We start from the raw sequence: 275232 nt of genomic DNA, 5'->3' as shown, positions 1-275232 counted from the left end.
TGCCGCGGAGCAACAAAGGCCGTGTGCCACAACCACTGAGCCTGTGCTCTAGAGCCCGCGAGCCACAACTACTGAAGCCCGTGTGCCTAGAGCCCGTGCTCCATAACAAGAGAAGCCACCGCAGTGTTAAGCCTGTGCACCGCAACAAAGTGTAACCCCCGCTCACGGCAACTAAAGAAAGCCCATGTGCAGCACGAAGACAGCCAAATATAAAAATAAATAAAATAAATAAATGTAAAAAAATATATGTTTGAGACAACTTCAAATCTCCATATGTTCTGGATTAAAGTCAAGGTGGAATATCCTGAGATTGCCACAAAAGCACTGAAAAGCCTGCTTCCATTTCCAACATCCTATTTTTGTGAAGCAGTTCCTGTTACACAACGTAGTGATTCGATAGTTCTACACATTTCAAAATGATCACCACAATAAGTCTAGTTGCCATGGGTGTTTAACTTTTTAAGAAACATCCTCAGTCTTTTCCAAAGTGGTTGTATATTTCACATTGCCACAATGTATGAGTGTTCTATCTCTGATCCACATCTTCACCAACATGTGGTAGTCAGTCTTTATGTCATTCTAATGTGTGTGTCTATTTCACACTGGAGATAATTTGCATTTCTCTGATGACTAACGACATTGAGCATCTTTTGACATGTTTATTATCTAGTTGTATATCTTGTGAAGTATCTATTAAAATATTTTGCCTATGTTTTTATTAAGTTGGTCTTCTTCGTATGATTTCCCATATATTCTGGATACAAAGCCTTTGTCAGATATATGTCCATTGCTTTTCTTTTCAATTTCTTGATGATGTCTTTCGAAAAGCAGAAACATTTGATTTTGATGGAGCCTATTCAATTTTCTCCTTTATACATCATGCTTTTTTTTGGATAAATCCCTTATCCCAAATTTGCAAAGACTGTTTCTTCTGTTTTCTTCTGGAAATTATAAAATTTGAGCTTTTACATTTAAGTTCATGATTCATTTTAAGTTTATTTTTGTGTATGGTGTGAAGTTAGGGTTAACATTTACATTTTCCTATATAGAGATCCAGTTATTCTACTACAATTTGTTGAAAAGATTATCCTTTCCTTATTGAAAGCACCTTTGTTGAAAATTAGCTGAATATACAAATATGGATATATTTCTCCCTCTCTATCCTGTTCTACTCACCTATATGTCTATCTTTACACCTGTATCACACTGTCTTGATTACTGTAGGCCTTATAGTAAGTCATGAAATTAGGTAATGTAAATCCTCGATTTACATTATGATCTTTTTAAAATTGTGTCATCTATTCTAGGGCCTTTATCTTTCAAAAATATTTAGAATGAGAATATTAATTTTTCTGAAAGTCTTCTGGAATTTTGATTGGGATTGTATTCCTAGGTGACAGATGAATGGCCAACACACTTGGGTTTCACTTGATTTATATTACCAGAAATATTTAAGCATTGGCCCAGCAGAAAGCTGAGAGCCACTACAGTTCAAAATCAAGGCAGGGCCCTGCATTTGGCCATATCATCTTCAAACCTAATAATACTAGAGAGAACTGTGGCCAATAAGGCCAAGCCTCTGGCAAGCCTCAAGGAGAAATTCATTGCACAGACTCCCTAGCATCCTGGAGCAAAGCCATGTTTCCTCCAGTAGAGAATGACTCACCATTTGAAAAAAGGCTCCTGATGTGCTACTGGCTTTATTAAAGACTGAGCACCTGACCTTGGAATATCAGGTATGTCCATCACTAGCTGAGTACTGTCAGATCCACCAAGTCAGGGGCTCTAGCGGATGCAGCAGCAAGCATTCTATGATGGAGCCCAAGCCACAAATAACTTACATAAATAAGTGGGCACAAGTCACCTGTTCTGTTTCACCAATGCTTTGTCTCAGTGCACATCTATGGTCTCATTGTGGGTTCCCCAAACAAGCCAACAGAGGAGAAAATGCCTGATCCTCATTCACAGATGGGTTGGCTTCATATGTTGGGGTGTCCTGAAAATAAATTGCTGCTCCCTACAGCACCACAAGGGGGGATTCCAGTGCACAGAGCTGTGAGCAGAACAGTTGATTGTCTGCTTCACATGGAAGAAAAGGTAGCCCAAGTTCAGGATATACCTCTGGGCAAATGATTTGGCTGACAGGTCAGGGGCCTGGATTACATTATTAGAGACATAGAGTTTTAGAGAAGAGGGTTTTGGGCAGACCTTACAGGAAAGAGAACAAAGAGTTTGAGTCTTTGGGTCTTATGTCAATGCCCTCTAGAGAGCATCCACCACAGAGAAGACACAACCAGATGGACAGGATGATTGGTCTGGTGGATTGTCCAATGGATGCCCTCAGTCACCCGAGTGCACAATGGTCCCATCATCAGAATAGCCATGGTGTCAGGGATGTGGCTACAGATGGGCCCAACAGCATGGGCTCCCTCTCAAAAAAGCTGGTCTAGCCACTATTTCTGCTGCATAATCAACCTGTCATCATCAGACCGACACTGTGTCCTCAGTATCCCAAGTAAAAACAACAACCAGCTTCCTGATGGCAAGTCAATTGTATTGGAGCCCTTCCTGTTTGAAGGAATTGATACCTATTCCTGATATGGGTTTATCTTCTTTTTCTGCAGTGCCTCTGCCAGAAATACTCTATGAAGGGCTTATAGAATACCTGATAACAGTCATAGAATCCTGCATAAGATTGCCTTGCGTCAAGGGACCTATTTTATTGAGAAATGTGTACATGACCATGGGATTTGCTGGTTCTACCATATCCTACTTTTTTCTGGAAGTAGCTGGTCTAAAACTGTTTGAGTTGAATTGTGTCCCCCATAAATTCATATGTTGAAGTCTTAACTCCCAGTACATCAGAATGTGACTTTAATCTGAAACAGAGTCATTTCAAGTATAATCTGTTAAGTTAGATGAGGTCATTAGGATGGGCCCTAATCCAATATGACTATGTCCTTATCAAAAGGAGGTATTTGGACACAGAGACAGAGACACAGAGAGAACACCCTGTAAAGAATAGAGTTACGCTGCCACGAGCCAAGGGACACAAAAGATAGCTGCTAAATGACCAGAAGCTGGGAAAGAGGCATAGAACAGAGTGTCCCTCACAGCCATCAGAAGGAACCAATCCTGCCAACAGCATCTCAAACTTCTAGAATCTGGAAAGTGAAACAATAAATTTCTGTTGTTCTAAGCCACCCAGTTGTTGGTACTTTGTTACATCAGCTTCAGGAAACTAATACAAATACCATATTGGAGAGACTTCCCTGGCGGTCCAGTGGTTAAGACATTGCCTTCCAATGCAGGGGGTACAGGTTCGATCTCTGGTCTGGTAGCTAAGATCCCACACACCTCGTGGCCAAAAAATCAAAACATAAAAACAGAAGCAATATTGTAACAAATTCAATAAAGACTTTAAAATTGTCCACATCAAAAAAATCTTTAAAAAAAAGTACCATGGGCTTTCCTGGTGGCGCAGTGGTTGAGAGTCCGCCTGCCGATGCAGAGGACACGGGTTCGTGCCCCGGTCCGGGAAGATCCCACATGCCGTGGAGCGGCTGGGCCCGTGAGCCATGGGCGCTGGGCCTGCGCGTCCGGAGCCTGTGCTCTGCAATGGGAGAGGCCACAACAGTGAGAGACCCGCGTACCGCAAGGGAAAAAAAAAAAAAAAAAAAGTACCATATTGGAATAGCCTATTAACAGCTCAGTTAAGGCAACATCCTATAGAACTGGGGAACTATCCTCCATAACACACTATCTGTACTGAACCAATATATCAAGCTGTGTCCCTCATAGCTCGAATATCCAGATCCAGGTGCCAGAAAGTGGAACAAGGATTAGCCCTTCTCGTTATCACTCATAATACCCATTTGTGTTTCCCATTCTAGTGTGGGCTCTACTGGGTAAAGTGGGGAGTGGGGAACACTACTCCCAGTGACACAAAAGCGTTCCACAAAATCTGAAGCTACAACTGGTCTCTTTGTTTTCCTTATGTGGGTGGAACAGCAGGCAAAGAAAGGAGTTACAATACTGGTGAGGTTACTCAACCTTGATTATCATCAGAAGCTAGAATTGTTACTATGTTAAGGGGACAGGGAAGAATATGTCTGGAACTCAGGGGACTCACTGGGGTACCCTTATGTGTTTGTGTATTTGATAATAATAGTGAACAAGCAATTGCAACCACTGCAGCCTGACAAGGGCAAGGCAATCTAAGGCCTGACCACTCAGATGAAGTTCTGGGATCCCCTACCAGCCAAATAAATTAGACCAGCCAATGCTGGCCAAGGATGAGGTAACCTAGAATAAGTGGTAGAGGAGAAAGTTGATGAATCTCAGTCATGGCCTTGGGACCAGCAGGCACTATTAGCTTATTCCACTGTTTCTGCTGCACAAAGTCCTTTCTAGAAATTGTGGCCACCGCTTTGAAGGCACAATGACAAAGCGAATTTAATAGGGGGACAAAGGGATCTGACTAGTGTAAGGCGTGGTCTATAGCAAGTACTTTATGACATCCCCTTGGCGCAGCTCTGATTTCAGCCACCGTTGTGGTAGACAGTTCTCTGTGGGCTCAGACTCTTTCTACCTCAACAAGCCATAGGTCGCTCCACCTCTGCTCCAGGGCTTTCTCTGAAGCTGAAGGAGGTCACAGCACAGCTTGGAAACATGGGGACAGTCACTGTATCCAGGAGCAATCCTCAATGAATGGGGTCAGGAGGCAGCAGATAAACATCCAAGGGTTCCATCTTCCCCATGGGCAATTCTGGTAGATGCTGGGAGAATCAAGCCACTGGCATCTACAGTAACAACTGCAATTTGTCACCCTTCTCTTGGCTTCTCTGCTTCCCCTGTCTCACTCTCGCTGCTCCCTACTTCCCTTCCTGGAATCATCACCCAAATAAACTACTTCCATTCAAATCTTTATAATAGTCTCTGCTTCTGGCAGAACTCAACCTAAACAGAAGTTGCCATACACGTATGATTTATTATTTTCAACAGGTGAAAACTCCATCGTGGTCCCCAATTTTTTTTTTTTCCGGTATGCGGGCCTCTCACTGCCGTGGCCTCTCCCGTCGCGGAGCACAGGCTCCGGACACGCAGGCTCAGCGGCCATGGCTCACGGGCCCAGCCGCTCCGCGGCATGTGGGATCTTCCTGGACCGGGGCACGAACCCGTGTCCGCTGCATCGGCAGGCGGACTCTCAACCACTGCGGTGTTGATGGTTTTAGACCAGGGGTTTCTGATAGGTAAGGAGCATGTTTTCTTTTTCTTTTTTTTTTTTTTTTTTGGCTGTGTTGGGTCTTCGTTTCTGTGCGTTGCGGTGAGCGGGGGCCACTCTTCATCACGATGCGCGGGCCTCTCACTGTCGCGGCCTCTCTTGTTGCGGAGCACAGGCTCCAGACGCGCAGGCTCAGTAGTTGTGGCACACGGGCCCAGTCGCTCCGTGGCATGTGGGATCCTCCCAGACCAGGGCACGAACCTGTGTCCTCTGCATTGGCAGGCAGACTCTCAACTACTGCGCCACCAGGGAAGTCCGAGGGGGCATGTTTTCATGCTTGGTTTGTACATATCTAAATTTTGTTTGACCGTGGAACCGTGAATTAACGCATTCTTTGGGACAAGAATTAATTTTCAAAGCTTAACATTAGGGGATTTCTGATCCCTCTAGAAAAGAGAGGCTTCGGGGTAAATATTTAAATATTCAACATATTAGCATGATTTAAATAAAGTTGATCACAAAAAATAAGTGTTCAAAATCTTCATATGTTTTAAATAAATTCATTGCAAGAAGCTTTCTCTATTTGCACCACTAGGGGATCCCCTATACTATGCCTTAGAAAGTCTTTAACCATTACTCCTGTCTCATACATCCTGGTTTACTACACTATCCTTCTACCTCCCACTCCACCTTCCCTTAGTGTATCTAATGTTCTTGTTTACTCTCTTTTTAAAATAACACTTGCTTGTTTAAAGTAGAGGAAAATAAAAGGAAAAAATAATAGCTCATAATCCTACTGCTTATAAAATCTTTCTTATTAACAAAATAATAAAACAATAACACGTGCACCTGATAGGAAATTCCAAACATTCAAAAAGTGTAAAAGAAAAATTCACGAAACTAGAATGAGCATTGACCATCCACCAGACTAAATCATTTTGTAGTTGAGGTCAGTGAGATCAAGACATTTCTAAAAATTCAGACAACTAGTTACTAACCCAACACCCCACCCCTGCCAAATGCAAATTAAGAAAATGGTGTAAACAGATAAAACATCATCATTCTGGTATCAGCCACCTTACAGAAACTCAAAACACATTTACAACCCTTGCAATAGTAATTTTTATGAATGAAATGAAATAATTTATATGTTTTAAAAATTTTAGTAGCATTTTTTATGGGAAAAAGGCTCACCTAGTGCTTATTTCTTCCAAAGTATTAAAATCAATGTTCATTATATTTTCTATTCCTTAGCTGTAAACCTGAACCTCAAAGAAAGAAAGTGGCTGGTATAGGTCCAAGTTCCCAAAAAGGAGATGAGGGGCTTCCCTGGTGGCGCAGTGGTTGAGAGTCCGCCTGCCGAGGCAGGGGACTCAGGTTCGTGCCCCGGTCTGGGAAGACCCCACATGCCGCGGAGCGGCTGGGCCCGTGAGCCATGGCTGCTGAGCCTGCGCGTCCGGAGCCTGTGCTCCGCAATGGGAGAAGCCACAACAGTGAGAGGCCCGCGTACCGCAAAAAAAAAAAAAAAAAAAAAAAAAAAAAAAGAGATGACATAGCCAAAAATAAGTTTTTCAACTTGCAAGACAAGTTTGCTCAAGGACATAACATTTTTATCACGTGACTGAATTTAAGTTCAATTTGTCTCTAGCTCATTTTCAATAATAGCTTTGATCCAGGTGTTAGATTAGCCATGGAGTAAAGCACTTGATTCTCCAGCCCTCTCTGACAAGGGGGCTTGACACCTTGGAATAAAAGGTGAAGGAATTCCCTAAACCAGGAGTAAAACTTTAGTGTCCCTAAGAATATCATGGAGGGAACTATACTCAATATTCGTATAAAAGAATCTGAAAAAAATTAGATAATATGTATGTATAACTGAATCACTTTGCTGTTCACCTGAAACTAACACAGCGTTGTAAATCAACTATACTTCAATTAAAAAATAAAATAAATAAAAGATTAAATAAATAAATTTAAAAACAAACAAACAAGAATATCATGGAGAACTTTTTCTAATGCAAATTTTGAGGCTATACCTTGTTCTGATTTAACAGGTTTGGAGTGGAGTACAGAAATCCATTTTATGAAGCACCCCTGTGGTCAATAGATAAGATGAATATACTTTCTGATTTACTTCAATTGTCCTGGCCTCCCTCTGGTTTAACATGTGTCCCAGAATTGTTGTTGTTGTTGTTTTTAAGAAAACATTATTAAAAATAATTGTATTAAAATAAACCAGGCTGGGTTTGGTAGATCACTTTGTACTTCCATATTCTACCATGGCCTTATTTAGTAGCATGTGAGCTGCATGTGCAATAAGCAGAGTCCAGCATTTAACAAGTGGTTATATCTGAACCATGAGTGATAACCCCCACCTCACTTTTTCAAAACCCGTCTTGACACTGGTAACTAACTCCACCATTTTAAGGATAGCATACAGGATGCTGGCTGATAAAGTGTGGTTGCATAAGGGCAGGTGGCTTGGGACAACTAACTTATGGTCCCCAGTGATGTGGGAGAAGTGTTTGCTTCTGCCCCTGGTGGCCATCTGGTGGATGAGTCGTTGTGCCTTAGTCCAGAGGGAGGCCTGAGAGAGGAGGAAGCCAAGTAGGCTGCCAGTCTCCCAGTGGGTGGTATCACTTTGAAACATGGGAAATCAGAAATTTGGTGCATGAGAAATAAACGTGGGAAGTGGGGGTGAAGCATGCCTGCAGTAGAGCTTGTACAGAGAAGTGTGAGCCATCCTGCTGAAGTGGTTTTGGCTTATACTAGCCAAATTGTTGTAAATCTACAACAATTTACAGCTATCCTCCGCTTTTCGAAAGTTCAGTTTACGCCACTTCTAGTACCTCTCTTTGCTAACTGAAACAAATCTGAAGAGGATTTTTGCTTTCACAAAAAAAGGGCAAGAAGCAAAAATAGCATTTTGTGTTTGTTTTGCAGAAGCCCATAGAGAGGCAGCGCATACCTGGAGCGTTGAGTGAGGCACCACCAAGCTCCTTCCCCAGGGACCACACTCAGCATCTCAGCATGAAGCCACCATAGCTTTGAACTGTGTCTGTGAGCATCTGTTCTTTAGCTGGATTTATCTTCCTATGAAAGATTTCATAGGAACACTCTACTTTTGTAAAGCAGGGGAAACCTGTATTTACTTTATTACTGTAACAATTTTTAAAGATTTTACAATGAACCCTCTCAGTAGCAATGAGCTCAAGAAACAAAGCTAAACAAAACAAAAACACATGTTTAGTGAAAATTAAGTACAAAATTTTTATTTTTCAGTAAAGTCGATAATAAATGTACAACATACATAAAATATTTGCCAACATTTACCATCTACCATGGGACCTGTAGTAACTAAAACTAGAAGGCATAAATATGTTATAAAGACCCCAGGGACTTCCCTGGTGGTGCAGTGGTTAAGAATCCACCTGCCAATTCAGGGGACACGGGTTTGAGCCCTGGTCCGGGAAGATCCCACCTGCCGCGGAGCAACTAAGCCAGTGTGCCACACCTACTAAGCCTGTGCTCTAGAGCCGGCGAGCCACAACTATTGAGCCCACATGCCTAGAGCCTGTGCTCTGCAACAAGAGAAGCCACCGCATGAGAAACCCACACATCGCAACAAAGAGTAGCCCCTGCTCGTCACAACTAGAGAAAGCCCGTGCATAGCAACGGAGACCCAACGCAGCCAAAAAATTTTTTTAAACCTCAGGACTTGCTTTAAATCTTAGACGTTATTTTAAGATTATCTTGGATAAGTATGAACGATGAAGAAATAGCTATTAATGTGTTTGGTTTAATTAATAGAAGAACTCTGCAGACAGTTAAATGACTCACTTTTTGTGTCACCAGTTATTTCAAATGAAAAAATTAATTCCAATAATTGTTCATTTTTTCATGAAATTCATGGAATCAAAGTAAAAAAAAGTTCTTCAGATCTTATTGTGAATACTATTGTAAATTCAGTTAAAAAGTTTAATTTTAAATATTTATTTATTTATTTATTGGGTTGCACCAGGTCTTAGTTGCAGCAGGTGGGCTCCTTAGTTGTGACTCGCCACCTCCTTAGTTGTGGCATATGTACTTTTAGTTGCGACATGCATGTGGGATCTATTTCCCTGGCCAGGGATGGAACCCGGGGCCCCAGCACTAGGAGCACAGAGTCTTAACCACTGTACCACCAGGGAAGTCCCAAGAAGTTTAATTTTAAAGATAAAGTTACTTGTTTTGTGAGGATCATATGAGTACAAGTTCTACATACAGTCTATCTCTTATCAATAAATTTCTTGCTAAATAAGAAATAGAGCAGAAATGTTCTTTGAAGCTTTTAGAGAATTGCAGTTCTTAAAAACAAAATTTGGAAAGTGGGAGATATTGAAATTTTTCTTATAAAAGCAAGGAAAATATTGAACAAATTAAATAATGAGAGCATAATCAATTTACAAGTTTTATCTTTGAAATTCTACCATTGCCTTGGAATACTCAGACTTGTGGAATAATCTTTTGACAGAGCCTCTTGTTTTCATTTCATAAATGTATACTCTGCCTCAGAGAGAATGAAACTGCAAAAGCTAACAATTTTGAAGCATCTAAATTACACAAAATATTTTAAAGAAGTATAAATAGAGACAAGTTACTGACAAGTTTTGTCTGGAAGCAAACATAAGGCACCTGTGAAAAAAACCTTGGCTGTAAAATTTATGCATTTCAAAATTTAAAAAATAGAATTGAGAATCCCTCCATTTAGCAGAATTTATTCTGAGTTTACCATGAGTCTCATCACCTGAAGAATAATTTCTCAGTTGAAAATATTGTGGGCTCCAGAAAAGAGTCAATTGGAAAAGTTGTGGCAATTTAATGAAAAAAAAGAAAAGATCATATTGAAAACAATATATTCTTCAGAAATATGTCAGTAACAGAGTATTAGCAAATGATACAGCTAAGAAACTGAAGAAAGTACATAAGTATAAACCAACAACAACTATTCTGCTCATATTATTTTTTATATCCAGATAAACAATATAAATGTTTCCAAAAGTTTGCTTTAATATACATGGGTATATATGTTTTGTTTTGTTTTTTCGGACATGCCGCATGGCCTGCGGGACCTTAGTAACTGATCAGGGACCAAACCCATGTCCCCTGCAGCGGAAGCACGGAGTTTTAACCACTGTACTGCCAGAGAAGTCCCAGTTATATACTTTTTTCTTTTTTTTTTTCTTTTTTTTTTTATTATTATTTTGTTGTTGTTGTTGCGGTACGTGGGCCTCTCACTGTTGTGGCCTCTCCCGTTGCGGAGCACAGGCTCCGGACGCGCGGGCCCAGCGGCCATGGCCCACGGACCCAGCCGCTCCGCGGCATGTGGGATCCTCCCGGACCGGGGCACGAACCCGTGTCCCCTGCATCGGCAGGCGGACTCCCAACCACTGTGCCACCAGGGAAGCCCCTATACTTTTTTCTTTTTAAAATTTTATTTTATTTATTTATTTTTGGCTGTGTTGGGTCTCCGTTGCTGCACGCAGGCTTTCTCTAGTTGCAGCGAGCGGGGGCAACTCTTCATTGCAGTGCGTAGGCTTCTCGTTGCAGTGGCTTCTCTTGTTGCAGAGCATGGGCTCTAGGCACGTGGGCTTCAGTAGTTGCGGCACACGGGCTCAGTAGTTGTGGCTCTTGGGCTCTAGAGCACAGGCTCAGCAGTTGTGGTGCACGGGCTTAGTTGCTCTGCAGCATGTGGGATCTTCACGGACCAGGGATCGAACCCGTGTCCCCTGCGTTGGCAGGAGGATTCTCAACCACTGCACCACCAGGGAAGCCCCTATATACGTTTTTAAGAGAGAATTTTTTTGGAAAGTGGTTTTTAATGAAAGTATTTTATAGATCCAACAATATAAAAAAACAATTTATTGGTCAATAAATGAATATGCTAAAAATGACACATGCTAAATAATTTTAGTCACCCCTTTTATTCTCAAAAATATTTGTCAGCTAAACTGTATACTCACTCTATTTTAAGCCCAAATTTAAGAAGCAGTTAAATCATTCATGCCCTATATTGGTTCTAGAATATTTTTAAATGGATTTGGATGGAGGTTCTTTTATTGTTATTTTAGGGTATAGGACATTGAAAAAAAGGCCAGAGAATGTAACATTTTAAAACTGTCTCGGGGCTTCCCTGGTGGCGCAGTGGTTGAGAGTCCACCTGCCGATACAGGGGACATGGGTTCGTGCCCCGGTCCAGGAAGATCCCACATGCTGCGGAGTGGCTGGGCCTGTGAGCCATGGCCGCTGAGCCTGCGCGTCCGGAGCCTGTGCTCTGCAACGGGAGAGGCCACAACAGTGAGAGGCCCGCGTACCACAAAAAACAAAAACAAACAAACAAAAAAACTGTCTCATTTGATTCTAAGCAAAACATAATCCTACTTATTGAGGTGGTAGGCTTAGCTTGTTAAATTTCAAGGAGCCGTTGAATGACCAACGTGACAAATGCCCAGGAGTGAAGAACGGTTTCCTGGGATGTGGGACTTCCAATGCTAAAACTGTGACAGTCTCAGACAAGCCAAAGTTGATGGTCTCCCTACATCTATTAAGTGAATTCAGACTCCAGTGTGTTTAGGTGAGGCCGGGATCGCATGTGAAGAAAGGAAATCATGAATACTGGGCCTGAGCCATGATTTCAGAAAAGGTACTCTTTACCTTTGCTATATCTCAAAATAAGTAGACATCAAGTTTTATGGCTCCCTTATATTCCACTCCTCACTTCTCAAACCAGAAAAACCCAAGACAAATATCGTATGATGATTCACTTCCTTCTCCTTTCTCCCCAGGGGAGCGCTGACTTCTGCTTCTTCACACCCTTAACCTTAAAACTACTCCCACCTATGAGAGCAGATGCAATATTTGAACAGTGTCTGGGGACTGCCTGACTTTATAGGAATCCATTTCCTCACATATCCACCAGAAAAGCTGAGCATTGAATCCTAGTTCAATGGGGGGCACATAGTAAGTTTCAATGAATATATGTAGAACTTGTGAATGATAGATCAAAGCGCCCCTGAAAGGTGGAAACTCATCCCAATGTACTCACCCAGCTATGTGGTGAAAGTCCTCCGGGGGGGAGGGGAGAGAAAAAGTTGGGGAATAACCATTTTCCTTTTTGCCCTGCCCAAGAGCTCAGTGGATGAATTGAAGTGCAAACAAACCACAAATGCATTGAGGACAACCCTTTATGCCTGTCTTCTTTGCCTCTTGGAAATTAAAGGAGGAAGAGCAACTGAAGGAACCTAGCTATCCTCTCTTGGCTGGTATCAGCTAGCCAGGTACCTGAGAGATAAAAGGTATAAAAGTACCCCTTATATTTTCCTTTTGAGGAGATTTTTCTTCTGGGATCCTAGAACCAGAAAATAGGAATACTGATTATTTAAAAACAGGTAACCAACCCTTTTTAGACTTGCATGTGACTCTTAATTACCAAGAGAAATGGTATTATTTCATGAAAAGTCAAAGATGACAGAATATGCATTCAGAACATATAAAGGTGACCTGTTGACCACAGCAACTGAAGAGTGTTTCCCTTGCTTTCTAGATTCCTATCCTGCCTGGTAACCAGGAGGCAGCCCAGTGCAGGGCTGTAAGTATCAAACTGAAGATCACCGCCCAGGGTACCACCTACCAGCTGTGAGACGTTGGGCAGATTATCCACCTAATAGTGTTGTCATGAGGATTAAGTGAGATAATGTGTGAAGCTCTTAGCACTGGGCCACATGGTAAGTACTCAGAAGGTACTGTTGGTGCTTACTGTTGTGGATAGGCTGTGTCATCTAATCACCTGTGATTTCTGCTGGAAGAACTAAGGTGATTTTTACACCTCACAGTAAATTTATAAGTTATATTAATCATAGGAAAGGTTATACCATGAGTTGGTGGTTGCCTAATTTGACGAGTCAGATTGTTTTCTTTTTTCACTTCTTTGTTGAAAATAGAAATTTAGGTCAAATTTTTGCTTGAGGCAGAAAAACCTTTTTATTCAGTTACTTGTCTGAAATGAGAAGGTAACCCGTTTTAATGTCTGGCCACCAACCCAGCCCCACAGCTGGTATTAATAGATTTCCTTTGGGAACCACAAGCAGGAGTGTTAGGACAGAGCCTGTATATGGCTCTTAAGCTAGGAAGCATAGATTAAAATCTAGTTTAGAGTCTTTTATCTCCAAGCCCATCTGAACTGAAACATTTAAAAACTCAGAACCCCAGAATTCTTTGGTTGAATTTAATAGGCAATGTATCCTTGTGAACAGCTACACCAGATCAGAGCTCATTAGTTCTGTTACCCTGGGGTGCAGTCAGGGAAGGCTACATAGGGGAGAATTTATATGATGGGAAACTTGAGGATGCCTAGGGACACCCAAGGTGGTCTTCCTACTAAGAAGAGCTGATCTAATGAATTGCTCTAATAGGCTTCTAGGTTGCTAACAATCAAACGGCCCTAATCAGCAGTAAAGGAGCACCTACTTAATCAACCCAAAGTCCCAAGGTAATGTGATCTAACAAGAAAGGTGAACTGCCTATGTCATTACCACTAAGTGACATAACTTTAACAAAACTGGCAGATTTTCATTTTCCCAGTGTTCTCCTTGGTGCATGAAACTGGGTGCTGGCTTAATAACCCTCAGCCATAAAATACTGTAACATGTTAGTTCATGCTGAGTGGCAACAGGTTTGTTTTTCATGATTATGTAATCTGAATTCTTCTTCCAAGAAAGGATTTGGAAATGAGCTATTACATTGGATTGCCAGCAAGTGTTTGGTCTAAATGCACATGTGTAATAGCTGCAGTAAACTCAGACCCTTTCTCTCAAACTGCGCCCTACCCCTAGACAAGACTGTAAACTATAAATCAAGTGCGACCCATGAGAAATGTCCAGTAGCTGGCTGAGGTTTACATAAAGCATTGAAATGCCTACTAAGGATTTTTAGGGAGGGTATTTGATCTCCCTCAGTCTTAAATAGCAACCTAATGAGCCAGGCGATCTGGGCCCTCTGTACACTAGTACCCATATTAGATTGGCTTTAAAAACTAATATGATGTTAAAATAGTGTGTAAAGGGTGCATACTGGAGTTGGTTCAAAGACTTTAGGTGCTAGTTTGGTATTTATTGACTAGAATGCTACTTAGAGGAGAGTTCACATTGTTCTTACCTTCCAGGACAAAGCTTAAAACCACAGCAAATAACTGCTTGGGGGTTTGCATTCCATAGTCCTGGACTCAGAGACAAGCTTCCTGTTCCCTCTTGGCTGGCAGACCCAACCTGAAGGCCAGACGGTGAATGGTTTGATTCTTATAGGACAATCCACTCTGGCTTTCAGCCCTTAGGGTTCTGGGTGCCAGACCAGGTGTGTTTTTTTGTTGTTGTTGTTGTTTTTAAGTTCCTTCTGGAGACTTGGATTTCACCTGAAGATAACAGGAGGAGAACAGACTGAGTTAGGCATTTGGGCAAAGGCCATATCTAATAAAGATCCACACACCCATGTAGATCCCATAGAGGAGTATTTCAGAATAACTAAGAACCAAACTTGGAAAACTGTAATCATTCTCTGGGATCTTCTTGGTAGGTTTCAGGAATTAAGAGGGAAAAAAAAAGAAGAGAAGAACAATACAAGATTCTTGGGGCAACATGATTTTTTTTTCTTCTGGGGAAAATGGCAGATTTTATTTCAAATGTTATAATTCTGTGCTTTCCTATGCAACATGTATACACAGTCCAATGTTTACAATGAGCTGAAAGTCAAACGTCAAGATTTCCTCTACTGCCTTCACCAACAAGTGCAGTGCTAGTAAACGGGCCCCAGGTCAGAACCTATGGAAACTCTGAGTGAGGGAGAGAGATTGTAACTCTGGCAGTGAGAGAGAGAGAGAGAGAGAGAGAGAGAGAGAGAGAGAGTGTGTGTGTGTGTAACAAAGAGAAAAGGAGAGAGAGATACAGAGGGAGAGAGAATTCCAGAACTTGTCCTTGTATGGAATAGTTATGAGTCTGCTTTGAATTTTTAGTGAAAAATAAAGAGAATACTAGAACACTCATTATTCAAATAGCATGCCCAAATTAATCGCTTAGGGAAAACCATTAACCTTTTCTTCTCTGCCCCATTATTGCCGCAATTTTAAAGGTCTTGTGGCCAAAGGACAGGATCTTGAAGGGTTGGTGGTGGGGTGGAGGAGAGCTGAATTTTTAACTCAGCTGAATTGGGGACTAATTTCCTTGGCAGTTCAAAAGCTCTTAATGAACGCTTTCTGCCAGACAGAAGCAGTGCAGGCCACTAGGCAGTCATGCTCAGGCGTGTCCCCGACCCTCCCTCAGAGAAGAAGAGGCTGGTGTCCTATTCCTCTGAGGCAGCCCCTCCCTTGGGTAAAACAAACAACCTTCCTCAACACTCCCCAACCGCTACCACTGTGCTCATTCCGACCTTTGTGCCCCCTTTCAAACTCTGCTTGGAATTCTCTCTCCCCACCTCTTTAACCCAATCTTTCGCCTCCTTCCAGGTCCATCTCAAAACAGCCTTACCTATAAAGAACTTCAACGCAGGGGTGCTCTGGTTCCTCTAAGCCATCATGAAGCTGCTGCAGTTTTCACTATTTCTGGTAGATTCTTTGAGCTAGCTAGTCAACTAGGGACAAAAGCCCCTCTCTTTCTTTCCTGGCTGCACTTTTCTTTCTTTTCTTAAAAAAATAAATAACTTTATGATCCCCTGCCTGACTTTTATCATTGTTTACTATATCCACAGAGGTGGAACATAACTGACTTTTCACTGCTGTTGCATCCAGGCATGATATTATTTCAGCTTAATCCACTGCAATCAACCCAAGTCCATATTTGGTTTTTGCAAAAGTTCTCTGACATTAGAATTTAAAAGCATTCTGAAAGAATGGAAGCTATTTCTCCAGCAAGGAGAGGAACTGAAGAAAAAGTGAGTACGTGGAGGGTATATTATGCTACTTACATTCCTCTACTCTACTCTGGGAGCATATGCAGAGAAGTAACCTAGAGGGACTTTTCAGAGATATGGTCCAAAGATACCACAGAAAACCCTCTATTTACAAAAATGTCTTCAAAACTTTTTTGGGGGGGGCGTGCCGCATAGCATGCTGGACCTTAGTTCCTCATCAGGGATCGAACCCGTGCCCCCTGCAGTGGAAGCACGGTGTCCTAACCATTGGACCACCAGGGAAGTCCCTTAAAGACTTTTTAGGGACTTCCCTGGTGGTGCAGTGGTTAAGAATCTGCCTGCCAATGCAGGGGACACGGGTTCAATCCCTGGTCCGGGAGGATCCCACATGCCGCGGAGCAACTAAGCCCGTGCGCCACAACTACTGAAGTCCGTGCGCCTAGAACCGGTGCTCCACAACAAAAGAAGCCACCACAATGAGAAGCCCACATGCAGCAATGAAGACCCAATGCAGCCAAAAATTAAAAATAAAAATAAAAAGATTTTTTAGGTGAAACAAAAAGTAGAAATATTTTTCTACTTGGGTCTCCCTAAGTTTTAAAATCTCCCTTAAAAGTAATAAAGGTGGATATAGGGAATAGAGAGTCCATGAGAGAGAAATAATTCTTTCTCATGAGTCTAGACTTCCCTACCTAGGGAAACCTAAAGGAAATTGAGTGCAGTCAACCTGCAAGGGTGAGCAGAGATCATTGAAATGCACTGATAATTCAGAACCTCATTTCCACCTCATTAATTTCAACCTCTGTTCCCTTCTACTGGTACTTCTACGAGGTAGACTAAGTTGAAGATAATATCCTGTCCCCACTCCTGCCTTCCCCCTCCCCCAAGGTGCTGTCAGTTGGGTGGAAGATCATTATCAGGAGAAAAAGGCAAAGTAAGTGGCCTACATGATTCACAACCCAGCTAACCTCCTCTTCATCACTTAATTATGCAAAGATTACAGGTGGGTATCACTTTAATATTAATGAGATTTTTAATATGAAAATTATTTCTGGTCTTGATCTGTTTCCAATTTGTCAATACCCTAGATTTTGCCAAGTTTGGGAACCTTAGCGTAATTATGGCTAAAGTCATTTGACTACAGTTAGTGAACTTCTGTGTTTTTAATCTCTCTCCCATTCTTCGGGAAGGGGGGAATTTTGCATTGTTTTCAATAGGACATGATTATTAATTATTGCCTATACTGGAAAGTGATTGAGGCGCTGCCTCTCCCTAATATTTTCCTCTGTCATTTTATAATGTGTACTCATCCTATTATTGTATAAGAATATGTATTGTATATACCCTGTTATAAATCATTATAAGAAAAAAAAACCCTATCTTCTTGCAAGGAAAATTTCAGGATTTACAAATACTAGATAACACATCTGGATGATAATCTGGGGAACATCAGACATTAAATATTCTAGAATAATCAGGTTTAAGTACAAAAAAGAATGTTCAGTGTCATAGGAAGCCATGTAAAGAAAGAGGAGGAAATTCAAGCAGGTGTAAACAGCAGGGACTAGATGGAAAAAGGGTCAGAGAAGGTTGTTTCCTATGAGAGTCAGAGTGAGTCCTACTCAAAACCGTGCTGTAGACAAACTTAACTTTCCCCTTTCCTTTTCTTTACAAAGACCAGCTTAGAATTTCCAATAACAGGATAATTATTACTACCACTTGTAGAGTTTACATTTTGACAGTGTTTGACACAAATTATCTCTAACCCGCAAAATTTCAGACTGGAAAAATATGGATGAAGGGAAATTTGTGGAAGAAATTCCCTAGCCCAGAAATTCTATTGCACATCAAGAGTGCCTTAGTCCAGCCTTGAACAGTAATGAGGAAAAAATTCTAGGCTCTGATCAAGGTACCTGGTGTGAGGAGTTAAAATGTGTATGCCAACCACATAAAAATAAAGATTAAAAAGAGTCCAATACTTCTAGCAGGGTATGCTGGTTAGCTTTATGTGTCAACGTGGCTAGGCTACAGTATCCAATTTTTCAATCAAATACTAATCTAGATGTTGCTATAGAGGTATTCTGCAGATGAGGTTAACATCTACAATTAAGTTGACTTTATTTTTTATTTTTTCAGTTGACTTTAAATAAAGGAGATAATCCTACATAATGAGGCTGGGCCTCATCCAATCAGTTGAAAGGCCTTAAGAACAAAACTGAGATTTCCCTGAGGAAGATAAGAAATTCTGCCCCATGACTGCAGTACCAGCTCCTGCTTGGGAGTTTCCAGCCTGCTGGGCTGACCTACAGATTTCAGATTTGCCACCCCCATGCCCCACCCCCCATAAAATATCTGTCTATTTACCTAGCTCCACCTATCTGTCTTTCTGTCCATCTATCTCTCTTTCTCACTGGTTCTGTTTCTCTGGAGGACCCTGATACAGAGAGTCACCAGGAAAGAACTCAGGAGGTGATAGTAAACTGACCCTCAATGAATAAGGAACCAACTATATGAAAAGTAGAGTTTAATTATGTTCCTTTCAGAGGGAAGAGCATACCCAAAGGCCCCGAGATAGGAAATAGCTTGGGATAAATAAGGGTGTGAAAAAGAAACCAGGATGTTTTAGCCACAGTGAGCAAAAGAGAGATGGCCCAAGATAAGGTTGGAGAGGTTTGCAGAGGTCAGATCATACAAGACTCTTAGTAAAATACTTGAACTTATTTTTCAAACTATTGTAGGAGGTCATTTAAGGTTTTTAACCTGGAGAAAGATGGCTGCCTGTGGAGAAGAGAATGGAGACCAACAAACACATAGAAGGTTACTATAGTGGTCCAGGTGGGTAATGGTAATAGCCTGGCCCAGTATGATGGCAGAGGAGATGGGAAAATGTGGGCTGATTCAAGGTTATATGATGGAATGAATGAAGAAGGTAGGAGGTCAGGGCATCACAGATGCTCCTATGTTTCTGCCTCATACAATTGGGTGGATGATGATGTTACTATATCCAATGGGGTAGACTGCTAGAGGAACAGGATTAAAGAATGTGAATTAAGAGTTTAGTTTTGACTGGAGTTCAGAAGAAAGATTTCAGCATTAGATATAAATTTGGGAGGCATCTCTTACAAATGGCATTTGAAGTCACATGAATAAACATGACTAATCAAGGAGAGAAGGAGATGAGACAGGGTAGAGAAAGAGTGGCTAGAGTGTTTCGAAGGGGGCGCGGGCGGAGAGGGTAAGAGTGTGCCCAGAGGTGTTGTGTTTCAGGAAAGAGGTCGTAGTCAACTCAGTGAAATACTGCCAAGAAGCCAAGCACAACTAGGACAGAAAAATGAACATAGGGCTTGATACCATGGCCTTGCTCTGTGAGTTCTGATGTCTGGTGTGCTTGCTTATTTACTTAACATGTTCTCATTTACCATTCACCATTTATCATGGTGACCACTATCATGGCTAAGTCCAGGTGATTACTGAATCTCCTAGGTATTGGTTTTCATAACTGAATGCACATGGGAGCCTAATTTTTTGTTTGTTTGTTTCTGAAAGAGAAGGAAGGAAAGAAGTTGGTTTCTGGGAACCTGGGGATGAAGAAGGAAGAGAAAAGAGAGGGATAAAGAAAGGAAGGATGTTCTGCATCCCCCAACCTGACCTTAGAGATAACATCTGCTTTTTATATAAGATGAATTGTTTTAGGGAATTCCCTGATGGTCCAACGGTTAGGACTCGGTGCTTTCACTGCTATGCGTCTGGGGTTCGATCCCTGGTGAGGAACTGAGATCCCTCAAACCGTGCAACGTGGCCAAAAAAAAAATAAAATGAAATAAAAATTTTTTTTAAAGATGAATTGTTTTGAAGATTCAAATATCCCAAGTTCTAGGTTACTCTCTCCCTTAATATTGTTTTTCACTTTTTCTTCATAGTATTTGAAGGTTAATTTTATGTGTTGACTTGACTGGGCTAAGGGATGCCCGGATAGCTGGTAAAACATTATTTCTGACTGTGTCTGTGAGGGTGTTTCTGGAAGAGATTAGCATTTAAATGAATAAACTGAGTAAAGAAGTTACTCCAATCTCACCAATGGGGGGCAGGGAGGGGGGGCATTTCCCAAATCACTGAAAGCATAAATAGAACAAAAAGGTAGAGGAAGGGGGATTTGCTCCTTCTGCCTGAGCTGGGACATCCATTTTCTCTGCCCTTGGATGTATGCACTCCTGGTTCTCAGGCCTTCAGATCTGACCTGGACTTACGCCATTGGCTCCCCTATTACTGGGCCCTTGGACTTGGACTGAACTACACCCCCAGCTTTCTTGGTTCTCCAGCTTGCAAATGGCAGAGCATGAGACTTCTTGGCCTCCATAACCATGTGAATCAATCCTAGGATAAATCTCTCTCTCTCTCTCTCCATATATATAATATATATAGCTTCTATTGGTTTTGCTTCTCTGGAGACCCCTAACTAATACACTCAGCCTGGCCTCAGAGATCACATCTGATCTATAGGAGACACCTTACATAAAAGATAAATTGTTTTGAAGATTCAGGTATCCCAAATTCTAAGTTAGGAGATTCATTCTCTCTCTCTGAATATTGTTTTCTTCCCCCCTTCATTACATTTAGCACAATTTGTAATTACAAACATATTTGGTATAACAATTTATTTAATGTTTATACCTGTACTAGATGTAACTTTCATGAGGCCAAAGCCTGTCTGGTTCTATCTACTTGTATCTAGTGTCCAGCACAAAGCCTGGCACGTAGTAAGAGTTCAAGATATAGTTGTTGAGTTAATAAATGATGATAGTTTATGTAGGAATAGAATATTAAAGCCATAAGTTTATAGGCATAAATAAATTTGTGAACTAAAAATCAGTAGTCTTCTATTTCTCCATATACATTAATTTGCTACCTTTTTATATTGCTCTCCTCTACTAATAGACAAGCGGGGGCAGCCCCTGGAAATTTAAGAGACTATTTGGAGAAACACAGCAAACTGAGAAAATTTTACATATTAACTTACTTTTCCAGAGATTTTTAGAAAAGACAACCGTTATTTTATTTTACCTGTAGAAAATCTCAGTACTTATGGAGAATTCTGTACTGGTATTTGGGAATTAAAAACTTATTTTTTATTGACATGTCCAGAAAAACCCAGATGTACAGTAGCCATAGGAACCACAAGAAGTCCACTACTTGTGTAGTTCCTAGAGCATTAGCCAAAACCACCGCTTTTCAAAATAAGAAGTTTGGGGAAGAGGCATATAAGGGAACTATGAACTTATGCCACCGACGTAGTAGAAGATTTATCATAGAGAAATCAGAGAATCATACAATTTTAGAGTTAAAGGAGGCTTTAGGCCAGTTTTCCTTACTGTATAGTTTGGGAAACAAGGGCCTATAAGTGAATTGTAGAGTCACATGGCCAGTTGTTACAACTTGTAATAATCTGATGTCTGACCTCAAGTCTAAATACTACATTGTGTGTGTGTGTGTGTGTGTGTTTAATTTGTATAAATATTGAATTCTGACGTATAATCAATACTGGTGCACATAATATAAATGAGCCTATGGTTAGAGCCTTGGCTATTTACCTTGAATGAGAAACAATCCCCCAATATATTTATTTCATAAGTTTGGAATTTTTTTTTTGCGGTACGTGGGCCACTCACCACTGTGGCCTCTCCCGCCGCGGAGCACAGACCCCGGACGCGCAGGCCCAGCGGCCACGGCTCACGGGCCCAGCCGCTCCGTGTCATCTGGGATCCTCCCGGACCGGGGCACGAACCCGTGTCCCCTGCATCGGCAGGTGGACTCTCAACCACTGCGCCACCAGGGAAGCCCTGGAATTTTTATATTAGGTTTTCTCCAAAGTGAGGCACTGCCGAACTACTCTGATGAGATCTCAATTTTAGTAGGAGTGAAAATGTCACTTTCTCCCCTTGCAAACTCTTGCAAAGACGTCGGTGAGCTCAGCAGGGGTCATCGAGTGAGGCCAGCACCCTGTGCTCCAGTGGCCCAGGCATGGCCATCAATAGCTCTAGTGGAGGATCTCATACACGAATCACATCCCTGTCCTGCCAACTTTTTATAACTCACTTATTTCTGTGTATTTTTGAGGAACTTGATAGTTTTATATGGCCATGTATTAATATTTTCTTTCTTGGTTACAGAATTTGGTTAAGAAATGACTACTACTCCAAATATAGGGAGTTTTCCCCAATGTTTCTTCTAGAGTACTTGCTTTCTACACTAAAGTGGGTACCAATGGCTTTGCTGGTTGCAAATCAATAAAAACGTGTATTCAGTCAGATATAAAACACACATAAAGATGTAACTCACTTTGCAGAACAGCTATTGTTTAGGCTAAAATTTTTCATTCCTTATTTTAACATTGCTTTCTTCTGTTGTACGATTTTCAAACATTAGGAATTTTGAAGTCAGACTCCTTTTATATCCTCCATTTACAGTTCTTACAGCAAAGTGCTAGTTTAGCCAGAAAGGGTGTTTTTGTGCTCCTACTAAGGACTATTTTCCTAAATCTTCATGCTGTTTTCATGATTTGATGATGTCATAACATTTTTTGAAGTTTTATGTCAAGGATCATTTAATCTGAATGATTCCTTTTAAAATTAAAGAATACAGAAAAATGTGGTAATAATGTTCTTTCAAGGAAAGTAGCTATTGAACATTTTTCCCAAGTTTTATTATTTTAAAAAAAACCTCCTTTCCTCTTTATCAAAAAGCTTGTATTCATTCATAATTCTGTATTAAGTATAGGAAGTTATCAAAAATGACAACAAAGACCTGCTTTAGTCTAAATATAGAAGATTGTTTAAAAAGTTCCCCCCAAAACATGTCTTATTCAACTGTATATTATGAACACTTAGCAAACAGTAAGGGCTTATTAAACACTTTTGAATTAATGTTAATATGAACTATGTACACAGAAAAGAGTAATTAACATTAGTCAATATTAATCTATATACCATCTATAATAAATAGATTAAATTTTACACAAATACAATCATATAAGTGTTTATAAGGAGTTTGCAGAAAAATTGGGTGGAAAAGATGCTCTCCTTAATTGGAAAAAGAAGTCTCACAAAGAGATTACATTGGTTTTAGAGAACATATGGAGCTGGCCTGGCAGATGGATGGGAGTAGGTGGTACCTGGCATGCAGAAGGGCCCTACAAGTCCATTTTTCTGCTTCTTGTCAGAAAAGAGATGATAGATCAATGCACACGCTAAGTGTTTCTCTCTCTGTTTTTAAATAAGGTCCATGTAGTTATGATACTTGGTCTCTATTTATATTCTTATGTTTGCTAACCTTTCTTTTTTCCTCTTTCCTGGACAGGTCTACAGTGATTAATTTATCAGCTATTTTAATAGAATATTTCTAGCTGAAACAGATAGTTTTAAAAACTGGGTTGACCAGTTATTTTGGTGCCCTACATACAGGTTACCTATAGACTCAGTTCTCCTGACTTCAAATCCAGATCATGGATCATGGGGTGTGTGCATGTGTGTGCATTGGAGAAGTTATGTATACATTTAATAAAATGTAAAAATCAAAATCAGTAGTGGGGGCTTCCCTGGTGGCGCAGTGGTTGAGAGTCCGCTTGCCGATGCAGGGGACACGGGTTCGTGCCCCGGTCTGGGAGGATCCCACATGCCACGGAGCGGCTGGGCCCGTGGGCCATGGCTGCTGAGCCTGCGTGTCCGGAGCCTGTGCTCCGCAGCGGGAGAGGCCACAACAGTGAGAGGCCCGCGTATGGCAAAAAAAAAAAAAAAAAAAAAAATCAGTAGTGGTGTTCACAATCTAAAGGAGCCCTAAGCTATACTTATGTTTACTTGTTTTAAGTGAAGATTCCTTCTTATCCAATCTAAAACAAATTTTTTTCTGAAGTTTGGAAATTTTATATTGTGTTTTCTCCAAAGGGAGGTACCTTTGAACTTATTCTGATACCTTCAAATCTCAATTTTACTACAAATGAAAATGTAGTTTTCTTCTCTATATTGTTTGGTATATATAATTCCAGACTTTAAAATAGTCTTGTGTATATCCCACCCAAAATGTAAGATGGCTGACAGCATTTTGTAGTAGCTAATGCCTCACTTCAGCTTTTTCTTGCACTTAACATATATATCTATAAAATAAAGCATAAAGCCTTTGTCTGTATCAGTATAGAATTAAAGTGATTACCTCCAGGGAATGTTAATATGAAAATGGGAAGTGACAACAGGCAACCCATCTTTTCATTATGTACTTCAATATTATTTGAAATGAGGACATATTGTTCTTATATTTTTCCTTTTAAACTTTTTATTATTATTAGACTTTTAACTTTATTATTTCACCTTATACAAAATTAACCTATTAGTATAATGAACTCCCATGTATCCATCAGCCAGCTTCAGCTGTCATAAACTACTTGCCATCCTTGCTTTATCTGTACTCCCATCCATTTCCTAGCTCCTGTTCTATTTGGAAGCAAAACCCAGATAAAACATTTCAACTATAAAATATATATATATTTAAAAGAAGAGGACTCTATTTTTAACATAAAAACAATATCAGTTATCACATCTGAAGTATTTCATAGTAATTCCTTAATATCTAATCAGTGTTCAAAAGTCCTCATAAACGGCATAGCTTTTTTGTTTTAGATTTTGTTTATTTGAATCTGGATACAGATAAGGCTACATGTTGTGAGAGTTGATATGTCTTTTAAGTCTCTTTTAATCTATAGATTACCCCTATTTTTTCCCGCCGCCATTGAAATGTATTTGTTTTTAAAAAAATGTTTTCGGGCTTCCCTGGTGGTGCAGTGGTTGAGAGTCCGCCTGTCAATGCAGGAGACACGGGTTCGTGCCCCGGTCCGGGAAGATTCCACATGCCGCGGAGCGGCTGGGCCCGTGAGCCATGGCCGCTGAGCCTGCGTGTCCGGAGCCTGTGCTCCGCAACGGGAGAGGCCACAACAGTGAGAGGCCCGCGTACCGCAAAAAAAAAAAAGAAAAAAAAGAAGTTTTCTTCTAGACTTTCCCACAGCCTGCATTTTGCCGATTGTTCATATGCTGATCTCTGAGGTCTGTTTGAACATATTCCTCTGACTTGTATTTTTTTTTTGTAAATTGGTAGCTGAATCTATCTAGAGGCCTGATCAGGTACAGGTTGTCTTTCTCAAAACAAAATAGTGACAGTCTGATGTCTGATTATCTCTTTTTTTGTGATGTTAGCAACCATTGAAGGTCTTGCCTAGATCCGTTACTTTATCAGAGGTTGCAAAATGGTGATATTCTAATTTTATCATCCCTTTTACTTGTTATGTAGGATATTTCCATAATGTAAAATCCCTCCTTATCTACTGCTTGGTTACCAGTGGTGTAATTTCTTAGGAAAGGCAAGAGGAACGATTTATTTCTATGCCTTCATTTATCATTTTTCAAAATAATGACTTGGTTCCAATGATGACTAGTTTTTTTCCTTTGTACTGTTATGAACTTATGGATTTCAACGCAGTTGAAAATGTATAACTAATTGTTTTTATCACCCTTATCGACGCTAAAATCGGTCCATCTGTAGCCACTGAGAGTCTCTTCAAGGTGGTTTCGGAGTCCTTTGGTTACAACCCTAGTGTTCTTTTGATACCTTTCTTGTACATTTCTTTCCTCAGACTTGGAGTTTGCCATTTCTCTAAGGAGCCCAGGTTCTGTTTAGTGGGAAAGATTTGGAATGAAATAATTTTTTAGTTGGATGGATACTTTGACCCAATCACCTTTCAGCAAACCCTGAGCATAGTATAGGGGTTAAAATCACAAGTGTTGGAGTCAAAAAGATCAAGGTTTGAATCCCAGCTCCATCACTTACAGCTTGGTGATCTTGGGAAGCCTACAGGGCTTCTGGTTCAGGGCAAGATAGCAAAGCAACACAAGTTGAGTGCTCTCCCCTGGAGAGATGCCACAGGAGATGATGAACGTTGGAGCTGTGCTCAGCAATTAGCTGTGGAAAGAAATTCTTGGGGTGGATAGAAGTTGACTTGATGTCCTGGCAGGGAAACTGGCCAGAGGTGGGTAGGGCCTGGGGTCACAAGTAGGGAATCAGTTTTGGGGAAAATGTTTTAGTTCTGTCTCTTCCTCATCCTTGTGCTGCCCTAGGTAGATGTGCCCCTCCTTTGGGTACTGTAGAGGCAGGATTTCAGCACACAGCTCAGAAGCAGTGGGGTAACTACAAGGCAGAGCTTGGATGGGGTATGGTTATGAGCAGATGGCAATGAGTGTATCTGGTCTGACCAGTCCCTGAGAAGGCCCCCTCCACATATACATCTCCTAGCTCTTATCCTCCTGTGGGCACCCACTTATAATACAGAGTGGCTGCCTCCAAGAAAAGATTATTCAGAAGTTCTTTGGAGACCAATTGAGCACAGTACTGTGCCTCTCCCACAAATGCACATAACAGACATACACACCAATTCATCTAGAGCAGCACAAGTTGTTATAGACATCTGCCCCCTCCACAGATGCATTTTGCTCATCAAGGCAGCTAATGGCCCCAAAGGAACAAGGATGAGCTCAGAGGGCAAACACTGAGAACTGTGAGTTTGAGGAACAACAAACTGAACAACCTATACCAGAGAAAACAGAACTCATGGAAAACAGGAAAAGAATTTAAAACTAGAATAATAAATATGCTTGAAGAGGTGAGAGAAGATACTGGAAACATGAAGTGAGAATAAGCAGTTCTTACTAGAAAAGTAAAAGAATTAGAATGAATCCTGACAGAGAAAGACAGTACTGATGGTATCACTTACATGTGGAATCTAAAAAAAAAAAAAGTCAAACTCATAGAAGCAGAAAGTAGAATCATGGTAGCCAGGGGCTCGAAGGTGGGGGAAATAGGGAGAGGTTAGCAAAAGGGTACAAGCTTTCATTTAAAAGATGAATAATGTCTGAGGATCTAATGCATAACTGGTGACTATAGTTGATAACACTGTATTGTATAACTGAAATTTGCTAAAAGGGGTAGAATTTAAATGTTCTCACCCCGACCAAAAGTAAATATGTGAGATGATAGATATGTTAACTTAATGGGGAAAATCCTTTCACAATGTTTACATATATCAAGTCATCACGTTGTATACTTTTAAGTATCTTACAATTTTATTTGTCAATTATACCTCAATAAAACTGAAAAAAAGTTAATTTTTCAAAAATATCCTGTAATTATTGAATAAATAATTCAATGGATTGCTTAAATAATGAAGGTGCATAGTAAATATGAGCTGGAAGGTTAGGTTGAGGAGTTTCCCCAGGAGACAAGGAAAGGGTAAGGATAAAGAATGGAAAATAGAAAAGAAATGTGGAGAATCAGGTAAGTGTCAAAGTATGTGTATTAGGGACCCCAGAAGGAAAAAAAAGAAATGGAGGGAGATCAAAAGTTCAAAAATTTCCCAATGTCACAGCTAATAAGTGGCAAAGCCAGGAGGTCAGCCCAGGCAAACTAGCTGGAGTACAGACCCTTAACTATAATTAACTGCCTCAGATATACTATATCAGATGCAAATCTGGAGGAGGAGAACCAAGTTAGGAACAGGGCATAAAGGGAAAACTTATAAAATAAGCAAAAGAGAGGCAGTGTATAAAGTGAGGAATGGAGTGTGTTCCAAATGGGGATAAGTCTGGATGTCTCCTTGTGACTGAGGTCCTTAAAAGCAAACCAACGTCAAAACCTCCCAAACACAGAAACCACCTAGAAATAACAACAAAAACAGACAAGTTATTTCATCTCTCTAATCTTCAATTTCTTCATCTATAAATGGGAGAGTGTAACCCTTACTTCCTAGGGTTGTTGTTAAGATTAAATAAAATAGTACCTGTAGAATTCTGAGCACAGGAAAATAACTGCATATAATCACATAAAAATAATAAAATTTTTATTTATTCAAACATTCAAAAAATATTTGTTGGGGATCTTCTATGCACTAGGCAGTGGAATACAGTGGTGACCAACACAGACAAAAATCTCTACTTGCGATGGAGCTTCTGGAGGGGCGGGGAGGGGCAATAAACAAATAAACACAAATAGATAATATAATGTCAGGTAGTGAATGTGCTACCAAGGAAACTAGAGCAGGGTAAAGGAATAGAGAATGGAGTGTGAAGAGGTTCTATTTTGATAGGATGGCTGCGAAAGATCTATCCAAGGAATGAAGTGAGGAACCTTCCAGGAAACATCTAGAGGAGTGGAGTTCTTGGCAGAGGAAACAGCACATGCAAAGGTCCTGAGGTGGGAGAGTAGTTGGAATGTATGTTCAAGGAATAGCAGAATGCACCCCGGGGGCAGAGGGAGACAGTAAAGAGTAGTTGGAAATTAGATCAGAAAGGTAGCTAGACAGTGGCCAGATCATTTGGGTCTTCCTCTATCACTAAAAATTCAGTTTCTCTTTCACCATTTAAAATTTTTGTCTTTGTGTATTCCATGACATCAAAGGTGCCCATCGTAGAGGGAAGCCCAGGATGCACCCTCCTACATTAGTAAGCTCTAGTGTCTAGAATTTAGGACGTCAGAAGTTACCTCTGTCTCCTAGTTGTAGCAGAAGATACCTCAAAATTGAGCTTCCTAGGCAATTTGCCTTTCTCCTGCTGGCCACTAGAAGTATCTTTCGATCTCAGTGGTCATTCCAAACCAGTTCTCTAATTGCCCTTGTCTAGGTCTGTGGGAATTACTCAGAAATGTTTGAAGTCACAGTGCCAGTCACACTCTGAGTCACCCCTCATTCTAGAAGAGGCAGCCAGGAAGCAGTCAGGTCTTAGGGGAGGTTTTGATTTAGTGATATTGGATTCACTTACATAGCCCTGCCCATACTTGGGGGTAACCCTATCTCACCCCTGCAGGCTGGAGCGTCCATGTTCTTTAGAAAGCCATCCCAAACACGACCTGATCCTTCCCTCCCCGCAAAAAGGTTGTTCCTTGTTGCTAATCACAGCAGAAGATTCCTTTCATGGCCCATACCTCTCAGAGGGGTGTTCTGGCTATAGCAGCTGATGTTAGAAACAAATGCACTCTTTTCTTGCTTAATTTTCCAGTCCTTTCTGAATTTGTAATCCATCTGGAAGTCCATCTAGTTTTTACTTCCATAAATCTGGTAGTACAGTTTGTATTATTATTTATTGACAGTTTCACCTAGGTGTTTAAATTAAATTAAAAAATAAGCTCAGAACCAAAGAGGCGAGGGAAAAACAAACTAATGAATTACCACTTACTGGGACCTTATTTTTTTAAATTAATTAATTTATCTATTTATTTTTGGCTGTGTTAGGTCTTCACTGCTGTGCGCGGGCTTCCTCTAGTTGCTGTGAGTGGGGGCTACTCTTCTTTGCGGTGCGCGGGCTTCTCATTGCAGTGGCTTCTCTTGTTGCGGAGCTCGGGCTCTAGGCACGTGGGCTTCAGTAGTTATGGCACACCAGCTCAGGAGTTGTGGATCCCGGGCTCTAGAGCGCAGGCTCAGTAATTGTGGTGCACGGGCTTTGTTGCTCTGTGGCATATGGGATCTTCCTAGACTGGGGATCGAACCTGCGTCCCTTGCACTGGCAGGCAGATTCTTAACCACTATGCCACCAGGGAAGTCCCTGGGGCTTTATTTAAATGTGGCATTTAGGACACTAGAAGAAGAGTCAGTGTGAACAGAAATGACTCCACACTCCCAGAAACTGTGACCTCATGCTAGTCGAAGGCGACCTCCTGTGTGCTAGAAGGACCATGGACCCAAATTGCCACTTCTTGGACTTCATGTAGCTAATAAGTGAGGACATTAACTCGTGGGAATCTTGGGAGCTAATGAAATAAATAGTAGTGAGAATTAGAGTTCTTTGAAAGGATTTGCTCCCTGATCATATGGCAGCAGCTTCCCTTCCCCTTTTTTACTAGGTGCACTCAGAAAAATATGGGAAAAAAAGGGTTTTAAGATAATTGAAGATACGTACCCTGGATATGTGTCTTCTTATTAGTAAAACTTAACATCAGCCAAGTAGAGCTGTCCTCTGATCAACTACTGTAATGGGGAATTTTGACACTACACTTTTGATGGTTTTATTGCCCCTGTTTTACCGTACAAGCTTGGCCACCACCTAACCCTATTCCTGACATATAATGGTACTCAATAAAATTTGTAGCCACAGGATGGTTTAGAAAGAACATGAACTTTGGAATTAGAGAGGTCCATATTTGAATCTTGGTTCTGCCACGTACTTAGGTACTTAAGTACTTGTCTAAATACTGGTACTTAATGTCTTGAGGTTTCATTTTATTTCTCTGTTAAACAACAGAAATGCTAACCTCAATGTATTAGTCTGCTAGAGCTGCCATAACAAAATACTACAGACTGTGTGACTTAAACAACAGAAATCAATTTTCTCACAGTTTTGGAGCATGGAAGTCCAAATTAAGGTGCTGTTGGGCTTGGTTTCTGGAGAGACCTCTCTCCTTGGCTTGCAGATGGCCTCCTTCTCGCTGTGTCCTCACATGGCCTTTCCTCTGTGCACGTGTGGAGAGAAAGAGCTCTGGAATCTCTTCCTCTACTTTTATGGACATCAGTCCGATTGGATTAGGGTCCCACCCTTATGACCTCATTTAACCCTAATTACATCCGTAAAGTCCTTATCACCAAAGATAGCCATATTGTGGGGGTCAGGACTTCAACATATGAATTTTGGAGGGACACAATTCAGTCCAAAACACGCAAACACTGTCACAAGGATTACTTCAGACTGTGTATATACAGGACCTAGCCTTGCTCCTAGAGCATAGCAAGTGCTCAATGAATATTGGTTCCCTTCCTTTCAGCCCTGTGTCACTCGCCTCCTTAGGGGGTCACTTTCTTCCCTACACATGAGAAGCCAAGTTTGGCCCTTTTCGTAGATGGTGTAGACAATTATAAAGAGTGAACAGAGGTTTTCGAGACTTGACTTTGGTAAAAAATGTCTCCCTTCCTTTATTATTGTGCTTTCAGATGCCTCCCTGGCCACTCCTCCTTTCTGAGAACAGTCCTTCCCACCCAAAGGGCTGAGCCCAGCCACAATAGCCTGTTCCTTCTTCAAGACCCTAGACTCACAATGGAAGCCATATTCTTTCTCTTGGGAATTTGGATTTGAGATTCAAATTTGGATTTTCCGGCTGAAGGCAAGAAATCCAGTCTGCAGAGACAGAAGGACATCAATGATAATATTAATAGGTCACATACTGAGAGCTCAGTGTGTACCAGGTACTCTTCTAAGGGTTTCCTACCGATGGACTCACTTACCACAATCTTACTACTACTTATTACTACAACCCCATGAGATAGATATGTTCATCATTCCCCTTTTTACAGGTGAGGAAATTCAGGTGTGAGAGCTTTAGTACTTTGTCCAGGGTCACATAGCTATCAAGCCTGGGTACAGGCAAAAGAGTAAGATAGTATCCCCCCAACCAAAGGGAGGAAAGCAGAGTACCCTCAGGGTTCTCTGGTCCCGCCCTTCTTTCTTTCTTGTTATTCCATGACATGTTCCAGTATCCTGCCTATGTCTTCCTTTTTTGCTTGAACAATATGGAATTTGTACTAAGACAGTTGGCCCTAAGTACCAGATCCGTTGCAGCCAACATTAGAGTATGCTTTTGAGTTTATCAATCACGTGTAAATGACTATGAAGAGTCTTCCCTCCTTCCTTCCTCCCTCCTTCCTTCCTTTATCTCTTCTTTCTTTCTTTCTCTTTCTTTCTTCTCTCTTTCCTTTCTTTCCTCCCTCCTCCCTCCCTCCCTTCCTCCCTCCCTCCCTTCCTCCCTCCCTCCCTCCCTTCCTTCCTTCCTTTTTTTAATGACTCTATTCCATTACAAAGTTTAAAGTGATTTAAATCGAAATGAAGAAGCCCTCCAGAAGAGATTCTGGAGGTAGTGAAAGTCTTCTTCACTGGATGGATGGTGGATGGTTTTCAGTAGTAAGGGGTGGGTACACTCCATTGGCAGCATGCCCCACAGAGGATATGGTGATGACTGGACGTGTGTGTGCACATGACAGTGTGGGAAGTAAGCTGTGTGTTCCCATCAGGGCTGGGAAAGCTGGAAGACAAGGTTGGGGCCGAGGGCAGCAGGGAAAGTCAGCAAGCGGAGACCGGTGAGTATGACCAGGAAGCTTGTACCTTTAAGATGTGATTCAAAGTGTGTTTGTCATGCAAGGTGAAATTAGTAGAGAATAATGAATACATTGAAATGGGCAAGATACTTAATAGTGCCTAGGTTTTCTTTCTTTTAAATCTTGCTGAAAGTAGTGATAATGTGTGTGAATTATCCTTTCTAGAGTATACTTGATAAACATATATTGCTGTCGTGTGGAATTTTTAATAAACAATTGGCTGCATCTTGTACATTTTCCTTGGAAAAACTAGTGACCTGCCTAGAGTGAATCTTCTTGGTGTACATGACTCTAACTGATACCATCGCCCACGTGGTCAACCACAGTTGCCAGGGGAGCTGGCACAGTGTCCCAGAGGACAGATTTATCTTTCTCCTCCCAGCTCGAAAAAACAAAACCTAAAAATCTTTGGAATTCTTTCCAGAAGGAAGTAACAAGGCAATAATTCATTTGTGGCCTAGGTTGACAGCCGTGGATCTGGGGTCCCTCATTTCTTTGACTCAGGTCAGAGGATAGTCCCTTTGGAAGGCAGGGAGCCTTTTCCTGAGAGATGGATAAAGGAAAGAGAAATGAAGTGGAGAGGTAATGTGGTGACCAGAAGGCTTGATGGCCAGAGATGACAGTATATAAGGAATGGCAGGGTTGAGACATGAGGAAAGATGAGGAAATGGAGACAGTATGGGACATAAAAGGGTGCAGGTATGGCGGGCCTCCAAAAGAGGCTGGAGAACAAACCCAAACAGATATTTTGCACTTTCATCTTAGCCATGCCTCCACAAAAGTCTCCTGTTATGTTACCAATATTTGAGAAGAGTGTGACTTCCTGCCTTTAGTCAACGTGGGGAAATCTGAGCTTTAGAAAGTCACTTTTTGGGAATTCCCTGGTGTTCCAATGGTTAGAACACTGCACTTTTGCTGCCGAGGGCATGGGTTCAATCCCTGGTCTGGGAACTAAGATCCCACAAGCCGCATGATGAGGCCAAAAAAAAAAAAAAAAAAAAAGTCACTTTTCTTCCCCAAACTGAAAGTCCTCAAAGATGCAACCAGGAGGGAAGGACTCAGTCTTCTGTGTCAGAAATGATTCTTCCAAAGCAGACTCCATAAAGTTATCTCTAAAACGAGAACTCCTAATATCACAGCCACCATGGTGCACAACTCCAGGGGATGCCATTCACACTAAAGACTATTTGATCCCGCATGCCACACGGCGAGACCAAAAAATGAACAATCTCTCTCTCTCTCTCTCTACTTATATATGTCTTTACGTTTTGTAGAAGGCCCCTAGAGATTGTCAGAGTTTTCATAAGAGAGCCTGCTGACTTTCCGGTTTTCTTTGATTGGGGAACTTATTTTGTTTTGCTTTTCAATGGTTTTGAAGGTATAAAATTAATAAATTAATGTGAGGAACACTTTGGAGGTGGGAGGAATCATGGCAGCCCATGAGATTTGGCCTGTATTTGTAGTTTAAATTGGGCTTAGAAACAGTTGAAAGATTTGGGGGGGTATTTAATACTGACAAGTTCCTAAAATTACAGAGCTTTAAATAAATGTGTAGTGATGCGTTTGGGGCCTATCCCATCAATCAATCTCCTGTTTATTCTGATGCATATTGAGAAGACTCAAGTGTAATGCAGACAGGAAATGGGTTGCTTTTTTCTTTTATGAAAGAAGCTTGTGACTAGCTTTTATATATTTATCTAGAGAATGAAAGCCTTTTAAAATTTGAAGTGGGACTTCATATTTAAAAAACAGTCTTACTTGTATTGCCTTTCTGTGATCTATTCCAAAGAAAGAGAAATGTGGCTGGTCAGATGCACTTTATGGGCTTTTAAATTAATAATGGGTTAATTTTTTTTTAGAAGTAAAATTATTTAAAATAAAAATGAAGCCACAGGAGTAGTACTTAATCTTATCTGATGGTTTTCTATTTTTTTGTTTTTTGTTGCCATTGAACACTCAGCAACATTCTCAAAATTCATTTTGATTCTGAAGGCAGTGTGAAGTCAGTCCTTTCCCCAAGACATCCTGGCTTTATCACTTAGCTTCTTCCATAGGTATGCCATCTGCCTGGAGGAGTATACATTCATCCCAGTTCAGACTGGGAAAGACCTCAGAGATGACCTCCTTCAACCAGGCTCTGACCTCCATGTCACACTCCACTTAAAAATTAAACTCAGGCCTAGAGGTGAAGTGGCTTGCTCAGGGTCACACGGCTAGTCAGCGGCAGAACCAAAACTGCGTCTGCAGACAAGTTCTTTTTCATCTATACCACGACTGTCTCAGCTTGCTGTGCTCAAGAGTTTGGTGTCACAGTGACTTTAAAGCAAAAATATACAAATGCCACTTCCTTTCCTGGAAGACCTCAAGAGGCCTCTCATCTCTCCTACCTTGAGAGCCTGTAGGTCTTTCCTTATCTTTAATCTTAACCCTATTTTGGTTAAATTTTGAAGGGTTTATAAGTTTGCATTTTGGGGCCAGACAGACTAGGGTCCATTATCATAGTTTACTTGCTCTGTGACCCTTGGTGAGACAGGTAATTTCTTCACACTTCACTTTCCTCATCTCGGAAATGGGGATAATATACAAGAGCACATAAAGTGCTTTCCACACTTCCTGGTGAACAGTAAGGCACTCCTTAATTTTCTTTGGAAATCCAGCAAGCCCATATTGAAGCTATCCAGCTATTTCTTGAAAGCTGGAGAAACTGATCTTAATTCCCTTCAACCTTTTCCTTCCATCCCTTTAAGTTCTCCCCTTCTTTGTAATTTTGAAGATTAGCAAATGCTCAGAGAAGTGAGTTTTGTGACCACAAATTTGTACATGATGGCTGCCAGAGGCTCTGCCCCAAGAGTCCCGGAATTTTTCTGAGCTGTGGGACACTGAAGGAATTTGAGACAACATCCTCAGTGGCAATGACTTCAAGGACCCTATTCAACCTAAGAAAGGTTGAAAGGACTGGGTTTGAGTAAGACAACAGACTCCTAAGACATCATTTTGGCAATGCAAAGGACCACAGAAAAATAGGCAAATCCTTTAATCTTACAGCTACAGAGGTCAAGGTTTTCAGGAACTGGGACACTCACTACAGGGCAGGTCGGAAAACCCGGGTTCCCTGGCCTGGCTCGGTGCCTGTTCCATCTTACCAGCTGCGTCTCTTTAACTCCACCTCCGAAAATGCTAAGGAAGTTCCCTCCCAGTGCCTACCCAGGCTGGGTGGGGCGATTCTGTGGCACGGAAAGAACCGGGAAAACGACATAGTCTAACTCCCTGCGTGCACCAACTGCTTTTGCGATTCAGGGAGGCGGCGGTGGGGTTGGGGTCTGTTAAGACGCCAGGTCCGGTACCCAGAGGTTCCAGGTGTCCTGGACAGAGAACTTTAAGATTGCCTACTTGGGGAAGCCACCTTTTCCCCTCATGGTCTGTTTTCCCTCTGCGGTGGCCGCATGGGGACATCCTGCTTGGAGGGTCCCCCCAAATAAGATAGACTGTCCTTGCTCCTGGTCGGGGTGGGCAAGTTCCCGCCGCTGCCCCGCCTCTGCAGGTTGCGGAGATCTAGGTGGGATTTTTTCCTGCTCCCCGCTTTCGCCCCCGCCGGGAGCGGCACTAGGCGGGGTCGCTGTGGTAGCTTTGCCTTCCCCACTCCCACGTCTCTTACTCCTGGGAGTTTCACCCCGTCCTCCCCGCTCTGCCCTCACCTTTGAAAACCTTCTCCAAAGCCACCACATTAAAAGTGCGCGACTTCCCCCGGGCCTGCAGAAGGAGCTCCTGCAGCCCGGCATTCCTCGGATTCCAGCGCTGTGACGTCCCCAAGGACGCGCGCCTGGGGCTCGGGAGCTGGGGCTCCCCTTTCCGCGCCGCCCCCCGCGCCCCCGCGCCCCCGCGCGCGCCCGCCCAGCCGCATTCCTCCCCGCCCCCGGCGCGCGCGCAGTGTTCCCCCCCGCGCCGCCGAGCCCGTCCCGGGGGTGGGGGAGCCGCGGCCGCTGGCGCCTGCTCCGTCCCCTCCCACTCGCACGGCCCCTTCCTCCCTCCTCTCTCGGCCGCTCGCATTTCCTGCCGCTCTGGCTCTCCCGGCCCCTGAAAGTTCGTCCCAACTTTTTCTCCCCCGGCCGGGCGCGGCGGGCGCAGTCCGGGGGCAGGTTGCTGCGCTCCTCCTCGCTCCGTCGCCTGCCCTCCCGGCGCTGGTCTTCGGGGAGCGGCCGCCACTCAGTGGCCCCTGTCGGTCCTTCCCCTCCCACCTCGCCCATCCTCCCGGTCCCAGCCTCCCTCTGGCGGGACAGACCCGAGCCTGGGTGGTTCTCCTTTTCCCCTTCTCCGAGCGCCCCCGCGCCAACTCTCGCGCCGGGATCGCGGCGGAAACCTCCCTCCTCTTTCGCCTCCTTCGGCTCCTTCCCTCCGCCCCTCCACCGCCAGCCACTGGAATCAATTCTTTGGGGGAATTGGGGCTTCGCCGCTGCCGCCGCCGCGGAGGACAGCCTTTCCGCGCGGGACTCCGGGGCACCGATAGGGCCATGTAAGCAGGTAAGCGGCGTCTGGGGCGGGGAGTCGGGCCCGGGGTTGGGGGCCTCTTGGGCGCTTCGGGCGCCTTGCCGTGACTTGGGCAAACGCTGGCAACGCCGACTTGGGATCGGCGGCCCGGGACGCCTGGCAGGGCAGCGGGGGCGCGAGGTGGCCGGGCCGCAGGAGTTTTAAGTGGCGGTGGGAGCCGCCCGCTGCGGCGCACAGCTTGTCTGGGGAGTTAGGTGGAAGGTGAGCGCTGTCTGGAGAGTTGGTGGTGAAATCCACACTCTCGCCCCCTCTTCCCCATTCCCTTCTCCTTTTTGGGAACCAGAGAGGGCCTAGTGAGGGCAGCTGGAGATACCCAGATGGTGCGGGCCGGAGGATGGAAGCCAAAGACGTTGCTGCCTCTCGGGCTGGAGAGGGACTCTCTCCGCGACCCTCCTCTGCCCTCTAAGGAGACAGGACCTTGAGAGGGAGAGGAGTTTGCATGCTCTCCCACTAGGCCCCAGCCTAGCCACCAAATCCCAGGGCTTCTCGGCCCCTACTTGGGTGGTCGGGCCGGCCCATCGGGAAAACCTGTGGCCGCATAATTTCAGAACAGGTCTCCACCGCGAACTCTCGAAGTTCTGAGTATTAACAAGTTCTGAGGCTGTTGTTAGTGCACCGTCTCCCCTCTCTCCTGGCATGACCGCTACATCTGGGGTTTGAATGCTTGTAAGGGATTTTCCACCTTTTGAAGGGAGCAGTGAGGGAACGCCGCCCGTGTCCCCCTTTGCTCTCCTCTTCCTCTAGTTGCCGTCACCCCCAGCTACAACTTAAGGAGATTGTGGGGTTTCGTCTTTAGTCTGTCCAGGGACTGGCTGTTGCAGGCTCTTTGTGAAGGTGAGGAATTCTAGACTGCTGGCTGCGGGTGGGTTACACGATTTCCACCAATGTGTGAATTTCTTCGAACGGGTTAGTTCACCCATTCATTCAAGGAATCTAGTATTGCAGTTTCCCCTCTGGGCTAGGAACAAGGGATACAAAGATGCTAAAACAAGATCTAACTGCAGCGTCCCGGAGGAAACCCTCAGGCTGATCTAGAAGTAGAGTGTATTGAGAGGGCCTGGGAAGCCTTGGTCCGGAGGTGAGGGGGCGAGGTGTGCGCTGAGCTGAGAGGATTGAGGTGTTGCTCACCTGGAGGGCCGATTAGGAAAGTGCATTTCGCGTAGAGGAAAGAGCTTGTGCAAGGTAAGAGTCTCCAAAAGACGAGTACAAAAAGGTCATACCTAGTAGCTAGCTGGGGGCTGGAGGGGGATTTATGGCCAGGTTGGTTCAGTGTAGCCGGGGTAGCATTTTTTTTTTTTAATATCAGAAATTAAAGTGGAAGCATGTACAGGAACCAAGTAGCTTCCAGAGGAGCACACATCTCTCTTTTTGGACACGCCTTCATGCCTGATGCTGTTTCTACAACAAGCAGTGGTTGTGGGACCATCTAAATTTTCATTAGCACTAATTGGCCAGGCCTGGTTTCATTAGAATGGTATTGATTCCCTTTTAAAGAGCCACCTGACAGCAATAGGTGATAATACTGTAGCTTACAGAGCCCCGTATTAAAGTTGCCTTGCCTTTTGGTGATGGCCTTAAAAGCTTGTGCCTTAGAATGATAGGTTAATGAATGGGAGCTGAACAGCACAGTGCTCTTTTGCCTAGTCCAAATGGGTGGCCATTGCTGTGCAGACTGAGTTCACGTATGTGTCACTGTGTTTGTTGTAGTATTCTCCACTTTTCCAAGTCATTACTGCCCCAGTACAGTTGGAAGGATGACTTTCCCTTCCTCTGAAACTTTATGAAAAACTGAATGTCTTCTAGGAGATTGTTGTAGCCTAATCGTCCAGGAATCAGCAGATCCTGCCTAGAAAATTTTTTATAGTACGGGAGCCTCCTGTACGTGGTTTGCCTCTCAAGGGTGCCACTTCTCGGGGCTGAAGTGGCGTTGTAGTATTATTCATAGTGGCTGCGTCCTGGCTGAGGTGGCAGAAGTCCAGCTTTTGGTGACCTCAGGCCAGTCCATCAGAGTGAGAAGAGCACATTGACTTCCTATGGTGTCGGGTGTTTACCTAAGCTCCTCGCAAACACCATACCTTATCTCAAGAACAGCCCCTTGACGAGGGTTTTCCTGAAGGTATAGAACCTGCTTGAGAGAAATAGCTCAAGGGAAGCCTTTTCTTGCTAATCCCAGGTAGCTGCCCAGCCTCCATCATTGCCTTAAACACATAGTTAATTTTAATGCTTTAGTTATTTAGGTTTGTGTGGACCATGTGGAACGGACAGCTGTAATGGAAAGGGCAGTTTGACTATTTTCACGTGGAGGAACCTAAAGAATTCAGAGGAAAATCAGAATTTCGGGGAGAATTCTTACTTGTCCTGAATGGAAGAGCCAGAAGTCGAGAACTATGAAAATTTTTTTTTGTTTCCCAGTGCCTTCCCTCCTTATTAAGGGTTTCCATTTTTGGCTCCAGGGAAGCAAACATAAACCCTTTGATTGCACATTGTCCCCCACCTGGGTTCCATATTCTTATCCTTTGTCAGCTGTGACCCTGCATTCAAACTTCTTGACTTAGTCACCAAATGCTGTGCGTTTTTTGGAACTCATTCTAAGCCTCAGAACAGTACTGTGCACTTTGTTAGAGATAAGGCAGGAGAAAGAGATGAGATGAACTCTTTAGTCAATTCAGTTATTGCTGCTTGTGCTGACTGAAAAAGAACGAGGGAAAACAAACCAGTTTTGGTAGAGAAGAGGTTAAAGTTAATGTCTAAAATAAGACTCTGTGGTCTCCTCTTATTGATTTAATTCTCTCTTCCCCTGTCTGAGCCCCGGGGAGGGCTTATTAAATGGTCCAAGGGGTGTGTGTAGCATATTTTGCAGCTTTTCCAGGCTATCGATATGCTGGTGCCAGGGATCCAGGGTTGGGAGTACAAGATATAGCTAGGTTTGTATTCCAGCTCTGCCATCGTTTAGCTGTGTGGTGTTGGCCGAACTTCGCAGCCCTTCCAAGTCTCCATTTCTTCATCTCTTAGATGGGGCCAGTAGTATTTAACTTGCCAGGATATTTGTGGGGAATTCTGTGTAATGCTCTATGTCCCTCTGCTAACAGTGCCTCCCTCACAGAGTAGGTGTTGGGTCAAGGATGGCTATTTATATGTTCCAGGAGTTATATGTGGCCATGAATGTGCTCTTTGTGTGTGTCATTTTTTCCCCAGCAGCCTGAATTCACATGTGTGCCAACATACACATAAAGCTTTGTCTTTGACCCTTTTTTTTTTTTTTTTTTGGTCTATTGGCTCAAAGCACACGTGTTGGCTGGCAGCTGCTGGCCTCTCATATATGAGGAGGTTGAGCGTTGCAGGACCAGGCAGTAGGATAGTTGGGAGGGAAAGCCACGTAGACAAGGGCAGAGAAAAGGATTCTTTTCCTACTTACTGTAACTAGGGTCCAGTGCTAATACAAGGATCCTTGTGTTTCTAATGTTGAAATCCAGTTAATTAAATGATGTTAGAATAAATCCGCCTGCCTTTATAGCAAGAGTGCAAAAGCTAGCCGATCGACACAAATGAGTGTCTTTGCAGCCTTGCTTTCCTTCTATGAAGCCCAAGTATAAAGAGGCAACTGCAATGCCTCTCGTGTCCTGCCAGCTGCAGGTCGCTTGAACTTTAACGTTGCCTTTCATCCGAGAAGCCTAAAGTATTTTGACAAACATTAACTCACTGATCTTCGTATCAACCTCCCAGCAGGAGGGAATGTTAGAAGAAAGGAACAACTCCTAAAACATCAGTAAGGCAGGTGTGTAGTAGCTGTTCTAGAAGCAGAATGGATTGTTACAGTCAAGAATTGGCTAGATCCTGCATACGGGATTGCAGACTGGTCCCAGGTCAGAGAGGACCCCTTTGAATGGTCGAGGGAGAAAGTTTAAGAAAATGCAGATCAGGCTGGGATTTTTGCAGTGGAAGGGGAGAGGAAATCACATTGCTAGGACCAGCCATTGCCTTTGCCATGTATTGCATGCACACCGATTATGAAAATAAATAATCTCTGAATTATTTATAATTTTGAATGAAAGGATATGATGCAATGCTGTGGATGAGGATTTAGAGTAGCTGAGGGTAAAAGGTAATAGTAACTAAGTACCTTTTTGTGGGATAAGGGTGGTTATGTGTCTAAGTTGGATTATAAATGGCGTATTAACATTGTTTTAATTTCCTTTCCCTTTTTCCTGTTGGTTCCATATGCCTCGGCTTGGTTTTGTTTTACTCTCCAGTCAAGCTTTTGTTGGACTTGCTTTATGGTCCTTGCTACTGGAAAAAACATACTGTGGCCACGCTTAGATCAATCTTGTGTGTAAGATTTGATATGTGGGTGATTTAACTTAGTTCCTTAGGGGACTCCATTAGGCCCAGCTCAAGGGTTTCATCCTGGATCTGGTCAATGAGCTTGACCCAGAGGCCTGTTGCATATCCAGAGATCCTGTAACCCTAGGCGACCATCCCATAAATGCTTGATGTTGCTCAACAGGGAGGTGTCTGGTGAGAAAATGAGAAAGGGTTCGCTGGTGGTGTGGCATCCTCTGAGAAGCAGAGCATCCTTTTCATGTTTGTAACGTTTGAGATTTTAGTACTGAATGATATTCCTAAATTAGAAAGCTTTACGGTGAGGACCACTGGCTTGTTCTCCTTTGCTTCGCTCTTGAAAATTAGCGGGCTTCCCTGGTGGCGCAGTGGTTGAGAGTCCGCCTGCCGATGCAGGGGACGTGGGTTCTTGCCCCGGTCCGGGAGGATCCCACATGCCGCGGAGCGGCTGGGTCCGTGAGCCATGGCCCCTGAGCCTGCATGTCCGGAGCCTGTGCTCTGCAACAGTGAGAGGCCCGTGCAACGCAAAAAAAAAAAAAAAAAAAAAAAAGAAAAAAAAAAAAGAAAATTAGCAAAAGTTCCTGGTGCTTGTCTTCGTGCAGAGTGTATCCTTTCCTAACATATAGTTTCCTCAAATCTTTGGAAACCTGTCTCCTGGGAGTTCTTTCTTTCACACTCCATTCCCCTCAAGTAATTGGGACATTAGCTAAGGCTGTAGATCTCAACGTCTAGTGAGTCTAGAATCACCTGGAGGGCTCCTTCACCACAGATTGCTGCTCTTCCCCACACCACCTCAGCTTCTGATTCTGTAAGGCCTGGGGTGGGGCCTGAGAATTTGCATTCCTAAGGAACTCCCAGGTGGTGTTAATACTGCTGGTCCTCTGATCGTCTGCATTTTGAGAATCGCTGAGCCAAGGAATCTCATTTTGGTCCATCCATCCCAGTCAGCCTTGGGGTGGTCGTCACTTAAGTTTTTCACTGTATTGGTTTGAATGATTCTGTTTCTGGTTGCTTTAGAGCTCTGGAGAGACTGGCAGTCACTTAGTGGCCACTTATCCCTAGCCAGACCCATGGCGAGCATGAATTAGATGCTTACATTTTAATGGATTTGCTTGGCTATATCTTCTCCCATCCAGACCCCTCCGCTTGGTTCCAGACAGTTTGGTTTATCTGGTACTTCTCTCCATCTGGTTATCCGATATACATGCCCAATTCTACCTGTCTCAGATTGAACTCATTGGTTTTTTGCCACGAAATCTGCTGCTTCTGTATGTCCTGTCTTAGTGACATCCACTGAGTTGGCTGTTGAAGCCAGGCAGTTGGAGTTCTCTTCAACATGTCACTCTTCGTTAGCACCCCCCAACCCTGACCCTCAAACCCCAATAACAGACCCAGTCAGTCCCTAGATCCTTTGAGTCTGTGTCTCTAAAATATCCTTAATTTGTTCCTTTCCCTCCATCCCCACTGCCTCTTCGGATTGTTCAAGAGTTTCAAAGGCTGTCTTTCATATATTCTTCATCTACTCTTTCAAAGAGTTTTTTAAAACACAAATCTTTTATGGTATTTAAATTCTTATTTTGCTTCTTATTACCTGTATGATAAAGCTTCTTTATTCTGAGTACCTTCCCATTCCCATCTGCTGTTCTTCCCCTCCCTCCCTCCCTCCCTATCTCTCTCTCTCTCTCTCTCTCTCTCTCTCTCTCTCTCTGTCTCTGTTCTAGGGCCCTAAGATTTGGTGATGTGTAATCCCCTCTCCTTTGTTCCTTACATTCCGACCCTGAGCGACCTCTTCCCCTTTGCCACCTGCTTAGTCCCTGTGCCTTCAGCTAAAGCTTCTCCTTCCTTAACACGCCTTCCCATGACCAGTTAGGCATTCCTTTCTTTATAGCTCCAGAGCGCTTTGCACTTAGCTCTATCGGTAAGTTCTGTCTCACCATATTATATATGTTTACCTCCCTGTTTCCCCTACTGAGTTATAAGCTTCTCCTGGCAGGATTCACGTTTTACTTGGTTCAGAATCTCTACCCTGTATGGAGGTTGGCTAGAAAGAGCCACTGCTTACCTTTACTGGTGCTGACTCTATCCCAGTGTTCTCAGCACTTTCGATGATTTTATTATGTCTTTCAACAGCCCTGTGAAGTAGGCACTATTATTATTGCTGTTTTGCAGAGAATGAAAGGGAGTTGACTTTTTTTTTTAAGTGTTTAAAGAATCAATGAATGAATGCATTTCTGAAATACTGACCTGAAGGTTTAGAGTTTGGTGTGGAATTTATTCTTTAATAGGAGGTGTGGTGCTCTGGGAAGATTATATCATGTTAATGACTGTAAGTGATTTTAAGTTAAACAGATATCAGTGCTATTTATGATACACATCTTATTTGTTCATCTGAGGAGATGAATCACATCCCTGAGCTTTTTTTTTTTTTTTGCGGTACGCGGGCCTCTCACTGCTGGGGCCTCTCCCGTTGCGGAGCACAGGCTTCGGACGCACAGGCCCAGCGGCCATGGCTCACGGACCCAGCCGCTCTGCGGCATGTGGGATCTTCCCGGACCGGGGCATGAACCCGTGTCCCCTGCATCGGCAGGCGGACTCTCAACCACTGAGCGACCAGGGAAGCCCCTCCCTGAGCTATTTTATCAAGTCACTGATACTCTGGTCCTTATTGTTGTTTTGTTTTACTCGTATACTTTCAAAAACATGGTAATCTTCTTCCTCATTTTTCAAACCTAGGAAACCTTGCAGATCAAGGGGCTGTAAATATCACAAAAAGATTAATAAGTTGGAATACTTGGGGGTTAAGGCATAAAACAAAATTGTTTTCACAAGTTTAGATGTACTATTGACTAGAATATGCTTAATTTCCTTTCTATGCATGATTTTCTTTTGTACCTTATGTTAAAGAGGAAAAGGCAAATCACTCATTATTCAACCTCTGGGTTACTAGTTTTTAAAATGAAAAGGAAAGAGACCTTTCATGACACCGTGTCACAGTGGATACCAACCTATCCTTAACCAAGATGGCCTGTTCTGCATACAGAACCATGTAATAAGCAGCACTGATGTCACTGACGTTATCACCAAATCACGAGATTGGCTCTGGTCATTATTTCAGTTCTCAAGGAAAAGGGACTAAGGCAGATTTCATGGTCATGAAAGTGAGTTTGTTATGAATTACATGTATACACTATATATACTTCAGATTGATCTTTAAGGTTCTCCACAAGTAATCCCCAAATGGTCCTCTGATTTCTGCAGATTTATGTCCCACTATTCCCCAGGGTTCTGCCAAGCTGCAGCTGTTTCTTGAACAAGCCCAATAACGTGTCACCTATGGGCAGGGATCGTGATGCTCAGCCATCCTAACCTGTCAAAAGCATCCTCAAGGGCTTCCCTGGTGGCGCAGTGGTTGAGAGTCCTCCTGCCGATGCAGGGGACGGGGGTTCGTGCCCTGGTCCGGGAAGATCCCACATGCCGTGGAGCAGCTGGGCCCGTGAGCCATGGCCGCTGAGCCTGCGCGTCCGGAGCCTGTGCTCCGCAACGGGAGAGGCCACAGCAGTGAGAGGCCTGTGTACCGCAAAAAAAAAAAAAAGCGTCCTCAAGGTCCACCTTAAGTACTGCTCCTCTGGGCGGCCTTCCTGATCTCACCCCCTGGCCAGGCCCATCTGCCGCTTTGTCTTGGCATTTACCTCTTTGTGCCTTGTGTCCTGGTTAACCTGCCTCATCCCTGTTATTAGCCTGTCAGCTGCCCAGTAGCTGCCACCCACCTCACTCCTCTCCATGTCCCTCCTCATCCCCAGCACAGACTGTCCCAGCCTGTTGCTTCTCTTCTGCGGCTGGTCACCTGTAACTGTTCATTCGGGTCTGCCTCCTGCTTGCCCCAGGAATGCACTCCGAGGCTGAGTTTGCCCTTCCTCTCTGCATCGTGACAGTCCTTCAGCAAAGACAGTTATCTCGACATCTCTTTGTCACCTGTCCTGCCGCTGCCAGTGCAGAGACCAGTCCACCCCGTACACTGCAGAGTCTTGTTTTAAACACGTCTGATATTTTCAGTCTCTTGCTTGAAATCTTTCTTGCCACTTGATATTGTTTAGAGACACATATGTCTGTTGTAAAAGTACAGTTGACCCTTGAACAACATGTGGGTTAGGGGCGCCAACCCTCCACACAGTTGAAAATTCTTATGTAACTTATAGCTGTGCTCCCTCCACCCCAATATCCGTGGTTCCACATCCACAGATTCAACAAACCACGGGTCAAGTAGTTCTGTAGTTACTTACTATAAAAAAAAAATCCAAGTATAAGTGGACCCATGTAGTTCACACCATGTTGTTCAAGGGTCAACTTGGTAAAGAAATGCCAGAAAGATTAAACACCAAATACAAGGGATGGGTGGTGGCAGAGGTGAGGAGAGATGTGGTATTGTTTTATTTCCTAAGCTGGGTGGTGGGAACATGTATGTTTACTATATTCTCCTGTATGTCTAAAATACTTAATTTTAATACTACATGAAACTGCCCACAGTCAAATGCAGACTTCTTAGCAGAGCATTCAGGGCTCTGCATGCATAGCTCTTTTTCCCACCTAACCTAACTTTCTAGCCTGGGCTGGCAACATTTCTCATGGTTGAAACACTGTGGATTTGACTCATGCTGTTACTGTTACTCTTCCCTTGAATTCCTTTTCCCATCTGGTCACATCACAATTTCCTCTGTTCCTTAATGTCTAGTACGAGTTTTACATCTTCTTAGATGTTTTGTCTGACATTCCCTTTTTATCATCTGGGAGAGTTCATTGTCCCCTGATCTGTCTTCCCTTGGTCCTCTCCCCATTCTTTACTGATAAGCATCACATTGGATTATAGCTGTTTGTTCATCTATCTCCCCAAAGCTGTGAGCTCTTTGGGGACATGTTTTGTGATTTATTTATTTTTGGGTTCTTGGCACCTGCTGCAGAGTAGAAGTTCAATAAATGCTTGAAACTGTTGAGTCATAGATGTAAGATTAATGTTTTTAATTGAAGTAATTTTTTTAAAAAGAGCGTGTCTGAAAAAACTTCAAATTGAAGGGGGAATATCTTGTGGTCTCAATATCGGAAATGTAGACTGTAGATTGAATTGATTTACACATGGATGTCCTAATTCAAACCCATGATTAGTTTTAGAAATGATTTCTTCTGCTTTTCCCATTTACCTTATGGTGATGGGTGATGGTGTAATTGTTTTGGTTTGTTCTTATTTTTTAGTCCTTTCCCCCCGTGACCATGGAGTATGTTGATGGTCTCTGTAGCAGTGTCCAAGGGATGTGTGAGTCTAGGTTTTGAAGTAGATCTGGGCTCTGAGGTGGTACCACTTGTTGTAAGGGTGACTTATGCCATCAACGCTACTTGCTCTGGGATGGAGAAGCGACACATCCTTGTAGAGGAGAGGCAGCAAAGTTTATTTTTGTGGCAGACGTGTCCCACTGCAGAGCTATAATAACTGTAATGAAGGAGGATTATGCTGTGTTAGGTTTTTGAAGGGTGTACTGGTCTGTTACCAGGGTCAGTGGTGACAGCTCAAGCCAGCAATTAGGTTTCATTAAAGATTCCAGCAGGCAATTAGCATTCGTTTCTGCCAATGAAATCCTGTGATCTATTAAGCATATTCTTTTCCATTAGACATTTTGTAAACTGTGCTTTACATAACGAAGGTACACATTTTTTTAAGACATACACAAGTCTCCAAATTATCATTTGAAAAATGGGGCTGACTTTTAGACCCCCTGTGTCTGAACCTGTCGGTTATACTGTCATTTTGGGTGGATTGTTCTGTTTTAAAATCTGTACGTTTTAAAAAGATCATATAAATTCTTTTATTCAAAGGCAAGGAATTTGTTATGGAATATTATATAATTATGTGATTTATAAGGGGGAAAAAAGTGTGACTGATGTGAAATGAATTAAAACTCCAAAATAATGAAGTGACACCTACCGGTTTTAATTATATTCTTTAGAAAATTATTGTTTTTCTTAAGAGGCATCTAAAAATAAAGGCTGGGAAGGATGATTTGTGCTGTGTTTCTGCCGAGCAGCTGTTTGGTTGTTTTCAAAATGAGGCTTATTTTCCAAGGGCTAGGTTTGGTACAAGTGTGTGTTTCATGTCGCTTCATCCTCATGCACGTGTTTAGGCATTTAAGCTTGGCCTGTGAATATGAAGTGGTGTTTACACTTTACTACATTATTCAGATAAATTTCCTTCCTCCTCTCTTTCTCCCTACTGCAATCCTTTCTCCTCCCTTTTTTCTCCCTCCCTCACTCCCTTCCTTTATAATAAATTGCCTTCATCTGGAGGATTCTGATAGGTTAATTACTGTATATGTATCAGGGATGATAAAAGGGAGAAATGCACAGTGCACAGCCCATCGAGCCAGAAACTCAGTGCAAAGGTCTGTAAAGATGTCTGTTTCCATGGGATAATTATAGACTATCTCCCTGTTGTTTGATTCTCTCAATTCATTATTAATTTTTCTCATTTTTAGACTGCTAGAATGGTAATAATGGCTGAGCATAGCGGTTTGAAGTCTGTGTACATGAGCGTGTTAAAGACTCCAAGAAGTCTTGCAATAAACAAAAATGTGTTGAAGCTGGATTTATTTTAGTTAGGACCTTTCAAAAAAATCGATTTTATGAAACACATGTAATCTCAAGGCACATGAATATTATATGAAATACTTTCTAGAAAAAGTATCTCAGTTGAGAAGGTCCCTGGAATAGAGGAGACTTGTTTGTTGTCTTTAAGAAACTCAACATCTAAATTAGAGAGTAGAGTGACTTGGATTATTAATACGAGTAAGCATTTAAAGTCTTCATTAGCAGACCAGACTAACTTTATACTTTTTATTAATTGAACTTTGGGGGGGACAAGCACAGAACAAGAGCAAGTTTAAAATAAAATATCAGGAATTTATTCACAAAACCAACCTTCAGGGAAAGTTTTAGGAACAGTAAACATTTAGTCTCATTTTATGTATTTATAATACAGGGAAGAGTAATGTTCAGGTTGGATTTGAGGCACTACATCCTTCAAAGAAAGATCCATATATCTTCAGTAATCCATGTGATTGAGGCCAGAAGCTGTGATTAATATATACACTCCAGAAAAATCTTGATTCTCCAAATTCTGGTGATCAGCGCCACCCTCCTCCCACCCCCTTACTTATCATACTGCCAAAAGAAAGCAGTCAGGCTAAGGAGGTATAAACCATTGAGGGCTTTAGAAATGTCAGTGCAATTATTTTATTAATAGCTGCCACTGTGGCAGTTGTTTTGTGCAACTGGGCATTTAACAAAGATTCTATGACTATCACATGACCAGTTTTTCTCTTCCATGACCTCTTTATTATCTCTAGCTAATTATTAGCTCAGCATTTCCTTCATCAATTTTTCCCACTCTCATTTCTGACCTTTTACAAAGCAGAGCTTTCGGTATAGAAAACTCTTCTTCTCTACAGCCTTTCAACTCATAACAATCTTATGAAAGAGAGGTTATTTTTATCTATAGTTTATCCTTGAGAAGTATGAGAGTTAAAGAGGTTATTTGCTAATGTCTCACAACTATGAAGTGGAAGAAGTGGATTTGAACTCATTCTCTCTGGCCCCATAGTTCAGTTTCTTAACCACAACCTTAGGCCCAGAAGTCTCTGTAGGTTAGGGACATCTGTTCTTCCTCCCTTCCTTCCTTCTTTCTTTCTTTCTTTCTTTCTTTCTTTCTTTCTTTCCTTCTTTCCTTCTTTCCTTTCATCCATTCATCAGTTTGTTTAATAAACACATTTTGATGTTTTCGAAGGTGGGGATGTTTTTCTGCTGTCCTAATCTTTAAAAGACTAAGCAACTCATCAGGTAGCCACCAGGCACATTGTGACCATTTGGCATTTGAAATGTGACTAGTTTGAGTTGAGATGTGCTGTATCAAGTACACACCACATGTTGCAGAATTAGTACAAAAAAAGAATGTCGAACATCTCATAATTTTAAAAATTGATTACATGTCAAAATATTTCAGATATGTTGAATTGAATACAGCCTATTATTAAAATTAATTTCATGTGTTCTGTTTTGCTCTTTAAATGTGACTACTGGAGATTTTTAAATTACCTGGCTTGCATTTGTGGTCCACATTATATTTCTTTAGGACAGGACTGTTACACATGGTTATCCAACTACTCCTAGGAGCCCTATCCCACGAGTGATGCCTGAGGACTGAGGGAACAGTGGAGAGAGATGGAAATTAGAAGTCATTTTTGGTGGTGGTAAGAAGCAAGCTTGATGCCGCCTTAGATGACCAGCAGAGAGAGACTACTATTAGCTGGCATTTATTTACTACTTACCATTTGCAAGTACTTTGTCAAGCACTTTAAATGGATTATCTTTTTGATCCTTATAACAACTCTGTGAAGTAAGTGCTCTTGTTGGCTTATTTTATAGATGAGAAACCTAGGGCTTAAAAAGGCTGAGGCACAAGGTGGTACATTAGTAAGTACTAGTTTACTGTGTAACACCTTTGGCATGCAAATACGAGTACATAAATGATGGAGCTCAGTGTCAAATCTGGGCATGAATCCAGAATGTGTACTTGTAACCACTCTGCATCACTGCCTTTCAAAGGCAAAAGAGAAAACATTACCTAGAACCAATCAGCAGTAGTTCTTTTGTTCATTCAGTGCCTAGGAAGGACGCACACTCTTCTCCCCAGCACTGTCAGAAATATCATCTTTGATTTAGGGAATATAGTACAATAATCGATGACCTCAAGTTATCAAGAAATGATGAAATTATGCTTAATACACTCTCTTTACTAATCCAAGCTTGCCTTAATTAGAAAGATATTTATCAGAAATTGATTTTAGAAACTTTAAGCATACTTCACCTTGCTCTTAGCTGAGAGACCTTGATGTGTTGAATATTTCATAGCAAGTACAGATTTTGTAAATATAAGCATTAGATTTTTCTCTCTCCTCAATTAAAAAAATTGGTAAAAGTTTATAAGTCTATTTCAAAAATTTTTCATGTTTTTCTAGTCTTTTCTCATACGTAGACATATTTTTATAGTTTTATATACTCCCTCACATATACGCATGCTTTTTGTATTTCTTATTGTCTTAATAATTAATATTTTATATATCTACATATAATTGACATACTGTGAATTCCTTTATTTTTTTGTTGTTGAAAATATATACATTTATATTTCTTGCTATTCCACAGAAGATGATTGTGAGAATCTTCACATTAACAGTTTTTAAAAATCATTATTGAATTTATTTTAGGATAAACTTCTGTGAATGAGAGTGCTTGTTATAATGAACACTTATGATTCTTGAGTCACACAAATGTAATGGAATTTCAAACAGGTCATAAAGATAAATTCAAAGGTAGCACAACTTTATTTTCAGATAGGTGATGTCTTTTCAGACCTTGCCGTTGCACAGTGATGACTAGGGAATGGATTCTCCCGGCAAATAACTCTTGCTTTTGTCTGGTTTTTTTTTTTGCACTTCCCTTCCTTGTAGTCTGACAAAAGAATTTGATGAACCCTGAATTCATACCTTCAAAAACTGAATAACCTTTTGCACTAGATTCATTTTTAGCATATGTGTGCACTAATCTGTACATCATTTAATGCAGAAAACAGTGTGTTGCATAGAATTACTTCTGTTATAAATATGATCTGTATAGAATTACTGAAAATATATTGGTATAAAGGTAGCATTTAAAAGGGAATTAAAGATTTATAAATACATACTTCATTTATAAAAATAATTATAGGGAATTCCCTGGTGGTCCAGTGGTTAGGATTTCGTGCTTCCACTGCAGGGGGCACAAGTTCAGTCCCTGGTCAGGGAACTGAGATCCTGCAAGCCGCGTGGCGCAGCCAAAAAATAAAAAATTATAAACTGTTACATCATTCTAAGTTAGTTAATTTCTGGTGCTTGTTGGCTTGCTTTATTTTATATAGATGTCTTTGGCAAATGCCTATTAGTTTTATCTTCTACTTTTTCACAAGTTTTTTTCAAATATATGTCTTCCTATATCAGCGATTCTATAACTTGCCATATTTTGATGACTGTTGTATTAGCTTTTGATATGGTCACAAAAAAGGTTCCAGCATCTCAGTGGCTTATGACAACAAACATTTATTCCTTGTCTATGTGACATGGGTGCTGCAGTGTGCTGCAGCTCTTGGTGGCTTGACCAGGCTTGGTGCCGCTCCACACACATGTCTTCTCATTCAGGAACCCAGGCGAAAGGACAGCCCCTGTCTGGGGCCTGCTGTTCTCATGGCTGAGGCAGGAATATAGTGAGAAGCATGCAATCTCATTTAAAGCTGCTGCGTGGGGACTTCCCTGGCGATCCAGACTCCGTGCTTCCACTGCTGGGGGCACGGGTTTGATCCCTGTCAGAGAACGAAGATCCCACATGCCTCACAGCGTGGCCAAAAAAAAAAAAAAAAAAAAAAGGCTGCTGCATGGAGGTGGCAAATATGCTGTCTGCTCACATCCCATTGGCCAAAGTATATCCATAGCCAAGCCAAAACCCAGTGAGTTGGGGACCTATACTCACCTTGCAGGATTCTCAGGCAAGTCACAGGGACATGGATGGGATATATTACAGGAGGGGAGGAGGGGAGCAAACAGTTGGGATCAATAATCTCATCTTTTATACCATCATTGACTTAACTCTTCCCTTATGGTTTGGTATTTGGATTGTTTCCAACTTTAACAATTATAAATAGCATTGCAGTCAACATTGTTGAACAAATTACATTTATTTGCAGAGTATTTTCTTGGGATACAGTTTCCAAAGTAGGCCATCTGGGTAAGAGGGCATGAATTGCTTGTAGATCTTGTTACATATGGCCAGATTGCTCTCTACAAAGGCTATCAGTTTATAGTGCCATCATCAACATTTAAGTATACAATTTTCATCATTGCTTATAGCTTAATTTTTGTAATTATTAAAGTTGGTATTTTAAAACAAAAACTTTTAGAACAAATTGTATTGTTATTTTTTCTATTAAATCAAATACAACTAGGGCCACTTATAATTTCCTTTCCTGGTTTCTGAAAATCATTATAAAGAAATACTCATTTTTGTCATCTTTTCTTTCTTGGTCCCATGTTCTTCTCAGTACACTGTTTCTGAAACACATCTTTATCCTTACATTAAAACAGTAAAAAAAAAAAAAAAAGTAAAAAGAAAACATACACTTGATTTGAGGTTTTATAACTTTTATCCAAAGCAAATTGTAGTAATTATTACTGTGGAACTCGGTAAAAGGCTGAACCTACTCAAATTGCTGAATTTTGCTGCATATTTCAAAGTCTTAGGAGAGGAGATTTGTTTATAGTTCTGTTGCCTAACATTGGACGGCTTTCATTCCACGGTGTTCAGATTCCTCTATGGCCTTATGGTTTATATAGCAGAAAATACCAATTGAAACTTAAGAACCAGTCTTTCCTACAGTTTTCCCGCCTCAACCTGTAAACTAAAACTTTTTATTACCAACTGTATCCTCTCACTTGGCTTACTTTACAAGTGTCCTGTTGCCTGCTGCTACACTTGTCTTTGGTTTCTGCTTAGAAATACTAGTATCTAGACATGCCCATCAGTGTCCTTGGTTATATTTCCTCATGTAAGGATCTGAGACCTCACAGCAAAGGCAATAAGACTTGCAGAGCAGATAAGAGAAATCCTCACGCCACTCAATCCAGAGTCCATAGGCAGAATAAGCAGGCGTGTGTGTGTGTGTGTGTGTGTGTGTGTGTGTGTGTGTGTTTGTGTGTGAGGATGGGAAGTGGTGTGCTGGAATTTGGGAATGATAGGTTGGATTTTGCAACTACCATTGGAGTGCAAATGCCTCCCACCTCATTTAGTGGAGGAACGTCAAAAATCCTCAGAACTGAGAAATCCATTTTAGAGGCAGCCTGGTAAAGCTTGTAAGAAATACTACAACTCAGTGGGAAACAAGTTGACACGTGAACCAGACATCAGTGTGTGAACCGGAGTTTATTTGAACAGTAGTAGGTGCTGACTGCAGAATGTTAAAAGTGTGAGTATTTAGAGTATTAATATTGTGAATAGTAGGACTCAGATTAGTGTTGAAGAAATAATGAATTTGAATAGATTTGCCATGAAAGTCTTGGGTTTTTGTTCCTGAGATGGTTTCCTATTTCAGTTTAAGTTCATTTGGTGTAAGTCTTGGAATTCATTGCAAATTTCTTTGGAAGATGAGGTGAGGACCCGTTGCTTTATGAAGTTTTGATTTTGTAATTAAATCTTTTGGGAAAATTTGGATTCTGAGGCTCAAAGTAAGTGAGAATGAGGATGCTTTATGTTAATATAGAAGAAACCCAGTAATTACAGAACAAAAGCTTTTAAAAATCAGTGCAGTAAAATAGGATGCTTGTTTTATATTGAATGGTTACATATCTAGGTTGAATTTACAAGCAGAAAGTTACTACTGAACTTTTCTCAAAGGTTGTCATGCTCATTGTAAATGTTTTCTTAAGCTGCTAATAGTTTTTTTTTAATACATAAATTTATTTATTTATTTATTTGTTTTTGGCTGCGTTGGGTCTTCGTTGCTGCACGTGGGCTTTCTCTAGTTGCGGCCAGCGAGGGCTACTCTTTGTTGCCGCGCGCGGCCTTCTCACTGCGGTGGCTTCTCTTGTTGCGGAGCATGGGCTCTAGGTGTGCGGGCTTCAGTAGTTGTGGCACGTGGGCTCAGTAGTTGTGGCTCGTGGACTCTAGGGCGCAGGCTCAGTAGTTGTGGTGCATGGGCTTAATTGCTCCACAGCGCGTGGGATGTTCCTGGACCAGGGCTCAAACCCGTGTCCCTTGCATTGGCAGGCAGATTCTTAACCACTGCGCCACGAGGGAAGTCCCAAGCTGCTAATAGTTTTAAAGACAAAAGAAGTGCTTATCTTTGCAGTGTGTTCCTCTTTACCGATTTCTGTATTTTGAGAGAGTTGAGGCTAAAGGTGTCAAATATATGTGAATATAGCTTTTAGGTCTGGGGTTGATAGTCCCACCTATAGGACCCTGTACAGCATTGCCCCAAATTAGTTAGTGTTACCCTGTCCACTGCTCAGTACTTTTTCCTCTCTCTTCCATTTTCCTTCCCTCCTTGCCTGTGTGTTGGCCTAAAAGTAGAATGCACTTATATAGTGCTGTGGTCTGAATGTGTCCCTGCAAGATTCATATGTTGAAATCCTAACCCCCAGAGGTGATGCTGTTAGGAGGTGTGGACTTTGGGACATGCTTAGGTCATGAGCGTGGAGCCCTCAGGAATGGGATTAGTGCCCTTATAAAAGAGACCCCCACAGAGTTCCCTAGCCTCTTCTGCCATGTAAGGATACAATGAGAAGTCTGAAACTTGGAAAAGAGCCCTCACCCGACCATGATGACACGCTAATCTCAGACTTCCAGCCACCAGAACTGTGAGCAATAAATTTCTCTTGTTTATAAACTACCCAGTCTGTGGTATTTTGTTCTACTTAACCTGATGGATGACTGTCAGGCACAACTTTGTAGTTATTTACCTAAGAAGACCTGTGACTACTAGACAATTTTAACATACCTGAATCCAGCTGACTCTGTCTTTCACCAGCATTGAATGTTCAATGCTTTTTAGATATAACACAGATTCGGGGTTCTTATAACCCATTGTTTGTCATATAGTAATTAGTACATGTTCGTTGATATCCATGAGTTGCTTGAGGTTGTTCATAAGGAGGGCAGCGGCAAAAACCATGTTGATTTCCCTCCTGTCTTCTTGCTGCAGGTCCCCAAGAAAAGCATAGGCAATACACTCTGTTACACTGGTGTGCTCAGTTGTCAAATACAGGTGCATTTGGGGAGTGGGGTAGCTACCTTTTGAGTGACCCACCATCTTCTCTTGGCTGCTTTGAGGACCTTGGTCTCACAGGCCCATACTTTGCTTGTGATCAGGTATCCATGACATGGGATTAGGACCTACTGTCCTTGACTCCTGTGCTTGTGGGTATCACACTGAAGCCCATTTTTTAAAACAACCGCACTTCAGTTCTTAAAATGTCTCAAGAATCTTTACACCAATTATCCTACCACTCAAACGTGGCCACTGTGTTTTTATATTCTTTCTAAACTTTATATTAACTGTATAATTATATTCATGTCCTATATATAGAATAATATTCAAATAGAATAATATATTGAGAAAATACTTTTTATTTGGCTTTGTTCCCCACTTATCTTTTTTGGCATACTTTCCTCTGGTTCTGTACCATCTTTTTTTTTTTTTTTTTTTTTTTTATCGCGGTGCGCAGGCCTCTCCCGTTGCGGAGCACAGGCTCCAGACGCACAGGCTCAGTAGTTGTGGCTCACGGGCCTAGCCGCTCCGTGGCATGTGGGATCCTCCCGGACTGGGGCACGAACCCGTGTCCCCCGCATTGGCAGGCGGATTCTTAACCACTGCGCCACCAGGGAAGCCCAAATTATTGATTGATTGATTGATTGGCTACGTTGGGTCTTCATTGCTTTTTTTAAAAAAATTAATTTATTTTTTGTCTGTGTTGCTGCGTGCAGGCTTCTCATTGCGGTGGCTTCTCTTGCTGCGGAGCTCTGGCTCTAGGCGCACGGGCTTCAGTAATTGTGGCTCATGGGCTTAGTTGCACCGTGGCATGTAGGATCTTCCTGGACCAGGGATCGAACCCATGTCCCCTGCATTGGCAGGCAGATTCTTAACCACTGTGCCACCAGGGAAGTCCATGTACCATCTTAATGTCTGTATAAATTTAACGGGTGTGTATTTAATTCATTGAATTTCCATTCCACAGCAATTTCCATTTATTGATTATTTGGATTATTTCCAGGGTTTTTGTTATTATAAATAAAATGCCATTAACATCTTTGTACGTGTAGTGTCTTTCTTCTTTCAGATTATTCCTTTGGGTTGAATTCCCAGGAGAACAATTAATGCATCACAGAAAATAATGTATATATTTTTATATTCTTTGTTGGAAAAACCACTCCTCCAGGGATGGGCCAATTTACATGCTGCCAGATTTTATAATTTATAAGGCTCACGTTTAGTCATTGTTTTGTTATATAGATTAATATTAAATACATATTATTAGGATATTGTTGACTTGATGTGAAGGTCTTTTTTTCTTTTCTTTTTTTTTTTTTTTTTGATGTGAAGGTCTTTTATTCCATCATTGGAATAACTGAGGTGCTCAATAAATTTTGATTAATTGAGCTTTAGAAAGAAGTGCTTATCACTGTTAGCATTTGCAATCCTGTAACCATTCATCTTTATGTGTATATTGACTTATTAAATGTTTTTACAGATTTTTCTGCGGGCCAGGTGGGGGAAGCAATGAAGAGAAAAAAAATTTAAAAACCACCAGACAGCTTTTGTCCCAAAGACTTCAGACCCTGCTTAACTATGTTCCCCAACTACCTTTTAGATTTTTCTATTTGATTGATTGTGGTTGGTTAGGTGTATCTCAGCATGCATTTCTGTGCTACTATGAAATCCAGTCCATTTTTAAACTACTTGACTATTCAGAATCTTGGATGTACCTGCTAGAAGGAAATATTGTTATGCTGATAGGAGTTTTTGGTTGATGAAAGGGAATGCTAAAAAAGAAGAATTAAAAATGTAATTATTGTTTAAGGGACACCCTGAACAGGCAGCAGAAGTATCAGTGCATGTAACAGGCTATGTTTGTTTTGTAACAATAGGTAGAGTGATCTATTTCTCTTTATTTAGAATTTTTGAGTACTAAACTGATTTGCCCAGACATTAGTCCTTCTGGGTTGAGAGTGAGCAGAGTCCCTTTGACAATTTGGCTTCTCAGTATAATTTCTCAGTTGACATTGGTCACTTCTGGTTGAACTCAAAATCAAGTTCCTTAACAGGCAAAGCAGAAGACCAGACCTGATATGTAGACAGAAGCCTCTGTTGGCCCCCAGACAGAAATCTCAGATATCCTGGAACATCTGGTCTGAGTCTTATGTCTTGACTAGAGCTTTACCCGCATTGAAGGCAGGGAGCTTTCCTGCTGCCCTCTTGGATAATAGACACCATTTTGCCTTTCCTGGCTTTTATCACCTGCTGTCTTTACCACTTCATTACTTTCTTTTCTTCTAATTTTCTGTTCTGCCCTCCGGCTCCCTTCTTTCATTTATCATTTCTTCCACACATCCCAGGCTTAAAATAAAAACAAACAAACAAACAAAACCCCCTAGATTTTCAAACGTCTTGCCAATCAAAATACCCCTTCTTCTCTGCTGTGTCTGGGCCAGTCATTGCTGGGTTAAGATCTTGGGTAACTTTCATTGCTGTGTTTTGTTCCTGGGAGCTATGCTCGAAGAATTGCTTTTCTACTAACGTTAGCTCTGTCTCTCTCAAATAATATGTATCTTTCTGGTGTCTGAGTACCTACCATGAGTTGTTACTAAAACAGATTCTAAAGGTAGTTTCCTTATAGTGCATATTTTACTGGTGATTGAATACATTAAAACGATATTTTTCCGTAGATTACTATTTTACCTAGAAAACCAAATAGACTTCTTTGCATGGTATTTGAGTTACTGTTAGTATGTGTACACTTTATCTACAGCTTGATTTTAATCACTTTGATTACACATATATCTAAAAATCCACCACCCATTAAAAAGGCAGCACCATTATGAAGTGACTCTAGCTTGTTACATGAGAGTCCCTTAGGCCATGTAAGACGAAACCACTCTGGGCAGATGTGTAATGGGCCAAGTCCATTTTGAATTTTGGTGAACTCTCTGGCCATCCCCCATCATCACCCATGTGGTCTAGTGGAAAGTGCACTCCTGTGGCATTTCAGAAACCTGAGGCTTACTTCTGCCACTAATTAGCTATTTTGGTTTTAGGCAACTTACCTAGCCACTCATGACTCAGTTTCCTTGTCTTCATCATGAGTTAGTTGGCCTAGTTGGTCTCAGGTTCCTAGCTTTTACACTCCTTCGAAAATTCAATAGTTCTGGAAAATTTTTTGTTTCAACTCTGTGGTTGAGTTTGTGGTCAGAGCAAAGAAGGAAACCTCGGAGCTGTTACTCTCCTCAGAAGAAACTACTAATTGCTTGGTTTATTTTTGTCCAGGAAAAGATTTAACTAGCATATTTAAGTATTAAACTTTTTTTGCAGTGATAGTTAATTTTATTTGAATGAATCTGTGGTATTTACCTCTGATCCTTCCCGGGGGCTATCCTGTATGTTGTATATGTACTTATTATTGCATTCATTTAAATTAATACTAATTTTGTTTGGATGTATTTTCAGAGTTTCGCCCTGGTCGTTGAGGTCATTTTAGATAGTGTTAAGTGTTGCCCTGTCAAAGCTTGGAAATCACTGGGGTAAGAGAATGAGTAGAATTTAGCAGAAGTATCTTTGTATTGTGGAAGAGGATTCCAGATCTCAGAGATTTAGTGCTGGTTATTGTTACTGTGTAGGTCTTTAAAGTGTGCATTGCTGTATGTTATTAATACATATGTGCCTCTTTGGCATCTCCTGAGCTGTGATTTGTATCCTTTTGGGAATTGCAACATCATCTCCCAGGGTTTTAGGTTTCCTGATGCCCTCCAGGGCAGATTTCTTTATAGCATACACTTATTACATTGATTTGTTTTCAGAATTTCATCACTTATTTTGAAATACTTTAAGAGACTCAGGGTGTTTCAAGCTCTAGGCTGGAAATCTCTTTTAGAAAGCAGTAGGTGATAGACAAGAGAGACAAGAGAAGATTGGGGGGGGTGGGTCAGTGGTTTCCAAACAGAGAGCCAAAGCTGATGTGTAGGAGTTGCAGGATAGGGGTAGTCTGAAAAAATAGATTTCACAGTATATATGCGATCTTTATTACATAAAGATCCTATTCTATTTTGAGTCCTTTCATATTTTTAAAAGCATACCGTATGTTGCTTACTCTCCACTCTCATTAGATTTTAATTTAACCAAAGTCTTTATTTATTTTACACACACACACACAGTTTATTGATACAAATTGTCATTCTTTCGCTTTTACTACTTTGAAACATGCATCCTGTTTCAGCTTCTAAGCCCACTTTATCAAGGATTGATTCAAAAGTTTGTTTGTAAATCAATTAGCCGGGAACCAGGAACTGATTATCCTATAGAAAGATGTTAATTGGTGCTTTAAGTTCTCAGCTACCTGGAGAAAAGCCCATTTCCTCTTAATGTCGCACACTATAGAATGAAGCTCCTCTTTTAAATACTATTTCAGTGCAAAAAAGAGATTCCTGGGTCTTTGCTCAGTAACCAGAGCCAGGAGGCTCTTGGTCAGCCCCAGCAGGAGGAAGGGTTCCAGACTTTGTAGTGGTGGCCGGTGCTCCTGGGGCCAGCTGTCTGGGGAATGCTGTTGGACCCCTGGGGTCCCTTTCTTCTGGGCACCTTCATTGAAACTGCCCTCAGGTCCCCCAGTTGTCAAATCCATGAAGCCAGTTAAAGTAATTACTCTGGTTCATTCTTGGTTAGGAAAGACCACCAATAAGGGATGTATAGGGAAAATGGGAAGATAGGAGAGGAGAGGGGCAGCAGATGCGCTCCTATGAGAGACTATGTTGACCTTTGGATACAAGGTCCAAGGTCACTGCCTCTGTAAAGATGGGTCATGCCTGTCCCTGCAGATCCTGTGCTATGAAAATGTCAGGATCACTCAAGGATTAATAGTGTATTCGTCTCCTGTATGCTTAGATGCCTCATAAGTATGATTAAGTCAGAATAATTTTCATTATTTTGGTACTTAATCAGCTCCTGATCACCACTGCAATTAAAAAAAAAATCTTCTATTGGTATTTCCATGCTTTTTTTTTCTCCATTTTTAAAGATTAATTAATTAATTAATTAAATTTTGGCTGTGTTGGGTCTTTGTTGCTGCGTGGGCTTTTCTCTAGTTGTGGCCAGCAGGGGCTACTCTTTGTTGCAGTGAGTGGGCTTCTCATCGCGGTGGGTTCTCTTGTTGTGGAGCACAGGCTCTAGGCACACACAGGCTTCAGTAGTTGTGGCGCGCAGGCTTCAGTAGTTGTGGTGCACGGGCTTAGTTGCTCCGCGGCATGTGAGATCTTCTCGGACCAGGGCTCGAACCCGTGCCCCCTGCATTGGCAGGCGGATTCTTAACCACTGTGCCACCAGGGAAGTCCTCCCTGCTTCTTAATAGGTCTAGTGGCTGCTTCTTTTTCCTCTGTCTTATCTTGCCAGCATTTTAAATGTAATTGATATCACTGACAAGTATTAAGTATTAAACATGAAGTTGCATGTTAAATCATTAAAAACGCCATGGCGTTTATTTTCACAACTGGTTATCTTTTGTTTACAAGTAAAGTTTTTACAGCTTTCTTGCTATTTTTTTCCCTTCTGGTGCTCTTCATTTATGCTTTCTATGTCCTTTATTGAAAATAGCCTGGAGTTTCCTAACTGCACTTCTAGGCAGCCTTCTCCATTTCACACCATTTGGTTTAGACTCAAGGAATGTTAGCAATTTTCTTTTTTTTTTTAATGCTGGTTTAAGCCAAATGTAATTAGGAAAGTGAGTTTGTTTCAGAATCTGATACAAAGCATGCATTGCATATGCATTCTTGGTTTCATTCTTCTGGTCTGGATGGATGTTTGTATCCTGCTTGTTCTTTTTTCTGAGCATAGGAAATTATTGGTGTTTGTTGAAGTAGCTAACTGTTGGTCAGTCATTTTGCAAGTTTTCCTTTTTGAAAAGAAGATGCTTGTTTAATCTAAAGCTTGTCTTAGCAGTGATTGTATCACCTCCCCACCATTGGCCATCCCATATTAAATTACAGCTACTTTTGAATCTTTCAGTTGCTACAATACTGATACGAAATCTTGCATACTTGTGAAAAAAATGATCTAAGAAGTTTCTGATTTGTGTTTTCTTGCAAATTAAATATAAACAAAACAAAACGAAAATCTCATGAAACAGGGTTTTAGGTGCCTTTGTCAAACAATTGGGGGATCAATGTTGCCCATATTTTCCCCCACGGCTTATTTTGCCTCTTTTAATAAATTTCTTACTAAACTCTTTTTGCTCTTGTTTCTATTTATTTATACTGTCATCAGTTTAGTACTCATAATGTATTTTCCTCACTTGGCAGGGATCTGCTCTTTTAATTGGATTTGTTGTTTTTTTCAGAAAGTTCTTTTCTGTACCTGGGCTGGAGTGGGTAGCTAAAAAGTCCTTGTTGCCACTAACTAAGGGATTATCAAATACTTATGGAAACAACATACATGTGTATGCGTTTATACGAGAGGTCTTTTTATTTACACTATTAATGTGCCATGTGTGCCACGGACCTTGCACTGATTCATGCCTTTTCAACGAAACTTTTTTTCTTAAAAATTGCATTTCGCTGCTTTTTTTTTTTAGACTGCCACTTGCAAAGATAAATTTTATTCTCTACTTAGGAAAACAAATGACTCTCTTTCCCTAAAATTCCTTCTGTGAAATGGTATGTGGACCTGGCAGCCATTGTGAATCTGTTTTATTTTCCCCTTGTGTTACATAAAGCAAAGAAGGCATTTTAGCCCCTTTAAGGAGATACTAGCCTGGGGTAAATAACCATTTAGTCCAGGTGGGTAGAAAAGAATGCTTATGACATTCTTTTCATCGGCTCCATGTGTAACCTCCACTCAGGAGGTCAGGCAGTAAAACATTTGAGTGAACTGGTGAAATGTTTTGTATTTATTTACAAGGCTCTTAATCACAAGACTGATCCCAATAAACTCAACAAGTCAAAGTGATGGAGGAAAGTATATGAGGCATGGAGAACAGTAAAAGTGGAGACTGGAAGGGGGCTTTAGATTGCATTTAGCCTGCTCTTCTGTTTCCACTGTGGAATGACGGCCATCAGAATCTCTGGTGCAGTGCAGTGGTCATGGGTGGATTTGATGAAGAATGTAATTATATCCATTCTATTCCCACCTGCTGCTGAACTACTTGACATTTTGCTTTTAAGGTTCCAGACATCCTGAAGTACTTGAATTCTGTTTTGCTAAAAATTTGCAATTTTTTTTTAACCTTCTCTGTCCCAAACCTGTCTTCTCTTGTTCCCAGGGTATTCTGTGTTTTCTGTGGTGCTGGAGTTGATGACTTGATTTCATTGCTTATTATAGTCTGGTTTAAAGCAAAAGCATTCGAATACCTTCTAATTTTTGTCATTTTTATTGTTACCTTCTTTTAAAATTTTTGTTTAGATGTAGCCTGTAGAGAATAAAATTAGGGAAGTGGCAGTGCCTCTAGATAAGCAGTCCCTAACATTTTCACATAGTAAGCTCTGGGGTTAATACACATTTCTTTCTTGTCTTTCGTGCATGATCCTGTTCATCTTATCATTGCATCTTATCGTGACAGAGCCACCAAATGACGGGCAGGGCTGTAATTCATACCTGACAGCTCTGCTTTTTTATACCTCAAAAATTTCATGGGGTAGGAGGGTTAAACTCTCTGTGAATATTAAAAATCCAGATTAATGTGAAAGAACTTTCATTTTATATGCTACTAAAAAACCGCTTTAGACAAGCAATTGTCTAATTTCTCTCACCCAGCAGAAATCTAGGCAGGATAGATTTAATGAGTAAGTAAGAATAATTTAGTGTTAGCCTATTAGACGAATAGGAGTGCTTTAGTATTGGGAATAAGATTTTGTTATTATTTGGACATTTCTTTTTTCAAACTGACTTTGGAAAATATTAATGAATATTAGGCAGTTACTTCAGTTTATGATGGACCGGCAAACATTACTGAGAACTGACTGTACTGCAGGTATGGTACAGTGACTATGAAAATGAGTGAGGTGCTCCCAGTTGGGGTAGGGGTGGGGAACAGGCTCAGAATCAGATAATTGTACTAGAATGGTGAAAACTTGATACAGGAGTGCAGTTGATGCTGCTCTAGGAACATGCTTCCCACTTGCTTCTGGAGGGAGGTTTTTTTTTGTTTCTTTGTTGTTGCTGTTTTTTAACAATTAAAGGCGGAATAGTTTACAACAAACATTTCTGGAATATAAAACAGAACATAGGGCAGGCATTCTTAGGACATTTTCATCAGGTTACCATTTATTTTATTTTGTTGTTTGAATGTAGTTTCGCTTTTTAATTTTTCCTCTATTTTGTTTCAGTATAGTTGACTCTAACTTAAAATAGAGTGCATGTAGCACAGGGAGGTCAGCTTGGTGCTTTGTGACCACCTAGATGGGTGGGATAGGGAGGGTGGGAGGGAGATGCAAGAGGGAGGAGATACGGGGATATATGTATATGTATAGCTGATTCACTTTGTTATAAAGCAGAAACTAACACACCATTGTAAAGCAATTATACTCCAATAAAGATGTTAAAAAAGAAAAGAATGCATAGCTGTGGTCTTTAGAGGTAGAGCAGATAACAGACAACTGTAATCCCTTCCTTATTTTCTCCCACTTGGACCCAGCTGACCCATGTGTCCAATGGGATTTTCGTTGGTTTAGATGATTTCTCTTGAGTCCTTGGCTCAAGAAAAACCATGGGAATTCGCTTTTGAAGCTTCATCCTCTCTGTGTGAATAAATTACTTGATCATTAGCTACTGTTTTTCATTTTGTGAAAGAAAGGAAAAAAGAACTGGAGGCAGGGAGAGAAGAGAAGGAAAGAAAAGAGACTTAAAATATACCTAAAGCTTATAATAAAGCCCTCTAAAGAAGGGACTTAGAATTCATCATGTATAATAATGGATAACGGAGAAGAATAGTGTTCTAGACAAACGAACTTATATTTGGAACAGTTAATGTAATACAACATTTACTCCACTTCATGACTTTAACTGAACAAAGAAGTGAAATAAAATATTGTTGTCCTGGCAAATAATTTATCAAATTCTAAAGAAGATTGCCTTGAATCTGCCCAGGATGTCTTTTATTAGTCCTGGTGAATAGAGATTCCTGGCTTGGGTATGCTGGAGTCATATTTTCATGGGGTGGAAATCTCTCTGACATTTTACATGGTGTGGTGCTTCTCCATTTCCCCCCCTAAAACAATAATTTCATCCTTGGGAAAAGAAGTCCATCATGGCTGGATTTTCAGTTACAGCACCCAGGTCAATCTTTTGACAAACATTTGCTGTTTACCTTGTGCTAGGTGAATAGCAGGGGTAGTTGGGGGGTTAAAGAAGATAACAGAGCATGATTCCTTCTTTAGAGGATTTTATTATAAACCTTACATGTTTTTTTTTTTTCTTTTTGCGGTATGCGGGCCTCTCACTGTTGTGGCCTCTCCCGTTGCGGAGCACAGGCCCCGGATGCGCAGGCCCAGCAGCCACGGCTCATGGGCCCAGCCGCTCCGCGGCATGTGGGATCCTCCCAGACCGGGGCACGAACCCGTATCCCCTGCATCGGCAGGCGGACTCTCAACCACTGCGCCACCAGGGAGGCCCTAAACCTTACATGTTTTAAGTCTCTTTTCTTCCCTTCTCTCCCTGCCTCCAGTTTTTTTTTTTTTTTTCCTTCCCTTTTCCATTTCATCTCAGAAGAAAGATGTGCTTCACCGGGCTGGTGTGTTCTTGCATCTTTTCATTTATGGCTCCTGGTTATTGCTGCGATAAGATTTTTGGATGTGGGTGGTTAAGTGACATTTCTTTCTTGAGCTGTTTTCGCTGTGTTATCCTCAGGAAGTTTGGTGAGTTGACCTAGAAGCAGCATCTCAAGCGTCTTCAGATTCAGTGTATGGACTGACTTTGTCTTTAACTAGTTTTAATCTTGATGGTTGGTGTTCATTTGAGATATACTTGAGGAAGGAGCCTCCTTTTTCCACTTAGGTTTCTTAACTTCTGGTGCAGTAATGATTTCAGGAAGGGAAAAATATCATGCATTTCTTAATGCATGCATGAAGTTTGCTTTTTGGGGAAACTTCTACAGTGCACCTACCATGTTTCACAGAAACAAAGGCAACAGGAAGAAGATATGCAGGGTTGACGATTGCTCTATAAATGACATGAATAAAATATTGTGAAGCTTAGAGGTGGGGCTGGTTACATTTGCCTGGGTGACATGAGACAATCTTAGCAGAAGCAAGAGCTGGGTCTGGAAGGATGAGGAGGACATATTTATGGGGAAGACAAGAAAGAATGTCTCCAGGAAGAGAGATAACAAGAGCTGAGACAGTGGTGGAGTGTGGATGCCTTAGATGCAGGGTATATTCAGGAAGCCAAGAGTTGAGTATGTTTTGTTCCAAGGGTGGGTGGAGTGGGGTGGAGAATGGGAATTGCTTTCAAGCTGGGTTATGATGGTAACACAAGAATGTGTATATGACTTTTCTCTTTGGAAAAATAAGAAGTTTCCTGGATGGGACACTTAGGACCTGCCTGTGTCACTGATTTTTTTTTTCTTGTTTCCAAGTCAATCCTGTGTTTTCAAACATAAACTGCCTTTCTATTTCCATTTGATTCTGTCTCCAGAGAAAATAAATATGTACAGTCCTGGTAGCAACGTGGATTGCCCCGTAAGCTTTTCGTAGTCGGTAACTTCAAACACACTTTACCAAAACACATTTTGTGTTTGCTTTGCTCTGGTGATAATCTGGCAAGCATGATGCCCAGCAGGAAAGTCGACATACCTTCATAAACCATCTGTTGTACAGGAATGCTGGGTTTCTGGCAAATGTACCATCTGCCTGGCATGCATTGTATAGCGATGACTCTTTTAAACTTGTTCTGGTGGGGACAGCAGTGTATTTCATTGGTCACTGTCATCCTTGTAAAGAATAGTCTAGAGAGCTCTACGTTACTTTTCAATTTGTATACAGACCTCAGCCTCTTACACTGTAAGTGTAAAAACCAAAGACAAAGCAGAAAACATCACACAGAAATTAATTCTACCGTGTCAGTTCTGCGGCGTCACCTGGTAGAAGTAGGTGGTGGGGAACCCGGAGAGGCAAACGATGTGTTCTTATTCTGTGACTGGTTTCGTCAGCTATGCATGTGCCAATACAGGGAGATTTTTCTTGAGAACCTGGGGTTGGGGTGAGCCCAGCTCCTCTGGGGTGAGGTGGAGGTGTACTTCCTGCTTCTATGGTTGGGCAGGAGGGGTTCAGGAGAATTATACCCAGATGTTAGGAGTTTCTTTGAAAAGTTGGCTACTACCCTCTTTATCAGATATAGGACAAGGCCTAGGTGAGAGTATCAGCCCAATTGCCGTTTGGCCAGAAAAGTTGTATTTTGCCAAAGGCTACTTTTCCAAGGGCAGTGATATAGCAAGACATTTCCTGAGAGAGGGAAGTAAAGAGGAAAACTCCCTTTTATGGAATTAAAAATTCAAAGAGTATGCTGAACACAGTTTCTAAAAACTCAGATAGTGTGTGTAAGTTTTTCATTGTCTTTTAATCCCTGAGATAAGGCTTTTTCTGCTTATGGAGGGATCTTTCTGCGGAATTTTGAGGAGTTGGCTGTTCAGAAGACATTGAAGAGATGCCATTCCCTGGGCATGTTGCCATTTTGATAAGGTTGAAGACGTATTGGGAAGAATTTCTTTTCTTGCTGTTAACTGCACTCGGTCATTGGTATGGATGGTGGAGAGAGAGGGACAGTTAGTTGTTTATGGTTGACTGGAGAAGAGACACGGCCAGGAGACTGAACAGGGTGAAGAGGGTTTCTGCTTAGTATGTGACTTACAGAAATGCCTCTAGTACCTGTTCTGGCCCTCGCGCTGAGCTTGGGATGCTGTTACATGAGATCCTGAGAGCATACAGCAAGCACGTCTCTTTTAGAGTTTTGACTGTGTGGTCTTGTGCACAGTACAGCAGTTGGTGAGCTACGCGATGGGGTGATGAAAGCTGGATCCGATGGTGCAGGAGTTGGCACCCTTTGGTATTTCATCGAAGTCCCAACTCTGCCCACCTGGGAACTCGTTAAAACTAGGTTCCTGCTGGGAGTTCCCTGGTGGGCTAGTGGTTAGGATTCCAAGCTTTCACTGCCATGGCCTGGGTTCAATCCCTGGTCAGGGAACTGAGATCCTGCAAGCCTCGTGGCACGGCCAAAAAGAAAAAAACAAAAACAAAAACAACTAGGTTCCTGCAAGGGCCCCCGGACATGGTGAATCACACTCTCTAGTGTGAGCTCCTTGGAATCTGCATAACAAATTCCTAAGGTGCTTTTCATGTGGAAAATTGCTGGTTCATACTTACACGTATCCACAACTGCTCTAAGCTCATTTTGCAATTTTGAAAAATCTTTCCCCAAATGATCCAGCTACAGGGGAGAGGGTGCATGAGGGGCCCAGAGTGGTTCTTATGCACCAACAAAACTCATGTATGCAGCACATCCTAAAATCATGGTCACTTTGTGATATCTTTGCAGAGAGCTTGAGAGTCTATTTCAGGCAGTGGGTTTATTGCCTTTTAAAATGTGGTGTTTTCAGACTATTAATTTTGCTCCTCGGGGCTATATGTTTTTGTTTTTGTTTTTGTTTTTTCCGGTACGCGGGCCTCTCACTGTTGTGGCCTCTCCCGTTGCGGAGCACAGGCTCCGGACGCACAGGCTCAGCGGCCATGGCTCACGGGCCCAGCCGCCGGCCTGTGGGATCTTCCCAGACCGGGGCACGAACCCGCGTTCCCTGCATCGGCAGGCGGACTCTCAACCACTGCGCCACCAGGGAAGCCCCGGGGCTATATGTTGAATATGCTTGCTGCTCTGGAATCTGTAGCCTGGAAGTGGCCGGATGGTAGAAAGACCACCTGGGTTTCCTAAGTCAGCTCTCAAAATTATCCTGGGTTTGAAAAAAAGAAAAGGAGAAAAAAGAAAAATTGTTGGGAGTGTGGGTGGTACAGGGAGGGGTCTTTCACAACTGGATGTGTCCTGGGATTCCCTCCAGTCGTTTTTCTTGCCCTAATAAGAATGGTAATGATGATGAGAGTAACAACAAAAAACCACACGCAAAAATAAAAACAGCAAGTATTTAATGAGGACTTACTCTGTGCCAAGCACTGTGCTAAACCCTTTGCATCCATTGTCTCATTTAATTTCTGTGACAACCCTATGAAGTAAGTACCATTATTATCACTTCATTTTACAGATGAGGAAATTGAGGCAGAGAGTTTAGCTCAAGTCACTTAGCTAGTAGTGGCAGATGTGGAATTCTAACTCTGTGAAGTCTGACTTGGAACCCTGGGTGCAAAATACAGTGCAGGTTATAGATTCAGCGCCTCTAGGCCTTGGCTGGAAGAATAAATGAAGAAAGCACGCCTGTAGTCACAAAGGGAGTGGTGGGGACCACAGCAAACGAGAGAGTCCTTCCCCTGGCAATGCGGTAGTCACTGCAGTCCCAGCTCCTTGTTGCCAGGCTGAAATTCAAGCCATTGCTATCAGATTTTTTTTTTTTTTCAAGAGCTAATGGAGATCTGCATTTTGGGGTGAGATGTCTTGGTTTTTAAATAGGGGCAACAAATTCAAATTTTAAAATAAAAGTATCTGGGTCAAACAAAACAACAGAATGTAAGCAGGATCTTTAGTCTGTTTGGTATTGATGCTGTAATCACAGCATCTAGAACAGTGCCTGGCATATAGTAGGTGCTCAGTAAGTGCCTGTTGAACAGATGAGTCAGTGAGTGTTGGTGGACTGCATGACATTCTCAGGCTGCCAGTTTTTAACCTCTGCACTACTGCTTTCCCCAACTACCTTTAGGTTTTTCTGCTGCTTCCTATTCCAGACTGGATCATTTTTTAGTTAAATATATAGATCAGATGTACTTCAAGGGTTAAAATCCCTTTAGTTTGGCGTTTGAACCAGCGTTCTTTTTTTTTTCTTTTTTTTAGGGTTTTTTGGTTTGTTTTTTAAATTCTTTTTCAAGATTTGTGGTAGAAAACAAAATTTACCATTTTAACCAGTTTCCAGTTAACAGCTAAGTAGCATCAAGTATACTCACGTTGTTGTGCAGGAGATCTCCAGAACTATTTCCTCTTGCAAAATGGAAACTCTATACTCACTAACAGCAACTTTTCCTCCCCCCCAACCTCTGGTAAGCACCATTCTGTCTCTATGAATTTGACTGTTTTAGATACCTCATAAAAGTGGAATCATACAGTATTTGTCTTTTTGTGACTGGCTTATTTCACTTAGCATAATGTCTTCCAGGTTCATCAGGTTGTAACCTTATCAGAATTTCCTTCCTTTTTAAGGCTGAATCATATTTCATTGTAATGTGTAGACCATATTTTGTTTATCCATTCATCTGTCAATGAACACTTGGGTTGCTTACATCTCTTGGCTTTGTGAATAGTGCTGCTATGAACATGGGTGTGCACATATTTCTTTGAGATTCTGCTTTCAGTTCTTTCAGTTATATACCCAGAAGTGGGATTGCTGAATCATATGGTAGTTCTATTTTTAATTTTGGGGGGAACCTCCATACTGTTTTCTTTAGCAGCTGTACCATTTTACACTCCAGTCAACAGGGTACAAGAGTACCAATTTCTCCACATCCTTGCCAGCACTTGTTATTTTCTGTTTTTTTGATAATGCCGTCCTAATGGGTATGAGGTGGTATCTCACTGTGGTTTTGGTTTTCATTTCTCCAGTGACTAATGATGTTGAGCATCTTTTCACGTGCTTATTGGTCATTGTTTTGTATTTTACTATTTAGTAGCTTTAAATCTGTGAGCTTGCTTGCCTTGGTGTAGCGTGGGGGAATTTTCTCAAGGTGATTGTGTGTTCTCTTCCACACAGAGATGCAAAAGTTTATTCAATCAACCTAACTCCAGGAGCCATTAAAGCATCAGAAGCTAATGCTAGGAACCCTGGCCCTGGCTTTAACTGCTTAGAAAACGTATCATTCATTCTCAGAGTACCTACGGTATACTGGCCTAGGTTTAGAACCACCCAGAAAAAGTGCAAACAAATTGAGAAGGTCTCTAGCCATTTGCCCAATGTAGAGGGGTCATTTTTGATCCCAAGAGCACTATTCCGTGGAATCTGATTAAGATTTTGTGTGTGTGTGTGTGTGTGTGTGGTACGCGGGCCTCTCACTGTTGTGGCCTCTCCCGTTGCGGAGCACAGGCTCCGGACGCGCAGGCTCAGCGGCCGTGGCTCACGGGCCCAGCCGCTCCACGGCATGTGGGATCTTCCCGGACCAGGGCACGAACCCGTGTCCCCTGCATCGGCAGGCAGACTCTCAACCACTGCGCCACCAGGGAAGCCCTGATTAAGCTTTTTGAGGTGAGGTTGTAGGGGGCAAGGGAGGTGAAGAAGGAAGAGTTGAAGTGACTGTGAGCTTTTTTTTAATTTCCCCCAGAACGCCGAACCATCTCATAGTGGCAGAGCCTAGTGTATTTAGAAAGGATTGATAAATTAAAGTAGCCATATAAGAAATGTAAATGAATGATCTTTCCTCCTACTGTATTGCTAGTTAGTACTGAATGAAGTTAGTTAGTACTGAAGAAAGTTGGTGGAATCAGTGTGGTGAAAATAATGGTAAAGTCTAAAACCCCCACATCCCAGCGAAGGGTAAATTTAGCTCTGTGACAGCTAATTTGTAGTTTCAGGGTTAAAAGCTGTTATGTACACCTCTTGAGATTTTCATTCTAGAATTTAATATTCCAGGGTGAACCTCTCCTGACTCAGGATTAATTGAAAAAAGGTACATATGTTGAGGTCTTGACTTCTGAGATGTTCTTTATTGACAGAGCATTGCTGTGGGATTAACCATATCTGCAGCCTCAGAAACAGGAGGCATTCCCGCCTTTTCACTGTCTGGTTTGCAGGCATGAGGGCTGGGAAGGATTGTCGGGGCTTTTGTTAGGCAGTAAGTTAATGGTTAACTCCTGCAACATGCCAGACATAGCACCTAATCTTTGATGAGACCTACTGCTCAGAATGAATAATGGTTAACCATTCATTACCTTTGACTCAGACCATCTACCTTCCATAGTTTGTTCTCTTAAATATGTGGGACTGTGAAGGGTTTTTTCTTTCTTTCGCAAATAAAATTTACAAAGCACAGTTTTATGAGTCATTACTTGCAAAGAAAACAGGTGCTATCTATGAATAGTTTGGTGTTTTTTTCGGGACTAGTAGAATGATTGCTTCTGAATTTTTGTTTAACTCGATCACAGCTGTGTAGCTAGAGATCCATCTAAAATGGTCCTTTCCTCGGTGTAAAACATGAGTGCTGTTGTGAGCAGATGTGTCTTTTTGTCTGCTGTGCTGCACGTGACAGTGAGACTTTCTTATTTATGGTGACCAGTCACCTGGACTGAAAAAGATAAAAACTAAAAGCAAACAAAGGGAGCAAAGAAAAGTTAGAGGTCTCTCTCCCCTCACAGGGGGCTGTTTTGGGCTGGGTGGGTTGCAAGGAGTCAGCCCTCTATTCCTGGTGAGTTAGCGGTGGTCACCCAGCAGAATACCTCCACCACGAAGAGGCAGTTTCAGATTTACCGTGTCTTATGGCCAACTGAAGCTTTTGGTGCTCTTGCCTACTTAAGAACATTCTATAAACATTAGAAAGAGCCTTTATCTTTCCAAAAAGAAAATTAGTTTTTGCCAGTTCTGAGAAGTTGGTCCTTAATTGTGTTAATGGTTCCACACTCGTTATCAGGGCCCCGGTTTCCTTTCTTAGTAATCTTGGTCTTAATTTCGTTTCTGCAGAGTAATCTGTTGTCTGAGCCAAGGATGCGTGGCTGACACGGCCAGTGTCTGTCTGGCTTGGATTTACCCCTCGAGAGTTCATTGTAAATCTGTTCTGAACTGACAGTTCAGTCCAGGTTGGAATATATTTTGCTTATACAAACTCTTAAAAAAGAGAGAGAGACTGGGCAGTCTTTCCTTTGTAGCTAAGGTTTTCGAGAAAGTTCTGAGGGATGGCTGCATCTCTCATTCAGACATTGGCTCCATGCCTATGGCTGGCAGAGGGGCCAGTCATCTCCTAAAGGCTAGTGCATATTTCTCAGTTCTCATCTGATTTGACCTTCCTTTGGAATTTGACATTGACTATGGCCGCCTCCTTGAAGCATTACCTTCTTGGGCCCCCCCTGATGTTCTTCCTCCCCTGGGTGTTCCCTTTCACTGTCTTTTGAGGGTTCTCCTCCACTGCTCACCTGTTGAATGCAGGTGTGGTCTCACATGTGACCTTCTGCTCTTCTGACACTGTTTTCTGAGCTCGTCTGTAGCTCAGACCCTTCTCTCTTCTGGGCAGCCACATTCCAGCTGCCCATTGGATTTTCCATGTGATTGACTGCAAATATCTTAAAGTCAGAATGTCACACACAGAGTTCATTGGCTTTCTCCTCAAACCTCTTCCTTTTCCTCTATTCCCACCCTGGGGGACGGTGCCACCTCCTATCGAGTTAAACACACTACGGACTTGAGTCAACCTGAATTCCCCATCTTCCTTTACCCGCTATGTGCATAACACCAAACCCTTTTCCTTGCTCTAAAGTAGGTATCTTTTTCCTAAATGGAGCCGATTCTACTGTCCTTCAGAGTTCGATCTGTACCTTACCTCATGCATAAAGAGCCCCTAGAATTCTGGACCTAGCCCATTATCCTGGGGTGTAGTAAATCTTGATTACCTGTTGGTCTCTGCCTCAGTGGAACTCAGCCATGGCTGAGCAGAGTGGTACCTTGGAACTATGTAATCTAGTGGCGGGCTGGGACATCAGTCTGCGGACTTCCTGTTTCTGAAAGCCTGTTTCTCTGGTGCCTGTCATTTGGTTGCTTTAAGTTGGATGTGACAGCTATGGGAAGCTGATAGAGGGCAGGAGGCAGTTTTGGTTCGGTGGGAAGAACACAGACTTCCAGAATGTTGCTCTAAGGATTAGGGGAGACTAATGTATCAGGAGCTCCCGATGAGCTGGTTCTCAGTCATGATAGGTTTGGGCAGCTCCCCACTGCCAGGGCTGGGCGAGGTGCTTGGATGCAGCAGTGAGAGAAAGGGTCCTTGTCTGGCTAAATGGTGATTGACTGGGGTCACAGTCCTCATGTATTTTCTCACTCCTCCAGTGAAGTGTGAAGGTCATTTCAGAGGTAGGACTCAGGCAGAGGCAGGGGCAGTGCTTTACGTTCTGTAATGTAAGTTGGAAGACTTTAGTCTTAAGTTGACTCTCCCTCATTTCCAGAACTAGTGAGGAGGAATTGGGAAGTGGTGACATCACTGGTAGCATTCTAATCACCATTTCCTAGTTCTGCATTTGAGGGAAGGTACCTGAGTTTCCTGACTATTTCTCACACTTCCCAGGAACGAGAAAGCACTGTGTTCAAAATGCATAGAGTCCCAGAAACTACCTGTTGCCTTAGGCTTGTCCTTACTGGGAAAGCTCAGAGACTCAACTGTAAGCTAAGTTAAACAAGTAAAAAGACATAAGGCAAACCTTACTGGAGTATGTGACATCAGGTATGTTTGCTCCTGAACAGATAGAAATATTTTATATGCAGATAAAATGAAATGACTCATAATTATTGCTGATGTTAGTCTCTGCTCTTCCTGCAGCTAAATATGTCATATGATTTTTGCTGATTGCCCCAACTGGTTGTTCATAGACGGACATTGCAATAGTAGGAGCACAAGACTATGTATTAAGGTGCTGCACTTTGCTTTGAGAGGAAAGAACGAGCCCCTGGGGAGTCGGTGGAAATGTAACAATCCTGAACCAAGATTTGAAGTGAAAATGCAATGCTGGATTTTATTTTTCTGCTCCTTAAACTCTGTTTTTAAAGTTTATCTTGTCTTGCAACTATGCACCTGCATATTGGAGATAAGAATGGAAGAGGGGAAGCTGTGTCTAAATAAGGTTTAGTCCTCTGATTACTGAGCTATGACAAAGAAGCCATGCCCAGAATGTCTTCTAACGTCTTCTCCCATGCCAGCCTCAATACTGGATATAAGTTTAGGTCAGATTACCTCTTATGTATCATTGGAGATTATTTTGAAGTTAGTTCTTATGAAGTACTTAGAATAGTATCATAGTAAATACTAAATAATAACATAAATAGTGCTTGCTCTCTTATTGTTAATACTATTGTTTATTGTTAATACTATTGTTTATTTTTAGCAAAACCATATTTATATTTTTCTTTAATGGTAGATTTCACTAAATATAAACTAATATGATTATTTTTCACAGTTTGAATTTAAAACTCAGAATCCCTCTGTTAATTGGATTTTGTTGTTTTGGGTTGGAATTTTCTTTCGAGATACTTTACTTTTGTAGGGTTAGGCTACTAATATATATTACCTATAAGATATATTAGTAGGTTTTTAATTTTTTTATTGAAGTATAGTTGATTTACAATGTTGTGTTAGTTGCTGGTATACAGCAAAGTGATTCAGTTATACATATATATATATATTCTTTTTCATATTTTTCATTATAGGTTATTATAAGATATTGATAATAGTTCCCTGTGCTATACAGTAGGGCTTTGTTGTTTATCTATTTTATATGTAGTAGTTAGTAGGTTTTTTAAATTACAAATTTCAACAACTTCTCATTTAATTTTTCTACTGTCTTGTTAAAAAACTTTGAGGGAAATCTGGTTACATCCTATATAAATAATTGATATAAGAATGATAACACTTTGGGACTTACCTGGTTACGCAGTGGTTAAGAATCCGCCCGCCAGTGCAGGGGACATGGGTTGGAGCCCTGGTCTGGGAAGATCCCACGTGCCACAGAGCAGCTAAGCCCGTGTGTCACAACTACTGAGCCGAGCTCTAGAGCCTGCGAGCCACAGCTACTGAGCCCGTGTGCCTAGAGCCCGTGCTCTGCAACAAGAGGAGACACCACAATGAGAAGCCCAGGCACCGCAACGAAGAGTAGCCCCTGCTCGCCGCAACTAGAGGAAGCCCGCGCGCAGCAACGAAGACCCAACATAGCCAAAAATAAATAAATAAAATAGATAAATAAAAAAAATAATAATAACACTTTCATTTATGTTTTCCACATATATATTTTCTGTGATATTATTTTTAACATTGTGCTACGTGTCATTATGGAACACTTTCACATAATCAAATAACTCTGTTTTTGATAATTTCTTGATAATTTTCTTTGATAATTTCTTCTAATTCCTTGACCTTCAGATGCTATATTTCCCCCAAAGCTTAGATGAAAATGCCTATCATTTTCCTTAGTTTTTTCTTTTTGCGGTACGCGGACCTCTCACTGTTGTGGCCTCTCCCGTTGCGGAGCACAGGCTCCGGACGCGCAGGCTCAGTGGCCATGGCTCACGGGCCTAGCCGCTCCGCGGCACGTGGGATCCTCCCGGACCTGGGCACGAACCCATGTCCCCTGCATCGGCAGGCGGACTCTCAACCACTGCGCCACCAGGGAAGCCCTCCTTAGCTTTTAAATGATAAAAATATTTAATTAATATAACAAATATTTTTCATTGCATATATTTTTTCTTATTTAATCCTTGCCACTCTCTGAGTTGTATTGTAGCAAGAAGAGGCTTATCTTGCCCCTGGGAAAACAGGCGTGTAAAGCGTACATCATTTACCTGGCTAGTAGGAAACAGAACTGGGTTAAACTCAGATCTCTGTCTCTAAAGCCCAGACTCTTAACCAACACAATAAAAACATTTCACAACAATTTCTCTTAGAATTGAGTACATGGCATGGAAAATGGCTTTAGGTTAATTTTTCTCTATTCTACACCTGGTGATCTCAATTCATTTCCTTAACAAGTGTTTGTTAAGCTCCTAATATGTTCCAGGCACAGTGTTAGGTAGAAATTCAACAGGGATAAACATGAATAGGGTCCCTTCTTAAAGAGTTTATAGCTACTTGTTCATAGAATTCTTAGTACGTTTTCAACGATTAAGTTTTCTCTGTTTAACCAGCTCTCTCATGGTTTATGAGACTATAATATTATTATAGTCACACCCTAATATAATCAAAATATGAAAAGAAAATTTAACATTTTTTCCAGTTCTGCCAGATGAATATCAACTGTTTGTCCCAATATTCCTTGAACTTTGATGTTGACTTAAAACTGCACAGCCTGTCAATTACAATACTTTTTAATCTTTACAGTAGTTAGTTTTCTTCAACTACTCTTGTTGTTAGTGTTTGACATAGTTCCTCACAGTAATGAATAATTAGCAAATACCAGGTGTCTTTTTTTTGTTTGTTTGTTTGCGGTACGCGGACCTTTCACCATTGTGACCTCTCCCATTGTGGAGCACAGGCTCCGGAGGCGCAGGTTCAGCGGCCAGGGCTCACGGACCCAGCCGCTCCGTGGCATGTGGGATCTTCCCGGACTGGGGCACGAACCCGTGTCCCTTGCATCGGCAGGCGGACTCTCAACCACTGCGTCACCAGGGAAGCCCCAGGTGTCTTTTAATCTTTCCTCTAATGCTTGCACTCACCCCCTGGAATGGCTCTGTGCTTTCCTCATAGTCATAATGCAGGACCCGAGGCACCGTGACATGCCCTACAGGTGTTGTCATGCCAGGCCAGGCAGGCCTTGATGGCTTCATGTTTCTTTCAGACTTTCTTATGAAGACCTTAGATAGGCTGTAACAAATTATCCCCTCATCCGCTCTGCTTCTGTGGTAGCCAAGGTTCCTTATAGACGTGGAAATCTGGTGAGACCAGTGGTGAATTGATTGCTGAACTTTCATTTCTGTCTGCCCCTCGGTGGTCCTGATACCTTAGGACATTGGACTTCCCGAGAGAGATTTATTCAGTAAGCAACGTATTCAGGAAGCCACTTGTCTTCGAGCCACTTGTATTAGGAACCAAAGAAGAGTTTTCATTTACTGAGATGGAGGAGGATGGTATTGCTGCCAGGGCGGCTCTGATTCTGAGAAGCCTCAAGCAGAGAGCGCTCAGGAGAGGTGAAGCTGAGTCCTATGGAAGAACGAGGAAAGTTGGGGTGTTTGAACAAAATTTGAGTTGCCTTGGGGATGTTGAATAGGAGACTGCACATTTGCCTGGCAAGGGAGTGAGGGAGATCTATGGCCCCTTCTAATTGGGAATCTGGGATGTGACTACGCCTTTTGTCCCAGACTACTAAAGGATAGTTTTTCAGATATCTTTCATGATTGCCACAAATATACCAGCAGCATGGACACATGTGAGTATGTGGTACTTAATTGGGAGAATGTTCTGCGGAGAACTTTTATTCTTGGGCACATCCTCACAGTTGTCTTAGAATTAAGTTATACTTTATAAGCCAAAATGCCATCAACAGGAATTGTGATTCGTTGCCTACAGTGAGAAAATGTCACACAGAGTTGCTGGCAGACACTCGCAGGTAGGACCGTTTGCCCTTTCCCTCCTCAAGGGGCTGGTACAGATGTGTCCCCAGGACCAAGAGTTCCTGTAGGAAATGTATTGGCTTTTGAAGTTGAGTTTCCTGTAATATGAAGAGTGTTTTCTGTATCAGACATCAAACAAAGCTGAGTATTATTTTCTTTTTTGGAGTTGTCTCAGGCATTTTTTGAAATTTTATACTTAAATTAGAAGTCTTATAACAACTTTACAGAGAGTTTAACATATTAACCATTTAAAAAATTACAGTGACGTGAACTTTGGCAGACTTTCTGAGTTCACACAGATGGGCAGTTTTACTACGTAAAGTGTTGGCTTCGAAGTTTTCTTTTGAGGGCAGAGATAAAATGTATTAAATTTAAAATTTAAATTATATCTATTTTTTTTTTTTTTTTTTTTGCTGTACGCGGGCCTCTCACTGCTGTGGCCTCTCCCGTTGCGGAGCACAGGCTCCGGACACACAGGCTCCGCGGCCATGGCTCGCGGGCCCAGCCGCTCCGCGGCATGTGGGATCTTCCGGGATCGGGGCACGAACCCGTGTCCCCTGCATCGGCAGGCGGACTCTCAACCACTGCGCCACCAGGGAAGCCCCTATATCTATTTTTATTTGAAGGGGTGAAAGATGAACAAAATGCAGAATTTTAAACGTACCCTTGATCCCCAGCCTCAGGTTCCCCTCTTAGAGGCCAATTGTTAATAGTTTTTAATGTAGTCTTCCAGAGATATTTTGTATGAATACAAACGTATATATCTCTCCCCCGACTGTTTCCACAAACCTAGTGCATCACTCCTGCTCTTATGTCAGTGTTGTCTCTTATCCTAGAAGCCATTCATTTCAGCTTATATAGGGCCTCCTCATTAATTTTTCCATTTTATGTACACACCATTATTTCACCTGTCCTCTGTGATGGGGTTTTAGGTTGTTTCCAGATTTTGCAATTACAAAGAATCTTTTCACACACATATGAGTCTTAGAATAAATTTCTAGAAGTAGAATTGCTGGGTCAAAGGGTTTGTGCATTTGAAATTTTAGTAGATATTGCCAAATTGCTTGCCATGAAAGTTATACCACCAGCAGTGTTACCGGGATACCTTGTAGACTGTTGGCCTTGAAGTCTTTCTTTTTGAGGTAGGAATTTGAGACATTAAAAATATACACTATTAAATATATGTGTGCATATTTAGATATGTTTCAGTATATATTTCATTATTATGGAGTCATATATGAGTGTCTTTTGGGAAGCTAGGTGTCTAAGTGACAATTTTCAAACATTGAGAGCCATCAGATTGAGAAGAGATGAACAGTGAGTTAATTGGAGGGACTTTTGGGTTCATGTCCTCTTTTTCTCTGAATTCTTTAAGATTCAGCCCAATGTTGCCTTCTTCCATGATACCTTCTATAATTATTCTAGGTCTTAGTGACCTGGGACAACGTTTAGAGCCTGTAGTTAATTATATGCTTTTATTAAAATTAATCTGTATCATGGTTGTGAGCCATGTCTAGAGAATCAGAGTTAAAATGGAAAGAGCAAGGAGGACTTTGCCCTAGGTCTAGTTCTTGGGACAGAATTCTAAATACTGTTATATTCAATAGTTATTATATTATACTTGGGACAGGAAATAAATACTATTTTTTCAAGATTTTTAAAGCTCCCGCAAGCACTTCATTATCACATTTTAAGCATAACACGATATTTTTCTAAATATAAAAGTAATAATGATCATTGTAGACAGTGTAAGAAATATAGAAAAAATTTTAAAGCAGAAAATAAATCACCCAGCATCCTACCACCCATGAATAATCACTACATCACCTCTTTTGTCCTTTTCTGTGTTGCATGTATGCATGGGTATGTGTACGTGTGTGTATGTGTGTTTTCTTAAATTGGGAACAACGTGCTGATAGTAGTTTGTATTTATTTATCTATCTATCTGTTTATTTATTTATGGCTGCATTGGGTCTTTGTTGCTGCACGCGGGCTTTCTCTAGTTGCTGCGAGCGGGGGCTACTCTTCGTTGCGGTGCGCGGGCTTCTCATTGCGGTGGCTTCTCTTGTTGCGGAGCATGGGCTCTAGGTGCATGGGCTTCAGTAGTTGTGGCACACGGGCTCAGCAGCTGTGGCTCGCGGGCTCTAGAGCGCCCGCTCAGTAGTTGTGGCGCATGGGCTTAGTTGCTCTGCAGTATGTGGGATCTTCCCGGACCAGGGCTCGAACCTGTGTCCCCTGCATTGGCAGGTGGATTCTTAACCACTGCGCCACCAGGGAAGTCCCTGATACAGTTTTATATTCTCCTTTTTTCACCCTGCCAACAGCTGACAGTTTGGGGTATGTCCTCCCAGACCTTTTCTTATGCGTGTGCATAGACAACATGAAATGTAAAGAAAATTTTAAAAAACAAATTAGAAACTACATTGGGCTTTTGTCACACAGAGATGTGTGGTAATAGCTCCCTGTCCTGTGAGTATGTACACATCCTAGTTCTTTTAAATGTTTGCACCATGTTCCATACAAAATTTCAGTTGTATCAAGTTTTCCCTATTATAAATAATGCTAAGGCAAACGGCCTTTTACATAAATACATGTAGAATCTTGTAGGATAGATTCCTAGAAGTAGAATTACTGGATTAAAGGTCATGCACACTTTTTTTTTTTTTTTTGCGGTACGCGGGCCTCTCACTGTTGTGGCCTCTCCCGCTGCAGAGCACAGGCTCCGGACACGCAGACTCAGTAGCCATGGCTCACGGGCCCAGCCGCTCCACAGCATGTGGGATCTTCCCGGACCGGGGCACGAACCCGCGCCCCCTGCATCGGCAGGTGAACTCTCAACCACTTGCGCCACCAGAGAAGCCCAATGCACACTTTTTAAGTTTTTACAGGTTTCCCTTAAAAAGGTCTTACCTGTGTCTGTTCCCATAACAAGCACCATATTCTCATAGGCACTGGAAATGATCAATCTCTAATTTTTTTTCAACTTGAGAGTTAAAAAAAATGGCCCCTTATGTGTGTTTAATTTACATTTCCCTGATAATTAGAGCATTTGAGTGTCTTCATATGCTCTTTAACCCTGTGTCTTTCAGTTATAAAGTGTCCATTTTTCTAGTTTCTTATAGATTAATAGGATTTCTTTGATATTGACTTTTTGTCTGTTGTATATGGTACAAGTATTTTCTCCCAAGTGGTTGTCTTCTAACCTGCTTTATGTTTTCTTTAGCCATTCAGGAATTTTAGATTATGTAATAAAATCTGATATGGTTTCTGAGGTCAGGATCTTATTTAGGAAAGACCCATACCTTCACATTTGTAATGTATTTTCTTCTGACAGTTTTATAACTTTTTAAAAAAACATTTAGATTGAGCTAGATTGATTGAATTCTACTATTCTTTTTTCCCTGTTGTTTAACCATGAAAATTGGTATATTCTTGTGCAGATTTTTTATGATTTACCAAAGCAATTCTGTATAGTAAAAAAACCAAGTTAAAACTGAATGATGGAAATTTACATGTTCCAGATAAATTTTTCTTGAGGGTCTTCCAATCTTTCTCTAGCTCCCATTTAGTTTGTCTTTTCAAGTTGTGTTTTCTGGTCACTTTAGGGGTCCCAGGACTTGGGGCTAGGTGTCAGAGCGGGGGAGCGTCATAGAGGATATATGGGTGTCAGCAAGTCAGTTCTGCTTTCATCTGTAATGTTTTATTTGAAAATAAAGGTGTTGCTTAAAAAAAGAAACAGAAAACCTCTGATTTGCTAACCTGTTTGAAGTTGGGGAAGCGGGGCAGGTAATAGGAACCCGTTTTCCCCTGGCTGAGGTCTGGGTGGGTTTCCAGTACTTGGTGTTAGTCCTGCATTCGGTCTGTGTGCTCTGGAGCTAGAATTCCTTGCCTTGAGGACCTGGGCTGAGCTCCCCAGGCAGGGCTGGGCTAAGCCTCACTCTGTTTCCAGCCCTATCCTGTTACACTTATAAAGTAAAGTATGTTCCGTTGCTTGACCTTCTGCTCTAGAACATTTTGCACACTATTCCACATTTCCTCTCGAATACCTTTCTCATCTGTACACTGGGATATAGTTAAGCAGAAGCAATAAATACTTCAGAGCATAAATATTTTTGTTAGGAACTGAAGTGCATTTCTAAATCTGTGAGCACAAAAGTGACATGGAAAATTACTGAGTACATTCTAAGCTCAGGACCATGAATGCCAGTAGAGTTTATTTTTATGTTTAGAAAAGAAACACGAAGTGTTGTTTGTCTGTGGGTGTGAAAAATATATTAGAATAGCATTTGCTAACTGTGTCGTGAAGCTTTCTTCCTGACCTATCGTAATCTGATAACTTGTTTAAATATGTTTTCTCCTGGAGTAGATTGATGGCAAATCTACTTCAAATTGATGGCAAATCTTTCTTATTTGGACTCCTTTGAGTTATTGCAGACATTTTGACTGTTTAATTCTTATTTCTCACCTTAACGTTATTTAATTATTTTTCAGACATTATCAAATAAATTTTAGTTCTTAGAGTCACCTTTCAAATCTTTTTATTTCTTGAGTGCTAATTTTTTAACCATCTTTCCTCCAGTTGTAATAGCTATATTAATAGAAACCTCATTAGGGTTTATTTGTGGTCCAAATACTTGAACTGCTTTACATGTATAGTCTGATTTAATCCTTCCAGTAACCCTGTGAAGTGTAGTCACTCTTACTTTCATCTTACAGATGAGGAAACCAAGGTTCAGAGAAGTTAAAATGCTTTGCCCAAGATTTTACAGTTAGTTAAAATTCAAACTTAGTATTCAAATTCAGGACTTTCTTACTTCAAAGCCCAAGCTCCTGAGTCTTTAGATCTTTTTCACCTTAATGAGTAACTGGATGTGTCTCCATTCTTTTACGGGATGAGGCTAAGGAGAGAGAAAACATCTCACCACCAATGCTGGTCCCAGCTCCCAGACTGTTGCTGGTTGATCTAAAGTGAGTTAAGTAATCTTCAAGACCTGTTTAGTTTCATGAGTCGGACAAGAGGAACTCCAGGTCTTGCAGGCGTCTCTTTCCCTTAAGTTTACTTGTGGTGAAGATGACACGTGGTCATCGTTGCTAATTATGCTTCATTCCTTCCTTTCCTTGAATCTTGTCAAGGAACAGAATCACCTGCCCTCACTGCCTCTCTTTCATCCAATAGTGTAGTAGTGGCTCTTGGCCTTAGAAATGTCAAGAGAGGCCATTCTTCCTTTACACAAGTATTTTGTCAGCTTTCCTTCTCTCTGCCTCGCTGCTGTTCAGGTAAGAGCTTCCTCTGTATAACCAGTTTCCTAGCATCTTCTCTTTCCACTCCTTCAGAAAAAAGAGCAGCTCTAACTTCTTAAAGTTAGATGATGGAACACAACGGAGCATACTGTTTGTTGGTTAACTCAGCAGGTAAAGAGAAGTATATCCAGGGCTGGCTCCTATTTTGACCAGAAAACATGAAAGCATAAGTTTATATGGCAGGAATCCTCAACCTCTGTAACCTTGGGGGTGCTAGACCATGCAGTAGGCTGCCAAGACCACTAGTATAATATAGGAAGAGAGAAGAAGAAAAAAGAGGAAAAGGAAGGCACTACAGATGGGAGAGAGGACACTGGTGGAGTGTCCCAGCAATTTTATTTGGTTATCTTCACACAAGTTGAGTGCCACTACTTTAGAAGTTGTTCTTACTTTCTTTGACACATGCCTATAAGAATATGTTCTGTAAAAGCTGCTCCCAATATAATCATTCTGCCAATATTTCAGATTTGAGCAGCTTTTCATCATATATATATGTGACCTTGTATGTGTTGCTCTTCTTATACATAAAATAGGTCTAACGCATGGGCCAGCATATCAACTTACAGCATCTTCACTGATCTCACTGTGCCTCTGAGTAGATTAAAATTGTGTATAAAAGGCAAATTTCTTCCTTAATGTTCTGGTTTTTTAGACTAAGATCTACTGTAATAAATAAGCCTTTTGTTGGAGGGGGGCGGTGTGTACAAGAACAATGAAGCATGGAAGGAAAAAGGTGCAAGTTTGCTCTGGCCACTACGTAGATGAGTACCGCATCTCATCTGGTCTCTTTCCAAAACCAACTTTCCATGTCCTGAAGTTTTCATTGTAAGCCTAGGAGGGGATGCAGTGGTGCTTTATCAAGGCCGGTAAATAAAAGTTGGAATATTTCAGCAGCATTGGCCATCTGCAGCCACTGTAGAGCTCTTAGATTGCAGTTTTATCCATGAACTAATATGGCATTACAGCGTCAAGAGAACATATAAAATGAGGCTTGATCTTAGAATTTTTCCAGGCCATTCCTAGTCCTACATAATTATTGTCATGAAATCTATGGAGTTTTAAAACCTATTAAAGAAAATGTAATTTGAAAAGCAAATTGTTCCTGTGGCACTGAATATGGGGTTAGACCATATTAAGCAAATTACATTTCTTAAAGTAGCATAAATATAACTATGAATTCTGACATCTTTCATGGTGTTGTCACTTATATATGCAAAATGGGAAACGCTCTGTGGTCTAATTTATAGCCAAGGATGTCTTGACCAATATGGTATGAAATGACTAAGCTTTTAAACTTGAACCAGTGATCAGCATGATACAATCACTAATAGTGCTCTGTCAAAGGTAGTTGTTAGTGTAGCAACTGCTTTGTTCTGAGCTAGGTCATGAGTTCCTAGGGAAATGCTTGTCTTGGGAGAAAAGGTTAAATTCAAGGTTATGTGTGAAACATTTTTTCCCCTCAAAGCTTTATTGAAAAACCTAAGTAATTTTTAAATGTTTAGCTCTGGAAGGGATCCGGCTTGCTTGTGGAAGTGATCTCTCCCACCCTGTAGCCATATTATAGGGGGAGTAACTCTGTATCTGCTCAGAGCCTTGAGATTGGAGGGAAGAGAGGAGCTAGGTACCAAGTCCTTTACTACTGGTGAGTTGGTTTTTGACCTGTAATTTACTAGTACTAATAGCTGACATTTACTGAGCCATACTATATGCCTCTTACTGAGCTATGCTTCTAAATCTTAATCCTCAGAACAGCCTTTTGAGCTATATGCTACTCTTAGCCTTTGTTTTATAAAGGAGATTGAAGCTTAGAAAAGTTAAGGCGGGGGAAAAAAAAAAAAGAAGAAAAGTTGGTCAACTTGGTAAGAAATCAAGTTAGGACTTGAACTTGGGTATCTCTGGCTCCAAAGAATGTTCTGGAATAAGCCCTTAACTTCAGTTCTCTCTCCTCAATCATTTGTTCAACCAACCAGCACAGTTGATTTGATGCCTGCTTTGCATAAGCGCTCCACAAGGCTCTGGAGCTCCAAAATTGAGTATGAAATGACCCATGACCTTGAGCAGCTCAGGGCTGAATGGCACGTTCTCTGAGAGAGAGGGCCCGTGCCCACGCGCTGGGGAAATCCAGAGAAGAGACATCAAACCTTAGAGAGGGGCAGTCTAGAAAGTTTCCTAGAAAGGTGACACCAAATGAGTTCTGAAAGACAAGTAGGAGTCAACTGGGTGAGTTCTGGAAAGTAGGACCTCTCAGAGGCAAGAGCACTTAAAAGCTTGGGGATTAGAAAAGGCATGCTGGGCTCCTGCCCCTTGCAGGTGGTTGGTGCATGTGGGGAAAAGGCAGCTAAGGGAGGGCGTGGTACACTGGGTAAACACCTGGGTTTGGCTCTGCCACTTTCTAGCTTTGTGTCCTTGAGCAAAGTCTCTACCTCTTCAATCCTCAGTTTTCTCATCTGTAAACTGGGGATTAAATAATAGACCTATCCAATAGGGCTCTCATGAGCATTAAATGACAATGAGCTGAGACTGCTTAGCACAATGCTTGATACATAGTCAATGCTGAGTCCATTGAAGCTGCGATTATCAATCACTATCATTATTATCACCATCCTCTTCCTCCTCCTCAGTATTCAGGAAGGCACAGACCGGATATCTTAAAGGGCCTTCTTCATATCACCTTATTTAGTCTTTGGGAGCAGCCTTTAGCCACACCACAGACCAGGGAAAATTCAGATGTCTTTGAATGCCCTAGTGGGAGGGGAGAGTGAATTTCGTAATTTGAGAAGTGGCAGCAAGCTTGTTTTGATGAAGTACATTCCACCATAGCAGAGAGGTCAAGAGCCTGCTCTGATGTCAGAGCTTGCAGTGGGGAAATTTGTAAGGAGAAAAAGGCAATAATATTACTCTGTGTCAGTTTTGCAAAAATCTTCTTGAACACAGCTCGCAGACCTCTTTCCAGAGAATGCTCTTTGCCCTCTCTGATTCTTAACAATTCATCCTTACTAGATTATGAGCTTCCTGAGGACAAGAACCGGACTGTACTCATCTTGGTATCTGCAGTGTCTGCAGGGTGACTCAGTGGAAATGAACCGGATAAGTGAAAGTTAACAGTATTCCTTAGTGTTCTGGTATTTGACATTTAAAGAAGGGCAAATGTCCTTAAGAAAAAAGATGAGACTTATGCCAGTGCATTATTTGGTGATTTTTACGTGCTCAGCTAAGATACTGCCCTGCTGGGATGCTTCAGTGATTTCAATCTTTTGAGTGCCTGTACAGACAGTTGTTTTAGAGATTAAGGTGTTTTATGGTAGGTGGGCTTCTTGAGGACAGCACAGCCGTATCTGTTTTAAGTAGTTTTACCTGTACTGTGTAGCATGGTGCCTGGCACATTGTAGGTCCTTGATAAATATTTGCAATAATGAATTTCTTTTAAAAATGTGGGTTAGGCCATTGTCCTAAAATATAGCCTTAATTTAATAGAGACAACAAATTTGACTCTTATTTACTTCTCTTGGCTCATAAGTGGGAAGATGGCCTGTGGTCAGTACAAAATTCATGTTTGGATAGAAATGTTCTTGTGTTTCAAAGGTTGGCTTGAATGCTGTATGGTGTACACAGAGCCTTCACTTTCTCCCCCATGTCACCAGTAGCATCCTCTCATAAAGGTGAGGTCTTTGGACTGAATGGGTTCAGCTTAGGTGTGGACTTTTGGTCCCAGCTCTGCTATGTATCCGTTTGCCCTCGTTACTCTGCCTGGACTATTGGAGGGATGTCGTGGCAGAGTGGGAAAGCCATCCTGCAGTGCTTTACCCTTGCCCTCCCTCAGATGCAGCTGATTATGTGGCCTGAGGATCATACCCACAGCATCCGCTGCCTCTTCTTCCCAGGCATGTCAGAGAGAGGCCTTCCCCCGAAGCCGGCTTCTCTTTAAGTCACTGTTAAGCATGTTATGTCTCAACACGATGCTTTCCTACCTTTTTCCTATGTTATTTGCAAAGGGTAGGTTGATTTAAGGTTTTTCCCTGTTGCTTTCATAATTGGATTTCACAGTCCTTGATTCACCTTCCTTAATTCTAGTCTATTTTTTGAGACCTCTCAGTAAGTTTCCTGTTTGGTCCTTCCTTCATTTTCCTTTCCTTTCTCTAGTCATATGTGAACTACCCACGAATCGGTGACTTTAGGATATGCCTTGGCAAATAGGTCTAATTTACTTGAATTTGTTTATTTTATTTTATTAATTAATTTATTTTTAAAAATTTATAGCAGAAAGTAACACAACACTGTAAGCCAACTATAGTACACTAAAAATTCATTTAAAAAACTCCCCTTTATGTTTATAGGTAAAAGATTGCAGTAAAAATGATACACTAGGTCTAAACATTTTCAAAATAAACTTTCTAGCTTTTTCAATATTTGTACTACAAAAATGTCTGGTTCTACTTTTGTTCTCTTAGTTTTCTTTAATTGGGTACCTTTTTTTGTTTCCTATATGTTTTTATAGATATTTTCTCTTTTTTCTGGCAACTCGAATTATTTAATAAATGCGTCTACATAGATGTCATTTTTAGTATATTTTATTTTTTATTTAAGTATAGTTGATTTACAATGCTGTGTTAGTTTCAGGTGAACAGCAAAGTGATTCAGTTATACATACGTGTGTGTGTGTGTGTGTGTATATGTGTGTGTATATATATATATATATATATATATATATTCTTCTTTTCCCTTATGGGTTATTACAAAATATCAAGTATAGTTCCCCATGCTATATAGCAGGTCCTTGTTGGCTGAATTTGTTTTAATATTGGCATTAGCTTAAGAAGAGTGGGTGCAGTGCAATTTGTGTTCACTTCTGCATTTACGCATGAGAATATAAAAGCATATAGTTTTTTCTGGTATTATTAAAAACTTTTAAAAAATCAGCTTTATTGGGGTATAACTGACATAAAAAACTAAGATATTTAAAGTGAATACCGTGGTGATTTGATGTACATACATATTGTGAAAGGACTTCCCCCATCTAGTTAACTAACACATCTGTCACCTCACATATTTATCTGGTATTTATTATTCTGTTGGTAGAGTGAAAAGACGCTTTGGAGAGTTTGACCAAAGTGCACAAATTAACATGAATAAGTAGAAGGTTGGTGCCTCTTGGTGACAGTGGGTCAGCTTTTCCAGATTTCCTGAGAAGTGCCAAAGCTAAAACTTGGGATGTGCCAGTTTGTTGTGTAAATGTCTAAGAACTTTCCCACATTTTGGTTTATTTTTTCAGTCAGTCCTACGGTATCAAGATTAGCCTCTGTTCATTAGTGGGAGGAATGTCAGGATCCAGGGAGTTTGTTTTTGTTTTTGAAACAGAGGAGGAACAATACTGGTAAATGCCAGGCATGTGTCTCAAGCAAACGCCAGGCCCACATGGAGTAAAGACCTGGCTTCTAGCCCTGCACTCCCTCTAATCTCGGTTCTTTCTTCTTCCCCTGACCCTGGGTCATCTAGCAACTTTGTTCCTCTTGTCCTAACCCTAGAAATTCAAAGAGTGCATTTCTCTAATGTGGTAACTAATTGTATTCAACACTGTCAGTAGGTCATGAGCTCTGAGTTATATATATCTCCACTGGTAGAGATTAATTTCCCTGTATTCCTCCAGACTCTAGAAGAGTCATAATAGAGGCTCATACTGTAAGATATTATGGAATATGGAAACCACATGGCCAAATGGAGACTGTGTGAATTCCACTGCTAGCTAGTGTGTTGTCTTAGGTAAGTTACTTAAACTTTGTAAGCTTCAGTTTACTTATCTATGTAAGATGGGTATGATGCCTAGTACAAGGTTGGTGATGTGAGTACTAGAAATAATATATGCACAGAGTTTAGTGTGGAGGAAATGCTCCATAAATGGTAACTATAATTTCTGGTAAAACTAGGAGTTTGGCTTTTGGCCATGAACACTTAGTGACCAGAACTCACTGACCTTCACTCATTGAACCCATAAAGGTGCCAGCATCTGTACATGTCTGTGCTCTAGGAATCACCACTTACATATAAAGCCGGGATGTCTTTAGCCCTCATGGTCATCCGTCTTCATGGATTTAGGCTCAGTACAAAAGCCATCTGTATTTGCATTTAGATTAGCCTCTAGTATTTGAGTGGTGGACATCGGGAGTTGGGGGTCTAGGTCAGCTGTATTTCAGATTTCTCTTCGGGTCCACTTCTTCCAGCTCAGTGTCCATGGGCCCTTCTTTATTCATCTAGTCTCTTCTAATGGGTCCCTGTTCCTGGCGTTTACCACAGACTTCCTGAAACTGAGCGGGAAGCTCCTCTTCTCGCTGAAGGAATTCCAAAGGCTGACTTCAGGACATACAAGGGGACCTTTCCTTCCTAGAGAAACATCCCTCTTTTCTCAGTCTGGGAGGCTTCATGGTGCCTTTTGTGTGGTGGCAGCCTCCTGACTCCCGGGAGAGACAGGAGGCCAACTAATAAGTGCTCAGTCGTTTAAAAAACTAAAAAACACAGTAAGTGTTCAATAATGTTAGCTAGGATGCTGGTGGTGGTGGCAGTGAGAGGTAAGGACTTGAGCTCACTTAGACTGAGTCTTCCTCGCCACCATCCTTCCAGAATGATTAGCAGCTTGAATACTCTGGTTAGACTCAGTCCACTGCTTTCTATTCAGTATAAATATGTTAAGTAATGTTTACACTAAGCCAAGTGTGGTGTTGAGATTGCATTTTCTTTTTTGAACACATTTTTGTTTTTCCTCGAGTTGGTAAATGCTTCACCTTTTCCTTTGCTTGGTTTTCTTTAAACATCTAAGTCTTCCCACACATCTCTAATGGCTTTATGAAACTCCTCTTACACAGCTTTCCACATGATCCAGTCTTGTCGGATCATTTCACACCCCTCTCCCTTCCTTCTTCCCTCCTGGAGACCTCCCTCTTGGAGCCCTCCGACTTCCTGTTCCAGCTAGACCGGGAGGAGTAACACTTCCTTATAAAGACGTTCAAGCAATTGCCCTACTTCCGCATCTTCCTTACTCACAACCTACACACTCGCAACGCAAAACAAAACACCTGCTACCTTATGCCTCCCAGAGGTAGGCTAACAGAGGGCCAACTTAACCTGCTCTCCCAGGTTTTTTCCTTCTGGATTTGTATTTTTTGTTGCGGGGTTTCTGAAATCCCCTACTTTCATCAAACATGGAGCTTTTAGCATTTGAGTCTTGTTCTCCTCCTCGGTTTGAAGTGATTTTTCAGTTGGGAAGTGATTTTTCAGTTAAACTCAGCGATCTCCTAGCTTCTAGCTCTAAATTTCTAATTATTGACTGGATTAAAGTAACCAGATAGAGCAAGGAATTAAACCTACATATTCCAGACCTATTTTATACTTTCTTTTTAGTTTGTCCTATTCTTCTTTATGTGATACAAATCAGAACAGGACTAGGTTGGTTGGTTGGTTTGTTTTTTGGTTTCTTCCTCTAGTGAGATACCTTTTCCTTCAAGTGAAGATATGGGAAAACTCCACTTGTGTGCGCTGTGTTTTCTGTTGAAAATGAGATAGGTTGTAAAGATTACTTGTCTTATTTCACTTCTGCAACTAGAAGAAAATAAGAATTTAGAGTTAATAGGGAACTACAGAGATAATTAAAGGGCGATGAACCTAAAAAGAGAAGCTAAGAAAGGAAAGATGATTTAAGTTGGAGAATCTGAGGCAGTGCATGTCATACTAAGTATTAAATGTTTGAAGGTGTGATGTAGAGATGATGGTTCCCAGTTGCCCTTTTCAAGGTGAAAGACTTTAAGAGGAAATGGATAAAATTAGAATTAGAGAGTTAAGTATATTTTACACAGGAGAAATTTCAACACAGTGAAGATTGTTACTGGAATGAGTTCCTGAAATATGGTCACCCTGGGTAATTTTTCTTTGATGTGTTTAGCCACCATCTAAAAGTTCTAACCTTGTATATCAGTGACGAAGTGTCGTCACATTTTTCCAAGTCAGTTCACTCTCTCTTCAGGGTGTTCAGGAGCAGGTAGTAGAATGGAATCTTCATTCTTCACTTCTTGCCTGTTTTAGCTGCTGTATTACCATTTACCATTCTGACTTAACCGCTCTTGAGAACTAATGACTATGGTTCCAGTGTTTGGGTAAATGGAACAGTTTCAAAATATCGTATGTGATAGTAAGATCCGTAGAGTATTCTAATTTTTATTCTTGTGCTGACTGTGTTTGGACCTTCTATTTCTTCTGTCTTAACTATTGTGTTTATGTGAGATAAAATGAGCTTGGACAGAACGTTTAGCCACAATCCTCTGCGTACTTGAAGGTCTTCTTGAGCCACGAACCTTTGTCATTTCCCTTTCTACCTTTTGTAAGTTATCCTGAAGCCTGGAAGTCTCCAGATGGTTGGTGTGCATGTTCGTCTACTCCTTCTTTCCGTCTCGCCCTTGCTCTGTCTGGGCTAATCTCTTCCCAGCTGCGCAGTGTATCTGCTGCTCTTGGTTTTATCCTTACCTGGCATTTCCTACGACTCGGTAGGCAGAGAGGGTGTCTTTACTTGTTCTTTGAGATTTCCCACAATTAGTAGTCTGTGCTGAGTGAATAATAGTTTTTGAGGAAATGATATATAAATATAAGGAAGTACAGTCATTTGATGTCCAGGCCAAGTAATTTCCATAGTTACCACTTGATGGGGGGCAACATGTTCTATTTCTCAAAAGCTATCCTTAGAACTGCTGCTTCTGAAGTCGTGGTATGGGACACAGCACTGTAGCTCTGGAGAGAAGGGATCCCATTTATTGCAGGTTGGATATTGGGAGGCGTTCTGTTGCCCAGACCTCCTGTCATATGGGGGCATTGGGGCTTTGATGTATCCCTTGTGGATTGAAATTTTCCTTTACTGAAGCTTTTCTGCCTTTTGGGGAGTCATGCTGAAGACAACCCTGTAAGAGAAAAAAGCTTTAACGTGATCTTGGTTCTTTTGACTCCACGTTTGATTCCTTTCTGTTTACCTTATGCAGCTTTTAATGAAAGTATTTAAGAAAACGCAGTATTTCAGTCATTTTACAGGTAAAGAATTGGAAGTCTTAACAATTTGTCATGGCTTGTGCATTTTACAGTCCTTTGGGAATTGATTTAGGAGTACGCAATGAGACTTCTAAAAACGTATAGCTTTTGACTTGATAACACTCCTTCTTAAGAATCTAACCTAAAGAAAGGATCAGAGGTCCAGGCAAATCTTTTAGAACGATGGCAAAAAATCAGAACCAACCTAACATTTCAGCAATGGAGAATGATTACATAAATGTTGATCTATCCCATAGAATATTATGTAACAGTTTAAACTTGTTTTTGAAAAATTTTTAGTAATATGGGAAAATAATAAGTAGGAATCAGACAAAAGAAAAATCTCAGTGTTGTACAATCCCAACTATGTTAACAAATTTAAAATACACTTAATTAAAAGAATGGGATAAAATATACAAAAGTTTTAAATTGATTTCTGGATGGTGACATTATGGGTGACTTTTATTTTTTCCTTTTAGTTTTCTATGATTTCCAACTTTCTTATAATGAATTTATAATCAGAAAGTATTAAAGATTATTAAAAGTTTTAAAGTAGAAAAAGAATGACATTTTGAACTCTAATAATTCAAAAGAATGAAAACTCATGCAAGTTCCAAGATTTAAGTGGTTTTAATCAGTTCTAATTTTGAGAAGGAATGCTTGATCCCAAGCAATTTTCTTTTTTTCCTTTTGCTTTTAGTCAAGGGATGATTATATATGGTGCTGAAAGCCATGTGGTTAATGAGACAGTGTGCTAAATATTGATATTTATGAAGAGGACATATATAGCAAATGTGCATCTTACAGTATAATCTAATGATGAAAGACTGGGCTTGGAGGGAGTCTCTGCCACCTGATGGCTTTGGGACTGGTTATGTAGCCTACAGGTTATGTAGTCTCAGTTTTCTTATCTGTAAATAGGGATTTTGAGGATTAAATGATATGAGGCCTGCAAAAGTCTTCAGCCCAGTTTTGGCACATAGTAATCACTCAGATAATACTATAGCTGAAATGATACATGATAGCTGATATAATACTACTCCTGAAGGAGGACTTCTTCCAAATTGCCTTCACATAGAATTTAGGAGAGGCAGAGGCTAAGTGGTTTAAAATACCTTTTTTTGGTCTAATAAGATGTTAATACTCCAAAGGCTGTAAAGACAAAGTAGATGTTCTGCTGCCCCTTTCATCCTCCTGAGGATGGATGGAAATGTTCTACACCGTCCTCCAAGCTTAAATAACCATAAACATGTGCAAGATGACTGGCTTTGCTTTGTTTCTCCCTTACGTATTACTCTGCAACTTTTCAAACAAGCCAATAGTTACAGAATTTTTCATGGCTGTTGCTCTGAGTTCATAGGTTCAGATGTTACTAATTTTTTAATAACTGTATAATACCCCAAATAATGTGACAATTGCAGAATTTATTTGGACATAACTCTACTATGGGTTGTTCTTAGTCCCCACCCTCTACTACAGATGATGTTTACTGCAGCATCCTTATATGTAATCCTTAAGATTCATTGCTTTTATTTCCAATTAGTTTCCCCAAAGTGGCATTACTGAGTCAGAGTATGTGTTAATTATAGTGCAGAAGGATTTGGGGTTACAAAAGTTGTGTAAAACATTCTTGGTTCCTGCCCTCTTACAATCTAGTGGAAGAACAGATATGCATTTATTTTCCCAGGAATTTCTTTTTCTTTTCTTTTCTTTTTTTTGCTTATGTACAAAGATTTCAGTAAATGGTGTTTATTTCTAGGGAAATTTGAAATCCTTAACATTTTGAAACATAAGTATAAATCAAGAGAGCAAAGGGGGGCCTCTTAAATGAGGTTTACTCTGTATAGTCTTTGCTGCATTTATTAGATATGAATTTGTTAGAAAGTGTACATGTGTAAATTTTTCAGTTTTTAAGAGCTAAACGTCCCACTTGAGAACTGAAGCAGTTGACATTTGCCCTCCTGGTCCTTACCAGGCTCACATCCCACAGGGCACAGATGTCCCCCATGCAGGGGGAGAGACAAGACGGACAGCGTCTTGTCTCCTGAGGCCCAGACTTGCTCCGCGAGATGCAGGCAGCTGAGAAGATCTTCAGGTTTGAGGTCACTGATGGTAACAGGAATCGTAGGATGAGAACAAATTGTTTTTACAACGTGAAGTTACTCTGCTAGAGGTAGACAGACGCCTTTTCTTTGTACTGTTACTGAGAGCTACTTAGTACAACATAAGTTTTACCAAGTACCCACTTAAGGCGTGTGTATGTGTCTACCTACCAGGTAGGGGACAAAGAGAAGAAAGGACAGTTAGGATGGGTTTGCCATGCATGTGTGTACGTAGTCTTCTTACATGAAGGGACGTACGTGTCGCATGACCATCTATTTAGAAGCTTTGTTTTCTCCCATTAGTGATTAACATTTGGTTACATCAGTTGAGATTATGCAACTCTTTAATAGCTGACACTAGTTCATACCTGTTTTCATTCTTTCTCCCCCCGGATTCAGCATCTTGGCTCTGGAGAAGTGATTGCATTATAACACTTTAGAACCCACTTGGTTGTATTCTTTTTTTTTTTTTTTTTTTTTTTTTCGGTATGTGGGCCTCTCACTGCTGTGGCCTCTCCCATTGTGGAGCACAGGCTCCGGATGCGCAGGCTCAGCGGCCATGGCTCACGGGCCCAGCCGCTCCGCGGCATGTGGGATCTTCCCGGACCGGGGCATGAACCCGCGTCCCCTGCATCGGCAGGTGGACTCTCAACCACTGCGCCACCAGGGAAACCCTTGGTTGTATTCTTGACTCACTGGAGTGGTCACATATCTGAAACCCACTAGGCACCCTGTCACGGTTCCCAATCAGTGGGACCTGTAGTTGCTTTTCATTCATGGTCTGTCTCCTTATGATGAATAGCCTTAACTTTAAACATTCTGTAACTATTGGCTTGTTGGAAAGCAGATTTTTTTCTCTTCTGGGACTTAGCAGGTGCTTTGGGTTTCCTTAGGCTTCTGCAATATTTAGTGAAATAGCAACAATAATAAGGGCAATGAGAGTAAACATACATAGTGCCGACCACATGCCAGGCGCTGGACCAGCACCCTATATAGTAGTAACTCCTATAAGTCCTCCAACAACTCTGTGTGTTGCAGGGGGACTCTTATCACCCCCATGTTATGAATGCAGAAGGTGAGGCAGCTGAGCCATGGTGATAGAGCTTATAAATGGCTTGTGCGTGGAAATTACTCCACATCGGGGAGAGAGAGGCTCACTGGTGGGGCTGGAGAAACCCAGGAACAAGGCAACGCACCCAGGGAAGCGGGGCACTGGATGCGCAGACCCAGGGGGAGAGAACTGGCAGAGATGCTTTGGCCGCTGCTTATGTTTGGAGAGGAAGTGACACAGATGAGTCCTCCCATCCGAAAGCCCTGGACTTGTGAGGGAAGTCGAGGGAACTCAGGGCAGGAAGGAAGCGGAGGAAAGGGAGGTGTGGAAACTTGGCCGAGGGACGTCACTTGCAGCAGCCTCTCACGAAGAGCCCCTCTCTTCATGGGCTTTGTGCCTTCAGGGCGCAAATCCCAGAGGAGGGTGAAGCAAGTTGAAGGTGTGTTTACCTTCAGCAGTTTCTTTTGTTTTGACAAGTGAGTCCTTTGACCCGGCTGGAAAACCTCTCCGGCTGCTCTTGCGATTGTTTCTGAAATTGGTTTTTGAAGAGGTTGTGTGTGACCTGCCAGGATTACCCACACTGGGCGGCACAGACCACAGACCAGGACTGTAGCAGGAAAGCCGTCTAGGTAAGAGGCATTGGGGGTGGCGGTGGTGTGACTTGAACAGGACCCTGATTCTTCTGCCGTGCCCTCTGGATATGACATCCTAGGGCTGAAAATGGGTCACCTGCCTCAGGATCCATCTCCACCGTAGCTGAGTCAAGTCCACTGTGGGTGAGCAGAGGCAGACTGCAGATGGCATGTCGCAGTCTTCCTTATAGAATGTGGTGGCTTGCTTTTGTCATTGTTATTTTTATATCACCAGGTCATGGTTTCCAACCCACTTTCCAGATATTATTAGAATGATTCATTGAATAAGAACGTGGTGGGTCAGATAGTGTCATTAGTACCTAGCAGGTTCTTGGGCAAGTTCTTAACCTCTCCAGCCTCAATGCCCTAGTCTGTGAAATGGGGTATTAGGAACAGCCATCTCATAGGGCTTTTGGAGGTAAAGCTCAGCAGGGTACCCCGGCATCGTATATCTCCTTTAAACATGGAGGTGCCCCTTGTTGCCTTCGTGGGGTTCTGACACATGCAGGAATCTCCTATTCTGGTTCCTGGTTGTGATTAGCTCTGACATTCCAGGACACACATCACCATGGGTGTAGACACTGACAGAAGAAAGAACTGGAATTGAGAGTTGCAGATTCAACGGTCTCCCAAAGAAGGGTGGAGTCTCTTAGGACAAAGCATTCCTGGCATGAATAAACAGAGAAAGCTCATTTGAGGAGGAAGCCCGAGTCAGGTATTTTGATACAGGTGATTATGCAAGTTGGACAGAGAAGAATCCCTTCTCTTAGGTCTGATTGATTGTTCTCTGTATTTTATCCAACTTGTCACTTTACCTACAAAACTTTTCCTGTCATCTTCTAAAAATGAAATGAAAAACTCCTACTCTCAATTTGATCTAGTTAAATACAAGTTTTATTTTGGAAGGGCAAGAAGGGTTTAGGGTAGAGGAAAAAAGCTGACCCTTTTTTTCTGTAAACACCTCTGCAAAGTGGGCACTGTTATCTGTTATACCAGGTTAATTTACAAAGTACCATTTAAGAAATACTTCTTTATTAAAAAAACAAACAAAAAACCCCCAACCAAACAACAAAAAAAACCTGCCAGCTTTTTAATACGGAAAATTTCAAGCACACCCAAAACTGTAGAGAGTGGTATGAGCCCTGACATACCTGGCTCCCACCCTCAACAGCTGTCAACTCATGGCCAGCACTGCTTCATCTGTAACCAAACCCCCTCCACCACTGCGTGCACAGTTCCCCCACCCCGTTCCTTTTAAGCAAATCCTGACGACGTATTATTTTATTTATATTCAAGATGTATTTTCAATGCCTTAAAGGTTTCAGTAACGTGAAAAATGGAAATTTTCACATTTTAAGGTCCTTCTTGTGGGAAGATCATGTCTCTCTAGAAACCTCAGAAAGCAAGGAGTGGGGAAATGATGTTTTGAAACATTTACCTGGGGGGCTTTTTCAACTCCGCGTTTTCCCAGAGTTGCCTTCTGCAGGCCTCCTCCCCTCCCTCCATTCCCCTCGTCTCTCCCTTTTCTCCGCCCTCCCCTCCTCTCTCCCCCCCCCTTCCCTCTCCCCCAGTTAAAAATGGCAGTTCTTGGAACCAGTTCTTGAAACTGGTTTGCTTCTGAGTGTTAGAGCAGGAATAAAAGATAGGGAGCCACTTGCTTAGGGAAAAAAGTGATTCCAGGTAATGGAAGCTTTACCTCTCAAGAACCATTTTTTTTTCTTGTTATTCTTAACCACCATGAATGGGACTGTTTAAAAATATATTCATTTTCTGCCTTCTTAATCCGAGTCCGCTGGATGTTATTTAATCGTTCCCATTTACTACAGGGTGTTTTCAATACAGCTTTCCATGCTGTGGAGGGCTTATTTTTACAGTTTACCTGTCACCTCTCTCATTGCCACTTTTGTGCCCTGTCAAGGTGCTTTTCCTTATCTAAAATCTGCTAAGGGCTAAGAAGCAAGGTATGTAAAGTTACAGTGAATGAACTGTGAGGGTGTTTTTTGTTTCCCCAAGCAAAAGTATATGTTGTTGGACTTAAGGGCTTTGTGATATATGAATGCTCAAAGGCTGTTTTGGCTCCATTTCCTGATTTTCAGTGATATTCTATATAGATGTTGCTGTGTAGCTACCTTTCATGTAGGTGAGGTATCCCTGTGATGGGGTTCTATAGCAGGAATCTTTCTTCTCACCTTAAATACAGCTTAAGAAAGGCTTGAAAGGTCAACCACATGGTTAGTGCCTGGGAATGTTGGAAAATGTGTTTTGGGACACATTTTTCTCCATCTCACCGTTGAATGTTTGAGAGTGAGTTAGTAGGAGAGAAATGAAGGGATTTTAAAAGGTGACCATTCTGTTTTTGTTGTTGTAGTTATTTAGCCACTAAAAGTTAGAGATTTGTGTTTTAGACCTTGCACAAAACTTTTACTTGGCTAAAAATAATTTGATATATGGGTATATATCAAATTTATAGTAGAAGCTAATAGTCTGATTTTTCACTGGACAAAATGAACTTCCTGTCTGCTATTCTTTAAAGGGGGAATCAGAGAAGACATTTTCATCCCCGCTCGTGCTATTCTTTCTTAAAACTCTCCTTAGGAAAATGACATAGTATTTTTCAAAACTAAGCTGTGCCTTATGCAGGTTTATACACAGGATGGACTAGTTGCATCAATTTTTCCTTTCTCACACCCAGACCAGGGTTACATAGTTCTGTGAGGTGTGCTTGGGGGTTGTAATAATATGGAATACTGGAAAAATTCCAGAGGCTGTTGGTAAATAAAGAATGCAGCTGAACAGCAGTTAGCTTCTGCTAGTGATTTCAGAACTTACATTTAGGAGAAAAAAAATGTCAAGTATGTGTAATATAGCATGGGAAATCAAGAGAAAGTGTGATGACCATCTTGAAGATTTGGGTTTTAATTTCTGTCTTTCATTTTTCTAAAGACTGTACAGGTAAATCAATAAAGAAGATTAAGCTGTATTTGGTTGACATTATGAAAGATCTCTCTACTTTTAACCCAGCTTATTTAAAGATTTATTAAATCAGCCAAACAATTTTTTCTGTATTATGAGAAAGCTGTCTTTGCTTTGTGTTTTCAACTTGCAGGGTTTTCGTTGATATGTTTAAGAAAAAGAAGAGTACAAGGTACTGGAAATTCACAGCTGATAGTCAAAGATGGATATATACATATTAGAGGTTTGGGGAATCTGATGGGCTAGTCAGGAGAGGGTTTTAGAAGTGACTTTGAAGCTTTCTGTATGTTCTCTCTCACTGTTGCCTATTCCATAAAAGGCCTTTAAGTGTGGTGTTTACCCAGCAAATATCCCAACAAATTGCTCTCGGCAGTCATGGGCACACTAGAATACTATCCAATCGGTAGTTCCGTTGTCGTTTTCGCATAGAACTTCCAGGGGATATGGCATCTCTCTAGTCTTTGAGACCACCCCCAGGACAAGGCACATTAAGGGCTGGAGAAGGGAAACTTGGGTGGTGGGAATGTTCTTTTCAAAATCTGGGTAAAATTTTTTCCCCCAAAAGTACCAGTGAGCTGAATAACTTCTCATCCCATTTCTCCACAGTTTGAAGCCTCTCTTAAGCGCCCCCAAGTCAGTCCTATCTGAGGCTTCAGATTCCTCAAGTTTCACTGGGGTCACCTGGAGGCCCCTGTCCTACCTTGGTTTCAAAATCTCAACTATTTTTAGGATTCATTCTTTCTTTCATTGTAACAACAAATATTTATTTAACTTTCTGCCATGTACAAAGCTCCACTTTAGGGTCACAGGAGACCACAGAGCTGAATCTGACAGAGAATCTGACACAGATCTTTCCCTTCAGGATTCTAACTGGGAACTAAGACACCTATGGGCGATTCTTCAGTGTGAGAGAGACTGGGATACGCTAAGCAGCTGTAGAGACACAGCCTAGTGGATTATAGGACCAAAGACAAAGGGGGGTCTTTAGTTGCGGCTTGTGGGCCCTTAGTTCCCTGACCAGGGATTGAGCCCAGGCCCCCTGCATTGGGAGCATGGAATCTTAACCACTGGACCTCCAGGGAAGTCCCCCAAAGGCAGTTTAGAATCAATCTTCTACCAAAAAAAAAAAAAAAAAAGAAAACCCCAAAAAGCCAGTTGCTGACACCAGACACTATACACATGTTATTGACTGAAATAAGGGATTAAGGAGAAGGCTACAGTCTTCTAACCCACTGAGAATGGGCTCGTAATGGGACATTTCGTCGAATGAGCGGTTCCTCTCTGCTCCAGATGTCAGCTGGGGGAATGACAAGGTAGCAGTTCTGGGAGAGTCCATGGTTCGTTTTACACTTGGTCAAGTTTCCCCGTGGAATTGTCATTGCTTCATGTTAAACTCTATATTCCTTGTTTTGCCTTTTTTCTATTTAAAAGGCTTTGTCCACAGTAGGTGGCAAGGTACTCAAGTCCTTTTCACACCTGCTCTGCTATCCTTTGAGCAAACCCAGCTCACTGTGAGGGGCATAGGAAGGGAACACGCCCACACTTACTGAGTGCACCCCGGAAACATTTTCTCATTAACTCCTCACAAACTTGGGGTAGGGGTTATCTTTCCAGATGAGTAGACTGAGGCTGAGGTTATCTTTCCAGATGAGTAAACTGAGGATTAGTAACTGGGCACTCACTCCAGGCCTCTCTGGGTGAATCCAGTTCTCACACCAAGGTTTGTGAATGTTCTGTTCCCTGAGATTAAACTTTGGCTCTTAGAGAGAACCGCTCAGCTCAATTGCAGTTCTCCCTCCTCTCATCACGTGAGTGCCTTTTTACCCCTAAATATATCCACTGGCATCTCCTAAAGCCATTCTCCTAGGTAACCACAATTCCACTATTAAAAACAGAAGAAAGTTAACCATCATATGTTCATATCATCTCATTTCTACTCTCTATTTCAGATTTCCCTGATGGTCTCATGTGTTTGATAAATATTTTTTTCCAACCTGGGTTTGCTTAAGGCTCACACATTGCATTTTGCTTTTATAACTCTGGAATTTCTCTTACTCTAGACCAACCTGCCTCCAAACCCTCCTGTTCAGCTCTTGTTTCGGGACACTGACTTTTAGAGGGACCAGACCAGTTTTCTTATAACCTTTTTGTTGACACTTTACCTGGCAAGTGTCTTGCAAATTGAAGATTTTAAAAGTTATTTAAACCTAAAATAGGTATTTTCTAGGAGATGTGTTGCCAAATTGTCAGATGTTGCACCTGATATATATCATTTTCTGTAGCTAATATATTTTAAAAGAATCTTTATTTACAAACAAGGCAATTGTAAAATGCTAGAACAATTCAGAAATACAGTTGGCCCTTCGTATTCACAGGTTCTGCATCTGCTGATTCAACCAACCTTGGACTGAAAATATTTTTTAAAACAAAATTCCAGACAGTTCCAAAAAGCAAAACTTGAATTTGCCAAGCTGGCCAACTATTTACATAGCATTTACATTGTATTAGGTATTATAAGTAATCTAGAGATGAACTAAAGTATACGAGATAGGTTCTTTGCAAAACATTATGCCATTTTATATAAGAGACTTGAGCATCCTCGAATTTTGGTATCTGCTGGGATCCTGGAACCAATCCCCTGAGGATACAGAGGGATGACTATATATGAAATATAAAATAAGAGTTCCGTTTGATACCGTCACCATGTAGCCCTGAGATAACAGTCATTTTGGTGAACTTATATTTTTTTCCCGTTTATTTATTTATTATAAAAACTGATCATCTGTACACGTTGTGCGGTTTACTTTTTTTTTTTGTGGTACGCGGGCCTCTCACTGTTGTGGCCTCTCCCATTGCGGAGCACAGACTCTGGATGCTCAGGCTCAGTGGCCATGGCTCACAGGCCTAGCCGCTCCGCGGCATGTGGGATCTTCCCGGACTGGGGCACGAACCCGTGTCCCCTGCATTGGCAGGCAGACTCTCAGCCACTGCGCCACCAGGGAAGCCCATGCAGTTTACTTTTTATCTCACTAACTGCGTTGTGGATTGTGTCCTGTCAAATATGTAGCTGAGATTGTGTTTAGTAGTGCCTGGGATAAAAGTGCACCAAGCCAGCCACATTCCTTCCTAGGTGTTCAAGGCGAGACACACCCAAATGTAAAGTGCCCGGCCCAGGATGAGAAATGTGACTTGTGCCCACAGAGCAAATATTTTTCTCTCTTTGAGGCTCTCTAGCTAATATAGGAGTTGAATCTTGGTGTCTTCTGCCCTGTGTTTTAGCAAGTTGATGGAATGTGGGAGTAGTAAACTCTTAAGGACTCTGTATTTAAATTCTGATACTCTATTTTTTTTTCTTTTCTGGGTGGGTCCCTCCATATTTTTTTTCTGCAGATACCAGGAGATCATCAGGTTGGCCTACCTTGCAGGTAAACATGATACTCTGCCAACATTAAGTGATTTAGAAATGTTAATCTATTTTACCAAGCCCAAGTCTCTAGCATATGTATTTTAAGCCATCATAAAACACGTACCTGTCACGCTAAGGAATGTGCCGAGGGCAGGCATCAGAGACTGGCCGAGGGAGTCTCAGGAGTGTGTTTTACTGTGTTGTAGGGTTGTGTCCTGACAACCTCTGTGAGGCCTGGGGTACTGACAAGGAGTGATTTCTAAATATTGAAGCCATTTTACTTATTAATGCAAGAATTCCTACACGTAATTATTCCTGTTTGTCTATCCAAGTGTCAGGGGGCTCAGAGGTAATTCTGTGGATAAAGGGCTTAAAGCCTGCCTGACTTAGGGAATCCAATGAACAGAACAATCATATGAGCAAGAGATAGTCCTTTGCGCTTCATGGAGAACGGAAAGTTGAACAGAGAGACCGTGTGGACATTTCTGGCTTCTTTGGAAGCTAAGTTTAACGAGCCTCCCAGTGAGAGAATTGCTGGCACAGGGCGGAATGGTAAAGCCGCTTTTACTGTTGTTATTTTGTTCTCGTGTTGTCCATGGCAGTAATGTCATTGCTGCCATTTGGTGGGACATCTGGGTGTCAGTAAATCTTGTTATTAGTAAGTTAAATTATCTGTAATTTGGTGATGGGCTTTTGCATCAAGAATTCTGTAAAGGAACAAAATGATTGCAGGGTGGTTCCCCACATCTGTCTAAATATCTGGTGAAAAAAGGATAGAGTTGTGATTTTAAGTGCATTAAAAAATTCATGTATTCATTTTTTTTGAAAAAAGAAAGTTGCTGAGTAGTTAATCATTAATTACTAATTTATAATTAGTTAATAATTAAATGCATATTCACTCCATTTTCTATCATCCAGTAATAAGGTAAATAAGATAAAGTAAATGAGAAAATAAGTATAAATATTAAAATAAACGGAAATAATGTTAATGGAAGTAAAGAGGCAGTGTTGCAAAGAGTGAGGAATAAGATAAGATTTTAAGTTCAGGATCAGGGAGTTGCTTAAATCATTGAACCCCACTTTTTTCCTCTCTAGAATAGGGATTGTACAATCGACACCCAGGGGGTTGTTAATGAGGCTGAAATGAGATAATATATTTAGAAGTTTAAAAAAAACAGTTCAAATTCTACTTCTGCTTTCTTGAGCAGACAGGCTTGTACGATGAAAAACATGTGAATCGAAGTCGCATAGACACTGGTGTGAATTCTGGCTTGGCCGCGTGCGTTCTTAGATGAGTTCTTTTAATCTCGCTGAACGTCAGTTACTCTAGCCATAAAGTGGATCTTATCATATCACCCTTGTAAGGTAAGGTCAAGTGCACGGGTTAGACCAAGGCGCTTGGGAGCAACAGAGTCTGCGGGCTCTTGAATCTGGACATTCATCTATCAGGGGCACCTGCTTGTGTGTGTGGAATATGTGCCGCCTGGAGCTTCCCTTCCAGGTGATGACCTTGCTGCTGCTTTTCTGTTTGCAGCGACCCTCCAGAGCACCACGCTGGGCATGGACGCCTTTTCCCGCACTTGGAGGAGCACGGGTGCTAGTGTCATCGCCCAGTCACAAAGCTGCTAAGGCCGTCTCAGGGGCGTGGGCGTCAGGACAGGAGGGCAGCATCCGAGGGCCACAGAGCCATGCCTTTCGGCCTGAAGCTCCGCCGGACCCGGCGCTACAACGTCCTGAGCAAGAACTGCTTTGTCACCCGCATCCGCCTGTTGGACAGCAACGTTATCGAGTGCACGCTGTCTGTGGAGAGCACGGGGCAGGAGTGCCTGGAGGCGGTGGCCCAGAGGCTGGAGCTGCGGGAGGTAAGGGTGCAAGCATGGTGGGTGGATGTGCCAGAGCTCAACCCCAGGGACCAGCCGCCTTCTCTTGGCACCTGCCAGGCTTTTCAGCCTCAGCCTGGTTTCGAAGCATCCTGTTATTCTTAGCACGGCCTAGATCTTAACACCTTTCAGTGGATGCAGAGACCTGCTCTGATGTTGTGAGAAGCAGGGACACCCCCTAGAGTTTGCACGGGGCACGGGCTGGGGGCTGGGGGTGGCGGCTCCCCTTTGCTTTCAGCCCATGAGGAGGTTGTTATGAGACTTTCCTCCCCAAAGCCATTTACTCTCTTTAAAACAATCAAGTGGGTAGCTGGGGTTTTGTCATTCCGGCTGCATATCAAGGAGAAAACCACATAAGTGGTGGATGCAGCTGCTTTTTTGTTTGTTTGTTTGTTTCCATATTTTCCTCTTCAAAGAGGGAAAAAAAGAAAGAGCATTTAAAGTGAGCATGACCAGCGAGGCTTTTTTTTGTGGGAGCTTGTAAAATGGGGGTTTTGTTCCTTTTAAGATTCCTCATGACCTTGTTTTCTTTGGGCTTTAAGCAAACCCAGGGTTCACCATTAAGACAGTCACGTTATCTCTCTTTAGAAGAGATTCTTAGAGCAATGTGCCCTTTGTAACCAGCAAGCCCTGCTTTTTTTTTTTTTTTTTTTTCAGTCTTACAGACATTTAGGACAAGGGACTTTTGAGAGAAACCCCCTCAAGCATCTGTGTCTTGGGAGCATATCGCATGTGGCATATGGGCTGGTAGGTAAGGGGGTGTGGTTGAAAGGTTGCCAGTGCTGGAATGACAGCAGACCCCTGAGAGTCAAGCCTTCCCGAGGGCAAGGAAGAGCTCTGTGATTGTCCTGGGCCCTGTGACACCATTGCCCAGTTCTCAGGGTGATGCAGAAGAGGGGAGCGGTCCCTATTGAAAGTGATCTTATTTGATCTCTTTGCTCACCTCTCAGGATCCACCCTTTTTCCATTTGCACAAAGGAGTTGGGGTCAAGGAAGGTCTTCCTCTCCGCTTGGCATCTTCCACAGGCTGCCTCTTATCCTCTGGGGGACTGTTTCACCTGAGCACTTCTGTTTCCTACTGGTCTTCGTGTTTATACTTTGGTTTCAGTGTTCAGGCCTTCCTTTGACATTTACCTTCCTGTGGAGGAGACTGTCCTGCCCAACAGGTATATGTAGCTTGGTAGCTGACACAATAAACACGTGAAATGTTCTGACCTTGCTGGTTGATAATTGGCTCTTTTTTGCTTCTTAGTAGCACATTAGGGTGCACATATTTAAACATATGCGTGTGTATCGGCATAAAGGAAAAACCTTAATGCTCTTGTCAGTTGGCCAAGAGGCTGGTCTAAATTCTCATAAAAATTTTCATTATAGATCATTTGAAAATATATGCAGTGGTTTTTACTTTTGAATATTCCCAGTAACTTAAATGAGAACAACTAAGTATTCTTTGCATGCATTAGAAGCAGTATAGTATGTGGTTAAGTAGTTACAAGTGCAGGCTTTGGAGTCTTGAACTTGAGTCAAGTTATGGTTCTGTCACTTACTAGGTAACCTTGGAAAAGTTATTGAACTTCTCTGGAAATCAGTTTTCTCAGCAATAAGATGGGAATAGTGATACTCACCTCACTTACGTTACAGGGCTGTTGTAAATATTAGAAGAGATGTAGTATGGCAAATGCATAGGGCTGTGTCTAATAATGTATAATTGTTCCAATTTGAGAGTTTTGAAAAACATTTTTTCATTAAAGAAAATACTGAACAACTGCAGTGTTCCAGACACTGTTTTGGGACTTGGTGAAACTAAGATAAATAAGTTGTAATTTTTCCTTCAAGATATGCACAGACTAGTAGAGGAATCCAGCATGTAAAAACCAGCTAAGACTGAATGTGATCCGCACTAAATGCAATGCAGGGGCTGGCCTGAAAGGCAGTGGCTCTCCTTAGAGTTGTGCAGTGCACGGCCTGCTCCACTGAACACCGCAGCCCTAGCTAGGGGAGAGGAAGCCTCAGTGAAATATGAACAGAGCCCTCGCATTTTGAACAGGGACTTGAAGGATGCCCAGGAGTTCAGTAGGTGGAAAAGAAGGCAGGTCATTCTGGGCATGGGGAACTGGATTTTTGATGATCCATGGATGTCCATGGATCAGGCACCATTCTGGGAGCCTGAGAAGGCATCTCTGTGAATCACCAGGTAAAGCCAGAGTGTAAGGTGCAAAGTGAGGGGTGTCTGGAGATGTGTATGATAATAATAATTAACTTTCAGCAGAGTATTGTTTCTCTCAGTGAGAGGGCAAAGGTCAACCCTGGATTATCCTACAACTGGGTTGTCACAAAGGACAGAGCAGTGAAGTCCAGATTCTACTGTCCAGTGTGTGTTGCAGGGTGATTGATCTTCTAATGCTAAGATGGGGTTTGCGTTTAATGTTGGCTTTATTTTGACATGCTCTAAACAGGTGCATCCACATTAGAACAAATCACTTTCTCTTTTGGTTTTATGCCTTCATTCTGTGACAGATCACATTGAAGGTATTGGCCTTTTGTGAAACAGTCCTATAGAAAGTCTTCTTGAATTGAAGGATGAGATAGAGCAATGTAATACTTTGTTCTTCATTTGCCCAGACACACCTCAAGGAGGAATGCATGCTCCACCCAAGAGCAGAGGGTAGGGTGTGAACACGGGGTCTGCCACAGTCACTTGACTTTGTATGTGGGTCATTTTTCAAATAGGGCTGATGGTGCTTTAGAGAAGAAAGAAAAAATTCATCTAAAATACAATGAATTGTTTAGTCTTTATGAAGTTTTGGAAAGTAGAGTGGGGTGAATTTGCCATTAGAAGTGTTCTGTAGTTTAGGTGTACCCTAAACTTGACAGTGGATTTATATTAGGAAAGGAAAATTAATTTTGATTTAATTTTTGATCTATGTTAATTATAATTTATGTTTTATTAGATAAGTTAAAAATAGATTGTAGGGAATTCCCTGGCATTCCAGTGCTTAGGACTCCATGCTTCCATTGCAGGACACAGGCTCCATCCCTGGTTGGGGAGCTAAGACCCCATAAGCTGCACGGTGCGGCCAAAAAAAAAAAAAAAAAAAAATTGTATTTTTTGAGGCAGTTTTAGGTTTATAACAAAATTGGGTGGAAAGCACAGAGAGTCCCTTATACCTCCTGTCCCCTCCCCCCAGGCTCCCCCACTGTCGACACCCCCCCACCAGAGTAGTCCATTTGTACAGTCAATGAACCCACATTAACACATCATATGCTCCAAGTCCATAGTGTAGGTTAGGGTTCACTCTTGGTGGTGTACATTGTGTGGATTTTGACCAACGTATAATGACGTGTGTCCATATGGTAAACTCTTTTTTTAATGTAATAAACTGATTTCTTAAATATTATACGCAAACATTAATTGAAAAGTATACATGTTTCAGTGTTAAACACATATTCCTCTTCCAACAAAATGAAATGTCATCCTGAGTCACCTTGGGTCACCGAAGGTCTCAGTTGACTCTCTACTAGTAGTTGCCCGTGTCCTGTATGACTTCATCCTCCTGTTACTGAATGCAGGTTCATGGGCTTGATGCACAGTGAGGCCAAACAAACCGAAACGTCCGAGTTTGGAGCAAAGAAGTGTTTCTTGCAGGGCCGAGCAAAGCGAACAGAACAGGTGGCTCATGCCCAGAAATCCCTGAACTGATATGCTAAACGTTTTCAGGGTCAAATTTGGTTTTGAATGCACAGCTGTGCTGCCATTTCCTAGGGCATCCAGAGTGCCCAGGCCTGGCTTAGTCAGCAAACACAGTCATCCCCTGGGGAAGCAGAATATGACAGGGTCCCTGCTTCCAGAAACCCTGGAGTTGGGAGAATAGGAAAAACAAGAAAAAAAACAAAGAGAACAGCCTGTGCCGAGGTACAGAAACAGGAAAGAACATGGAATTTTCAGGGAAGGGCAGAGTGCAGTTTGCACAGATGTGTGTGTGTGTGTGTGTGTGAGTGTGTGTGTGTAGGGGTCATGGAGGGGAGGATAGGAGTGTGGGTAGGTAGGTGGAGTCTGCTTTTGAAGGGTTTGATGTACCTGGCTAAGGAGTTTTAACTAGATCCTGTAGAACATTGTTTCTAAAATGTGTCACAAAAATAATCACCACCTTTTAATGTACCACATCTTGTGCTGAGTGCCTTTCAGAGATCAACTCATTTAAATTTTCTAACAAGTCTGTCAGGTGGCTGCTCTTGCTGTCCCCATTTTATGGATGGGGAGACCACAGTGTAGTCACTGGACTGGCTCAAATTCAGGTAGACTGACTCCACCGCTCTAATTCCCAGGGATGTGTAGTGGCAGAAAAAGGGGCCGTGGTAAGAAGATGCTTTGGGAAACACTCTCCTAAGTTCTGCAGTTAAGAAAATAAATGTGTTGAGCTCAGTGTTTCACAATTAATTTAGCCTTCTAGTAAATACTCTTTGAATCATTTGGGTAATAAAACACTGCCTGGAGATGGAAAGCCATAAAAAGATTTCAAGGTGAAGCATGACATGATCACCTTGAGTTTTAAGAAAAGAACCAAATAGCCGAAAAACGATGGGGATTGGGTGACAGGAGGAACAGAGATGCTAATTAGGTGGACATAACAATAACCTGGCAAGAGGAAATAACGTGAACCCCTTAAGAAAAAAAATTTTTTAATTGTTTTAAATAAGTTCAGAAAAAAAATTAGGTATGAGTTTCTGGCTGGGAACTCTATTTAAAGGAAGAGGCTCGGAAGATACAGGAGGCTCAGAAAATTAGAATTCTGATAATATAGTTACAATATGTTTGGATCAATGGATTTCCTCTTCCCCAAATGAAATCTTAGGTGGAACTTCAGTGTGTAAAATGGAGCTGCTCTGTTTGCTGAGGGAGTGGATAGGGTGTCTGGAGCCCCATCTCCTTGTGCCCTTCCCACACACACCCCAACATGGCTTGAAAAATCATTGCCCTAGATTAAGAGAGAAATAGCTAAAACAATGTTGCCTTATGACTAATCCTTATCTTTGAAAAATAAATACATGGAGAAACAGCAGAGTTTAGTGGCTAGGAATGAGAGTTTGGACCAAACTGTCCGAGTTTGAATCCTGGCTCTGCCACTGATTTGCTGTGTGATCTTGAATAGTTACTTAACCACCTTGTACCTCTGTTTTCTCATCTGTGAATGAAGATGGTAATAGTAGCAGCCTCCATAAGTTGTTGGGAAGATTAAATGAGTTAGTTTTTGCAAAGTTGCCACCGTATCTCAGTGCTGGGCACATAGGAAGCACTTAATAAGGTGGTCTCCTCTGCAAAACACTACTCAGGTCAGACAGAGAAGGAGAAATATAGTATGTTATATGCAGACTCTAAAAAGAAATACAGGGACTTCCCTGGTGGTGCAGTGGTTAAGAATCTGCCTGCCAATGCAGGGGACACGGGTTTGAGCCCTGCTCCGGGAAGATCCCACATGCTGTGGAGCAACTAAGCCTGTGCGCCACAACTACTGAGCCTACGCTCTAGAGCCCTTGAGCCACAACTACTGAACTTGCTCCCCTAGAGCCCGTGCTCCGCAACAAGAGAAGCCACCACAATGAGAAGCCTGCACACTGCAACGAAGAGCGGCCTCCACTCGCTGCAACTACAGAAAGTGGGCGCACGCAGCAACAAAGACCCCAACGCAGCCAAAAATTAAAAAAAAAACAAAAAAACAAAGAAGTGATACAAATGAACTTGCTTACAAAACAGAAGCAAACTCACAGACTTAGAGAACAGAACTTATGGTTATGGGGTAGGGAGAAGGGTCAGGGGGAAGGGATAGTTAGGGAGTTTGGGATTGACATATACACACTGCTATATTTAAAATGGGTAACCAACAAGGACCTGCTGTATAGCACAGCTCAATAATATGTAACAACCTAAATGGGAAAATAATTTGAAAAAGAATAGATACATGAATATGTATACCTGAATCACTTTGCTGTACACCGGAAACCAACACAACATTGTTAATCAACTATACTCCAATATAAAATAGAAAGTTTAAAAAAAAAAAAAGACACCACTCAGGCTGTCTAGACCCCCTACAGTCCCTCCAGAGTCTGGGCTCTCACCCTTTTGTAAGTCTGCTCATTCCATTTTTAGATGGCTTTGATCATTAGAAGCTATGATCTTCCACTGAGCCAAAATCTTTCAGTTCCTTGAACAGTTATTAATTTCAGATTGTGCTGCCCAGTAGGATAGCCATTGGCTACATGTGGCTATTGAGCACTTGAAGTGTGGCTAGCTTGAACTGAGATGTGTAATAAGTATAACATACACAGCGGATTTTGAAGACCTAGTATGAAAAAAAGTTAATATATCTCATTAGTCATTTTTATAATAGTTACATGTTGAAAGCATAATATTTTGAATATACCATTTTATTTTATTTTTTAATTTATTTATTTTTGGCTGCATTGGGACTTTGTTGCTGCACGCGGGCTTTCTCTAGTTGTGGCGAGCGGGAGCTATTCTTCGTTGCAGTGCACAGGCTTCTCATTGCGGTGGCTTCTCTTGTTGGGGAGCGCAGGCTCTAGGCATGCGGGCTTCAGTAGTTGTGGCACGTGGGCTCAGTAGTTATGGCTCGTGAGCTCTAGGGTGCAGGCTCAGTAATTGTGGCGCATGGGCTTAGTTGCTCAGCGGCATGTGGGATCTTCCCAGACCAGGGCTCGAACCCGTATCCCTGCATTGGCAGGTGGATTCTTAACCACTGTGCCACCAGGGAAGTCCCTATACCATTTTAAGTAAAATTTATTAAAGTTAATTTTACTTCTTTAAAAAAATTTATTATAATTAATTTTACTTCTTTGTACTTTTTAAATGTAGCTACTAGAAATTTTTAAATTACATATGTGGCTCAGGGACTTCCCTAGTGGTCCAGTAGGTAAGACTCCGTGTTCCCAATGCAGGGGGCCCAGGTTCAGTCCCTGGTCAGGGAACTAGATCCCGTTTGTATGCCACAACTAAGAGTTTGCATGCCGCAACTAAGAGTCTGCAGGCCGCAACTAAGAAGCCTGCATGCCGCAACTGAGTCCGCAGGCTGCAACTAAGAAGTCTGCACTCATGCTGCAGCAAAGATCCCACGTGCCACAACAAAGACCCGGCACAGTCAAAATAATAAATAAGTAAGTAAGTAAGTAAATAAGTAAATAAATAAAACAAAGTAGTGTTAGCATAATAATTTTTAAAAATTCAGGTCACATTAAAAAAATACCTGGCTCACATATTTCTACTAAGCACTGCTGTTCTAAGAAAAGCAAGGAGGCCATGTTAATAGTAATAAGGAATATAAAGAATTCCAATAAGACATAAAAATATGCTAGAATTATTTCCTTTAGGGATAATCGTGACTCTACTTTTAATTAAAAAATAATAAATGGAGGAGGGATAAATAATTTAACACAGGTATGTGAGAATACTCTTCATGGCTATACTCTATTCAAGGTAGAGAACTGTTGTTTTATTAGGAAATCCAGCACTTCGGGGAAGAATAAATTTGATAACTCTTGGGCCTCTTCTAAGGCTAAACTAAGAGCCCTGGTTTTTAAAGGAGCCTAAAAAGAATCCATAACAATTTCATAGCGTTGGTGATTATCCTCTAAGTTATTCCCCTTTTCTTTTGCAAATTTATATTTTCATCTTTACTGAAAGCTGATTTATCCAGAGCTATCAGCCATGGTAGAAACGTCTCACATTTTGCTCTTTTCATAATGGCTAGAGCTTACAAAGATACAGAATCTTAACATGCATTTCCTTTCATCAAAGTAAAGCTAACCTACATTAAGGACATTTCTATGGCTTGATTTTTTGTTAATCTTTTGGGAATTGGAAATTTATCTGTGATAATGGGTGTACTCGAACATTTCATTCCCTGGCCCTGTCAGATAATAGTGGAATTTGCTGTAATTTATAGCCAGCTTAAGTATATCTATATATGTTTGTATCTGCAGAGGACTAAAATAATCAACCATAATTAAGAACTGATTAAAGAGTACTCTGCTGGGGAAACTTCTGAATTTTGCATTGCTTTTTGTCTTTGTAAAGATTATGATATGAAATCTTACTAGCTTAATGTCAATTCTGTAAGGTAAATTGGTGCCAGTGTCTATTTTCTAGTTACAGATTGTAGGTGAAGTAATCCCCTGGTCTTCATCTTTTTGTATATTCGGAGTGAGTCGTGCAGCCTCAGAAGAGTGAATTTTCTTGGCTATGAGATTTGCCTCTTGGGTCTGTGTTACTCTGCAGTTCCTTTTCCTGTACTTTTATGAAAAGATTGACTAGGAAAATGAAGATGGTGCAGTTGTTAATTATAGACGTGCCAGTTATAGAAATTCCAGACTATCCAGAGTAGAGGTTGATTGCATGCAAGTTGTTTTTTGCAGTTATCCAACTGATGTATGGTGGTTTATTTTCCAAAGCATTTGGAATGTAATTGCGTGAAGTGCTGTTTTCAGAGTCTGTGTCTAGTCATCTTTTGAAGTATTTTCCATGCCTCCGTGAAAGTTTGAATGCTTGTATGTAATTCCTATATATTTTATGTGAAGGTGTCTCAACCTTTTTGTTTCTTAATTTACAACTGAAATATACTGGCTACTACAGGGACTATTACAGCCTAATGGAAAGTATTTTAAACTTTTGCTTCTGGATGATTAACTCTTCAAAATGCTTGAGATAAGATCGTGAATTTAATCCCTAGTAATTGCCAAGACTGTGTCTGTAACCCTTATAAATAGTTAGCATTAAAGCTGTGTCATTGTCATAAAACTAGAAAAACAAAACCCTCAAAAAGTATCTTTCCCTATTAATAGCTACCATGGGGGATAACACCATATTTACAAATAAATGAAGAAATCAATCAAAAACATCCCAAACTGTTTTTAAAGGCCTTATTTACTACAATCTTTTCATGATACCGAAAGAGGGCTCTTATTATGACACCGAAGGATTCACATGCCAATCTGCCACTGAAGAAACTAGCCTGTTTTTGAGGGCTCACATACATTTATCCTTCCTTGTTAAAATGCGAAACTCCAAACCAAATAAACCAGGAAACTACTCATATGAAAATGACAATTTATGTGACTCTTCTTACATTATTTTTTTAGTAATGCATTTTTGCATTTTTAGCAATTGATTCAGAGATGTGGTTCCTCTTCCTGGGAACCGGTTCTTCTGTCTTTTCTTTTCTTTTTTTAAATAAATTTATTTATTTATTTATTTTGGGCTGAGTTGGGTCTTTGTTGCTGCACGCGGGCTTTCTCTGGTTGCAGCAAGCGGGGGCTTCTCCTGTTGTGGATCATGGGCTCTAAGCACGGGCTTCAGTAGTTGTGGCTCGCGGGCTCTGGAGCGCAGGCTCAGTAGTTGTGGTGCACGGGCTTAGTTGCTCTGTGGCATGTGGGATCTTCCTGGAGCAGGGCTCGAATCCGTGTCCCCTGCATTGGCAGGTGGATTCCTAACCACTGCACCACCAGGGAAGCCCTGTCTTTTCTTATTACAATGAACTCATTGCAGAATTCATGGCAACAGAGCTGTTTTCTAAAGAAAACTAGAGAAATAAAATGGGATTTAGAGTCCACACAGAGGTATCCTGAGGATTAGATGGACCTGGTTTATGTTTGGTGCTTTGGAGATAAACCAAACAAGTGTCTCAGGCATTTTCTTGGGCAATACTGTGGAATCCTTTTGGTCATGGAGGAGGTAGCCATTTCTACCATTTCTATTTGGAATCCACCACATTTCCTTCAACCATCTGGCAGTGTTTAGCAGCGAAGCTCAGCTTTCAGAATTCAGCTGGAGTTGAAATTGGCAAGTCAGGTATGAACAGGCCTGGTGTGGTCTCAGCTGGGCTTGATGGGAGTAATGGCCCCTTGGCTGATACACAGGAAGTTGATTGGTGCACATGTTAGTTTAAGTGAGTGGTTAGGTTCTGATTCCATTTTCTGTGATGCATTTTGTAGACATGGCTGAATAAATGTGTTGCCTTGTGAACTTGAACAGAACAGGGTAAGAACTTTGAGACAGGGTCTTTCTCCTCCATTGAATACTCCAGAGCAGGGATGTGGCTAGGGGAAGAACGGGGTGGGGGGATGGGGTGGGAATGGAGAAGGTTACTTGGGGCAGAGCTTCACAAAACAGTGTGCGGATGGGGATCTCATAAATGAACTTTCCTTCCTCCTAAATAACTCAATACAGCACTTCTAAAACTAGGTCGTTCTGGCCATAGTATGTAGAAACTGTGTCCTCCAGATTACCTGCCTCTGCATTGGAACCCCATTTCTTGAATAGTTAAATAATTGTTTCATTGGATAAATGCATGGTGAGTCACCCAGAAGTACCCTGTGTCCTCTGGAAAAGACTGTATTGCAGCAACAAAAATATCTTACGCCATGGATTAGGTTTTGGCATTGGAAGTGGTTTACCTTGTTATTTGGAATTCTGTACTGTTAATTATGGCTCAAGACTATTATCATACAATGATTTCTTTTGTACCTCATCATCTTCCTTTTCTGTGTGTGCACGTGTGCCTGAATGTATCTTTGTGTATGCATGTATGTGTATGTGTACTCCATGGAATATTCTTAGGGTGTTTTTTTTTAAAAATTAGTTTATTTTTGTCTGCATTGGGTGTTCGTTGCTGCGCGCGGGCTTTCTCTAGTTGTGGCGAGCGGGGGCTTCTCTTCATTGCGGAGCAGGGGCTTCTCTTCATTGCGGTGCGTGGACTTCTCATTGCGGTGGCTTCTCTTGTTGCGGAGCACGGGCTCTAGGCGTGCGGGCTTCAGTACTTGTGGCACGCAGGCTCAGCAGCTGTGGCTCGCAGGCTTTAGAGTGCAGTCTCAGTAGTTGTGGTGCATCGGCTTAGTTGCTCCGTGGCACGTGGGATCTTCCCGGACCAGGGCTCGAACCCGTGTCCCCTGAATTGGCACGCAGATTCTTAACCACTGTGCCATGAGGGAAGTCGCTTTTTTTTTTTTTTTTTTTTGAAGCGGGGAGATCAGGTCTGGTTTAATGATTGGGTGGGAATGAGAAAAGGAAATTTAAAATACCGGCCTTCAAAGCATAGGAGAAGTAAACGTTAAATCTTTTTTTTTTTTCAAAATCAATTGTAGAATGTTTATGCAGTTATTGTGGACCCTTTATAGTTTGAATGTTACTAATTTGAGTGAATGTTACAATTTGAATGAAGTATGGACCATAAAATCATGCCTCCAAATGTGAAGACTCCTTTTAGTGAAAGATAATAAATCATGGTTGGCTTGTTAAGCAATTGCAGAGTTTGCCCTCCCTTTCTCCACCTATGCTTATAAAAGGGCTCTTTTTCAACTAAAATAATTATCACATAGCCTGTCACTGTTTACATATATTACCTCATTTATCATATGCAAACTCACTACAAGCCATCCACAATATGGTGGAATACCCTCATATGGTGCTGTGCTCCATGAAGGAATTCAGTATAATGCAGAACTGCCTTGGACCCTTTTCAGACAGTTTATTAAGTACCCAGACTGCCTCATTTTAAGGTTAGCCTAAGCCCCCATGATAGATCCCCTAGGAAAGCATCAGAGTGATGTTCCAGTGTCCCATAAACACCTATAATGAGACTCTAAAGAAAATCTTTGGGGAGGCACTGCTTTGTGATTTTTTTTTTCTTATACCTTTTAGATTTTTATGTTATTCATAGGCCTTCCAGCTTCTGCTTTTGCTTGCTTTTTCTCCTTTATCTTTAGATAACTTGTTTTCTTTTTTTAACATCTTTATTGGAGTATAATTGCTTTACAGTGTATTGTTAGTTTCTGCTGTATAACAAAGTGAATCAGCTATATGTATACATATATCCCCATATCTCCTCCCTCTTGCGTCTCCCTCCCACCCTCCCTATCCCACCCCTCTAGGTGGTCACAAAGCACCGAGCTGATCTCCCTGTGCTATGAGGCTGCTTCCCACTAGCTATCTATTTTACATTTGGTAGTGTATATATGTCCATGCCACTCTCTAAGTTCGTCCCAGCTTACCCTTCCCCCTCCCCATGTCCTCAAGACTGTTCTCTACGTCTGTGTCTTTTAACTTCTGTTTTCTGATTCTGTGGTTGATAGAGATGCCAATAGCACTGATGACAAAGATTCTTGAGGCTTGCCTGCTTTCACTTACTGAGGACAATGATCATGGTGATAATAGGAGCAGCAACAGAAGTCACCATTTATGAAGTAGTTACTTAATGTGGGCCACGCACATGTGGACAGGCATTAAGTCATTTACACCCCTAACAGCCTGTGGGTGATGGGGGTAATCACCATCCCCATTTTACAGATTAGGAAGCTCTGAGCCCCTCGGAGGCTCCATCACTTGTATAAAGTTATCAAGACAGAGAGTGTAAAAGCTTGGAGATGAACTGACTTCAAAGCCTATTTTCTTTCTGTTCAGCCACATTTCATTTCCCCTACATCATCAGTCCATTGGAACAACTAATGGGCTCACTGGAGCTGGGAAATGAACAATAGGGTCAGAATTCACTCAAGCAAGTTGGTCTAAGTTCATAGAAATATAACCTCGGCTCTGTTCATTGGCATTTTGTTGCTCAAGAAATGCATAGATTTCTGGTATGGACTTGCCCTTTGGAAAATCATGGAGGAAATGGTCCCATCTGAAAGTAAAAACCCGTTTAAAAATATCCTTTAGAGTATTTTGGATCTGCAGCTTTATGTAGGGAAGGATGTGTCTGGTTTTCTGGTAAAGTCAGAGTCAAAACTTGATTACAGATTTTGGTGGGGTGGTGATGGGGATTGATCTATAGTATTGTTGAGGTGGCAGCCAGCTGGAGTGGGAAGGTCGGCACAAAAATGCCTTTGGAAATTAAACATTGTAATGAAATGATTCCTTTGAAGGCAGCTTTCCAGGTGTGCTGTAAACCATTCTAGGCTATAATTGAAATGTAAAAGAACGCTTCAAAAGCGGTGATCTATTTTTTAGCGACTGTTGTGCTAATCCTGAAATCCTAGCATGAATTAATGTAAAGACAGGATTGGATGCATAAAAGTACCTGTTTTAATCATTTAGCACATTGTTCAAAACTAACCTGGTTGAGGCTTCAAGTCTAAGGGTGAAAATCTCACTCTCATCTCTCAAATCCCCCCATGATCTGCCAAGAACAACCACCAGGGGCTCCTGTGGCAGCTGTGAAGAGGGGCTACTTCCGCTCTCCCTGCTTAATGCGGGGGAGGGATTCGCTGCAGTTCATGTATAATGAAGTGGTCGCGGCCGATGTTTTTTAAAAGTACTTCATTAAAGCCTAAACAGTGAATCAATTTTCTGTTCCAATCTGGTACTGTATGAAAATATCTACACTGCTGTAGCTTAACGTTGGCAGAAGGTTTCATCTTTGGAGTTGAACCGTAAGTTACTTTGTAGCAGGTGAGAGAGCTGTGTTTGCCTCTGCTCCTGTGCTTCACTAGCACAGGGAAGTCAGCCTTGAGATCTTAGAATAAGTCCACACTGTCCCCACTCTGCATCACCCCCGCTTACCTAGCATAGGTGCATCAGTACCCACATGTACAAACAGCAGCAATGGGTAGGAATACTGCATCTGGAGACTCAGGGTAGATTACAGTACTGGGTACCTGTGGTTTCTTTTCACGTATCCCAAAGTTCAAAAGTAAAAGCTGGATCCTTGTGTACAGGCTGAGGCACCAAAGGGGAGGTAAGGTGCTGGAGTCTTATTTCCTGTGTGGTCTCAGGATGCCCCTTGTAAGCGTGAACTGATGCTGTTTTATCCTTTTATCTAGACGCACTACTTTGGCCTTTGGTTTCTCAGCAAGAGCCAGCAAGCACGATGGGTGGAGCTGGAGAAACCTCTGAAGAAACATCTGGACAAATTTGCTAATGAGCCTCTGCTTTTCTTTGGAGTCATGTTTTATGTGCCAAATGTGTCGTGGCTTCAGCAAGAGGCCACAAGGTAGGTACATTTTTTCCTCCATGTTCCACGTAGGATGTGGATTAACTGTGAGGCTTCAGATGAAATAGATGAGCTGGTTGATTTAAGGGTGTGTGTGTGTGGGGGGGGAAGAGGGTGGCATAGTTGGGAATTGTTTACCAGTTGCTTTGCAGCTTTAGAATTTTTGTTTGAATCTGTGTAGCTAACCCCAGCGGTTCCCTATACTGCTAGTGAGGTAGCGGTGATCCTGAAGCACGTAGAATTTTGTGTCTAGCAGCATAGACTGTGGGTAAAATCAATATGCTAGGATTTCATAAAAAATTAACCACCTAAAACCGTTTGGTCCAGTCCTTCCCTCAAATGTCCCCAAACAAAATGCATCATCAGACTCTGGATTTGAGGATTGAGAAGGTAACTGAAGATGGGAATAGAGTTGAGGAAAGCTCTGAGAGGGTAAGAGTTTTGGTTTCGTAGTTTGAATACAAGGAGGCAGGAAGCCAACAGCAGAGCAATCTGGGGATTAGCCCCGCCCTCCTGCTCATTGGCTGCTTTAACTGGGAGAGAAACCACGTGCCATCTTTGAAGTGCTATTTTTCCCTCATCTGTAAAGTGAGGGATTTGAATGGGTCCCAACCATTCTGATAGTCTGCGATTCTGTGAATGAAACGAGTGTGTTTTTGTTGGTGTTCGTTAAAATATGCAGGTGTGGGGGGGTGTCTCCTTATCATTGTGTTATTTCTGGTAATGAAGGGAATCGCATAAACCCTCTACTTTAAGCCTTTTACTTGGATCATGGCATTCAGAGTGCTTGGGAAGCAATGCCAGTGGCATCCCAGGTAGAAGGAACAGTATTCTACTTGATTATTGCATGTGTCATTTCTTAGATTTTAAATGTCTGAAATAAAGATGGAGTTGAAATTTTTATTTACATTTTAAGGTGATAGTGTCCATCTTCTTCTTTTTTTAACCCAAATCATTGTTAAATAGGTGGTATTTCTATAAACACAGGCCACGAGAGAGCCGACAGTCTGACCCAGGACACCTATGTCAGTCTTTCAGGTGTCATTCATTTGAAGCACTTGATTGTGTACCATTGTGCAGTGTTTTCAAGGGATTTCATTTATTGAAGTCCTTTCTGTCCAAGAAATTATCTCCTCAAATCTCCTCAAGTCAAATCAAAGCAAGATGATTTCCTCCAGCTTTTGAATCCTTGAGTACTTTACACAGTGTTAGGAACACAGCATTAGGGTAATAAGAAATACTTGCTGATTCATGGCTCTTGGACCATTAAATGCAAGAGAATGAGTGCCAAGGATGAAACATGGACTATAAATTAATGCATATTGGGAAAAGTACAGCCCGTAAGAAAAAAAAAAAATGAAGTGGTGTTCCTCTAGACAGATTTATCTTGTAAGGTCCGTTGAGGAAGAGCAGTTGAAATGGTGAGGGACTCAGAAATTGTGCTTTATGAAGTTAAAGAAAAAAAGCTTGTTTAAGCTTAGAAAAATGAAGACTTGCAAGGGTACAGTAGCTGCCTTTGGACTCTCATGGGGAGGGAATTCTGTGTCAGCTCCAGAGCACAAAATTAGGGCTGGTAAGAATGAAGTTCAAGGAGTTGAAAGACTTTGGTTATCTGGCTCGACATAAGAACAGACTTTCTAATAATAAAGCCATGTAAAAGTGGAGTAAGCAGACTTATAAAAGGGCAAGAGCCCCAGTCTCTGAAAATGCTGTAGCACAGAGTGGTAGCCCATGTAGTGTCTTATAGAGGAGACCTCCATATTGGGAGGAATGTTGGAATCATCAGTGGTTCTCAAACAGACCAGGGGCTACTGGATCATAATTACCCCAAGCATTTATTATAAATATGGATTCTAGGGCCGCACCAGAAGTCTGAACTGGAATGTCTCAGACTGGGGTTCACGAGGATGTGTTGTTTAAAATAAACAGTATTCCTCAGGTAGTTCTGATGTTCATTCAGACTTGGGAATCAATAAGTTAGTTAACCTCTAAAGCTCTTTACAGTTTTAGATTTTCCAGATAAGTAAACTTAATGCTGCATTATTTGATTGTCAATACTTGCATTTATAAGCTGAAACAAAAAGTGTTTAAATCTCAAAAACTGAGGTATAGAGTAGGAACTTTTGAATTTCTTTTTGCTCAGTTAGGTTGGTTCACTTAAGAAGTTTTTGGTTTTTTTTTTGGTACGCGGGCTTCTCACTGCTGTGGCCTCTTCCGTTGCGGAGCACAGGCTCAGCGGCCATGGCTCACAGGCCCAGCAGCTCCGCAGCATGTGGGATCCTCCTGGACCGGGGCACGAACCCGTGTCCCGAACCCGTGTCCCCTGCATCAGCAGGCAGACTCTCAACCACGGCGCCACCAGGGAAGCCCTAAGAAGTTTGATAAGGAAGGAAAGAAGTGTTTTTCGACACAGGGTTTTGAAGCAAACTCTGTTACTGTTGTTTGATCAGAAAAACTAACAGAAAATAATTCAAAACTTTGAAGGACATTTTTTAGACTTAAACACTGGAACTAACCTATGTAGATTTCAGGTATAACCTTCTCTTTATAGGAAAGGATGTTTAAAATTAGGAGCCGGTTTGCACGAGGAGTTTTTTTTGGTCCTCCCCCTCCCCCCCCCAGCATTGCAGGAATTTTTGTTGTCCCCAGGGGCCCTAAAACTGGAATGTGCCGGGGGGGTGGGGTGGGGTGGGGGTCAGAGCAAGGGAGGTGGAGAAATAATAGAGAAAAGTGTTGTAAATAAAGAAAGGAACATTGATAGAGGGAGAATGAAAAGAAAAAAAGGAGGGAATTCCCTGGTGGTCCAGGGGTTAGGACTCAGCCCTCTTACTGTGGGGGACCCGGGTTCAATCCCTGGTTGGGGAACTAAAATTCTATAAGCCACATGGCATGGCTGGAAAAAAAAGAAAGAAGAAAGGAATACATATACTTGGGAAGGTTGGGAGACACCAACAATGACCCAGGTGCAATCCACTGAGACTCACCCTGGGTTTTAGGCATACAGACTAGAGGGTCAAGGAGACTGGTTTGAACAGAATAACAGTTCTAAGTGCTCAAGATTTCTGGGTTTGATATTAGAGATGAACAGAAGAGCTGAATTCAAGGTGAAGAGTGCTACCAATAGTCAATTAACAGCCCTTGGGAATCTGAGCCTTCTTGGGAGGTTTTAGAAGCATCTGGGGTCTCAACTGAATATTGAAACTGTCCTCCAGGCAGAGCAGCCAAGGAGAAGCAGTGGTGGGTGCGGGATTCCAGAGGAATGTTTGATGGAAGGCCCCAGCAGCATTCACAAGGAGCTGGTTAGTGACTCACTCCCCAGTCAGCCCCTGTTACCTGAGTTACCAGGCATCTCAGGTGGAGGTGGACTTTGGCTTCTCTGAGAGCACCTGGGATCCGCAGCATCTGACACAGAACAGTTAGTCTTTGTGATGCCCCACAGAGTAAGATGTTGGCATAGATTAGAAATAGAAATCTGTCTTTCATTGTGGGCAACCGTTTGGAGGAGGCAACCATTCAACCATCTGTGCTTAAAAAATAAGCCTTTGTCTGGAGCCAACCACAGTTGTTTTCACCCAACACATGTTTGCAATGGTTTGGCTACTTCTCTTTGAAAGTAAAACAGGTTCTATAGCATTGGTTGGGACCAGCCATTTCTTTTCTGATTAAGGACAAAGAGCTTAGAATTAATACTCTGTGTGTGTGTGCACATGTGTGTGTGCGTGCACGCACGTGTGTGTGCCTGTGTGTGTGTGAACCCATATAAAGACACACAGGGGTGAAAGATATATTTAAAAGATGTATATTTCATTTCTCATCTTCAGACAGTCTTACCCTTGAAAACTTGCAGGTTAATACAGTATTTGGAACAATACAACAAAAATTGGAGAAGGATGTTGATTGCAAACTGTTTAAGAAGGTGATTGACTTAAGATGATCAAGTCCAGGTTTTTAAAGTTAGAAAATCGAGAATCTTTGTTTTTTGACTTTAATTTTGATATGCTTTGTCTCATCTCGTTCCCAGGATATGACTTTTGCAGAACAAATCTCTTCGTAAGTGAGGGAAAAAGGCCAAGATACTATGGGGAGTAGGGGGCGACATGGACAGTTCAGGACCTACGTTTAGGTGGTAACTGAATAGAAGACCAAAGATATCAAAAGGAGAATACACACAGAAGTACACATAAAGGGGGAAAAAACAAAACAAAACAAAACTCCTGATAGTCTTACAGAAGTGTGAAAAAGCTGGTGAAAAGGATACACTGACAGACAGATGGAGGATGAGTCGTGAAACCATAGGAATTAAAGAGATTAGGAAGAGAGTTTGTTAGCCCTGTTCCAAACTGTAAGATACATTACCTTGGGGCTTTAAAAATGTTAGTTTTCCTCCTTTGGTTAAAATGACTCAAGGGATGGGACCACCATATTTTTTTCCATTTTGCTTTGTTTCTCATCTCCCTTTTTGCCAGCTTGTCTGCTCAGCAAAGGGACTCTGGCTGGGAGTTCATCTTCCCCCATCCTGTCCTCCTCCTGACTCAAAGGAAAGATTTTTGTAATGTGTTTTAATGATGTGCATAGCAACAGGCTCATTATAAACACATGGTTTTCAGATTTTTTTCTGGACACAGAAAGAAAAAAGATGGTTTGTGAGAGGTGGAGAAATTCTTAGTCAAACAGAAGGATCCTTAATAATAGCCAGGGGAAACCAGAAAGCTGTTGGCCAAGATCACTGCTTTTCAGTTAGGTCTGGGGATTTTCCAAGTCTTCCTCCAGTGAGGAAGTCCATCTTTAGTTTTTTCAATACTAAAGAGAACACTTTTAAGAGAAAAAGTAATTTTTGAAGAGTGAATTGGCTTCAAGGTTGAAGTTGCTGACTGCATACATGGTTTCTAAAATTTTCAATTCTGGGACATTTTTCTGTTATCAGAACATGTTTGTCTTTGCATTATTCCTGTTGAATGGTCTGTTTGCATAGTGCTAAGGGGCTTCTAATTGTCCTAATGAGGGCAGATAACCTTTCCTACTTTTCCAGAACACATTTGTAGCCTGCTGTTGAGGTGCGGCCATCCGCCTTCCTAGAGGTAAGCATCATTTTGATGCAAAGCAGTGGAACCACTGCTGTGGCCAGCACAGTTGCTCTACTGGCCAAGGACAGTCTTGACACGTTGTGGAATTCTGGTGGAAACTTCAGGTCTGTGGGACCTGTTCCAAGCTCCCTCCATCTAGAGGGTGCTGCCTCTGTGTTTTCTGCACTTCTCAGCCTCTGTGGGTCACTCTACTCTTGGAATCACCATTCTCCTTACACGTCTCAAGTTCTCTAAAGTACTGGACTATGAGGCTATATTCTAGTCTGCTTGGTAAAACTGCCTAGCAGTTATTTCCAGAATGATTTTGAAAAATACTTCATCTCTGTATGGGCTTGTAGGGGGCATTCTACAATGTTAAATGTAGCTCCTGTCTGGGAAGAACTTACTGGACAACGTGTCATTCCACTAACTGCAAATAAATGCCCACATTGAAAGCTGCACTGTTTAGGTACCATAAAGAGCGTGAGTGCATTTTTGTTGTGATGGTGAGTGACAAGAGAGTTACGTTATTACATTGTTAGACTATCGTGGTGGGGGGCAATGGTAACCCCCCTTTTCTTCCAATTACATAGTTTGGGCCTCTGGCATATTATATTGATGGCAAAGCCAGATTAGATGAAGCCTTACATCCCCATAAAGGTCAAACTGGTGTTTTGATTTTTTTTTTTTAAACTAGGTTTCAAGAAGTGGTTCCAATGACCTTACAAAAGCTTTCTTCACCTTACCTTTCTAGTAAATACCTATGGTTTCCCTTTGAGTCTCTTGCCATCTGCCTTGAGTGCTATTGTAAACAAGTCAGTGTTCAACCAGTGATTAAAATGTCTCTTTTAAAAGCTCTAATTATGGTAACGTTTCCATTTCCTTTTACAACACCATTTATTTTGTTCCTCCATTCTGTGAATTCTTTTATTATTTTGAAATGTCATTTTAATGGCTATTTAAAGTTTACCCGTGGGCTGGGAAATAGGGACTCTCTTCAAATCAGACTTAAAATTCAGCATGAATTCCCTGTGGATAATATAATTTGCTGAGAATGGCAAACCCTCCTCCTGGCCAGCTCCAGCGGGTGAATGAGAACTTGTTCTCTCTCTGCTGATGACTGAGAACGGAGTTGTTTCTGCCAGATATTTTAGATATTTTAAGATGCTGTTTATACTGGGATTTAATCTCAAACATCATTCTGTGTGGGCTAATGTCATGTATGATGAGATGAGAGAGGAAAATGGCTGTCTGCACCAAGCAGAGCAATCTTGAAGGGGAGAATTGCTTTCCCAAAGGAGATGAGTTGATGAAAATGTTAGTTGCCATTTGCATTATTTTTCATTTCAACCTTTATTTTAAGTACCTGTTCCCTGTGAGACACTTTGCTAGTCAGTGGGAGTACGAAATGAACAGATCTCAACGCGTCCTCTCTCTCCTGAAAAGAGCTGTATCTCCAAGCAGCTTTTATTTCATCTCCACATATTTGACTTACTGGAGATTGGAGTTTGTTTGTAAAGCTTACCCAGGGAGCCTGGTAAGTGTCTTCCAGGACCAGAACCAGCTTCATGGACCTGTGACCTGTGCAGTTAGTTGCATGGAGCCCCACACTCAGAAAAGCCCTGCACTGGGCTTAGTGCACTGCTGTTGTTCTTCTGAAATTCTTAATAAATTTTTTTTTTTTGGCTGCGCCTCGGGGCATGCGGGATCTTAGTTCCCCGACCAGAGATCGAACCCATGCCCCCTGCAGTGGAAGCACGGAGTCTTAACTACTGGACCGCCAGGGAAGTCCCTGAAATTCTTAATTTTTGAATAATGAACGCTGCGTTTTCATTTTTCACTAGACTCTGCAGATTTTGTAGCCAGTCCGGCCCAGGACAGCCTCCTACCTCCATCCCTGTTCATTCATCTCTGCTTGTTTTATTGTTGCCTTGTGACTTGCTCTTAGCTCTGGGTAGATCTGAGTCTTCTGTTATGGTTGTGATCAAAGAGAAAAGGTAAACAAACAAACAAACAAACAAAAACCATGGGGGAACACAACATTTTCACTGTCTCTGCAAATATGAAAATAAAATTGAGGTCCTGGTAACCATTTCTGCTCCTGGACTTGACTTACCGGAAAATCCTGCAGAGTTTGGGGAACTGTTATAAAATCAATTGAATTTCCTTTAGGGAAGCTGATCAATTAGCTTATCTCAATCCTCAACTAGGATTTCCTCATGTTTTGCTTTGAAGAAGATGACTCCACAAAGTTTATACTTTTCTTAATTAAATCAAAAGCACACCTTAGTGCCTACCTCATCATACCAAGTCTTCCAAATGCATGGAATTACTTTTTATCCTTCTCTTTCCCCTCACAGGAAAAAGATATAGTTTGCAAAAATATGTAGGGAGATAGCTATTGAGGCAACACACTGCCAGTAGAACAGTGAGGTCTACACAAATAAAATGAAGTTAACACTTAAACACAATCTGGCTGTTTCTTTGATATTCTTTCCCTTTAGGGGAGAGAAAACAAATGGTAAAATAAATCAGTGTTCTTTAATAATATCACTTGACATTATTATTATTTATTGTAGGTGTTCTATAATAAATGGAAAAATCGGAATTTCAAATGGAAATAGGTCCGTGGCATCATTCATATTTCAAAAGGAGCCTTCATGTAATGTTAGGTTTCTTTAATGCATCTGGCATTTGATTTTCACCCTTTGTAAAGCAAGATATGCTTCTCTATGCTTTAACCATTAGTAAAGCAAAGTTTCTGCCAAATAGGTGAAGTATCAATAGTATACCTCAAAAAAAAAAAACAAACCCTTTGCTTTTTTTTTTTGCTATACGCGGGCCTCTCACTGTTGTGGCCCCTCCCGTTGCAGAGCACAGGCTCCGTATGCGCAGGCTCAGCGGCCATGGCTCACGGGCCCAGCCGCTCCACGGCATGTGGGATCCTCCCGGACTGGGGCACGAACCCGTTTCCCCTGCATCGGCAGGTGGACTCTCAACCACTGCGCCACCAGGGAAGCCCAAACCCTTTGCTTTTAAAGTGTTAAGATTCTCATTTTCAATCGTACGGTTAACGTGTATTTACTAGTATTTGATGGTCTATTCTGAAATTGTCAAAAGCAAACAAAAATCATGTGCTTCTCTTGAGCTGTTTGGAAAATAACTTGATATCTTAAGCCAGGGTAATACTTCTGTTCTTTGTGTATTCCTTGATTTTCAGACGTACATTTCTTCATTTGTTTATTCACTCATTCATTGATTTCAAATGGTTCTTTATCAGAGTTACATTGCAGAAGACTGAAAAAGATCCAACATTTGACTCATGAAACAATAAAGATTTATAAGAGAGCAGGGTTTAAAATTTTAGAATATTCTTTTTTTTTTTTTTTTTTTAAAAAGCTGGTAGAACATGATGGTCCCACACAGCAGTGTTTACCTTCAGCTGAGGGGTGGGGAGGGGAAAAATAAACAGAAGCGATGGGAAGAGGTGTTTTGTCATGTCAAAGCATGCCGGCTATGTTCTATGGATTTTTAAAAGACATCCACTTCCTTAGAAAGTATTCCTAGGATTTGCAGGGGCATCATTATAATGGGTGGGGTTGGGAATGGTGTGTTCATTTCAATACGGGGGTTTTAAAAAAATCTTGCGGGGAGAGGCACAGGAAGTAGTAGATGTTTTAGAATCCTTTGCTCTACTTTTTCTGGGATCTCAGTGCAGGGACCTTAAGTCGGGGCAGAGTGGGTGGGGAAGGAGGACGGAAGTGGCAGATGTGCTGTATTCCCACGTTAAAGAGGCCTACAGTGTCAGAGCAGCAGCAGCATCTAGAAAGCACAGAATCCTTTTTTGTGCTTTATGGTATAGCTGTTTTCTGGCCCAGTACAAGACGGCCAAACCTACCCAGCCTGAGAATATGATCATTCTGTGAGGTTCCATGGAAGAATGTAGTTTGTATTCCATCACCTGATAGCATTTAATATTAATAATCATGAGAGTGGCTAGCATTTATGTACGAGGTGCTGCACTAAGTATCTTAAGTGATTACCTTTTTCGGTCCTCACTACAACCCTATGAAGGGGGCTCTATTATGATTCTCTGAAAAAGGATTGTGGGTTTTTTTCCCTAATAGAAGTTTTATTACTAATAAGCGGGGATTTCGGCCATCAAAGTAGTTGAATCTTTCACATTACTTTGCCAGAGAAATACTCTTTTCCACATGTCCCTCTACTCCCCAGCGTTACCAGAGAAATGGGAGGTGGGGCCGTTAGTTCCTACTGAAGTGTCAGCAAAGAAATCCAGAGGGCTGAAGTACCCGTAAAGTCAGAGATCATACGCTGGCAGCACGAGAGCTGATTCTGGTCTACTGGTGGGTTTTGTTTTACCTGGACCTTTTTTTTTTTTTTTTTTTTTTTTTTTGTGGTACGCGGGCCTCTCACTGCTGTGGCCTCTCCCGTTGCGGAGCACAGGCTCTGGACACACAGGCTCAGCAGCCATGGCTCACGGGCCCAGCCGCTCCGCGGCATGTGGGATCCTCCGGACCGGGGCACGAACCCGTGTCCCTGGCATTGGCAGGCAGACTCTCAACCACTGCGCCACCAGGGAAGCCCTGGGCCATTTTTTTAAGAATTGAATTTGGATGCCTTACAGATAGGTATAGGCTGTCTAGTTTGCCCAGTTCCCCGACTCCCTGTGGTGTTAACAGTCAGCGACATGGACTCCTTCACGTGACCTGCTGGCCCTGTAGGCATTTAGGTTGTGACTGCTGATACTTGTGCTTTCTATATAACTTGAAGTGCTTCTCAGTACTGGGATCAACCCATACCTCCGCATTGGCCCAGTCGCGTTTATGCCACTCAGAGTCCAGCCGTCTTAACACTTTAGCCGCCTACCAGAAACTGAAGATGGTTCAGCTGGATGTGGGAGTATCATTTTCCTTACATCCTCATCTGAAAAGTTTGTTTCTATGTCAGATCGCTCCAGGGTGCTAGATGACATGTTCTGTACTTTATGTAGTGGAGATGTAGCTTAAGTCTTTCAGAGTTTTCCCCATTATTGTTTCAATATCTGCCTCATCTCTGACTACTCATAAAAGATTCCAACCGTCACAAAGGTACCAAATGTCCTGTAGGCCAAAAAAAAAAAAAAAAAAAAAAAATCACCCAAATCTTAAGCAAACATAGCCTATTTGAGAAAGTAGTTTGCCATCTATCAAGACAGATTTACCAGAATCATAGTTTTACCAGAATCATAGTTTTATATCCAAATGTGAAACGCCACAGATTCCAGAGACCAGTTATTTTATCGTACAGGTGAAAGAAGTAAGAACTAGAGAGATAAAGAGGCTTTGCCCATAGTCACACCGCTGCTTAGAGACAGAGAAGTCGGGCTCTTCAGCCAATACTGGAATGGTTTTAGGTGAACCAAGAATGCAAACATGGGAGAGCCCAGGGAGAGGATTTATTTAAACTTCCAAAAGCCTTGGCCCATCCTCCCGTCCCTTGCCCTGCAATAGCTAAGACACCCTGTGGTACTAGAAGAGATGTGTTTTGTCCAAGGGAAGGAAGTAGTTTAGACAGCAGAAACAAAGGGTACGGGAAAACAGGCACTTCTTTGAATGGGGTGAGCATTATGTCAAGATTGGAACTGAGATGGGTTTTATTTAACATTTTTATCAGTGATCTGCTGCCCTGGGCACAGAGTGAAAGTGCCAAGCTTTCAAATGACACTAAGCCCTTTAGAAGAGTGGAAAATTGAGACATTGGAAATAAACAGTAGAAAGGTGTCAGCTGGTGTCAAGTTCCCAGGTGTGACTGTGAAAGGATGATACTATTCTTTCTGGTGTAATTTGTGAGAGGAGGGGAGGAGTCCTCATAGCAGGGGCACGTTGCAACGTGTTTCAGTTTACAGCAGCCCAGCTCTCAAGGTTAACACGTCAATCTTGTGCTGCAGCTGGCCAGAGTGAGTAGATGTGTCGCCAGCGTAAAAATGTTTCCTGCCAGCATAAAAAGGTGTTACCGTTATTCAGAGCAAACCCCAGCAAATTTTACGTAAGTTTCACTGACATGCAAGCCAGACTGCATGATACTTTAACAGACAATCAGAGAGATGGAGCAATGTTAGAAACAAATGTTTTTGACCAGGACAACAAATGTTTTGAAGAAGGTCTTCAGAAGACCTGAACAGTGATCGCTAAAGAGAGAAACCCATAGATCGAAGGAAAACTCGAAAAGGTCAGTAATTTGGATCCTTGAAATAAATGACCAATTGTGAAAAGATGGATACTGGTGGGAAAATATGAATGCAAGTTATGTATCTGCCAGACTGCATTGTGTGTATATTTTGAATGATTGATGGGATCAGCAAAGAACTCATATTCGGTCTAATCTTCAAGGAAAATAATAGCTGGGAATAAAATATAGTTCAAAAACAGAACTGCTGTAGTAGGAGCACAGATTTGTAGTCAGAAGACCTAGTTTGCAGGTATTTGTTTCTTGGTCAGGCTCTGTAAACCTCCCCAAACTCGGCCTTTGTGTTTATTGTCAACCAGAGATGATACCAGCATAGTTACTGTGACGATTAATTCAGAAAGCACATAGTGGGTTTCAGCACATAGAGGGTATTCAAATAATGTTTGTTTTTTAAATAACAAAGATATACTGTAAGGTAAGGAGAAATTGCTGTGCGGATAGTTGTCAGTCACCTGGTAGAAGAATCAATCCGGGCCCATGGTAACAGGAAACATACAGGGAAGAGCATTCTGGGAAGTGTAGTTCAGCCTAGCCAAGTTGTGACATCACAGTGCTACCAAGGGGCTAGGTACCTAACTGATGATTAGCAGAGCCCAAATCGCTATAAACCCTGCTTTAGTAGAAACTCTTATTGAGTACAAATTTGGTACTGACACATGAGTGCTAGAAGTCAAAATTACCCTCCAAAGACAAAGTATTTGATGTCATTGAAATTAAGTTCAAATTTGTCCCTTATTTCCTCTGGCACTTCCTAAAGTTAGAGTTGCAAAAACTAATTTAAGCAAAAACTGTATTGTTATCATCCTAAGTAGATTCCCCACCCTTGCCCCAGTCCCATACAAGGGAGCAGATCTTGCCCAGAAGGCCCAGGCTGGTCCTGCTTTCTGGGCTGAGGTTACAGGCGAGTGTGAGGAAACAGGATAAGGCAGGCCTGGCCTGCAGCTTCACAGATGGTCAGAGCAGCTGTTCAGGGTCATGAAGCCAGGTTGGCTACAGCAGGATGGGCCAGGATGACCTGATGCTAATCTTGCAGTACTTGTAACTTGAAGAGGGTGTAGTTTGAAGAAGATAAACAGATTCCAAATAAAGATTATTTAAGGGGATGATAGGCTCTTGGTAAGTGATGATTATTTTAAAAAAAACAAAACAAAAGTAAGAAATTGGGTTGGTTGAATGTTTAAGTTTGGTCCTTAGCCTGCATGGCTCAGAATCACCTGTGGCGTTCTTTAAAAATGCATATTCATATATATATATATATAAAACTGAGTCACTTTGCTGTACAGGAGAAATTAACACAGCATTGTAAATCAACTATACTTCAAAAAAAAATCAGTACCTTTAAAAAATGCATATTCTTGAACCCCACTTCTGACTGCCTGAATCAAAATCTTTTAATTAGTGCCCCAGGTGAGTTTTATGCTTTTTTTGGTTAAATGGAAGTAAACTCTATCTTGATGTTCTTTCTGCTGTAGCTGGTGTTTTACGTTAGTAAATAGATGTTAGAGACTCTCAGGATGGATTGGAGGAATTGGGAAGGAATTAAAGAGTCTCAGTGTTTGTTTTAGGCTGAGGAACTTGGACGACAGATGGTGTGGTCTTACTTGTAGACTAACTGTGGGCATCTTCATGGGTTCCTGGCCTGAACACAATGGAGAACTCAAGGTTCTTCAGCAATTTTGGTCAGTTTTTATTTCGCATACTTCAGAGTCTAACATTTTAGTCGTTTAGTTAAACTTTGATAATGCGTAATAGATCTTACATACTGTAATGTATGATAGATCCCTAAATAAGTCATTAAATGTTATTTATTGTACAAGAATTTAACATTATGTGCATCCTTAATAAAAGTGGTAACAACAACTGGCCTAAATTGTGTATACTACTCTAGGACCCTAAAACTCTGTATGAGACCTTTTCCAGTGTTTACTCAGGCTTTGAAATTGTAAATTTAATTTTAATTAAAAAAATATTTAAAAACTGAGAATACTGTATATGGATTTCAGTAATTCTCTTGCCATTCTTTTTTTAAAAAATATTTATTTATTTATTTTTGGCTGCGTCTGGTCTTAGTTGTGGCATGTGGGATCTTTCATTGCAGTGCGCGGGCTACTCTCTATTTGTGGCACGTAGGTTTCTCTGTAGTTGTGGCACACGGGCTCTCTAGTTGTGGCGCGTGGGCTTAGTTGCCCCACGGCATGTGAGATCTTAGTTTCCCGACCAGGGATCGAACCCACATCCCCTGCGTTGGAAGGCAGATTCTTAACCACTGGACCACCAGGGAATTCCCCTCTCTTGCCATTCTAATTTGTCAATTTCTACTGAATTTAGGTAAATGTAAGATGAAACAATAGGTGAACTGAAAAACGATAATAAAAACATCCAGCCAAATAAAATCCCAAAGCTGTAAAAACATCAAAGTTTTCATGATTAGTTTTTTTAAAAAGGATATTATTTTTTAGACTGGTTCATGGAGTCCTTGATTCCAACTACCAACCAGAAGCACAGTATATTTAAATAATAAAAAATTTAAAGGTAGAAATGCTCAGTTCTAGATAGGAGTTATCTTAATTTTCTGAATCTTCTGTGACCTCCTCCTTACTATATACATGGAGAGGCTTTGTGTTGCATACACACACACGATGTTTGAAGTACTCCCCTTTGTTATGAGTACTGAAAGTATTATTCTGAGAGCTAATTTTCTGACACTTTCCCAAGAAAACTCCACTCTTATTAAAAAAAAATATGGCTTGGAAATGTTTTTATCCACAGGAAGTTGGAAAATACAGATAAAGGAAAACTGTATTCTTTACATCTGGTTCATTTTCAAAAGGGTATCATGAATTATATAACCATTATACACTAAAGGAGGCATTTTTCCTTTCTGATTTAATGTGATTATTTGCTAATTTGTAACATTGTATAATTATAACTACAGTATGATTGAAAATCCATTTAGAGCTTTGAACATCTGCAGGAGGGGTATGTTGAATTACAGAGATTCTTATTCATTGCTCTGCGATGCTTGCATTATACCTGAAAACATACATACATGCACACACACACCAGGACTAAAACATTTTACCTCTCTTTACCCTTGACCCAATATATAAATAATTGGATTAGAAAGCATTAAAATAAATGAGAGAGAATCAATCTAACTTTTGATCATCAGGAATGAAATACTGTGTGTGTGTGTGTGTGTGTGTGTGTATATATATACATCTATATATGTATATTTAATTGTCTAGAGTAATGTTTGCTAATATTTTGAAGGAGACTCATTTGGCCATTGTACAGATTCTCCTTTTATGGTTTTCATTTAAGAAACACAGAATTTTGTCATGATAAAGGACAGTACAAATCATCAAATGTGACTCTTCTTTAAAGAAACCAGTCTGATCAGATCCAGAGCAAAGAAGCCCAGGCAGGTGTCTGCTTCCGGAGTGCTGTCCTGTGCCCACATCCTTGTTTAATATGTTCCAGCTGCTGCTTCTCTACTCCCACCCTTCACCCGGGTCCACGGACTGGGCGTTTGCTGTCTGCAAGCAGGTTGACCCTTCAACCTTTTTTCTTGATTCTCAATGCTTTCCCCAATCTGGGTCCAGTTTCTGGTAATTTTCAAGTATCTTTAATATCTGCTTCTCATAGATTCCTTGCCTTCTATTTTCAACCAGGCTTTTTTTTTCTATTTCAAAAATTAATCCCAAAATATTCATTTCACAGCTTTTTACTTCCTAATTACCAGTTAAAATCTCTCTTACCTTCAGACGCCTGGTGTTCCTGCATGTATTCTGTTTATTTACTTACTGCTTCCATTATTTTTTGTTCATCCATTCCTTCTTGAACCCTTGAGAAATTATGTACGTCGTTGATTTGGCTCACATGGGCCCCTTGAAGGTTACCACGGGACACCCCACCTTAGAACCAGGGGCCTTTTCCACTCCTATTCTCTTTACTCCCGGTCAACACTAGACATGGCGAGTCCACTCCTGAAATTCCCTCCCTCCTGGGCTCCTGGTGCCATTCCCTTATCTGGTCCTCGCTTTGCCAGAACTCTGCCCTTCTAAATTTTTCTTTATCTATGACCTGCCATACAGCTTAATCATCTTCAGACTTTAGAGGTAATTTCTGACAGATGTCTTAATTTTGTACCACTTACCCACATCTTATTCTCGATTTCCTGTTGACAGAGGACAGTCTAGAACACATTCATGAATATACTGAGTATCTACTGTGTGCACGGCACTGGAGTATATGCAAAATACAGCCTTTTTCTTAAGGAACCTACGTTCATGGGAGCCCCTCTGCTTGCATGTTATAGTCTTGCTTCAGGCTCCCTGGGGTGATGATGACAGTACCATTTGTTGATCACCTCTACCTGGGGCACTTCGCACACTCTTGCGCAACCAAATCTTGTAGGATCCAGAAAGGCAGACAGTGATGAACTGTTACCCTCCTGCTACCTCTCCTGACCTTAAATCCTTCCCTACATACCTCATTTTTCTGCAGGTAGCTCCGTGATTCTTTCCCTGTCATAAATTGGCAATTACGGTCATCCAGGGCTCTCTTTCCTTACGTCATTTGTTATACCAGGCCCTGACCATTCCTCCATGCTCTGGTAGTTACTTCCACTTGGAGTCTCATTGTCATCTTCTTTCTCTACCAATAATCATTTTTAAGGTAAATTTTGTTAAAGGGTGACACATACAGGCAAATGCAGAAATCAAAGGGTACAGTTCAGTGAATCTTTGCAAAGTGAACACGCCCATGTAACCAGTCCTTAGATCAAAAATTGGAACATCGGGACTTCCCCGGTGGTGCAGTGGTTAAGAATCCGCCTGCCAGTGCAGGGGACACGGGTTCGAGCCCTGGTCTGGGAAGATCCCACATACCACGGAGCAACTAGGCCCGTGCGCCACAACTACTGAGCCCGTGAATCACAACTACTGAAGCCTGCGTGCCTAGAGCCCGTGCTCTGCAACAAGAGAAGCCACCGCAACGAGAAGCCCGTGCACTGCAACGAAGAGTAGCCACTGCTTGCCGCAACTAGAGAAAGCCTGCGTGCAGCAACGAAGACCCAACGCAGCCAAAAAAAAGAAAAAAAAAAATCGGAACATCACCAGTCCCTCACATCCTTCCTCATGTTCCCTCTCAGTCTATCCCCCCAGAGTAACCATTATCCTGACTTCTAAAAATATAGATTAGTTTTACTTTTTTTTTTTTAACTTTTTAACTGGAATAATACAGTATGTTCTCTTTGGTGTCTTACTTCTTTAATCACCATTTTGTGAGAGTCATCCATATAACAATATATGTATAGTTAGATCTCGGTCCTTTTCATTGCTGCCTAATATTCCAATATATGCATATGCTACAATTTACACATTCTACTGAGAGGACATTTGGATTGTTTCCAATTTGGAGCTACTATGAACTGTGCTGCTGTTTACATTTCTAGTATGTGTATTATAGACATTCTAGTACATATCCTATGGACATTCTTGCATATGGCTTTGACAAGTGGACTAATTTCTGCTGAACATGCATATAATAGTTTTATCTAGCAGTTCTGTAAAATTTTTATTACTACCAGGAAAATAAAAAGCAAATTTTAAGGCTGAAAAATCTTAGCTACTTGATCTTGCTTTCTCTTTGCTCCCTATATTGAGTTCATTATTTATAAAATAAATATATATTGTGTGCCTACTGTGCTTGAGGCCACTAGGGCACATTAGTAAACATAAAAGCAAGTTGCAGATCATTACAATTACTGATCTTTCTTAATATTAACAATAATGACTATTGACATTTGTTAAATGTTTACTGTGTGCCAGGGCACAGTTCTAAGATCTTTATATGTATTAAGTCACTTAAGTCCTTACAATAACTCTTAGAGTTAGTACTACTATTTTTCTAATTTTATGGAATAGGCAACTAAGGCACAGAGAGGTTGAGTAACTTGTCCCCAGATATGAATAAGTGATAGAGCTGTGATTCAAACCTACACAGTGGGGCTCCAGAAGCTATGTTTACCCCTATTGTACCCCACTTTCCATTTAAATCCATTCCAGCTTACTTTGTCCCTGCTTTATGTTTTCTTACCTCTGGCCTGAGATACAGTGAAGTGGTGAGGACAACTGGCTTTTGAGTTGGACAGACTTGGAGTTGAATTCTAGCTCTGCTACTTGCCTTCTGTATGCCCTCGGGTGAGTTATTTATCCTTTCTATGATTTAGTTTCTTCACGAACAGATCTCGTGAGGATTAATCTGGTTAGTAAATGGAAAAGTATGCTTTATAGTACCTGACACTATTATCATAATTATTATTTGGCCTCCTAACTTGTATCTTTCCCACCCATCTTGTGGTACGTACCACTTACACACCAATTCTAACCTTTTTTTTAAGGGTGGTTGTTTTCATCGTTTTCCTTTTATCAGAATAAACCTTTTTGATTTGAGGGTTTACCATTGCCTCAAAGATAAACATACACCGGCATTTGAAGCATTGCAAGGCGGTATCTTCCTTACTGCCTTCTACTTCCTTCTGTTCACCTTTTATACTTGTTTGGCTGGTCTATTCAATGTTTCTTGACACCCGAGCTGCTCAGTTCTTTCTGTTCTTTGCTAGTACTGGAAGTATCTCCCTCTTCCTTTTTCCTTCCTGCTTTGGAAGCCTCCTCTGCCTTCCAGACTCATCTCTGGACATTCATTCAGCACATTTATTAGTCCCTAAGTGTAAGATGCTCTAAAATGTAGAGTGGCACGAGATGGCGCACCTGTTCTCTATGGGTTTTTCAGTCTATTAGGGAAGATTAGATGGTCACATAAAAATATCTGAAGGTATCACTAGTATACCGTGATGCCAACTGGCGGTACCTTTCGTGGGTGGAATGGTAAGAGGAAACTTTGGGAAAGTGTATTAGGGTTCTCTAGAGAAACAGAACTAACAGGATCTGTAGCAATGGAGGGAGATTTCTTTTAAGGAATTGGGTCACAGGACTATGGGGGCTGGCAAATCCAAAAGCATCAGAGTAGGCCTGCAGAATGGACACCCAGGGAGGAGTTGCAGTTTGTGTCCAAAGGTGGGTGGCTGGCAGAATTCCCCCTTCCCTGGGCCAAGTCAGTCTCTTTCTTAAGGTTTTCAACAGGTTGGATGAGGCCCTCCCCACATTATGGAGGATAATCTGCTTTACTCAAAGTCTGCTGACTTAAATGTTAATCTTACCAAAAAATCAGCTTCACAGAAACCTGTAGAATAGTGTTTAACCACACATCTGGATACGATGGCCTAGTCAAGTTGACAATAAAGGTAACTCGAAGTGTGAAGTGTCAGTGGACTTTGAATTGGACTTTGAAGAAGGTGTTGGATTTTGATAGGTGAATCAGGACCGTTGGAAGGGAAGACAAGGTGGTAGGCTGTCTTCTCCCACACATAACTAAAGGGTAAGGTAACTCCCGTAAGTAACAGGGGCTCACTGATGGGTAAAGGTGGAGGATCTGAAGGGAGAACATTCCTAGGAAATTATATGAGAGGAGAAGAAAATTGCAGTGTAAATTCCTCAAGGGAGTTCTAAAATGTGGTAGGAAGTAGCTACATTGTAGCAGAAAGAGCCCTGAATTTGTATTTTGGCTTCATCCCTTTACTCCTTGTAAATCATGAAGGCTCTCTACCCTCTGAGAGCCAGTTTCCACATCCGTAAGATAGAGATGATGAAGTTCATTTCTCCTCTCTGCCAACAAAGACATATCCACTTGTTGAATCCTATTAAATAAATGTGGTTTCAGCCAGAAATAGAGAAGACCAGGAGTCAGCAGTTCTGCATTGCTTTTGGTGCCCCTGTTAACTTGCTGTGTGACCTTGGGGAAACCAGTTAGTCTCTCTTGTTATTTTCTTAATCTGTTAAATACTATCTCCTATACCACAGGAGAGGTTAAAAATTTCTATCTTATAGAAATAATTGTATCTTTTTGAATCAGCTTTTTGATTTCTTGGAAAAAAGAATTTTTTGAAGTTCAAGATTTTCCTGTTACTATTGGGTCACAGGTTCCTGGTATGAAATCTGTCTCTATATCCTGGAACTAAGTTATACTGTTTCTTCTTTAGAGTTTTAATCTGGTAGTCATTGAGGAAAAATGCTATCTTTAAGTCTAGAGTACTCAGTATTTTCGTTATAAAGAGACCACTTTTACTTTTTCTTCTCATCATAAAACCCTATGTTTTGAAAAAAAATTATCCACCTTTAGTACTTCCCCAAAATATTTTATTATTAAATACCACATATTTATCCTTAGCATGGAATAACTAGTATAACAACACAATTTTTTATAGTTTATATTTGAGTTAGCTTAGACAACCATTTTGGGCAATATACTAGTCACTTAGGTTTTTCATTCACTCATTCATGTGTGTGTGTATACATTCAATAAGTATATCCTGAGCATCTGTTGTGTGCTAGGAATCTTCTAGTAACTGGAGATACAGCAGTGAACAAAATAACCAAAGTCCCTGCCTTCCCTCACGCAGGTCACATTTTTGAAATATTTATAGCTGTTTATGAATGTCTCCTTCCCTTTTATAAAATTCAGGGAATTATAAGAGCATATGGCACCTAGTTAGCTGAATGATTAAAATCAGATACCAAATTCTCTAAAAAAATTGTGAAACAATGTTGTGCAGTTCCCCCAAAATGGTTTCTTTTCACATAATAATTATTACAGGTCCCTTCATAGAGATGATAAGCATATAGAAGGTATTTATATAAATATATATATATATATATAATAAACTATAGAAGGGTCCACTATGTTTGTTCTTCTTTAAATAAGTTTTTAGTCAAATTCTTCTTTAGATTTGACTTAAATCTATGGTTATGACTTTGATGAGGAAATGTCTGTCTATAAATCAGTCATTCCTTTATGTAAGAATTGTTGGAAATTATACAGAATGTACTAACTTGAGAAAGTGGAGAAATGCTTGGGACTTAGGTCTATGTGGAACGTGTACAGGACTTAGTTGCCAGTGTAAAGAGGATAGTGGCTCTAGATGAGTTTTCATAAAGGTAAAATTTAAGTAACAGAAAATGCATGGACTAGTAACTAGTAATTACACAGTGATTACACTTGGTTTTTCTTTCTCCCTAATCTTTTCAGTGCATGTTTTTTCATCAAGTTATACTGCAGATTTTTTTTAGTGTTATTATTCTTTAATTTGATGATGAGAATGTTGTTTTTAAAGTAAGGCGGTTTTATAATGGAGATCAAATGGGAAGTGCCCATGATTTGGGCTTCGCAGGGGTTTTGCAGATGCTGGATGAGAGTAGTATTTCATTTCCCGTTTCCTACCACGTGTCCTTTTGCTCACTCCACGTTTGCTACATTGGCCTTCTTGATGTTGTTGATCAGGCCTCAAAATTCAGATCATAGAAAACAGGTAGAAATATCTAAGAACTTCATTCTGCTTTTACAGAAATACAAAGCAGAAGATTTGGGGGCGGGGGGACAAGGGAGAGGAAGAAGAAGAAAAAGAATGATGAGAAAAAGAGTGAATCCATTACTATATCAAAGACACCCCCCTCCAAACTTAAAAAAGATTAAATCAGATGTTTGAAGTATTTTGATGAACTTGTAATAGTAAAACATAATCTGGTTATAATTTTTTTTTAAACCAACAGTTAAATCCATTTCCCCCAAATCTATTTGTTAAAAAGTAGTCTACCAGTTGTCCAAAAAGGAGAGGCCTTTATCTAAAGATTTTAGTTTAGTTCCTTAGGTCAAAACTGTTGCAGTCATCCTTGAATTCTCTCTTTCTCGTACACCCTGTAGCCGACCTTCAGAATATGTCCAGCATCTGACTACTTCCCCCATGTCCATGGCTGTTGCTCTACCTCAGTCCACGGTCATTTCTACTGACTGGTGTCCCTACTTCCACCCTCGCCCCTTACAGTCCGAGGTCTATACAGCAGCCAGTACCATCCTTTTAAACGTATGTCCGTTTATGTAGCTTCTTTGCACAGCTCCTTCGACTGATTTGCCATCTTAGAATAGTCAAAATCCTGACCTTTTGCGCTAGGAGCCCTTTACGATCTGTATCTCTCCCTGTCTTTCATCCGCCTTTTCCTGCCGTTTGACCTCTTGCTCACTCTTTGCTACACTGGCCGCCTTGCCGTTCTTGAACACATCACCACACATTTTCTTGCAAGCCTTTGTATTTGCTGTTTATCTGCTTGGAACGAGAGCATCCTCCACACTTGCCCCCCCCCGCCCCCCGCCAATGGCTAGCTCCTCATTTCTTTCAGATCTCTGCTCAAAGTTCATCTTATCAGAGAGAACTTTCTTGACCACCTGCACTTGGTTACTCTCTATACCTCTTACCTGATTTTATCTCAGCGAACTTATTTATTAATTAATTATTGCTTGTCGTTCCCCACCAGAATGTAACCTACATGAACGAGAGCAGGGATGGGGACTTTTTAGCTACTGCTGTATCCCAAGTGCCGAGAACCACTCTTGGCATGTAGTAGGTGCTCGTTAAGTTTTATTGAATGGATGAATACATAATTGAATATATTTATTTGTACATTTCTAATATTTTACCAGTAAATTGGGTCTATGTTGGCTTTACTTTTGAATACAAGTGTTATAAGAAGTTCAGAAATCATTGTAGTAATAGAATTTGACCACTTTTACTATGATTACTAACCAATGGATTTTGCAGTGATTTCATGAACATATGAACAAAATATAGCAGGCCATATATTTTCCGCAGTCATAATTTTTTAGGAGAAGCCCGCTGAGCTTTTTGTTTAAGGGGGAGTTTGTACTTTTCTGTAGGAATCCTGTCTTTTGAACATGGCCTCAGGCCCCGTGCAGCTACTGACTCTGCAGAACTGGCACCTTCTTGGTTTTGTGTACCTAGGTTTTTGGTTCCTAAAGAAACATTTGATGTGTTTTTACTCTGGTTTCTAATGAGAAAAATTTCAATTCTTAAACTGAGTGAAAAAGAGAAATGTGTTTCTAGCAGCCTTCTGCATGAAATGGAAGAAATGAGGAATGAGGAATTTTCTTTGATGTGGGAATTACAGTCCTCTGCTTGACAGTCCCCTTTCCCTGCCCCCATACCTAAACAAAGGGCTTCTTTCCACCTGTGTATAGTTCATTGTCACTTTGGGTCATCATTTTCTTTTCTAGGAATTAAAAGTTCCTACCTTAAAGTCTACTAAGTACTGGGGGTTGCGTAGAGACTGGGGCAGTTAGTAAACTGAAACTCTAACAGAAGGAAGGACATCTAAAATTATTGTAAAATTGCATTCAACACATGGAGTATCTAGTCCTTTGATCCTAGAGCCCCAGAAGGGGTTTGAAAGGAAGAATTGTAAAGAGACATTTTCATGCCTGAAAACATCAAGGACAATTTTGGCAGAAAGCACAGCATAGGAAGATGCTAGATTCTTGGGCAGTGAGATGTTTGCTGGTTTGGTATTTTATCTTTGGCAGTTGTTGCCACATTTGATCTTCTTAGCTGCTTTTGAAGATTCTGCAAAAGAAAAGTAGTATTCATTTCCAGCAGTAAAAATCCAGTAAGTGGTCAGTGGATTCATGTTGTAATGTGTTTACAGTCTTCTGTACTTTTTTTCTTCCTTCCCATTTTTCCTTTGAGGTTTATGCTCCACACTTACAGAAACTACAGACTGTGCCAGTTTACTACGCAGGTGCAATGTTGTCATGAAAGAGCACTTGACTGTAAGATCAGAAGTCTTGGCAAGTCACCTTGCCCCTGTGAGCCTCCCCTTCCTCACGGGTAAAAGGGAAATTGTAGTGACTGTCTTCAAAGGTGGCTGTGTATATGAAGTGCCGTGTCGTATTACACATGAAAACACTTGGAAGACAACTCTACAAATGGAAAGCACTGTTATTGTTAAAGATTATTTGAATCTTCTGATTTCTTAACATCTAGAGAAATTGATGAAAATTTCAATCGTGGAGAATTCAGGTCTTCCATAGGTTTTGATGCACATGTGGTATGTTTGTATTATTTCTTTCAGACAACCCTAGGAACAATGTAAAGTTTCTTTCAGCTAGTCTGTAATTAACTGGCTTTTAGGTAAGGCCACATCATGTATGATTGGCGTGATGTCTTGTTCTAATGTAGAGGTACAGTGAAGACCTACTTTATGCTACATGTTGAGGTGAAATACAAAGGTGTACAAAATAAGCTCATACAGTAGCCCAGGTGACAGAAGGAAATCCCCATAATTAAACACATTGCCTTGATGAGGCATGTTAGAGTTACCAAATGCTGTGGGAACACAGAGGATGGAATGAATTACTCCAGTTTGGTGGCTGGGAAAGGCTTTATTATGCATTACCTGGGGAATAGGTGATTTGGGGGTTTCGCTTTGCTGCTGAGTCTAGTATTCTTCTGTGCCAACTATTTGGGTGGCTGACTTCCAAAAAAAGCATTCTGTTTTACCCACTGGGCTTCTCTGAGTCAGTAAATGATCATAGTGTTTTATTGTGCAGTTATCATGTCCGGGATCATCTGTTGGGTCTGTGAATCACTGAACGAAGACTGGTGTGTTCCTGCCCTCAGAGTGCTTATGGCTTGATAGAGATGATGAGCCTGTCATCATTCGAAATATATGAAGTCTGTGATTTTGAAGTGCTGTGACTGGGGAGAAGTTGAACATGAATCTCATTGGCCAAATAGAAAGTGAGGTGAGGTTGGTCATAATAGGCCCACACAATGGAAATTTCGATCATCCATCAGGATTTTAAGGTATCTCCTATATTTCTGACCTCTGAGCAGAAATAGCTGTTTTGCTATTTCTGATGAACAACCCATCTAGCTTATGTGGTTTTTTTTTTTCTATCAGTGTTTTAAAATATACTTTTAATATGGGTCACCCTGTTAGGTCTCAGGCATTTTTAAGCTGTGAATATGAGGAAGTGTGCATTAAGTGACTAAGAGAGCATGGGGTAACTGGGCACCTGCAGAGTTTAAGCACTAAAGCCTGAAGCCTAGTGATGAAAAATATTTAAAACGTAATTGGTCAATAAGTAAAAACAGCAGCCAGAATGTAAAATTAGATTTGGCTAGTCTTAGTTAGGGACAAAACTGGGTCCCTAACTAAGAGCTAGCACAATGGATTTCATCATGATTTCGATGACAGAGATGCTGGAAGGAAGACAGCTAAAGGCAGGAAGGATTCTCAGCCCATCACTGTGAATGGAAAAAAACCCCACAGTCAGTGACAGATTATTCCCTTCCAACACTTATTTTAGACTAAAGTTTCCCACAGCTGGAGGGTGTTCCCTTGGCTTGCCTTGTCATTTGCCTTGTGGCCAATATAGAATCTTCAGTTGTTTCTTGAGTCCAGTGGGTGTGTGAGAGTTGGGTAGACCAGCACATTTCATTTATAAGAACTGAAGAAGGCCTCCATTTCGTGCTGTCCTGCTCTGATAGCAGGAAAATGGCTTGAAGAAGATAGCATTCTAGTACCCAGTGGTCTCCCCATTCACCTCTATCCATACTGAGTTTCCTGGTCACCAGTAATAATCAGATACCCTGTGGGTCTAACCATGTGACTTAATATAGGCTGGGAACTTCTATTTTTATCATAGTCTCTCTGGATTTATAATAGTTAATTACTTTCATTCCATCATTCATTCATCAAACATTTATTAAGCCCTTAGTATTTTCTCCTCATTTCTGGGACATTACCTCATCGACAGAAGAACTGGCTTCGTTTGGCAGTTGCTGAGTTGTGGGAATGTAGGAGATACCTTTAATTAGGGATTATAGCTCTATCTTATTTATCTTTCCCCCCTGCAACCACTGACCTTTTTACCGTCTTCATAGTTTTGCCTTTTTTGTTTGTTTGTTTGTTTGTGGTACACGGGCCTCTCACTGTTGTGGCCTTTCCCGTTGCGGAGCACAGGCTCCGGACACGCAGGCTCAGCATCCATGGCTCACGGGCCCAGCCGCTCTGCAGCATGTGGGATCTTCCCGGACCTGGGCACGAACCCGCGTCCCCTGCATCGGCAGGCGGACTCTCAACCACTGCACCACCAGGGAAGCCCCGATAGTTTTGCCTTTTTAAGAATGTCATATAGTTGGGATCATACAGTGTGTACCCTTTTCAGACTGGCTTCTCTCATTGAGTGATAGGCATTTAAGGTTCCTCCATGTCTTTCCATGGCTTGACAGCCACAGAGAAGATCCTCTTGCCTCCTATTCACTGATTTTTATTTATTTTCTTCTTCAGATCAGGCATATCACTAACAACAGTACTGCTCTTTCATCTGCTAGCTCACCAAAATTTTAAGAATATTATGCAAACTTTTTAGCCACAAACCTGGCTCTTTACCAGGAAGGCAGACCTTGGGCAGTTGACTCACCCAGTTTCCAAGTGTAATTAAGTGTTTTTTTCCCACACTGGAGTTGTAGGTAATGTTATGAACACCTGATTTTGGGGGCAGGCAGGTGAGTAGTTGAAGCTGATGAGCTAAGACGTTATCCCTGTTGTAAGGGGGCTACAACTCCTATTTTACAGCGGCAGTGTAGAGGAGGCGTTAGAACGTGTAGAGTGCTAATTCGAACGAGCTTTGTTCCTCCTTGACTTGTGCTGCTTTTGCCATCACGAGGGTTTGCTTCATGCTGTTGTTGGTCATAGACTGCAGTTTATCCCCAGGCGCCTTCTTTGCTGCGTGGCAGCTCGGAAAGCAATGTAAGTAATTTACAAGTAAACAAATGGTTCACCTGCTAAAGGAGTATTTTTGTTGTTGTTGTTAAGTCTTTTCTTTTTTCTTTAGTAGTTTTGGGTTTATAACAAAACTGACGGAGAGGTACGGAGACTTCCCATATACCCTCAGCCCCAGCACACACACAGGCTCCCACATTATCAGTATCACTCACCAGAATTTTTCCCCAGGAGACCTACATTGACATATCATATTCACCCCAAATCCATAGTTTACCTTAGGGTTCACTTCTGATGTTGTGCATTTTATGGGTTTGGGCAAATGTGTAATGACATGTATCTATCATTATATTATCAGGTAGAGTATTTTCACTGCCCTAAGAATCTGTGTGCTTTGCCTATTCATCCTCCCCCTTCAACCACTGACTTTTTACTGTCTCCATCGTTTTGCCTTTTCCAGAATGTCATATAGTTGGGATCGTACAGTATATAGCCTTTTCAGATTCGCTTCTTTCACTTAGTGATACGCATTTAAGTTTCCTCCACGTGTTTTTATGGCTTGATAGCACATTTCTTTTTAGTGCTGAATAATATTCTAGTATCTGGGTGTATCACAGTTTATTTATTCATTCACCTACTGAAGGACATCTTGGTTTCTTCCAGATTTTGGAAATTATGAATAAAGCTGCTATAAACATCTGTGTGCAGGCTTTTGTGTGGACATGAGTTTTCAGTTCCTTTGGGTAGATACCAAGGAGCACTATTGCTGGATTGTATGGTAAGAGTATGTTTAGTTTTGTAAGAAACTGCCGAACTGTCTTCCAAGGTGGCTGTACCATTTTGCATTCCCACCAGCAATGAATGAAGAGTGCCTGTTGCTCCACATCCTTGCCAGCATTTGGTGTTGTCAGTATTGTGGATTTTGGCCATTCTGATAGGTAATGCAGTAGTACTTTGTTGTTGTTTTAATTTACATTTCTCTGATGACTTATGATGTGGAACATCTTTTCATGTGTTTATTTGTCATCTGTATATCTTCTTTGATGAAGTGTCCGTTAAGGTCTTTGGCCTGTTTTTATTTTTTAAAATAAACTTATTTATTTATTTTTGGCTGCTTTGGGTCTTGGTTGCAGCGCGCGGGCTTCTCTTTGCGGTGGCTTCTCTTGTTGCTCAGCATGGGCTTCAGTACTTGTGGCACGTGGGCTTCAGTAGTTGTGGCTCACGGGCTTTAGAGCTCAGGCTCAGTAGTTGTGGTGCATGGGCTTAGTTGCTCCGTGGCATGTGAGATCTTCCCGGACCAGGGCTCGAACCCATGTCCCCTGCATTGGCAGGTGGATTCTTAACCACTGTGCCACCGGGGAAATCCTGGCTTGTTTTTTAATTGGGTTATTTGTTTTCTTATTCTTGAGTTTTAAGAGTTCTTTATATGTTTTGGATCAGACCTCTATCAGATGTGTCTTTTGTAAATATTTTCTTCCAGTCTCTGGTTTGTCTTGTAATTCTCTTGATATTGTCTTTTACAGAGCAGAGGTTTTTAAATTTAATGAAGTCCAGTTTATTAATTATTTCTTTCATGAATTTGTGTCTTTGTTGTTGTATCTAAAAAGCCATTGCCATGCCCGAGGTCATCTAGATTTTCTCCTGTGTTATCTTCTAGGATTTTTATAGTTTTGCATTTTGCATTTAGTTCCGTCATTCATTTTGAGTTAATTTTTGTGAAAGGTGTAAGGTTTGTGTCTAGATTCATTTTTGTGCATGTAGATTCACAGTTGTTCCAGCACCATTTGATGAAGAAGCTATGTTTGTTCCATAGTATTGCCTTTGTTCCTTTGTTAAAGATTAGTTGACTGTATTTATGTGGGTCTGTATCTGGGCCCTTTATCCTGCCCCATTGATCTATTTGTCTTTTCTTTTGCCAATACTGCACTGTCTTGATTACTGTAATTTTATAGTTAAGTCTTGAAGTCCGGTAGTGTCATTCCTCCAGCATGATTCTTCTCCTTTAACATTGTGATGACTATTCTAGGTCTTTGAAGGAATATTGTTTCCCTTTGCCTAAAAACAGATATGTGATGGGTTACATTTCTGAAACTTTCAGGTGCCTCTTTCATACCATAGAAATAACATCTAATAATCTTCCTTTGAGGTGACTAGTCTCGCTTCCTCCCTCTGTCTTTGTTTCTCTGTCAGTATTTCATCTACTCAGAAACATTTATCGAGTGTCTAGTTGGCACCAGGTACTGACATTAAATGGTAAGACCCAGTCCCCAGTCTGTGTGGAGCGGGAGAGGTGCTGACAACAGTGCAGGGTACCACCTGGGTGACGTGCTTTCAGAGCTGGGAGAGGGGTTCACTAACTGGATGAGAGGATTTGGGAAGCTTTTACAAAAGGACATACATTTCAACAGGGCTCTGAAGGCTGAGTAGATGATGGTCCAAATGGAGAAGGATGGGCAAGGGCATTCAGACAGAGGAAACAGGAAGGGGGTGGTATTGGGAAGCACAGTAAACTTATTACAACTCAAGTATATGCTGTGTGGTGAGACATGAAATTAAAAAGAAAGTAGTTCTAAGTGGATCATGAAGAATCTGGTGTTCTGTATCAGGAGTTTGAAGTTTTTCCTGATTAGGGTTATTGGATATTTTGTTTTGTTGAGATAAAATTCACATAACATGGTATTCACTATTTTAACCATGTTAAAGTATACAATTCAGTTGTTTTTACTATGTATGCAAAGTTGTGCAACCATTCCCACTATCTAATTTCATAACATTAGTAGTCTTTCCCCCTCCCCTTGTCTCCCAGCCTCTGGCAACCACTAATCTACTTTCTGTCTCTATGGATTTGCCTGTTCTTGGACATTTCATATGAATAGAATCATACAATATGTGGCCTTTTGTGTCTTGAGTTACTTCACTTAGCATAATATTTTCAGAGTTCGTCCGTGTTGTAGCAATGTATCAATACCTTGTTCCTTTTTATGGCTAAATAATATTCCATTGTATGGATAGACCACATTTTGTTTATCCATTCATAAGTTGATGGACGTTTGGACTGTTTCCTCTTTTTTGGTTACTATGAATGATGTTGCTCTTCGTGTACAAGTTTCCTTGTGAACACATATTCTCAGTTATCTTGGGTATATATACCTAGGAGTGGAATTGCTGGGTCAGATGATAACTCCATATTTAACTTTTGAGGAACTGCTGAACTCTTCCAAGTCATTGGAGATTTTTAAGCTGGAGCAAAACAGACTCAGGTTCTGTTTTAACATCACACACTTGAGGACAGTGTTTTCTTTTGAGCCTGGGTATTTTCTAGTGCTGTTGCCTTGTCTTCCTAGTTCAAGGCATCACAGTCCACAGCAGTGAAACCTATTTGGCTCTTTAAAATTCCATTGGTGTGATTGCTATAGAGGAATCTGTACCCAATAGCGTAGAATGGGACAGAAAGAAGTGCTGTCAGGGTATTCATGCTCTCTCTCTAGGATGTATTGTAGAGAATGAGTTTTTCTATTTTAAAGAGTACCCCTGATTAAATTATAAGCTATTATTAGGGAGTTTATCGTACATATAAACTGTACTTGGATTCCCTGTAATTTGTTGTAATTAATGCAGGAGTTCAAGAGCAGAAAGCAAGGATCAGGTTGTGGCGTGCTTTTCTCTTTTGCAACACCTGGCTATTATTGGCCTTTTTTTTCACTAGCATTAAGGCCTGTGTGTGTTTGTGTGCATTTAAACAAACATTATCCTTTTTAGGAAAGAATTGCAATCCTTTGACTCACTGAAACTTAAGGAGTCTCAGTAAGAAGTTAAGTGTCTCTGGCAAAATAGGATATTGATCAGTGAATGTTGAAAACCTCTGGAACTGAATTTCTGCCAGGACAATCTTGTCTGTATGTGTTTGAGGGTGTGCACGTGTTTGTATTTTCACATACGCACGTGTGTTGGCTTGTGGTGTAAATAAGGCAGAAAGAAAAACTTTTCCTTTTAAGGTTCTCTTTGTCGAGTTATGGTTTTAGCCTTTTCCTTTCTTTTCTTCCTCCCTGTTGGTTTATTTCGGTTTTGCATAGTTGCAGGAACGTTGACTTTGTCAGCTGCTTGATGATGCAGAGTTTTAATTGACTGTCAACTTGAACATTCATTAAATAGAAAAGATTTTAGATAGTGCGTGGCTTAGGAACCAAACACGTTATTATATCTGAATAATCACAAACTGAAATCTTCTCGGGGGCTTTGAGGACAGAGGGGCCGAGGGAGGCAAGCCTTCCCGTTTGTCTGGTTCCATGCCCGTGTATGTACTGTTTATCTGGCCCTGGCAGGTGGAGAGCAGGGTGGGCCACCCTGTCCATTATCTGGATTTACAGCTGTGAACACTCTTTGAAATGGCTGGAATGTGCTGTTTCTCTTGTGTTGGTACCTCTGTCAATCTAAGAGTTAAAATTATGCTCTTGGCCATCCTGTGTCCCAGAATTCTAGGACAGCTTGTCCCCAACATCCCCCCACCTCCCACGTTTGTCTTTTATGGTAGAAAGCGTGTACATTTATTTCTTATTTGCCCAATATAATGCTGACCAGAAAGCAATGCGAGCGTTTTGGTACCTACTGCACTGTCCTGGGAGAACTGGGTTTCCAGTACATTCTAGCAAGACTCTTCTGATATTGCTGATTGTAAAGGGAGTTTTCTAGTGAGGAAAGGACATTTTAAGGCTCACCCTTTTCCTTAATAATAACAATGACAAAACAATCTGGTTTCTCTCTCTGGTCCTCCCACCCCAGTAGTTTTATGGAAAAGCTTCACAGTCTGAGGAGTTTAAGGATGGTACTGCTGGGCTCCCTCTCTCTAAATTGTCACATCCCTACTGACCATGCACATGGGAAGAGATAAGAGGGTTTGACTGACCTTGAACTGTAGAGGAGGGAAAGGCAGATGTAGCTGTCTGACAGCAGCAATGACACTGCAGGCCCACAGTTAGAGCACGCAGTGTGCCTCCACGGACCTGTTTTTAACTGCGAAAGAGCGTTTTCTTTCTGTCTCAGATATCCTTGGGCAGTGGGGGTAAAAGAGATCAATGCATGGGTGGTATGTGCCAGTCAGACAGCTTCAAGTGTTATTAATACCTTAGTAGGGTGAAGTCTGGGTAACTTCACTGACAGAGTGAAGTCTGGGTAACTTTTAATGATCCATAATATAGAAGTATCTTTACTCAAAGCAAGGCAGTCAAGACTGTGTGTGATACTGATGATGAACTGCTGTTTACTTTTTTTAAAATGTTGCATTTGGAAACATATACATTTAAGGGCCCAATTTGCACCGGCTTCTGCGTACAGCCTCTCCTTCTAGGTAGAAGCCTATTAATTGGAGACCCCGATCTCTAGATTTTACTTTTATCCCTCTGTGCATCTTATGAAGCTGTCAATGAGTCGTTAGAATGCATAACTCAGTCTCCTTTCCCTTTCTTCTACCTTCAGGAGGAAAGTGAAATATCCCAGAAACTGCTGCTGGGAGAAAAAAACAGATCTGAATAATCCAAGGGCCAAAGTATGAAACATGTCCCGTAACATGTTTTTACAGAAAAGCTTCTGTGTCAGTGCTGCGGCACAGACGAGGGAGGGGAGGGCAGCTTGGTTGTTGAAGCCCTTCCTTGGAAGCATTGGGATCGTGAAAATCACCCAGCAGTGGTGTTTGTATTTTCATTTCTATTTTTAGACTTCAGTGAAATTGATGACTTGCCTTCAATGGCTGGGAATCCCATCCCACTCTCATCACCTCTGAGGTTGCCATGCAGAAAAGGAGCTCCAGGCTCTGGTTTGTGTCCTGCCTTCAAGGAGCAGTGTTACCTTGGGCAAGTCATTCTCCTTCCTCAACAGAGTTTTCTTCTCTAGAAACAGAAGAGCTGGGCGTGAGATTTTGAGATCCTTCCCTTATTAAGTAGCTTACACTAAGTCATGCTGCAATAGTATATGACCTCCACCTCTCTGTGGCTTTCAGAGCCAAAGGCTCACTTCTTGCTACCTTACATGTGTGCTGTGTCCACTGCCTTCTTCCCCTGGTGCTCAGGCTAACCAGGCAGCAGTGCTACCTGGACACTGCAGGTCTCAGGGCAGAGGGAGCAGAACTGAGAACCAGGCACGGGCTTGGAAGGCTTCTGCTTGGGATTGGCATGTGTCACTCCCTCCTCCATTTCACTGATCCCAAAGCTAGTCGCAGAGTTAATTCGGCTGTGATGCTCTGGGAGGGGAGGCCCCATGGAGAGTGGCAGCATTCAGAACAGTGACAGTGGCCTCCCATCCTCCTGTCTCCACCATCCTGTGATTTAGGCTGAGTTATGTTGAGCCCTTGGGTAGAAGCATAACCAAAATCACATCTTAAAGTTTTCAGATTTTCCTGGCTATTCCCTATTTGAGGCATTTCTGCTGAACTGGACTTGGAGTGAATATTTCACGTGTGAGAGGGGTGGGAGGAATATTTTAAAAGCAGCACGTACTCGGCCTCTGGGTTCTCTTGCCTTATTTGTGGTTCTGTGGCAGTACAGTCCATACTTTCCAGAATACCGTGTGGAATTTCTCAATCTGAGAAGTATTAACAGACCTGCCTGTGAAATATACTTGCATAAGAGCTTAGATAAAGCCTTCATATATAAATTAAAATAAAAGATGAAAGATCTTAGCGGTCCATCTGTAAACATTGAGGGTAATGTTATGGGGAGTAATTTTGAAAGAGTCCTTTGATACCACTGGCAGAAGTACTGAATGCATGCTGTACTGATTTAATTCAGTGTGGCATTTTTTTTAAACTTGCTTTTCAAAATCTTAGGGGGAGGAAAGAACACGGAGAAGTCACATATTTTCTTGAGTTTGGATAGAAGTATTCCAGATAGATGAGACCTCTAGGGATGGGTTTATAGTGTCTGTCAGTTTCCTGATAAATAGCACCAATTATCAGGAAGCCTTTACTGCTTCACTCAGAGAAACTTGCATCCAATCCATAAATTAATCTCTGGAGATTCAAAACAAAACAAAAAACTGAAAATAGAAATGTTACCCTTGTTCAATAAGCATAATTATGTTCACCAATTCTTAGGGGGAGAGCAAAATCTTCACCTAAAACCATTCATTGGACCTCAGCAGTCAGATGGACTATTTCCAGGTCTTTGAGTATAAAAAATATTTAAAAGCTTTCCTTGTGGGTTTGGGTTTTCAAAGAGGATCCCTTTGGAAAGTTGGCAAATACTTACTTTCCTGGCACAAGGATTGGTTTTTTTTCTTTTCCCCTCCACCCAAAGCTATGACAGGGTGGAGTGGAGTATACTTCCATGAAATTGCATGTTTCCAAAATAGGATTCAGTGTTATATTTTACTGCTGTGAGAATTGAATCTCTAATCAAAAATAAGCAAAAACCAAACATTCTAGAAATAGCATTTCAGCTCATATTCTCTAATTTGGTCTTCATATAGGATAGAATTATTATATCTTATAAAAGTACCTTTTGAGCAGAAACGTAGCAAACAATCAATTAGCAAAGTGGTTCAGATTCCATTCCTGTTTCTGTGATCTCATATAGTAATATCCACAGTCTCAAATGGCAATCACACCATATCATTAACGCTGTTCAGATTCTCTCGTAGTCTGGATGGCTTGCAGGAAGGGGCATTGCATTCTTCAGCTCCTTGGTTTTGCTTACCAGCACAAGCCTACATTTAACCTAAATGACCGGGAACAATCCTGGTGTTCCTTGCTAGTGGATTGGGGTTCGCTGTTGCCTAGCGTGGGATGGATCTATAATAGATAGAACCTGCTTATACATTTTATAGAAGTGATAATTGTGGATGAAAGTTGGGATCAGCAGGGTAAGAAAACTTTAACTATTGTTTTGCTGGGTGCTGTGGATTATATTTCCCAAGGTCTCAGCTGATCATTTTTGCCTCCAAGGTGACGTGTAAAAGGCCCTAGCTATGGCAGATAATGCTAGGATAACACCTTTTAAGATGCTTTTCTCGTTGGTTCTTAAACATTAAGCCCTTATATAGTGCACTGGAGAGAGAAACGGGACAGCAGTGGCCCGAGAGATGATGAGCATCCCTGCAGGGCAGACTGTCTTAGACTTCTCCAGGATGTCCTCAGAATCTAGCCGACTTAGACGTACAGGAAGTGCTTAATGAATATTTGTTAATATCCATGTGTCTCCTGGGCTTGGAGAGCAGAAAATGAGTCAAAACAACTGCAGATACGAAGCAGTGAATGCATGTAGAAGAGTTTCAAACTCTGTTTGAATAGGACGGAGGAGTAGGCAAACATTACCATCCTTTCCCACCTTGAAATTGTGTCTTCTGGTTTGTTTGGGTTTTTGCGTTTTGTGCGTGTTGTTCTTGCTGTTGTTTTTAGACTCCCATTGTACCTTCCTTTAATAAACACTAACATTCCTTCCTATTGTGAGATTTTGTTTTTTTTAGTTCTTTGGTTGTTTTTTTTTGTTTTTATTAACAAAAAAAATTAAATATCCTTTAGTTTTTCTGAAGAAAGACACAGCGGGCTCCTCTGGCCATAGGATGATGTCAACACTTTTCGTCATCCCTCTTTTCTTCTTATTCCCCCAGTTTTGAAAGTATGGTCTTCAGATTCTAAGTGGCTCTTCTTCAAAGACCTATCTGCTTTCACAGTGAACTCTTGGTACTTAAAAGGTCTTTGATGACTAAGGACCCCCTTGCTTGCTTGGGTTTCTACAGGAAGGTTTTCTCCTTTTTGAGAACTGGCTAGGTTATAAACATAAAAGGTCTTCCATGAATGGCTCCCAGGCAATTCCTAAAATCTCTTGAAGGAAAAGTTTCCTCACATGAATGAGTGGACCTTTTACTGTTTCCTGGAGAACTGGCCCTGAGGCACAAGGCAGGCACCAGAGGAAAACCGAGAACCAGTCTGGGGACAGGGAAAGAGCATGGCAGTGGGTACTGAGGAAAAACCATGAAGGAAGATGGAGGATGCAACCGAAAACATGTGCTGTAGCTTTGCATGAGAAGAAGGCTTCTGAAGTCTGTGTTTCCCTCTTAGTTCAGGTTTTACTGAGCTTTCTCCTAGGAGATGAACTAATAGTGTGCATCATTAGATTATGTTTTTAGGCATAAATCTGTAAGGTTATAAAAGCCCTGAGCTTTGCTTGGACTCGATAGGGTGCACACTCCTTGAAGCAAAGGTGCTAGTGTAGAGTATTTTTGTTGGAGCTCTTGGTTTGCTGAATGAAACCGTGGAACCTGCGACCCTTGGCACTTGCCATGTGCAGGCTGGCTGTCTCTTTCCCCTTGAAATGGGAGACATGCAGGCACACAGCAGGTATGTGGATCATGGGAATGCATGGGACCACCCTTCTGTGATGGTAACTCACCTTGTGTGAAACATTTGAAAAATATGCCAGAGCTTGGGGACTTGACCTTAGTGAACAGGGGAAGAAAGGAAGCCAGAAGGGAACATGGCATATTTTAACTGCAGCAATTCAGGTTTCTTTAGTCTTCAATACTTTGATTCATTCTCATGCTGTTTCTTTTAATTCGTTTACAATTATTGCTTCAAAGTGTTTTCATTTACTCTGATTCTCTCCTATGAAGAATGAAGAGGCAGGTCATGACTTCCCCTTTTCCCTCTATCATATATTATTGCCAGAAACTCCCTCAACAAAGAAAAAAAATACACACACACACACACACACACACACACACACAAAGGTGGTGCCTTCAACTTCACAGGATTTTTCAAAGTATCCTATCTAGTATTAGCTGCAAATTGTGCACATTCAGAAACAGCAGAGCTGCTACTTCATTACCAACAAAAGATTTTAAATCACAAGTTCTTATATGAAACCTCTGTTCCTATTTGTTAGGATTTAGAATCCATGATGCCTCTAACCAGCTAAGGATATAATGACTAGGTGAGGTCAAGGCAGTGTCCACTGAGCTCAGAGTGGTGAGTGGACACAAAGGTTTTCTACAGGTACCAGGGACTTGTCTCTGAAAAGCAGTGAAGGTACTTGTTATGTACATACATCGATTTAGTCAACTGATATTGACAAGAAGTCAAATTATTGGTTCGATACTGGACCCTGTAAAATGATTTTGAATATTTTAGGTGAAAGATAGAATGGTAGTAGGAAAAATAGGTTGTTTTTCTATTAAGACATTAAGTTTGACTAAAAAAAACTTTAGATAACTCCGAGTGTTGGTCCTTCTAATTTGAGTGTAGGTTTTCCCACCAGAGACAGACCTGGTTGTCTTTACCCTGTCCCGTAAACCCAAGAGGAGAGAAGTAGAGACTATTTTGTCGAGCCTGATTCTTCTGCTCAAATAGGTGTTGGGTTGATATGTAATGATGTCCGTGATACCAAGGTAGAGGCAGTAATAATTAGCTCTCAGGGCTGATTGCCTCTCTCCAAGAGAGCTGGGCTTTGGGTCACTCCTGAGTTCCCTTGATTGACATGCCAAAATTTTGAAGAAGTACAGAGTTATGGTTACCAGGAGCAAAAAGGTTGTTAGCATTTGCCAAGAATTAATACCTAAAAAGTGTGACTGTTCTAGAGGTAGCTGTGTTCTAAGAGTATGGTCAAAGGAAGTGGAGTCCTGGGATGTAAAGGCTTGGGATGAGGAGATTTCTAAGTGCTTAGGTAATTCTAAGTGCGATTTTACTGGCGAGGAAACAATAACGCTGTATTAGTTTCTAGAACAGTGGTCTAGTCTGAGGTTGATGTTGTGCATGGGCACATTCTGTCTGTCTGAACTTTGCTGCTTGGAGGATGTACTTTGGGTTGGAAGGCTCTGTATCACATTTGATTAGATTTTTTGTGAGTCACAGACGGGGAGGGTGAGCCTGGCTCTGAAAAGCTTTATCCTGTCCATGAGCAGAATTCTCAATGATTTGGCCTATTTGCCTTCTACTCTCCCAAGCCTTGGGGTTAAAGAAATGGTGTGTCTCCAGAAGTTTTTCAGGAGTGCACACACTGTTGAATATGGCTTTGGCAGCTCTGCTCTTGTGGTTGTCGAAGTGTGGAAGAGCGTTTTCGTTCTTGGTCTCTTGTTGTGAAGAGCTGGTCCTTATCAGTAGTTCATCCTGCCGGCCCACAGTGAAATGATGTGATGAGAACGCTCTCAAACTCAGAGTGAACGGGACGTGGCACCTGCCACATCAAACAAAGATAAACACAGGCAGAGGTCACTTTCCATCTTCTGTAGACCTGACCTTTATCGACATCACCTGTGTATCCTGCTGTGTACATAAGGTTTCACATCCAGAGGCATCGATGTCGTGGGAATGTATTCCAAGTATGTGTTTTTAAGGTTATTTGTCCTTCTGTTTCCACGAACAGATATCAGTATTACCTGCAAGTCAAAAAAGACGTGCTTGAAGGGCGGTTGCGATGTACACTGGAACAGGTGATCCGGCTGGCGGGCTTAGCTGTGCAAGGTAAGAGAGTGGGGACCGGTGTGTGACAGTCCGTCTTCTGTTGGATGCTGGTGTTGCTGGCCTCTCTGGAAAAGTTAAATTTACTTAAACGATCCCTTAGTAACTCTCACTTTTCATTTCAAGGTATCTTACATTAAAAATGCAGAGATAGTGATTTTTGGAGGCAGGATGTTGGATTTCTCAAAGCTGTTTGCAAATTGCTCATGCTTGTATAATTTTAGTTTTATTTGAAGAAACAGCAGCTTTCATCCCGCCTCTAAGTAAAGCTACATTGCAGGGTTGGTGGAACATTTTCTTAGAATTTTTTCACTGCCCAACGTGGTCATATTTTGTGGCTTGACGCTATGGCTGTGACTTTCACATCAGTTTCAAGTGTGAGAGCTTAAAACATTGTAGTGTAACTTATTCCGACACAGTTAAAGAGAGACATTTAAAAATGCAAGCTTGTAATGTGGAACAACAAATGTGTGTTAGAGTACATTTATCTTTCAACTTGTCCTACTTAGATTGACCAGACACCTATGTTTTTATCTTCTCTGAATTGTTACACATATTTACGTAACACACCATGTAATTTTTTACATATATTTATACATTACTCTTTATTGAGGGGTAGCTTCATTGTCTTTGGTCATGTTGAAAACAAGATAAAAGTATAATTTTTAAAGAGAGACAAGTTTCCCTTGTAGTCATGATTTTCTTTAAAATCAGGTACCGTCCAAATGCAAGCCTGCCAGCCGCCAAGTCCTTGCTGTGTGGATTGTTGTTGTAGAAGCTGAGAACTGAACTTCCCATCTGTAACTGCACTGAAGTTAAACCTTTTGGGTTTGAAATGTCTAAAGAGGCAGCCTTTCCTTGATAACTTTCATTTTGGGGGTATTAGCGGGTTAGCGATTTTTGTTGGACGTATGATTCTTAGTAGTTAGCTTCTCCTGTTCCCCTGTGGATTGGAAGTGCGCAAAATATGTTGTATCTCATCTGTTCACCTAACACTGGAAGGGGAAGGAGCAATGCCCAGAATGATATAACGAAACCATCCGTGGCTATAACTGAAAAATCATTAAAACAGTGGAGAAGACACCCTTAGTGGGGAGAAGAGAGAGAAGATCCAATGGGTCTCTCATCTTCATATTGGGTCTTTCTCCTTTAAAATGCTTCCTTTTCACTCACTCTCTTTTTTCCCCTCTCACTCTTTAATCATTGGGCTCATTACAGGCATCCTGGATATTGGAGGACCCTAGTGATAGCTTTCAGGCTGAAGGAAGTTGGTGAACTTACTCTGGGTTCCCTTTTCCTTGGGTCCTTGAAGCTCACTGTTCAGTCTGATGAAACCTCCTCTAGCTATAATATTTGTAAAATAATTTTTCTGAGAACACTTATTGGGCAGTTAGAAAGCCACATCAACAGAGATAAAAGTTGTGATGAAATATGACAACAGATAACTGACCTTGGAATTAGGCAGAGCTCACGATCTTTGGTGATCCTGAGTGCCTCACCTTGTTAATTAGTTATGTGCTGAGTTTGTAGATGCATCTTTGCCTTCTTGGTAACGGCCTTCTGTGTGGATCCCCTCACTCTCTAGTTCTTGTTACCTAAAAGATACCTGAATCCATGCCTACCTGATGCTAAACATTTTACATGAAATTAAAATTTCATGCTGCTTTGAGTTTTTTTTTTTTTTTTGAGAGCAAGTAGGATTAGAAGCAAGACATTTATAGATTTATGATAGAGGCTCACTGTATTCATTTTACATGTGCTCAGACTTACAACTGTGAGATGAAAATAGGGCAAAACAGAACTTTGGGCATCTTATAACATGTGGAGTTGTTTAGGAGGTGTAAAAATTTGCAAGGATGCTTGCCAAGGGTGATTTACAGTGGGAATTTCCAGCTGCAAATATATGAGGAGATGCAGATGGGTTTGGCTCTTCAGTTCTCTGAATTAACCTTGAGTTAAAAAGTCCCCTTGGCAGATATTATTAAGATATGTGTTGGTGAATATTTAATAAAAAGATAAATATAGATTTGTTTTAAATTTTTAAATAGCTTAGGAATCACTTTCAAATTTCCCCATTCTTTCTAGAAAATTATGTAGCAGTGCTCACGTGCTGATATTTACATTATTGCTATGTAAAAGTGGTAGTAACATCAAATCCATCTTGGCATTGTTTTTATTTAATAATAGTACAGAAGTAGGATAAAGTGGCGAGAGTAAATGTGGTGATAAATTTACCCTATTTTATTCCATCTTTAATGTCATATAATAAAGACTACCCTCCTTCCCCTTCTTTTCTTTTCAGCTGATTTTGGAGACTATAATCAGTTTGACTCTCAGGATTTCCTCAGAGAATATGTGCTATTTCCAATGGTAAGTGTAATTTCCTTTTTCTTAATTAATTTTCTACCTTCTTCGGATATTTAATTCTTTCGTTTGAAAATCTCAGAGGAATTTACACACATATTCCCTAGGGAGAATCTCCCTGCATTTATAAAGTAGGGACAAGTTTTGTAAGACACTGAGAAAGGTAAAGATGCCTCTTCATACCTCCTCAAGACACTTCCCTGCCCCCGGCCCCATCACACTAGCCTCCACTGCTATGTTCTATCTTCCTTTCTGAGCACACCCAGCTTGGTCCCATCCCAGAGCCTTTGTACTGTGCCTCCTTTGCCTGGAATGCTCGACCCCAGGTCTTCTTATGACTTGTCATTCAGGTCTTGATTCAAATACCACCTCCTCAGGGAAGCCTTCCTTTTCCTTGACCATCTGTATTATACACTCCAACCATCCAGCACTTCCTGCCCTTTTATGTGTGTACTTCAGAGCTCTTTCAGTATCTGAACGTGTTCATTCTTTCATTTTTATTGTCAGCTGGAATGTCAGCTCTATGGTCCTTAAGCAGGGACCCTATGTATCTCATCCACTGTTGTCTGGCACATACTTTGCATGCATAAAAGTCTGTTGAATGCGTCCATGAAGTAAAATGTTTATTCCTGGGTTAAATTAGGGATGAGGCTAGGTTTTTATCCCTGGAGTATTTTTGGTTGTTTTTTGGTAGCTTTGGAGTAATTGAGAAGAGCTTTCACGAGGAAAGTTAAAACATTTGAAAAACCATTTTAGGGAAAGGCTATACCCACTCCAACATTCCGGCTCTGATTTTAGAAATCACGAGCATTTACCGCTTTTTTTTCCCCCTGAGGGATAAAGTTATATAAGAAACGGTGCTTGTTCTCAGGGCGACGACAAAGTGGCTGAGTCAATAGGAAGTTTGCAAAATCCTAATGCAAATCCAAGTGTCACGAAGTATGATAGGGATTCTATGTGGGGAGAGGTTACCTGTTTTGGGAGCTGAGGGTAGGTTGAAAGGCTACTGGCGTGTGAGCTGCATCTTAGAGGATGAGCAGCATTGCAGCAGGCAGAGAGGGAAGGAGCAAGGGATGCTCTAGACAGAGGGTGGAGGAGCAGAGGCGAGGCGGCCTGCGTAACTGGGTGGGAGTCCGCTGGCCAGTCTGACGGCCGCTCAGGGGTGCGGAGGGGAGCGGTGGCAGAGAAGCCTGAACCATCTGAGGAGTTAGAACGTGTGGGCTCCGTCCAGGGGTTCCAGACCCCACACTTTGAGGACTGCTGGATTAGAGTAATGAGACTGTTTGCGGAAGGACGTCAGGTAAGAATCTGTTGTGGTGTTCTCGGCAAGACACAGGAATTAGGTGTTGGCAGTGAAGATAAAAACGAAAAAACAATGCAAAAGATATTTTGGAAGTACAGTGGGCAGAGCTTGGCATCTAAACTACTATGGCATATGGGAGAAAGTAGAGGGTCTGGCGACAAAGGTTTTAAGTTTTGAGAGACTAGGGTAAGTAAGGTTGCAGTTATTTCCTGTGTCAGTGATGAGATGAATCTAATTGGTCCAAAACTTAAAAAAAAACTTTTTAAAAATTTTTATACAATTCTTAAAGGTTACTTTCCATTTACAGTTATTACAAAATGTTGGCTGTATTCCCCATATTGTACAATACATCCTTGAGCCTCTCTTATATCCAGTAATTTGTACCTCCCATTCCTTCCTCCCCGACTCGTAACCACTAGTTTGTTCTCTATATCTGTGAGTCTGCTTCTTTTTGCTATATTCACTAGTTTGTTGTAGTTTTTTAGATTCTACATATAAGCGATATCATACAGTATTTGTCTTTCTCTGTCTGACTTATTTCACTTAGCATAATGCCCTCCAAGTCCATCCATGTTGTTGCAGATGGCAAAATTTCATTCTTTTTTTATGGCTGGGTAGTATTCCATTGTGTGTGCATGCGGACACACACACACACACACACACACACACACACACACGCATCTTCTTTATCCATTCATCTGCTGATGGACACTTAAGTTGTTTCCATAGCTTGTCAGTTGTAAATATTGCTGCTGTGAACATTGGGGTGCATGTATCTTTTAGAATTAGTGTTTTCTTTTTTTTCAAGATACATACCCAGGAGTGGAATTGCTGAGTCATATAGTAGTTCTATTTTTAGTTTTTGAGGAACCTCTCTATTGTTTTCCACAGTGGCTGCACCAGTTTACATTCCCACCAACAGTGTACAAGGGTTACCTTTTCTCTAAAGTGGTCGAAAACTTAACCTTATTCTTCTAGGTTAGGGAAATACTGCAAAATCTCTAACTTTTTATGAATAGCTCTCTCCTTATTCTTCTTCCCACCAAGATAATAGCAGTATTATCTGCTGGGCCTGCTGTTTTTTATGCCTTATTAATTCCACCGATTAAATCAACCTCCATTCAAAGAGATTAGCGTATTACTTAGCTGAGAAGTTCTTCATAGGACTTGGTGTCAATATCTGTAACATCTCAGAAGCTCACTCAAAAGTCAGGATGTTTTCTGGTGTGCTCGGCGGGAGGAAAGTGAAAGTGATACCTTAGAATTTTAGAGAACGTGTATGTTTGTGTCAAATGGAGACAATGAATTGGGTTGATGATTTTTCACAATTTTTTTTTGTTTTTTACCTTTCTCTCATTAAAGGTCTTTATCATATAGCCTTTAGGCAGAGATCAGGAGAATTTTCAAAGGTGATTACGAGCATGAGATGTATGAGTTTGTAGGTGGTAAAATGCTTTGACAGGTTAAAGTGCTGTAAAGCAGCAAAGGAGTTATTTTGTGTATCGTACCTTTTTCAGAGTAAGACCATGTCTGCGCTGGGCTCTGAGCAAATCAGTTTTTAAAACAGCAAACACCTCATTCAGTCTCATTGTGCCAGACAGATATTGATGTGGTTGTCCTTGGATCGAAAACTTCCCTCTTTGGTATAGTAGCTGCTAGTGACAGGTGGCTATTTACATTCAAATTGAAATTAATGAGCATTAAATAAAATTAAAAATTTAGTTCCTCAGTTGCATTAGCTACATTTAAAAAAATGTTCAATAGCCACATGTGGCTCATGGCTACTGTACTGGAAAGCTTGGGTATAGAACATTTCCATCGTTCCAGAAAGTCCTGTCGGACAGCCCTCAGAATGACATGGCAGAAGCTGATGTCAACATGCATATCTGATTCGTGAATATTCCTAGGCTTCTGCCATCAGTCATGTATCCTCTCCTCCGCCCCACGACCCTGACCCCTGTTGTAGCCTCAATACACTGTGGCCTGTGGTCAGGAGGTTTAGAGTATAGGGGTCAAGTGTTCTGTGCCCATATCCTGGCTGTGCCACTTACTGGCTGTACAAACTTGGGCAAGTTATTTAACCAAAGCCTCCATTTTCTCATCTAAAAATGAGGATAACAAGCCTAATCTGACTGTGAGGATAAAAGGAGAGAATGCATGTGAAGGATTTAATCGGGCACATGGTAAATTCTCAGTGAGTGTTTATTTAGTTGTCATCATAATCATCGTTGTCCTCACATTATTATTATCATCAGCATGATTTTTTTGTCTCTGTTAGGCAAGCACAGGATGCTGAAGAGTGTGCTTTCCAGGCAACAATACTCTATGCCCTTTGAAATGTGAGCAGACAGAGGACAAGCAGAGTGCATTAATTATCATTCAGCGGCTTCGCATAACTTGAACTCTACTCAATACCCTGTAATGGCCTATATGGGAAAAGAGTCTAAAAAAGAGTCGATAGGTGTATATGTATAACTGATTCACTTTGCTGTACAGCAGAAACTAACACAACATTGTGAATCAACTATACACCAATAAAAATGAAAACAAAACAGAAACAAAAAAACTCTCGCTTGACAATATGAAACTGACACGTTGCATATTGAGCTCAGCTCAGCTCAGTCAATGTTTATTGATCGTCTACTGTATGTTGAGAGTTTATAAGCTGGCATTGTTCAAAGCCCTGAGATGGGCCCTGGAGGCAGTGTGGAGGCTTGCTGACCTTAGGTGCCTGTCATCTAGTAGAGGGAGGGAGACAAGGATAAAGGGTAAGATGAGTGTCCAAATAACTATGTAAGAAAGACAATAGGTAGACTTTGGTAAGAACTCTAAGAGAGACACACAGGGCAGAAGAGGTGGGTCCAGAGGGGGAAAGGCTTCTGTCCCACGTGAGAGAATATGGAAGCCCTGTCCAGGGAGTGGTAGGTGCATCAGGACCTGAAAGATGGGGTGAGACGTGAAAGCAGTTTGTGTTAGGAAGAGTCGGCCTGAGGTCTTGAACCCTTGAGAGAAGAGGTCTGAAGGGACGGCTGAGTCACACTGAAGAATGGTCTGAATGCCAGGCCCAGGTGTTGACCTAATTGAGTAGGCAGTGGGGAGCCATGGAAGGTTGCAAACTTTCTGCTTGGTTCCACTAGAGCTTTCAAAGGGAAGAATGCATTCCTTTGGTGGGGGAGGGAAGATGGGATGAATGGCTGTGTTTGATCTTATAAAGTAACCGAATTTGTCAAATGGCATTTCTGCAGCCGAGCAAAGAACAAAGTTAAGTACACAGGGCGCTCCCCAGGTGTGCAGCTGTGTGCAGGCTCGCTCTCTGCCATTTTTCATCCGAGCGCAGCCACTCTTGCCTGGCCCTGTGGTGGGACCACATACCTCAGGGAGGCCCCAGACACAGATGGAGGCGGAGGGGTTGAGTACAATAGCAGAGGGGTCCCTTCGGACTTTTTCTTCTTTCAAAGTAGGAAACAGCAGTTTATTGGAGCACTTTTTGATCTTCAGTTATCTTTATTTTATTCTATTGCCACATGCCTTTTATTAGCTTTTCAAAATTAATATTGAGTTATTCCTAATACTCGGTACCTAGATGCACAGACACAGCTGGATTCCTAAGCCACGTGGCATCTTTGTGATTCCACAGCATAAAACTGAAAACATCGAGCTTGTTTCCTATCATGGACTTGAGTTGTTTCAGTGGATGGCTAAACAGAAAACAGCAAATTAATCAGTAACACATGAAAAATGAGAGCTGCCAGCAATTCCCTCCGTCTTCTCTAAGGTTTCTCAGGACCATCTGCAGAGCTATAGAATTTCCAATATATAGTTAGGCTCGCATGTTCCAGCTTTAAGAAATACTGATTTTCTCCAGTTGCATCATTTGAGATGGGATGTTTCTTGCAGTTTGGGGGGTAATGTTTCATGAAAAGCTGTTAAATTGGACGTAATCTTTATATAAATGATATTTTAGAACCAAGGGAATGAGGCGTTTTGGATGTTTTCTGTGAAAACATCAGTCCCCCGCCCCCTCAAGTGTCTTTGATGAGCCTTGGAAGGCTCACCGGGACACACAGCTCGGAGCCCCTTCTACGCCCCCTCTGGAGCTCAGAGGAAGACGGAGCACATCTGTGCCCTCCTTGGTGCTCACCAGCCTGGGGGGCGTGGAAGTTGCACCTGGGAAGGGCAGAGGCATCTGGGCCGGAGCCACCGAAAGGGATGGGATGAGCTATAGAATCTCCATGCCTGTCAGTGTCTCAGGAACTGATCGGTCTCCCCGTCTTGGATGTATTCCTCCAGACTCCATCTCACTTTCCTGCTAAATGTTTAACAAGCCCTTTAACTACTCCCGCCGTCATTGAAGGGGAGTTGGGAAGCAATGTGTCCAGTTGACGCTAATCCCGTGGGAGCCAGCACAGCACGGGTCCAGGGGCCTGGGATTCAGTTGGTCAAGACACCAGCTGGTCAGCTCCCCACCTGTTACTTTCTGGAGCTCCGCTGCGGCGGTTGAGCTGTCGTGGCCTCTTTTGCTCCCAAGGCCCCATCAATTGGTCTCTGAATGAGCCAGCTCTGACTTCAGGTGGCTCTGAATTAGTTTGCTGGGATTGTGCTGGTGGATAAAAAGGCCAGGCACAGTCCCTTCTTGGGCTCCGCTTTGGAAGGGATGATGACCTGGAAACTCATTTGCCTGTATATCCTCATTGTTAAAAACGTATAAGCACTTACAGAGGATTTTTTTTAACTTTTAATTTTATATTGGAGTATAGTTGATTACCAATGTTGTGTTAGTTTCAGGTGTACCACAAAGTGATTCAATACATGTACATGTATTTATTCTTTTTCAAGTTCTTTTCCCATTTAGGCTGTTACATAATATTGACCAGAGTTTCCCTGTGCTATACAGTAGGTCCTTGTTGGTTATCCATTTTAAATATAGCTGTGGGTACATGTCAATCTCAAACTCCCTAACTATCCCTTCCCCCCCACCCTACCCCCTGGTAACCATAAGTTGGTTCTCTAAGTCTGTGAGTCTGTTTCTGTTTCTTACAAAGCATTTTTAATAAAAGTCCAAGAGGCAGGCAGATAGGGAAGAAGGTAAATGAAAAAAGAGCTATTCCCAGATCCTCCAGAATTTAGATGGCAACCCCAAATATGCCTTGAAATAGCCTGTTATAGTGGAGAGCCCTGTTACAAAAGTAAAAATGAACCTCTGTCCTAAAAATGACCACCTTTAAGTCAAAGGAGTCAAGGGAGACTGAGGAAGTGAAGCTAATCAGGAACAACTTCTAGAAAAAAGAGAGCTTCTAAGGTTTGCAAGCAAAATAGCAAGTGACCTTAACTGCTTTCCATTTTGATAGGATTTGGCCCTGGAAGAAGCTGTTCTGGAGGAGCTGACACAGAAGGTGGCCCAAGAACACAAAGCCCACAGGTAAGTCGGGGGCTGCCAGGTTCAGCACGTGGCCACCGTCCTGTCCGAGGCAGGAGACATTTGGCCCCTCCCCGCAAGCCCCGGCTTGAGTCAACACAGTTCTGTTTCTTGTAGCAAGTGATTCAGCTCTGTTCTGAGAGTGCATGTAGATTTGAAAACTGTGCTACCATTCCCCTTTCTTTTTTTCTCTCTCTCCCTTTTGTTTTTTCCTCCTCCCTCCCTTTCTTTTTTTTTTTTTTTTCTTTCCTTTTTCCTTTTTTTCTTTAACACCAATTGGCCCACATGTTGGCCTGAGGAATTCCTTTCTGTGATCTTCCTAAAACTGTTGCCAGACCTGGGAAGCCTGGGACTGCTTGGGCTGAGTGCAGACCTCAAGAGCTGCTTTGGGTGGGAAAGTCAAGGTCAGCAGGGAAAAGAGTGAGATTTAAGGCATCCCTGAGAGCTTGATCAGGGCTACGTGGAGCTCTTTGGGACATGTGCAGTGGTCCTAGACTCTTATCTTGGTTACTTGGCTCCCAAAATGTCATCCTCAGAAACTTTTGCCTTTCTTCCTTTTTCCTTCTTTCTTTTTTAACAGTGGAGATTTTTTTCCCAGGTGGGAGAAAAATACATTTTTTTTTTCAAGCAGGCAGCATTATTCACCAGGATGTCTGGAATAATTATTTAGTGTTTATAGGGCTGTGGCTCTTAATTAAATATTTTGCCTTCCTCTTATTATTCCCTGTTGAGTAAAAGGCTACTGAGGAATATGTTAATGCATTACTTAGTAATGCACCATGCCTGCACAGTTGGTTGGGTGACAATGGCTTTTCCCAGAACTAAAACCACAGTTCTGGAATTTGCCACCAGGAGGGTAGGATCTTCCACTGACTTTATTGCTCTTAACCATTTCCTCCTTTGATGCTCTTTTGATTTTAGTGGAATCCTGCCAGCAGAAGCTGAGCTTATGTACATCAATGAGGTGGAACGTTTGGATGGCTTTGGACAGGAAATCTTCCCTGTGAAGGTAGCATACCCTCTCCTTGCTTCAGCCATCTCAGAACAGCACAGGCATTTGGAAAAACCAGTGTTTATTGAGAGCAGAGAGCCAGAAGGCTTGGCTTTCTTACTGCTACATGGCATTAGCTGGCAAGTCCAGTTTACTTTAGGTAAAGCAAACCCTTTTTCGTAACAGAGAGAGTTTGAAGCTTTCCATGGTCTTCAGCAGAATATCTCATTTGTAAGACAACCTTCTGAGTACCAAACACCAGCCCATTTGGTACCAAGAATTTATCGAAGCCACATCCAGCCTTCCAGTGGGACAAGGAGCAAACATCATGCGTGCCTTAATACAGACCCTCCCCAGCAGTTTTCTTGCCCGTGCTTCTTTTCTTTTCTCTTCTTTGGGCTGATGCAGTGATAACTGTTTGTGAGGAAGAATAACATTTCCTGTATGCAATCATACTTTATTTCTCCAGCTCTACAGAGCCTCTGTTGTGGGTTCCCAGCCCCTTTGGTGTTGTCTGGAAACTATGCCTAGGAAACGGTTACAGCACATCCCATCCTTTGCAACAAATCCACCTCCTGAATTGGGTGTGGTTGGGGGGTCATGGTGCAAGGTCATTTACAGAGCTGAGCCCATCATCCAAACTCATTTTCCTCTCTCTGCTGACCCACTTTACAAAAGTTAGAGTTTTATCAGAAACCTAAAGCAACTGGCACATCTCGGCAATTTGGGAGATGCCTGCAATTTCAGCATAAACATTTCACTCCAGACTGGCTCCGCTGGCTGTTGTATAAGTGTTCTGTTCCCCCTCTGTTGCACGCTTGCAATTTGCCTTAATGAGAACTGCCCATGTGTATCAAGTAGAAGCGAGCAGGGTGTCCGCAGCTTGCAAAAAAGGCTAAACGGCTCTTTTTCAGATTTGTTTAATTTTCTTTTGCTTCTCTAATGGCTGCCTTTCATAGGGTTGTAATCCATTTTCCTTGCAGTAATACCTTATGAAGCCATCTGCATCCCACTTCCATTTCACCAGCCCATATATAGTCATGACATTTTGGAAAATCAGAGTAAACTTTTCTCCACTTCTAGAAAACTGACTTCTCAGGCCCTGGAAGTTGGAGGTTTTGTCATGGTGGTCATTTGCTTGTGTTGTCTTCAGTCATTCTGAACTGTGGGAAATAGAGGCAGTGGAGACAGTGTTGAAATCCACCATGCTTGGTTCTGATGTGTTTTCTAGTCTGTCCTTTAGTGGGAAAAGTACAAGGGAGATACCAGAGCTTAGTCCGAGTGGGCAGATAGGCACGGCTGACTCACTGCCAGTGGGTGTAACTCAGCTGGGCTGCTGCTTTTTTTCTTCCTCCGCCACATATCTGTTCATGACTCAGGTGACCACCTACAGACCACATGATTCCTGGCGACCCAAGGATGATGGGTGGAGCAGCAGTACCCCTGTGGGCAGTGATGGGGTCAGCTCTAAGTGAAAAAGCCACCAGGAAAGTATGCAGGGGCAGCCTGCACATGGGGATGGGGTCCCTTTGGGTTAGTACAGGTCCTTCTTGACCAAGTAACGTTTAAAAAGTGTGTTATGGATATGTCCCAGGGAAGAACCTTTATGTGTAGTGTGGGTTTTTCCATGAGTGGTTTCTCAAAAATTTTCAAGGCTCAGGGCGGGGGTCCCTTCCATTTCCTGACAGGTCTGCCCCTCCCCCTCCACAAACACAGGGCTGGCCGCAGCCTGCATCCTCCTGTACTGTCAGAGCACGTGGGCATGGAGGGACGGAGCTTCTGGAACGGGTCATGGAGAGTCTGGAGCCTCAATCCTTGGCTAAGTTGTTCTGACGGGTATCCGTTCTGTGTTTTTTCCATTGTCCCACCCTGGTGGCCTGCTCCTCCCATGTCCCCATCCACTCCCACCAGACCTCTGCACCCACCTACTGGCAACGTGCCCAGAAATGTCTTTCTGCAGAATTTTCCTTTTCCTTCCCGTCTCTACTTCACCTGTCTTCTTTTCCCTCACAGATTTTTCTGTAATACAGCTTACCTTTGAACTTCTCATAATTACCGAGGCCCTCTTTTAAAAATTTTATTTATTTATTTATTTATTTATTTATTTATTTATTTATTTATTTATTTATTTTGCTGTGTTGGGTCCTCATTGCTATGCGTGGGCTTTTCTCTAGTTGCGACGAGCTGGGGCTTCTCTTGTTGCGGAGCACGGGCTCTAGTTGCGCAGGATTCAGTAGTTGTGGCTCACGGGTTCTAGAGCACAGGCTCGGTAGCTGTGGCTCGTGGGCTCTAGAGTGCAGGCTCAGTAGTTGTGGCTTGCAGGCTCTAGAGCGCAGGCTCAGTAGCTGTGGCGCACGGGCTTAGTTGCTCCGTGGCATGTGGGATCTTGCCAGACCAGGGCTCGAACCCATGTCCGCTGCATTGGCAGGTGGATTCTTAACCACTGCGCCATCGGGGAAGTCCCCAAGGCCCTTTTTTCCTCCCCAGTTCTTGCTGTCTCAGCTTTTGCCATCAGTAGTTGTCTTTCCCTTTCTCTCTCTCTGTTAGAAGACGCCTACTTGAATGGAAGCTTTGGGAGGCGGGTTGAGAAGAGGTCCCTGAGAAGGGACACTGTCATCTTTGTGTCTTAAGTGGGATCAAGTATTCTGAGGGAGGTATCTTTTCCATCTTAGGCCTAGTTGGGCATGGCCCTCCACTTACTCCACAAAGAGGTTGTACCCCGAGTGAAAGCAGGAGGCTGGGTGACAGTTTACTCCCTGGATGCTGAGCCTTGCTCCCACTCTGCTCTCAAGAACACTGGCAGCCGGTTTATACTCTTCCAGGCGGGAGACTGGAGGCACCTGACTGGACCAAGAGACCAGACCGAAGACCTCTGGGTTCCCCCAGACAGGGCCCAGCAGGTTGCCCGACATTGAAGTCTATCATCCACATGCCCTTCCTGTGCTCACAAAGGTCCCAACCAGCATTTAGCATCCCACCCTGGAATGTGAATAGACAGCCGAGCATCATCAACCCCCATGATGCCCTAATAGGAACAATAGAGGTCAACCCAATGAGAATGAAGCAGTGTGAAAGAGGCAGAGAGTCTGCAGGGTGAAGGGCCCCCTGCCCAAAATACCATCCTATGAGCCTCAAGGATAAAAAATAAAAATATATTACCTTCTTGAAGGAATAGAGTGCTTTTAAAAGGGAACATTCGGCAAATAAAAAAGAACTCTCAAAAATTTAAAATATGATATCAGAAATGGAAAACTTAATAGATAGGTTAGGAGATTAAATTAGGAGAAATCTCACCCAAAAAAACCCAAAGTAATGGAATGTGGAAGGCAGGAGATAAAATTGGAGGGCCAGCCCAGATGTCCAACATCTGAACAGTGGGAGTTCTAAAAGGAGTGAAAAGGGGAAACAGAAGGTAGTAATTTGAGAAAATATCCCAGAACTGAGGAACATGAGGTTCTAAATTGGAAGGCCAAGCATGGTGGATGCAAATAGACACACTCTAGGGCTTTAAGTGGTGGAAGTGGATGCCTTTAAGAGAGAGGAAATGGTGGGTCCAAGGCTGCTTTTAAATAAGATCTAAAGAGGATTCAGTTCTTCAAACTGTGTGCGTAAATAATTGCACATATGCAGTATGCAGATATAATCAAACTATGTGCATGTATAATTTTGATTTAAAAAACCAAAAACTAGGGTTAGAAAAGATATTAATAGATATTCATGAAAGAGAAAATCTTAACTGCCAACAAATCTGAGAAAATCCTAAAATTCTTTCTTAAACAGGAAATGTATTGTGACAAACTGAGATAAAAGAAAAAAAGGTATCTATGTAGTCTGTTAGGATGTACAGTGCGATGCGTCCCTTCGGACCTAGTGGCTTTTCTGACCCCATTCCGTTCTATGATTCATTCCACGTATGGGCGAGAAACGGGGTGTGGTCCCCATGGGTAGGCTGCCAGACCGCTGGGGATCTGTTTCATCACAACGATCTTTTGTTGATCTTATGCAGGACAATCATGGAAACAGTGTGCACCTGGGCATTTTCTTTATGGGGATTTTCGTGAGAAACAGAATTGGAAGACAAGCAGTAATATACAGGTAGTCTGATTTGTCTTTCTCCTTTTTCCCCTCGAGGTGCTTTAGCAAACCCCATGGAGTATGAAAGTTATACGGATGAGTTAAGAGGCAGACCATGGATCAGAGTTGAGCTTTTCTCAACTCTGATAAGATCCGCCCCCTCTGCAGGATTTAAGTGGTTATGGAGAAATTCATCTCACTTTCCCTGGGGGTTGGTTTGGGGATGGGGGATGTTCTTTCTTTCCACCTGACCCCAAGAAATGCGTAGCTGAACCACCACTGAGCCAAAGAGTGGAACAAAACTCTATGAGTCTGGTTGGAGATGGGCTCTTCCATGAGTCAGGCCCCCATGGGATTACCTTTGCCTCGATTACCCATGACCAGTCATTAAATCCACACTGGCTTCCTTCCATTGCCCTGAACCCTCTACCTAACCACATGTGCCAGAAAAGTGCAAACTAATTTTTCTGTTAACGAAAGAGGTCTATTTGTGAAAGTCTGTTTTGAAAAAGCAATCAACTTGTTATCATAACTGAAAGGACTTGGGTACTTTTTATTATTTTGACCCTTCAACCTTCTTTTCCATTTAACGTGAGTAGAAGCAGCATAGGGAAGTGGCAGGGTGTCCCCTACATTACATGTCAATGAGCTTGCTTGTATGGGTGCCCACAGATCCCGTCTTAGTATCAACAATCCGAAAAACTGCATGCTTGCTTTCATTTATGAGGGCAGTATGGCCTATTATTTACCGGAAAGACAGCTTTCCTGTGTGTGCATCTGATAGGCAGAGCTGCACGTGCAGGGCAGATGATCAAAGACAGATCTTAGAGGCAAAGCACGGTCCACTTTCTGGAAGTGAATTCTTGGCCAGCCGTGTATTTTCTGGATCAGCAGTTACTGCAGGTCATTTTGAAAAAGTTTTCCCACTAAAAGCTTCCTAATTGGCTTTTATTTTCCTAGGTCCCCACCCTGCCATTATTTTTGTCCATTTATTTTCTCTTGCTCTTTGAATAGAGACATTATTGAAACAGGAGTGGGGAGAGAGCTCTTTGGAGCTACAGAATAAGCTTTTTGACTATTGGACATATTCAGTCAACTCATATACCTACAACAAATTAAACAAAATATATAAATATGTGCAGAGTTGTAACTATACACTTTTATGCCCATGTAAAGCTATCCAGGCATTTTGTCCCACACAGTTCTTTGTAGCTAAATCAGTGCTTGAGTCTGGAGAAGAGAAGCAGACACATCTTGGATTCTGGCTATCTAGATTAAATAGAAAATAGCAATTTGAAAGTTTGTTGATCATAAGCACCTCACAGGTTTTGTTCAGTTTCCTTAGGAACTGCTTCTAGACTGCTTCCTTTAGCCCTTGCCTTGAAACCCTTACAAGATGGAAATTTACTTCTACTACAGTGTCATGTTAATTGTGCCACTAAGGTGAAGTCATATGGTGGAGTGAGGAGTGGACCCAGAATTTTGGCAGTTGATTTGAGGGAATGGAGCTAGAGGAGACCACATATCTCTTATCTCTTGAGACCTTCACTAAGGAGCACATAGCTGTGAGTCCACATAGATGTGATCTAATGGAATCGTAAGTCAGCAGACAGCTGTGCAGAACACCTGTAGATGTATGTAAAAACAGGTGGTACTGGTGTAACGGAAAGCTGATCGGAGGAAAACCTGGAAGGTATAGAACTCATCCGTCCCTGATGAGCAGAGTGAGTGAGGCTAAGTCATCCCCTTTGGCCTGAATTGCCTCATCTCCAGGGTGGAACGTAAATAGCCGCCTTGTCTACCTAAGAGAGTTGATAAAAGAACTGTACTCTATACAGATGCGAGACAACCTCATTACTTTTCATCATTTCAGCAAGCATCTATTGTATGCTGTGTGCCAGGTGTACTTGGTGCTTGGAATACAGAGGTGAAGAAAGCAGAATCTCTGCCCGGGGCACGAGGGCCTATGATCGAGTTTGGTTTAGTTAGGGATCTGGTCACAGACATGAACAGTTGTGATACAATGTGGTGACTGATAGAGGACTACACTAGGCTCTTTCCTGGCATGTGGGTGCTTGGGGCTGAGGAAAGGCTTCCTGGAGAAAGTGACTTCTTCTGAGTCTTAAAGGAATCATGCAGGCAGAGGCAGAAGTGTAATGAGCAAAAGCAGGACGGTGGGAGAAGGCGGTGGGCAGGGAATTATAGGTCGGGGAGCAGAGTGAAGGGTAGGTAGTGTAAGAGATGATTAGAAACTGGCTCCAAGTAGAATGGGAAGCAGGAGCTTACCTTCCCTTGTCTGGTGGTTCTTTCTGTGTATCTCATTTTAGATAAGATCTCCATGAGGAAAGGGAAGGAAATGTGTGTGTGTGTTTAGATCACAGAAATGTAGGCACATTAAACACTCCCTAGGCATTTTTTCCAAGTGGCATAATCAAATCTGTAGTGTACATTGCAACACAGAACCTCTGTGCGTTCTTCAGCCTAGATTCCTGGAGACACATGATTTTTTTTTTTTTTTTTTTTTTGGCCGCGCTGCATAGCTTGTGGCATCTTAGTTCCCCAACCAGGGATCGAACCCAGGCCCTTGGCAGTGAAAGCACGGAGTCCCAACCACTGGACCGCCAGGGAATTCCACACATGACTTTTAAACGACATCCCCCTCCAGCATTGAAAACGGGGATCACGGGAAATGCTCTGTCCATTTGGAAGTGTGAAAACCAAGACAGTGGAAGTCTCTGGCATATTTTCCTCCTAGGTCGTAAAGGAAAGTGTACTTTATTAACAGCAATATCTAGACGTCGTTTACATAGGATTTTTAGCTATTTAAATAGATGCGTGTTGCATTTTATTTCCTTTTCTGCTTTGAGAGGAGGGACGTTTAGCTTTTAAAAATATGGTTAAATCATAATTTGTAAAATGAGACTCAGTAATAACAGGTGACACTCCTATACTGTCATAAATGCCTAGAAAGTCTTTGGGCAAACGCCGTTGGCTTTCTTCTGTGCAGGTGGAATGACATGGGGAATATCACTCACAACAAGTCAACTATCCTGGTGGAGCTCATCAGCAAAGAGGAGACTGCCCTCTTTCACACGGTAAGCAAAACGGACAGGTGAAGGCAGGGTCCCACAGGCAGCTTGCTGTTTGTCTTCTCAACTTATAATATCTTTTCCTCGCTCTCCATGTCATGAGAGAACAAGTATTCTGTTGAACCCATAACTTTCCAATACTTGCCCAGTGCTGTCATCCCTCATTTCTGGAAGGTGGTGGGGACTTCATGCTCACAATGCTGGGGTTTCAAGCTGAGTTTTGTCTCTAGGGTTTGGGTTCCTCCACCAGCCTTATTTGTGGTGGATCCCATTGTCTGGCATGCCCTTGACTAGTCACCCCTGATGATATTGCATGGTATTTTCTTTTACTGGCTGGTTTGGATTTTCTTTGCCATCATAGTCCAAGGCTGATCCGAAGCAAACTGGGTGATTGCCTTTCTGTTGAGTGCCTATTTGAGAGCCAGGGCACTCCCTGCACCTCCCTGCCTCCCATGTGATGATGCTTGGCGTTCGTGCTACGCTCTGCCTTGATTCATTTACTGATTTTTAAAGCACTTGGTTTAGCATTATGTAAAGACACGCCAGATCATCAGTGTAACCCCAGCGCGTTGAGCATAAAGGATTCTTTAGCAGACAGTATTGTCTGCCATCCTTGGGTGGGCTTCATAGACATGACCACCACTGAATTTCAGCACACTGGTTTCTGGCTCAGGGGGTTATTTTGTGCTTGACATGAAGGGAGGAAGGGACGTGTCCCTGCTCAGAGGAATCCTAGTGAAATGCATATATTTGGATTGGCCAAAAAATTCCTTTGGGGTTGTACGGCAGAACCCGAACGAACTTTTTGGCCAGCCCAATACAATCAAACAGACGTTTATTTTTCCCCTGTTTCTTCTTCTCCAAGGATGATATCGAAAATGCCAAGTATATATCTCGATTGTTTGCTACACGGCACAAGTTTTACAAACAAAACAAAATCTGCACTGAGTAAGTAAACATCTTGTCCACCCTCTCCCTGGATCAGCTTAAATTCTTGTGCTTTAGGGATGGTGTAGATCGCTTTTTATACTGACTCTTTTTCCTCATTCCTTGTAGAAGCTAAAGGGGCAAGTTAAAGCCGGGTGGAAGGGAAAGAGCTTTAATGATGAAGACTGTCTTGTGTAGTCTACATGCCTAGGGAGAAAATGATTTGCAAATTGACTGTGAATGCTTGACTTCCTGAACGGATTGGCCGACATCAGTGCCTTTCCAACCTCTGCCATGAGTTTGGAGGAACCGAGCGGTTCCCTATTTGCCGGGGCGCCCCTTCTGTCAGATGTGGAGTATGTTCAGAAGCAGGTAGCAGAGTGACGAGCCAACTTGAAAGAGAGGAAGCTGCTGTCCTCCTCAGCCCTGTGTTGCTCACACAGTTGGCTGACCTGCGTGTGCTTCTGGGTCATGTCACCCGCCTGTAAATGAGAGGCCAGGGTAATTAGAGGAAGACTTGGAAGACGCTAATAGATGTCACAAATCCATGTGTGTGTTTTTCAATTTAATTTGGAAATAAAGATGATAAAGGGAGTCTGATGAGGGAACTTCACTGTGACCTGACCTTGGATATAGCGTGCCGGGCTCACACTATCATAGCCTTTCCTTTGGTTGCCTTCAAAAGACGTTCCTCAGCAGAGTACGTCAGCAGTTGGGACACCCAAGGTGCTTAATTTTGTTTCAAAGAACTTCGGGATGTAAATGCAGGAGAAGAACTGCTTTCCCACTTCCCCAGTGGACACATGCAAGAGTGTGAAAATACTGTCCTAGAGCAGTTCCTGCTGAAGAAGGTGCTGCTTTAGAACTGGAGCATCAGGTCCTGACAGACTTTTTTCTCTACGTGATGGAGCTCTTTCAAACCAGTCTTTGCCATTGGCCACTGTCAGAGTCTGAAAGTATATTTGATAGTACAGTTGGCCCTCTGTATCTGTGGGTTTCATATCCGTGAATTCAACCAACCGTGGATCAAAATATATTAAAAAATATTCCAGAAAGTTCCAAAAAGCAAAACTTGAATTCACTATGAACTGCAGCTCTTTACGTTGTATTAGGTATTATAAGTAATCTAGAAATGATTTGAAGTATGTGGGAGGATGTGCATGGGTTATATGCAAATGCTATGCCAGATGATATAAAGCACTTGAGCATACATGGATTTTGATATCCGAGGTGGGTCCTAGAACCAATCATCCTTGGATACCAAGAGATGACTATATAGTATTAGGTCTGCCAGCAAAGTTTGCAAACGTAAATCAGAAGAGCACTAGTTAGAGAGCAGCAATTTAAGCCACCATATCTGTTATAGGTACACACGTGCATACACACGCATGCGCGCATAGACACACACACCATTCTTTTGAACAGATTCCCTATAGGTCACATCTTTGCAGTTCTCTGCTGTTGCCTTTGATTTGTTGGGGTGTCTTTGACATTAACAAGAATTCTATAGTTGACTTCTGTCAGGTGAATTTAAAAACAAAACTATTTTGAGAAGTGTAGTCTTCACTGTAGTCTTCTGGTTTGATCATTTCTTAGCAAGTGACTTTAACATAAAATGTTCTGAGTATTTGTATTTCTTTTGTGGCCTTTTCTACTTACATGAGTGAGCATCACATATATGAGTGAGCATCACATATTAGACTGAAAATTAAGGAAATTCTGTTTTCCTTTCTACTTCTGTAATAATCATTCCTTTCTTCTTCATAACCATGTATGGAAGGTTCCTAACCTCTTATCTGATAAAAACTGGGACTCTCTAAAGAGCATGCCCCCTACCCCACATAGACAGTAAATTCTGTATATATTGATAGTTTCAGAGCCTCAGCATGGGCTACATGAAGGCTTGGGATAGCCCTCTGGAGTTTTATGAAATCAGCATCATCTGAACAGCATCCTTCTCCAGAGGTCTCCACTCTCTAACCTCTAAAAGACTGTTGTTGATTTTTATTTCCCTTATAATTTGTCTTTAGAAATAAGCCTTGTTCTTCTAATATTACTTTGTAAAACATATTATAAAAGTATCATATGTTCCAGACATTTTGAAAATAAAAAAAGAACAAAAGCGAAATTGAAATTGTTCTTAGCTTCAGCACCCAGAAATAGAAAATGTTTATGTTTTGCTGTAATCCTTAACTCATCTTTTCTCCTTTCCCCTCTTCTCCCTCTCTTGTCTATCTGGTCTTCCTGTACATGGTAAATAATCATAACCATCCTCATTTTTTTTCGACTTTTCATGTAGACAATCAAATTCTCCACCCCCTATCAGACGCCAGCCCACCTGGAGCCGGTCCTCCCTGGTATGTATGAAATCTTCAGTTATCAAGTCCTCTGACTGTCGGGGTGGGAGTGTCCCTTTGTTGTTAACTTGAGGAGAGGGATGACTGACTAGGTCATCATGACTAGGTCATGACCTCATGACCAGGCGAGATATGGTGAGAACACAGAAGGGTATCAGTCTGCTATGCAGGTGTGATGCACACCCATTTTGTCCCTCTTGTGCCCGCCCATGTCCGTCACTTTTCTAAGTGTGACTCAGGGTTCACCCCCATGAATTTTAGTCTGGGCTGATGAGACCATGTTCCTTGAGCACGCAACCTACTGTGTGTTTTTTTCCACTTGCTTTATCTATCTTTATCTATCTATCTTTATCCACTATTTCTGATTTTTGCATATAGACATGTCTTCAGTTATAATCTCCACAAATTCTTTTATATTCATTGTCATAGACAGAGTTTAATAAACTAGTCAGAAAATGTCTACTTTAAATGAGCAAAAATTGAAGGAGTCTAGTTGATGGTCTTAGGTAGAGTGTTCAGTGGGGAAGAAAATTAAAATTAACTAATTTTCTAATTTTAAGGCCAACAGAATTTGAGTTGATCCACTTTTCTACCTACCATTAGCCTTTTTAAAAAAACTGCTCTACTAATCATGTGAATAAGGAAACACAACTCATTTCAATGCATGTGTTCTGTCTTAGACTGTGTTTTATTTTGGGAATTACTTAAGGATGATATAGCAAGACGTGGGAGAGTTTCCTTTAAAATGTCTACTTGTTTTACGTCATAATTCTTTTATTTTAGATTATGATTTATTTTACACAAAATCAGAATAAACATGTGACCTTTAAATGTTTGTAGGTTGAACAGTTCCTTTGAGTTGATGGGAGAATAAAATTGAATTTTTCTTTATACACAATATATATCCTATAGCACATCTTTCACTTGTCTTTTAAAAGGAACTGTTTTAGGAATTTTTTTTTTCTTCTGGAAAATGCTTTGACATGAACTCTTAGAATTCTAGAGTTTGGTCATCATATCACATAATATTGATAATTCCTGCAAACCCATGTGAATATTATTAATCTCTGTGTTAATGCGCAACATCTCACAAGAGGTCTTTGCCTTGGAGATGTAGAGGGCTGCTTTGGGCTTCTCCCCTGAAGTACCAATAGATTTGTTCATGGCACTGGTTTCCTAATTCTTCTCCTTTGTTGATATTATTTTCCTTTTCCCTTCCTTAAAGTCCACATGTCTTTACTAGTGAGATAAATGTTCACTTGTGTCCATGAAACACCAGGGGAAGCAAAGTGTTTTAGGGCTATCTTGTGATTTGATCTCATCCTAATTACCTAGAGAAGATACAGAGGCTTTCCTGTTTTGTTTGGATGAAGATAATCTACAGGAAGCCAGATTCCTGGCTTCTCCCTTTCCTCTGCCCCTTAGGATTAAACCATTTCAGCAAGAGTTCCTTGGGATGAGTGAGAGTAAAACCAGAGAACATTGTCTCCTTTGGGCTTCCTGGCTGATAACAAGGGCTTCTAATTGTTGTTTTTCTCTTGCCCTTCTGGCTCCTATATTGTGGCATCTAATTTGTTTTTGTGTTAGCAGATCTGGAAAGAAACAGAATAATATGTTGAAATATATAAAGAGACAATAAATAATCCTGAAATGGTGTTTGGAGGATTAGCTATTGCTATTTCTCACTTGTATTGCTTACAGACTTATGCCAGTTCATAAACAGTCACCTACTTACAGGATTTTTCTTTGTTTTTTTTAAATAAGAGCAAGAGAAGGCAGAGGTGAGCCAACTTTGCCTTGCTGTATATTTCTGTTCCCTTTATGAATCCCTCCCTACTGTTTTGTTTTGTTCTGTTTTGTTTTTTTAAACCTAAAAACTGGCTGTCCAATCATGGAAAAATTGAGTTGAATTACGTATTATCAAAAAGAGGAAAAATATTTTTAAATTGCTACTCAAAAACCAGCCAAGAGAGATTTGGGAATATTTAGAAGAGCTGATACTCTGAACTACTTTCTTAGATTAATTTCAATTCTTTATTTCTTCTACCCTGATTCTCTTTAATTTTTGGATTTCTTGTCTTCACTACCTTCTTTATTTGCCCCTTTGATGATTAAACATTATTTGTAGCAAAGGAAATAGTAGATGAGTTATTTGCCCAGCCTCGGACTCTGCGTAGTGTTTTTCTTCTGTTGAGGAATACTGAGAAAGTGTGACCCCTGCTGGCTTTGTGGGGTTTTTTTTTTTTTTTTTGACTTGATCTCAGCTTCTGTCCCAAAGCAGTAACATTTAAACTAATATCTATAAGATTAATTTTAAAATAATCAAATAGAAATATAAGAGATCATCCTGTCTGGTGGTTTACAAGCTTAAAGTTTATTTTTTAATATCAAAACTCTTCCTTCAAACACATTTTTACCTGGAACCCTAATATGTGAATAAAATGGATAATGTTGGAGGGAGGAGACTGATTTGAGTGACAGGAGCTGAGACCTACTGAGGTTAAATGACTTGCTCTAGACCGTATTAGCCATTAATCATATTTCCTTTCTCAGCTCCCCAGTTAGTGAAGCTCTCTAAGCATTTTGGTGTTTTCTCTAAAAGTTTCACCCTCCTCTGCAGCACGGAGTTATTCAGGTTGAGTCTAAATGTCCATCTTTAAGAGTCTTATGGCGAAGAGTCCTCACTGAAGAGCTAGATGGTTGAGCTGGATCCTCTGCAATGGGAGGGTCAATAAGTGCTCCTGGGACCTGCACGCTCATTGTTAGGGATCACATTTCAGATTTTATATAAATTTGCAAGTGGGCCCATCGTAACCCTCCCCTGTCCCTATTTGAGGCTGATGTGGCCCTGTGAACTAGGGTCCTAGGTACAACTATGCTGATGGGTTCGAACTTGTGGCTTCAGGAGGGACCCAATTTTGAATAGAAGGAAACAGGCTTCCCCCTTACTCTCATTATGTTTTAGGTGGAACATAATAAAATACATCTTCTGAGTTATTCCTTTAAAAAAGGCATTGGGAGCCTTGCAGGTGTGTTAGAAAATACGTTATAAATAGGTGCCTTCATGTTGATTACAGCCTCTTTCTCACCTTGAACCAGCCTCCCCATTCCCCCCTTCTTGTTTCTCCAGTCCTAAGCTTGGTGATGAGATGGGGGTGCAGATGCTTAGGGAAGGGTTGGGTTGAGTGTGGAGGGCGGAGCATCTGCAGCGTGCCTCCCTGCAGGCGGGGTGAGCGACGGGGGCCATCGTGTGCTTGCGCTGGTACTCGTGCGTGTTACGGCCGTTTGTGCCAAGGCCTCCCACCTGTGCTGTGTTCTCTGTTTCAGCCCCGGCAACAACCGTACATCTTGCCTCCCATGCACGTCCAGTGTGGCGAACACTACTCGGAAACACACACTTCTCAAGGTAACTGGCTTGCCGCTGTCCCTTCTTAAGACGCAAAGTTGAGAACTGGTGATGGGCACTGAGACTTTTTTTGGGGGGTGACCGTGATACTTTCATTTTAACTTTGTCATGGTCTGAATGGCAGCAGGCAACAGCTTGGATTTGTGAAAGGCATGGAATATCGTTTACCCCTGAGAGGAAAATTTCCCCAGAATTGACTCCAGAGGGACTTGGGGGAAGGCAGTGAGCAAGTTCCTTTCTCCTCTTCCTTCTTGTAAGCGGGATAGAGAGGAGAGTGACAGCTAAGCCCCACAGAATACTCTTCACCCTCCTGGTCAGTGTCAGAGAGCTTGTAACAGTCAAGCAGGTTTTCAAGGTGACAGAGAACACAGGCATCCAGAATAACTGGAAGAAATACACACAAAATCTCAGCCCCTCATTTTTTTTTTTTTTTCGCGGTACGCGGGCCTCTCACTGTTGTGGCCTCTCCCGTTGTGGAGCACAGGCTCCGGACGTGCAGGCTCAGTGGCCATGGCTCACGGGCCCAGCCGCTCCGCGGCATGTGGGATCTTCCCGGACTGGGGCACGAACCCGTGTCCCCTGCATCAGCAGGCGGACTCTCAACCACTGCGCCACCAGGGAAGCGCTCAGCCCCTCACCTCAGCCCCTCATTTTAACTCTCCTTTCCGATCTCTCCCACTGGCCCCTTTCTCAGTGCACTTGTTAAACTGTTTTATTCCTCTTTTTCTCCCTAAACACTCCCATGCAAAGTGTGTAAAAAAACCCATTCCAATAATAATTATTCTGAGAATGAGCATTTATAGAGCAATTCCTCTCCTTAAGCACTTGTTCTGAGCACTTGCACTGTATTGTCTCATTTAATCCTCAAAATAAACCTAGGAGATACGTACTGTTATTATTTCCATTTGACAGATACAGAAACTGGGGTACAGAAAGGGTACTGGGGAGCTTGGATATGAATATTGGTGTCTTGACTCTTGAGCCAGGCTCTGTAATCATTACATTAACTGTATGTCAAAAAAGGAATGGGATTAAACATTGGATGTTGACAGTATGGTAAATGGATAATTTGTTTCTGGGTTATCATATGCTAGCTGTTTTGAATCTTTCTGCACTGTCTAAATGTGACCATGGAGACTAAGATAATCAAGATGATGTAATTTAGTAAAACACAACTTTTTATAAGCAGACTAGCAAAGTTACCCTGCTTCTATGGAAGGGCACCAAACCCCATTAAGGTGGATAAATACAACATGTTCTCCTAGTTTTTCTTGCCTATATCATCTCATCTGGTCTGTGTTCCCACCCTTCCTCTTCAGGCAGCCAAGTGTTTTGTCACCTTTTCTGCTTTTTAATCTTTTCTGCCTTTGCTTTCTTCTACTCTGCTCGTGCTTAAATCTATAGTGTAAAAAATGAATATACTTTGCCCACAGAAAAGTGTGTTGGCAAGAGGTTGCCTGCCTAGGGGTGTCTGTGTGTGTGTGTGTTAAAGGAACACTGGACACCCAGAATGGGCCTTACTTTAGAAATCTGCTTTTTATCTCTTTAGGTACCACTTTAAAGTATTATTAATTTTCATGTGAAACTGACCTCAGTGATGAAACCAACTCTAGAGGAGGGTTTTAGACAGTGGCTAAAAAAACCTCCTGATTCTTATTTTGCTGTCCGTTGGTTGCTGATCAGAATGAAGCAGCCACGCAAGCTGGCATCCTGACTGTTATTTGCCTTGTGCCTTGACGGAGGCTCGGCAGTCCCTCAGATACAGGGAGTTTTCCCGTTGCAGTCAGGAAGATCAGCTCCCAGTACTCAATAATTTCAAATCTATTGCCCTATTAAAGTTCTTGACTTCCTGGCCCAAACATCCAGTTCTGTCACTGAGCCCTGAACAAGAGGACAGGTCTCCCAATGTGAGGGCCATTGTTGGTGCCTGATTTAAAAGCTCATGGCCAAATCAAGAACTTAACCCAGGTGATAACGGTTCCGTATGTGCATAGCTTTCTTTGTTTAGATTCACTTTTTCTTTTTAGTGTGCTTTAAAATGTTCCTTCCATATGTTGGCATCTTGCCCAAGAAATTGCCAGTTTTTCCATGGAATGTGTGGGTGGAGACCATGAGATTTCCCTTTTTATGACTTCTGTAAGTGTGAGGATGAACTTGATTGAAGCGGGATGGTGTGGACATTCATGTGCCTCTGTGTGACTTCTTGCAGACAGCATCTTCCATGGGAATGAAGAAGCCTTGTATTGCAACTCGCACAACAGCCTGGACTTAAATTATATAAATGGCACCGTCACCAATGGCAGTGTGTGTAGCATTCACAGCGTCAACTCCCTCAGTTGCTCCCAAAGCTTCATCCAGGCTTCTCCCGTGTCCTCCAACCTCAGCATCCCTGGGAGTGACATCATGCGGGCTGACTACATCCCGAGCCACCGGCACAGCGCCATCATCGTGCCGTCCTACCGGCCGACCCCCGATTATGAGACAGTCATGCGGCAGATGAAGAGGGGGGTCGTTCACACGGACAGCCAGAGCCAGTCCCTGCGAAACCTCAACATCATCAACACCCACGCCTACAACCAGCCAGAGGATCTGGTGTACAGCCAGCCCGAGATGCGGGAGAGGCACCCCTACACTGTCCCTTATGGGCCCCAGGGGGGCTACGGTAACAAACTGGTCAGTCCATCGGACCAGATCAACCCAAAGAATACCACGGTGCCAAGCAAGCCCGGGGCAAGCGCCATCTCACACACGGTGAGCACCCCAGAGTTGGCCAACATGCAGCTCCAGGGCACCTATAACTACAACACGGCCCACATGCTCAAAAACTATCTCTTCCGGCCACCACCCCCCTACCCACGGCCCCGCCCTGCCACCAGCACCCCGGACCTCGCCAGCCACCGCCACAAGTACGTCAGCGGCAGTAGCCCCGACTTGGTGACTCGCAAAGTGCAGCTGTCCGTGAAGACCTTCCAGGAGGACAGCTCCCCGGTGGTGCATCAGTCTCTCCAGGAGGTGAGCGAGCCCCTCACAGCCACCAAGCACCACGGCACGGTGCACAAGCGCCACAGCCTGGAGGTGATGAGCAGCATGGTGCGGGGCATGGAAGCCATGACCTTGAAGTCACTCAACATCCCCATGGCCCGCCGCAACACTCTACGAGAGCCGGGGCCGCCCGAGGAGGTGCCGGGGAGCCACGAGGTCCCCCAGCTTCCCGAGTATCACCACAGGAAGACTTTCTCAGATGCCACGATGCTGATCCACAGCAGTGAGAGCGAGGAGGAAGAGGAGGAGGCTCCGGACCCAGTGCCCCAGATCCCCGCGCTCCGCGAGAAGATGGAGTACAGCGCCCAGCTACAAGCCGCCTTAGCCCGCATTCCAAACAAGCCCCCACCGGAGTACCCCGGACCCAGGAAAAGTGTGAGCAACGGGGCGCTGGGGCAAGACCAGGTGTGCCTTCCTCCCGCCATCGCCAGGGCCAGGGTCCTGAGGCAGGGGCCAGCCAAGGCCATCAGTATCTCCCGGGCTGACCAGATGGCCATCAACGGGTCCTCTCTTGGTCCATCCATCTCAGAGCCCGACCTGACAAGTGTGAAGGAGCGGGTCAAGAAAGAGCCTGTGAAGGAGAGACCTGTGTCTGAAATGTTCTCCCTGGAGGACAGCATTATAGAAAGAGAGATGATGATCCGGGTAAGTGGCTTCCTCTCCCAGGGCATCTTTCAAGGGACAGTTGAACAGGCTGATTTCCACCCTCGCCCGCAGCCCCCCTCTGCTCCTTTTCCATGATTTACACATACATCCTCTGGGCACTGAAGAAAGCGCAAGGCTTATTCAGGGAATGTGGTAGGGATTTAAACATCACTTGGCATATAAACAGGTAGTGTTTCATGTCACACAACTTTGTTTTCACATAAACCTTCCATTCTCATTCATGGCTTCTCATAGGTGTGCTTGGTGCAAAGTGCTGTGAGAGAGTCAGGATATTACAGGTTGGTGGTGTTGAGATTGGTGTCTGGGCCAGCATTTGCTGTTTATTCAGGGTCAGACTTCCCATTGCATGAGCTGCCAGGAGCTCACCTTCCTCCATCTCCTGGTACTTTGGTTTTTCCAGGGGAAAGCATTTTTCCTCCTCCAATTAGATATTAAAAGAGCAACATCCCTTCAGAGCACAGCTTTCTGTGTAGATCTAGATGTCAGGATCGTTCATCAATATTGTCCATGATGTATCCAGCTTTATTTTCAAAGCTTCTTTCGAGAGATGTTTAACACAAATCCAAGAGAATTACAATAAACCCAGAAGTTTACCGTTGAGCTTCCATTAACCACTTATTCTATCAAGAATTCACACATGCATATTTATACACACACCACACTTGTCCTGCAAGTATTCACTCCCTTAAAAAATTAAAAAATCCTCTCAATATAACCATTCAAACCTAGACTGACTTCTCCTCTGCATGTACCACAGCTGAACTATAAGGTAGCCAGGGCTTATTTTAGGAACTCCAGAGCAGTTGTAACTTAAAATGGGCTTTGATGGAGTTCATTAGACTTTCTTCATTTATAAGTCTCCCAGTTCTCCAGAGGGAATCATCCTGTAAAGAAGAGTAAAGAGCCAACATTTTAAGGATGCCAAGTCCCTCGGTTTAGGAATCTAGTCCATAGCAACGTTCCTAGTTTAGACAAACCTTAAGAACATTCTTAGCCTCTCGGTTTTGGCCATCCGTGGAGTATTGCTAAGAATTTGGTACAGGCGTAACTTTTTCCACCTAGAGGGAAATTGTGAAAGTTGTGCTGTGCCTGTGGGAAATAAGACCATTGGGGCTGAGATGCGGGGCTAGGTGCCTTGCGGGGGAGCTTTTTCCTGGGGATGGAATGAGATGCTGGAATGAGATGCGGGCTGGGTGCCTGGGGGCAGAGCTTTCTGAGTTTGGGAAAAGTAATCACTGGTAGAAAGGGATTTTCAGCACTTCTTGGCCTCACACCCCTTTAACACAACTCGGTATCAAGAACCCATCAGTCTAAGCTAAGCATTCAGCTGCTGCCTACATGGTCCCCTAGCCTCACTTAGGTCGTATTCATTCTCCTCTCTTGTTACCTGTATTAAACAAAAGCCTGTAGCCAAATTCATGGCACTGGTTCCCTACATAGTGCTTCAGGCATTATCCCAAAGGAGCAAGGGCCTTTTCCACTGTTTCCACGTGTCCTCGCATCCCATCCATTGGGTAAGAGCGAATAGCCAATTTTACCCCTTAACTAGTTCGGGAACATCATTACCCCAGACCTATGTAATTTTTCCTGATTTTTTTTTAATGTGTACCTTCTTCTTCTTTCTTTTTTTAAATTTTTTTAATTTTAAGAAATGTTTATTTCTTGGCTATGCCTCGTAGCATGTGGGTTCTTAGTTCCTCGACCAGCAGCTAAGATCCTGGTCCCATGCATTGGAAGCATGGAGTCTTAACCACTGGACCGCCAGGGAAGTCCCTTCTCTGATTTTTTCCCAAATCCTACACACTTGTGAGCCCAAGGGCTGCCGCCCTTGGCTGGTGTCCCAACCTCAGCGTAGGACTTGGAGGGTCTTCAGTGAGCCAGGCAAGGTGGTGACCACCACTGGCACTGACTCTTGGGGTGGGTCTCTATTGTCTTTATGAAGAAACTCACCCCAGTGACCTCCCCACATCTCAGATGGCTGTCTGTCCCCCCCACCCCCCACCATGGGTAGCCCTTGCCTGGCTTGTTAGGCATGGCTAAGAAGAGAAGGCTGTCAGGGCCTCCCTAGGATAAGAAAATGAGAAAATGTAACCAAATAGGAACTGGAGGGAGACAGCTATGGTGAGAATTTGCCCTGCAGGCAAGTCTCTCCCTCCAATTCTGGAGCTGCTTGTCCATTTGATGGATAGTTCAGGCCTGTTGTCTTAGCTTCCCCTGGCTCCAGCTGCTGCCTGGAAGACATTTCACTGTCTTTAGTCACCTAACCCAAAATCAGGTACTGGGAAGAGAAAAGACCAAATCAGATCTTTGAATTAATTATTTTTGATCTCTGGTAATAAGCTGATAGGATAAGTGAGGAGGAGCTAAGAGAAATAGGTTATCACTGGGGTTTCAGTTTTCATTAGGTAAGTAGTAATCCTTTCCCAAGAAAGACAAATAGGTTTCTTTGGGCTTTGGGCCCAGTTGGGGTTACCTTATGGTGCAGGTGGGAAGGATGCAGAAGGACTGTTGGGAGGACCTCAGGACCATTTATAAAAAAAAGTTTGCTCTCTTACAACTTTGCAGAGGAGTAAAACATTCTCAACTAAAAGAGATAATGGGGGGAAAATTCTCCCTCACAAAAACGAACTAATAAACAAGTAAACTAACACCTCCCCCCTGCCAACACACCCCACCACATTTAAATCCAAAAATTTCAAAATCTGTCTGGGGTTGAGAAACCAGGGCCATTCTTAAGAATATTATACCTTTGGGACCTTTCTCACTTTCTCACAGTTAATCTTCCTCTGAGATGCTCCTTTTGTTTGTCTGATGGGTCAGCCCTGTCACTGGACCAAGCATCTTATTGACAGAATCACTCATAAAGGCCAGGGCTCCATTCTTTTTTTTTTTTTTTTAACTTTATTGAAGTATAGTTGATTTACAATGTTGTGCTTAATTTCTGCTGTACAGCAAAGTGACTCGGATATATTTATATACATATATATTCTTTTTCATTATGGTTTATCCCAGGATATTGGATATAGTTCCCAAGGCTCCATTCTGACTGTAGGTGGCCTTGAGGGGATGCATGTAGGGGTGTAATGCCATCCCCTACACCCACAATTAGAATAATCTGCACTGTGGCTCCATCAAGATACTTCTCTGGGGAGTAGATGTCTAAATGACAGACTAAGAAAAAAATACCTAAAGGTTTGAAAAAAGAAAACAGGAATAAGATGACTCCTTCATCTGTGGCAACCAAAGGAACCTGCAAATTGGTTTCACTTTCGTGTGGATCAGAATCATAAACTCTGTAAAACTCATCTGTTTCTATGCTTTATGAAGTCTCTCTGTTCTTTTGTCTTCTAAGACAAAATTATTTGGTGGAAAATGCTCCCATTGCCTTGCCTGAAATGAGTAAATGGAGGTTTGTTGGTACCTCAATCAGTTTAGAGGGCGTGAGGAAGCACAGCCATAGACCAAATAACAGGAGCCCCGACGGATCCAGTTTCAGAGTGTCTGTGCAGGTGAGATAGAGAGGAGTTGAAAAGCCACAAACAAGGGCCAGGTGTTAACAACCAAACCTTCCCCTAAGTCCTCTGCTTGGCCCCTAGATCCATATACTCCCATGGCTTAGTCACATCCAGTGGTGCTCCACCATGGTCACTGGGGGCCATGGTGTCCATTCCTGTGGGTCTTCTGGATGAAGCATGAAGGGTGCTGCTGGGTAGGGCATCTCAGGTGGCCCCAGGCTGTGGTATTAGTGACTTTGCTAAACCACAGCAGCTCTCATTTTGGGGATGATATCCCGGGGACCAGAGAGAGTCAATACAGGATTAACACCCTCAGTCTTAGCCCCTCTGAATGGAAACTTGGGAAGGTTTTTGTCTATTTATGTATGTATCCAACCTCTTAAGAATGCAGCAAACAGTTTTTATAAGGTTTTTACTGTTTAATCTGTATAAAAGGTCCATCAGTGGGATTAAGTTTGATTATTCATGAATCTCTGTTTCTCTCTTCCTTGTCCTGTCTTCCTTCAGCCCTTATCTTCCTAAAGTGTCTCATGTACACTGTTTTCTTGTGAGCCCCGTGGCAGGGTGTATTTGTATGGAGTCTTTGCTCTTGTTTGTTTGTTTGTTCGTTCATTCCTCGATTTTAAATAAAAGCTCAGGAGGCCTGGAGGAACCGGCTTCCTCCGGCACAGTGGGAATAATGGGAAGACTGTGTTTGAATTTGCCCTGCTAATGGTGATTGTCTGCATTCCTTGGCTGGGGAGTTACAGATTTGGGGAGATTAAAACACATTCCAGCATTCTCCTGGTATTACAAACAATGAGAACATGCCTTTTCTTGCCGCAAGAATCTAGAGAAGCAGAAGATGGCAGGCCTGGAGGCACAGAAGAGGCCACTGATGTTGGCAGCCTTGAACGGACTCTCGGTTGCTCGGGGCTCGGGGCGGGAAGAAAGTCGCGTTGATGCCACCCGAGTTCCCATGGATGAGAGGGTAAGCGCTGGGCTTGTCAAACATGTGACTCATTCTCTGTGGTCTTAGGATTCCAACGCTCTCTCCTCGCCCAGACATGCCAGCACGAAGGCGTGTTTGACGAATTCATTCTTCAAGTTGAAGCTTAGCAAGACCTGGTCTGTGCTGTATTAAATTGATCCTTTTCAACATCTCATGTTTCTTTGTCAGGTTGGTGCCATGACGACCCCTAAAGACACCAGCCCTTACCTAGCTGTGTGGCCTTGGTCAAGTCATTCAATTTCTCTGGGCCTGTGTCTTTATTTTTTTTTGCAAAGTGGAGAAGTTAAGCAGTTGCTGTAGCTCTCAGTTTCTGTGATTTTTGTGAACAAATACCCTTTATTAGGGAGTGATTCTTTTACCCACGCATTTATAGAATTCTTTAATACGCTGGCCCCTTGTTTGGCTATAACATATGGCTGATTTATAATTGTTAGGGTAATGCACTGTGGGAACTTTGGTTTTGAAAAGTAACCAGAAGTTGCGTGGTAGTGTTTCAGAGGTGAAGAAACATGTTCTTTTAGTTCCTGAAATTGCTGTCAGGTTAAGAAACAGGTCATGTGAATGTCATAGAGTGCATTACAATAAGATTAGGGTTTTAGGTTTTGCCAGCATGTATGAAGTATTAGCATGTTCTTAGAGCCAGAAGGGTCTTTAGAGGGATCATTTAATTAATACCATGTTTTGTTATTAGTAGCTTGACCGTGGGAAAAATAAAAGGTGGGGCGTCTAATCCTCACGACTAGAGGACTGTGGACCAGTATCATCATAAAATTTAGCTAAGAACAGCTGTGTAAGTGGAGGGACGGACGTTTGGGTAATTAAGATGAACAATCTCCTTATCACTAGAACTTTAAACAGAGGTGATAATAACAAAAATACTAATTTTGAATTTCAACTCTTGCCTGGTCTGGCAGATTTGTTCTGTTTAAGGTATGAGTGAGACGGAAATTGGTTATTGGACAAGAGACACTAGCAATATGGTCAGTAATGAGACCGAATAATCAAACCTTAGTTGTCCATCTTGAAACTACTTATTAGCATTGTCACTGTCAATATTTTTAAGAAATCTGGTGGCTTGGTTGGAGTGTTTGGATAAGATAATTCAGAGAGCTGGAGATCAATTTCTGTTGCAGTTCAGAACCCTGAAGAAGAAGCTCGAAGAGGGAATGGTGTTCACAGAATATGAGCAGATTCCAAAGAAAAAGGCAAATGGCGTTTTCAGCACAGCAGCTCTGCCAGAAAATGCTGAGCGCAGCCGTATCCGGGAGGTTGTCCCCTATGAGGAGAACCGCGTAGAGCTCATACCGACCAAAGAAAATAACACAGGCTACATTAACGCCTCCCACATCAAGGTAAGAAGTGGGAGGTGGAGAGGGGCGTGTTGGGAAGGCTGGTTGAAGATTGCTGGGTTAACGTTAAAAAGGCAGGGAGGAGAAAACATACGGGCTGCCACTGTGCATCTTGGCTTCTCCCCAAACCCCAAGGGAGTGTTTTTGAACTCCTGTGCTTTTCTTAGTCAACTGCAAGGCCATGCCTATCACTGCACAGAGAGAAGGAAGCCCAGCGGCCTCAGGGAAAAAACCTCAGGTCAGCTATTTCTGAAGCTTGCTCATTACAGAGGGTTTAACTTTTTCTTCTCTCTGTGCGTTGTAACTCTCCCGAAAACTCACAGGTAAAGCTGAGGATTAGCCCTTTCAGTTCGTAATTTGCAGATGATGGAGAATTTGGAAATCACAGGCATTATATTTCTGTCACTGGAGTTATGATGTTCACGAGCCACAGAAACTTACTGTTTCTCCCTTGTAACACTACTGGTTAGGCATTTTAGAGCTCAAGTCCCAGAGCTCAAGTCCCAAATTTGCATGATATTTAGAAGAGTGCGCTAATTTAAACATAAGCCATAACGGTGTGGTTGATAATGAATCTTGCAAGATGTGCCACATTATTCAGTGCATTTGGGTCATTAAATTTTTGTTACTATTTCAGATACTCCAAATCTTCATATCTCAGTATTTCATAGACTTTAAAATTGGTCAGCTTAGCTTTACTTCAGTTAGATTTTAGAGTTATGGATACATGTGTGCATACAGTGAAGTGTTTCCTAAATAGCTTACCTTCCTCAGGGCTTGTAATGACAGAACATATTTGTTTAGAATGTCACCATTTGCTCTGACCTCTGAAGTAGGGGAATTATCTGTGTACTAATGTGAATTGTATTAGTATAATTGTTACAGTTGTTACAGGATGCTTTTCAACAATACAAGGTTCAGATTCGTAGTCTGCTGTGATCAGTAACCTTAGAAAACCTGTATCTGGCCTTATTTCCTTTCTTCATTGGACTTTTCAACTGTAGCCAAATTATAGGTAGGTTCCTTTGAGCCTTTAAAATACAGCCAGATGTCTGGCCCATGTATCAGTTCTAACGGTTTTGATACAGAATATGGGAAGTGTACCATGGTTGGGTGTAGTGTTTTTGTTCACCCAGCATAGATAACCACATATATTTTTTAAGTGTCAGAAAGTCCTGTCTAAAGACATAGGATGGCGTAACTCTCATGGATCATATTGTGTATTCTACTCTTATTTTTCAGAGTGAGAACTCTCAAAACAATGAAACAGTAAAAACTGAGCCCCAGGAAACTCTGAAGGAAACTGACGGTGGTGAATTTCATGGGCTTAGTTTAGATAACGAAACAATGACCAAAATAATGCCTGCAAAGATGCAGATCACACAGCTGCATCTTGCTAGACTGTCTGAGAAAATCTTCCACAGCTGTAATATACTATCTTCTTCTTTTGGCCAGATCGCCTCCCCCATTTTCCATCTGCTCTGTGGAAAAAGCTGTCAGTCTGCATGCGCTGTGCCCAGTGGGTGTTGTAAACATCCCTTCCATCCCTTCCTCCACATTCTCTGAGGCCCACATTTCATCTTGTGGATCCGGGTTAGACATGGGTGTGTTTAATAGACCCAGAGAGCTTGCAAGAACTTGTCCTTGTGTTTTTGGAAGAGAGTTGTATGTCTTGCCAATGTTTTCTCCCTGGGTTCCAAGCAGCCGTTAACACAGAACAGAGATTTATTTGCTCCAGACGAGGAATCACATCTGTGAAATCTACCTCAGTAGCTTTGGTGGTTGTGTTTTTAATGCAATTTTTAATACCCTCCTGTCAATACTTGGGAATATGCTGAAAGGCCCCAGGCAGCAGCATACTCTGGAAGTATTTATGGCTCCTATATGTTGGGTGCCAGAGAGGCTAATGTTTAAAATCACAATTCCACAGATAAGCCAAACTCCTAGCCAGCCAGCCAGCAAATGTATGAGTGTTATCTCCCACCAGTACTGGGAAAATGGATTTTGCTTGCCAGCTTTGACCTAAACATGCCTTGTGTAATGAGACAATAACTGACATTGTTTTTGTTTGAATCAAGTTAGTATATAGTTTCATAAAATAAATGAGAGAAAAAGTTTCAAAAAGTGATCACTTCATTGCCCCTAGCACCATCTTGAGACCCCCACTGGTGAATGTGTAAGGGAGCCTGACTTGGCAGTATCAAGGCACAGGAATGGAGGCAAACCCAGAAAGAATCCCTCCGGAGGCCACCATTTCACCCTGATAGCATGAGCTTTCACACTTGAGGCATGACTTTTTATTGATGCGTCTCTGCTGCTAATATTTATAGCTGCAGAATTATCCTCCCAAGATCACCCTGAGCTGTGTGGGGTAATGATTTTATTATCCAAAATCATCTAATGACTCCAAAGTTCAGTTGGATGCTGTGGTATTGTACGAGGGGAAGGTGATGATAAAATATCATGTACTGTTGGCTTAAGTACGTTCATGATACCTCTACTGTATGTGGTACAGAGTAGCGGGTACAACAGAGGTTTAGGACACACTTCATACCAGGGCAGTGGTAGAAAGACATTGCTCCCAAAGGAGTGTTTATTCCATGGTAGACTTTTCTGTTATTTAAAAGGATGTCATGGAGTACTGTTTCTCAGACTGTGGACCACAATATGGTAGTGGTATATGAAATCAATTTAGTAGTCGAGAGCAGTTGGGGTTTTTTTTTGGTTGTTTTCTTTTGTTTTTTAATGGAATAGACTAGAAAAAGGAGAAAAGAATGGCAATTATCAGTACATTGCACATTGGAAACATAACTATTATTTCTGTAACAAATTGTTAGGTTATATACATATATTCATGTAATATTATATATGTGGGTATATATATATATATATATATATGTTTTATATATATGTTTAATATGCACTGGTTTGTACATAATTACTGTGGGTTGTAGACCAAAAAATGATGAGGTATATTTTAATAAGCTTGAGTGGCAAAAAGTATTTTCATGTGAGCATGTGTCACTAGCCATCCATGGTGTCAGGGCTTTTGATGATAGCACTAACACATCTGGCCTAAAAACATTATTCAGGGTTTTCAGGTGGCTACAAAACGACCCGTGGTCAGCATGTAATTCTATCCTGGATTTGGGGTTTATTCACTAATGCTTGCCTTGGTTTCCAGGTGGTGGTTGGTGGGGCAGAATGGCACTACATCGCCACTCAGGGGCCTCTGCCGCACACATGCCATGACTTCTGGCAGATGGTGTGGGAGCAGGGAGCGAATGTGATCGCCATGGTCACCGCAGAGGAGGTAAGGGGGAATGGCCGTACAGCCATCTGTCCCGGCGGGGGCGGGGGGCAGAAGATGGGCTTTGTGTCGATGACTTTGCTGCCTCATCCTCCTTCCGGCAGCACCATTTCTCTGCAAATCCTTTTCTCTCTGACGTGCATCTCTTTTCTCTCCTTACTTGCATATAGGTTTGTTTTGTTTTCCAAAGATAATTTATTGTTATATCCCGTTTTTATCCAGCTCTTAACTCTTTTCCTTGGATCACCATGAACTAAAATTAAACAAACAAGCAAACAAAAAAGAACCAAACTTCAGTTCAGCCAGCTCACTTCCGTGTGCCAAACAAAGCAATGATCTTTCCACTGGAGTTTGAGAACTTTGGGGCTGCTCTGGGTAAATCGGCGTATATTCCCAACCCCGGGCGTGGCCAGCTCCCATGCCCTCCTGCTTATCAGCTGAAAAGAGACCAGAGCTGTTGTTCCTGTAGAGGCCTCTTTCTTTGGGGAGAGAAAAAAAAATTCTTTTTCTTCCTTTGCCAAGTCAAACATAGTTTTTCCCTTGTAACTAGAGAAGTCTACGTGGTGTTCCAAAAACTGGCATATACCCCCATTCCGTCTAGCAGTTCGCTTGGAGCTTGCTGTCTTGGGGGGAAGACGTTTTGGGTTTCTTCTCTTGTCACAGTCTCGATTTTTTTAAAATTTTATTTTAACCACTTCCTTTTGTTCCTTTCATTAAATTTTAACTTATGTTTCGAAGTCATTTAAGGAAAAAGGGTTTTCTGTTTGTTTGTTTGTTTTTTACCATATGTATGGTATTGCATATCCCTTTCCTAACAACTTTAAAAGGATGGGGAACAGAAAGAACTGGAAACAAAAAAAGTCATGTTCCCTTCGGTAACTCTTCTGAGCAGATGCTTTCCAGAACAGCCCATTAGAAGGTAGTGATGAAAGACTTTGGGCTCTTTCGGGCCAGTTGTACTTCTCTAGGCTGACCTTTTGTCCCACCTTCCCACAAAGAGTAAATGTTCCTGAAAATCTCTAGTTTTATCACTTTATCAAAGTACATCCTTGGAAGGGATTCATTCAACTTAAAACAGTGTACTTACCATCTGTGCTGACCCCAGGGTAAACACAACAGGCATGATCCTTGTCCCCAGGGAGCTTACATCCCGGTGGGATTTACAGTAAAAAGTGAACAAAGTCAGCTCGGGTAGTGGTAAGTGACATGGAAAAAAATGAAACCAGTAGTGGAATGGAGGGTGACTGTGGGGCTACTTTAGATTAGACTGCAGCCCAGGGGCCTCTGAGGAGGTTGCATTTGAGCTGAAACCTGAGTGACAAGAAGGGACCAGTCTTAGGAACAAAATCCAGTGATCTGTGAGGCAGCCAGAGACTTAACAGTCTTTTGAAATCTGTAACTGATGTAGGTATTCAGCAGTTCTATAAATTAAAGGCCTCAGATAAACCTACTTTCACAGGATGCTTAAATAAAAGAGGCAGGTGTGCTTCAAATTTAAGAAGCCTCAATTCAACCAAAAGAATCAGGGCAAGATGACTTGTGTCACCCAAAGCTGTATTGCTTTGTGAGCAGGCCAGCCTTCCCTTGCCACTCATTCCCCCAGCTCCGTGCGCTGGGCATTTCTCCTCTCGCACCACCCCCTTCCGCTGGGTCCCCTTCTAAGCTGCCATCTCTTCCACCCCCGCTCCCACTCCTGTGATATCAAAACTGTGCAAAACTTTAAAATAGACCCCATTTTGTAAATGGTTGAGAATGCATACCCCCAGAAAAGATTATAAAATTAAGGGAGAGAAAAGAGGGGTAAAGCCAGTTTTCCTCTGCTTCAGTTGTCAATGGAACTAAAACAAATGGGTCAGGCTGAAAAAAACCGTGAGATTGACACTAGATGATAAAGACAGTGTCAGTGGCTGGTGGGGTGTAACAGAGAGAGCCCAGGGCCGAGCATCCGATATGAGAAGCATGACCTAGAACGATTACTGGGATCTGTCACTCCTCTGCTTAAGGTCACTTCATCACCTTTGGATGGCTTCCCACTGACCGTGGGGTGAAATCCAAACTCCCTACCGTGGACCAGGAGGCCTTCTAACCTCCTCTCTGCCATCCACACTGAAGACCTTTCTGTTTCTTGAGCACACCTAGCTTGTTCCCACCTCTGGTCTTCACCCTGGCTCTTCTCTCTAACATTCAACTGCAGCCCAGTTGTGAATCTTTAGATTTTTCCATTGATATAACTGCATGGTAAATCTTGTTATTGGTGTTAGCTAAAATGTATGGGTATCTACTCTGGGATAGACACTGCATGATGCTACTGAGTCAGTGACTTAGAAGCCATTCAAGTTTTCCGCTGTCCTTAGATTTTAAGATTAAGAGGATAAGAGCTTCCCCTGACTCATGTCCAATTTTGCTTCTGTGTCTGACTCAGGAAGGCGGACGAACCAAGAGCCACCGATACTGGCCCAAACTGGGTTCCAAGCACAGCTCAGCCACCTATGGCAAGTTCAAGGTCACCACAAAGTTCCGAACAGATTCTGGTTGCTATGCAACCACAGGCTTAAAGGTCAAGCACCTTTTGTCCGGGCAGGAAAGGACAGTGTGGCATTTGCAGTATACTGATTGGCCAGATCACGGCTGCCCAGAGGATGTCCAAGGATTTTTGTGTAAGTCTTTTCTTCCCTGTCGGGGTTTTACCAACAGTGATAATGGTCTTATCAGTTGGAGGTGAAATGGAAAGAGAGTCTACTTTCTCTTAAGTGGCAAAAGTATTACAACATTCAGTATATAATACTTCAGTAGTATGTGTAGAACAGAGAAGACTAATACATGGCATTTATCATATTCTCTTTACCATTTATGCAGATGAGCCAATGTGGTAAACTAATTGGTTCTACCTTGATTTAGACCTTTAGTATTCTGATAACATGTCACGTGTCTGAACCTTGAAAAGCTAAATAAAATAAACCAGACACAAAAGGACAAATATGTGATTCCACTTACATGAGTTATCCAAAATAGGCAACTTCATAGAGATAGAAAGTATAATAGAGGTTACCAGGGGCAAGGGGGAAGGGGAATAGGAAGTTACTGTTTGATGGATAGAAAGTTTCTGTTTGGGACCATGAAAAATTTCTAGAAGTGGATAGTGGTGATGCTTGCACAACATTGTGAATATACCTAATGCCACTGTACACTTAATGTAATGTACACTAAAATGATTAAAATGGTAAATTTTTATGTTATGTATATTTTACCACAACCAAAAAAAAAAAAAAAAAAGAAACACAAAGCAATAATAAAGAAAAAACGACCTTAAAAATTTCTCATGAAAATTTATATCTCGGAAGCCCTGTATTTCCTACAGCAGTAAATCCCAATTAGTAGTTTCTCATACCTACGATTAAACATACTAAGAATTATTGAAATCAACTTGTAGTATTTGGAACTATCATTTTTGGATTCATTAATTTATGTGTATTTTTCAAGCTATGGTTATCTTAGAAACTAATTCATCCAGATTGTATGCAGTACTTTATTTGTAAGGCCAAAAGCTGGGTGTGTGTCCACCATGTGCCAGGCACTGAATCGGGCTCTTAGAACGCAGAAATGAAGCAGTCTTTGTTTTAAAGGCTCTTGCGGTCTCATGACGAAGACAGGCCGGTGATCACAGTCCAGAGGTGAGATCTGATGCTCTTGGTGATGGCTGCAGCAGCCTCCTTCCCTTCCACAGACTTGCCTAAACATCCTCCACTTGCGGGAAACCCCGTTCCTTCCTCACCCAGCTAGGAAGGAGGCCTGAGGGTGCCTTGCAGTTTACTACACCTGCTGTGTTGTTGACTCACCAGCTGGCAGAAGACCTGTGGCCACGACAAAAGGAGGTTGGAGAATGTCAAAACCTTGATTTTTATTTTGATATTCACTTAGAGTAGGAGGGGTGGGGGAGAGAAGAGAGAATAGGTTTTCAAGTACCTAAAAGTACCATTTCACAAGTTCCAACAGAAAGATTCTGACGCACACTTATTTGTCAATGCAGCTATTTCATTTTTCATTAAAGTGATGATGGTTCTTAAGGAGTCGGACACTGAGAGTTAAGAAAGATGATTGGAATCAAAGGATCTAGAATGAGATCTAGAGCAGGTTGGTGGTTGGCCTGAGGTCAAACAGTTACCTGCAGCTCAAAATATTAATGAGCACAGTGGCCTTTGCAGAGCTTTCTTTCCTCATAACAGTGTTCTTTTTGTTCCTTTCTGGTACTGTTTTGCTAATTGCTTTATTAGAAGCAAGACTCAGAAAATGGAAACAATAAAAGTAGATCCGTTTGATGACTGGCTAACAGATCTGATAAAAGGTTTTATAAGATGGTTAAAATTATAATCAAATCTTTTAAATCAGAACCAATTTAAGGACAGCCAGTCTAAATTACAGAAAAATACAGAGAATATTTTTAAACAGTATTTATTAATGTACCTTTCTAAGAAACTCAGGACAAGTGTGCTGAGCAGGGTCTTAAGAAATGTTGGCTCTTTAGGTTTTTAAGAATTTTAGGAGATTTTTGTTTTTGTTTAAATGAGATTACTTGGATGCAGAGGAACTGGGTCAAACTGTCTTCCAGAGGTCTTCACTGAGTTACACCTTAAGGAACTTTATTAATATGATTGCTGGAGAAAGAATCTGCTTAAATCTAATTTCTCTGTGTTTCATGAAATTCCCCTTGATGGTGGCATCAGCTTTATTGATCAATATTCCTTTACTTCTCTTCTTAAATTTAGCACAAGAAAAGCCTTGTCTCTTGTATGTGAACGTTGCCTGCCGTCAGAAAATGTTATTGCCTAGTATCTTTTCCCCTTTGGAAAAAAAAATTGTGAAAGGAATTCCATGCTCAGTATTTAGCTCATGTTGGTACCAATAGCAACTACCTTATCTAGTCACCTCAGATTGCCTTCCCTCTTTTGTTTTGTTCTATCTCATTTTACATTATTAGTGGTGGTGATGGTGATGGTAGTAGACGTTTATTTGGGTAAACTATTTCAGATTACTAATTAAATAAGATTATAAAGGAAATTGGAGTTCTTAGTCATTGTGTGTAAACAGGTGCTTTTAAATTACGAGAATGGGGACTTCCCTGGTGGTGCAGTGTTTAAGAATCCGCCTGTCAATGTAGGGGACCTTGGTTCGAGCCCTGGTTGGGGAAGATCCCACATGCCTCAGAGCAACTAAGCCCATGAGCCACAACTACTGAGCTTGCGCTCTAGAGCCCGCGAGCCGCAACTACTGAGCCCGCACGCCTAGAGCCCGTGCACCGCAAGGAAGAGAAGCCACTGCGGTGAGAAGCCGGTGCACCGCAACAAAGAGTAGCCCCCTCTCGCGGCAACTAGAGAAAGCCCGCGCACACCAACGAAGGCCCAATGCAGCCAAACATAAATAAATAAATAAATAAATAAATAAATAAATAAATTTTAAAAAATTATGAGAATGGTTTGGATGCTGTTTTCTCTTCAGCAGTTTGAGTTTTTCTCCTCATTTGGTTTTACACTGCTGCACTGGGATGAGATTTTCTGAGTATTAGGAACCTTCAAATCTGCTTCTCCCCTGAACTAGCTACTATAAAATCTCAGTTACTAATTGACTTTTTCCGGTTCTTGGATTGTTTGAGGATTACATTTATATACTTTTCCTTTTTTCATGACCATTAAAAAAAATAGTCTTTAAGGCTTGGGTTGAGCAATTTTCTGTTTGTGCCCAGTTGGAGTAGTAAACAGTCTCCTGCACAGCCCTGTGGGGCTAAGCAGATGTTGACGGGGCACGTGGCACACACCCCACCCACATGTTGCCTCCAGGAAAGGGGGGTTATCTTGAGCTACTCATATAACCACATGGGATCCAAGCTGAAAATCAGGCTCCCCAAAGTCTATTTTATAATCTAAAAAATGGAGTCAAGCCTCAGCTGACATTCACTCATTCAGTGAGGGGAAGGAAGAAAGGGCAGATGGACGCTCTTCCCACCAGAAATTGGCTCTGACAGGCGGGCATTTCAAGGGGACCTAGCTGGTGTCTGATCCCAGTCTGTTAGTAGTAGGAATTGCTGTAAGTAATGTCGAGAATCATCTGCTTGGGGGACTTTGGGATTTGCAGAGGGGAAGGCAGAATTTAATTTTTAAAAAAGAACTATTTAATTTAAAGAACAAATTCTCCCATGGACTAATTGACTCCCAGCTGGTCCTTTCTGGATCCAGGACTGTAGAGTGGGTACCAGCCAAATAATTAGTGTCTTGTAAGTACTCTAAATTATTGTCACTTAAAAAAAAAATTCACAGTCAGTTTTTTTTCCCCTCACTTGTATGCAAAGCGATGCAGGACATCAGTGACAAGATTTGCATTTTGTCTTGCAGCCTACTTGGAGGAGATCCAGTCGGTCCGTCGCCATACCAACAGCATGCTGGAAAGCACCAAGAACCAGCACCCCCCGATAGTGGTCCACTGCAGTGCTGGGGTGGGAAGGACCGGCGTGGTCATCCTTTCTGAGCTGATGATCTACTGCCTGGAGCATAATGAAGTAAGTCATTCTGGGCTTCTGAATCCTCCACCTTGGGGACCAATCTACACCACGGCCAAACCTTCACTTGTGCCCTTCTATTTCCACTGTTTAATTTCCTCTCTCCTGACGAGAGTTTTCCAGACCCATGATTCCTAGTTGGACTCTGACATTTACAACCTTCCTGATCTTTTGCCTTTCACTGCTCTGTGTAGAGACCCAGATAATATAGAAAAAGAGTTGAAACTGTGAGAAAGGCAACATTTAGAAAATCTGATCTTCGCTGGCATCAACTTCCAGAAGTCTGCAGTTTCGTAGAAGGTCTGGTTTTATTGTGGGTAATTTTCCACAGTGGGTTATTGGGTCGCATATAGTATAGATGTGTCTTGCATTTCTGGGATGTGTTTTGGCCTAACTCCTACATGAAAATATGTGTACTTTAAAAACATTTTTCATTCTTTAGTGGGGAGTTTTATTGAGGGGGCTCTTTGCTCTTGTCTAGACTGGCAGTGGTGTGTAGCAGAGCCAGGTAGATAATCCGAGGGCACAGACGTGGCCTGCCTTCGCTGAGGCTGGAGGCCCAGCTTTTCTCCCATAGACGCGGGCTGCGGCTGAATTTGTGCCCACACGGTGTGTGGCATTCCCTTCTTGCTGTAGGTCAGGGAGTTACACCGAGGGGCTTTTGATTTTGTAGAGATGAGACAAATAGCAATCAAAGGCTAAAGAACAATTCTTCTGCCTTCTATTCTCACAGGGAGCTTTAGGGGTTTTAGATGGCTTTCACTTTTTTTTTCTTAGGTTCTTTAATCACCGCTAGCAGCACATGTCCCGTTCCTGTTTTACAGATGAGGATGCTGAGGTCCAGAAACAATCTAGTGGCTTGTCCAGTGCCAGGTGGCTCTTAAGCAGTGGTGCCAAGGTTTGAAGTGAGGTCTTTCACCTCCTGGCCCTGAGTTATTTCCTGTCTTCACTCTGCCTCCAAATGCCAAGTGTCATTTGATTCTTGTTCAATTTACAAATTGTACAGCTTGGAGAATCAAAGGAAACTTCTGAAGTGGTTTGATAGTTTTAAAATCAGGAAATGTTATAATCATGTTCTGTGAAGGAATTTATATAACAATATATGTATTTACTCAGTGGTTTGAAAATCAGATTAAATATTGCCCCATGGAGTTTGTTATATTCAAACTTCTCGGAAAACAATAAATGCCAAGTTTAAATATGTTCAAAGGATTTTTAAGTTCCCTGCCTATACAAGGTTAATTTTGGAAACTTTCAGTCTGTACATATGAATGTTTGTGCTGCTAAAGAGTAGAAGAGGAGTTATATCATGTGTCCTATTGTTCAAACAAACAAACAAACAAACATTCTATTGGGGAACAAAATGCCCATCATGGAATCACTTGAGTCTACATAACAGAAATCTCATCATCTATGAGTTTTTATCGTTTTGTCTCACATGAGATTTCTTGATTGTTTGCTTCTCTGTCACTACTAGAAGTCTCTAGGAGTTTCTAGTAGAGTGAATAGCTCGCCACTAAGTCCCAGATCCGCTCACTGCTGGGAAGATGGACGAAGATGCAGTGGAATCTGGGTACATGTGGCTCAAGCATAGCCGAGCTCCACTGGCAGCGCCAGTGGGTTCCTGGGGAGGAAGAAGGGTCTCATCATCCCCTCCCCACTTAGAGATCTTTTCCTCATGTCAATTTCTTCGCCACATTCCCCTTCTTTTCTGCATTCCCCATGTGCTCTTCCTCTGTTCCCCCTTTCTCCTTTTCAACTTGAGAAGCTGTTTTGTCAGTCTGGTCTGACATGAAGGATTGCCGTGTTCTGAGAGCCCTTTGGAGACCCATCAGAGGCTGAGCCTCAGTAACACGATGACATGAAGGCTCATCGATCACCAGATGTCACTGGCCCAGTGGAACATAACAGATGTCAGAGCCAGCGTGGTACAGAGTAAGGGGTTCAGCCACTAGGGCCTTGAGTGGACTTGGTGAGGGCTCAGGGTGATTAAATTCTTTATGGTGTATCCAGACATAGCAGATTTCCTCAATGCCCAGTTGCATGCCAGAACATTTACTGGAATGTGGTCAGTCCAAAAAGGACTTCTGTTCCCATTGATATTCAAAGATAGCAAGATGACTCATATTTTTCACTTCCCTTCCCCTAGCACATGTAGCCAGCCTTATCTGTCCCATTTCCCATAATTGCTATTGGTAGACGGCTAGGGAGAAAAAAGGTTTCTACTTGTTCTGCTTCAGACCTGGCTTGTAAAATTCAAACCCTTATTTTAGAAGAGGAGTGGAACCGTTTGTTTTTTAAACAAAAGATTTTGCTACATCAATAGAAAGTTGGTTGTCCCATTTTTCTCCTGTCTAAACTTTCCCGTCTTCTTTCCATGGCTTCTGGATTTAGGATACTTTATATTTTAGTCTATAATCCATAGAGTTTTAATTTTGTCAGTGAAATGCCTTTTCTTTTTCCTGGAGCAAAGATGCTTAACCGTGAAGTCGGGTAGCTGCGAGGGGATTCTCCTGGGCTGCCCTGAGAAGCTTCTTTGTGCCCTGTTGTTTTTGGTCACTGAATGTTAGCTGTAACATTTTAATGCCCATACATTTGTTTTCAGAACGTACCAGTTTCATGGTTTGTGATACTCTCTCTTGGCCACCTGTCCCAGATTAGCTATATTACAAAAGGTCAGGTTCTCACTAGCCAAAGAGCAAGATGTCTTGATCTTGCTGCTTTTCTGAATTGGTTATCCCTCCTTCATAGAGTAGGGGGTGGGTGGGAGGATGTCTTTTAAGCAAGATGGAGCAAGCATCAGCTGCCTCCGGATTCCTTGGGGTAGGGACAGTGGGCAGCAGAGCCTGTGGAAGTGCATCTTCAAGGCAAGCTGAAGGATTCTTTCATTGAGGACCGGGGGGAACTTTGTCTTGTCTCCAAACTGCCCTATATCAGCTAGTATACTGTCCTTGAGTCAGCCTGAGGGGCTGAGTCTTACAGGCTATTGAGATGGTCATGACCATGATCATAGTGGTGGTGGCAGAGATGGAAGTGGAGGAGATGGTAGAGGTAAAGGAGATGGTGGTGGGAGAGGAGGTGGTGGTGGTTGTGATGATAACGAGAATGAAAATATTATAATAACCACAGCTAACGTGTATGTAGTGTTTACCATGTGCCAACACTATTTCAAGAGCCTTACAGCTCGTAGCCTTCACAATGACCCTACGAGAGAGGTTCTGTTATACCCTCATCTAACAAAGAGAAACTGAGGCACAGGGAGATGACCCCTTAGCTTCTGTGTGACCCTGCCTCTCTTGTCAAAGCCTTTGATGGGTATGAGGTAGGAGCAGCCTTATTCTATCCTTATATTCAGTGCCCAACACAGGGTAATGCTTATCATGCATTAGGTTAAGTTCATTATTAGGTGCTCTGTGTTGTGTATCATGATGTCAGTCACTTTGGAGTAGAGTTTAGGCACAGACCCACTAGTTACCATCAGAAGCTTATGGTCTAGGCTCTGTATTTTGACTAATAGTTTAAGGATCCACATGCCTTTTTCTCTTTGTGTGTTACCAGGGACTTGTCCCTTTTAAATCTGTGGTATTACTTAACTAGTTTTGGAGAAGAGCGACTAAACAGGATGGCATGTATGGTATTGTAGCTACACAAAGTTTGGAAATAGCTGAAATGACTTTTGAAAGTAAAGTAAGAAAAGACATACAGCTGAGTTTTTATTATTTTATTTCTGATGCTTGCTCAGTCCTTGGTAACTTCATGGGTGTGGTCGTTTGCCTGGATTAAGGGCTCCCAGAGCATGGGGAAGTATACCAAGGCCATGATGGCACATTGACTCCATGGTGCTTCTGCCTTGGCTGGTCCAGGAGGATGAAAGTGACACAAGTGAGGGGACACCATGGCACTAATGATCTGTTGTATTAATTCCTTTCCATTGGAGATCTTCAAAGAATTTACACATTGGCAATCTCATTTAATACTCAAGATATCGTTAGTTAAAGACTTTTACGCCAAACATGCATGACTGGTGTCCAGAGATTGTGCTTTGATGTTTTAAAGGTTTACACGTAAATTATCTCACTTGGTTATGCCTGCGATCCTGTGGGGTAGCAGGATGGGCATGAGTGTTCTTATTTCATTAATATTAATGAGACAGTGAGTAGTCTTTATTAAGAGCCTACTATGTGCCAGACACTGTGTTAAATGCTTTACATGTATTTCTTCATTTGGTCCTCTGAGGAGGGTACTGTTTATCACCCTGTGTTATTGCCGAGGGAATGTCACTAACTTGGCCAAGGCCATGCTGCCATTGGAGGAAAGCATCATTATCCTTATTTTACAGATGAAGAAACGAAGACCCAGAAAGGGCTTAAATCCTACCATTGGGCCATGGTAGGGTTAAGAGTACCAATCGGGTTTAACTCCAGCCTGTTTTCTCTAGTGGACTGGTCTGTAGTTAAAATATCACACCAGTGGTACATGACGACCAGCTTCTCCAGTTACTATTGGGGTCTTTCACTGGGATAACCTAGAGGGGGCTGTCTTTGGCTTTCTCCTGGACCTGCACAGGGGCAGCGAGTGAATGCTTCCTGGATGAGGGAATGAGAAAGGAGCCAAGGGAAGCGCCCCCATCCCCCCCCCCCATCTCAGGATCTTCTTCTCTTTTCTTGCAGAAGGTGGAAGTACCCATGATGCTGAGGCTCCTCAGGGAGCAAAGGATGTTCATGATCCAGACCATTGCTCAGTACAAGTTTGTCTACCAGGTCCTCATCCAGTTCCTCCAAAACTCCAGACTCATTTAACCCCCCGCTTCAGCTCCTGGAAGAGGCACTCAGCTCCATCTTACAGATGGGGAAGCACCTCCAGACAACATCTGCTCCCCCAGCAGGGCGCGGATGGCCGGAGCAGGCAGGTCACGGGCTCCCTGAAGACAGGAGCCAAGATCATTCACAAACATCATGTATTATTTTATATGAGATAATTTATTTTTCCCCCCTTTGGAATAACTTTTGTGAATCATCGTAATGCAGTTTTCACAATAATATAGTAGTTTTCATCTGAACCACATTTTGACTGATCTGCATTGTAACAGGTCAGTAGGGAGGGTTGCCTGGTGGATTATTTGGGGGACAGAGGCATAAGGGAACACATCTCTAGTGAAGTTGCAGCCAGATTTGTAACCAGCCCTGAAATTTGTCGGCCTAATTGCTCACGTCCAAATCAAAGATGGCAAGAAAATGAGTTCATCCTAAAATATAAAGATAAGGGCTAAGACCCTTTCCTGAAGGAGAAGAACAACACTCTTTTCTTATATTTGGGGGCTCCTGCGGCTTGATGGGCAGTTCCTTCCCTTTCCCTTTTTTGCCCTCTCCCTCAGTAGTCTCTCTTTTCCTCCCAGGCTTGAGTTAAAGACAGGAACAGCTAGAGGAAATGCTCCCTTTCCAATGCAGCGATTGCCATTGCCCGGGAAGAATGAGGACTCTGTGTTGTATCTTTCTCAACCACTCCTTATTCTAGGCTCCGGAGCCTGTTCCCCTGCTGGAGACTACACCCTTGATATTTGCTGCTTCTCCCTGTTGGCTCAGTGGACCCTAGTCTGGTGGCCTTCGAGGCCCTGGGCCAGGCCGTCTGTGCAGCTAGGCTTCTTGCCTGATTGAGAGAAGATAACAGACCAGTGTGGAAGAGAGAGGAGACAGGGGGGATCTGAAGGTCAAGGTGCTGGGTGGCATGGAAAGGTTATAAAGGGAAAGGTTGGGAAAGCTGATGTATGGGGGCTCTTCGGCACTCAGGTGGCAGGGGCCCTGCCAGGAGCCACCCCAAGTGTTATCCCCACTGTGCTGCTAGCATCTCCAGCCTTTGGCCTGCAGGAGCAGAACTAAGCCCACCCAGGACCTTGCAGTCCAAATCTTGGCCCACCTGCTGAAAGATGGTAAGATTTGTGCTGCTTTCCTTTTCTCCATACAGTGCACTCTGATCAGTTGTGGTATTAACCCTGCCCTCAGTTTGAAGCTCAGTCCTTAGTTCGTCTCCTTCTGTGCCTTCGGTGGTCACTGTCCTGAATTTTGTAGGTTAGTACATAATAAATCATGTTCTGCACATTTTCCCTCTTGCTGACTTCTGGGGAATTTTTCCCTCTACTGTCTAGTTTTTCTTGATGCAAATTTTAATTGTGGCTTTGTTCTTAAAATTGACTTTTGCGGGTGTTCCATGATGCCTTCTTCCACTGCTCCCTTTTTTTTTTCCTCCTGAGGTGCAAATGCAAAGAAAGAATGGCATCCAATCGACCAGAAAGAGTGCGCCTTTGTGGCTTCCGGTCACCACAACAGGCGGGTGTGGAAGCAGATTCCTGATGAACTACTTTGGAGTTTGAATCAACTTGGTTTCACATCTGGCCAGGTGTTATAGTGGTGGTTCTCTGTATTTGGACTCAGTATCTGGCGATGGAGGGCCTCCTACCTTCTCTTCCAAGGTCTAAAGAATCAGTCAAGGAGTAGAACTTCAGCTGAGCGCCATAGATTCTGGAATTTTGCTGTGTGATCTGAAAAAGAAAACCATTAGTGTGACGTGTATTTTCAGTGGATCAGAGCTCGTAACCCTCACTAGGAGACACTCAGAAATGGATCATCAGCAAGCAAAGAGGTATTGTTTCCTTTTCCTTAGGGACTATCTATCCTTGGGATACTCCGCTGTTAGGGATGTTTTAACAGTTGGTCTGCCGTTACTGGTTTATTGTTTGAGGAACCACATCGGTATTTCTCTTTCGTCTCTCAGGCCCCAATGTGGGCAGTGTTAAAATGTCTCGTGTGGGCAGCGTGTAGATCTGCTGTCTCTGAGCTTATCACTCATGGCCCTCTCAACTCATCCACTGTTGCCACTTGGTGCTCTGGGAATATTCATGAACGCACAAAATGCACAGAAGTAGGTTCAGTATCTAATTTCCTAGCCAAAGTTTGTATTGAAACTCAAAGGAAAACATTTAAAAGTGATTCCCCATATTTTGTCTTTAAAAACAAATGCTTTTGGCCCTTGAGCCCATTTTGCCTTCCTTTTCACATCTCCAGTAAATGCCAACCTATCTCCTGTTAAATTAGCAGCAGCCATTTGAAGTCCTGTCAGTGTCATCTGCATAATAATTGCCCAGAGATGCTTTATATCTGGGAAGCAAGCCAAGGAATAAACCTTGAAGCAAAGTGTATTAAATTAGTTATCCAGTTAGAGCTTTTGGAGTGAGTTCCTGACGATGTATCAAGTCTGAAGCTGGAGCTATCGGGGTCTGTTGCTGCAGTTTCGACTTGAAGGGAGAAAATCAAAAATGGAGGGGAAAAAAAAAAGATACCATCTTACAACAAAGCCATCCAACACTTTCAGGCCTCTGGTTTTGAAGTTTTTCCAGTGGAAATGTTTTGTTTCTTTCATCCACTCCCATTTGGATATATTGACCCAGTGTTCATCCTTGTTTACTGTGGTCCCTGAACCAGGGGGGCTGAGTTTGACGTCTTCATCCTTGAGCTGAGCTAAGCCTGCTTGAAAAGCCAAACCGTATCCTGTTGTGCTTTACTGGCTTCCTTGGGCTTTAAGGGGACACCACCTTTTGGTCTCATTTACATTTATACACCACTTTCCCTGGATAGGAAGTAAAGGAGGATTTGGCAGCTTTAGGCAGGGATGTCAGACGTGGTATATTCTGAGTAATAAACTTCCGAGAACCCTAACTAGAGAGAATTTTACTTCTACAAGTTTTGTGGTCCTAGATTGAGAAGAGGAACTATTTTTGGACTGTAATTAGTCAGTTATTGTTTGCCTCCGAGTCCCATGGCCATCTCTGGCCCCTTCCCCCGTCGGCCTGGAGAGAGGGTCTTGGTGGGCTCCGCTGGGTGACATCCTGTGGGCCTTGCCCACTGGCTTGCCCAGGACTCACTTAACCTTTACCCTGCCTACACTCAGCTTTTGTGGTTCTGTTAGAAACACCAGTGGGTACAGTAAGTCAGCACTTTTATCCAACTGCCTACCTTTCTTATCTTTTCCAGCTTAATATAGGTTGACCCTTATGAAATTTCCAATATTTGGATCATATTTTACTTAGAATAACAGAAAGTTCACATGGATCAACCTAACAGTTTGTTTCTCCTCCCCGATTAGTATGGATCCCAGTGCACCATATGTCATTTCTCAAGTGCTAATGAACACGAAAGCATGTACAGTGGGTGGCTTGGCTCTTTTTGTGAACTCATTGCCTTGCTACGGCAACCCTTGCCTCACTTGAGTGGGCCATCTCCTGGGGCTTGGAGTCACTCTTTGCAGAGTGCGCTTTGGATTCTCATAGGCAGGGTTGGCCATCAGGCACATGACTATGGGGTTTTCAGCTGCCATCCTTTCTTGATGTACCGTCTGTATTAGCTGACCTCAGCCCAGTGGTTATGGAACACAATATGTGGGCCCGAGGTGTCCAGAGTCACAAAGCAGAATGTGCTTTTGAATCTCTCTTTCCCACTTCCAGTGGTGCGTGGGATGGAGAAAGTGGGTATAGTTATTGATTTTCTTTGGGGGGTAGATCTGTCAATCACTTGAGGTCAGGGGGTGGGCAAATGCAGGGACCTTCTAAGATGTGTCCCAGGGAGCTTAGACTCAAGGGTTGGGGATTGAGGCAGAGCCGTATTAGTGTTAATCTACCCTTCATTCCTCCTTCGTATCGGGAGTAACTGTCAGGATCCCAGAGTAAGAAATTTCCAGAAGCACCAAGTAATTACTGTTGGGCTCTTAAGGTGGCTCTTTGTGGGAATACAGTGTCCTCTTGTTTTACCAAAGATACATCTGCAACTGTGTTTTATTTTATTGCCTATGGATTTTATCAGACACTCATCATGCTCTTACTTAGTGATTTCTTTTTGTGAGCAAAGTAACAACTCATTTAGCACTGATTCCAAATGGAGAAATTCGGGGTTTTCATGGAGACTGCAAAAATTTTCCATTGGTCTAGAGCTTTACGGGTGACAAATTAGTTGGCCCTATAGGGTTGAAATAATCCTACTCGGCCCTATAGGGTGGAAATCTCTAGGATGTTAAATTATGTTTGATACTTCCCGTGAACTCTGAGCAAGCAAGCACAGTGGTTCTTGTCTTTGCCTCAGCTTCTAAGACATTTGGGGCAAAAGACCTTACTGATGCATCTATTGAAAGTAACAGCAACATGCCTGGGAGAAATGGACAGGTATATCCAATCAAATTCTGCCAACTCATATGTGTTGCCCCCAAAATTGCTGTTCTTCATGGGGTCCTAAGAACTCGATGGCCTGCTTGCCCAACACTCAACGTTTATCCTGCCTGCTCTCAGCTTTTGCATTTCTGTTAGAAACTCAGATGCGTGAGTGTTTTTATCCAACTTACTACCTTATTTTTTTTCCAGCTTAAAATAGCTATGTCTTCTTCCTCAAGGCCAAACTAAAAGGTTCTCTATTAAAATGTCCATGAGCCTGGCACTGAATATCTGGCATTAATCGATTTCACAGGACTGCATAATTTATTGTTGCTTGGTGCAGTAAAAAGGAGGATGTGCATCAGTTCCTACTGTTTGGAGCTTTGATCAGCCTTCTCATTTAAAAAATAAATTCAAGGAGCTTTTCATTTTAAGACAGGAGGGCAAAAGCTGATGGGCAGCCTGAACATGAGAACGCATCTATCTAGAAATCACTGTTCCTTCTGCCATGCTTTGGGCCATCAAGATCATTCTTTCCGAAAAATGCCATAAGCTTGCCCAGAGAAGAGCTATAAATGGGAAGAGGAAGAGGAAGGCTTTTCAGACCAGCCTTGGAGTTTCTATCAAAAAGTTCTTGATTCACAATTTTCTGAACTCGGGGATGTCTCTCCTACTCCCTCCCTTTCTATAAGGCCAGAGGGATGGAGATGAGGTGGTGATCCTGGGAAAGACCACGCTGTAGTGGGGAGATCTGTTTCACCCTCACACAGTTTTTTTTGTTTTGTTTTGTTTTTGGCTGCGTTGGGTCTTCGTTGCTGTGTGCGGGCTTTCTCTAGTTGCGGTGAGCTGGGGCTACTGTTCGTTGCGTGCACAGGTTTCTCACTGCGGTGGCTTCTCTTGCTGCAGAGCACGGGCTCTAGGCGCACGGGCTTCAGTAGTTGTGGCTCGTGGGCTCTAGAGCGCAGGCTTAGTAGTTGTGGTGCACAGGCTTAGTTGCCCCATGGCATATGGGATCTTCTCGGACCAGGGCTCGAATCCATGTCCCCTGCATTGGCAGGTGGATTCTCAACCATGGCGCCACCAGGGAAGTCCGTACCCTCGCTCGTAGTTTTAAATCGTGTCCTCACTGTTGCAGTGGAGCTTGACGAATGTTCTGGATTCTGATGCCTGCCTAGATTTGCTGCTCAGAAAGACCACCTCCCCTCACTTGCTGGTGGCCCTCCCTTTCCTTGCAACCTTATTAGCAGAAGATTTGCTCAAACACACGGCTCTGGAGTTAGCTATCACAGCTCCTGTGCATCTTTTTTTTTTTTTTTTTTCGCGGTACGCGGGCCTCTCACTGTTGTGGCCTCTCCCGTTGCGGAGCACAGGCTCAGGACGCACAGGCTCGGGACGCGCAGGCTCAGCAGCCATGGCTCACGGGCCCAGCTGCTCCGCGGCATGTGGGATCTTCCCAGACCGGGGCACGAACCCGTGTCCCCTGCATCGGCAGGTGGACTCTCAACCACTGCGCCACCAGGGAAGCCCCTCCTGTGCATCTTGATGTGCCTCTCCTCCGGCCCGGTGGTGCTGCAGAGCGGATCCCCCTTCCCAGCACATCGTGTTTCTAATCAGGGCATAAAAAGCAGGTAGACGTCAATATATCAGTAGTAACGGCAGTTCGTTGTCTCACTTGACGACACAGGTGGGACTGCTTTGTGATGTCACCCTCTTCCAAGAGCACCCCATTCACTTAGGGCTACGCCGGCCTTTTCTTGTTTTTCATTTGCTTTATGGATCAGCTCTCGACAGCACACCTCTTCTTTCCTTTCCCTACCCTTTTAGCAACCCCTACAAAGCAGCTGAATCTAGTCATAGGTAATCACTCTCTTAAATCTCTCCAAATAATGTAATTCGAAAATCTAATTTTAATCCTGAAAAGCCTATATAGTTTCAAAAAATAAAATTTGGCATTTATGTAGTTTCAAGGAATGAAATCTGGCAAAGGGAAATCACCATAATGAAAATAGCTAGGTGCTGTCGGCAACCAGGAAGCTGTCTTTACCCCTTTCTCCCCTTGGCGATGGGCACTGTCAGTAGTAGGAGTGGGAGACAAGCTGGATCGATGGTCCGTCCTGTTTAGGACAAAGGTTGCACCACTCCCTCAGGCTTCGAGGCGCACTGACATGGAGCCACAGCGGCTGCATTTGGCATCATGATACGTGTAGTCGGATTAATTCGTTTCTAGCCTTCTCCAGCTGACTCTGTTCCCTTCACCGTCACCTCTACGCAGCCTGGCCAATCTGGTGAAATGGGTGAAGCTCTGGGCTCTGCAGGGACATTTATACGTTACCTTGTGATCCGTTCTCCACTGTCTAGGGAGGGGCAGGACATGCTATTCATCCAGTCTGCAATGTGTCCTATTTTTAATTCCTCACCTCCTCCTTCAGGGAAACACAGAGGCTGCTTCACCTGACACAGGTTTTGGGAAAAAGCTGAAAACATTAGATTGGGGTCTTTTTGTGCCTTAGGGTGGAACTAGCTTGCTAACATCTCAGGAACCCCGCTCTGCATTGAGCTCAGCTGGCTCTCAGAGCAGAGGTGCTTGGCGTTCTCAGCATTTCTCAGGGGGCCTCCCACCTCCCTGAACTGTATGTAGTGTTAGCTAATAAATACCTTCAGCTTAGAACTGAGAGCTGTCATTCAGAGCCATTTTTTCCCCCAACTTGGAATACCGTAAAATGTTATTGCAACTTCCTTTGACTGAACTTTCTTGCCAGTTTGAAATCTTAACAATCTATTAACCTTATCCTTTCAAAAGTAAGGTTCCTCTTCACCAGAGATGCTTTCCTGTGTATGTCCTTTGTTCCTTCAATAGTCAGCTAACTTGCTTGAGGACATGTAAATGGGGAAAAAAAGGTTTACATATGCAGATGACTATTAGATAACCTTAAGTAATTTGTGTTACATCAAGTAACATGCTGATCTATTTTGTTTCACTGGACTATTGTTGTGAGACTTAATTCAGTATTTTGATGCTTTCCTTGGTCTGTGTTTTATAAAATGTTGTGAATTGTTTTATCATTCAAACCAACTGACATTTAATAGGTCTCATTTCGAACGTACAGACAAGTCCCTCATGTAGAAACCAGTTTGTTCTTAAGGGTCTTAGGTCAGCCCACAGAAGCCTTCTGATGCCCAACAACACGGCTGAAGAGCAGGGCGGTGTCAGCCAGATCTGGCTGGCATGGGCTGACCTGGACATTTAACCACCTATCATATTGTTGCTGTGAGAAATGCATTCCAGATAGGGGCTTGGGATCCTGATAACACATTCTTCTCCCTGTGGTGGGCACTTGCTACCTTGCAAGATGGAGGCCCAGTCTCTTCACTACAAACTAATTGTAAGGGGAGAGAGGGAGTGAGACATTTATAGGACGTTCCCTAAGTTGGGGAGTGATTGATTAATACTCACGTGTCAACTTTACTTTGGTATAGACTCCCTCTCAATTTAATAATATTAAAAGCCTTAAATGAAATTATGCATGCTATTCTATGTGCTTTTTTATATCAGTAAATAAGCTTTTGCTTGCCAGTTTTATACACAATTAAGAGGTGTATGAAACTGACTTTTGACAGTATTTTTGCACTGTTTCCTATCTGTTTTTATAAAGTCTTTAGCTATTGGTCCTAGTTGTGTATTGTTTATGTTCTCACTGCCCTTGTTATTAAAATGTTTCATATGTGCCTTTACAAATGTGAGATCTTTATTCTAACCTTTTTTGTAAAAGATATCTATTGACTTCCAAATGCAATAAACTTTTTTTTTTCCAGAGAAAACAGCTGAATCTTTTCTGTCCTATGTATGTTTGCATTCATTGAAAGCATCTTCTCTCTTAGGATTATTTTCATAGGCAAACGTATCTGGGAAGATCTGCCTTTTCACTTCTTCAAAGCCCATTTATTTCTACCCACTTTTCATTCCTGTATAATTGGATCACACTGAAGAATCAGTTTGAAATTTCCAAAAGTCATCATAGTTAGTTAGGAAAAAGCTGAAAGGGGTGATTGTTAGGTAAATGGAGCGAAGAACCTAGAAGTGGAGCTTACTCACAGCTGCAGTGACAACCCTTATTAAATGCCAAGTCCCCCCGCAGCTGTCATTTATTCAGAGCCCGAACTGCTGGCCCAGAAGAGCCAAGCAGCAGGCTGCTATAGAAGACCTAAATCGTTGCTTTTGTCTTTCAACTTTATCAACAGCACAACTCATCTCTAGCTTTAAAGGTGGCTGCCCTGCCCCATATTTTCAGCCACTCAACTGCCACAGACACATGTGGTGAACCCCGGGTGATGAGGGTGGATACTTTACGTCCCTTTGATGAGTAGCAGGGCATTATAACCACTAAAGTGAGGAACCCACTTTCAGCCCTATCACTGTACAAGGAGTCATTCGCCTACAGAGGTCCCGGCTTGTTTCACATCATGAAAATGAGGATACTGTAAACCACACTGGGTGAAAGGAGATGACAAGCAAATTTCACTAAACACATAGATCGTGCTGTACCTAGGCTGACTGTGGCAATAAAACAATGATAGTTTTTAAAAGAAAAACTACATCAAGTGTGGGAAAAAAAAGATGATAGGAGAGCCCAGCAAGATGGCAGAGTAGAAAGACTCTGAGCTTACCTCCTCTCACGAGCACACCAAAACCGCAAGTATCTGCAGAACAACCATTGATGAATAAGATCAGAACATACCAGAAAAGATCTTCTACAACTAAAGACATAAATAAGGAACCACAACGTGAAGGGTAGGAGGGGCAGACTCGTGATATAATCGAGTCCGATACCCGCCCCGGGTGGGGTGACCCACAAATTGGAGAATAATTATACTGCAGAGGTTCTCCCACAGGAGTGAGGGGTGTGAGCCCCACATCAGGCTCCCCAGCCCAGGGGTCCTGCATTGGGAAGATGAGCCCCCAGAGCATTTGGCTTTGAAGGCCAGTGGGGCTTAATTTCTGGAGGCCCACAGGGCTGGGGGCAATAGTGACTTCACTTTTAAAGGGCACACACAAAATCTCTCACACATTGGGACCCAGGACAAAAGCAGTAATTTGATAGGAGCCTGGGCCAAACCTACCTGCTGGTCTTGGAGAGTCTCCTGGAGAGGCTCCTGGAGAGGCAGGGGTGGCTGTGACTCACGCTTGGGACATAGACACTGGTGGCAGCCATAGCGAGGTGTATTCTACTGTGTGGACACTGGGGCTCGTACCATCATGGTATCCTACATCTAGCTCATTAGTGCCAAAACCTGGCCCCAGCCAACAGCCTGTAGGGGCCAGTGCTGGGATGCTTCAGGCCAAACAACTAACTGGGCAGGGACACAGCCCTATCCATCAGTAGAGAGGCTGCCTAAAAGCTTCCTGAGGCCACAGCTACCTCTAGACATGCCTTTAGACAGGGCCCTGCCCACCAGAGAGGAAGGACCCACTTCCACCCCAACAGTGGACAGGCACCAGCCCTGCCTAGCCTGTAGACCAGCCATGCACTAACCTCTAAACCAGCCTTGCCCACCAGAGGGCAGACACCAGACATAAGAAAACCACAATCCTGCAGCCTGCAGACCAAGCCTGCCCAAAAGAGGCCAGACCCTACCCTGGGACCAGCTGGGCCCTGGCACTGCCCACTAGCAGGGCAACACAAGCTTTGGGACACCCCAGACCCCATACCTAACTGTGTCAGTAACTGGTCTCCACCTCTGCCCCACCCACCCCAAACAGCAATCTGACACCAGCTCTAGGATCCCTGGGCCCTGCAGCCAAACTCCAGGACCAGCCCTGCCTGCCAGTAGTTCAGCACTAAATCCAGGACATGGCTTCACCCACCAGTGGGCAGGCAAGACCCTGACTCTGCCCATCAGTGTACCAGCACTAGCCTGGGCTGCCTAAGGTTCTGCAGCCAGCTGCCTCGCAAGCAAGCCCTGCTAACCAGCAGCCAGCAGCATCCACACAAGGCAGGGCTTGGCAACCAATCGGGATAGGGACCAACCAAGCCTACCAGACCATCCACATAGCCAGCCTGCCCCAACAGAAGGACCCACACAGCCCTCTTAGGGGGAACCCCTAGAGTATATAGCTTGGGTGACAAGAGGGGAGTGTGCTGCTGGGACACATAGGACATCTGCTACAGAGGGCCACTTCTCCAAGGTCAAGAAACATAACTAATCTACCACATACGTAAAAATACACATAGCAACTTAGACAAAAAGAGTTGGGAGAGGAACATGCTCTAGACAAAAGAACAAGATAAAAACGCCAGAAGAACTAAGTGAAATGGAGATAGGCAATCTACCAGAGAAAGAGGTCAGAGTAATGATCATAAAGATGATCAAAGAACTCAGGAGAAGAATGGATGCACAGAGCAAGCAGTTCCAAGTTTTTAACAAAGAATTAGAAAATATGAAGAATAACCAGAGATGAAGAATACAATAACTGAAATGAAAAATACACTAGAAGAAATCAATAGACTACATGATACAGAGGAACAAATCAGTGAGTTGGAAGACAGAATGGTGGACATCATTGCCACTGAACAGAAAAAAAAATAATGAAGAGAAATGACATTTTAAGAGACTTCTGGGACAACATCAAGCACACTAATGTTCACATTATAGGGGAGTGTCCCAGAAGAAGAGAGAAAGGGCCCAAGAAAATATATGAAGAGATAACAGTTGGAAACTTCCCTAACCTGGTAAAGGAAACAGTCACCCAAGTCCAGGAAGTGCAGCGAGTCCCATACAGGATTAACCCAAAGAGGAACACACACACCAAGACACACTATAATCAAAATGACAAAAATTAAAGATAAAGACAGAATATTAAAAGCAGCAAGGGAAATAACAAATAACACAGAAGGGAATGTCCATAAGGCTATCAGCTGATTTTTCAGCAGAAACTGCAGGCCAGAAGGGAGTGGCACAAGATATTTTAGATGATGAAAGGGAAAAACCTTCAACCAAGAATACGCAGCCAGGCTCTCCTTCAGATCTGATGGAGAGATCAAAAGCTTTATAGACAAGAAAAAGCTAAGAGAGTTCAGCACCACTAAATCACTTTTACAACAAACGTTAAAGGAACTTCTCTAGGTTAAAAAGGAAAGGCCACAACTAGAAACAAGGAAATTACAAAATGAAAAAGCTCACCGGTAAAGGCAAACATACAGTAAAAGTAGGAAATCACCCACACAGAAAGCTAGTAGGGAAGTTAAAAGACAAAAGTAGTAAAATCACCCAGATCCACAATAAGCAGTTAAGGGATACACAAACAATTAGATTAAAAAATATGATATCAAAAACAGTAATTGTGAGGGGAGGAGAGTGTGTGTGTGTGTGTGTATGTGTGTATATATATATATATATATATATATATATATATATATATATATATATATATATATATATATATATATATATACTGCTAGATAAAAACCTCATTGTAACCACAAACCAAAATTCTTTAATAGATACACACAAAAATGAAGACAAACATAACACTAAAGGTAGTCACCAAATCACGAGAACAAAAGAAGAAAAAAAAGACCCGCAAAACCAAATTCAAAACAATTAACAAAATGGCCAATAAGAACATACATATTGATAATTACCTTAAATGTAAACAGACTAAATGCTCCAACCAAAAGACACAGAGTGGCTGAATGGATACAAAAACAAGATCCATATATTAGAATATGCTGCCTACAAGAGACTCACTTCAAATCTAGAGACATACACAGACTAAAAGTGAGGGGATAGAAAGAAGTATTCCATGCAAAAGAAATCAAAAGAGAGCCGGAGTAGCAAACTTATTATCAGACACAATAGACTTTAAAATAAAGACTGTTGGGCTTCCCTGGTGGCGCAGTGGTTGAGAGTCCACCTGCCGATGCAGGGGACGTGGGTTCGTGCCCCGGTCCAGGAAGATCCTACATGCCACGGAGCAGCTGGGCCCGTGAGCCATGGCCGCTGAGCCTGCGTGTCCGGAGCCTGTGCTCCGCAACAGGAGAGGCCACAACAGTGAGAGGCCCGTGTATCGAAAAAAAAAAAACTGTTAAAAGAGACAAAGAAGGACACTACATAATGATCAAGGGATTGATCCAAGAACTAGATATAACAGTTGTAAATATACTGGGTTGGCCAAAATGTTCCACTGGGTTTTTCTGTAACATCTTACAGAAAAACTCAAATGAACATTTTGGCCAACCCAATATATGCACGCAACACAGGAGCACCTAAAATATAGAAGGCAAATATGAATGGACATAAAATGAGAAATCAACAGTAACACAATAATAGGAAGGGATTTTTAACACCCCACTTATATCAATGGACAGATCATCCAGACAGAAAATCAACAAGGAAACACAGACCTTAAATAACACATTAGGGCTTCCCTGGTGGTGCAGTGGTTGAGAGTCCACCTGCTGATGTAGGGGACATGGGTTCGTGCCCCGGTCCAGGAAGGTCCCACATGCTGCAGAGCAGCTGGGCCCGTGAGCCACGGCCGCTGAGGCTGCGTGTCCAGAGCCTGTGCAACGGCTCCCTCCGCAACGGGAGAGGCCACAATAGTGAGAGGCCCGCGTACCACAAAAACAAAAAATAATAACACATTAGACCAAATGGATTAACTGGTATGTATAGAGCACTCCATTCAAAACCAGTAGAATACACATTCTTTTCAAGTGCACACGGAACATTCCCCAGGACAGATCACATGCTAGGCCACAAAACAAGCCTCGGTATATTTAAGAAAACTGAAATCATATCAAGCCCCTTTTCTGACCCCAATGCTATGAGACTAGAAATCAACTACAAGAAAAAAATTGAAAAAACACAAACACATGGAGGCTGAACAATATGCTACTTAAGAACTATTGGATCACTGAAGAAATAAAAAAGGATAACAAAAAGTACCTAGAGACAAATGAAAATGAAAACATGATGATCCAAAATCTATGGGACGCAGCAAAAGCAAAAAGCAAAAGGGAAGTTTATAGTGATACAAGTTTACCTCAGGAAACAAGAAAAATCTCAAACGACCTAACTTGATGCCTAAGGCAACTAGAGATAGAAGAACAAACAAAACCCAAAATTAGTAAAAGAAAAAAAATCATAAAGATCAAAGCAGAAATAAATTAAATACAGATGTAAAAAATAGAAAAAATCAATGAAACAAAAAGCTGGTTCTTTGAAAAGATAAATGAAAGTGATAAACCTTTAGCCAGACTCATCAAGAAAAAAAAGAAGGCCCAAATCAATGAAATCAGAAATGAAAAAGGAGAAGTTATAATCAACACCACAGAAATACAAAGGATCATAAGAGACTACTATGAGCAACTACATGGCAATAAGATGGACAACCTAGAAGAAATGGACAAATTCTTAGAAAGGTACAACACCACAAGACTGAACTAGGAAGAAATAGAAAATATGAACAGACCAATTACCAGTAATGAAATTGAATCAGTAGTTTTAAAACTCCCAACAAACAGAAGTCCAGGACCAGATGGCTTCACAGGTGAATTATACCAAACATTTAGAGAAGAATTAACACCTATCCTTCTGAAACTATTCCAAAAAACTGCAGAGGAAGGAATACTTCCAAACTCATTCTAGGAGGCCAGCATCACCCAGATACCAAAACCAAAGACATCACAAAAAAGAAAATTACAGGCCAATATCACTGATGAACATAGATGCAAAAATCCTCAACAATATATTAGCACACTAAATCCAACAATACATTAAAAAGATCGTACACCATGGTCAAGTGGTATTTATTGATATCTCAGGGATGCAAGGATTTTTCAATATCCATAAGTCAATCAATGTGATACACCACATTAACAAAGTGAATAAAAACCATATGATCATCTCAATAGATGCAGAAAAAGCTTTTGATAAAATTCAACATCCATTTATGATAAAAACTCTCCAGAAAGTGGGTACAGAGGGAACCTACCTCAACATAGTAAAGGCTTTAAATGATAAACCCATAGCTAATATCATACTCAATGGTGAAAAACTGAAAGCATTTCCTCTAACATCAAGAACAAGACAAAGGTGCCCACTCTCGCCACTTTTATTCAACATAGTTTTGAAGTCCCAGCCACAGCAATCAGAGAAGGAAAACAAATAAAAGGAATCCAAATTGGAAAAGAAGAAGTAAAACTGTCACTGTCTGCAGATGACATGATACTATACATAGAAAATCCTAAAGACACCACCAGAAAATTACTAGAGCTCATCAATGAATTTGGGAAAGTAGCAGGATACAAAATTAATACACAGAAATCTGTTGCATTTCTATACACTAACAATGAACTAGCAAAAACAGAATTAAGGAAACAATCCCATTTACCATCACATCAAAAATAATAAAATACCTAGGAATAAATCTACTTAAGGAGGCAAAAGACCTGTACTCTGAAAAGTATGAGATGCAGATGAGTGAAACTGAAGACAACAGAAACAGATGGAAAGATATACCTTGTTCTTGGATTGGAAAAATCAATATTGTTAAAATGACCATACTACCCAAGGCAATCTACAGATTCAATGCAATTCCCATCAAATTACCAATGACATTTTTCACAGAACTAGAACAAATAATTTTAAAATTTGTATAGAAACAAAAAAGACCCCAGATGGCCAAAACAATCTTAAGAAGAACAGAGCTCAAGGAATCATGCGCCCTGACTTTAGACTATACTACAAAGCTACAGTAATCAAAACAGTATGGTACCGGCACAAAAACATATAGAGATCAATGGTACATGATAGAAAGCCCAGAAATAAACCCACACACTTTTGGTCAATTAAGAGGCAAGAATATGCAATGGAGAAAGACAGTCTCTTCAATAAGTGGTGCTTGGAAAACTGGACAGCTACATGTAAGAGATGAAACTAGGACATTCTTTAACACCATATACAAAAATAAACTCAAAATGGATTAAAGACCTAAATGTAAGGCCAGATACTATAAAAATCCTAGAGGAAAACATAGGCAGAACACCCTTTTACATAAATCACAGGAATATTTTTTTGGATCATCTCCTAAAGGAAATAAAAGCAAAAATAAACAGATGGGACCTAATTAAACTTAGAAGCTTTCTACACAGTAAAGGCAACCACTGATAAAACAAAATGATAACCTACTGAATGGAATAAAACATTTGCAAATGTTATGACCAATAAGGGATTAATATCCAACATATATAAACAGCTCATACAACTCAACATCAAAAAAAAAAAAAAACCCTATTAAAAAATGGGCAGAAGAGCTGCCTTTTTTCCCAAAGGAAATGCAGATGGCCAACAGGCACATGAAAAGATGCTCAACATCACTAATCATCAGGGAAATGCAAATCAAAACTACACTGAGATATCGCCTCACACCTGTCAGAAATGGCTATTATCAAAAATAACACAAATAACAAATGCTGGCGAGGATGCAGAGAAAAAGGAACCCTCGTGCACTGTTGGTAGGAATGTAAATTGCTGCATCCACTGTGGAAAACAGTATGGAGGTTTCTTAAAAAACTAAAAATAGAACTACATTCCACTCCTGGGTATATATCTGAAGAAAACAAAAACCCTAATTCGAAAAGATACATGCACCCCAACATTCATAGCAGCATTATTTACAACTGCCAAGATATGGAAGCAACCTAAGTGTCCACCAACAGATGAATGGATAAAGAATATGTGGTACATATATACAATGGAATACTACTCAGCCATAAAAAAGAATAAAATTTTGCCATTTTCAGTAACATGGATGGACTTGGAGGGCATTAAGCTTGGTGAAATAAGTCAGACAAAAACAAATACTGTGTGAAATCACTTATATGTGGAATTTAAAAAACACAACAAACTAATGAATGTAAGAACAACAAAAAGCAGACTCAGAGATATAGAGAACCAACTAGTGGTTACCAGTGTGGAGAGGGAATGGAGAGGGCAATATAGGGGTAGGGGATTAAGAGGTACAAACTATTAGGTATAAAATAAGCTACAAGCATATATTGTAAAACAGGGGAAATATAGCCAACATTTTATAATAACTGTAAATTGAGTAAAACCTTTAAAAACTGTGAATCACTGTATTGTATACCTATAACTTTTATCATATTGTACAGCATCTGCTTTAACAGAAAAAAATATTATACTAGACAAAATACCAATGAACATGGAGAGAAGTCAAGTAGAATGGCAAGAGAATAGGTACATACACTAATTTGTTTTGTCATTCATGGAATGAGTAAATGGACTCAGTTTTTTTGGTTGATGAACAGAAAAAGTAGTCTTACCCTATAGTTTAGACATAAAACTAACCATGAGTAGATAGCCCTGTTTACTTCCAAATACTGTACTAGCAGGAAGCAAATTAAAAAACAGAGAAAAGAAAACTCAAAAGGGGAAAAGATAAATATAAGAAAAACACAAATATGCAATAAAATGACAAAAACAGGATCAAACACATCAATTTCATGTGATTTTACTTTTTTTAAATCTTTAACAACAAATAGGGAAAACCTGTCAGACTTAACAGTTAAGAAATATATAGAAGAAAAGAGCTCTTTCCTAATAGCTATAGAAAACATAAAATCTAGGAATTAAGAAGAATGTGCAGGACCTGTATAAACGTAACTAAACTACTTCAGAGGCAAAATGTAGACAAACTGATAAACTCATCACATTCTTGGATAGAAAGACTCATGAAGAGGTCAGTTCTCTGAGTACCAATGAGTTCAATGCAATTCTAATAAATATTCCAGGAGTACTTTTGCTGGGGGAGTAGGGAAAGGCCATGAGAGGACTTGGCCAAGTGATTCTAAAGTACTTTGTAGGGTTAAACATGGGAGAATGGTCAGAAAGACTCCAGAGAATGCAAAAGGATTAGCCCTAGTAGATACTAAAAGTTCTGCAGTGCAACAATAATTAAAAGTACTTTACTTCTATAGTAGACGGATCAATGGAATGAAACACTGCTGAAATAAACCTAAGTCTTAGGGAAATGATAATGGTATCATTTCAAATCAGCAGGGGAAAAGAAATCATTCCATAAACAATGCTGGCGTAAGTGGCTAGCAATTTTGAACATTAAAAAATTTAGAGTACTGGGGCTTCCCTGGTGGCGCAGTGGTTGAGAGTCCTCCTGCCGATGCAGGGGACGCGGGTTCGTGCCCCGGTCTGGGAAGATCCCACATGCCGTGGAGCGGCTGGGCCCGTGAGCCATGGCCGCTGAGCCTGCGCGTCCGGAGCCTGTGCTCCGCAGTGGGAGAGGCCACAACAGTGAGAGGCCCGCATACCGAAAAAAAAAAAATTTAGAGTACAATTAGATCCCTTAACCATGAAACAATGTATGAAATAAAACGATTCCAGATAGATCATAGACAAAGTTGTATTTCTTTTCTTCATTTACAAATGAAAATAAAATCTGCCTTAGTACAAGTGTCATGAAAAATAAAGTTAATGGACAACCAGGGGAAAATATTTTCAACACGACAAAGAGCTAATATCCCAACATACACTGAGATCTTAGAAATTATTATGAACGGCATAAATAACAAAATGGGCAATGGCTGTGAATATCAGCTCACAGAAGAAACACAATAATTCCTAAGTATATGAAAAAGTGCCCAACGTCATTAATAAATGCATATAAACAAAATAGTGCACACATTATGTTGGCAAAAAAAATTTAAACAATACAGTGTTATGAGGGTAGAGGAAAACAAATACTAAAAATATTATATTCTATTGGTACCTGATACAGTTTTTTAAAAAGGAAATGTGGCCATACTTATTCAAATAAAAAAAGTTTCCACTATTTGATCCTGAAATTTCACTTTTAGGAATCTGTCTCCAAAAACGGTACCCCATGTCAGCAAAGGTATATGTCTAAGACTGTTCACTGTGGCGTCCTTTATAATAGCAGCAAAGTGGAAAACCCACATGTCCATAAATAAGAGAACGGCTGAACAGATTATGACATACACATTCCATGCAATGTTCTGCCTCTAAAGAGAATGAAGCAAATCTGTAAATGCTGAAATGAAAAGGGTCCCTACTGTTAGGTCAGAGAGGCAGACTACAAAATATGTCAGTACCATTCTGCCTTTGTTTTTCTAAGTCTATTTATACAGAGACACTATACGGGCGTGGAAAACACTGCGGCCACATAAGCAAACTATCACAGTGGTTACCTCTGGGTGGTAGGACTGCTGAGAAAGAAGGAACAGCTCACTTTTTCATATAATTTAAAATTATTGAGAAAGTATTACCTTTACAAATTTTATAAAACCTAGACAGATGTTGGGCTAAGCTTATTTTAGGCCTAGCTGCAGAGTAAATTTGCATTCTTAAAACACTTATCTCCCCAGGGCCAGGACTATGCCTTCTTCATCTCTATGCACTTGGAGCATGTTTTGCATATAGTAGGTGTTCAGTAAACATCTTAATGCACTTTCACTGAACAAGAGAAGGCATTCCACCTGCTGAATCCGCTGTGTGCAGTTAACTGCAAGTGAGAGATGTGTGTGGGTGTCTGTAGATGAGGAAGGAAGGATAACAGACCAGATTCACAGCTGTTTCCAAGCTGTTTGCAGACCATGAATCTGAAAGAAAGCTGAGTGTAAACTCCATCAAGCTTTAATTATTACCTAATGAGGAGGTTCCTCTCTTTGGATCAGAAGAAACTCATCTAAGAAACATCCCTGCGCTGTGGTGCTCAGGGCTGTGCCCCTCTCTGCAGCAGCCGCTGAGAAACTTGCAGGTTGCTGTGGTCCAGGCTGTGGCGAAGCTGGATTCCTGCCGGCCGTGCAGGGAGAGATCAGCGTTTGCTCAAGAACATGGAGTCGGTAAGGAAAAAATGTTTCTCCTGCTCAGGCTTACCCTGAGCACAGAATCATTATGCACTGAAGGGATACCAGACACTGGACAGAAAAACCTGAAACTGACGCATTCTCCTGCCAGGGAGGGGCACCCATATCACTCAACTGCTCTCAGCTACTGATACCTTTCTTCCCTTCTTGCACCTTCTCAGTCTTGGGTCTTGTGGTCCTCCATGGGCACTGTATAGGGAAAGCAGCTGCAGGCTAACGAGGCTGCAGACCCCACTCCTGGGGGTGAGCGTGCCTGAGCTCCCTGCCTGATGCAGAACAGGTGCAACATCCATGCCAAGACCCGGCTCCATCACCACTTCGACATCCCCTCCCCCGGCCCCGACCGACAGGGGAAAACACAAACTTCATATACTGTTACCTTTTTTAATTCTCTTTCATCATTCATGTTTGTTTAGAACATTACAGTAGGCATGAAGGGAAAATAACTGCATTTTAAAATGTATATTATAATATATGAAACCATGCCATTATCTTTTAGGGGAAAAAAAGCATTCAAAAATTAATTTGATATTAAGGTTAAAGATTAAGACCAACATTCAAGTAAGCCATTTGTAAGGTTAAGTGCAAGTCGTGTTTTCATTCCAATGAGTTTACAGAGATGCTGGCATGACGTGTATGATGTGAAACGGTCAAATCCTCGAAGGTTTCTGCACTTGGATTTAAATAAAAACTAAAATGTCAGCATAGTTTCAGTGGCTTTCAATTTCCTGTTTGATCTCAGAAATGTATGGATGGTCTTTGCCATGAGCTACTTCCATGATGGCAATGGCCTAGGAGAGAGAGAACAGGGGTTGAGAGCCTGAAGCCAGTCCCCTTGCCCCTCCCCCGGGCTAACTTTAATTCAGGCTGGACCTCTCTGCTTGAAGGCACAGGATGCAAACTGGCTTTCAGAGCCTGTCTTAGCCTCCAGAGTCTGGCTTTTTTTTAAAAAAAGAAAAGAAGACAAGATTCTCTCACATCCAACTAGTCACCCAGTCTCTACTGCTGAGGAAAACATTCTTCAGTAGCTGAAGAAAGGATAGAGAAATTGATTTAGGGACAAACCTTTTTGATTTTAGTTCATATTACTAATGTGTAAGACATGACTAAACCGTTTTTCCCTTTCAAAAAGTGCATGCTTACATCTTTATACATATTCTTTAAAAACTTAAAAATAGGCACAAGTTTCATGTGAGAAATCCAGAGAGCACATATTTAATAAGGTTTCTTTAAGTGCAAGAGTTTCCAGTGGCTCCATTACTTTCTAGCTGTGTGACCTTGGGCAATTTACTTAACTACTCTGTGCCTCACTTTCCTCATCTGTAAAATAGGAATAACACATACCTCTCAGAGTTGTTAATACACATAAAGTGTTCAGAATAGTGCCTGGCATATAGGAATTACATATCTAATGTAATCCATAATAATTTATTTTGCTCTTTTGTATTCAACTGTATTCTTCACAGATCGAAAAACTTAAATTATTCCCACCTCCCCCAAACAGGGAATTTTTGATGCCCTGTGAATCTGACAGGCCTTCCTTTCTATTCTACCATTCTCTTCCTAGGTCTCAAACCAACAGGAGTGCAAGCCTTCAGGAATCGCCTGGTTTAAATGTCTCTCCTTGCCCTCTGCATTCACGTCAGAACTCGTGTTCCTTCCTCAGATCTACTCTATCCTTCAGGGATCAGCAATTCGTTACTTAACAGCACTCTGCCGTTGAGACCTAACTGGTTAATTTTTTTCCAACCTCACCAAAGCAATAAATGTCATCTTAGAAGACAAATTCCACAGCTTAGAAACAGAAAATTTTATCCTTAACTCCCACTTCGAGGCTGGGTCAGCCCTGGCCCTTCCATTTGGGACGTCGGACCTTATTCCATCTTCCCGTATACTGTATTGGGAAGACTTGGGGAATCTGGAGAATTAGGCATCCAGGCCTAAGTCCACGGCCCCAACTTTCACAAAGATTCTCTTAACAGGTATAAACAGATTGTCCAAAGGTTACAGTTTATCAACTTTTGTCTTCTACATAAATAATAATTGTCCCAAAGATTGTATTTCATCAACTGTTGATTCCTATATAAACAGCGATGAGAACCAATACTCGGGATGGTGGCTGTGCTTCTGTGAGCGGCAGGGCCTGGTCCCTGGCCCACTGGCAGGTCCTGGCTCATAACCATACTCAATGAATGCTAACAATGATTATTAAGCCTATTTTAGAAACTGCAAATGGTTAATCCTCATGCTGAGGGCCTCTCCAGACCCAACTGCCTTGATTTCACCACAATCAGGCATCACGAATCTGTAAATCCTAAAGGGCAGAAATTTGGAGAATTCCCTCACTACGGTCTCCTGACCTATCCATGGCCCCTTTTTTATTTTTTCTTTCTTTTTATCAGTAATAGTGGACCAGAAAAGACATTTTAATAATGCCAGCCTCATACCATGATCACATACTTATAGCACTTCCATGGCTTCCCAGGGGACAAAGGGCAAGTACCCCCTTCCCCACAGCCGTGAACCTGTAACCACAATGTGGACACCCCTTTCCCAACAGAAGGGTCAGGATGCAAACATGCCAAAGGCTCAGTTACTTACTACCCTGTCGCCTGCTGAATCCAGCCCCCTCCCACTCCTGTGGCCGGAGGGCGGCCAAGGGCTAGTCTTTCTCCATGACTCCGTCAGTCACCCGAGTCCTGCAGGAAGGGAAGTGTGAGGAGTCCGTCAGGCACTGGGCCTCCTAACCTCACATCACACACATACCTTCTTCAGAGCTCTCTCCCCAGCAGCTTTGTTCTCCAGGCCCATGTACAATCTTCCCAGCTTCAGCCACATGGAGGCCACGTTGAGGGAGTACAGAGGATAGTGCTTACTGGAAGGAGAGAAGAGACAACAGGCCACCTTGTCAATGGCTGCTGAGAGCCCACAGGCTGGGTGCAGTGAGCTGTGGTCGCCCAGCTGATGGCCACACTCTCCACAGCAGCCAGGCTCCTCCAGACCCCGGCAGGTGCTGGGTGGAGGGCATGGATGGTTCAACCCCGTCTACCCATCGTGGATGCACTTCATTTTATGCAGTTTGTGTGTTTCTGAAAAACCATGTAAAAACTACAGGGGAGATCCTATGGAAAAACATGTATAAACACAACATTCAGTCCCAGCCCCAGATTTTTGTCTTTTAGGTGCACGCATCGCAGGGCACTGGGAAAATTCCCTCTTTATGAGGACAATAGGCCTATCCCCTCATATTAAAAAGACAGTATACTTAAAGATACAAACATACCAATGTCTCAAGACCTTGGCTTTCTGTCACACTCTATGATATCAGTTGCTTTGGCAAAATTATAAGCTCTCTGAAGTCAAGTACACACCTCCTACTTCTTCTAGATATTCCTTCTCTATTGCCCAGGAGAAGGCTTTGTAGACAGCAGGTATTCTCTCTGGTTTTAACTGAAGGCTGACTGATGGGGCCTGCCTAGGAAGGAGCCATCTCCCTAGGAACAGAGACCAGGAGGCAGCTGGTGTGTGTGTGTGTGTGTGTGTGTGTGTGTGTGTGCGCGCACACGCACACGTGTGTGTGTTCAAAGTGTTTATTTACAGGCCGGTCTGTTCTACCTGCTCTATCCTCAAAGTCCATCCAAAACAGACACATTCTAGCTGTATTCCTAGGCAGTGGGCAACTCGCTGCCCAGAGGGATCCCTAGAGCCAGCAACCAAGAGAAGGCCAGGGCTGGGCCCCCCGGAAGAGCTCCCTAAGCTAACAGAGGGTCCAGCACAGCAAGCCCTGCTGGGAGAGCAACCACAAGGCCAACATTCACTCTCATTCTCTGTCTCTCTCCCTACAGATCTACAGAGGGAAGTGTACATGGCCTAGAGGACTTCCTCACCCACCTCAGGAAGAAGGACAGGCTTTGAGGTTATCCCTGAAGTATCAAATTCTGTTTCCAGGAGCAGATTTTAGGAGCTGGCTTCCCCCACGGGCTCCCCCTGCTGGCTAATCAGGGCACTGTGAGGTAAGTGGAGGGCCGACTGGGCAGTGGAAATTCAGACTAGACATAAACTTTACAGTCCCCAATCTTAGAACTTGAAGAAGTACTGAGGGCTTCTCAAAAGCCCTCAGGGTGCTTCTGGAACACAGAGATTTCAAGTCCAATACCCAGAGATTCTGATCCACTTGGTCTTGGAGAGGACCCTGTAAATGCATAATGTACATGTGTTTAACAGACGCCCCAGTGGTCTGATCTAGGCCATCCAGGCCCTGAAGTGGCTACTCAGAGCCTCCTTCTGTCACCCACTTTAAGGTTTACTAACCCTCTCAACATGGAAACTTCCCCACGGTTAACATTCATTATTACTACAAGTTAAAACCCAACTTATTTTATTCCGATCTAGGGGAGGATATTAAATAACCACAGACAACACACCAGTCCCAGAGTTTCCCCATTTGCAAACCTGATGCTGCACCCTGAAAAAAGCAAAAGAAGGGGAGAGAAAACCACTAATGGTTTACTAAGTGCCATTTAACTTGGAAGGCACGGGAAGGAAACGAAACAAACCGGTGGCTTTTTAATACTGGTCTGAATTAACTACTGTGGACGGAGTACCCTGGATGGGTCCTGGGAGGGATCCTGCCCCAGCACCCCCTGCGTCACCTCAGCCTGCCTCCCTGGGCGCCTCTTCTGGGTGGTGGAGGGCAGCCGGGCCCAGCAGAAGCACCCTGTGCCTGCACCTCCAGATGTGTACAGAGGAGAGAAAGCTGCTCCTGGCATGCTCCAACATGACAGCGTCAAGACAGAACAGCCAAGGGACCATTCTAAATCACCCACTTCCATCCTGTGCTAAGATGATGGGAAGAGCCACTGCAATCACCTGTAGGGCTGGATGATTTTCTGTCCGTACCGCAGGGCTCCCTCCCAGTCCTGCATGTACAAGCAGACGCCCATGGCCTGGTACATCATGTGCAGCATGTACACGTTACTGTCCTCAAACACACAGCTCATCTTCTCCTGGCTGAGCTCGCAGATCTCCAGCAGCTCACTAGGGGGTGCTCTGGAGTCAAGGAAAGGACAGGCCTGGCAGATTGGCTAGGAGGCTTCCCAAGGCCCCAGGGGCAAGGAGTTACTATTTTGTTCACTCCACCCCTAGCTTCACCCTCCGAAAAAGTAAATTACAGAAAGCCCAGCAAAAGTGAAAGGAGTCATATTTTTCTGGAAGAAAAAAACTAGGAGAAACGGGAGACCTCAGCTGTTAAACACAAAGAATTTTAGCCACAGGGAACAGAGCCTCCTTTCAGCTGTAAACAATGTTGATTAGAATCAAAAATCTTCAATTTTGGGCTCCCTGGTGGCGCAGTGGTTGAGAGTCTGCCTGCCAATGCAGGGGACACAGGTTCGTGCCCCGGTCCGGGAGGGTCCCACATGCCGCGGAGCAGCTGGGCCCGTGAGCCATGGCCGCTGAGCCTGCGCGTCCGGAGCCTGTGCTCCGCAACGGGAGAGGCCACAACAGTGAGGCCCGCGTACCGCAAAAAAAACCAACCAAACAAACAAACAAACAAAACCCTTCAATTTTCTAGTTAAACTTATATCCTCACCCAAGCTGAGAATTTTCGCTAAAGTTCTTAAGGAAAAAGTCCCCACCATGGGAACGTTCTTTTTTACACTCAGAAGAAAATGTGCCTTTTCCAGTTTCCTGTCACTGGTTTTCTTTCTTTCTTCAGTACGAATCTAATGCCTTTTCAACACCCAAGAAAATGCTATACCATAGCGGTTAAGAATATGGATTGTGCTAGCAGACCTGGGGCAAAACCTGGCTCTGCCCTGGTGAACTGTGTCCCTTGGGCAAATTACTTGCTATCTATGAGCCTGTTTCCATCTGTTACACAGCAAAACCCTTGGTGAGGTGCTTTGCCCAAAGGAAGATACCCAGTCAGTGAGGGTCTTCAAGGAACTGTTCTGCAGTTTTAGACAATAAAAGTCTTCCACAAGGATGCGCTCCTGAGCAAACTGGTCAAAGGAGGAGAAACAGATAAGGTCAACATCATGAAATGCTGATGTAGTTGCCTCCAAGTGATGCATGGCAAGTAAGTCTCTAAACATTTACCAGGACACATCCTTCCTCCAATATTCAGGATCTGAAACCCATTCTTCTCCCGTTCCCCGTGCCCAACTCCCCAACACCCCCTGTAAAGGAGGGTTGGTTGTAAAGGATATATTTGTAGTGCTTGGCCCGCCGGAACTCCTCAATGACATTGCGTGCATATCTGACCATGTCACGGATGGCTTCTGCCTTTGGGGGATCATTGAGCTTCCGGATTTCCACCTTGGCCTTATCCTGAGGAAAATGTCCACAGGTTACTTCCCACGGAAACCATACTGATGGGGAAACCTCTCAAATAGCACGTTTTCCCATGCAGAGGTAGAGGCTTACCCATTCTAAAGTTACAAAAGAATGAAAGGGAATCAGGCAGGGGATCTAAGAGAAGTTCAATACTCATTACTTTCTTACAAAAAAACAAAAATATTAATTTTCTAGACCCTCCTTATCTAGGCAAGACACCGAGAATCTGTTTGCTGTGGGCAGATATGTGTGTTCAGACATCTGTGAAATCAAGAGAATAGAATAAGGAGGGGTGCCGTTGACAAAATAATTTGCGCAATGCCAGAAAAAATGCTTCAGATTCTGCTGAATAGGTGGGAAAGCTTGAAAATGTTTCTTTCTCATGTGCTTTTTCCCTTCCCTCTCTTTTGAGCAGCCATTTCTTTTCAAGACATAGCAATTTGGCAAATCCTTCTCTTATCTGAACAGTGTGATGGAAATGTTTTCATCAGCTGCGAGAATCAGGTTTGAACAAAGATCTGGTCTCACTGGATTCCCCCGGGGCTAATGCTAGTAAGGCGGGTTTAAAGCCTCAAACATACGACAGGAGGAGACGCCCCAAGTCAGACAGGGGCGCTCGTTTGGCACAGAGGCCCCGAGAGAGAGCGCGCAGTCAACACTTGTGCTGGGTCGGGGAGTTTACCTTGTCTTTGGTGGTGCACTCCTGGCACTCACAGGTGAAGAAATAAGAATCTCTTAAGCGGTCATTCCTATCTTCTGTTGGGTACAGGAGGTCAATGTAGCTGGTAAAAACCTAAGGGGGTCCAAAAAGTTGATGCTGCAGATTGCTACAGGCCAACTCACGCCTTATCCTGCCTGTCGCTCTGCAAACGTTCCTGATGCTGACCTTGCAGGGACAGGAGGGCCAGAGCTCAGGATACAGTCTTTTACCTTAACACACTGAATTCCTTAAACTGAGCACCCGCTAGTGTTGTTCACCTCCTTGTGGTGAAAAGAAAGGGCTTCTCTACCCATCTCCTACAGAATCAAGGAATCACTAACACGGTAATTTGGAAGGTTGGAAGCATCCCGTTTCCTTCCTCCCCAGAGAGCAAGCTGTGAATCTGGCCCAGCAGTAGATGCCCTTGTCTTGTGTATAGAAGCAAAGGCCACGATGGGCAGAGTCTACTCATCCTTGGGATTGGCCCTGCCCTCTCTCTTCCTGGTCTTTGTTTAGCCTCTTTGATCTCACAACCCGGAACGGCCTAGATGCACTGCTGGGTGGGTGCAGGGGGGACATGGACACACACATGGTAGGTTTCCCTTTATCCTGCCATCAGCTGGCAATGGAGCAGGAAGCTCGGCTCAGCAGGCCGGGAGAGGCCAGCACAGGGAGGATGCAGCTCCTAGGCCACCAGCAAGCTGCTGCCTTACCCAGCCGGGCCAGAGAACTTGGAAAAGTCCTACCTTTGGGCTCATCAAGTTCTCCCGTCCTTGCTTTTTTTCTAACGGGCTCTATAACAGACTTGTAGCATATGGAGGAGGCCGGCATTTAACTGTCCATTATCTACTCACTGGGATGGCACTCGCTGCTCGTCCCACACCATCAGGCAAACGTCTGACTGAACAGATGGAGGTCCCAAAGCCGTCACTGTGCCAGTAACCTCGGGCACTGGCAGGCAGGCGAGGGTGGGGGACCCACACAGGCCAGGTGCTTGCAGGTGCCCTGAGCTCTCCCCAGTGCAACAGGCAGTAACAGAGACCCTGTGGCTCATCTGACACCTCAGGGAGTGGCTTTTTCCCCTTGGTAGAGCAGGTAACCCCCAAAACAGTGACTGGCCCAAAACGAGGAGATTGCATGTCTGACCTGTGACAGCAGGAGGGCAAAACAACAGGAGCAAAGCCTTGCCCTGCCCCAGTGGCCAGAGCCTGCCTCAGCTCTTTGAGATGACTGATGGGCACATGGCGCAACAGACAGAAGGGCCCAGAAGATGGCGACAAAGGCCGCTCGCGGCCCAGACGCAGCCAGTCCAGGTGACAAACTGCTCCAGGCAGCCCCAAGCATGGGTCCTGGTGACTTAGGTTTCTACGGACTGCAATCGGCTGTTTTAACAAAAGAGGCACCGGGCAGCCTCCACGAGACACTCAGAAACCAGGATACCGACTCAAAACAAGATGCCTTCCTCAGGACGAACTCCACAAAGGGTGGAAAGTCTGATCTGTACCTGGGGCGTGGGGCTCCCAGTTTAGCTGTGGGTTAGTTAACAATGTCCAGAGAAACCGAGGCCCCTATCATTTCCTACACTAATCATGATATTTAAAAAATTCGAAATATCCAGACATGCGACTTAAAAAATAGCATTAGAGATTATTTAAACTGAAATGTATCTAAAGTGGGTGATTACATGCCCTAAAAATTCATGTGTCTTGCTAGGGATATTAAGATTTACTTTAAGAAAGTATAGCATACATCTGGCAAGGCCTGGCCAGCGTTCTCAAGGCACCTGACATGGTAGTTATGGACCCACAGCACAGGAAAGGAGAGGGAATCACTGACCAGATTCGCTCCATATCCCTAAGTTAGGGAGGGAAGCTAATGGTGGCCTTTGGCCACAGACTGCCTCTACCTGTCCCATCAGTGTGTATACCCGGCCATCTGCATTCCATTCCTAGAAAGTGAACCCTCCCAAGTTCAGATGTGGAACTGATATGACGTGAACCGTTGATGTCATTTGGAGTTGTAACTTGTTAGCTACTGCTGGGTTGCTTTTCTCTTTGCGGGCCGGGGGGGAACAGGCCAAAATTCATGAATCAAAAATAAACTCAAACCCAATTATTTGGAAATGGGAATACACAGACTCTAAGATTGCATTTTGGCCATTTTGGCAGTCTCAATTTTCTATAAATCTCTGTGAGGAACCTTACTCGAATCTATTCTTCCCTGGTTTCTTTTTTTGGCCACAGATGGACATGGCGAGCGCCAAATGGAAGCTGAAAGTTTGGATCAAGCCACAGGTCTGATCCTGAACCCTGGAGGGACTGAGGATGGTACTCACCACCACGGCTGCCCTCAGCCACGCACTCACCTCCTCTCCAGGGTGGATTTCCTGTACAGCTCTGACTTCTGCCAGGGTCCCCTTGTAGGTCACAATGACATTGGGGCAACAACTATGATTCATCAGTGCAACACTGTCAATCAGAAGAGAAAACCCAATGTCCTCAGGAAGGCAGATGGACTGTTCAGGTAACTCCTTGGCCACTTACTTGCTAAGTTACAGAAACTGGATCTTTGTAGGACATTAAAAAAAATCTAATAGCTGGCCATCAGAGTCTAAGAGGTTGTTGTGCATGCATTTACGACAATATCTAACATCTTAAATTTGAACAATACTGAAAAGTGAGATCTGCAATTCAAAACGGTGATTTCTAAGCCAAAAACAAACTCCCAACACCCCTGCCCCCCAACAACGATAAAGACAGCAACAACAACAAATTCCTTCCTGTTAAATGCAGGACTCAAAACTCAACACCTACAGTGAACAGCTCTTCCACTGGACACTGTACAAGACAAATGGGCTGTCACTGCCAGGCAGCTTTTTATATCAGAGGATGACTTCTAACATGCTGTCTTTAGATGTTGAGAAATCGCCACCGCGGGAGATACCGGCTTCCTGAGTGAGGGTGTGTGATTCCTTGAGAGACCTGGAGGAGCCCAGTCTGAGTCTCTGCACCTCAATTTCCTCATCTGGAAAATTGGGACATTGCTGCTCCGGCTGCTTGCGGTCTGCTTTGCAGGGACGGTGAGGACAGAGAGAGTCGCCTATGCGAGGGCTTTGAGCTTTCTGATTATATCAAGGTCAAAGTTCTGAGAACAGAAATTTCTAAACTACAGGGGAAAAGTGCTTGATCTCTGAAAATGCTGCCTTGGAAATCACAATGCTGATATGATTTCTGCCAAAGGGATTTTTTCCCTCCAATTAAAACTGCCTGGATCCAAACTGGGGCTCAGATGGGCACTCACATCCCTGTGCATCATGGCTCTGGTGGCCGGTGTGACTCGTCTGACCCTCAGTGACCAAAACCCCTTCTCCTGTTTGCTCCACAAACACACAAAAGCAAGCGGGTTGGAGAGCCTGATGCAGAGGAGTTGCCCCCGGATTGCTGTGTACCAGGGGAGCGGCTGCTAGAGGTCTGGGTGAAGGGGGTGGCTGCCATGGGCAGGGCCATGCGGCAGCTTCCCTGTCTTGTCCGTGGGGAGGGTCACCTCCACCCTGCTTCCCGGCAAGTCATGCACAGAGAATCAGGCACTAGGAAATCGGATAAAGAAAGGCACCAGAAGTTGTTCTTAGTGGAAGAGCAGGTTTCTAGAACCATTTTGCAAAAGTACTAAGTGACTCATTTCAAGACAGTCTCCTGGCGATCTTCCTCATGAAGGCGGGGGAGCTGCCCGAAGGCAGGACACCTATCACAACTCATGCTCTTGGTACCGCCGTTCTCTTGGCAACTGCTGGACAGGGTGAAACCTTAAGCACCACCACTCTTAGCCTTGCTTTTGATCTTTCACATACCAAGAGCAGACATTCCAGAGCTCATTTCAGGGCTGAAGATGTCAGGATGAGCCTTCTAAAGAGGGTCTAATCACCTTTCTCTTCTTTTTCTCCTTCCTTTTCCCAAGGGCAAAGGTCCCAAAGAACCTTTCCCCAAACCACTTCTTCCCTCACCATCAGAATTCAAACTGTAGATAACACCATTTTGGCCACAGAAACAGTAATACTACGGAAATAAACTTTTTGTTTCTCTGGTTCAAGAAAGCCTGTGACAGCTGATCAGGGGACATAGACCTGAACAGATTTTTCTCTGTCCTTCAGACCCGTACGATGCACAGAGCTGGGCAGCAACAGACAGACATGTAGGGCTCACGTGCCATCCATGGCCAAAGCATGGGTGTTAAGGGTTTCCTGCAAGTGCTTCAACCTAGAGGCAGAGGCTCCTGTAGTTTATATCAAGCAACATCACTTTAAATGAAACTAATTTACAGGGTGGAGGAACTCAAGACAGGGGATGCAGGAAGGGCTCCTTTGCTTCATCTGTGAAGCCAAGGCTTGATGTCAGGGGACTGACGCATGTATGGACAGGAGACTATCCTGTCCATCAAATAGATAACGACAAAGCCATGCTTGGCAGTCCATTACAATCAGAGCTATAATGATCTCCATTGCTCAACTGGCTGGCCTTTCTTGAATTACTTGAGTATTCCTAACATAAAGAAAAATCCTACAGTTCTTTGAAATTTTTCCCTAGTTCACTACTTTAGCATATCCTCCCTCCAAAATGTGCTGTTTCTATACTGGTATTTTTCAAAAAGGACAGATGGACAAGAAGCTTACATAGTCTCTACATAAGTCTACAGCCAATTCTTGGCTATTAATGTTTTCCTTTGAGTGCAAGAAACCCAAAGATTCCCAGAACCACAGATATGCAAAAAGCAAATTTCTCAGCAGGGCCTGGGCTGTTCCTTCTATGCACACTCTCAAATATTCTTTAATAACAACTCTCTACCTAGCAGGACTTACCAAGCAACTGTTGTCTTAACTACTACCTTCAGATCCTTAAATGCAGGGGAAATATTTTGAAATCTGGCATAATTTAAAAGGGGACTTAATTCACTTGGAGTTTCATGTCTGCCACATGCAGTTAGGGAGCTTATTTAAAAATCAAAAAAATTCAAATTAGTGATAAATAAGTAAAAAGAAAAAAAATGAAGTCACACTCAGCCTACTCAGGAAATACTGCTGATCCCAAATGAGAAAGTTCTTCATCTTCAATTGTGAAGCCATTACAGTTAACCTGTAGTGAGAAAGGAGGGGGAGACAGAAGAATTTAAAAAATGAGCTAAAGCTTCTCTCTGGATAGAAATCATTTCTTTAATTTTGACCTTTAACAAATTAACTAGGAAGATGTTTGATTTAGTGATTTGAAAACCTTTCTTTTGGCCAAGATATCTTATGTTCAAACACAGCTTACAGATCAGTCTCATGTGTAAACAAATATAAGCAGAACTGTCAGTGCTGAAGCACCCTTAGTCTAGCCCACCTGCCCACCTGCCCATGGTAGCCCAAGAGCACAACAAACCACTAAGGCTCCAAGGACTGAAGTCTGCAGACCTGCATGGGAGTCAGGACATCTGCACTCTAATCCTAATTATGCCACAGACCCGGTGTGGGATCTTAAGCCCATCGCCGTGTCCCTCTGCCCTCGGTTCTCCTCCATTAAAAAAAGGAGTCACTTAACCTGGTACCTAGCTCATAAGGTGAGGCAGCCAGTAGCCTTTACGTAGCCAATCCAACTGCTGTCCATCCCCTTGAGAGGCAGGGGGACCAAGGCCCTGAAGTTACTTGGGACTGAGAATGTTCCTTCATGCCTCAGCCACATCAACTACTGGCTACTTGTTCATCTTTGAAAAGAAATATTACATTGAAAATCACCAAGGGCAGCTCTCAACATCCTGGAAGTCTAATTTAGAGCTCATAGGCTGAAAATAAGGACGATACTTCCCCAATTTCAGGCTGTTTCATAAACTCACTCTTTCCACAGACATCCACTGAGGAACCCTTATATGTTGGGCAACTGTGCAGAGAAGGAAGAACGGGCCAAAATCCGTGCTCTCCAGGAACACCCAGGCTCCTGGGAGACAGTTAATTCGGTGGGTGTTTTTCATTTGGATCTAAAACTTCACAACTGGAAGGGGATTCGGTCGTTTTACTTTTCAGATGATGAAAATAAGGTCAGAGAGGGGCAGTGACTCACCCAAAGCCAGTGGCAAAGGCTGAGAGCCCTGCCCTCCCCCACAGCTATGAGGTTGTCTGTGAAGCCTGCGTGCTGAATGATTTCAGCCCGTGAGCTGCAGCCAGGCTCCTTCCTACCAGACACACCACACTGGCGCATTTCAGGCCAATGGATGGGCTTTTTAAAACTAGCACCCACCAAGCACTTACTCTGGGCTAGGCACTGGGCTGGGTGCTGCATATTTACCCTCTCATAAATCCATACTACTACTCTGGCATAACCCATTTTACAGATGGGGAAACTGAGGTTCAGGGAAGTCAATGATTAAGTGACTTGTTCAAGGCCATATAAGTAGCAAGTGGCAGAACAGGAGTCAAAATTCAAACTAGACATTCTGATAGCAAAGCCATCAGAAACACAAGTGTTTCTTTTCACTGTACCATGCTTCTTCTAAAATTGTTCTGATCTCTGATTCTTAATGTTTCAATTTTACTTAAAATTGAAGGGCCAGTGTCAAAGGCTTGGAAATCTTGGCACACAGAGAAGTAAAGGCTCTGATGGGTTTGACTTGCAGTTTTTACAATTCAACACATTTACAATCAGTATTTACAATTTTCAACATAAAAAGAGATGACTGTAGGTTAGGAGAACAATATACAGTTTTTGAAATGCTGAGGTGTTGGGCATTTTTATGTAGAAGACTTAGCATACTATTTTTTGTGCCAGCTTCAGGTACTCTAACCTATTCTGTCATCAGGACATTAACCAACTATCATATCATTAATCAGTGACCATCAACCAACATTATGTTAAGAGGAAATCAGCACCTTCATTCATTCAACAAAATTTACTGGAGCATGAACTATGCGTCCCGCACCGTACCAGGAACTGAATGCTCTATACCCAGTCTCAGACTGGATACTAACATGCCTCAGCAGTGGCTGGTACCCACAGGATGACAACAAACGTCTGCAAAGTGGAAGAATGAATGAGAGAATTTAGCAATTTTACCACTGATCTAGGGACCGACAGCTCTTGCCTAGCTTTGGGAGGTCGGGGAAGGAGACTTGCCCCTTTGCTTCGTAATCTCTTCCTCTTCGAGGTTCTCAGCTGGACTGTCTATGACTCCAAATGCTTTCAGGCTTCAGTGGTGCACGACCACTGGTCGGCTTTATTCCCTCTGCCGCCCTCCTCTCACTGTGGAGGAGACAGTGTGTTTCTTCATTGCAAAGAACGGCTCCTGTGAGCACAAGTGCCATCACTGTTCCTTTCTGGGAGGTGGTAATGGTGTTTAAGCCAACTTGCATAGCAATTTGCCTGCTAGCTTTCCCTCCCTTCTGAAATATCCCTAGGGAAGAAAAGTGAATTTGCCTGTTAAGAAAGATGCATAGGCCATCGTCCGTTTTTTCAAGTCAAATCAGGCGTTAAGTGCCTTACTGAAGCTATTCTCATAATCAGCATTTAGACTAGATGTAGGCTGCACACCAAAAATACATTTCCCAACCATGCATATGTTCCCGGTGATTAAAATGCACCTCGGCGCTGCCGAAGGAGTGCAGTCACCTACTGCTGCCAGCTGCTGCTGGGCCACGAGTTAACCCACAACACCCTCCCACGAACCAGAGAGAGGAAAGGGCTCAGAGGCTGGAACAGCAGACATGCAGCTGAGGGCTGAAAGGCAGGACCAGAAGGCGGTATGGGGCTGGAACAGCACTTTTCAGTTTTGCTTTAAAGTTGTCTTTGAGGGTACTGAATGTCCCTTTTCAAATTTATATATGGAAAAAAGATATGTATGTGTGCGTGTATGTGCACCTATGTGTACACACACAATCTCAGAGTGGATATTATGATTTGATAAGTATAAAGTCTTTCAAGGAATTAATTACCTATAGTTATATATGTGTGTGTGTGCATGTGTGTGTATATATATATATCTGTCTCTATCTCCAGGATTTTCTGAGTCAGTCCAAATTTCAAGGACTCTGAGTCATTTTCAGCACAAATATATTTCTGCTTGTGACACCAAGTGCCTTGATTTTTGGTAACTATGGTCCCATATCTACTATGTCAACATTGAGAAGTCCCATCAGCATGCATTACTGTGTTGGAAGAAAGTTATTTTTTCCACAGCTAGCAGTGAAAAGATACCTATATTTATTTCATCTCTCTTGCTTTCTCACAGAACCATGCCTCATCTAATCCAGAAAAGAAGTCATGTATCTAGCTTTTTAAAAAATGTAAGGGAAGTCAATTCCCCAACTTTGTACTGTCACCCAAATCCACTGTCTTAGGATGCTTAGGGAAATATGCTGTAATAATCCCAGGATCATATAATGAAATCAGGAAGGTTTTTCATTATGTCTATTAACACTCATAACTTGAACCCATTTCTTCTTTTACCAAGAACAGCGTTTTTTTCTGATTATGACAGTCACACAATAGAAATATATCCACATAAAGTCTATCAAGGAACTCATCAAACTGTGTTTCTCGCAGAGGGGTTGAAGTAGGTGAATGAAGTGGTGATGACTCACTTCTTTCTTGATATGTGCAATTTTTAAAGTGGGAGAACTATGGGTGCTTTTCATCGTTTCTCCTTTTTAGTATTTTCTTAAGTTATCCATGCTCATTGTAGAAAATCCAGAAAAATCATCCAACAAAAAAGCAAAAATTTTCCACAACTCAGGAGATAACCAACAGTGAACTTCCATTTCAACGTTTTTTTTACATAAGTAAATTTTCATATTACACATTCCCCTGCTCTTACACTTAACGTTTTATCATCAGTGTTTTTCACATCTTCAGATATTCTTTGAAATGTAATTTATAAAGGCTACGTAACCTTCCATCGTAAGGCTAAGCCAAAATTTATTTACCAAACTCCTACGGCTGACCATTTATAATATGTACTTCCTTTTATTTTTCTCTTTTTTTACTTCTCATTTTTTTTTTTTTTTGGTTTTAAAAAGAACCACGCAATAGACAATTTGCATGTCAATTTCTGTCCATAATCTCTGATTACTTCCTTAGGCTAGATCCCTAAAAATGGAATTAGTGGGTCAAGGGGTATATAGGCGATGCTTACTCTGTCCTAAGATGAAAATGTGTAAGTATCTACCCAAGCTCTTTTATCCATCTAGGCACTGAAGGCTCTGGCAGGGGAATGTAACTACTTGTGCCCACAGAGCAGTATTCCAGTATCTCTCTTTCTGGGAAGGTCACCTTCAACTACACGTTCAGCTTGGAGGGGAAAACGCAAGGGTACGTTAGGGAGAGAAATCCGATCTGGTAAGTCATGCCAGGGAAAGCCACCCTCACAGTAACAGAAGACTGATGCAGCCAGACTGCGTTCAGCCAAAGGGTGCCGGCTGCACTGTCTTCTCGTGTCCTAGCCGTGCCCAACGGAGCCTCGGCCTTTCCAAATGGCTGATTTGGCAACCAGCCTTAGCACCTTTCAGTTGCTCTTGTCTAGAAGACTCTTTAATTTTTTTTTTTTTATCGTATCTGATTTTGGTAAACCTAGGCTCCTCTAAATAGGATTTCTTAGCAACCATCAGGAAAGACTTCCTGTACGTAGACCCACTTGGGCCCCTCTCTGTGGTGACTGTCCTTCCTGGGGCCGTCTGCATTTGCCTCTATTTATCCATACAGTGTTGGTAGGAGGAACAAAACAAAACAAAACAAAAACAACCAACCAAAAAAAGCCCACTGCTGTCAGAAGGGAAGGTTTAAGAGAAGAGTAAAATTTAATATAGGAACCTCAAATGGTCTTTTCTATTCAAAGAGCTTCCAGTATGCCATGGTACTGAGGCACTGGCAACTCCTCTGTTTTCATAAACCCTTCCTGCAGCAGGAGGCAGAGGTAGGGTGAATTTCCTATGTGCCACCATCAACTTCCTAGGTGCCACCCTGATCTGCTCAAGGACACCTGGCCAGGTGATGCAAAACAGGGCCCGACAGTTCAAGAACCATGTTGCCAGGCAGATGCCATCATTCTACTTTCGTTCATCTTCACCGACCACGTGCTGGGGAGAGGGACTCAGGCGGGGAAAGGTTAGGCTACGTGTCACTTGATGCTCACATTCTTACCTGTGCGAAGAGAACTACCAGGCTATGGTTGTCAGGGAACTCAAGGTGCTTGGAGTAAAAGTGATGGAGAGCAGCAATGTCACTCTGAATCAAATCTTTCTTCTCATTGTCTAATTTATCCAGATCTGTGGATAAACCGTCATTCAGCTGGGAGAAAACTCTGGATTTCTAGCTATATCCTTTTGGTACTGTAAATGGCATGAAGCGGGAAAAGAAAATACGTGGAGCCCCCAGGAAATATTCCTCCTCCTCATTTGGTCTAACGGATAAACCCTAGGGCAAGAAAAGTGCGCCATTTCTTTCTTCTCTTCCTCTGACAACTGGAAGTCACTCAGGACAGGGAATTTCAACTGACCATTAGCAACGAGGTCAGGAATGAGTGGTGATGACCGATAACTAGCTTGGTCAAGTCAAGGGCCCCCCGAGTGGCCCTGGAGTCTATGTCATGATCGAGAAAGGGGACAGCCCTTGATTTAATGCCTTTCAGTAAGGACGTCAGCTGTTTACAGGACTGCAATTCAGCAAAGATCCAAAAACTACTCAGCATGCCAGGAGAGCCAGCAGGAGATAGCGTAGGATGTAACAATTCATCCTGTAAGTTCCTACTTCCCCTTAATTATTTCCTAGCAGTCCTAGCAACTCAGGAAAAAAAAGTTATATTCATTTTTCAAAACAGCACACAAGTCAAAATAAAAACTGGTAATTGTAAAATTCCCCCCCACCACTAAGAATCCAGCTATCTCTTCCTTTCCTCAATCCTGTCTAATTCACAGATAATGTGTGGGTAAGATAACTCCTCAGCCAGTCACAGGGAGACTTACGTGATTCAAACTCCTTCACGGCTAACAATTTCTCTGAAGGTGTTCTCTCTGGGTGGATTTTCTAGTAATTGGGGAAGAAATCACACAGACACAGATTTCAACACCTCGTGCAAAAAACAGTGCTTTCACTTGTACATCAACATGAAGAAAAAGGCAATAGTTCTGAATGAAGTAAAGAGAGCTGGCCAAGGAGTCTGCCATTTGGGCTCTGAGAGCTTTTGCCTAAACATCCAAATCCAAAGGACGCTTTTGAAAAGCTTTTTAAAAGCATCTGCCACGTTCCTAGCACCCTGATAATGCCATGCACACAGTAGGCTCAAAAATGCTTGTTATGGGAAAGAACGGCGGCTAGAAAACAACTTTTTAGGTCCCTGACTTAAAAGGACCGAGTCTACAGATGAACCGTCCCATTTATTATTTCTCCTTCTAAAAAGGAACAAAATCAAACCCCCCATCCATTTTGCACTTTCTTTAAGCATAAGCTAAAATGATCTCAAATTCCATGTTTTAAAAAGAACACTTTGGGTTGTATCCGTGAGCCCAGATTCACTTGAAACATGTTGCCGGCTTTGTTCTAGACACCCCAAGAGGAGCTGACAATAGTAAACCCGCCAGGCTTTGAGAACATGAATAAACTTGGTGTTGACAAGAGTTCAAACGCGGAGCTCAAGAGCTGGCCCAAGGCCGTGTCTTTGTAATCGGGCTATTCAACTTGGGTATACAGGTGGTCCAGCCGGGCGCTCTCACCTTCCTAGTTAACATGCTACGCTTCCCCTTGGTAGTTGGGTAGCCTGTCTCCCCGAATCCTTTGCAAGTGACTAGAATACAAATGGTCTGGGTTTTTTTTAATCATCAAGTCCTATAGGGATGAAAAGATGGCCAGGTAACTTGTCATTTAATAGACTATTAGTCATAGTAGTAATTATAATAAAAGTTGAATGAAACTGGTATAAACTCATCATAGCTTTCAGACTACCCTCCTGGTGCCAAAACATTTCAATAGTTCTTTTTTAGAGCGGAAATCTTCCCATTCACGGGATCCATTTCTATAAGATTAGGAAGTCATTTTGCCTGGGAAAACTCTTCATTCAGAAAGGGCACCAGCTCCTTCTGAATTCTTAACCACCACACTTTCAATAACGTCAGGAGGTGGGGCTGGGGGGGAACCAGCAGACTGGTCACCCAATCCTCCCAAGATGCTTATGGGTCAAATCAGATGGCTTACTTACCCTGACACCTCACCCAGTCACACCATTTTCTCCCACCCTTTCCTTCCGACCAAGTATTTGGCATATATTTAAAGATGACACTTGGTAAGGACCCAAAAGTTAACCTCCTCCAGCAAAAAAGCATTCTGATTTTTCGGTCTCACTCTACAAGCCAGCTTTGATGCCAGCGAAGGCGCATGTCTGCAAGCACCTGACCCAGGCTGAACATAACAGAAGCATGACTTCAGAGGTCAGAAATGTCCTTCTGTTTACGATGCTGAGGAGCCTGACTTGATCTGGGGACAGATATGAGCTCGTCATGATCACATTTGGTTTCGATGAAGGAAAAAACAAAGTTTTAAACGGAAGGAGGTGGGGCGGGGGAAGACAGAAAGAAGAGGCAGGTGAAATTTCAGCTTTAAAAGAGTTACAGTACCGAGGCCCTGCCCCCTGCTTATCACTAGCAAGCAGCTCCGTGGACAGACACCTTCTAAGCTCCGTGTGGCCCATTTCATCGTGTCACAAGGACAAGTCCTATGGCATTTTCCGCCCCTCCTTTTAGTTTGGTCCTGTCAAGATCAGGCGTCTCATTATCATGCAATCAATAAGGCCTGAGCAACCTGGGGGGAGTCAGGACCGCCAGCCCCGGCTTCATCTTTGGAGGAAACTGTTGATGGCTGTCTTCATCCCCCCCTCCCCCCCTCCCCTTGCCTCGATTTCTACTTTTCTGCTCCTTTCCTTTCTCCTCTCCTTGCACACGCCATGCTGGTTGTTCTACCCCAGGGCAGGGCGAATAGCGAGGACGAGAGGAGCAGGACCCAGCACAGGACGGGGGCGGAGGGAGTGGGGAGCAGCGTGCACTCTGTGTCTGGGGAAAGATGGGAACAGTGCAAAGCTTCGAAGGCCGGTCTGGTTCCCTAGGACGCTCTAATTATGGTCAGTCAGGTTTTCACGCCCTGAAAGGCCGTAGTTTTCTATGTAAACCTGTCTCATAAAAAGCTCAGAATTTAGTAACTGTGGCTATGTTCCTGGCCTGGGGTAAGTGACATCCTAGCTGCACAGGTCAAACAAACCAGCTCACACGTGCAGCATTGTTCCCAACCCCATGCATTTGGATGTGACCGGAAATGGGGTCCCAAGGACACTTAACGAGAGATGATCACATGGGTCACTCACTCATCTTTCTGACCTTTAAGAAAAATAAAAATAAAACACACTTGAACGTGATCCCAATTCCTCACCTGTTTGGCCAGAATCCGTGCAGTTAGCCTTACAGTCTCTGAGGGATTCCAGTTTTCTCCCAAAACAACCATGGGAGAACATTCCAGCTTGTGCATGGGCCAATCTTCTCTCTGGGAAAGTGAAAAAAACAATTATTACACACACACACACACACACACACACACACACACACACACACACATACTGCAATAAAGTTCGAGAAGAGAGGATGCAATAAGTCCTACTAAGGTCAAGTGAAATATGTTTCCTTTTGGAAAACACGATGATGCTCACAAAAGCTAGAGATGAAAACATCCTTTAAGATAGTTGTGGCTGTATAACCTTGACTCAGGCCTGGCCAAGGTTGTTGGCAAGAGAAAATTTGCTTTGTGTTGTTTCATCAAGCATCTCGTGCCCCTCATCATTCCAAACAACACACATACCTTTCCATTATCTCTGGTTGCTGTCAAGTCACAGGGGTGAGTGACTTTGGCATTAGCCATTGCTTTGGCTCTGCTACCTACGGTTCTGTTCTGGCTCTGTTCTCACATCAGGGCAAATAACCAAGAAGTGACACACACAGCACCTAGTCTGTGTGTGTCTACACAGACACAGCACAGCGCCCTTTCACAGGTGATAAAAACAAAACACAAATGAGGGCTTTGTCAAGGGCCCTCTAAGAGTCTGGCCAGGGCAACTCTTGGGAATATTTAGGAACACAGACTTCCTGAAGAGTCATTTGATAAAAGAGGAGAACTGTACTCCTTTCTATCCCTTGTCTTGAAGCTTTCTGCCCCAGGTTGGGGGGGTAAAGGGCGTGTGCTCACTCCTGGAAGGGTGGAGATGCCCCCTTCGAGATGGGAAGGCTGAGGAAGGTAGGAGGACGCGGGTGCCGTGGAGGAAGGCACTGAGCACAGGGCATGAAGAATGAAGCCGGCACCAGTGACAGGGTTACTGTGGGGTGACTGGGAACTGCCTGGACCACACGGGCTCCAATAAAAGCCCACCGTGGTGGCGTGATGGGGCTGAGAGGCTGTGGGAGAGGACTCAGTGCGAGTCTGCAGACACTCTTTGTCGCAACGGAATTGGGTACCGTTGTGTTCTCCCCTCCGCCTTTCCTGCCTCAGAAAATGGCAAGTCTGATGGTTCAGGTGCTCAGGCCAGAACCCTGGAGTCCTCCTGGCTGCCTCTCTTCTCTCCCTCCCACTCCACATTCATCTCCGTGGCAAATCCATCCTGTCTGCCTGCAGAATACACCTAGCCTCTGATTACTTCTTGCCTCACCGCCCCCCCCCCCAACCTTTCTACTGGGTTTGCAGACCCGACACCTCGCCCGGTGGCTACTCGCCTTCTGCCTGGACACCTGCCTCTGCCCCCACCCGACTCTGCTCCAGAGAGCAGCCAGAGTAATTGATTCTGCAAAGCACAACTCAGATCCTGCCATTTCTCAGCTCAGCACCTTCTAATGACTTCTCACCTCAGAGCGAAAGGCCAAGACTTAAAGATGACCCGTGCCCCCCCGCTTCCACTACTCTGAGCTCATCACCACCACCATGCTCCCTCACCTCACTCCACGCTGGCCACCACGTCTCCTTGCTGCTCCTTGAACAGACCATGCTTGCTCCTGCCAGGAGATCTCTGGCACTTGCAGTATTTCCTGGCTAGATGCCTCTTCCCCTAGACATCCGCCTCCCTCCCTCCCTCCCTCCTCCACGTCTCTGCTCGGATGCCCCTTTTCAAGGTACCGGCCATGAATACTCTGTCAAAACCAGCACTCTCCCCAACACTCTCCCTTTCCTTGCTTTTATGTTTCTTCTTAGTACTTCTCACCACCTGACATATTACACACTGATTAGTTGTTGGGTTTACTATGTCTCCCTCCCGCTCCCACTAAAATAAAGGACCTTATTAGTCTGTTTTGTGTACGCCTGTTACCCCAGAACCTAGAACAGTGCCTGGTATTTACTAGGCACTCAATAAAGTTGTTGAATGAATGAAGATGTCTCTCTCCCCTCCCCCATGCAAAATATAGGAAAGACACGATGTCACAATGATTTAAGGCAGCCCGTGGCACAGACCCTTGGCTCAAGTTCTGTGCCAAGATGTTCTGCGCCAAGATGTTCTGCAGAGTTAAATAACACCATGCCAAATATAACTAAGAACAGGGGGAGAAAGAAATGACAAGATATGCACAAGGGAGAAGGGGATCTGTTTTCAGCCAAAGCCTAAAATGAGAGCACGGTGATGAGGCAATGTGGTAGGAACAGGTGGGTCTAGCTCCCAGCCGACAAACCAGCTCCCTCCCCAAATGCAAGGCAAAAAGGGAAAGTCAAAGAGGGCTTCAAACCTGGCCTTGGGATATCCAAGGGAAGTGAGGACCACCAGCTGGGGACAGATGGATAACTGACAACTATGAACACACACGTGTGCACTATGACCCCAGGAACGCTAATACAAGGTCTCTGCAGGGCCTTGAAGATGTTACTTTTCCGAATTGTAGGTGGTGTCTTTTGGTGTTTAACAATGAGCTCCTGGGAGAAATAAGTTTAATACTAACATTTCTTAATATGACTTACATATTATTAATAGAATTAATGTCAAACTAATGTGAATAAAAAGTAACATACAATGTAGACATTTATTGATGTTAATGTCTTCAAAGGGAAGGGAACCTAACTACCGGGCACGGTCTGGAGGCGAGCAGAGTGCTGTGAGGTAAGAGGACACTGGTTTGGGGCTTGGGGAGACCTGCATTCTCACCCCCGCTCTGCAGCGAAGCAGTTATGTGACACCAGGCAGGCCTCTTAATCCCTCTGCATCCATATCCTTGACTGTCAATAACATGATCCCTAAGTTATTTAGCAGGTCCAGAATTCTGAGTCTATGATTTTACGCTTTCCAACGGTGATAATCAGACACAAAAGCTTGAAGACTACCAACAAATATAGGACCTTCAAATGGGATAATTAGGCATTCATGCAACCAACCACAATGGGTCATTGTGGGGATCCAGCAAATAAGCTAACCCACAAGAAGCATTCAGACCAGCGCCTGGCGCACACTGCGCTCTCAACAAACGCTGGTAATTGTTCATTTGCTGGTTCTTTCATTCATCCAATAAGCCCTCGACTGACCGTAAAGGCAGAGGTGGGAGACAGAGTCTTTGACTTCAAGTAGTTTATGACTATATCGGAACACAAGGTAAAATTAAGAGCACCCGGAATGTGATACAGCCCCACACAGAGCAGTTAAATCAGACAGCTGGGTAAATTCAAGGACGTGCAGAATCATATAAGTTTCATCAAGGGAAATTTACTAGGTGATAAAGAAGTTTTCACTTTCTGTCAGAAGGTGGAAATGACAGAGATGTGCCACAATGGCACTACTCGGTTTTAATTCTTAAAAAAAAAAAAAACAGCAGCGGGGAGAAGAACATCTGGTAGAAATGTCAGATAGGTTCTGAGCATATCCTGATATAATCTGCCCCTAGGTTCTGAGCATATCCTGATATAATCTGCCCCAATTTTCCCCATAAGAAATTATAAACAATCATATTGGACAAAATTGAAACAAAAAATTAAGCTAACCTGATGGATAGGAATAAGTCTTATCAATTAATAGTGCTTTATTTGTGTTTTGTTTTGTTTTTTAGTACTGGAAGTTTCATTGTACACAGAATGATTTTGCAACGCTTTATGCTTTTAAAAACATTTTTGCCCATTTTTCCAAAACTTTCTCTACTAGTTTTCTTCAAAATTCAAGCTGTTACTCCTTGCCTGATTGCAATATTTATAAAATTTTATATAAACTCAAATGGATCCCATTTCCCAGGAAAGTAATATACAAATAAATGCACAGGAAGGATTCAGAAAGACACATGCTAAAGTGTTACTAGTGATTTTCTCTGGAAGGATAAAATTATGAAGTATGGCTACTCTTTCTGTTCTTCTTTCAGTCTTTACATTCTGATTTTTCTATATTGAGCACAGGTTATTCATGCAATTAATTTGAACAATTAAATCTATCGTAAAAGTAAGGGAATTTTTTGGTACACTTTTTAAACTTCTAGTTCATTTTCAGCCAATGTAATAACAGCTCTGCATGACTTTCCTTTTTGCGCATGGAGAAAAATGCTTAAAGATGCGTAAAGAGAGTTGCAAAACTGTTTCATGGTACACCGGCACTTCCAACACTGGAAGAAAAGAGTGATTGTTATGTCATCCAGTTTTCTGCTGAGCAGACGATATATTGCCTCCCTGCGTAAGAAGACCGGATTTTTATTGTGACGTCCCCTTTTCTAACTCTCGCATTTGGTGTTTCTCTTGTTCTAATGGGGCTTTCAATCTAGACCATGTCTACTTGTACACACACATAGGTGATTTCCTGCAATGTGGAGCAGCACGCGTAGGTGATTTCTTAAAATGTGGAACAGTAAGAAAATATCAGGCTTGCTGCTCTCTCCTACCATTCTCTGCGAGAGGAAGAATGAAGAGGGAATCAGGGGCTTAGTGACCATCTCACACCAAGATGACAGACACTGCTGAGCCCCCATCACAAGGACATCTGCTTTGTTTTCTCTTCCCATAAAAGAGTGATTGGGATGCACTCATTCATTCCTACACGTTTTTTCCTACTGGTGATATTAACCATTTAGTAAAAAGAGTGGCTCTGTTGAAGATGGTTCCTGTGTCTGGGTTAAGAAGACAAAGCGAAATTAACCAGGACTAAACCTATGACTCTGGCCCCACTCACTAATCACCCAAACAACGACAGGGTAATGGGAGCATCTCTTGGACACTTTCTACACTTCAGTTACTTTCTAATCAATGATAAAAGTCAAGAATGTTCGCGAATCTTTGATCACAAGCTCCTCACACATGCTTTTTAAAATCTCCATTGGGATATGCCCCTTCCTACTTTCAAAAGCACACTCATAATCCTATCACCTCTACTTACAAAACACAAATCATTTTCTTCTATTTGTTAATGTTAAGAAATAATACCCTAGAAAGTTCTACTCCACAATTCCTCTATGTAATAACTTCCTAAAACTATTCTCTTCAACGTGTCATAGTACGATTTAATGAAAAAGTCTTAAGTGAGTGAATAATACACTTAGCTTTCCAGGCATAGTTATAAAAATAAATATAGTTCATTAAAACAGACAGGTTACAGGGGCTTCCCTGGGGGCGCAGTGGTTGAGAGTCCGCCTGCCGATGCAGGGGACACGGGTTCGTGCCCCGGTCTGGGAAGACCCCACATGCCGCGGAGCGGCCGGGCCCATGAGCCATGGCCGCTGAGCCTGTGTGTCCGGAGCCTGTGCTCCACAACGGGAGAGGCCACAACAGTGAGAGGCCTGCGTAACCCAAAAAAAAAAAGCCCCAAAAACCAAAAAAACAAAAAAACCCCACACAGGTTACAAACCAAGCCTAACTAAAAAGGAATTCCTATTTCTTTTATATTTCCTCCCATTACCCTTTCATGCATCGTCAGTTAAAATCTTTCCTCTGGCAGGATCACACTGAGCCACATGAATGAAGAGGAAAGGAAATGGGACAAGACAGAGCCAAACTGTACACAACAAAGCACGATCCTAAAGCCCTGCAATTAGAGAGGAGGGCCCGGGGAGAGTAAACACAGTGCTGAGGGTCTCCTAAGATGCTGCGCTTGTGGAAGGATGTGTGCCTTACACTCTTGGAGAGGTTTCTGGAAAGACAACACCACTGGAAGGGGTCTTCCCTTTCACCTCAATGAAAGGCCACTTCTCAGTCTTTGATACATTCCCCCAGTGCCTCTTCTCCTGGAGGGTCCTCAGCACCCCCAAGCACAGTGTTGGAAAGCAGTGAAAGCCCTCCCCAGGCAGCCTGCACAGTCTGGTCTCGGTTCTGCTGCTGTGTCCCCTTGGGTGGGTCACCCAACCAGTGTGGGCGCAGTTTTCTCATCTGCTGATAACCTCCTTTCCAACCCCATCCTCTGATGTGTGGTACCGACCCCCTGGTGACTCCAGGTGGGTGGGGTCTGCCTTTGAAGAAGGCCCAGTGAATGACTAGCAGCTGAGGGCCATGCTTTCTTAGGCGGAGAGTCACTCATTTACCTTCTTCCTTGCTGCTCTTGTTCTGTGCCACTTGTAGCAGAGTCTCCGCTTTGATCCTATCCAAGCAGTCCCTTGGGCAGAACCCTGAATACATTTTTGTCTGGAGCAAATGCCCCAGATTCCTCCCTAATGATTTTATGGATGAAGCCCTTATACAGCCGTTTATTTCTAGGCACTTACTTTGATTAAACCTTTACGACCATTCTATCTCATTGTAATACAGTGTCCTGCACTTATTCAGTTCTTCAGTACCATAGGATAGAACACCTTAATGACTATTAGCCTCTTCCTTCCACAACAGGAGAGAGATGAAACAAAAGCGAAACTTACAGGTCAAATCCAGCCTCACCTCTAGAAAACGAGTGGCTCTGGGAGCTGTGTTATCACTTGTCCTCTAGGAGGCTACTTCTGTCACGAGAGATGCTTCACAGAGCACAGGAAAACTGAATTGCAGAAGTGCTCTTGAGGACTGACTGTGTCCTAGCCCCGAACCTGGGCGACACGCGGGGAAGACTGCACGTCACGAGGCTGGACACAGCAAGCTGTCTTGGCCCAGACCTTTAACGTGACTTATAGTCACGGCACTGTATCCCCCATCCTGGGATTCCTTGCTACAAGCAATAGCATTATGCTTTAACCTGTACAATCTGTCTACAGGAGGAGAACGTACAGACTTCAAGCTGCTTACTGTAAAGTAATAAAGAGGCATTCTGGGGGGCTTCCCTGGCGGTCCAGTGGTTAAGACTCCTCGCTTCCACTGCAGGGGTCACGGGTTCGATCCCTGCTGGGGGAACCAAGATCCCGCCTGCCGCGCTGCACGTCCAAAAAATTAAAAAAAGAAAAGAAAACCTTCTTTAAAAAAAAAAAGAAGAAGAAAAGAAAAAAGAGGCATCTGGTTAACATGGGTTGATGAACTCGATCACTGTGAACCTTCCAAGGCAGGGCACCTCTTACTGTGAGTGTGCAAATCTGGGAGACTAGGTTCTAAAGCCAGGGGGACCACAATGGCCACCTCAAGACCCCAACCTGGACCACGATGATTCATCAAAACAATGCCACCTGGTGAGGCCTAATGGAAGACAGCTCAGTGGCCCGATCAGGAGACCCCGAGGTAGCTCAGCATCTCACAGATTCTCATATTTTATACTAATGCGGAGTTTACAGCGCATCAGAGAAGTTAACAAGCGTTTTGTAACAAGCATTACTCATACAACGTACGCCATTAGGGATCTCAAGTTCTTAGAAACCATCCATTCTCTTAGGTGAAAAAAACAAGCCCCTCGGGTGGGGGGAAGGGACAGTCAGGGACTTTGGGATGGACATGTACACACTGCTATAGTTAAGATGGATAACCGGGCTTCCCTGGTGGCGCAGTGGTTGAGAGTCCGCCTGCCGATGCAGGGGACATGGGTTCGTGCCCCGGTCTGGGAAGATCCCGCATGCCGCGGAGCGGCTGGGCCCGTGAGCCATGGCCGCTAAGCCTGCACGTCCGGAGCCTGTGCTCCGCAACGGGAGAGACCACAACAGTGAGAGGCCCGCGTACCGGGAAAAAAAAAAAAAAAAAGATGGATAACCAACAAGGACCTGCTGTATAGCACGGAGAACTCTGCTCAACGTTATGTGGCAGCCTGGAGGGGAGTTTGGGGAAGATTGGATACATGTATATGTATGGCTGAGTCGCTTTGCTGTATACCTGAAACTATCACAACACTGTTAATCAGCTATACTCCAAGATAAAATAAAAAGTTAAAAAAAAAAGAAAAAAACAAGCCCCTTAAATCTAACATACGCTGTATACGTTATTCTCTGCATACAGCTAAGCTGCAGTCCAGCCTGAGTTACTGTAATATTATTATTTATAAGCCCTCACGCCTGTACACAGCATTACAGTTTACATAGAACTTTCATATCTGTCAAATCATTTGGTCCTTACAAAATTCATCAAGATAGGGGCCACTGTCCTCATTTACATTTAAAGAAACGGAGACTCTGAGATGTCCTTTGAATTGCCTATGTCCTATGAAGTTCCTAGAGCCAGTCATTTGCAGAGCTGGGACCATGTCCTCCTAGTCTTCTGTGTTTCAAAAGTCTGAACTGTCTGTAAGTTACTAGCTTGCTTCTTTAAAGAACCAGAACGTCATGAGTTATTTCTTCTCTAAGTGTTTAACTTAAATACAGAAACAGCTAACTTATCAGGCCTGGAACCAAATCATGTCATTCCAGGGCTCACTGATCTCTCCAATGTCGCAGCAATCTAACCACAGAATTCTCTGTGTATGATCCGTAGGGGCAAAGTATGATCTCTCCTCTTCAAAAGAAGCCACACTCCCTAAACACTCAACGACAAACCCATCTATATTCTCACTGCCCCACAGGCTGACAGCCTCTGGAAGCCCACAGGGAGAGGGACTGTGTACGTGGCCTTCAGAACTAAGGCTGACCTTCCCAAGCCAGTGACTCAGCCTGTGTTTCATTCTCGCCAGGGCCCCTGTGACAGGAGCTCTACGGTTAGATGACACTGACATGCTAGACATCGGAGCTTAGCAACCTCTCCCACTGGCAAATAACACTCTTTGGAGACTTTCAGAGACCAGCTGCATAGGGAGAAGAGAGAGAGAAAAAAATGAAATCGTGGGTAATGAGGCAGACCAGGGAGGGGGGAGGGGACAGATGGGAATGACACCAAGTATGGGAAGAAAAACAACAAAAAGAGGTACAGATATGTTGAAAATCCTCCCTGTCATACAGAGCCATTGTTTAATGGCATCAGCATTTCCCAAGGAGTATCAGCAGGTTTCCATTAAAAAAATAGATTGGGGGGGCTCCCCTGGTGGCACAGTGGTTGAGAGTCTGCCTGCCGATGCAGGGGACATGGGTTCGTGCCCCAGTCCGGGAAGATCCCACATGCCGCGGAGCAGCTGGGCCCGTGAGCCATGGCCGCCGAGCCTGCGCATCCGGAGCCTGTGCTCCACAACGGGAGAGGCCACAACAGTGAGAGGCCCGCATACCGCAAAAAAAAAATAGATTGGGGAGGGTATTCTGAAATCAAAGATCATATTCTCCCCAAATTCAAATTGCTGGAACATGGAACACTTTTTCTGTAAAATATCTATGAACATTTTGTATAACTATATAGTATCAAGTAGAAAAGTTTGGAAAACACCACTCCTCGTCCCTCAAAGAATCTACCAAGAGCTCCTCCAAACTCCCCCTTGAGCTTCCCAGTCCCGTGTTCCGAGACTCCCTTGAGACGTATCCATCAAGCCAGATGGCCCATGGTCTACATGCAACCTGCCTCCAGGACCCACTCAGCACTGATGGCTGCCGAGGCACCATCCCCAGGTCTCCAGGTCCAAGTTCAGAGCAGCTCGCCTCTGGCTGTACAAAGGCTGTGCCAGGGGCTCACCTAAGTCTAGCTGGAATCAGGCTGGGTTAGACCAGACCAAGTGCAACGTGTGGCCTGCTAGAGGGACATATACAAATACAGACCTGTGATAGTAAAGATTAAACAATTTTAAAGATAGCATTTTAACATTTTTCATCGGTCATCTTTGCATGTTCCGTCTGTTGCTGGTAGTCTTGGGGGGCAGACTGTCAACCTTAGTGATACACATGCCTGTATCCAACATGGCTCCCCTATTTCTGATCTTCTGTGTGGCCCCAAAATGCTACTGCTGGCTGCCCGTCATCACTGGCAGCACACAGGGGGACCCAGCCACTTCCTATGCCACAAGGAGGCTTTGTAGCTCTGGCTGCAGGAGGGCTCTGGGATGCCGTGACAAGGACGAGAAGGATGTTGGGTCCCGATCTTCCGAGGAAACAAGGCCCTCCCTGCCAGCTGGCCCAACACCTACCTGACACTCCACATTGCAGTAAAATGCCTGCTTGCATCTTCCACATTTGGACAATCCTTCTTTCCTTAAAAAACAGAAAGGGCACTGTAGTGTCGAGAGGCAGGGAAACGTGAAGCTGCACATTTTATCATGCAGTAGCAACAGCCATCTGGTCCGAAAGCAGAGCCAAGAGTCACCTTACCTTGCTCTCCCACGGATAGGTGGCATTTTCCCAAAGGAGAGTTTGACCAGATTCAGCCCTTGAGTAGGAGTGAGTTAGTCAAAGAGGACACGCACCGACATTTACCGACCCCGACAGCATGAAAGGCACTTTCCAAAGAGACGAATGACACGCTCTTTGACTCATGAGCCTGGCCTGGGACACCACAGCTGTTAACATCACCTGCACTATCATTCAATAGTTCGGGGCAAGTCAAAGGCTCTTACATCCTGATTTTCTCACCTGTTAGACAGGGACTGAAATAAACAAAGCCATCTTGGAAGTTTGCGTCTGTACAGATGGAGGACCGGGGTCCACCCACACTGGTGAAAATGCACTGTGAGTGGCAACTTTTAGTATTTAGAGACGCAAGTGATGCAGAGGATAGGATGGAGGATGTCAGGAACTCAAATGTTGTCCGGGAAGCTAAGTTTAAAAACCATGCAACCCAGCAAGTGGGAACATATTCCTGAATAAAATATTCCCAGGTCTGACTGGTACGCACATCCACGTTGTCGGTATCCTATTGAGCAATTCTTCTGCCTCGTCAGAATTAGGTCGGTCCTCCCTGTTCATTACCATATTATTTACCTTCCTGCTTCCCACAGAGGACAGGGATATTGCTGTTTCCCAACTGTCAGGTGCTGGTATGTTTGCTGCGTTAGACAAGCCACAGTTTTTTCAAAAACTGTGAAGCCTCTAAGTTAAACCACATACGATAGAACTCCTAAAAATTTTTTTGAGGCGGGGAACCACCACATGGTTAAATCAGAGCACTATCTGTAAAGCTCGCTGTCTGATTCTCACCCACCACACTGAAGCCAGCTTTCTGACTTACAGAAATGCTGATGCCGCGAAGAGCACTCTTGCTACCGTCAGGGGTGCCCCCTGCCCTGCAGCGGAGCCCCCTCACACCCATCCCTTCTGCAGCTTCCCCGGAGAGCTGATATTTCATGATATACATATAATCACGCTGCAGAGTCCTCCTCTGCGTCTCGTCAGCAAGTGGTAGTCACCACACTACTCCCACGGAATCAGCAAAGTGTTCCAAAAGTGCTACTGTTGGAACGAAACAGACTGCCTTGCAGTTTTCATGACAGCGCTTGGGTTCCAAGAAGCAGACTGAAGAATGTGTGGGAGAAAAACGCATCTTGTGGTTGAGGTATAAATAAATGTTCCAAGTTTGCACATCTCAGTGGTTCAAAAAGGAACCCACTGATTTGGCTGAGCATATTCTCCAGCCTGAAATACCCTCCGAGGAGATACATCTGGACGAGATGAACGGTCCCTGCCCTCCTGCATTTTATGCCAAGAGGAAAAGGACAGATGTGCGTGAAGACAGCCATGAAGTGAGCTGTGAGCAAGTGCTAAGTGACATGGACCGTGAAGGAATGCCAAAGGGATGGCATGTAGAGACGGGCAAAACCAAGGAGGGAACTCTGAAAATTCTTTCCAAAAAGAAGTGCGTTTGGAAATGGGCAATGGATGGGTAGGTCCTACCCATAACAACGTCCATCTGAAACAACCACTAGTTAAGGTCTGGTTTTGCATGGGGGGAGATCACAAAACCTCTCTGAGAATCTGAAGCTATTAACTCTCCCCAACAACCCACCTTCTCCCCAACCCTCCAAAAAACAACAGAAAATTTTATGAAATTTCAAAGGCTCACGAGTCACCTGAAGTCTATACATGGACTAGCTCTGAAACTAGAGTTAAGACCCCTTGATATAAAAGATTAGGAAATTATAATGTCTTTATTAGCTCTACACCATACAAAACAACAAGGATTATACACAGAGATCTTCCTGCACAAATGCCAGCAGTAAAGCTCATATGAAACCAAGGTTTGTTTTCAGTTTCAAGGTAACATCCCAGAGAGAAAAAAAGCAAACGGGCTCTGGTGAGCTCGGGAAGAACTCTAGTGGGATTTCATCAACATGATAAATCTCCCAAAGGCCGGGTTTCATTCAGCCCAGCCAGTCACCAAGTCCACGGCCACAAACAACGAAGATCAGGGAGAAAGAGCTAACGTGTCAGGATTGGCGAGAGGTTACATAATTCCTACTGTCCACCCCAGTGGTTCCCAAGATGTGGTCTGTAGACTACTGGGGGCCCGGAGACCCTTTCAGGGAGTCCGTGAGGTGAAAACTATTTCCAGAATACTACTACTGCCTTTTATGTCTTGACATCTGCGCTCTAGAAGGTGTAAGGTGCCTGGAGGGTGAAACCTGCAATGCTTTAGTACAAATCAAAGCAGTGGCACCAAACTGTCCGAGTGGTCACTGTATTCCTCACTTCCACACACTACAGCAAGGGGGGGAAAAGCCAGCATCACTTAAAAATGTCCCTAATGAAATCTAAAATATGACACAAATGAACTTACTTACGAAACAGACTCACAGACATAGAAAACAGACTTGTGGTTGCCAGCAGGGGCGGAGGGGTGGGAGAGAAATGGATTGGGAGGTTGGGATTAGCAGATGCAAATTATTATATATAGGATGGATAAACAACAAGGTCCTACTGTATAGCACAGAGAACTATATTCAATATCCTGTGATAAACCACAACGGAAAAGAACATGAAAAAGAATGTATATAGATATATATATATCTCAGAATTACTGTTATACAGCAGAAATTAACACAACACTGTAAATCAACTATACTTGAATAAATTTTAAAAAAAGATTATCCCTAATGAAGCAGTAACAAATATTAATGTCACTAAACCTCAACTCTTTGGTATGTGTTTTCTTTGACATCCTGAGATGAAATGGGAAGAAGGCAGGAAGCATTTCTGCTCCTACTGAAGGATGAGAGCTGTCTCAAGGAAGAGCTCTTGGCCATCCCTGGAGCCATAAACTGAACTAGCCACTGTTTTCCTGAAATACCACTTTTACCTGAAAGAACAACTTTAGACAAACTGGTTATTCAGACTTGTGTATCTGGCAGCTATATTATGGAAATGAATGAAGTGAGCCCATCACATCAAGCAAAATAACTAGCAATATTTGTTGCCAATGATAAAATTTGGGCTTTTGAGCAAAAATTAAAATTTTGGAAACATACATCTGTCGCCCTAGGCTTGACAGTCTCTCGTCTGATGAGACTGGTGGTGGTTTTCATAATTATGACTTTTTGATGTGGTTTGATGAAATAAAGTTTTAGAAGGTCTACATAATTTAGTGAACCAATGTTTTCCAAATGACCAGTGTACGATGTTTTAAAAATTACGCATGGGTAAAAGAGTCATTCAAAGTACAAGACGGACTAAGGGATTTTACGTATCAGAGTACATAAAATTCACAGATGGCTTCAGATTGCACATTACAACTAGTCTTTAAGACAAAATCACTTACTGAGTTCTAGTGTTGAATCAAAGAATATCTGCAATTAACTGAAAAGGCTATTAAAATACTCCTTCCCTCCCAATTACATATTTATTTGAGGCCAGATTTCCTTCACATACTTCAACCAAAAGTACATAATTCTCCAGACTGAATTCAGAAGCATATCTGAGAATCCACTTGTTTTCTGGAAATCCAGACATTAAAGAGATTTGCAAAACTGTAAAACACCACTATTCTCATTAATTCTTTTGTTCTGGAAAACAGTCCTCATAAAAAAAAAAGTAACATTAACAGTAATGGTTGCTGTCATTTTAAAATAAATAAACGCTTTATAATACTCTTTATTTTAAATTATTAATACAAATATGGTATTGATAAATACCAAGGTAAATTTAAAAAGCTCTTTGGAGTTCTCAATTTCTAAGGGTAGCGAGGGCTCTTAAGACCTTCGTTATACATATATACAGTGGAATATTACTCAGCCATAAAAAGGAATGAAATTGGGTCATTTGTAGAGACATGGATGGACATAGAGACTATCACACAGAGTGAAGTAAGTCAGAAAGAGAAAAACAAATATCGTATATTAACGCATATATGTGGAATCTGAAATTGGTACAGATGACCTTATTTACAAAGCAGAAATAGAGACACAGACTTAGAGAACAAACATATGGATACCAAGGGGGAAGGGCGGGGGTGGGATGAATTGGGAGACTGGGATTGACATACATACACTATTGAGACTACGTATAAGATACATAACTAATGAGAACCTACTGTATAGCACAGGGATCTCTACTCAGTGCTCTGTGGTGGCCTAAATGAGAAGGAAATCCAAAAAAGAGGGGATATATGTATATGTATAGCTGATTCACTTTGCTGTACAGTACAAACTAACAGAATATTGTGAAGCAACTATACTCCAATAAAAAAAAGACCAAAAAGTTTGAAAGCTGATCTCTTGCAATAATTCCATCAGCTGTGAAGAAGTTATTATTCCCGCTTTTCAAATGAAGATATTGAGGATCCTAGAGGTGAAATATCTAACCCAACATGGTTATTCAGAAGGTAGTAGAATCAGAATTCACACATCAAGGTACATACTATGTCTCCATCGTGAAAAAAATATCCTTCCTTGAGTACTGTGACATGAAACAAAAATAATCTATGTGTCTGGATAACAGTAATAACAAAGTATAAATAGAGGCATTCTTTACTCTGGTCTGCATAATGTCCCAGCTCCAATGGTATCCCATTAATGCTACCTGGCTTCAAAGATGCAATGGGGAGAATCCAGGATCATTTCTGAAAATGAGATCTGGGGAGGGAGCATCCCCATAGAGGGTCTCTCAATCAACTATTCCAGAGGAATCAATATCATCTGAAGCAGACTGGAATAAAATAAGGATTAATTTTGTATTCAGTCTGTGCAAAGAAGGTCCCTCTGTCTCATTCAGTGTGCTAAGTCCAGGTGTTTCTCAGACACTGGGCCAGTCCAAGCAGGACTGTGTCCTCTGGGACCTGGGTGATAGAACACTGCAGCTCTCACAAACAACAGAAAAGCCTTGCCTGGCTCAGAGGCAGATTTTACTGTATATATGCTTATGGAGTCATCTACCTGGCTAATGTAAATTTTCTTAGCAAAGATTCTCCTGAGCCAAACTGCCTTCACAGTAGAAAAGGAGAGAAGCTAAGCCAGTTACGGAGAGTGAATGGCATAAGAATCCACTTTGATCTATTTGGTAATAGCAGTTCTCGATGAAATGGGGTAGTTTCCCATAGCTTTTCATAGGGAGAGGTGTACACGTTTCTTAAGTCTAATGGTTGAAACCCAAACTAAAATTTGCTGAGCTGGAACGTGCACTGTGTATGTGTTTGAGAGAGAAAGAGAGAGCTCCTGTGAGAGTTTGACTATTGCTGACTGCAAAGTTTAGCCAGAGAGAAACTTCATATGGGAGATCCATTTTCACTGTAGGAATATACAGGCTTTTAGAATAAACTCCGTTCCTGCAGAAGACACAGCTGTAAATCTTTCATTTGCAATGTAACCTGATCTGAATTGTCCAGGAGGTTTGGGGAAAGACTGCAAAAACCAAGAAAAGAAAACTGCCCTCAGAGAAAAGATTAATAAAGGTCATTTGGAGGAATGAAGCGAAATAACTGAAAAGGAAGGGAACGAAAGGAAAGTTACTGGTGAATCACACTCATAACCTCTCAACCTCGGCTGCATGTGCCCGTCTGGGGGTGGGGTTGTGTCTAGCAGTTCTCAGCAGACTGATTTGTGTTGGGAGTTTTAGAGAACTACCCGGATCTAACGTGCTTCCAGAATGCAGAACCACTGGCCTAGGCCTGTGGTCATCCATTTGGGTTGAGTGTTTCTGAGTGCTGAATTCACCTAAGAAGAGTGCTGAAGCATTCTTTGCTGCAATGCAGACTTTACAATGTAACTCTTCTTAAGAATGACTGGCACACACAGGATGTATTAGGTTGTTTAGCTACCTTGATGATGGTCAGAATAAAGTGGCAGACCCCGTATTTTCTAACTCTGACGAGCAAATATTCTAGAAGCCAGGTGCAAATTTTAAAAAAGAAAGGCTCAGCTTTCTTTCCGCCTCCTCCTGATTCCCGCTTCACAATGTAGGATGGAAATGATGAGTTACTTTCCCTACTTCCCTAACTCAAGTCCTTTTTTCTTTCTGGTGCTTGAGGTGCTGTGTGATCTTGGGCAAATTATGAATGCTTTCTGAACCTGTCTCCTCCACTGTAAAGATACAGTTTCTACCTCATAGGTTTGTTATGCAAATTAAATGAGAAAATAACCCGTGAAGCCTACGACTACTAGACTTTTAATTAGCCTTCATTCTTTTGTGTGTGTTTTTTTTAAGTGATGTCAACTCCTGAAATATATTCAGTACAATGTCACTCAGACTCATAGTTAGAGGATTTATGCTTCTAAAGCCTTTGTTTTACAGGCAAACATCTATCCTGCTGTGAATGGACGGGCTCTTTGAACTTAAGAAATGGTTCTATCCACAAAGGGAGGAAAGAAATGTTATAGGAAAACACAAGTATCTGATTATTAGTGACTGGGACAGAACTTAGAAGACGCGCTCCTGTCATTTTCTACTGCAGGAGACACACGCCGTGATTAATTTTCTTGCTTTTAAAATTCGGAAGCCACGAAGATCAACAAGTTAGGGTTGTAATTAACAACTCCTGCTAGTTAAATGCGTTGCCACAGGCGCTGCTGGTGGAGATCAAAAGGATTTGATCCTGCAAGCTCCCTCCTTTCTGCTACTGAAATGAATGCTTCGTGGGTTTTCCCCATGAAAGAGAATGATACTGGCATGGAGTGGGTTTGCAATAACAATTACTTTTAACTAACGGTGACAGAAGAAATGACAAGTAGGCTCTGTTGAACAGAGGCAGTCCCAGCCAAATGAAAAAGAGAAAAGGAAAAAAGCCCCAGTGGCGCAATGTAACTTCTCCACGGGTTGAAATAAGACAATCAGAAACAAAGTTAGCCTCCCACCCAGACAGGGTGGTTACACTAGCAAATTTCTATTTGAGAGAAATAAAAATTGGAGAAATTGCGGCAGAACCCTATTATAACCCTGGTCAGGGGACAAGGATAATATCCAGGGTACTGGTTTTTGTGTAACAGTGAAAGATGCTCCACATAGCACTTTAATCCACAATGTAACGGTGAAAATGGGACCACTTGCTGGGGGAGCGTCTTCCCAGAGCAGGGCTGAACCTTCCCCTGGGCATCAGGCTTTGTTCTGAGGCTTGTTAAAAGTTAGAGCCCAGGGCCTCTGGGGAGGCGGGAAATATTTAGGGCAGTAAGGCAGCAACTAATAGGTTTTCCCCAATATTGGAATAGGAGCTGTGATTTACACGGAGAAAGCTGGGCTTGGTGGTCAGCACTGAATGGTTGACCTTGTTATAAAATGATGACCCTGGGGGAAACGGGGTGACGCAGGTCAAAGGGTATAGTTTCGGTTGTAGGAAGAATAAGGTCTGAGGATCTACTGTACGGCACAGTCACTACAGTTAATAATAGAGTACTGTATGCTTGAAAGTTGCTAAGAGTTGAGCTTAAGCATTCTTGCCACACAAAAGGAAGTTACCAAGGTGAGGTGATGGATGTGTTGATTATCTTGATCTTAGTAATCACTCTACAACCTCTATGTATAAACAACCTAATACATCGTGTGTGTGCCAGTCATGAGATCATCACAACAGACCTGCCTCACTTCCTTTGTTAATAGACTCTATTAAGAAAAAAAACAAAAACACAGTTTTAGGGACTTCCCCAGCAGTCCAGTGATTAAGACTCCGAGCTTCCACTGCAGGGGGCACGGGTTCGATCCCTGGTCGGGTACAAAGATCCCGCACGTCCTGCAACGTGGCAAGCAATCAATCCGTTTTAGATTTACTGAAAAGTTAAGAGTACTGAGTGCCCTCATTACAGCCCCCCACATACACACACACAATCTCCTTTATTGTTAACATCTTACATTAGTTGTACATTTGCTACAATTGATGAAATGATATTGATACATTATTAACTAGAGTACATAGTTTGTTCAGAGTTTCTTAGTTTTTCCCCCATGTGTTTCTTCTGTGTCAGGATCCCATCAAGGATGCTACATCACATGTAACTGTCCACCTCACTTTTTCATTCTGAAGGTGCAGTACTGAGAGAGGAGGTTAAAGCAGCACATAATTGCTTAACTTGTTCTAGGCTTTAAGTCTGAGAAAATGCTAGGGAGGAGGCTGCCGCTGGGGGCTGCATTTTGGTGTTGTGTCTGGCAGGTGCCAGCTGAGTGGGGCACCGGGTCCTGGGGAAAGGCAGGGCCCTGAGGAGGGGCCTCCCTCCAGAGCGACCCTTCTCAGAGTGGCCCCTCGGGTTGGGGTGATGGGAAGTTATGTTTAGAGGATAGGAAATTTCTGTCTGGGGTGATGAAAACATTCTGGACATGGATAGTGGTGATGGTTACACAAATTTACTTAATACCACTGATTGTAAAGCATTAAAAATGCTTAAGTTTTATGTATATTTTACCACATTTTTAAAGCTGAAAAAATAAATACGCAATTTAAAGAAGAAAAAAAAAGGAAAGAAACAACCAATGAGTTCTCTCATATAGGAACTGACAATACGCAACAGCCACCATTTCTTCCAATGGTACAATAAATGACAGATGTTATCAACAGTGCTTTGTAACGAACACAATACTAGATTCTCCTATAACTGCTGTTGCCCTAAGTTCTACAACACCGAGGTGATTAAATATCAAGGAAAAGGACAAAATCAAAGTCATACAAATGTAACTATTTAAAAGCTTAAAATGTTCTTAACAATACCACTCACTTCAACATTCTGGCCACAGAGTAGAAACAGACCATGTAAAAATACCTTTATAACCTAATGATAAACCTAAGTTCCAGAATATGGTCAGGCCGTCGGCAGCTAAATATGAGTATTAACTCCTGGCCCAAGAAACATGTGACCTGCTCTAACTCTTGCAAGAAAGTGCACCCTAATGGGTTACAGAAGAATTTTAAGAGGTGACACTCTCATCCTCTTCATTTCTTTTTCCTACAGTCAAACAATAAAAAATCTAATTGTCAATTTACTTAGGTGAATTAACCCAAATTTGGACTGTACCTTGATAACTCAAGATTATATATGGTTTGAACAGATACAAATAAATAGTAAATAGTAAACTGTCAAATAAACATAAAGTACTAACTAAATAAAATGAAGAGAGTGTGGGCTGAAGTACTCAAGAGGAAGCTTCATAAAAAGAGATGCAATGTGGGGAGTTCCCTGTGGTCCAGTGGTTACGACCTGGCGTTTTCACTGCTGTGGCCCAGGTTCAATCCCTGGTCAGGGAACTAAGATCCTGCAAGCCTCATGGTGCAGCCAGAAAAAGAAAAAAAAAAAAAAGAGATGTAATTTGAGCTGGGTCTCTGTTCAGGATGAACAGACTTAGAGGAGAAGGCCCTACCAGGGAAGAAGTCAGAGGGTAAGTAGGGGAATAATGCACAGAGGAGCATTCCTGGTTCAAGGGGACACTGGGAAGAATAAGGAATGACACAGCACCTTTGTGGGGTACTGGAAAGACCACTCAGATTTTGTTTAGGGTTTAAATGAAAAAGTAGCGAGGGATAACGCTAGACAGGGTGGGAAGAGCACTGAATACGGAGGACTTGAGCAGTCAAGATTTTGTCCTGAAGAAAACAGGGATCAATGAAGGGTTCTGTGGTTACTTATAAGGATTCATTTCCAAGAACAAGCAGAGCTGTATATATATTGGTACATGATGTACATATATAGATAGGTGATGAGGCCTGTCCAAAGAACCGCTAGTAAAATAAGTTGCAGAAATGAGACTATTCATTTAATAAATATTTACTGAGGTTATGGGGTGCCAGGCCTCAGGCTAAGTGCTAGGCTACAAAGTTGAGTAAGACCTGGTTCCTGCAGTCAAGGAGCGAGTGTGATGAAGGAAGTATGCACAGGGTGCTATGGGTGCAAAGACACGTGAGTGTGTGTGTGTGTGTGTGTGTGTCTATGTACCACTATAAGCAGTTTGGCGCGGCTGGAATGAAACTAACACTGCAGAGCAAGCTGGACCCAAACATCACCCCAGATGCCCAGCCCTGGGAGCGTGCCAGCAGGCAGCACTGACCCTACAGTGGAATTCTACCAGGGCCACTCTCTGAAGACGCACAGAAAGAGAAGGTGGCAGTGGGCTGCTTTCCCCCTCTGTGCCTAGAAAATATTTAGCAGCTAGGTGTCTTGAAAGGCCTGAACACGTGCCGAAATCAATTAAATATTGAGTGAAATAAGTGGACTGTTTCTAAATCTCTACTACTTTGGGAGCCTGAAAGTTTTTAAGGTGAAGAAACCCTGAAGGTTTTTTTTTTAAGTAGTATTTAGAAATATTTATTCAGGTGTATGAGTAGACTAAATTTCATCAACTTCTAAAAAATGTCTATCCAAAGTGCTGCTATTTTAACACAATGCAGGGGTGCCACAATTTTATTAGACCAAACTATTATCTGATCAAAGCCCTCCCTTAGTTTGCATAAGTCATGAACCAGCGTGTGTGGTGAAACTTCTCTGTTAAGAGTTTTCTTTATGACATACTTTATCAGTGTTCCATAAAAGAAAAACACTCAACCCAAAACCTTACTGCCTTTAACAAAAAATCTGCTAAAATGACAAAGTTCAATGCACTACAGTGTCAACTAAAAACTGTCATTGCCATCTGCCTCTACAAGGATGAAGTCACTAGCCACTGCAGTCGTTGACCTTCGACACCCCCGAAAGGAGCTCAGGGGGGAGATCAGGAACGAGGCACTCTGTGCTCTGGAAAGAACTGGCAGAACAGGCCTTCAGATACTTAGAAATTTTCAGAAGATTTTATGAGCCCAATTTCTGACACCTTCTCATATCCAGAAAAGCACTGAAATGATTAACAGAGACATCTGCTCATCGTGACTAGCAGCCACCTTCCTGAGACTGGCGGGAACCTTCTGCCAAAATGTGTGCTTGACTGCATGTAATACGCCCCTTCACCAAAATCTCACATACACTGACCTTGTCACACCCCACCTGCTAAGAGCAGTTCCTCAGAGCTCTCTGAGAGGCTGTCTCCCGGGCTACAGTCCTCATTTTTCCCCAAATAAAACAACTCACAACTCTCATGTTGTGCTTTTCTTCAGTCGACAACGGGTTTATAAAGGTGAATAAAACCTACTGGAATATAAGCTCTGTGGAGGGAGGGTGTTCCTTTTCTGCACAGTTGTTTCCTAGGGATTCAGAACTCAGCGAGGGCTCCATAAATATAAATATTTGCTGAATACATTAAAAACAGAATCCCTGCTCTCAGGGAGTTTACCATCTGCTCATAATTAAATGTCTCTTACTGTTCAGATTTTAAGAACATGTGAAGCTATCACTGTGAACAGCAATCATCACTCTGCTACAGATTTGTGCAACTGACAGATAAGAGATTTGTCGGATCGCACAAGGGTGTTTCTTATACAAACATTGCTGTGGTGAGGAAAATCAGCAAGATGTGAGCCCAGGGCCCATATCCCTTGAAGAGCCTTTCCTGGTCCTCACAGACTGAAGAGAAAAAGCTCCTCCTGTCCAAGATCTTTTCATTTTGCCACAGATGGCAACGTAACTCCTTTCAAGTGCCTGGATATAAAATCCTTGAGATTTTACTTGACTCAGATGAAAAACTGCATCTTGTTGGTCAGCCAGTTTCTTTCCACCTCTCCCCCCAGGATATGCCTATGTCTTCAGGCCTCAGTGTGAAATTCGCTTCTTGGTAAGGGAGTCGCCCTTATTTCTCCTCTCCCCCATGGTGACTGCAGATTCCCTGGGCTCTGAGACGCCTTGTTTGTCATGGTACACTTGCTGATACACGCCGGTGGCTCAGCTATCACAGCCAGCGTTTATTTTGGTTTCTAGGGACTATAAACTTGCCAAAGATAAGCACTTACGGATTCTCCTTCTTTAAAAAGCAAACCCAATCCATGTTAATAACGTACATGCCATATTTCCACTCAGTCATCTGAAACCTTCCACTTTGTCCCTAGATTTTATGTTAATAAATTGGCACAGGAAGTTCCATAGTATTTTTAAATTTTTGATTGAAGAAAAATCTGAGACACACAGCTGGATTCTCAGAAAGTGCACGGACTAGAAAGATAAGTTGTTTCCTGAACCCTCAAGACGTTTCGGTATTATTTTCCTGCTAAATTGCATATTTCTGGCCTTCAGAGAAGTCTAGAAGAGATCTGGTTTCCTTCTGTTCTATTGTGTTGGTGTGAACGCCTTTGCAATTGAAAAGGAGGCCTCTGAGGGTGGTAGGAACAGAGTCAGCAGAAGTTACACAAAGTGAGGTGTGTGGCTTTGTGGCTGGTTAGAGCGCCAGTGCTAATGAGGCCAAGGTCACGGGTTCAGCCCCTGAAAAGGCAGTTACTTCAGTCAATTCCCCGCTGGAGGGCTGCACCCCTAAACTACCACAGATTTGCTAGAAATCCAGAGATGCAAGGGTTGGGGATGTAAGTGGGAGAGTGATGGTGGTGTACAGAGGCTGATATTGCGAATCCCTTGAGAGGGGACAGAGAGACCTCTAGTGCCAGAGCTGGCCCCTCTCCACGGCAAGAGGACTGCTCCAGAAACCACCTAGCCGCCAGGCTGACCAAAGGATGGCGCAAAGTCTGCATCTGGTCAAGTACAATCAGGGTGGCCTGTTCCATGTCTGTCTAGTTCCCTGGAGGTGATCAGGACATATATACTCACAGGTGCAAAGACAAGTAGGCAAACCCAGAGAGGGGCTGTCTGTGAGAGAACAGGAAATGGGAATGCAGAATCAATAACAGAGGAGAAATTCATTTCAGTCAAATTGTCCTTACGCAGATCAGATGAAAGCATGCCTTGAACTGAGAAATGTGATTACTCCACATCTGACGTTCAGAAAACAAGGTGTGTGTGTGGTGGGAGTGACCTCAGTTATTACTGATGACTCCAGTTACATAAGGGATATTGGTAATTACTGATTGCCTCCTTGGGAAGCAGAAATAAAGTGGCTTAAAATTGTAATTATTTCATATTTTCTTTATATTGACAAGAAAAAGAAAGGGGATAATAACCTCAGGCAAAAGAGGTACGTTTCAAACACCAAAATCAAGTAGAAACTTTCTTTGCATTTTTCTATCTCAAGTTCTATAAGAGACAACTTCACTGTCCCAGGTTCTCACCCGTTCTGAGTTCCCCTGAAGACCAGTTGCTGCCAAACTACAGCCCTGAGTCCTGGATCTTCCCAAAGAACTTTAAGATATTTCTGAGGATCTTTTAAAGAATCTTCTGACAGATAGTGTGCCATATGCTTGTCCTACAGGAATACCATCCTGGGGCCTCTTAGCACAGCTGCACCATGAATTCTGTTTCCAAACCATGCCCATTTAACCTTGCACAGAGTAGAGTTCTGAAGACTGGGTATGTTTAAGGAAAAAAAAGGACGGGGGGTTTATACTCTCATGCTGCCCTACCAGAGGGCACAGAAACAAACTCTTTATACATAGCTATAAAGACTAAGATGGTAAACTCGTCTTAAATAACTCGAGCATATTGAAAAATGTCCCAAACCCACAAAAGGACCAAAGCCTTGTATTTCTTTTTACATTTTATCAGGTAATAGTGGATAATACAGAAGAATATATGTAGCTCTTATGCAAATTCCAAAGTATTGGAATAAAAAATCTCTGAACCCAAAGCAGCACAAGATACAAGACAGCTGAATCAACTTCTCTGTTGAACTTTTAGAAACAATGCATTCATCTGTTGAATTATCTCTTGGGGGAAGGGGAAGCAAAAGAAAAGAGGTGATAAAAATTGCATTCACTTGAGGAGAAATCAGAAGTGAATTAAGTCCTGGTGTCCAGGTGTGAACCACACGGTAGATTCAGGTCAAAAGGGGCAGGGAAGGAAAACAACACTCAGAATAGGAAGACATGGTTCCCTCCATGAAGGACACAGAGGCTGGCCCTAGGACGCGCTCAATAAATATCTGACCCCAAAAATGTGAAATTCAAGGAAACAACCTTTCCAGCCCTCACTTACTTCCTACATAAAATGGGATAAGGTCTTTTCTACACAAGCCATCCTTGGGAGGATCAAAATAAGAATGTATTTGGAAATGCTTTATGAGCTGCAAAGAGCAACACGACTTAAAGGAACGTCATTTTATATGGGATCTTCAGATTTTTGTGAGAGGATTTTGTGCAATTGCTTTTGGGAGGGAAAGGTGTTAGATGGTGGTTTTAACTCACCAGGGTTTGAATTTCACTTCAGGATATCCTGCTGCCGTTCTGTCTCTTTCATCTCAAATCGCTTCCAGATGTGCAGCTTGGTCACTGAGCCCTGATAAGCTATAACAGAAATTATGCTCCCCGCGTATGAAAAATGTGTGTGTTCTGGCACTCAGCACATCTGAAGTCTTGCAGGACAGCTCCTTGCCACAGCTGAAAGAATCATGCTGGAAGCAAAGAGCAGAGAGGAGCCATGGTATCCTTGCTAGGTGGAAAATTCTGGTTTCCTCCATTTCTCTTTTCAAACATTTGTTTAATCCCACGGTAAAAGAGTATTAAAGTATCTAAGCACTTTGGAGCTACACGAGCCTCATTTTTTTCAAAAAGCTTTATCCGTGTTGGCTAATCATATCAGTTCTGTCAGGTTTCGAAAAATACTGAAAATTGATTCCAGACACCCGTTATTATGCTGGGGGACCCGAGGTTGAGAACTGCCACTTTTAACTCTGGGTCAACATGCCATCTGAATGATGACTCCACTGGCCAACAAGGTACAGTATCTCCTTCCCAGTTTTCCCCACCCCAATGCCACCACCATAAAAAAATGTCCCTGAAGTAAGACTATGTTATCACACTACTTAACATTTAGCCAAGAGAGCTTATCAAACACGTCCGTACAAGCAAGACACGGGGCCAGTTCTGACAGCTCCCAAAGTGTCTGGGCCGTGCTAGGCACTTGACTTCACTGTCTCAGGGCCAGCTCAGTAGGTGGGTGTTAATGTGCACAGTTTACAGATAAAGGAACCCGAGAGTTCAGAGAGGTTAAATAATTTGCCTCAAGACAAACCATCGGGAAGGGATGAAGCTGGAATTCAAACCCAGTCAATCTGGCCCCAAAGTCCCTCCTTTGTAGTCTCTAAATAAACGAAAAACTTGAAATACTGAAATGTTGAAAATGGCAACCCAATACCTCATTACCTACTATACAGATGGCTTAACTTTATATTCTTTCATGTAACTTTTTAGAGGAAATCTGTTGTCTGTGTATTTTAATCTTCCTACCCATTTCTTAAAAATACATGTAAAAAGATGGAGGGAATCCTTTATTGGAGCATGTGTGAACAATTTTTCATTCAGAGAACAAGATAATTTGAGAACAATCTGAAGCCATTTCTCTCCTCAGAGACTCTCCAAGTCTCACAGAATGTTCTCGGCATAAGCAGAATCACAGCAGCCCTGGGGATGACACCCCCTTCTGAGAGCAGCTTCAGGCCCAGGGCTCTTTCAGAGAACCTTGAGAACAGGATCAAGGGTTCACATCTCTTAACACTGATTAAGATCAACTAAAGATGACTTCAGTTTGGTAAAACAGTGGGGAAGAGATGAATGCTGCTACAGAAGAAAAATCGGGGGGACATTACACCAGTATAACTGCTGAAATAGGCCATCTCAATCACAGTATTTTGATCGTGCAAACATTTTAATATTTAAGTCAACTGCTCTGAGCCAGACAGAATATAAATTTCCTGAAACCAGGTTCCAACAGCTCTAGTCCAAGGAGGTGAAGTGGGCCTTCCTACTTTGCCCCGATACACTGAACACACAGACAAAAAAGACAATATTCCTGCCTTTAAATGACCCATGAGCCAAGAGAATGAAAGATCAAGAGGGGTACATCCGCCCTCCTGAGGAACTGCACACACAATGAATATTCAGATGGAACCCAGGGTTACAGATTTTTTCCTTTCTGAGACAAATACTAGCAAGCGTTAAAAGATGTCAAATACCAAGTGAAATATAATGTAAAAAATGTGCCACAAAATGTTGGCCAGGCCAACGTGTGTGTGTGTGTGTGTGTATGTGTACATAAAACACATCTGAGAGGTCTGATGAGCACAGCTCCCAACTGGAAGACATTTATATTTTTAGGGGCTGCCTTCTAGCACCTGAGGCAAGATACACATCTTCCCAAGTGTCACCCTGAGTAAATGTGATACACATACAAACTTTTGTCTGCATTGCCCTGACAGTAAGAATCCCACCCCACTGTGACTTAAGAGAATTCCCATTATTTTTCAACTTATAGAACATACTTATTCCTGAAAAAAATCACTTATTTTCCTTCAAAATAAGTCAAACCCTGATACAATTAATACGATAGGGAAGATCTGTAGTGGCTCATTTGTCTTAAGCAACGTTATTTACCTTCAACTTCTGGCACAAGAAACGATAAGGTGTAGTTTTCTTTTTATGGGAGGGGAGGGGAAGTCGTGGATTTTGCCCTGTATGCTTCAGTATTTGAGAATTCTGCTCCTACCCCCTGGGGGAATCGTGGGGACATATATGCTTTCCTCTAGTACAGCTGGACATAATAATCTGTCCTTGGTCTATACAGACAGTTGACAGAGGAAATGGTGCTAAATCTATGAGAATGACCTAGCCACTAATTCCAAACTGATCACATTTAATGGAAACCAGAGTGGAGTACAAATATATCTCTAATTTCACAGGTATCATGATGTCATCATTTCTTGTGTGTTATTTTAGTTGATTTCAAATGAGTCCTTGGGGAAAGAGAGGAAAGGAGCTGTGGTTGTTGACAGAAGTTCACCTAAGCCAGAGAAAAGCGGGGGGAGGTGCAGCAGTCCCACCCCAATGCAGGGAGGGGGTAGCCCTGGTGAGGGATCTAAGGCAACAGTGACACTGATGAATGTCATTCAGAAAAAGGGAAAACAAAGGTGAACACTGTCCCATATGGCAGGGTGATTTGCCAAGTTGCACCTGACTGTACCTTCCTGTTCTAAGGTCGGGGGTGTGTGTAGGGTTTGGAGGCTCACAGCAAAAGAGAAGAATCTCTCAGCTTGGCTTCTCCAGTGAGAACCCAGCTGGATTTGATCTTTAATTCACTGGAGGAGTGGTCAGGCAACTACCATCTGAGCACCTACTATGTGCCTGGTACCGCAGTCTTCTCTCCCACGCTGGACCCCAGGAATCACCAGGATCCCTGATGGAGGGAGGCCCCTTCTGTGCTGGGTGACCTTGCTTTGCTCCTGCCACTCCAGACACCCACACTGCTTCAGACTCTGAGCCACAGCAAGGCTCAGAAGATCAAGGGACCAGACACAGCAGCCTTTTTAACTTTGGGAAAACCCAATGCTCACTTCACTCAAACGTCGCAAAGTGGTGCCATGACCCTTTAGCTCTTGGCTCACCAATTCAAAGAGCCACATCACATACAGCCCTTAAGCTGCCCACGGCATGATTCTGTGTCTAGTTCCTTTCCAGGTCCCCCCAAGCGGAAGACAGCTCTGGCAGGGAGTCTGGACAAGACTACTACAGTATTTAGCTTTTGTCCCTTCTTTTGCTCTGTCTTACCGTGGAATGATTGGAACACGTCTCGGAGATTGAGTACTTCAGCGTGTGTTGGACTTGAGACCTGTATTCCAAAAGTACCCACAGGAGCTCAGGTGGGCTTAATCTAGCCCAGGAATCTCCACTTCAAAGATGAAGAAACTGAGGTTCAAAGAAAGTAAAGCAGGGTCCTGGAAGGCCCTGTACAAACTTAACTCCAATGCCATGCTTCCTGCCTCAGTAATTTTATTGAGCACTTAACTAGGTAGGAAATGGGCAGAACTAAAGACACCAGACTTCATTTTCTTAACTATGGGTGTGACTACACATACACAGTGACACTTCCTCTCTGGGCATTAGTTTTCTCCCCTGTAAAATGGAGTGTTGCATTCATGATTTCTAACGTGACTTTCAGGTCTGAAACTATCATAAGGCTTGAAGATATAATTATGTGTTGGTGTATGTGAAGATATACACATAAACACGCATACATGATATGCTACAATTAAATACCAATTCCAGACATACGTTTTGCCCCATCCCCCCGGCAGCCATGTTTTTCCAATCCCAAACCAGGGCTAGATACGTCCCACCAGTGCAGCCCCTCTGAACCACGGGTGTGTGGTCAGTACTCCTCTGGCTTCTCTTCAAATACCAAGTGCAGAGGGTGACAGGAAAGAAGAGGGGCCATGTACTTTACATGAAATATTAAGTGTCATTAAGTTCCTTGGAGGAAACACGGCAAGTCTGCGGCAGAAGAGACTGTGGGGCACAGAACACATAGCAGGAAGCACAAGTTAAAGGTGACAGGCTGTGGCTGCGCGAAGCTGGGGCCCCTCTGGCAACGCACCCAGTGGGCAGTGCGTGCCAGCGCTGGGAGCAAGCCTGGCTCCAAGCCCACGTGTGAGGGCAGGACCCTGCACCTCGCCAGTTTGCACATCCCGCGGGAGCGAGTCGGAAAACAGGACGCGAGGCGAGAACTTGGCTGGTCTTTCCTAACGCACGTGGCACAGCCGGTCCGGGGTTCAAGGGCGCAGCCCGCCCCCTCCCCCGCGAGCCGCCGGCGCTAGGACCCCGCGGGCCGCACGCACTTCCTCCCGCCGCGGTCCGCCCGCCCGTTCGTGCGGCGCCCCAGGCTCCCGCCCGCTGCCGCCGCCGGCCCGCACCGCCCTACCTGGCGAAGCAAAACTCGCAGTGGTTTCCCCGCTCGTTGACCGTGAGCACGTAGGCGTAGGCCGGGCAGGAGAAGAGCAAGTCCCCCACCTGGAAGGGCTGCAGGGCCCGCAGCCCCCGGCCCTTGCCGGGGCTGCAGAAGCGCTCCAGACCGCCGTCGCCCTCGGCCCTCATGCCGGCGGCCGGGCTGGCGCGGAGGGTCCCCGGCGCCGGTGGAGCCCCCAGCTACGGCTCCCCGCGAGCTGTTATTGGAGAAGCGTCACCCAGAGCCGCGGGGGGACTGGGGTGGAAAGCTGCCCGGCGGACGCGGCGGCAGCCACCGCTCCCCGGAAGGGACGGCGGCCCCGCCCGGTCCTCGCGCGCCCCCGGGAGGCGGGGGACCTGCCCGGCGGCCCCGCCCCGCGTGCGGGACCCTCGGCTGCCGCCCCGCACGCGCCCGGGGCCGCTTCCGGTGTGGCAGCTGCCAGTATCTGCATCCCAGGCGGCTCCTAGAAGGAGGGCGGGAGGCGTCTGCGCCTCCGCGGCGTCTCCACGGAGAGCGCTGGACGCTGCCGGCTTTCCGGTGGGCGGGATGGGGTCGCTCGGGGTCAGGTATCCAATGCCTCCGGGAGAAGCCCGTAGTGTGACCCGCGCTTGGTTAATTGAAGGGCGGGGGGCCCAAGATGCTTCTCAACCTTAAGTTCAGTTCCACTGTCCTTGTCAAGGACCCTAGAAGGAGTCCTCGGGGGACACCGAAGAGAAACCGCAGTAGCAAAGTTTGATGTGCGGAGGGTTAAAAGGGTGCTTCCCCAAGGTTAAAGATGTTTAAACCCTGTGAAACTTCAAACCTTCCAGAGAGTCTCTTAAGTATTCATTGTGAACCTACTCTGCCTCTGCCCCTCTGGTGGAAGTTTCTTACGTAGACGGAAAAGGAAATGCACTGGTCAGGCTTGCTCACTCAGTCTCTGCATCCAGGCAGCGATGCGGAGAAGGAAGGAGATAACCTTGCAGTCAAGGGACTTAGACTTGTTGGGGGCGATGCCATGCTGTGGCCAGAGTACACGGCTAGAATCTGCGGTGGTTCTAATCGGTTTGACCACGCACTGTCATTTTAGAAAAGTCAATCAGGTTATAAGTCTCAATAGAGGATTTAAGACACGCAAAGCTCATAGAACAGGGCTGAGCACGTAAGTCCTATACACTTGCATGCGATATGAGAAAGAAGGACATAATCTGTTTCACTGAGAAATGTGTAAAGGCTGAAATAGATGTGCATGCAGTAAGGACTCAATGTATGAAGAGACAATTTAGCAAAAAACACTAATACTTAAAACTCAAGTTTGATCGCATTATGTTGCATGTGTAAGTTAAGGACTGGTTTAGCAAAGGGAAAGATAAATGTGATTTGGAGTATGTCATAAGGTTAGGAGAATTTTTGACATGTCAATAAAATTCCTAAAATGAATAAGCCTTTGGCCTACCTGAAAAAAAAAAATAATGGATACTTTCCCATTTAGGCACTTCAAGAAGCATTCAGTGAGCATCCACTATAGCCAGTCACTGGGGTACAAAGATGGGCAAAATGTAGGCCTGGTTCTTTGCTTTTGACATGTTCACAATCCAACAACAATTACCCTTAGTTAATGAACATTATGGGCCAGGCATTGTGCTAAGTGCCTTAAACACATTATCTCATTTAATCTGTAATTCCCACTGCCCAGTAAGTTAGGTGTTATATATCTCCCATTCCCAAAACTAGGACACTAAAACTCAGAATAATTTCCAAGGCCACACAACTAGGTTGCAGAATTTGGTTTCAACCTCCAGTCAGTCTGAATTTGAGGCCCATGCACTTAAACCAAATGTCCCTCTGCAAACAAAGACAGCTCTCTAAGTGTTATTATGGTGGATTGTACAAAGTGTTCTGTGGGAATACAGGCAGGGAGTGACAAACTGCCTGGAGAATGAGGGTTTGGTCAAGGCGGGGGCCACATTCCAGTAACGTTTGAGCTGAGTCTAAAAGATAGATGGGACTTTGTAAGTGCAGGAGAGGAGGAGAGTTTTCTGGGCTGAGAGAATTGCATGGGAAACAGGTGTCTAGTTGCAGCCCCCTGAGGAGTTCTGAGTGGAGCATGAGTTCTCAAGGAGAGGGCAGGAGGTGAAGCAGGAGCAGTGGAAGGGCATCTTCTCAGGAGGTGAGTTTTGTCCCAGGTGGTGTGGAAGTCACTGAAAGTGTTTTAGCAGAGGGGCGCCACGATCAGTCCAGTGTTACAGACAGTTCTGCTGGCAGCTTTGCAGATAGACTGGAAGAGGAGAGGACCAAACACAGGACCACCAGTAAAGAGAGCAGTTGCAGTATTTTAAATGAGAGTAGAGGAAAGCTGGAATCAAGGCGGTGGCATGAGGGCAAAAGGCAAAGGTGTCGAGGGTAATTCTAATTTCTAGCTTGGCATATGGCTTCTCCACGGCAGGCAGATAACAGTGCTGGCTTTCTAGCCTAGTAAATCTTGGAGGCTTAAAACAGGAACCATAAATATCCTAGAGTTTGGGGAATGTAAGAGGCACTTTCTTACTAATGAGGAAAGTGAGACCCTGTGAAGTTAAATAACTTGCCTAATAACCCAGTGGCAGAGCTAGTGTGAGATTCCATGACATATTCGTTCACCATTTATTTATGATATGCTTACTGTGTTCCAGCAACAGTGATAAAGGCTGGCGATATAACGGTAACAACAACAACAAAAAAACTGACTTATTCCCTGTCCTCACAGAGCTTTGTACAGTCTGGCAGAGGAAGCAGACATTAATCAGACAATCATATAAACAAATACAAACTGTCAGCAGTCTCAAGTGCTAGGGCAGTGCTTAGAGGATATGACCTAATCTAGGAATGCTTTTCTGAGAGAGTAATGACTGAACTAAGATCTGAAGGATGAATAGAATTTAAGAGAAGAGGAGGAGGGACAAGCATTCTAAGCAGAGGGAGCAGCGTGTGTAATCGAGCAGGACCCTATGGAGCCTTCTCAGAACAGACCCCACCCCCACAGGGTCCCCCGCCTGCCTCTTGTCTGTAGAAAAACTTTAGCCTCCTAGGCCTTCCCCCAGTAAATTTAATCAGAGAAGTGAGAAAATGCAGA

General features: G+C 42.6%; 2 protein-coding genes across 4 annotated transcripts; one reads left to right on the top strand and one right to left on the bottom strand.

Annotated features, from left to right (window-relative positions):
- The first annotated feature begins 36272 nt into the window (after positions 1 to 36272).
- On the top strand, positions 36273 to 212023 carry PTPN14 (protein tyrosine phosphatase non-receptor type 14). Of its 3 annotated transcripts, none has more exons than XM_082615025.1 (19): positions 36273 to 36839; positions 103560 to 103887; positions 117730 to 117899; positions 155256 to 155353; positions 157653 to 157720; positions 164366 to 164436; positions 165355 to 165442; positions 169431 to 169519; positions 172506 to 172593; positions 173453 to 173535; positions 175814 to 175871; positions 179199 to 179277; positions 181487 to 182964; positions 187327 to 187470; positions 188625 to 188843; positions 192025 to 192153; positions 194573 to 194807; positions 198534 to 198697; positions 203368 to 212023. In XM_082615025.1, exons 2-19 carry the CDS (start codon positions 103714 to 103716, stop codon positions 203494 to 203496), a joined length of 3564 nt encoding a protein of 1187 aa, XP_082471151.1. In that variant the 5' UTR covers positions 36273 to 36839; positions 103560 to 103713; the 3' UTR covers positions 203497 to 212023. The 3 variants fall into 3 exon arrangements, with proteins under 3 accessions (XP_082471151.1, XP_082471152.1, XP_082471153.1); XM_082615026.1 differs by lacking the exon at positions 203368 to 212023 and adding an exon at positions 199522 to 199914; XM_082615027.1 differs by lacking the exons at positions 36273 to 36839; positions 103560 to 103887; positions 117730 to 117899; positions 155256 to 155353 and adding an exon at positions 156147 to 156239.
- Positions 212024 to 223178: 11155 nt separating this feature from the next.
- On the bottom strand, positions 223179 to 272431 carry SMYD2 (SET and MYND domain containing 2). Its single transcript, XM_082615028.1, has 12 exons — positions 272118 to 272431; positions 253197 to 253260; positions 243269 to 243379; positions 240820 to 240880; positions 239999 to 240123; positions 234903 to 234970; positions 232210 to 232312; positions 229827 to 229937; positions 229018 to 229138; positions 227678 to 227852; positions 225575 to 225683; positions 223179 to 223599 (listed from the first exon to the last, which is right to left on the bottom strand). The coding sequence occupies exons 1-12, from the start codon at positions 272288 to 272290 to the stop codon at positions 223519 to 223521; spliced, it is 1302 nt and encodes a 433-aa protein (XP_082471154.1). The 5' UTR covers positions 272291 to 272431; the 3' UTR covers positions 223179 to 223518.
- Between the last annotated feature and the right edge of the window lie 2801 nt (positions 272432 to 275232).

This window comes from Mesoplodon mirus (assembly GCF_964341445.2).
Source record: "Mesoplodon mirus genome assembly, chromosome: 3".
Lineage (NCBI taxonomy): Eukaryota > Metazoa > Chordata > Mammalia > Artiodactyla > Ziphiidae > Mesoplodon > Mesoplodon mirus.
Note: the sequence above shows the minus strand (reverse complement) of the source record. Positions and strands in the feature narration are given on the sequence as shown.

Bases quoted from the DNA above. Each gene is read 5' to 3' on its own strand.
- PTPN14 (XM_082615025.1), top strand. From the start codon at position 103,714: ATGCCTTTCGGCCTGAAGCTCCGCCGGACCCGGCGCTACAACGTCCTG. The intron at 172,594-173,452 runs GTAAGCAAAACG...TTCTTCTCCAAG, and splicing joins AGACTGCCCTCTTTCACACG to GATGATATCGAAAATGCCAA. The intron at 175,872-179,198 runs GTATGTATGAAA...TCTCTGTTTCAG, and splicing joins CCTGGAGCCGGTCCTCCCTG to CCCCGGCAACAACCGTACAT.
- SMYD2 (XM_082615028.1), bottom strand. From the start codon at position 272,290: ATGAGGGCCGAGGGCGACGGCGGTCTGGAGCGCTTCTGCAGCCCCGGC. The intron at 253,261-272,117 runs GTAGGGCGGTGC...CTGTTTTTTAAG, and splicing joins TGCGAGTTTTGCTTCGCCAG to GAAAGAAGGATTGTCCAAAT. The intron at 234,971-239,998 runs GTAAGAATGTGA...TTCTCACTACAG, and splicing joins TGGTAGTTCTCTTCGCACAG to GTTAACTGTAATGGCTTCAC.